General features: G+C 39.7%; 2 protein-coding genes and 1 non-coding gene across 6 annotated transcripts; 1 reads left to right on the top strand and 2 right to left on the bottom strand.

Annotated features, from left to right (window-relative positions):
• Positions 1–66,752: 66,752 nt before the first annotated feature.
• Positions 66,753–264,733, bottom strand: CCDC192 (coiled-coil domain containing 192). Of its 4 annotated transcripts, XM_035727808.1 has the most exons (8): positions 264,596–264,733; positions 259,207–259,258; positions 232,762–232,869; positions 207,485–207,616; positions 206,509–206,565; positions 128,703–128,835; positions 96,892–96,945; positions 67,573–67,685 (listed from the first exon to the last, which is right to left on the bottom strand). In XM_035727808.1, coding segments are annotated over exons 1-8 (600 nt in total). In that variant the 5' UTR covers positions 264,658–264,733; the 3' UTR covers positions 67,573–67,683. The 4 variants fall into 4 exon arrangements, with proteins under 4 accessions (XP_027462831.1, XP_027462832.1, XP_027462834.1 ...); XM_027607030.1 differs by lacking the exon at positions 96,892–96,945 and having other exon boundaries at positions 66,753–67,685; XM_027607031.1 differs by lacking the exon at positions 96,892–96,945 and having other exon boundaries at positions 66,753–67,682.
• Positions 84,295–84,367, top strand: TRNAR-CCU. The gene has a single exon. It is a non-coding gene; the product is annotated as a tRNA-Arg (tRNA).
• LOC113929835 (40S ribosomal protein S27-like) lies at positions 107,795–108,130 on the bottom strand. The gene has a single exon (XM_027607034.2). The coding sequence runs from the start codon at positions 108,101–108,103 to the stop codon at positions 107,849–107,851; it is 255 nt and encodes an 84-aa protein (XP_027462835.1). The 5' UTR covers positions 108,104–108,130; the 3' UTR covers positions 107,795–107,848.
• Positions 264,734–288,358: the final 23,625 nt, after the last annotated feature.

Below are 288,358 nucleotides of genomic sequence, written 5' to 3'. Positions count from 1 at the left end.
TGACATGTTAGCATCAGTCACTTTGTGTCACACGGTGTCCCAGCTTGTGTTTTGCATTTGCTTATTTTCATCATATATACATATTTTTTACTGTGGTAAAATGTACATAGCAAAGTTTACCCTTGTAACCAATTTCAAATGTATAATTAGGTGGCGTCAAGTACATTTACAATGTTGTGCTACTGTCACCGGTATCTTTTTCGCAAACTTTTTCGTCATTCCAAAGAAACCCTGTGCCCATTAAACACTAACTTTTCATTCTCCTCTCCCACCAGTGCCCAGTAACACCTATTCTACTTTCCGTCTCTGTGAATTTGCCAATTCTAGGTACCTCCAGATAGTCAGTGGAATCCTACAATATTTCCCCCGTTGTGTCTGTCTCATTTCACTTACCATGATGTTTTCAAGGTTCGTCTCTGCTTTTATAATCTGTATTTCTTCTTAGATCTCTCCAATAGAGTTTGCATTTTCTGTCGTGTTTTTTCTCACAAGAAAGCTTTGGTTATTTCATGATCCACCTTGCTTCTTCCCCTCCTCACCCCCCCTCCACCTTTTTTTGGAGAAAAATTGAGTCTACCTATACTGAAGGTAAGGATTCTGGAATCATTAATTTTGTTCGGCTTTTACTAGCAGGTGAATATAGAGTTTTGTGTGCTGATTATTCATTTTGCAACTGAGGAGGAGGGTTTTTCTGAAATCTCTGCTCTCATCTTGATGCATAGCCAAGCACAGCAAGTAGAGTCATCCCAGAACTTTTTAGGTGTCTTTGAGAATTTTTCCAAGAGCTCTTTCTAGACCCTTTTAGAATAATCTCTAAAGCTGAGGACCTCAGAAATAGGAAAAAAAGAAAAAGTAGGGGTACCTGGGTGGCTCAGTTGATTGAGTGTCCAAATCTCGGTTTCAGCTCAGGTCATGATCTCATGGGTCATGGGATGGAGGCTCACATATGGGCTCCGTACTCCTCAGGGGGTCTGCTTGAAGATTCTCTCCCTCTCGCCCTCCCCCCACTAGCACTCACAGTCCGTTTCTGTAAAATAAGTAAATAACTGTAAAAAAAGAAAGAAAGAAAGAAAGAAAAGTACCTGTTAAAAGTCATATTGCATAGGCCTTATCTGCAACTCACCCATCTCTTTAGCCTTTAAAGTGGCTTTGTTTTTTTTCTCAAATAGTGAGAGAAGAAAGTTAGGTGCTAAGGTGATGGAGAAGTTTAAAAGATGGGAGAGACCTGCATTTTGTCTCAGATAGGCTGTGCCTCCCATGTGACAGGGCAGCTCCTCACGAATCTCTGTCAAAGGGGAGAGAACCTACAGTCTCCTCGATCCGGTTAGAACTGGAGATTACCACTGCTTTTGATTACATATGAGTTCAGGCTGTGTATCAATTTGTTAAAGTTGTGGAGAACTTAAGGGTGCCTCCAAGGAAAGTAACGAGTACAGCTAAAAGCACTAAATCAAAAGAAATCAAGTTTTCACCAATAACAATGGGGTCCTTTACACTCTTTAAAAGTCACACTAACTTATAAACTGCTTGAAAATTAGGCTGTGCTCAATGACTGCCCAACTCTCAGAGGATATCTAGTATCCAATCGAAGAGTGTTCTTGTTCATAATTATCTCATATATATAGATAGATAGATACACACAACTCTGTACACATAATTTGAAAAAGTCTAGGTAGCTACTAGTTTCTTCTTTTTAAAAATTGCTTATTGGTTACTAATGAGTGAGTGATGTTATAACAAATAGGACTCCTTCCTTTTGTATATGAAAAACTCCATGCACTCAGAAAGTATAGAGACTATACAGTGTTTTAACAGGATTTGTAATTCAGTAGGCCAGGCTTGGCTTCATTCCCAAGTTCAAAGTTACTTAAGCAAAATGGGAAACACCAATAATACTATATATGCCTTTTATAAGGAGATAAAATAGAAAGCACTTGCCTAGAAATATCAGTCTTGTACATTCATTTTGCCTCAACCCTTGATATTACATTCACCCACTCATCATCATGCGTCTAGAAAATTATGTTTAAAAAATGGCTAACACTACAGAATCAAGCAATAAGGAGGTGATTGCAAGGTTAGAAGTTTTACTCCTCTGCCTATCTTGAAACTCTGCTTCCAGTAAGAACTTGAAGCATGTAATCCGTGTTGCTGCTCTATTTTCCAGCAGGGACCTTCTTAATAGTTATTAAAAAGAAAGTTTTCCTTCTATTTCTAGTTCTTCATTCAGTCTCTAATACCTTGAGCCCTAAGATAATTTGATTCAATTCAGCCAAACAAATATTTGAAAGAAACTTTGTTAAGCCCTGCTTCCTATTTGAAGATTAGGGAGCAAAATTCCTCCTGGTAAGAAGTGCACAACTTGGCAAGGTTAAGGGGGAAAATAAGGTGAACATACACATTTAGTTAATACAATGCAAAGAAAGTAAATGCTAACAGAGAGTACAAAGTTCTCTCAGGGTTTGAATGGCAGAAGAGGTCAGGCTCCCTGGGAAGGTTAAGGAAAAACTTAGGTGGTAGCATTTGATATAGATCTGGATTCTCAAAGTTTACTGTGCATCAAGATTATCTGAAGGATGTATTAAAATCCAGATTGCTAGGCACCACACTCAACATTTTCCATTCAGTAGGTCTGAGGTGCGGCCTGAAATTTTGTATTTCTAACAAGTTTCTAGGTGATTCTCATAGTGCTTTTTCAGAGACAGTGCTTGGAGAACCATTGCCCTACAAAGTTTGAAGAAGAATAGAGAACCTTTCTCCCAGAGAAAGAGATGAGCATATTGGAGAGGCAAGAACTGAAGGGCCCTTTAAATAGTAATAAAGATTCCTAATGTTTTGAGCTTTCTTAATTTTGCCAATGAGGTTCAGAGAGGTTAAAGAACTTGCTTATCATCATAGCCAATAAACAGCAGAGTCAGGATTTGAACCCATGGAGTCGTCAACCCAGAAGATGATGCCTAACCTCTGTGATTAATAGTAGGAGGAAGTTTCACTGACACATTTTGTTAGACAGTAATGGGAATTAAAGCTTAGCATGCAGGTTGCAGTTAGAGGGCTTAAATGCCAGGGCAAAGAATTTTATACTTAAGATGTTTAACAGAGATGTGTTGAAAATTTTTGATCAAGATTGAGAAATATATTGAACCAAGAGGGGCAAAAGGTTGGGAGCCTAGTTAGAAGTCTTCCATAACAGCCAAGTAAAAGGAAAGGAAGTCAACAAGGGCAACGGCAGTTGGACTTGTGATAGACACAAGAGCTATTTTGTAGGTCAGCAATACGGGTGATTCCCAGTCTTTCTACCAACTGTGATTCCATAATTCCAAAGATTTCGTTAGTGAAGCACACTGGATTTAACTAAACAAAGAAAAAATGTTCCATCTGAGGTTATTATTTTTCCCACTATTAACGCATTCAGATTGTAATGAACAGTTGATAATCATCTAGGGCTCAAAGTTACATTATTGTCGTGGTTGTGATAAGAAGCACCAAATGAGCAGATCTATAAAATTTTACTGCTTTCAGTTGCAGGTCTTTGTCACTGTACCCATATCCAAGGTCAGTTATGTGGTGGACATTTTAATTTTTATTTATTTATTTTTAAAGATTTTATTTATTTGACAGAGCACAAGCAGAGGGAGAGAGAGGGAGAAGCAGGCTCCCTGCTGAGCAAGGAGCCCGATGTGGGACTCGATCCTAGGACTCTGGGATCATGACCCGGGCCGAAGGCAGCCACTTAACCGACTGAGCCACCCAGGCGTCCCTGTGGTGGACATTTTAAATTTAAGTCTGATCTACAATGCATGTTTCAGGAATTCTTCTGATGCCATCAAAAGCCAGTGGAATGTTTTAATAATCCTGAGATAGTAAGTTACTTTGCTGATATAAAATAATTCCAGCCAAGACAAAGAAATCCCTGTGGTTTTGTGGGTAAATATATAACTTACACTAGGTATTTAAAAAACTGAATATATCTTTTCCTGTCTTACGGTTTGAAAAATACAGCATTTTGCTACCTGATAAGGGTTGGGGGGGTGTGGTTTACTGTGTATAAGAGTCAAGGAAGACTTTCTAAGTTCAGGCCAGGGGAGTATTAAAACAATACAGGAAGTTGGGAGAAGGGCCCCATTGGGAAGAATTTGGTGCTGAAAGATATAGATTAGGGCATGTATGTTGGGATGTCTCTTTAACTCAGGAATCCAAGGCAGGATACTGTTACCTATCAGCCTTTATGAAAACAAGAAATATTGAGACTTTTTAGAGCCAAGAAAACCACATTATTATTTCTCTGCCACGTGACATATTTTAACTTTTAGAATGCAGTTTTTAGATAAAATAAAACTTTACTAATATGAATCAAAACATTCCACTCTCTGTCACTCTCTGTCACTGCCCATACCCCTAAGCCCCTAAGCCCCTAAGCCCCATGGAAAGAAAGGAAAAAAAAAAAAAAAAAAGATGGTTTCTTTTCCTCATAAACGTGGTGGCCTTCGTGTATGGTCATGAAATAGTTAAGCAACAGGCCTCTGATGGTTGTAGCTACAGAAAGCTCTCAATGAGATGATCCATTTCTGCACAATAGGATCTAGTTTCTCCCCCATAATACAGTCCAGCCCCAAAGGTGGTCATTCTCACACTGTCAAAAGCCAAAGTGCCTGAGGGCAGTCATTCACAGAGGCAGATATTTTATAGAGGGCCCTGGAGAGTATCTCTCTTTAAGTCTCAGTATGTGTTCCCTAGCAAATTAGGAAGAGCAACAGCACGAGCTATAAATACAATTCATTATGTGTGTTTGGAAATTGAATTTTGAGTAGTTACCATCAAAGATACGGAATAGGCACTGCGAATGAGCCTTTCAACATTGCTGAAGGAAATAACAGCCCTGACACATATTAAGGTAGGAAATGGAACAGCCCCAAAAGAGAGGACTCTCAGCAGGTAACATGTAACTAAGATGATGAGAAAAGAAGAGGGCACAAGGAAAACTGTAGCGGGTATGTGATTCTCAGTCTCTCTTTATTCTTAGGCACACATGGCTCAATGAGTCACCATTCTCTAATGAGGAAGAGTCTGAAAGAATGCCAGAGGGGAGTAACCCCAAACTCGATATTACTGACAATGAATACATGTAGGTATGCATGTATTTGCTCAAATTAGCTGTGAGGGAAGCTCTGTTTAGTTTATTCCTCAGTGGGGGCTGAGTCATCAACAATTAAATTTTTGCTCGCTTCATGGAGTCCACGAGTGGCAGAATTTGTCGAGTGTTGATTAGCAGGCCCCGGTGGATCCAAGCAGCAGCAGCCAAGCCTGTGGTACCCAGCACAGAGAGATGAGGGAGCAGCCCCCTGTGTCTGAAGCTCCAGGAGCCTACAAAGTCCTTGCAGCCCTGGCAGCTTGGCAGAGCACACCTGGGGACAAATGAAAACTTTAAGAATGAACTTTTAGGGGCGCTGAGTGGCTCAGTCGTTAAGCGTCTGCCTTTGGCTCAGGTCGTGATCCCAGGGTCCTGGGATCGAGCCCCGCATCAGGTTCCCTGCTCAGAGGGAGGCCTGCTTCTCCCTCTCCCACTCCCCCTGCTTGTGTTCCCTCTCTCGCTGTGTCTCTCTCTGTCAAATAAATAAATAAAATCTTTAAAAAAAAAAAAAGAATGAACCTTTCGTTCAGGGTTAACTAGAGAGCCTGAAGCAGGGTAATGAAAGCTGTTACATCTTGTAATTAAAAGGATTTACTGTGTGGTTACCTGACATAGTTACTAAACGGCCTGCATGAAATGACATGCAGCATTCTGCAGTTACTGTGAATTACCTTATATCATCACCATGCCTTGGAAAAGACAAAGAAAATGTAGGGAGAAGCTTTTAACAGCAATTTGTAGCGAAGATGTTTGGAATAAGAACACATTGCTTGCTACCACTGGCTCTTATGTTAATCACCTAATTGCAAATTGGCTTTCATTAATGTCTGGATACCACTGAAATAATCTTATACCTTCTCTAGTCTGATATCCTGCTATTTATATTTATATTGAACATGCCTGTACATACAGTTTTTTTTTTCTTTTCATAGGCATTTAATGGCTCCATTTTTTCCTTTCTACTTGGAGGCAGGGAAATAAGACTCGTGAGCCATGAGGCTGTATTCTGAACTCATAGCTCATAGATAGAATATAATATAAAAATAGAAGTGTTCTAAAAGGCACTACATAGATCTTTATGCACAGAAAAGCCTACCACAAAGTCCAAAATTATGGAGAAGATATTTGATGCCTTTGAATATTTCTCCCCTCTTACCATGGTCCATCCTGGCATTGTGACCTTCTCTCCTTAAAGGTAGTCAGGCTTGAAGCCACACTTTGCTTGCTACAATTCTAAAAGTGACTGTCATCTTCCGTTAATGAAAAAGGACAATAGTCACCTGCTGTTTGTCAGTATACAAAAACAAGAGAACAATCTGCCTGGTTAGCCTGGTTCCTAGGTGTGTACCGTTTTACCTACTCCCATGGAGCATGCAGGATCAACACCTGATACGTAGAGCTTAAGCGGACCAGTTTCCAGTTGGCTAGTTAGTGCAGCGTTCTACCAAAGGAAAGGCACAAATGTACACGTGGGGTTGGGCAGGTATTTTCCTACTCCTTCTCCTCCTTCTTTTAAGCTTTTCTCTAATGTAAAATTTGTTTTTTATAGAAAATCGTATAGTAAGAAAAAAAGTATAAAGAAAACAATTACCCTTTCCCTGGTCTGAAATAATCAATATAAATGTTTTGTAAGCTTTTCAAGATTTATTATTTTTACTTTCTGATACTTCCCGATATATTTATTAATTCATTAGCTAAAATGAACATGTATGTTCATCAGTTGGGAAATGTTCTGAGCCTATAAGGACTAATTTCAAAAAAAACATCTTTTAGGTCAATGTAACATGCAAATTACAAATGGTCCTTTTATGAATTCACTTACTTGGCAAAGTGAGTGGGCAAAGTGGGCAAAGAAAATGTAAAATTGTCAATCCATTATTCCATTTGTTGCTTAATACAATGCCAATATATATCTCTGGTTTTTATGGGTTTTGTTTTTGCGCTTTTTTTTTTTCTTGGCTAATTAAAATACCACAGTCACTTTGATTTTCAGTCTACCTACTCCCATAATTTTCTTTTTCATAGATTGGTGTTATGTATTTTTACTGTCTTAATGAATTTATCTTATCTTGAAGTATATTTAATTCAACATTTACCTTTTATGAAAAACAAATATTTCTTATAAAATGTAACCTTAGGGAAATAAATAGAACACACGCAAGTAATGAGGAAGCAGGGTAAAAGAAAAAGCTATGAACATAACTTGAATTTGCAGTCTTACTGTTTCATTAAAACCCTCTTTAATCTCAGTGGTGCCTGGGTGGTTCAGTCGGTTAAGCATCTGCCTTCAGCTCAGCTCATGATCCCAGGGTCCTGGGATAGAGCCCCATGTTGGGCTCTCTGCTCAGCAGGGAGTCTTCTTCTCTCTCTCAAATAAATAAATAAAATCTTTTAAAAAATCCTCTTTGATCTCTGAATCACAAAAAAAAGAAACTATATGTTGTTGTTTTAAATCACAGCTAAACATCAACTTAATAGTTTCATACCTGGCAACCAAAAAATCCAGTTTCTCTAAAACAAAGATTCTCCTCTTTATAATGGGCCGAACTTGTCATATTTTTCAGAGGCTTTCTAAAAATTAGTCTACTGAAAAAGGTGATAAAACCCTTTATCTTTGATTCAAAAACTTAATGACAGAAATGAAAATGTTGAAGGCAGGAAAATAGGTTTTTGTCAATAAGTTTAAGTGGGATTAAGGAATGAATCCAGTTTTTGGTCTGTAAACTTCTGCCAGTTGAGGTTTTCCAGGCTTTCTGTTGACTTCCACAAATAACTGTTATCCTGGAAGCACACAGGTTAATCCGGGCTGCAAACTAGTTTTCCTAGGATACCCTTAAATCAGGGGTCTTAGCTTAAGACTAAAACTAAGCTCACCCATCATTCAGGCCCACGTGAACAAGTCTGAAAAATCTTCAAAAAGGAGGTAGGGAATATGCTGTGTTTATGAGTATCCTGAGCAAAATTTCATTTACAGAAAGAAAAGGTAACCAGTACTAGAGAAGAGGGGTGACCTTGTGGCCACTCCCTCAAATTAATCCCTAACGCTCAGACTAATCCCTGGTTCCTATGTAATAGTTTCAGCAGCTTTGCCAGACAGGGGCCTAGCAGCTTCAGAAGACAGTGGACTTGGCTCAGGGTTTTGCAGCATCAGGACAGGGCCTTGGGCCTTTAGGGGGCATCACTTGTGGCCACCAACTTTCGTGTCCACAACGGGAGTGAATCTAGAATAAGGGAAGAGAAGTACCAGGAGAAGAGAGGTTTCTTCGAGAATTTTTGTACTTTTTGTACTTTGTACTTTTTGGGAGGAACTGATGCTGATTGGGGCAGAGTCAGGAAATACTGTTTTGTGATCATTTTTTTTCATAATGTATTTATTTTTCTGGCTGCAGTGACCTAGGAAACATGAGTTTTCCTCTCACTTAGACTTTGTGCGAGAATAAAGATGAGCCAAGGAGGGTAGACAAATCACCTCGGGTATGTAATGCATTTGAGACACTATTATCCAATTTTTATGTAAGTGAATTGCTTGTATCTTACCGATTTTCATGGTCCAAGTCCAGTTGGATATCGGGCAGGATATGTCACATCAGAATGCCTATCAACTAATAAAATATGATTTATTAAGACTTTATGTGAAGTGTGAGCAGGGAAGCAAGGTCTGTGTGTCAAATGCCTACCTCCAATGAATGTGCCCATAACTGTGTGTTAGGCACTTGTCAGTTATGGGCTGAATGGCTCCCAGTAACTGTTAAGAGTTGTAACAAATGCTACCTCTTACAGAAGAAATGGGTCTTTTAGGCTTCCATTGAAAGGCTGTCAAGTCCTGGGTCCCCATAAGCAAGAGCTTAGATGGGGATTCAGGGCCCAGGTAGCTGGTAGAAAAGGTCAGAAAGACAGCTCTGTCATCAGGGAGATAGAGCTTATCAGGAGACTATGCTAGGTGTAAGCTCCTGAGGCTAGGGGCCTTACTAGTTTTATTCACTGCTAGAGCCCCAGCACCTAGAGTAGTGCCACTCATTAAATTGTTGTTGAATGAACAAATAAATGGACAGGGAATGGAAACCTCTCAGGCAGCAGAGGGACCGGCTTGAAGCAACCTAGATGAGCACAGCTCAGTTTCCACTAAAATTAGTAGTCAAACTAGGAAAGGACCGTGCAGTCTTCCCCAGGAGGCAAGGAGGAGAGTTTTGGTTCTGGGATAGCTGGACAGAAATATTTAAATCAAGGGCCACTGAAAATCCAACTGGACTCTTCATTAGCTATCTGTGTCCCCAGTTGTCTCTTTCATGCCTATTGTCAAGAGAGTTTCGTAGAATATCTACTCTGAGAAGTATAGACTCTGTAGTTATATTAGTTATCTGTTGCCGAGTAACAAAGTTACCCTGAAATGTGGCAACTTATTTTGGAATCCAGGTGTAGCTCAACTGGGTGGTTTTGGCTCAAAGTCCTTCATGATAATGCTGCCAAGCAGTTGGCTGGGGCTGCCGTCATGTCATGGCTCGACTGGGGTTAGTGAGTCTGCTTCCAAGCTCAGGCACATGGTGGTTGGTGGATCTCAGTTCCTCACTGGCTGTTGGTAGGCCAGCAAGTTCTGGTCATGTGAACCTCTTCCTAAGGCTCACTGCTTTCCCTAAGGGATAAGGCAGGGGGTGGCAAGGTGGGGAAAACCCCAAGGGAAGCCACAGTCTCTTAAAATCTAATCTCAGGAATGACATCCCATTACTTGTGCCATATTCTGTTGTTGCAGCTTTGGAACAAAATGTCAGACAACTATTCTAGTGTGTGAATACCAGGAGGCAGAGATGGTCAGGGGCCATCTTTGAGCCTGGCTACAGTATTAGCTACGAACGGTGTTTCAAGAGAGCATGTGGCCCCACAGGGGCCCCCCACTCATCTTACCCCCCAAAATAAAATCCAAAGATCCCTCCCACACATGTTTCTGCTACAGTGTTTGAAATGGAATGCTTCTGAAGCCATCTAATTTGGGGGCCCAAGGTCAGAAATTTATTCCCAGTCTAGCATCTCTGGATCCCTTTTATCCGTTCAAACTGTCAGAACGGGCAGAAAGGAGTCACCTTTTCAATTCTGTTTTTTTAGTTCATTTTCTGGGCAGGAGAGTAAGGGTAAATAATTTTGATCATGCCAAACTCTCATTTTATGGCTCGCACCACCTCTTTTTGACGTTGGGATTGTCGTCACTGTAGGGGCTCCCTCAAACCTCTAGCCCAGCCTTGAAGAAAAGCTGCATCTCCATCTAGAGAGCATTATGGCCACAACAGTCACACAGCTTCTGCAAATAATTCAGCAGTCATCTGACAAGTAAAGACTTGCACCTGTATCCTGGTGCAGCTGGAGAGACTTCTGAGCTCCAATAGGCAGGGCTTTTTCCATGGGCTGAACTCAGTAGGCTGTCCCCTGTTTGGAGTGTTTGTGTCTTCTCAGGGCTTGGCGAGGTGTTGCTCTGGCGGTTGTGTTTCCACGTGTGGGAAAGCTCTGCAAAGTCAGTCCCGGTGTACCCTGTTTAAAGATTCACGTTTGAGCACAGATGTAGACTCAGTCCAGGACTCAGCTTCGGTCGTGTTTCCTTCCTCCCAATGCGCGCCCCACCCCCACCCCCACCCCCGCGTCCCCACAGTCTGGATGGGCAGCGCCCCAACATTCCCCACCGCAGACCTGGCTACACCACAAGGAGTTAAAGCTGTCCCTCTGCGCTCTGTGAAGCCACACCAGAGCAGGGAGGCTCTAATTGCTTCTCTAGAACTGGCAGGGGGGTCAGTAGATGGAGTGATCTAATAGTTTTTTTCCACAGCTATTGTTCTGATCACATGAGAGCTATTGGTTGTCCTGATAATCCAAATTTTCCAAACCCTGGTAATTGTCACGGTTGGAGTTTGAACGATCCTTTAAGCCATTTTGTTCCTAGGATCCTTGAAGCTGTTGTACAATAGAAGTACAAATTGCTAAACTTCAGCTGCTTCATAAAAGCACATCATAGATAATAATTACAATGGTCTTTTCCATTGCTTAGATAAGCTCTGCTGGTATGGACTAATAAACTTTATCTCAGCATTCCGATGAGGAAGTGGTTTTACTAAACCACTGAGTGTGAGTCCAGCAATAGAATTCTTTACAGTAAAGTTAATGTAGGAAAATCTGATTCTAGTTTAAAGGGATAGATCACTTACCAAAGTTTGATCTAAATTCCAATTTACTTAATACTTTTTCTTCAGTAAATCTTATTGTAAGGACATTGTCCAAATTGTAGACTAGTTATAGAAGTCGTTTCTGCCAACTGGGAGCTAAGAAAGACATAATTTAAAGGATTTTTTTATGTAGGTCTCTGATGAGAGAAAATAGTGCCTTCATTTAACAAATGGGAAAGAAAATGAATATTTCTGATGACCATATTCTTTTTCTCTTCTCTTCTTTGTCTCTAAGAGCTTATTTCCTGATTTTACCTATTGGCATGAGGTAGGACTGCTTGTCAAAAGCCAGTGTGTTTAGTAAAATCCAGTTTCCAAGGAAATACACACAGAGATTGTCCTACCTTTAACAAAAATTAATTAGCCTTTGCACATAATGCTCTAAGAACTCTGGTGGGAACATGACAAAAAGGAGGGTTCACTTGGGAGTATGGCTGCAAAATATGCCCAAAACTATCTTATCTCATGGACAGGTACCTCCATTACAGCCACAGTGACTGAAAAAACGACCTTTATAAAGGTCACTTGATTCATCTGCTAAGAGTTAATGAGCACTCGTTGAATTTTACTTTGTGTCAGGCAGGAAAGTGGGTGCGCTGAACAATAGATGTATATCATAGTTAATAAGAGCTTGAATTTTGGTTGCTAATTGCATGAGTTAGGTTTTTATTTCTGACATGCTAATGTGTAGCCTTGGGCAAGTTATTCAACTTCTCTGTGCCTTGGTTTCTTCAGCTATAAATTGGGGATAATAATAGTGTCTATTTCATAGAGTTGACAGGATTAAATGAGTTAACATTTAGAACAGTGCCTGTCATCTCCTAATGCTGTAGGTTTTAGTTATTATTGATATTATAAGTATTACTTAAAAGAAACATAATCCTATTTTCATCTAAATCTCTCCCCATCCACACTTCTCAAAGCATTTCTTATAGTTTTTTTTTTTTTTTGGTATGTTTAAAACAGATTTTCATGAGAGCTTCAAGAATTACAGCACTTTGCAATGTGAGACCCTTATTTTGCAGATGCACACCAGCCCTGGAGAGGCTATATGAATGGCTCCAAGTCAAAAACTTACCTGGTTGCATTGCCAGGATTAACATCCTGTTTATGCCTCTAATACCTTAATTGTGGCTTAAAGGTCAGAATGGCATAGCTCAGGGGGCCTGAGCTCAGAACTAAGCCAGAGAACTTCAGGCCCACTTCCCTGTGCATGAATCAACATGCATCCCTTCTCCACCAAAGCCAGATACCGTGGCTTTGACTATCCCTTAGAAAAGAGTTCTGACCACTTTTCACAGCCCCATGCCTTCTTATAGCTAGCATTTAATCCAAGCAAAAAGAAATGTGAGTTTCTCTGCCCTTTTTCTATGGGTCAGCCCATTGCATTGGTGACAGAAACCAATGCAAATTAGCTTACACACAAAAGATGTATTAGAACTGAAAATGTGCCTTTGGAGGTTTCCAGAAGACTAAAAGTCGTTCCCGTTCCGTAGAATTCTCCTTGTCTCTCATCTCTGCTAGACAAGTAGAGTATTGGCTTAATTCTGTAACCCACCATTCTCTGCCTGGTAGGGACACGGCTAGCACACCCCTGGACTGAGGTTCTTACAGCTTTCTGATTATGTGACCTAACAGGGCTGGCTTCTGTGTGCCCATCACTGTCAAGGGGAGGGAAGGGCGTATTACAAATGCCCATTGTGGGGGACTAGAGCAAAGGGGAGGACGGAATTACCAACCATCCTTTTCTATAACAAAACTTTCTCTGACACTTAAAAGCCCAACACACCCTTCTGGATGAAAAACATAGCAACTTGCCTACTGTTTATCATCACTTAAAATTTCATAAGAGCTTATACTTGGCAGTACAGGGGGGCAATTGTTTACAAGCCGATTTTATAAATGAGAAAACCAAGGATCTAGTTTACTGGTGGTCACCTATTTAACAACTAATCAAACGTAAGCTAGAACTGGGTCATTTCTTCACATCAAAGATTATCTCGACCTATTTTACTAACAAGCAAGGGTATTTATTGTTCTTTGGTTTATAGGAAAAGAAAGAAAGCATTAAATACAGTGTGCTAGGAACCTGGTTCATTGTACAAATCAACACATATTTGTTGAATGAGTGAATGTCTTGCCCATGTGAGAGAGCAAAGCCTTAACAAGGTGAGAAATACAAATGAGGATCTATGCAACAATGAAGCCCACCAACTTCTCTTGCCACGCATCCACAAGCACTGGCACTCTTGTTGAGCGAGTACTGGCTGAAGGAAGTTTTTCCTGATTCAGATTGACAGATCCTTGTGTTTGACTTTAAATTAATTAATTATGACAGCACGTCCTGGATTAGTTCACAATTATTCTTTTTGTCTTCTGTTCTGTAACACAGGGTTACTTTTTTGTACCTACCGGATGCTTAACATGTCCTTTCTGTGTTTGACTTTGTTTAGTTCTTGCAAATATGTTTCGTAACTGTGTTTAATAGCCCAATCCGTTCATAGGATTGGGGGGGGGGGTGGTAGAAGGAGAGTGAAATGCCACAAGCTCTTCTCCTTGGCTATTAATGAAATGATTCATTTCATATTAAGTGTTACTCAAACAATTCCTAAAGGGATCCAGTTTACTAATTAGATCAATCATGATGTCCTCACTGAGAGTTTTGGATTTCCAAAATCAGAACTTGATGCAGTGAATAGGGACTGGAGAATATAGTTTTGCAAAGAACCTACTTCTGTTTCAAAACTGGGAAACCACTGACCAAATCTCAGAGAAGTTAGAACATAAACCCTATGCTGCATAATTATCAGTGAAATCAGTTTTTTAAAATGACACCTCACCACCAAATAGCCAACAATGGAAGTATTTCATAGTTGGCAGCAACTAACCCTTTTCAACTTTCATTGAGATGAGAGCTAAGAGTCAATCTGTAGTTTTCCCTTTGAAGCTCCAAGCTCTTTTTAAAGAAATGAATTTACCATTCATGGAAGGGAGGGCCTGGCCCAGACTATACGCTGTGGAAAATTTCCATGTGCCATCTTGTGGATCTATTCAGTTAGTGATCAGAGAATTCAATATACATTCTGACCAGGTCCATGCTGCTTACTTGGGTGACTCACTGTGCCACATCCCATTTTACCTAATGATGAACGCAAACACTGGGCTATATAAAGACGGGCTTTGGGGGCACCTGGGTGGCTTAGTCGGTTGAGCGTTGACTCTTGATTTCCACTCGGGTCATGATCCCAGGGTCATGGAATAGAGCCCCACATCAGGCTCGGCACTCAGCATGGAGTCTGCTTGAGATTCTCTCTCTCCCTCTGCCCCTCCCCCCACTCTTTGTCTAAAATAAATATTTTTTTTTTAAATAAATACTGGCCTTGTACCTAAAAGGAAAACAATTAACTCTACATTTAGGATTTTATTTCTAGATTCTCACTCCTCACTTTTTTCCAGACTAAATACATTCACATCTCTTGACTATCTTTTTGTATTGAGGAGTTTCCCCCTAAAATAGTATAATATCAGTAGTTTTCTCAAAGCATGTACCAGGTTTGGGGTACCTTGTAGATTCTATCTTCCTTGTTTTCCTACATAAATTTTACCTTGCATTTCTTTCTTCATCCATTTTTTCCTTTCTTTGTTCTTAGCAATCCTTTTTACATCAATTTTTCTCCTTTTTTTTTAAGATTTTATTTTTATGTAATCTCTACACCCAACGTGCGGCTCAAACTCACAACCCTGAGATCAAGAGTAGCATGCTGTACAGACTGAGCCAGCCAGGAACCCCACATGTATCTTTTCTATAAATATTCTAGTGCTCTTGGTTTCTATCCATTCTTTATACTCTTTTTCATTGAGTTTCCTGGTGTTTCTAAAGTGATCTCCTTGGAATGATAAGTATTTAAAAAAGGGAAGCACTTAGGTCCAGTAGCACTGTTAGGTTTGGCTTTTGGTATTCAGAGTCTTAATTTTTCTGCTAGTCATTCTAATAACACTTCTGAGTGTAGAGAAAACTCAGTTTCAGATGGTCCTACCAATAATTTTAAGTTCTATAAACCATGTCACTGTCCTCATACTTCTAAGAATTAATAATTTTCCATCATCCTAGATTTCTTTCTGGACAAAGACAAGACTGCCCTCTGATCTTTGTTATCAAGCCTAGAGCTAACTTAACAGTGAATTATTTAGAAGTGGAAGATCCTAGTCATTGCCTGACTTTGGGACCCTGATCGATCATGTGTCTATTTGACTGCAAGCCACTATGGGACTTTAACAACTCAAGGTATAGACATTCTGTGTTCAAGACCTCTTCTCAAAATACTACTTAAAATTATTGGTTATCATTTAGGCCCTATTCTTTTCGTCCATCTTGGGTGAATTCCTCTGCACGCTGCGTATTAAATGAAAGCCACCTTTCTTTTATTCTTTTCAAGCAATCTCTTGAACCCTTTCTGCTTTGTTTGCCTCTTCTGTGTCTCCAAGAACACTAGGGAGCCAGGAAGAGGCAAGAACCCGGCTCTCCTATCCCAGCAAGGAAAGAAAATGGGTCTGATCAGCTCCTATTGCCTCTGAGCTTCACGTGATTTCATTGTTGAATACTGCTCTCAGGAGAGGTGGTGTTTGTTGTACCTGGCTTGATCATATGGTTCTAGACTGATCTAGACTGATCTAGACCTTGCCCAGGACTCTGAGTCCTTGGAGGGAGTCCAACACCTCTCTGAACACTAAGTTTAGCTCCCACACAGGTACCTCTCAGGGTATTAGCAGGCATCAGGTGTGCTGGGTTGATGTCTTGCCACTTATAGGTCCACAACTACAGCTCTCCACTCTCCTTTGGAATCATTGAAAGAGTTGACTTCCTCATACTAAGAACAACTGTCCAACCTCTCTTCTGAGGATACCTTGGTAACTCAAAGGTATTTTATCCTCTAAGAAGTTTTCAGAGTGATTCCAAGGTATTCACAACTAGCCTTTTTTTTTTATTATGTTATGTTAATCGCCATACATTACATCATTAGTTTTTGATGCGGTGTTCCACGATTCATCGCCTGTGTATAACACCCAGTGCTCCATTCGGTACGTGCCCTCCTAAATACCCATCACCAGGCCAACTCATTCCCCCACACCCCTCCCCTCCAGAACCCTCAGTCTGTTTCTCAGAGTCTATAGTCTCTCATGGTTCATCTCCCCCTCCAATTTCTCCCCCTTCATTTTTCCCTTCCTGCTATCTTCTTCTTTTTTTTTTTAACATATAATGTATTATTTGTTTCAGAGGTACAGGTCTGTGATTCACAGTCTTACACAATTCACAGCATTCACCATAGCACATACCCTCCCCAATGTCTGTCACCCAGCTACCCCATCCCTCCCACCCCCCACCACTCCAGCAACCCTCGGTTTGTTTCCTGAGATTAAGAATTCCTCATATCAGTGAGGTCATATGATACATGTCTTTCTCTGATTGACTTATTTCACTCAGCATAATACCCTCCAGTTCCATCCACATCGTTGCAAATGTCAAGATTTCATTCCTTTTGATGGCTGCATAATATTCCATTGTGTATATATCACATCTTCTTTATCCATCTGTCCATCCATGTCCATCTGTTGATGGACATCTTGGCTCTTTCCATAGTTTGGCTATAGGGGACATTGCTGCTATAAACATCAGGGTGCACGTACCCCTTCAGATACCTACATTTGTATCTTTGGGGTAAATACCCAGTAGTGCAATTGCTGGGTCATATGGTAGCTCTATTTTCAACTTTTTGAGGAACCTCCATACTGTTTTCCAGAGTGGCTGCACCAGCTTGCATTCCCACCAACAGTGTAGGAGGGTTCCCCTTTCTCCGCATCCTCACCAACATCTGTCGTTTCCTGACTTGTTAATTTTAGCCATTCTGACTGGTGTGAGGTGGTATCTCATTGAGGTTTTGATTTGGATTTCCCTGATGCCGAGCAATGTGGAGCACTTTTTCACGTGTCTGTTGGCCATTTGGATGTCTTCTTTGGAAAAATGTCTGAAATGTCTGTTCATGTCTTCTGCCCATTTCTTGATTGCATCATTTGTTCTTTGGGTGTTGAGTTTGATAAGTTCTTTATAGATTTTGGATACTAGGCCTTTATCTGATATGTCATTTGAAAATATCTTCTCCCATTCTGTCAGGTGTCTTTTGGTTTTGTTGACTTTCTTTTGCTGTGCAAAAGCTTTTTATCTTGATGAAGTCCCAATAGTTCATTTTTGCCCTTGCTTCCCTTCCCTTTGGCGATGTTTCTAGGAAGAAGTTGCTGCAGCTGAGGTCGAAGAGGTTGCTGCCTGTGTTCTCCTTTAGGATTTTGATGGACTCCTGTCTCACATTTAGGTCTTTCAACCATTTTGAGTCTATTTTTGTGTGTGGTGTAAGGAAATGGTCCAGTTTCATTCTTCTGCATGTGCTGTCCAATTTTCTCAACACCATTTGTTGAAGAGACTGTCTTTTTTCCATTGGACATTCTTTCCTTCTTTGTGGAAGATGAGTTGACCATAGAGTTGAGGGTCCATTTGTGGGCTCTCTATTCTGTTCCATTGATCTATGTGTCTGTTTTTGTGCCAGTACCATACTGTCTTGATGATTACAGCTTTGTAATAGAGCTTGAAGTCCACAGCTAGCCTTTTAGTTGGGTGAGGATCACTGTCCCTAGAGCACAATCTCCAGTGATATAAAGTTGATTTTATGGCACTTTTCTAGATGACTATATAGTTTGTTCAATTTGTTTCCCAAACTGTGACATTTCTGAAAGGGTACTATTAATCATTAGATCAGGACTCTAGTCCTAGACAAGGCAAACCGGGGTGTTTGGTCACTATAAACTTCTTTCACTAGAGAGGCAAAGGAAAGAATATTAATCTATGGTGGGCATTCTACTGCAATGGACAAGAGTGTACTAACTTTTAAACCTTGACAGAAAAATGAAAGTTTGTCTTCAAACAGAAGTGGATATTATATTACCCAAACAAAATCCCATAACTAAGTCTTCTTTATATACATAATCAACATTTATTGAGCAACAACTGCATGCCAGGTCATACTAGCCATGAGGGATACATCTATGAATAGATACAGTTCCTGTCTGCTTTTTTGAATAAAAAATCATGTCAACTTCCACATCAGATGTTTGTCCTGTGAAGTTGCTGGTGTTCCTTAAGTTATATGAAAATTAAAATTATGTTTGATGCCTTAGTAAATTCTTTTTTTCTTGCTATTTTATTTATTTTTTAAAAAGATTTTATTTATTTGAGAGAGAGAGCGAGAGAGCACACACAAGTGGGGGAGGGGCAGAGGAAGAGGGAGAAGCAGGCTTCCTGCTGAGGAGGGAGCCCAAAGACATAGAACTTGATCCCAGGACCCTGAGACCATGACCTGAGCCAAAGGCAGATGCCTAACCGAGTGAGCCACTCAGGCACCCCTTTTCTTACTGTTTTGAATTTCCTTTCATATAAATAGCACTGAAGGAATGGCTTGAATGGGGATATGCCAATATTTTATTCACCTTCAAATGGAAGAATGTGATGACTCAGAAAAACATGCATCCTAGCTAGTCTTATCATTGGTTGTCATGGATGCATTCAGTGTAAATCTTGCCTAACCTTCCAGCTTAGAAGACAAAAGGATCCCAGTTTTATGTGACAAGACCTGGAGTCTTCAGTTGTACCTCAGGCTCCTTCTGAGTAACTTGTGAGCAGATGCCCTGTTTACATTGCATAATTAGATTCAACTGAGTATGAAAATATTGGGATTTATAATAACTCTTGTGAACATTGATCAACAGTGGAGGCCATTTTGTTTGCATTCCACACAGAATGATCTTTTGTAAAGCTTGCTGTGCAGGCGAGATTTGGGGCTGTCTTCCAAGATGACTCAGCTCTTGTCTGAGTAGTTCTGTGAATCAGTTACCTGGAAAATAATGTAAATTACATTTACAATGGTAAGTTACAAGTAGGGACAACTAGCAAACAGGTCATTAGCATGCAGGAAAAAGCCCTACTTATTAGGGTAGGGATTTAGGTCAGTTGGTCCTGCTGTAGAGGCAGATTTATGGAATTAGGTTAGCATGCATGTGTGTGAGCATGTCATGCTAGATACACATCGTGATGCTTTGACCATAGGCAGGGACCACAACCCTTGCTCTGCTAGCTCTGGAGAGGGTGGAACAGAGTAGTATAAATTTATCATCACTCCTAAAAAATAACTCAAAGCTCTCCAAATTCTTGAATATCCCATGTGGTTGAAGAGCTAAATTACATGCTGCCTCCTATGTTTTCCTTAACATTGTTTCACATGTGACAGTCTTAGGTTTCTAGATAGATAGAGATACCGTCTCAGGCAAAACTTGGAAGTGTAGGGAGCTGATGTTGCAGTCCTTCCACCTCCTCTCTCCTGGAATCTTCTGCCACCTCCTGAAGCCCCCAGACTTGCTATTATTGGTTGTGTCCCCTTTTCTCTAGTAGGACACGATGCTCCAGGCCTAGCCAGTATGACCTTTACTATTAGGCATATCTGGTTAAAATGTTAGATCAGTACCTACTGTATGACCCGTGGCAAGTTCCTTATCTCCTGGTTTCCTCATCTATATAAAGCTAAAATTACAGGGTGGTTGTGAGAATTAAACCAAGTGAGGTATTGAATGCCTAGCATGAGTTAACAGCTAACAGATGCTACCCTTTTTTGGTTCTCCTTCCTCATGTCCCTCAGTCCTATTCTACCAACACAACACACTATCTTCACTGGCATTTTCATTTGGCTGGCTCTCGTAAATTACATCTAGTAAATGAAAATGATGTCTTCCTGGAGATGAAAAGGCTTTAGACTACAGGTTTTCAAGGAGTGTTCTGCAGGGCCTCAGGGACCCTGGGAGCAGCCCACAGGGGTGCCCAGGAAGTAGAGGGGATGGGGCTCTGGTCTTTGACTTCCTTTGACCAGAGAAATACTGTGTTTATCAGTTTTAAATAGTGAGGTTTTCATAAGATTGCATTTTGAAGACTTACAAGTGTTCAAGAGAAAGGAGTTTGCAAAGCTGCTTTGGCCAGTACTTGATTTTATAGGTAAAGAAAAGGAGACCCAGAGAGGCTAGAGTTCACTGCCATGCTCCATCCACCTTGCCAAGTCACTGGACTCTTCCCCTGGAGCTCTTCCTTTGGGCTTCTTTCACACCACCTGACCAGACTGTATGTGGAACTATATTCATGTGATCCTTGTTCATTCAAGATTTATTAAATTTAAATTCCCTCAAAAGTTTCACAACTGTCTAGCATTAAAGCCCCTAGAAAAATATTGACATAATTCTTTCAAAGGCATTGATGATTACCAAGACTCTAGGTTTCATTCAAAAACTGAACAAATCTTTAAAAATATATTTTTTTATCTCTATGTCCTGTTTTTATTTTTTTATTATGTTCAGTTAGCCAACATATAGTACATCATTTGTTTTTGTTGTAGTGTTCAACGATTCATTATTTGCATGTAACACCCAGTGCTCATCACAACACGTGCCCTCCTTAATAAAAATATTTTAAGGGAATTACTCAAGTAATACAGAGGTATATGCTATGAAACATTCAAACAATGTATGGAGTTAGTGAAAGTGTTTCTGCACCCATCGTCTTTCCCATGACCCAGACCAACAAATTCCCTGCTTCACTGTTGATCCATTGTTACGTGTTTAACTTAGAGCTTACCAGATAGCATTCTAGTATCTATATATGTTCATATACAGTTTTAGTCGACTCCCTATAAATGAAACCAGCTTCCTCAGATTATTTTGTGACTTGATTTCCCCCCTCCAAACAATGTCATAGAGATATGTCCAAGTAAGTACATACTTTTCAGTGTCACTCTTTATTTATATGCTCCCAGTATTTCCATTATATTGTATGATGTGTCACTAAAAATGGACAAGTAGATGGTTTCCTTCTTTTCCCTATTACAAATATTCTTGCAATGAATATTCTTTATATACTTCCATGTATCCATTGAAGGGGTATCTTCAGGAATTTTCCAGATACTTATTCAATTTTGTTAATTAAAAATTTTATAGATGTGGATATGTTGCCCTCAAAATTTCCCTATTTATTTATATTCCCACTAGTAGAGTACGAGAGCATGTATTTCCTCATAACCTCAATTATTACAGAATATTTAAACTTGTATATTTTTTATTTTCAATTTCACAACTTCGAAATTTTTCTAATCAGAAAAACTGAAGTGATATTTTAAGTCTTTATTTATTGGGGGGTTGAATATTTTTGCATATGTTATTTCCCTTTGTAATTTTTCTATAAATTATCTATTTATAATGTAGCACACTTTTCTATTGAGTAGTTTGTCTTTTATTGATTTGTACCTTTTTTATATATTTTGGATGTTAATTCTTTTTATGCACACCAAATATATTTTATCTTAGTCCTTTGTTATATATGTTACACATATTTTCTCTTAATTTGTCATTTAACTTTTGACTTTGTTGATGGCCCTTTTGATATACAAGATTTACATTCCCAGACAGTCACATCCATTGATCTTCTCCAGGTCCTGCTGACTCTTCCTCTCAAATCCAAACCCTTCTCTTCATCTTTTTTTCTCCTGTTCTTGCGTAAGACACTACTGCCTCTTGCCAAGACCAGTGCCATAGTCCTGAGTAGCCAGCTTCCACTCTTGCCTCTCGGCAGCTCACTCTCCACACCTGTTCCATTTAAAAATGGGACGCCTGGGTGACTCAGTCGGTTAAGCGTCTGCCCTCAGCTCAGGTCATGATCTCAGGGTCCTGTGGAGCCCCAGATGGGGCTCCCTGCTTACAGGGGGTCTGCTTCTCCCTCTCCTCCACTCTTGTGCGTTCTCTCGCTCTCTCTCTCTTAAATAAATAAATAAAATCTTTTAAAAAAATAAAACTAAACAAAAATGTGTATTAGATATTACTCCTCTTCTTAAAATTCTTTAATTGCTTCACATCACATTTAGAATGAAATTCGTACTTCTTAATCTTGCTTGCAAAGCCATAAGTGGTCTGGCATACCTCTCAGACTTCATTTTTTATGGGTCTAGTCCTTCATCTATATAGGCATTAAGTTACTCAGACAAGCTAAGTTTAGTCTTCGCTTATGGCCTTTGCACTAATTATTGTCCCTGAACTGAAAGCATCCCTTCCAACTCTATGAATGACTTGCTCCTTCCCATTCAAATCGCAGCTTAAATTTAATCTCTTCCAAAGAGACTTTTTCTCCTCAAAGAGCCAAGGTAACTTGATCCTCACACCCAGCTTTAATTCTCACCACAACCTACACATCACTGTTTGATCTCTTGTTATTGGTTGGTTGTTGATTGAATGATCAATTTACTTACTATCTATATATCTACTGAACTACCTGTCCATCCATCCATTTACCTATGTGTCCACCTACCTGTGTACTTATCCACTGATCCATCCCTTCCATCTATCCATTCATTCATTTTTCCATCCTTCTCTTCTCTTGGACCATGGGACTACTATTTAAAAAATGTATTTACTGCCATTTAAGTGGGGTTTGGGGAGGGAGTAAAGCTAAGTGTTAATTGTAGGATGGACATATAGTTCATCTTTCAAACCAGGACACTTTGAGAATAAAAGGAATTATAATTATTTTGGGACAAGAGATGTAACCTGGAGCTATCTTGGTCATATGCTTATCCAATTAACTATCAGAAGTTATTTCATTGAAATTGTTGAGACTTCATAACATTTTTATATCTGGTATGCTTTTATTTCCTTTATTCTTTATTTAATAAGGCTATTGTCTATTCTAATACTTTCATTCTTCCTTATGAACTTCACATTAATATTATTGAATTCACATAACTCTATGTTGAGCTTTTCCTTGGAATTAAATTACATTTATAGCAGAAAAAATATTGTTGAGAAACATTAGATAAATTGAGTTTGGTCAGAAATGACACTATGAAGAAACATAATGTATCTTTCTTCATTTATTTTAGTTTTTAAGTATATTTCAGAATATTTAACATTTTCTTCATATGACTACCATATAATTTTTTGTTAACTTTTTTCTAAATTCTTTTATATTTTGTTGTGCTGATATAAATTCAATATTTTCCCACTTTATTTCCTTATCTATTATTGTTGATATGTAGGCAAGCTTTTAGTATTTGCTTATTTGTTTTGTAATCATTTAGAACCTTATTTCAGATACATTTCTTTTTTTTTTTTTAAGATTTTATTTATTTATTTGACAGAGAGACACTTAGCAAGAGCAGAAACAAGCAGGGGGAGTGGGAAAGGGAGAAGCAGGCTTCCCGCTGCGCAGAGAGCCCGATGTGGGGCTCGATCCCAGGACCCTGGGATCATGACCTGAGCCGAAGGCGGATGCTTAACTGACTGAGCCACCCAGGCGCCCCTCAGATACATTCCCTCTCTCATCCCATGTTATATGTGTAGGAAATATATTTGTGCTTATTGTGGAAGATTGTATTTTCAAAGATGGCTACAATAACATCTCCCATCCCAAGTGCTCTTCTGAATGTGACCTTGCCACTCCACTGAGAGTCCCCTTCTACTGAATCTGGGCTTGGTGACTCATTTGTCACTAAAGAAAACGCTGTGTAGGATCTGAATCATTCAGTTTTTACTTAACTTTCTTGACATACTCTTCCTCTGGGTGTTCCTTGTTGGGATGCTCCTCAGTACACAGATGCCATACTGTGAGGAATCTAAGCCACATGGCGAGGCCACTGTGTAGGTATTCTGGTTTACAGTCCCAGATGAGTGTTGTTATGCTTGCCCAGGCACCAGCCATGTGAGTAAAGAAGCTTCCAGATGATTCCAACCCCAGTGATTTTATTCACTCCAAGCCATTCTGCCTAGTTGGGGCCCCAGACATTGAGGAACAGAGACAGGTCATCCCCCCTATACCGTATCCAAATTCCTGATCCTCTGAATCTGTGAGCATTAAGTTTGGGGTTGTTTGTTTTGTAGCAATAGGTGAATAAAACACTCCTGAATCAGTGCATAGAATAAGAAGTCATAATACCTCTACCATTTGTTAGCATTAAGACCTTCATCATGTCAGTTAAGCTTTCATGGACTCAAGTGTCCCTATCTGTGAAGTGGGGACAGTGTTAGCTGCCTTTCCAAAACTACAGAGAACTGGTGAGAATCGAGTGAGAAAATGACATAAAACCACTTTGTAAAAATGGTTGTGAAAATGTAAAGCATTCTTCATAAATATAAATAGAAAAACTAACTTGCGTCAATCATATCTATCTTTTCTCTAAGATCACATAGGCTTAATGACTGCCCCGGCCTAACAATATGGGGTAGGAGATCTTGGACCGATGCAAATACATTTTACATAAATACATAAAACATGCAAAGGGCTCTGTAGCTGATCCAGAAATGACTGAAATTTCTTCCAAGAAAGTCAAGATGTTGTGGGTCCATTCAGGATTTAAGAAAGCCAGACATCTCAGACATGACCTGAGCTAAAGTTAAAACTGCTAGAGAGAATCACACCTTTGTTGAGGTTTTTCTTTACCCCTAAGGTCAGCACATGAAAAGCAGTGAACACTGCTTGTTGGGAGAGCTGCTTACCATTGCTCCCCACCAAGACCGGCCACAATGGCTCATATCTCCGGCACGAAGTGCCAGAGCCAGAGTGACTGAGCCGTGGTCCCGGGGAAACTAGAGTTAGATAAAGGAAGTGTCTGACTTTTGGAAGAGCAGTGAGAGAGGGATCTCACTGTAAGTGTCCACCCTGTTTTCTTGTGAACCGAAGAAAGGAAAGTGTTTATACAAAGTATGAAGACTTGAGCTTCCTGATTTTTATGCCTGTGTTGTTTTCAGGCCCAAAGGCTACTAATCCTCTTTTTGATGCTATTAATTGTGCTGTCTCTAAAACCAATGGAGCATCCTTGCTGGTTGCTGCTTCGCTGTAGGAATTTTACAGCCATGAATAGAATTTGAGGCTTAAAGATGATGTGATATCCTGGAAAGGACATTCGCCTTTTAGCAAGACCTTAGTTCAAATCATATTACAAACATAATAGCGTTAACTTCAGCTATCTACCTAAACTCTTTGAAGCTCAGAAATGGGGTAAACAGAGATAACATTAACCACCTCGTCCGACTGTGAGGATTAAATGACCTCTTATGTTTGGGGAAGCAAAGTCGTGTTAACATTTTTACCCCAACTTCCCTGGATCAGATCCTCTACAAACCTCAGTGCTCAGTATCCCCAGTCATCTCCTTCCTTTTTCTCGCTTTGCTCCAGGTATTTCTTGAGCTTCCCAGGTGTTTCTACAAATGTTCATGAGTAGGCCTCAGACCTGATGAAGTCAAAAATAACACAGTCCCTCAGCTTCAGCCTCTCCCCCAAGTAGGCTTCAGGCTGGAGATGAGACATACTATCCTCTCCATAATCCAATTTCCTTCTCCTTCCTCATCTACCTTCTTGTTCAAGTTCATAATTACCTTTTACTTGTAGGCAAATCAATTCATGAAATAGACTTGGGAATCACCAGACTTCTCAGTTCCTGAGCACAACCAGACCCTGAAACCTGATTTGGGCTTCCTGGGAAACCTGGCACACAGATTCTGCCACAAACCTTATCTGATTTCAGCCCAAGAAAGGCTAAATGACCCATCTAAGATCACAGTAAGAACTCAGTCTTGGGCCTTACGCCACCACAGAGCCTCTTCTATATGCAAGGCTGGAGTTAGGCTCTGGAGCTAGATTGCCCACCTCAAAGCTGTTATCAGCCCATTTGTCATCTGTGACTTTGGAAGAGTTTACTCTAGGACAGTAGACTCAAAATCTATTTTGAGGCTGAGCCTGGCAGCTGCCCTCCATGATATTGACCTCTAAAAGTCACCCTGAAAAACCTGTGACGCCTTTCTTACTCAGTAGGAAAAAAATCACATCTTTATTTTTCTCCCTGGGCAAATATGTGAGTGTACTTTTCCTGGGTAAATAATCATTCTTTGTGTTTAATTTCTATTGTGTATTCGCAGTTTCCGTTTATGGGCAGAGTCATGGCTTAAATTAAGCCAACCTCCTAGGATTTCATGTTCAATACTTTCCCTTTCCTGTTACATGTTGTTAAAGTGCTGGGATATTTGGGGGGGGGGGTGGCTACTGGCAGAGAAGCTAGGGAGGCTGTCATACACATCCATACAGAACAATCCAGTGATTTTTGTCCCCCATCAAAGGAGCAGACCAGCCGGCTTCCAGAGTCAGGTGCATAGGACATGCAGTTAGTGCTCCTTGGAGTTAGCTAAGAAGCCAGCTGACTCCCATGAACACCCACCCTGTAACTCAGAAAATCGATAGGTAGAAAATCTATACAGGATTGATTTCCAGTCAAGAAACTAATAACTGTCAAATTGTCAAAAGATATGCATAGTCAGCTAAAATAATCCTTCCAAGTCCCTTTTATGAGGGAGGTCTGCAGGCTTCCCCAAGTCAGAGCCAAATATTTTCTACCTCTGGAGGGTCTGGACTGCAGACATCAGAAAAGTACATGAAGCCCTTGGCTCTCTCCTGGGGACTCCTGAGGAGATAGGAAAATCATAGTTGCATTACTTTGTGTAAGAAGAGAGAGGATTCTTGTGAATGGAAATACCATATCACTATTAAGTTATAACCAGGATGTTTGTTTATTTATTATGAATATTTGGTAGGAAATGTCTTCTGAAGAATCTATTTATGTCTTTCCCTCATTGTTTGTATTTAGATTTCACTTCATCTCTGAGTCTTTTTAGAACTTTTGAGCCGGCATTTAAACCAAACTGCAACTTGTATCAAAAACCGTAACCACCAACAAACTTGCTAACCCTGAACCAAAGATAGACCAGTCAATCAATATTGGTTTAAGATATAGGTTAAATGAAAGGGTTTATTTTAATTTTTTCTTTTTTCTTTTTTTAAATTCCAATGAATAGGTTTGAAATGAAACAAATACACTTTTTTTAAATCAAGAACATTAAATATTCTCAGAAATAAACTGAAAAAAGGGTAGGGATTTTTAATTTGATTGATTCTGCAATCAAAGGAAGAGATTGGGATCAGTGCTTCAGCTGTCAGAAAGATACATCATATTACTTGAGAGGTGGGGAAGATTAATAAGTTTTCTGTTGCCATGGCTCATTTCTTGCCAGTGCCCCTACTTGACTCTAGGAGGTTGATTATCTGAAACTTGGATGGTCTCCTACACTCTCCTGGTACTGTCTTGACTAGAGAGTCCTTGAAATGGCTCGGAAACTGCTAACCAATGAAATCATTGTTCCGTGCACTCCTTTTAGCTCCTGAAGCTTATAAGGCAGATTAGGTACAGCTCCAGCTTTCTGAAAAATAGAGGAAAAAAATGTCTACGTTTCAAAAGGTATTATAGAAAAGCTCTCCCTCTTATGCTTGCATTATTTAAAATAATTGCTGTAACACCTGCACTTAGCTTTCTCTAAGGAGACCTCAATTTTTTGTACTAGGCAAAAATAAACCCCAGGTCCACTTTGTATGCTGAAATTTGCAGGGAAACAAGACTCTCAATTCAGCCTGACATTTCCATTAGTGTTCAACTGAGTGATAGTCAAGCAGCTCACATTAGAGCCCTCAAGTCTCAACTAAATGTGACAAGAAATTACTCTTGGTACTTCTGGGGACAATTATTCTCTACCCCCTACCCCATCTTTATATACTGAAAGTCCCACTGTTGTTACCTATGTTGATTTTGGTTCAGTTTGTGCCAGAGATAAGAATTTCCACTTTATTTTTATTTTTAATGCTTTTATTTATTTATTTGACAGAGAGAGACACAGTGAGAGAGGGAACACAGGCAGGGGGAGTGGGTGAGGGAGAAGCAGGCTTCCCGCTGAGCAGGGAGCCCGATGCGGGGCTTGATCCCAGGACTCTGGGATCATGACCTGAGCTGAAGCCACCCAGGCACCTCAGAATTTCCACTTTAAAATGACAAGAAAGACTGATATCAATTGAGTGCTTTCTGTATGCCTGTTACTATGGCAAACACTGTATATATTAACTTACTTAACCTTTAACAGAACCTTGTGAGGGAGATGAAGTTACTCCCATTTCACACAGGGAGAAAGTAGAGGCATGTTTTACATTTCTTGAGTGTGTAGGCTCTGTGAGAGCCTGACTTGTTTTGTTCCCTGCTGTTTTTTTTTTTTTTTTTTCCAACATCTAGAACAATGCCTGGCTCATAGTAGCTGTTCAGTAAATATTGTAGAATAAATAGGTGAACAAATGAATGCAATGACAACCCCAAGGTCACGTGGCTAATAGGATCCCACACTTACCCCAAGGTCACGTGGCTAACTAGGACCCAGATGCAGCTGTCTGACCCCACACCTGTGCCCCTTGCATCCTCAGCACACGGTTTCGGACAGTGTGCCTGTCCTGTGACCTTGGTCAGTTCAGGAGAAGAAAATGTGGCTACCTTCTCATCGACACAGGAGTTCTGAAGTCACCAGCCAAAGCAGGACCAGACCAAGATCCTTAGGGCTGTCATGGCTACTTCCGTGGGTTTAATATAAATAGTCTGGTGACCTGAAGAGGTAACAAAACATGATGTGGCAGAATGAGATAGAACTCAACATCTCAGTGTCATGGTTCCATTGTCTGTAAAATAGAAATAAGTATATTTTCCCCATATAAGTATTGCAAGGATTAAATGGAAAAAATGTAGACAAAATATCTAGCACCAATATCCTGCACATAGCAGGCATTCAGGACTATCGAATGTGAGACTGTGTCATCCATTTCTTTGAGTGGAGAACAACATTCTCTGTTCTTTTTTTTTTTTTTTTTTTCCAAGGAAAATGTGGAAGGGAAAGCCCAAACAATTGCCTGAGTGTATAGAGGAGCAAATGTACTCCATTTGTACTGACTGTTCTCCTGCAGGTATGAATGTTCCCTTCCAGATATTTCAGCACATGTATAAAATACTCTGAGATAATTCTGGCGTTTGTCTGTGTGGAAAAAAGGCCAAGCTGACTGAGGGGTTGTGGAGGCTGGATTAGGGCCTAATTAAATAGGTTATGAAACTCTGTAGGTTATGTGCTAAGGCCCTCACTGTTTTTGAGGTTAAGGAAGGCAGCCTTTTCAGAATTTTTATTAAGAAAAGGAGGGGTTCCAATTAAATATCACAAATTTTAAGAACCTGGATTTTAAAAAAATGTATTGATGGAGCTAAAACTACTTATCTGAAAATATAACTTACCAAAAAAAAAAAAAAAAAAGGCACCGACAACAAACCAACCAACCAAAGGAGTGGCTTCCTAAATTTAATGGCAATGCCTTTGAACTTTTTTCCTTGAATACAACATGGGATCCTGTGTGGAAAAGAGCTAAGTGGGGACTTCTTTAAAGAGTGGGGTCACCTGTGTTGCCTCACCCTGGGCCTGTCACCTGAGCTGAGCCCTGCTGCAGGAGCTAGTTTGGGAAGTGATTTTGAAGACATTAGTTGGGAAGAAGAGAAGAAAAAGTGTGCCTGTTGAATTGCACAGGGCTGAGCATCATTGCTGGATCTCAGTTAAGTTGGCTTGGAGATTCCAACAGCTGAAAGAAGGCCTGTAGTGGAATATTCTCCCCTCGAGATGAGGGGTAATAAAGCCAGATTTAGGAATGGGATTTAGGAATGGGAAAGATAAAGTAAACATGAAGTCCCATTTGTCTCCTGTCTCCTCTGGGGCTACGTCACATAGCCGTGTTTGTATCTCATTGCCATGGCTACTTCACGTGTCTTCCTTTGGCCTGCCATCTTCTTTTATTCGTGTCTTTATTTATTTCCACCCCTCCCCTGCTTCCCAGCTGTTTAAATTTTGAGTCTTCTGTTTTCTTTCTAATACATCCATGCAAGCCTTTCCAAGCTTGATAGGGTTAGTGATCTAGATCCCCTTTTCACCTCTCCCAAAGCGTTAAAGGCCAGGGATTTTCTAGAGCTAATTTAAAAGAAAACTTCTCTAAAAACTTTTTTTTAAAAAAATTGGCATCTCTTTTGAGATAATTTGATACAGATTGGGGTGTAGCAAAAGGAGAGCCTCTGCATCCCGACACTGGACATCTTGGTAGATCCCAAGCAAGGTAAAATAAGTCTGTCTTCAGTTAGTACCCTGATAGCCCTAGAGAATATTGAAGTATAATTTAGATGTGTCTGAACATGTTTTCTGTGAGGATGATAGCTGAGTAAATTATCAACCCTGTACCTTCATAATATGATTATCAAGTTTATTTTTTTATTATCAAGTTTAATAAGAACTTGAAAGATCTTCTTGTTCATGTCTCAGCCCTGAGTGCCTAAATCAAACTTTAAATTATTCATGCATAGTTAAACCAAAGCATTTGGCATTCTCCTATTATGGAGCTCTCTTCTTCTATAACATATTTAGGCAAGTGGTGATGTTGCAAAATCCTTAATATGGTTGACATAATACAACTACATGTCTAATATTAATTATTTTATTGGCTGAGTATCTGTCTTTGGGGGTTATACCTTTTTCTCTTTCCCAGTAACCCCATTCACTTCTTTTTTCTACCCATCCTGGCTTGTTCATTTATTGCACAGATGCTGAATGCTTGCAAGCACATAGTGCTTTGGGCTGAGAATTAGTAATGCAGTGGTGAGCAGGCAGACATGGCTAACATTGATGTGTGCCTTACGTGCTTTGTTTCTTACAAGCCTCTCTCTGACTTCAAAGAAAAAAAAGTTCATTCTTTAAGGTGAATATCAAAACTAAAGAAGATGTGGTATATGTGTGTGTGTGTGTGTGTGTGTGTACACACACACACACACAATGGAATACTACTCAACCATCAAAAAAATGAAATCTTGTCTTTTGCAATGATGTGAATGGAACTAGAGGGTATGATGCTAAGCGAAATAAGTCAGAGAAAGACAATTATCATATGATCTCCCGCATATGTGGAATTTAAGAAACAAAACAGAGGATCATAGGGGAAGAGAGGGAAAAATAAAACAAGATGAAATCAGAGAGGGAGACAAACCATAAGAGACAAACCATAGGAAACAAACCGAGGGTTGCTGGAGGAGAGAGGGGTGGGGTGTTGGGGTAACTGGATGATGGACATTAAGGAGGGTACATGATGTGATGAGCACTAGGTGTTATATAAGACTGATGAATCACTGAACTCTTTCTGAAACTAATAATATACTATATGTTAATTAATTGAATTTAAATTAATAAAGTATTTTTAAAAAAAGACTTTCAAACAAGCAATGCTAGTCTTCCAAATTTGATGACTCTTATTTGGAGAAAGAAACAGTTTGGCTTATAAGAATGTACTTTGGAGGAGCGCCTGGGTGGCTCAGTCGTTAAGCATCTGCCTTCGGCTCCGGTCATGGTCCCAGGGTCCTGGGATGGATGGAGCCCCACATCGGGCTCCCTGCTCAGCGGGAAGCCTGCTTCTCCCTCTCCCGCTCCCCCTGCTTGTGCTCCTGCTCTCACTATCTCTCCCTCTGTCAAATAAATAAATAAAATCTTAAAAAAAAAAAAAGAATGTACTTTGGAATCAATAATTTGTCAAGCTTTGTAAAGTACCTACAAAAAGGGTGTAAATCGCTGATTATGACAAGATATATCACAAGTAAAACCCAGAGGCAATCTTTGAGGAATGTATGTCATATACATGTATATATTTTCAGTTTTTTCTACTTTTGAGTTAGTTTTATTTTTAAAGTTTTTTTTAAATAAAGATGATTTACATACAATAAAATGGACATATTAAGTTTTCAGTAGGATGACTTTTGATAAATGCATATGGTTATACAGTACCTACCTCTATTAAGATACGTAACATTTCCATCATTCCAGAAAGTTACTTTCCCCTGTCGAGTCAATCCCTTGCCTTTCTCCAATCCCAGAAACCACCTCTGTTCCAAATTCTCTCACCCTAGATCAGATTTGTCTGTTCTTCAATTTGATATAAATAGAATCAGATAGTATGTTTTTGGTTTCTGAGTTTTTTTCTCTTACATACTAAGTTTTTGAGATTCAACCATATTATTGAGTATATCGGTACTTGGTTCCTTTTTTAATTCTGAGTAGTATTCCACTGTTTGGATATACTGCAATTTATTTCCCCACTCAGTTATTGATGGACAGTTGTATTGTTTTTAGTTACTATAGTAATGCTTCTTATTACACAAGTGTCTTTGTGGACTTTTTTTTAAATTTCTCTTGGGTAAAGATGTAGAATGGGACATCTGGGTAATAGAATAGGTTTATGTTTAACTTTATAAGAAACTGCCAAACAGTTTTTCAAAATACTTAGATTATTTCATATTACCATTAGCAGCGTAAGAGAATTCTCATTGCTCCACATCATCACCAGTAATTTGTATGTCACTCTTTTTGTGGTTGATTTTATGAACACTTACATATTATGACATGTCCTAAGTTAGAAATATTTATGTGAATATCTTGTCCTATTCTGTGGCTTTTTCTCATCAGTGTTCTCTGAAATCTGTTGCTATGTGCTATTTATTTCTACGTTTCATCCTCTATTAGTTTAGACTTTTGAAATAGAAAAGTTAAGAATTGGGGTGTCTGGGTGGCTCAGTTGGTTAAGCATCTGCCTTCAGCTCAGGCCATGATCCCAGGGTCCTGGGGATTGAGCCCCACATTGGGCTCCAGGCTCAGTGGGAGGCCTGCTTCTCCCTCTCCCTCTGCCTGCCATTACCCCTGCTTGTGCTTTCTCTCTCTCTCTCGCTATCTCTCTCTCTCTCTCTCTGTCAAATAAATAAATAAAATCTTAAAAAAAGAAAAGAATTCAAATTTTCGGGGCACCTGGGTGGCTCAGTTGTTAAGCATCTGCCTTCGGCTCAGGTCATGATCCCAGGGTTCTGGGATCAAGCCCCGCATCGGGCTCCCTGCTCCACGGGAAGCCTGCTTCTCCCTCTCCCACTCCCCCTGCTTGTGTTCCCTCTCTCACTGTGTCTCTCTCTGTCAAATAAATAAATAAATAAAATATTCAAAAAAAAAGAATTCAAATTTTATTTTTAAAAGATTTTTATAGCATATTTCCTCTGAAGAAATAAACATAAGATGCCTTTGCTAATTAAAGGGAGGATAGGCCAGTGAGTATAAAGCAATTAAGAGTTAAAATTTCAAATGTGTTCTTATCACACAGGATTAGAAAACATTTTTGTATAAAAGAATGGAAAGACCTATACTGAGCTGTAGGCAGAGAATAAGAAAAGAGTGATGAGAAAGACTTGAGTGAGCTGCAAGAGAGAGGAATGACTGACGGAGCCAGATGAATGAAGAAGAGGGAAGAGACAATCTAGGAGGCAGAGATGGGGTTCACTTAGGAAAGATACCTTGCACTTTACAGAGAGAGAGAGGTAGGGAAGGGAAAGGTGAAAATATGGACATATGTTGAGAGAAAAAAGAGAATTTGTAGGATATCCTGTCAAACGGCTTTGATCTACGTTAAGTATAGGATAAGTCTTTCTGGAGACTGAGAAAAGCATAACTGGACTAGGAGCTTGAAGATGAGGTATTGTTGTGGGAAGTCTGAAAGAGATGAGGGAGAGGACTGTCAATCAGAAATTAAGGGCAGTGATTTAAAAGGTGACACCTTGGTTCACTGGCCAGACTATCTGCAGTAGCTCTTTTCAGATAAGGAAGGGCAAAAGGGTTAGTGTAGACATCGGCATTTAAAAAGGTAGACAAATTAGTAGGACAACATGGTGAGGAATATCAGCTATTGAAAAAACTGTCACTGAAATGGCAGACAGAAAGTCTTCCTTTATCCTGAGGAAGGAGGAATTTAAGAGCAGAGGGAGACATCAAAGAATACAGAGCTCCTGAGAACAAATGTATTAAATGATGTCAGATTTAGTTTAATTGTGGGTAGCCATATGTTTTAAAGCCCTATTTCTTTTTTTATGGGAATTTTCATTTAGGTATGGCTGACTCAGCCTTTATTATGGCATTGTGGACATTCTGTTTTTAATGAGAGTTAGGGAAAATCTATCTAGGAAAGGATAAAAAGAACTGTATACCATGACCAAATGGTATTTATCTCAGTTATGCAAGTCTGGTTCAACATTCAAAAATCAATTAATGTAATCTATCACATCAGCAGACTAAAAAAGAAAAATCACATAATCATATTAATAGACACAGAAAAAACATTCAACAAATCCAACACCTATCATGATAAAAAGTTCTTAGTAAACTAGGAATAGAGGGCAATTTTCTCAACCTGATAAAGACTATCTACAAAAAACCTATTGCTAACATCACACTTAATGGTAAGAAACTCAAAGTTTTGCCACTAAGATCAGGTACAAGGCAAGTATGTCTCCTATCATCACTCCTTTTCAACTTGTGCTGGAAGTTATAGCTAATGCAATAAGACAAGAAAAAGAAATGAAGGTGTACAGATTGGGAAGGAAGACATAAAACTCTCTTTGTAGATGACATGATTGTCTATGTAGGAAACCTAAAAGAAATGACCCCCCCCAAAAAATTCCTAGAATTCATAAGTGATTATAGTAAGGTTGCAGGATATAAGTTTAATATAAAAAGTCAAATGCAAATCCTATATACCAGCAACAAAAAAGTGGAATTTGAAAAATTAAAAACAATACCATTTATATTAGCACCCCAAAATATGAAATACTTGGGTGTAAATCTAATAAAACATGTATCAGATCTATATTAGGAAAACTATAAAACTCTGATGTATGAAATCAAAGAGGAACTAAATAAATGGAGAGATATTCCACGTGTATAGATAGGAAGATTTAATACTGTCAAGATATCAATTCTTTTCCCCTTGATCTATAGATTCAAAGCAATCTTAATCAAAATTCTAACAAGTTTTTTTTTTAACAGATATTGGCAAACTGATTCTAAATTTTAGGCATAGCGGCAAAAGACCCAGAACAGCCAACACAATTTTGAAGCTAGAGGACTGATACTCCCTGACTTTAAGACTTAGTATAGGGGCACCTGGGTGGCTCAGTTGGTTGAGCATCTGACTCTTGATTTCAGCTCAGGTCGTAGGATCGAGCCCACACTTGGCTCTGTGCTGTGTGGAGTCTGCTTATCCCTCTCCCTTTGCTTCTCCCCCCATTCTTTCTCTTTCTCCTCTCTCTCTAAAATAAATAAATGAACAAAATCTTTAAAAAGAAAAACAGACTTAGTATAAAGCTACAGTAATCAAGCCAGTGTGGTATTGGTGAAAGAATAGACAAATAGATCGGTGGAATAGAACGGAGAGGTCAGAAATAGACTCCTATAATATAATCAACTGATCTTTGACAATAGAGCAAAGGCAATATAATGGAGCAAAGATAATCTCTTCAAATGGTGCTGGAACAACTGGACATCCACATGCAAAGAAATGAATCCAGACACAGACTTTACACATTTCAAAAAAATTAACTCAAAATGGATCATAGACCTAAATGTAAGACATAAAACTGTAAAACTCCTGTAAGGTAATATAGGTAAAAAATCTAGATGATCTGGGGTATAGTAATGCCTTTTTAGATGCAATGCCAAAGATACTACCCATGAAAGAAATAATTTATAACCTAGACTTCATTAAATTTAAAATGTTTTGCTCTGCAAAAGACAATATCGAGGGAACTAGAAGACAAGCCATACACTGGGAGAACATATTTGTAAAAGATACATCTGATAAGTGACTGTTATCCAGAATATACAAAGAACTCTTAAAACACAACAATCAGAAAACAAACAACCTGATTAAATGATGGTCCAAAGACCTTAATAGGCACCTCACCTAATAAGATTTACAGATGGCAAATAAACATGAAAAAATGCTCCATAGGATATATCATCAGGGAAATACAAATCAAAACAATAATGAGATACAACTACATGCCTACTAAATAGCCAAAATCCAGAATACTGACAAAACCAAATGCTGGTGAGAATGTGGGGCACAGGAACTCTTACACATTGCTGGTGGAAATGCAAAATGGTACAACCACTTTGAAAAACAGTTTAATGGTTTCTTAGAAAACTAAACATACTCTTACCATACAACCCAGCTATCATGTTCTTTGGAATTTACTCAAAGAAGTTGAAAACATATGGTCACATATAACCTGCACATGGCTGTTTATAGCAGCTTTATTTATAATTGCCAAAACTTGGAAGCAACCAAGATGTCATTCAGTCAGCAAATATATAAATAAACTGCGGTATATCCAGAGAACAGAGTATTTTTGGCTTTACGAGGAAATGATCTATCAAGCCATGAAAAGACATGGAGGAAAATGAAATATATGTTACTAAGTGAAAGATGCTAATCTGAAGAGGCTACATACTATGATTCCAACTATATGATATGCTGGTAAAGAGGAAACTACCCAGACAGTAAAAGGTCAATGACTGCTGGTGGGGAGAGGGGGGCAGGGAGAGATGACTAGGTAGAACACACGATTTTTAGGGCAGCAAAAATGGTAGATACATGTCATTATACATATGTCCAAGCCCTTAGAATGTACGACACCAAGAGTGGACCCTAAAGTAAACTATGGACCTCTGGTGATTGTGACGTGTCAGTGTAGGTTCATCCTTGGTTAAACAATAAGTATCATTCTGGTGAATGATAATGTTGATAATGGGAAAGGCTATGCATGTGTGGGGGTAGGAGATATAGGAAATCTCTGTACCTTTTATCAATTTTGTTGTGAACCTATAACTGCTATAGAAAATCGAGTCTTTAAAAAAGTTCTGTCATGTGTGCCTTCATGAATGTGATTCTTTCTTGCTGGTCATTTTGTTCCTTTCCTTTTGAACAAGTCTTTCTCCCTGGTGATTCTGTTTTACATTTGGTGCTACTGAGCTTGCATATTAAGATTACTTTTGCTTTGCAGCACAGCTCCATATGTCTTATAGAAAACGAGATACTAAAAATAAAGGGAAAACAAGAGAAAAAGAAAGGAAGACATATGGGATCTTCATGGGGCTCTAGGTGAAACAACATACCTCATAATGAGCCCCTCTCAGAAGGTTGAGAAGGTTCATTTATAAAGTTTCTATCTCTTTAATGTTCTTCATGTCTTAAGTAAAAATTTCTAACAGTCATTGAACAAATTTCATCATCTGCTTGCAGCTTCTAATTTTCTCTCCATCTTACAATAAATACACTCAATTATTCTGCCAAAACACAGTCTCTTGTGAAGATAAATTTAAGAATAAAAGTGAAGGCAGGAAATTGAACTTACTTTAGCTCTGGCTTGGTTTGCAATAAAGCCCTCAATCTGATTTTCCTCTAACACTAGTTGACTATGCTTATTCACTACAAAAAATTAATAATACCTCTGAATCAGTGTTTGACATAATAACAACCCAATAGATTCCTTGACTAAATATTTCCATTTCTCAGTCAATGGTTATTATCAAATAAACCCAGATTTTCCATCCTACTTTTTGTTTGGCCTAGGAGAAGTGGCTTGTATCTAATTTTAGAATTTTAGAATCTTTCTGGAGTCTGGTATTATTATCTATCTGTTATCTATTATTACCCTTCTGGAGTCTACAATTATCCCTCCAGCTTTAATTATTCTTCCTTTAAATTGTTTCAGACCAGTGGGCAAGTGTCCTCATCTCAAGGGAAGGGCATGGTCTTGGTACTTAATCCAGGAGCTCAGTAAATTACACTGTTTCCATTTAATAGTAGTGAGGGGAAATGCAAGGTATAAAAGTCCCAGTCCTCGGGACACCTGGGTGGCTCAGTCGGTTAGGCGTCTGCTTTCAGCTCAGGTCATGATCCCAGGGTCCCGGGATCGAGTCCCACATCGGGCTCCCTGCTCGGTGGAGAGCCTGCTTCTCCCTCTCCCTCTGCTGCTCCACCTGTTTGTGCTCTCTCTCTCTCTCTCTTTCTCTCTGGTAAATAAATAAATAAAATATTAAAAAAAAAATAAAAAAAAAAGTCCCAGTCCTCAAAGATACAAGCATCTATTTGGGAGGCAAGACATGTGTGTGAAAAAACAGCTAACACGTGAGTTTATTAAGTACCTAATGTTGGCTTTTAAATATGTGCTGTAGAAATTTAGAAGCAAGAGAAATCACCGAGGGCTGGAGAACTCAGGAAAGATTTTGTGAAAGGCAGGGACTGGAGGATAAATGGGATTCCGAGAGGAAGATGGAGGTGGGGAGGCAGTCCGGATGGAAGGCATCGTACAAGTGAAGAACAGAGGAGGTAAGGCATAAGGGTACTTGGGAAATGATGATTACAACAGAATAGCTAGAGGGGGCGCCTGGCTGGCTCAGTTGGCTAAGTGTCTGCCTTTGGCTCAGGTCATGATCTCAGGGTCCTGGGATTGAGCCCCTGGTTGGGCTCCCTGCTCCGCGGGGAGTCTGCTTCTCGCTCTGCCACTGCTTGTGCTCACTCTCTCTCTCTCTCTCTCAAATAAATACATACAATCTTAAAAAAAAAAAAAAAAGAACAGAATATCTAGAGAGCAAGATTTGAGCTCAGAAATGGGAGATGAGATGAGAAATCTAAAATGGAATGAGCAGTGGTGGACCTTGAATACTACCAGTCCAAGGACTTTGGAGTTTGTTGTGTGGGGTGTAGGAGGCTATTTTTATAAGCAGGAGAGAAAATGATAAACTTAAACCCACTTTCTGTATCATTCTCGGTGGACAAAAAATTACTGTTAGCTTCTGTCTTCTGTGTACTAAAATTTTAATTTCCTGCAACCTAATTATTAAATTATGTTTATCTCTTCCTGGAATTAGATGCATCGCTGAATCCATCCCCCATTCTTTGAAGGGTACGTTTCACCACAACTGAGAGCCTTAACGAGACATTATAGTTTTTGTTTTGCTGCTGAAGATGTTCACAGAAGAACATCTGACTCAACTGTCCATTATTAGGCTGACTCAACAAGTCAGTGGCTGTGCGGCATGAACCATAGGGTCCTAATGCCTGATATTTAGTTTTATTTTATTATTATTTTTTTCTGTAGAAAGCTTTTTTAGGATTTGGTGAGCTCTTTATCAGAAAGGAAGAGGTCAGTTTTCTTTTGGTGCTGTGAAATCCAGATTGATGATGCTAGTGAAACTCAGATGGCCCAACTGAGAATGGCTTGTGTCTCAAAACAGAATTGTCTGAAAGTGGTTGTTCACGGGAGGGGGTCAGGGAAACAACCGCATACACTCTTCTGGACCTGCTATCTTTCTGAGTGACTCAGTACTGGCAGTTGTAGAGATAAGCAACGTCTTGGTCTTAGCTAGAGAAAACTTCCTTTTTATCTGACCAGCCCTGTACTAAGCAGGTCACTGCATCCTGTACTCATGGCTTCACAAAGCCCTGCTTTCATTCTTCTTGGAGGCTGATCTCCATTCTGGACTTTTGCTGTTGATGGCCACTGAATGAAGGAGAGAAACTTGACGTTGGCTGGGCCAGGACTGTGAAGTGAAAGCCTCTTCGCCTCAAAATGTGCACTTTCCCGGCCCAAGCATTGCCCCTTGCTTCTGCATCTCCCAGTTTCTCCTAAGCATTAGATTCTGGAAAAATGTTAATCATGCTCTGTTAGATGGTGAAGTTGTAACTCATCTGTATAACTTTGTTGAATTGAATCTTAGTGATTTTAAAATGTGTTTTATAGCAGAGGTAGTACATTTGAATAGATTGTCCTTTTGGTTCAGGGAAGACTGTTATCATGCAAGCAGCCACCTTTTTTTGTATATATAATATACCTGTCTTTAGCATTTTAGACCTAACAGATTTTATAGATCATTCATTCTAGCCATCACATTTTTATAAATGAAGAAATTCAAGTTCAGAGATAGCAACTAATATGGTGACCAACCAACCATCATGATTTGCCCGGAGCTGCAATGCTTTCAGTCCTGAGGCACAAGGGGATGAGTTGGTTATCCCAACAACCAATTAACTAACTCAAAGTCTCATAGAAGTTATTGGTATACTACAGAGTAGAATCCATGTTTTCTGACCTCTGGTATAGGGTTTTCTCCATGACAGCATAATGCAATAAAAATATTTCCCCATTCATGAGAAACATATTAAGATTCTAGAATACTGTAATGATCAGTTTGACTTTGTGTTCTAGGATATGTATGAAAGTTTTCTCCCACTTCTGATTTGGGCCATCTCATCCCTAAGAACTCAACATTAGCACATCAATTTTTAGCCTAATTTAAATTTAAAAAGGATAGTAGGCTATTTCTGACTTTAGTGGATGGTGAAAAAAAATCAATGAAGTATTTTGAGGATAGCCAAAGAAAGCATTTGTTCTGAACATTCATTTAGAGCTATAGTTACGGGATCTAAAATATTCAAGGCTTGGATAAAAGGCAAAAGGCAGTGGATAGGAGTTCTTTATTAATAAAAATGAGGACAATTAACCCCAGCATGGTTACTAACATCTCTTCCAGCTCAAATTCTTGTGGATGTAGCTATAAAGCAGTGAAGTCAATTGATACATGCAGCTTTTCAAATCACCTCATTAATTTGTAGGCCCAAACTCCTGCAACTCCTTTGTCCCCTTGTAGTAAGGGTGAAATGCTTAAAAACCCATTGATAAAATGGTTGATAAAACTTGCTAACCTATGCGAAGGCCTTTTTCTGTTACTCCTTAACTGTTGGTGATCTGTTAGGCTCCTCTTAACCTTCTCATGCTACATGTTGTCTGGAGGCCAACTCACCTTCACCCATGACTTCAACTACTACTTATAACAGGGCAAGTGGATATACTGTGTGCCTGCCACCACACCTTTCTCCTGTGCCCATGGCACACATGGATGATTTCTCCTGGTGCTCGTTCCTGCTTAACCTTGACTTGGCCTCAGAGTCCTTTCAAGCATGTGTCTTCAGTCTACCACTGCGGACACACTGCTCAGAATTGGCACCAAATCTCTTCTTGGACCTACAATTAGTTAACCTTGGACCCAGTTTAAGCCAAACTTGTTTATCTAATTGAGACCTCCTCCGAGCTTTGTACCTGAATGTTTGACAGCCCATCTCTGCCTGGATGACCTCAATTTCAACATGTCCAAACATGAAATCCTCATTTTTGCCTGCAAACTGATTTCTCCTCTGTCTCCCTTTTACTTACCATCTAGTCATCAAAACCTATATTTTATTCATGCTTGAATCTTTTTTGACTCCTTCTGCTACTTTCTAGCCCCACTGGCACTGTTTTATTCAGGTTCCTGCAAAACCCACCTGCTAGAATCTCTGACTTCATTTTCTGGTCTTCTTTCCGCATTGCTTAAGAGGGATTTCTTTCAAAACTGCAAATCTGACCATGTCATTCTTCTCCTTAGGAATCCCTATAATGACTCTCGCATGGCCTTCAAAATACATTTCAAACCTCTTAGCTCAGTTTATAAGATCCTTGTCATTCATCTGTGCCTATCTTTCCAGAGGTGTTGACATTTTACCCATTTTTATATTTGCTGAAGGTTTCACTAATTTGCCTTTCAAAAAGACAACACTGGTTTGTGTCACTAATCAAGTCTTTATTTCCTAATTGTTGGTATTCTGTTTTATACTATCTTCTTGTATTCCTAATTTATTTGTATTTTTCCTCTAATAAGTTTCTTAATGTGATACTTAGATTATTTTCAATTTTAATGTTGTCCTAAATCTTTTTAAGGCTCTGAATTTCTCATGCATATTGCTTTGGCCACATCCTATAGGTCATGTTCTCCTTGTCATTCAACTCTGACTTGTTTATACTTTTGATTTGTACTTGGGATTTACTCAGGTTTTATTATAGAAAGATACTTAATTTTTTCTCTTCTTTTGTTACTCATTTACTAGGCACGAGGGTTAGAAAAATGTAGCTGAAATAAATTCTCCATTTTGAAATGTATTGAGTGTTTGTATATATGTGTGTACGTCAACTTAATACATGACCAATTTTTGAAAATATTCGTGGAACTTAAAAAGAATGTATATTCTCTTACTGTTAATGATACTGTTATCTCTACATGTATTAAATGAAATTATTCATTGTGATATTCATATATTCTTTTAGAATGGGTTTTTTTCAATGGTACCTTTTCTGAGTAAGGATACAAGTACGTGCTTCCCAAATATTTACCTTGTTCTTTTTTTTAATGTTAATTTTAATTCCAGTATAGTTAACACACAGTGTTATATTAGTTGCAGATGTACAATATAGTGAGTCAACAATTCTATACATTATCAGTGCTCATCATGATAAGTGTACTCTTTAATCCCCAGGCCCCCCCAGCCCCCTCCCCTCTGGTAACCATCAGTTTGGTCTCTATAGTTAAGAGTCTGTTTCTTGGTTTCTCTCTTTCTTCCCCCCACCCCACGTTCATTTGTTTTTTTTCTTAAATTCCACATATGAGTGAAATCATATGGTATTTGTCTTTCTCTGACTTATTCCACTTGGTATTATACTCTGTAGCTTCATCCATATTGTTCCAAATGACAAGATTCCATTCTTTTTTATGGTTGAATCAGGTTCCATTGTGTATATGTATATACTATGTCTTCTTTTCTTTTTCAATTATGTTCAGTTAGCCGCTGTATTAGTATATAATTACTTTTTGATGTAGTGTTCAATGATTCATTAGTTAAGTATAACACCCAGTGCTCATCACAGCACGTGCCCTCCTCAATACCCATCACCCTGTTACCTCCTCCCCCCAGCCTCCTCCCCTTTGGAACCCCCAGATTGTTTCTCAGGGTCCATAGTCTCTCATGGTTCGTCTCCTTCTCTGATTTCTCCCCCTTAGGATTTCCCCCCCTTCCCCTATGATCCTCTGTGCTATTGCTTATGTTCCACATATGAATGAAACCATATGATCATTGTCTTTCTCTGCTTGACTTATTTCACTTAACATAACCCCCTCCGGTTCCATCCATGTCAGTGCAAATGATGGGTATTCATCGTTTCTGATGGCTGAGTAACATTCCATTGTGTATATGGACCACATCTTCTTTATCCATTCGTCTGTTGAGGGCATCTCAGCTCCTTCCACAGTTGGGCTATTGTGGACATTGCTGCTATGAACACTGGGGTGCACATGCCCCTTCTTTTCACTGTGTCTGTATCTTTGGGGTAAATACCTAGTTAGTGCAATTGCTGGGTCATAGGGTAGCTCTATTCTTAACACCTTGAGGAACCGTTGTTTTTATCTTTCCATGAGGGCTGGGCTAGATATGGAATTCTAGGTTCAGTTGGCTTCCAGAATTGTGATGATATGGTTCCTTTGTTTTCCAGCAACCCTATTTTCAGGTCAGTTCAGTGTTAATATGATTCTTTTTTCTTATTGGTAGACTCTTTGTCTCTCTGAGGTGTTCACGGATAGTCTCTTTATTGTCTGGGTTCTGAAAATTGACCAGGTTGAGCCTTGCATGTTTTGTTGTTGTTTTAATTTGGGGCTTTTCACCTAAAGATCTGATAAGTGTGTTTCTTCCCCTCCATTGTCACGCTTCTGGGTTTGTTGGTTTTTAGGATTGCTACTAACTGAATGATTCTTCTTCCAGATCTCTTCTTCCTCACGTTCCTTAAGTTTCCCTCCACACTGTCCACCTCTTATCTTTCCACACTACATGGCAGGGTAATTACGTGTCTCTATCTTCCGATGATTTTTGACTCTCCAGCTATGTACATTTTGCTATTTGGGCCATCATATTTTGATCATATTTTCAGTGATATCCCTTGTTTTTTCATTGGAATCTATTCTTTCCTTTTGAACACAATATCGCTTCCAACCAACTTGAAGAAATTAATTATGTTTGTTTGGCAGTTTAATTTCCTATGTTTATCTAATTTGATAGTTGAATTTGCTATGATTCCATCATTTCCCCAGGGCCTCTTTCCTCCTACTTGTTGAGTTTAGAACTTTGTGATTATTATTATTTTACAAAATTATATTTGATGTCTTTTCTGTTGGTCTTTCTCAAATATGTAGACATTCAGTTTGTCTGTTCCCAGCTGCAGATGTGAGTCCTTGCCAGAATTAAAATCACGGCTCATGTAACATTGAAACAGGGTCTGATTACAGGTGGTCTTTCTCAAATATGTAGACATTCAGGTTGTCTGTTCCCAGCTGCAGATGTGAGTCCTTGCCAGAATTAAAATCACGGCTCATGTAACATTGAAACAGGGTCTGATTAAAGGAGCCTGGCTCCGGCAGTTTACATGGGGAGATGGGGAGCGTGTGTGGGACCATAGTGCCAGGAGTCCTGGTCCCTCCAGTAACCACAAGCTGCCTGTAGTATTGCTCTGCTTCTCCAGCCTCCGCTACTCCAGAATTTCCTATGCCTCAACTTGAATCTGCAGACCAATCAAGAGTCTGTAGCTCTAAGAAGTAACCACTCCCTTCATGACGACAGGAACGTGGGTGGATACTGATGTAAATGTTTTATCATTCTTAATTAGTCACCTCACCAACTGCCTTCATCCTGCTCTTTCCCCTAGTTCCCACTGTTGCTGCTCTTTGGAGTATTCTGGGGCACAGTTGGGAAAACACACTGTGTTTGACCTTCTCTTGCTTCTATATGAGATTGTGACTTCCTTAGTTTTCAGGTTTTACTTTCAGTCTGGTCTGAATTGCTGAGTATCTTCCAGAGATACAGTTGATGGTGTCTCTTTCAAATTTGCCACTCTAAGATTTACTCATATATATTTTATATATAAACTCCCATCTTTTATATGTATATATAAAATTCTGTCATTTTAATGGGATTTTTTTTTTTTAATGGCAGTAAATCTAGTATTTAGTTAGCCAACTGGAACTGGAAAGCCAACTCTTTTGTTTAGGCCTTCAATATGTAACCAGGATTTTCCATTTTATCGTTCCCTCTGTTGAAGAATTTAGAACAAATATTTCAAGGTCAGGTCAGAATTATTTTGGGCTTCAGCTATTAGGCTATTATTGCCTGGTCATGATCAATCAGGGTCCCTTGCTGAGGCACATCTTAGGTGCCCTCCTTCTCAGAGTGAGAATTTGGAGACCCACCATACATCACTGTGTAGGGAATATAATGACAAAGGCTCAAATTTAGAAAATGTCTTTCAAAATTGACTTCACATTTATCTCAGGAAGTTTCAAGACCTTTACACCACAAGGACTCCTCGCTGTTTATCCTCTCATTCCGGAGTTTCTGCGGAGGTTATACAGATTAGGTCCCCTTGAGTTCACTTCTGTTTGTGGAACACTTTGCACTTTGTCTAGACTTTCACACTGATTCTTCATTTGAGCATCTTGACACATTGTCTCCATAGATATGGAATATTATCCTCATTTAGCACATAGGAAAATGGATTCAGACAGGTTATTTGCTAAATTAGACAAAAAATGGGGGAGCCAGTCTACCCATGCTGAAGTTCTTTATCTGAGTACACTTCATGTGGACTTCTTTAATGACTAAGATCAAACCCGTGTCCTTAGACAAAAGCTGATTTCAAGTCTAGATAAGTATACTTCAGGCTGGACAGGAATTAAACAAGACTGTAGGGCTGAATTCAATGTTTATTGAGAAGAATGTGCCTGATTATGACAGATTAGGTTTTTATATTATTCTAAAAAGTCACAAAATCAATGATTTCTTTAAAAAGCTCCCCTGAGGGGCACCTGGGTGGCTCAGGCAGTTAAGCATCCAACTCTTGATTTCGGCTCAGGTCATGATCTCGGGGTTGTGAGATTGAGCCCCATGTCCAGCTCCACACTCAGTGGGGTGTCTGCTTGAGATTCTCCCTCTCCCCGACCTCTCTCTTTAAAAATAAATCTCTAAAAAAAAAAAAAAAGCTCCCCGGTGGTCCTCAGCATATTCCGAGCATGATTATAGGAATTATTGCTTTAGAATGCTCGATCACCTACATTAAGTCCGTATTTCTGTTCAGGTTCCCTCTGTTGAGTATATCAATTATTTATTGTTGTTTTAAAAACTCCCTGCCCTGGGGCGCCTGGGTGGCTCAGTCCTTAAGCATCTGCCTTCGCCTCAGGTCATGGTCCCAGGGTCCTGGGATGGAGCCCCACATCGGGCTCCCTGCTCAGTGGGGACGCCTGCTTCTCCCTCTCCCACTCTCCCTGCTTGTGTTCCTTCGCTCGCTGTATCTCTCTCTGTCAAATAAATAAATAAAATCCTAAAAAAAAAAAAAAAACCAACAACTCCCTGCCCTGAAGCTTGTGGCTTTAAACAATCACCATTTACTCTTGCTCCAAAGCCTTCCAGTCAGCTGGGAAATTCTGCTGATCTGTCCAAGCTTGGCTGATCTCAGCTGGGCTCACTCATGTGTCTGTTTTCAGCTTGAGTGTTGAGGGTGAGCTGGCTGCTCCACCCACATGTCTCGTGATTGGCTGGCAGGCTGTTGGCCAGAGCAGCGTCTTTTATCATTTAGCAGACCACCACAGGCTCGTTCATGGGGTAGCATTAGAGTTCCAAGAGAGCATGTGGAGGCTTACCAGTCTTCTTCTTCTTACTAGGATTAGAACGAGCACAGTGTCACTTCCACTATATATTGTTGGTCAAAATAAATCATAAAGCCAGTCCAGATAAAAAGGGCAGGGAGCTGCAAAGTCGTATTGAAAGGAGCATGGACATAGAGGAAAATAATTTTTTGCAAACGAAAAGCTAATTTTTGCAAACAACCTACCATACCTGGCCATTATACTCATGCCTCAGCTGCTAAAGGCTCACAGATGCCTCCCCTTTCCTGGAGAATTGCCCTCAGCTGAAAGGGGCTGCCTTGTTCTACAGATTATGCCCTCTGTTTCCTATGAGGGGAAGGAGATGTGGTCCTCAGCAAATGACTGATGGATATTGGCATACAAAAGGCCAGCCCCTTTGCTTCAGGGGGCAACTACTCTGTGGTGTGATTTAAGCTTCCAGACGAGACTGGACCTGAGACCATATCCGTGCTCTGCTTTTACCCCCTTCCCTACCTTACTTTCCTCATCCCTTTACATGTTTCTCCCGAAGAGTACTCCCCTGGTCACTCACAGACTCCCATATTCCCTGACTCAGGCCCTACATCTAGGGATCCCTTCTATGACAGATGTTTTATGCTGATATGATGATAAAAGACAGCAGACCCTTGTCATCAATACATATTTATAAGCAACATTGCATATTTTAGTTTAGTGGCAATCTCTATGAGATTTCAAAGTGCCCTTTTGCACTTTGGTAAAATGACAGTGGCTAATATTTGCTGAGTACTTACCATGTACTAGGCTTTGTGCTCAGTATGTAATACATATGATGTCATTTAAAACTCACTGTGACCATATGAAAGAGCTACTGTTATCCGTTTTTATACTTTTAATGTTTTCTAAGTCATTTTGTATCCAGATTTTGTTGTACTATTCTTTAGGAACAAAAGACTTCTGAGTCTGCATAAAAATAGCCTTTGACACATGACAGAAGGAAACATCTGATAAGTGTCACAAACCAGAAAGACAACTTACCTTCCTTTAACTTGGAGTATCAGGCCTCTCTGGGTTCATCATTGAACAGTATTGATAGGGAAATGTAATGGGCAAGGGAACATCCCAGTTCAAAACATGAAATCTTTCCATTAAAGTCATTTGGTCATTTGGGTGTGCAATTTCGGCATTGCAAACTATTTTGCTAAGTCATGCATTTGTGGGTCCAGGTATGTCCATCTTCGTCTTCACTTGATCTTAGCCAAAAGGCCGAGAAGCGATTGTCCATCTTTGTCTTAAAAATCATGTATGCTGTCCGGTTTCCATTGAGTAAGTGTCATTTACTCATAGAGCAAGCATTAAGTTTTCATCATGACATATTAACTGTTTTCTCTCTATATCCACCTATGGACATCTATATAAGTAGATATAGATTAAAATAGACACATATTTATATATCAATATATGTAACAAATAAAAATATAAAAATGTATAAATACATAAAATAAGTGTTGTGGACATCACAGGAAGATGAGAAATGAGTCAGTAATAACTGTTCATGTCAGTGGACCCCTAATTTCAGCAGCTGCAGCAGGAAATAGGAAATCTTATAAAGGGAGGGTCAAGGAACAGGCATCAATTCTTTGTGAGTTGCGTGGCAATGCTTTGTCTTTTTCAGTTTAGCTGGAAATGGCCTCTGACTCCAAGGGAAAACCCAGAAAGGAAGACCAGATAAGACTGTTTGGCATGGCCCTAAGCCAGGGACCAAGGCTGGGAGAGGTCAAAGGAGCCATCCCCAAAGTAACACAGGTAGCGAGTGGTGCAATCGAAATTTGAACCTGGAGGCTCTGCCACCTGCTGAACTAGCAGGCGATGGAAGAGTGGGCAACGTGCTGATGTGTGGAGGGTGCCTTCTGGAGAGCAGCTCACACAGCGCGGTGTCTTCTGTAGTAACAGCCAGGAAGACTGCGACAGGTGACTTTCCTCTTAACAGCCATGATCCCACCTACCTGAGCTAAACCCCTGCGAGTTTTATTTTGGGGAGATTTTAACTGGATTTAAAAGTGAACTCTGTTAATTACTCAGAAGCCACACAGGTATTCCGAGAGAGAGAGAGAGAGCGCTTGAGAGACAGAACTGAATAATGAATGTGTTTCTGAGTCTGGCTTATGCGAAACCTCTGTTAAAACTGACAAGAAACTGCCAAGAGCCTTAAACTTCAGAGCTTTTGTAAAGAAAATTTCTCTGGAAAGTGATGAAGACAAAACTCTTTCAGGGAAAAAACACCAGAGCCTAATTTAGCAGGATCTTGAGTACCTTGTTATGTAAGGGACCAAAGCTTATAAACCGCCACTGGGGATTCTGTGGCCTTGGGCCTGTGAGAGACCCACCTGTTTGCTCAGCACACAGGAAGGATCCACAGGAAGAACTCAAGCTCCCAAAGACCAGTTGTTTCATCTAAGAGAAACACAGTCAGCCCAGAGCCCCATGAATGCCCAATCCACTCTCGCCTTGGAGTGGATTTTTATGTGATCCTCTACCTTGAGGACAAAGCCCAACAACTTATTTTTAAATCTGCCCAAGTGGTATCTTGCCCTTCTCTGAGCAGGCAGCCAGGGCACACAGGTCACTTCTATTACCGAACATGCAGGAGGAACCTTAAAGAGAAAAGTGAGAAAAGAAGTGAGAGCATAAGGCAAAAGGTTTGGAGAAGATCAAAAAGAACAATAGGGCCCTGGTGAGCAGTCCTTGGCAGAGTGCCCAGAGCAGCTTCAGGAGAGGGACAGAGCTCAGAAAGAGCATTTCCTGCTCTGGGTTAAAAAAATAAACCCAACCAATCTCTAAGAGGTGGTCTATTCATCCCGCACAGCATTAGGTCATTAGTTCGAAAACTGCAGATGGTAACAAAAACAGCACTTTCTTCACACCTAGGTGAATGCGTCTCTCCCTGCATGGCCCGCCGCACACCTGGGTTATGTTAATGTTATCTTGTGTGTGGGTGGTTTCTCAGAAAGTTTCAGTCTTGGTGACAGCTTGAACCGCCTCTCGCGCCTCTAAAACCTCTCCTACGTTTCCTATCTTCTGTTTTTCTCAGCCTACACTCGTCTTTGTTAGAAAAGAAGGGTAACCACAGTGTAGGTGAGGAAGCAGCAACTGTTCATGACCACAATTATTGCTGGAATTAGCAAAATCCTAAGTTGGCTTCTGACATGGAATGCAAAAATGACTTCATGTTTTCCCTACTCTTTAAAGTTCTTCAGCTCCTCTCATTACCGGTATTTTGGAAGTTTCCAAAATGCTTCACACTATCAGTCTAGATGGCTTTCCTTCAGGAAGCTGCTAAGACTGGCTTTCTCTTTTCTGTTTGCTAGACCAAGAAACCTTGGACTTGGGGGAGGATTTGCCTTGGACCTCCGGGTTTGTTACTGTGAACTATTTTCCATGTAAAATTTTCCTGATGCTTATACAACCTGTAATAAGATCACAGTCCTTTGAACTCTGAGCAGGTGTAGGGTTTTACAGCACAATATTTTAAGATAGAATTTGTTTTAATCTTCCAGTTAAGCCTCTTTATACAAAGAGAGCAGCCAAGAGAACAAATACAGTTCCCTTACAAGTTGTTTGTCTAGTTAACAGTAAGTACGCAAATCAGTTTCCTGTTCACACAAAGGATTTTCTTGTGTTTGAAATCTTTGACCAAGGGGACACTGGTTTGGATTTTTGTAGGGAATTTGCAACGTTAACGATCTATAGTGCTCTGTGCACCAGGATGTGAGGTGACTTAGCAAGCAGCTGGTTAGCACCAAACAAGTATGTTGCCGGAGCTTCTGAAAAGGACCTTTGTGTGCGCAGTGCAAAGGCATCGCAAAGCGTCTACATGGAAACAGAGGTTCAGTGCGCAGTGAAAGGTATCAGGAAGTTGGAGGACAGCACAGAGGAAAGGAAAAGGAAAGCCTCATTGTCAAGATAAAATTAAGACAAGGGCTTGCAAATGGCCTGTTTCCCTCAGGTTTTGCGTTCAAGGCTTTCCTCCTTTTTTCTTTCTTACGTATCTCTTCCTTTCTCTTCAAGAAACATGAAAACCTTCACATTAATATGTATTCCCAAAGAGCCTCTTCAGTCTTGAGGTCCCTGGCAGGGTTTATTTTTGAAAGACAAGTCGTAGGCAGCACTTACAGCTGAAGCCCTGCGTGCTCTCCGAGGGACGATGAGGCGGGAGCATTGCCGATTCGTACACTTGATCCGATACCAGGCGCTTTACTGGTGTAATCCCCACCCACCAATGAAGTAATTGGTGTACTTCGTCCTTTTTGCTAGGTTCTTTCAATCTCTTCACTTGTTTACCCAAACGTATTTCCCCTCAGCCTAGATAAGTTGGATAGAAGGTGCCGATTGCCGTGGGGAAACGGAGATGTTACAGAAGCTGAATAATAAGTAGCATATTCTTATTTCTGACATTTGAAAACTGCTGATTTTGATGGCAAATGGAAAAATTCACAATCATCCATGTAGAACCCGTTTCTCTTGAGACCGGGTCCGGGTGAATGCAGACATGAAGGAACCCCTTTTAAGTGCGCACTTTGGAAAATAGACACCGAGAACCAGGGTTTGGACCAGGAAACAGCAAATCTCAGGGCCATGTCCCCTCTCCCTTCCCTCCAACCATGCCATTTTGATGTGAGAACTGGCAGGTATCCGTGAGGACTGGTGGCACAGTGGCTCTAGGCAGGAGTGGGGGTGGAGAGAGCTAGCTCTACGTGCAGTTAAAGTTGTGGGCCAACGACGTGGATGGAACTGGAGGGTGTTATGCTGAGTGAAATAAGTCAATCAGAGAAAAGACATGTATCATATGACCTCACTGATATGAGGAATTCTTAATCTCAGGAACAAACTGAGGGTTGCTGGAGTGGTCGGGGGGTGGGAGGGATGGGGTGGCTGGGTGATAGACATTGGGGAGGGTACGTGCTATGGTGAGCACTGTGAATTGTGCAAGACTGTTGAATCACAGTTCTGTACTTCTGAAACAAATAACGCAACATATTTTAAGAAAAAAGAAAAAGAAGAAGATAGCAGGAGAGGAAGAATGAAGGGGAGTAAGTCAGAGGGGGAGACGAACCAGGAGAGATGATGGATTCTAAAAAACAAACTGAGGTTTCTAGAGGGGAGGAGGGTAGGGGGATGGGTTAGCCTGGTGATGGGTATTAAAGAGGGCACATTCTGCGTGGAGCACTGGGTGTTATGCACAAACAATGCATCATGGAACACTACACCAAAACAAATTATGTAATATATGGTGATTAACATAACAATAAAACAAAAAAATTAAAAAAAAAAAAAGTTGTGGGCCAGGGCACTCAAATTCTCCCAAGTCTCTAGAGCAGGTCACTGATGTAAGTGGAGGGGAGCCTCTGGCCTTTGTAGGTACTGTGGCCAGAATGAGGGGTTCTATCACCACCACATGTTAGCAGATAGATATCAGGATGCTATGTGAAAGCCAGGTCAACATCTGCAGCCCCTCCAAGCACCACTGAAATAAGATAGGATGAGCCACCCATGGAGCAGGAAGCCAGCCTGGATGGGGCCTGACACCGAAGCAGAAGCCCATTGCCCGCTGCCGCGGGGGGGGTGCCCTCTGCTCACGTCCTCTCAGAACTTATTAGCATCAATGCCAGGAGGAGGATAAAGAGGAAACCATCCAGAACAGACCGAGGTTGTTTCCTCTTAGATTTTTTATTTGGGATAATTGAAGATTCACATGCTGTTGGAAGAAATAATACAGAGAGATCTTGTATACCCTGTACCCAACCTCTCCGATGGGAACAGCTTGCAAAATCAGTATAATGTCACAAGCAGGACATTGACCTTGATACCGCCAAGGTGCAGAACATTTCCATCACCATAAGGATCCTCATGTTGCCCTTCTATAACCGTACCTACTTTCCTCCCCAATCCTTAACATCTGGCCACCACTGATCTGTTCTTCACGTCTACAATTTTGCTATTTTGAGGAAGTCTGTATTTTTCTGTCACCTTTGAAGAATAATGTTGCTGATATAAAATGCTAGGTTGGTGACTTTTTCCTTTCAATAGTTTAAATATTTCACTCCACTCTTATCTTGCTTCTGTGGTTTCTGACGAGGAGCCCAGTGTAATTCTTATTCTTGTTCCTCTCTCGGTAAGGTGGTTTTTTTTCCATCTAGGTTCATTCAAGATTTTCTTTGTCTGCTTTTTGCTGTTCGAATATGATATGCATATGCATGGGTGTGTTTGTGTGTGTGTGTGTGTTACATTTATCTTGCTTGGCATACTCTGACCTTCCCGGATTTGTGATACAGTGTCTTTCATTAATTTTGGAAAGTTCTTGGCCATTGTTACTTCAAGTATTTACAAGTTATTGAGCTATTCCAGTTCCTTTCCTTTACATATTTTAGAACAATCTTCTCTACATATCCAAAAAGTCCTCCTGAGATTTGATCAAAATTGCAGTAAACCTATATATCATTTTGGGGAGATTTGATGTCTTTACTATATTGAGTCTTCAATCCATAAACACAATGTGTCTCTCCATTTATTTAAGTCTTCTTTAATTCCTTTAATTAGTATTTAATTTTCAGTACACAAGTCCTATACATGTTTTCTTAGATTTACATGTAGAAATTTTAAAAAATTTTAAGTGATTTTTTGTATTTTTATCTTGTATCCTGATACCTCGCTGAACTCACGTATTAGTCCTAGGACTTCTCCATACATCTGCACTAGTGACAGTTTTCTTTCTTTCTTTCCGGTCTACATGCCTTCTGTTTCCCTTCCTTGCCTTACTGAACTGGCTATAACTTCCAGCACTATGGTGAATAATAGTGGTGAGACCAGACATCCTTGCCTTGTTCCCATTCTTAGGGGAAAAAGGCTTAATCTCTCATCATTAAGTATAATATTATCTGCAAGGTTTTTTGTAGATGCTCTTAATCAAGAGAATAAGTTCTTCGTAAGAGCACAAGTTGAAAAATTTTCCCCTCTATCACTGTATCTCGAGAGTCTCTAATCATAAATGCATATTAAATGTTACCAAATTTTTTTCTACATCAATTAATATGGTCATGTGGTTTTTCTTCTTTAGCTTTTTAATGTGGTAGATTACACTGATTGAGTTTTTATTATTGTACCAGTCTTGAATCCATGGAATAAATCTCACTAGGTCATGACATGTCATTATTCTTCATTGTTGCCAAATACTCTATTGCTAATATTTTGTAAGAATTTTTGAGTCATTATTTATGAAGGATATTGATCATAGCTTTCTTTGTCAGGTTTTGACATTGGGGGAAATACTAACTTTATAAAATGAATTGGAAAGTGTTCTTTCCTTGTGATGGTTAATTTCCTGTGTCAACTTGGCTAGTCCACAGCACCCAGATATTTGGTCAAATATTATTCTAGATGTTTCAGTGGAGATATTTTAAAAATGAGATTAACATTTAAATCACTGGACTTTGAGTAAAGCAGATTACCCTTCATAATATGGGTAGCCCTCATTCAAGCAGTTAAAGGCCTTAATGGAAGAATGTTAACCTTCCTTAAAGGTTGGGGAATTTTATCGGTAGACTGCCTTTGGACTTAACCTGCAACATTAACTATTCCTGGGTCTTCTGCATAGCGCACCCTGTAGATTTTGGACTTGACAGCCTCCATAATCCCAGGATCCACTTTCTTAGAATAAATCCCTCCCCATCTCCACACACACACACACACCCACACCCTGTTGGTTCTATTTCTCTGGAGAATTCTAATGCACTCCAATATATTCTGGAAGAGATTGCATAGAACTGGTGTTAATACTTCTTAAAAAAATAAAAAATAAAAAAAATAAAATACTTCTTTAAACACTTGATAGAATTTGCCGGTGAACCCATTGGGCCTGAAGATTCCTTTTTTTGAATTTCAAAATTATTAATGCAGTTTCCTTACTATTTATAGAGCTATTTTTATTACCTATTTCAATCTGGCTGAGTTGTAGTTGTTTGTATTTTTCAAGAAATTGTCTGTTTCATCTACATTGTCAAATTTAGGTGTGCAGAGTTGTCAGCAACATTCTTACACTACCCTTCGATGTCCATATGGATATCCTCAGTTTTGTTCCTAAAATAACATGCTGTGTCTTCTTTATTTTTTTGTCAGTCTTGTACAGGTTGTCAATTATATTGCTCTGTTAAAAAAAATAGAAACAAAAAACTATCTCCTTATTTCATTGATCATCTCTTTTCTTTTTCTGTTTTTAATTTCATTGATTTTTGCTCTTATGGTATGATTTTATTTTTTCCACTTGCTTTGGTTTATTTATTTCTAGGCTCTTCCTATGAGAACTTAATTTTTGATTTGGGACTTTTCCTTTTTTATAACATATGCACTTGATGTTACAGATTTCTCTCTTAGCACTGCTTTAGCAATGTCCCACAAATTTTGATGTGTTGTATTTTAATTTTCATTCAGTTCAGGGTATTTTTCAATTTCTTTCAGAACTTCTTTATCTCATGGATTGTTTATTGAGTTTTCAAGTTGGAGATTTTCCTATTGTAATTTTGTTATTGATTTCTAGTTTGATATCATAGTGGTCAGAGAATACTCTTCATGTGATTTCATTTCTTTTAGATGTGTTGAGATTTGTTTTATGGTCCAGGATATGGTCTGTCTTGGTATATGTTCCACAGGCACTTGAGAATAATGTTTGTTCTCTTGTTTGATGAAGTGTTGATTAGATCCTGATGGTTATTGGTGTTGTTGAGTTCTTCTGTATCTTTGCTGATTTTTTGCCTAGTTGCTCTACCAGTTGTTGAAAAAGCAGTATTGAAATCCTCAATTAAAATCATGATTTTATTTTTCTTTTTTGTTCTATCATGTTTTGTTTCTCATATTTTGCAGCTCTTTTGTTTGGCATATGTACATTTAGTATTGCTATATTTTCTTGGTGGATCAACTCTTATCACAATACACTGCCCTTCTCCAGCTCTGGTAATTTTCCCTGCTCTGAAGTCTACTTTATCTGGTATTAGTATAGCAACCACTGCTTTTATTTGATCAGTGTTTATATATCTTTTTACATTTTTAAGTTTCCGTTTATCTATACCATTACATTTATTTTTTTTTAAGCGTCAAGTTTGTAAATTTTTAATCCATGGTACTCAAAAGTATACCATTACATTTAAATGAGTCTCTTAGAGGCAGCAGATAGTTCAGACATGGTTTTAAATCCACATTGCGTTTCTCTGTTTTAATTGGTGTATTTAGACCACTTGCATTTATATTTAACTGCTGCTATGTTAGGTTTCATCCTGCTGTTTTATTTTTTAATTTTCTGTTTGTTCTCCTTGGTTTTTTGTTTGTTTGCTTACTTGTTTCTCTGGGGTTTTTTTTTTTAGGTTTATTTATTTAAATAATCTCTACACTGAACGTGGGTGTTAAACTCATGACCCCGTGATCAAGAGTTGTGTGCTCTTCCAAATGAGCCAGCCAGGTGCCCTTCTGTTTTCTTTCTCTTGCTCTCCTTTGGGTTATTTGAGCATTTTTTAGAATTCCATTTTGATTCATCTATGCCAGTTTTGAGTATATCTTTTTGTACAGCTTTTTTCATGGTTACTCTAGATATTACCTTATATATACATAACTTATCAAATTCTGTTGTTGGAGATGAGAAAATATTGCATATTATCGAATGCATTTTAAATGATAGTTCTCTTAATCATGTGTGGATAATTTTCAAGGTGAGCAGTATGATAGTGCCATTTCATTACCTAGCACCCTGTGATTCTTTAAAATTCTTTCAAAGAAATTTTATCCACTGTGATTCTATAAGATTCTTTCAAAGAAATGTAACACATTGAAGACTCTCATAAGGTATTCTCCGACTGGAAGGAAAGGTAAGTTGCTAATTTTATAAGGCTTCCATGATATTCCCTTTAGTTCAGTATAGCTTAGGTCACCAGGAAGAATGAAAAAGCATCTAGGAATATCTAATATATATAAGACATGTGCTTTCTCAAGTTGTCTCACTTTACGGCAAATTCTAATTAACTTTACTCTGGGGGAAAATTCCACCAAATTCATCTTAGAATAAACCTCATTGGGGCACCTGGGTGGCTCAGATGGTTAAGCAGCTGCCTTCGGCTCTGGTCATGATCCCAGGGACCTGGGATCGAGCCCCACATTGGGCTCCTGGCTCAGCGGGGAGCCTGCTTCTCCCTCTCCCTCTGCCTCTCTCCCCGCTCATGAGCTCTCTCTCTCTCTCTCTGTGTCTCAAATGAATAAATAAAATCTTTTTTAAAAAAAATAAACCTCACTATTGCTAGTGCTGGATGGAAATGACACAAAACATTAAACTCTTTTTCCCTTTACCTGGAGAAGTGCTAAGAAGTTCAGATTGACAGTTCCCTGTCCAGACTTTAGCTATCATAGTTAATTATGCCTACTCAAGACACATCTGAAAGAACTGTAATTTAATCATACATATCAAAGGCTAACTATGATAGTGCCAAGGGTAGGGGTGAGGGGAAACTTGTATCTCTATTTGCTCTTTAGTAACATAGAATTTTTCATTTCTTCTAAGGACTTCTTACTCCTATAGAACGTTCATTAAAACAATAGAATGTTTGTATGTTGGGACTTAAAACTCTTATAGATTTGCCACACATTTTCCTGGGGGGAAAATACCATAAATACTGCAACCCATTAAAGGTTAACAATAGTACTAGAGAGGACAGATGTTTTTTGAGGGGTTCATCCTCCAAAAGGGTTTTCCATCTTTGGTTTGTAATTTAAGTATTTTATTTTCTGATTTTAATTACTAAAGAAAAGAAATTTCAGTATAGACAACAGGCTCACTTTTTAAATCTAATTCTGTTTTCTTAGTATGCACTGAGTTCTTACTGAAAAAGTAACAGATGGGAATTTGTTCCCTGAAGTTATACATCACTCTAGAGACCTATTCAGTTTCAATATTTGATGAGGTCTCAGGGATCTGTCAGTATGGTCTGATGCTCGAAATAACTCCCACTGTTATGGATACCCCCTTCCACAACCTGAGCTCCTGATTCTAACGTTTTAGGAGATAAGTACCATGTTTCAAAATTGGGGAGGGAATAACAAGATGGGAAAAAAAAATTTTTTTTTTCTCTGACTTAGGCTATCCATTTGTTCAAGTTCTTAGGAAAAAGCAATCTAGAAAAACAACTGCATGGAATGGGTCAAAGTTTCTATGGTAAAATAGTAGGATTGAATAACTCCCAGAGGATAATCAGATTAATTTAAATTCTTGGCATCTTTGTGAGGCTGGAGGTAAAGTGAACAAAGGGAACCACAGCCCTTCTCCATCTGAGACTTTCCTGCAGGCTTCTGAGTCTGTAATCTGCCGCAGATTGCACATGGCCTGCCTCTCGGAAGGTCGTTCACCCCTGCAAAGTAGCGTTCATACACTCAAGAAAGTCCATGGAGGCTTTCAAAAAAATCCCTCTCACCAATTTCAAATGTATTTATAAGACGAACTGTGGCATAGAAAAACGCCCCCTCTCCTGATTTCTTTTTTACCAGGCATTTCTTGAACTCATTATTTAATAAACTTAAAAGGTAAAGTAAATACCTCTGAGGTGGTAGTAAACTCTCTTTGATTCTCTGTATAAATTTGGGATAAATCTACACATCTGACGTGATTGATAGAGCATACAGTAAGTAGAAGCTCATAATAAGTACTCAGTAAGTATTTGTTGAGTGAAGGGAAAATAAGCTCTGGGTATTTATCAAAGAATGGGAAATTTTACCAAAAGTGACAGTGTGATGAGAAGATTTTGACTTCAATTTATAGTGCTCTGTATAGTCTTTGAAATAGGAGAGGATGATATGACAGAGAAAGAGACTTTGTTTTACCACAAAAACTGCCATATAAATTAGCAGCTCTATTTCTAGAGTTATAGTTTTAATTCATCTTCAGAGAAGCCTTCCTTTGTATTAGGAGAGTCACAACAATGGTCATTTAATTGCCGGGATGTAAAGCAAATACCCACTTCTCTTTTTTGGCGGTAAAGTCACTTTATATATGAATATAGATGTGCAGGCTAAGAAACTTAGTATTCTGTAAAGTAGTATATATTGAGAATATTTCCTCCTAAGTATAGATATCTATAAGATTGTCAGTATCCCACAGAGAGTGTAATTTAAGCTTGAATAACTCAGGTTCTAGGACATATGCTTAGAGTCCATGAAGTCAGGCTGCAACTTGTGGGTGGGATGGAGTTATCTCCAGAAGAATATTGTTACCATTAATCATTGTGGGATTCAAAGTGAACAGCTTTGGGTTGGGTGAACTGTTGACTTGCTCCTCTCTCTGAGAAAGGAGCAGAGCATCTGTAGTGAAATGCCAACGGTGGTAGGTAACCTGATGTCTACCACATGGAAAGAACAAAGCAAGAACTTGAGATCTTAAGTTCAGGCCTATGAGTCACTTGAACTAACTGTGTGGTATTTTACACCATATTTTGGGTGTTCCCAAACATTTAATAAAGTTTTGTTAAATACCACAGTCTGGTTTGTCTGTGTTTTAGGGGGATGAGGGAGATGCTTCTGCTTGTGGCATAAGCCCATCCCAGTACCAGAGTAGAGGCATGGGGGGAGCGGGGGAGGCAGTCATAATGTGGCAAGAGGTGACAGCCATTCTCTGAAGCTGCAGAGGTTCAGAGTGAGGATGGTGGCCTGAGGTGTTGAGTCACCAACAGCAGTGGGATCTTCATAAATTTTTAGGGGAGCAGACCTTAATGAAATGTTGGACCCAATAAGAATTTCTGGATAGAGGTATGGAGGCTTTGTGACTTGCATTTTTAATGAGGACTTTGAATAGTGTGGCTCATGTGAATCTCAATCTGCAAACTCATGTCCACACTAATTCCTTTTCTTTATTTTCTATAAATTAACTGAATGTTGACTCTAAGCCCTTATCCTGCGAGGGAGGCAGGAAATTCACCCTCAGTCATTTTGAGTCTTCCATTTCCCTGGCTTTATGCCAGGATTCTTGGTTCTGAGATCCTTCTCTGTCACCTGATGATGCTGAGTTCCATATCTTCCCAGTCAGCTTGGTCTCCTCAGGTCTGCTGTTTGGTCACATCCAAGGCGTGGGCGGGTGTGGGGCTCTGAGCAGGGCCTAACGTCCTGGGCCTCCAGAATCCAACCTTCCTGGTGTTCCATGTAGCCAGTCCTTTTGAGATTGTGTTACATCCCTAAAACAGTGTCAGAGAGCAGGGACAGGCTCCTGCTGCAGCTGAGACACACATGCCTCTCTCGTTCTCCTTTCAGTAGTGGTAGGAATCCTTCCCTGTTTCCAATGCTCCTGTCAGAGGCACTTTTTCATCCCTTCTTTCTTCAGTGGGCTTAAGCTTGGGAAAGAACAATCTAGAAAGGAAATATCTTGTGGTCAGTTTCTCCTTATACTCTGCTCCTTTTACACAGAGCTTCTGGGTCTTAGGCAAAAATCACACAGAGCAAGCTACCTTTCTATTGTGGGAATAAAATAGATCAATACATGGAGAAAAACGTATTAATAATCTGAAAAAGCATTCTGCTACAGGATGATAAAAGACATATGAGCCTATTTTTTCAGCCATAGTCTAGTGGGATTTGATGAGCCCTGGATAACACATATTTTTTAGGATGCCAAGTTGAGAAAGAATCTGTGTAAAAGTGTTAGTTCCCTGATCCCAAGTAGTACTCCAATTGGAGTAAGAACATCAGACTCAAGCCTAGCTCTGAAACTTACTAGCTCTATGACTTTGAGTAGTTCACTTAACTTTACTTCACTTTTGTTGTAAAGGCTCAGCTATTTAGGCTTGCTGGCCATAGATCTCTGTCACAACTACTCAATTCTGCCATTGTAGCAGGAAAGAGCCCAGACAACACCTAAATGAATGAACATGATTGCTTTCCAGAAAACTTAAATTTAGGGCAGCAAAATTTGAATATCATATAATTTTTGTTCCATAAATGTTATTCTTTGATTTTTGTTGTTGTTGTTGCTCAGTCATTGAAAAATACAAAAACTATTCTGGGCTCACTGGCCACGCTAAAACAGGTGGCAAACTGGATTTGGCCTGTGGCTCTAGTTTGTTGACGCCTGTCGGGGACTCTAAGATTGTTGCTCTAACATCTAGAGCTCAGTTTCCCCACGTGTAAATGAGAACCCTGTGACTCACAGGGTCATCAGGATAAATAGAGGCCTAATTTTTTACTTTGCTTGATAAATTTAAGGCATTAGTGCTAACTATGCTCTGTGTGCTGAGGAGACCCAATTCCTGCATTTTCATGTAAGTAGAAGACAAAAGCAGATAGAGCTACAACTGATAAAATTTGCAGATGTCACTTAACTGATTGTCTTTGTTTCTCCACCTTTGTAGCATAGAATCCATGCCACTGGCTCGAAGGGAGAGTTTTGTGGTCTTTTTTTTTTTTTTTAAGATTTTTTTATTTATTTATTTGAGGGAGAGAATGAGATAGAGAGAGAGAGAGAGAGAGCACGAGAGGGAAGAGGGTCAGAGGGAGAAGCAGACTCCCTGCTGAGCAGGGAGCCCGATGCGGGACTCGATCCTGGGACTCCAGGATCATGACCTGAGCCGAAGGCAGTCGCTTAACCAACTGAGCCACCCAGGTACCCGAGAGTTTTGTGGTCTTAAAAAGGAGACTATGTGTGGGATTCCTTCCTTTAGAAAATGCCAGTCCTGGTAGTCATCATTTACTTGCTTACTTGGGTTGGTGATGTGGACAAGATGACTTTTTTACTATCAGAATTCCCGTTTTCTACACAGCACATCAAAACAGAAAGATTCATCTCGTGTACACACTGTGAATATTTCCAGCAGGATTTCCAAACCCATTTATTTACAGGGCCAGCCAGGTAAATATTTCAAGGAGCCTTAAGGAATAAGACAACTGGAAATGGTGAGGTCTAGTGAGAACTGGACAGTGCTGCCCCAGCCTCTTAAAAGCATTTACTTAAAAAGCAATTTAAAAAGCAAAAAACATGGGGTGCCTGGGTGTCTCGGTCGGTTAAGGGTCTGCCTGTGGCTCAGGTACTGATCCCAGGGTCCGGGGATCAAGTCCCGCATCCGGCTCCTTGCTCAGCGGGAGCGAGGAGCTCCCGCTGCTTGTGTTCTCACTCCCTCTGACAAATAAATAAATAAATAAAATCTTTAAAAAATAAATAAATAAAAAGCAAAAAACATAATGAGGAAACAAAACCCCAAACACTATCCTGGTCAGTTGAATGTCTTTGTTTCTGTAACTACACAGAGGCGGCGAGTGTTGCAGAAGTTATGCAGTCCTGGGGGCACAGGTCTTGGTTCTGACATTTCCTAGTTGTAAACTTGGGATTAGATATTTGGTTAAAACCTACCTTATCAGGATGAAATGAAATTATTGATTTGAAAATACTTTAGAAATTGCAATGTAAATGTTAGCTGTATTCCTATATACATAACTGATGGCTAGTAAATGTGGGTCCCTAAGAAGGGCTTCCACTATTTGTGGTTTCTTTCATACCAATTTGATTTAATTAGCAGCTAGGCAATTAAAGCACCTTTTTATTACAAGACCAGTGATTATATTACCAGCCTTTTTTCTTTTAACTAGAACTCACGGTTTCCAAAGTTGTTTAGAGCCCACGTGACAAAGAGCTGGTGCTAGGATAATTCTTTCTCTTCCATTCTTCTGTCATCCTTTGCCTGTGCTATCATCATTCTGAGAAAAAGGTGATATCAGATAATAAACTCCTGGCGAGACGTATTTGTGACACTTGGGAAAATGGATTCGGGAGTTATTAGATATTATGTCATGGGATTTTCCCACCCAGGAACAAAGAATTGGGCATTTTTGGATTTGAGTACTAGGGGTCCTTCTTCGTTAAACAAAAAGCAAATAAATAAATGTAAATCTTATAGATGGAAATGGTCAGTTAAATGTCATCTTGCCACAGGTTCATGTTAATGGGAATGTATTGAGTATCTGACTCCAGATGTTTAATTTCTTTGGGAAGCTGGGAATAAGAACTAGTTTTGGTTTTGTTTTGTTTTACCATAAAAGTTCTCATTTCATTAGGTATGGGAAATCTCATGGCCAGCCCTGTCTTTTGCTGTGAACTTTGTCCTAGTGTTCTAGTATTTTTATTTTAAAAAGGTTATTTCCTACTTGAACTTGATTCTCCTCTGTTAAGCAAAAAAGCTCTCTTGTGTCTGGGAAATCTTAATAGAAGATGTTGTAATAGCACGGGAAAATCATCATACTGATTTACTCTTTACAATTTCCTTTTTCCTTTTTTTTTTCTCTATTTTTTTTTTCAAATTACAAGAGTTAGACTTTTCGAATCTCAGGCATTTGATTTACCAAGTCCTTTAAAAAATGTTTTCTTATATCTTTTGGAATAATGTTGTCTCTGCAATCCCTGTACTTGATAATTGCCAAATAAATACTACTTTGACTTAGGCCTGCAACATTCATCAACACTTCTCCATTTGTTGCATTAAATCCAAAATTCTTTATTTCAGCGTAATGTGGAAGGGAATGATTGGATTTGGGGATAAGCAGGGAGGAGTGTAGGAGATAATTAAAACTTGATTCAATTCATTCTTTCCCTGAAATGCATTTAGGCAGAAAATATCATCGTTTCTTTGCTTTTGCTGAACTTCAAGGAATCCTAGGGCACCCCCTTCACATTTCTGAGCTGGTTCCTCCAATGACATGGGTTCCTCATAGTCTTTAACAAGTCCTTTGCTGTGATTTCAGCTTGCCATGAAAGTATTCGGAAGAACACTGACATAATAATAAAACTAAATTCTTAAATCCAACATTTATTTAAATTAGACACATTACACATTCAATTAAACTTTCTTGCTGAGAAAATTTAATGACTGGTGACAAAAGAGAATTAAAACTATGCATATATTTCTGTGACTGTTTAGAATGTTAGAGAATGGCTTGACTTACTTGTTAAGTGTTTTAATTTTCTGAATTTCTCATTATCAACCAGATATGTTACCTGAAGATTTGCTAAACTTTCACTAAGAAGTAGGGTCCTCAGCATGCTAATTGTCTTGTGATATTTACACCAGATAGTTGAAAGATTATTAGGCTGCTTCAGCAACCTAACTGGCTTGTAAGAAAATAGACTTTGCGGGGCGCCTGGGTGGCTCAGTTGGTTAAATGACTGCCTTCAGCTCAGGTCATGATCCTGGAGTCCCGGGATCGAGTCCCACATCGGGCTTCCTGCTCAGCAGGGAGTCTGCTTCTCCCTCTGACCCTCTTCCCTCTCGTGCTTTCTATCTCTCATTCTCTCTCTCTCAAATAAATAAATAAAATCTTTAAAAAAAAAGAAAATAGACTTTGCTACAGTGTGGGGCATAATCTGATTTTTAGTTCACCTGAACCAGATGTTGAACACAATCGAAGATTACTATTTACTTCTTTGGTGGAATGGCGGAAAATGGAGATGAACTTGGGGGACATGCAGTGGTGTAACTATCCAGCTGGGAATGTGAATCTTCCACTTAGAAAAGCCTCAGAGGCCAGCAATACCTCTTCCCACTACCCTTCTTCAACATCCCCCCCCAACTGTCCCCACACCACCCCATAAAACCTGGATATTAAAGAATGCTTGTTACTAAGATTCACCAGCAGAGATTAGTCTTTTCACCTTTGGGTGGAATCTTTTCCCCCTTCTGATCTGGAGATCACCTGGACCTGAGTCTAGTAACCCAGATGAGCTTCTTGTAAGAATGGTTTTGCCGGGTAATGGGAGCCCTGATGCTTGCTTCTTCACTGGCTCATCCTGAATATTTTGAGGTATTTGAGAATATTTTGAGACAGTCTCCATTAATTATTACCTGCAGTTCCAGCTCCGCCTGTCATTTTATCTCCACTGTCAGTCTGCTTTCCTTCTGAGGGCTAGCCAGGGCATTAGCCAGGGAAAACTGACCTAGAAGTTAACATCCCCCTTTCAGGGATATGATGGGATTTTCTTTTCTCTCCTTCCCTACTTTCCGTCTTTCTCACTCCCCGCCCCCCCCCCCCACCATGTCCCTTGGGATTAAGACAATCTCTGGTAAAATAAAGAGCTGGAAATTTGATGATCATAATAACAGCTCAAAATTGTGGAGATGGTAGTTTGTCTTGGAGATAATCCACTCTTCAGAAACAAAATGATTTAAAGCTTTCTCACAGAAATACACAGTGAGGACATGCCAACCCTCAGCCATGTTCTCCAAAACAATGGGCAAAACTTCAAGGTTGTAACAGAGAGACCTGGGGCCAGAGAAATAGAAAGACTGAAGACATCATGGGGCTTGAGGAGGTGAGAAGGAGAAGGGACCAGAAAGGGGATTTCTGAAGTGGATTCTGTAAGGGCTGAAGCACACTCCATGGAAAAAGTTCTTTTTGGAACCATGGAAAAGTACCTTGAGTCATTTTCTGGGGTAGGCGTGTATTCATGATCAGGGAGTTGTAAATTGGTTTCATTTTGGATCATGGGCTGTACCTGTACATACTTGCTGGCATTACATGTGAAACTCTGAGATTATATACAAATGTAGGAAGATTCTAGCTTTGTATGAAGCAGTACTTACTGGTAGAATCTGTGTATTTTGTTTTGTTTTGGAATGAACATCTAGAGTCCATGTTGTAAAGCTATTATGAGCCTGAAATTCAATGACTTCTTTTTTTTTTTTTTTAAGTCAGATTAGGAACCTTTGTTTTGTAGATAGTCAGGAGCCATAATCAGATTATGCACTAGTTGCATTTTGCAGACGACATCGCCACTGGTTTGCAAGGAGCAATTCTCCTTTTGGGAGTAGTCTTTAATAGGGGAATAAAAGTGTGACAGCTCTGCTCGAATTCAGCCCTAAACCAATGTGTCTTAAATTGTAGGTCCTGAAATAACTTTCATCAGGAATATCACCTGTGTTTGTTAAAATGCATGTTCCTGGGACCTAAACCAAAGACCAAGAATATGAATTCTTACTGATTACTCATGCTCAGTAAATTTGAGAACCTTTATTAAGCAGCATTAATTAGGTTTACTCTGAATCACATTCCCTCTTCCATTTCTTATCTCCCTTCCATTTGAGGAGACTCATGTGTGTCTATGAACTCTTGCATGATACAAGTGGTGATTCTCATGTTTGCTATGATATTTCTGACATCTGTTGTTGTCTCTGGTAGATAGAAGAGTTTCAGTGAGTATTTGTTGAAGTGGTCTAATTAAATCAAGAAGTAGTGATGTAGTCAGATTCACGGGAGAGTAGAGCTGTTTGCCTGAGTCATTCTGTACTAAGACGGTAAGAATTAAGTACCAAAGTCTTCCCCAAAGTTAGGGCCTAGATGCTCTCTTTAAGCAGCATTAATTAGGTTTACTCTGAGTTACATTCCCTCTTCCTTTTGAGGAGTCTCATGTGTGTCTATGAACTCTTGCATGATACAAGTGGTGATTCTCATGTGTGGGGAATAGTTTACTTGAAGGGGATGTGTGAAAGAGGAACATAATATGATTCCTTCTGGCCCATTAATTGTAGGGTAGCTTTCCTTTGTTCCTCTGTTTTTCCCAACATGATTTTGTGCTGTCCATACCTCCTTGATACAATAATAACAGAAGAGTATATTTTGTTTTGGTCTGAGTTTTGATCCAACAGGAAAGATCAGTGTTGTCTGTTTTCCCAAGGAGATGTTGTCCCAGGACACTTTTCCCAAAGGACCACAGGGCTGATTCATCCATTCTTTATTTATTTTTATTGCTTTAATTTTATTTCATTTCTACCCTCGCTAAATGCTAATAAGATACATGCCATAAAGAAATATATTCCAGGGGCGCCTGGGTGGCTCAGTCGGTTAAGCGGCTGCCTTCGGCTCAGGTCACAATCCCAGGGTCCTGGGATCGAGCCCCACGTCAGGCTCCCTGCTCAGTGGAGAGCCGGCTTCTCCCTCTCCCTCTGCCTGCCGCTCTGCCTATTTGTGCTCTCTCTCTATTTCTGCCAAATAAGTAAAACCTTAAAACAAAACAAAACAAAAATCATGTTTTAAAAAAAAGAAAGAAATATATTCCAGAGGACGTGAAAAAGCAGACCTCGTGTCTGTTTGCCCCGCTGGCAATGATTCTCCTCTTCAGGACCCTAACATTCCCCGGTTTAAACCTTGCCTTCCATGACAGTTTTCTGTGCACAGATGAGCTGCTTATGGATACAGGTGTGGTGCCACCTTGAAGAGTGACAAACCTCTGATAAGAAAAAGATACTACGTTCTTTGACCATCGGTCTAGTTGGGTGTTTTTCTCTGTCCCATGGTTATCTGGGATGTCTAAAAACAAGGTATTCCTCAAGTGTGTGGGCTACCTGACTGCTGATGTCTGAAGGGGAAATATTCAGGAATTGCTTCTGAAGACTCCCCTTGGTTTTGTTTCCTTCCAATACAAATGTTATAGGATATATTCAAACCCATCATCTTGAACTTGAGTTTGCTAATGGGGAGGCTAGCTGTGTTCTGGACTTTACACTGGCGACCCTTATTTATTATTTATTAATTATTTATTATTTTCTTACTGAATATTTATTATTTTCTTACTGAGAATCCTTACATATCTTCATCAGAGACCACAGGGGTGACAATATTATTAAAGGAAATCGGGGCTTCTTAACATTCTGGAGAGTCCTCAGCCTCTTGGAAGGGCTGGGATCCCTGCTCAGCTTCCAGCTGCTGAATTTTCCTTTCCTTTTCCTCTAAAACATCTTCCAGCTGGGTGATCTTCTCAGTCTGAAGGGAAACCTGCGTCGACAACTCCATGATCAGGTTAATTTTTCGATCACCTTCTTCAACAGGCGGGAGACCCCCACAGGACTCTTCCTGAGAGTTGTCTTCTAGAGCAAAGAAGAAAAAGAAAGTCTGAACAGTTTTAATTGGATTTCCCAGAACTCAAAGAGAGGGAAGATGAAAAAGCTTTATTTCTCACGTTCTTAAAAGGGAACACAGATGTTGCATCATCTGGTTAGATATACTGAGAATGGAATCTGGATCCGGTGAGGGGAAAGTTTCTGGGTGCTCATGAAAAAAGAACTTGGAAGCCTCCAGAGAGGGAGGAAAATCAGTCTTTGCCAACTCTTTTTTGCACACATTTAACTTTTAATTAACCATGGGAATGAGCCCTCCTTGAAAATCCAATCTATGAACAAGAGCCATCCCAAGTTTCACAGTATCCTTTGGCCCGAGAATCTTTCACGAGAGCGACAATTGAGTAGAGATATACTTTAAATTGAATTTTAACTCAACTAGGAAAAAAAAAGTTGTTATCGCCCCTTCTGGAAGATGTGATGAGAAAAGACTAGTTTTTTAACCCAAGTCAGCTTTACAGTTGGCAGGGGTATAATTTGAGGTGATCCAGGAAAGCTATTAGCATAGTATCTGCCACAGAGATTCTTTTTTAAAGGTCTGAAGGTTTTTCAGCATTTCTTAATAAAAATCACTAGTATCTCCTGGATAGAAAAGCTTATCCTTTATAATTTCTGACCCCTCAGATAAGGATAAAAGCCTGAGTAAAGAGGAAGAGGGAGGCTCCAATAAAGAGATAAAATATTGGTGGCTGGCATCAGGGAAACCTTGAAAAAAAAAAAAAATCCCAGTAGACCATCAAAAAATGTAGCTGCTGAAAGCAAACCTCATCCTACTAGACTTTAGCAGGATCACCCTCCTTTATCGCTCTCATCCTGAAATTTCCACCATTAAAATCATGTCTCTGAGTTGTATAAAGGGCAGACATCAGCTGTAAGGGATGTCAATTGGCTTGGGTGTCATTGTCGGACTACTCGAGCTAATAGCATAGGAATGCATGGTGTTGACAGCCGATTACTATAATTAAAGGTCCAGCATTTACTCGGTCCTCAGTGAACACAAACCCCACAGCTGCACCTGAGGGCAACCTAACTGCCAGTCCAGGAGACCGATGCCTGCTACTATTGTATGAAGACGGGGCCATTTTGCTGGGATGGTCCATGCAGGCAGGGAATCTCCCACTTCTCACCAAATAAAACTCATTTGCTGTTTTTTTGGATCTCTGACCCCAGAGATCATGGGATGAAAGCTTGAACACTGACTTGCATGGGGGGCAGGATGCTTTGGGCCTCCGAAAAGTGTTGAGAGGAAAGATCAGGATGTTCTCTGCTCTTAGCAATTGTGCTTAGCAATGTCCTCCATTTCAAGAATCTGTGGAGAAGTTTTTGTTCTGAATATGTGAAATTTTAGCACTGATATTGAAGGAGATGGTAGTTTGCCTACCTTTCTTTACAAGCAACGAAAAACATCTCCACATCTCAAAGGAACATGTAGTTTGTTGCCTCTGCAATAGGGCCTGTGCTTTTAGACCCGGGCGAGTCAGTCCCTTTGGCAGGAGTCTTTCATCATCTGCTGATACGCCAGGGCCTCCTCACCTTTTACCTGGCCAGAGCTGTGCTGTCCAATACGGAAGCCACTAGCCACATGTGGCATTAAGCAATTAAGTGTGGCTAGTCTGAATTGAGGTGTACTGTAAGTATAAAATACACATTTGATTTGAAGACTTAATGTGAAAGAAACGTGAACTATCTCATTAAAATTGAAAAATTTGGTTATGGGGACGCCTGGGTGGCTCAGTCGGTTGAGCGTCTGCCTTCGGCTCAGGTCATGATCCCGGGGTCCTGGGATCGAGTCCTGCATCGGGCTCCTTGCTCGGCAGGGAGCCTGCCTCTCCCTCTGCTTGTGCTCTCTCTCTCTCTCTCTGACAAATGAATAAATAAAAAATCTTTAAAAAATAAAAAATAAAAAAATAAAAATAAAAATTTGGTTATGTAAAAAAAAATAAAAAAATAAAAATTTGGTTATGTATGAAAACAGTAATATTTTGGATCTATTGTATAAAATAAAATACACTTTAGGACAATATTCACTCATTCATTTTTTTCCCGTTTTCAAAACATGGCCCCTAGAAAATTTAAAATATCCTGTGTGGCCTGCGCTGGTGGCTCTCACTTTTCTGTTGGCTGGTGCTGGGCTCGAGTTTCCGTTTGGATGCGCACTCTCTGACACCCGAGTGGATGGGTTCCTCGTAGGTGGCGCTAGTCAACGTGTATGGTTGTTACGTGGGAGGGAGAACTGTTGACCCTCAACTGTTCGCACGCAGATCATTTTTCTGTGACTCCCGAAGGTGGAGGCATAGAAAAATGGGCTTGGGAGAGTGGGTGCTTGTGGGTTGAAGTGAGTTTCCACAGGAGAGGAAAGGGGCTGGAGAAGGGCCTCAGGAGCCTTCCTCCTCGTTGTGCTGGCTTGTCCTCTTTCTCTCTGACCTCTTCTTCCAACTTTTCTTTTTCCAGTTTTTCCTCTTTTTTCAGGAGGACCTATTTCCCACCAATTTACACAACTAAAAAAAGGCGCTTAGAGCCATCACAGAAGGCAAACTGGTCAAAACAGTGTTTTTTTTTAAATAAGGCAATACAGGTGGAATACTTTGTTCATCTAAGTCTAGTGACAAAGGGGTAAAAATGCAGCAGGATGGCATTCCCTAGGCAGTTGCTGTTACTGGGTCTACATCTTCTGTCTCTGCCCTCCCAGAAGAGAGTAGTAGAGAGAGAGAAGGTAGAAAGAGAATGAAGGAAAGGGAGGCAGGGAGTCTTGGTTAGCGCAGGCTGCCGTAACACAATACCAAATATTGACTCGGGGGCTTAAAGAGCAGAGATTTATTTTCTCTCAGTTCTGGAGGCTGATAGTTTGAGATCCGGGTGGCAGCCTAGTTGGGTTCTGGTGAGAACACTGCCTGGTTTGCAGAGGGCCACCTTCCCACTGTGTCCTTACACGGCGCAGACAGAGACCACGAGCTCTCCGATGTTTTCTTCCACGGGGCACTCGTCTCAGGATCCGACCCTTATGACCTCATTGAAACTTAATCACTCCCAAAGCCACCATCTCCAAATGCCATCACACTGGGGTTAGGGCTTCGACACATGAATTACACTGAGGACACAATTCAGACAATAGCACAGCGAAAAGACAATTGGCAAAGGAGAGATAGCGCGAGGGCCTTGATTCTCACTGTATTGTTTTCATGTATTAAATGAAAATGCTGATAAGGAGATAAGCTAAAGTGCATCTATATACCAGCTTTTTTAGATTCCACATATAAGTGACATCATTTAGTATTTGTCTTTCTCTGTCTGGTGCATTTTACCAAGCAGAATGTACTTAAAAGCTGAATTGATCGAGAAAGAGTGGAGTGGTGTTTACTAAGAGGATGGGGGATGGGGAGGGAGGAATTGGAGAGGTATTGGTCTAAGTGTACAAATTTCTAGTTATAAACTTAAATTCTGAGTAATGTGTAGCATAATGATTATAATTAATAATACTGTATTGCATACTTGAAAGTTGCTGGGCGAGTAGATCTTAAATGTTCGCTCCACAGAATAGACATGGTATTTCTGTGATGGGATGGTATTCTTAGCTAACGTTGTGGTGGCAATCATTTTGCAAAATACACATGTATCCAGTGAACACATGGTGCACTTTATTTTTTTTATTTTAAAGATTTTCTTCCTTTATTTGACAGAGAGAGACATAGCGAGAGCAGGAACACAAGCAGGGGGAGTGGGAGAGGGAGAAGCAGGCTTCCCGCAGAGCAGGGAGCCCGATGTGGGACTCGATCCCAGGACCCTGGGACCATGACCTGAGCCTAAGGCAGACGCTTAATGACTGAGCTACCCAGGCGCCCCACATGGTGCACTTTAAAGTTACACCATATTATAGGTCAATTATATCTCAGTAAAACTGGAGGGGGGGGAGAAAAAAAGAAGTATATACACCAAGAAGAAAATTTCTCATACAGCTGTATTTTACTATTTAATGACCTCTTCACACATACAATAAAAATATTTTTGTTCCATTTCTAAACACATTACAAATCACAGAAGTGTTTTAAACTCTTCAACAAAGTGGGGGCTCCAGGAGTCTCATATCCTACTTGTAGTGGAATTAGCCCAAGGCCAGCCCAGTGATTTGTCCAGACTCCACCACTAATCTCCGCATGACCTGATGGGCACCATTCTCCTTGAATCCAGGCTCCCTTATCTGGAAGCTCCTGACAGCTCTACCCATCCCCACATCTCAAACACTGGTGGTCCTTCTTAGATTTTCATTAGCAGCTCATATAGTCTTGCCAAGGTCACATCTGCCTGAAGCATGGAGGGTTCTGTCATCTGACAGCATAATCTCAGGTTTAGCCCCATTCCCAGGGACCTCCAGGAGACACAGAGACAAGAGAAATTCTGTCACAGGGAGGGAGCAAACCTGATTAGCCATAGTCAGCCTATGAAATCACAATTGCTACCATAGTAGAGGTTTTTACGAGTACATGCTGTTTTTCATGATTTCCCCTCCTTCTGCTTCAACTTAAAATAGGTCTGAAGCACAAAAGAGAATGATGGCTTGGGGTCATGGCAAAGAGGAGATGAGAGAAGGTGGCAGTTTTGCATGCTTAAAAAGGTTTAGAAAGAAGACAGACAACAGGAGCATTCTTTTGCTTGCAGCTGGGGCCTGCTAGGCTCACTTTTCTATGTAGCCTTGAAAAGACAAAGGGCCCGGAAGTAATTGTGACATTTGCTTTTGACCATTTCCAGCTTCTCATTCTTAATAGCCTTAAACCCTTCATGCTTTCAGCAAAGTGCCATATGTGAGTTATATTAAAAATACTAGTAACTAAAGAGATAACAGCAGAGGTCATTATAGTTTGAGTAGCTTAGAGACTTAGACTTAACTTAGAATGTGTATTTTGGGACCATCTGATCTCACCTGCACAGGATTTATGTCTGCAACATGCCTAACTGATGCTTTACTAAGTTAAGTGGCTCCCGGACATGAGTGTCTGTCCAGCTCTTAATAGGTCAGCTGCCGGTTGTAATCAATGGATAAAATTTGCTTTTTACCATCAGTGCAGCTACGCATTGTTAGATACGTGGTGGGTGGAGAGCTGTGATGGACAGACTGGAGGAGAGCAGGATACAGCTTGTTGCTAATCAGAGAAAGGACGTGTGGCGCAATACTAGGTTCAAAGACCTAAATCACGTGAAAACATTGCTTCGCGCATCCAGGAAGTTAATAGTTCTGCGTCCGAAGTGATACATTGCTGAAGGGTGACCCAGTGAGTGTCTGGGAGGCTTTTTTTAGATTTTTTAAACGTTTGTTTCTAAAATGGGTGTTTCCCCTTTGATCCCTTCACTGATGCCAGCACCAGAAAGTGTTCAATGAACACAGAAATGCTAAGAACCACTGATCTAGTGTCTGCTTCACATGCCTCTCATGATGGGAAGCACACTTCTCCCCAGGCAGGTCTCCATGGTCATTTTAAAAATTAATTCATCAGTAATCAGTCACTTGCACCCTGCACATGGAGAACGAGTCAGATGCGCTGTTGGCTTCCACATTGACAGTTCGACGCTTGGGGAGGGGAGAGGAAGCATTGAGTTAGGCCCCAAAGAACATTCAGGATTTAGCCTAAACAAACATCTCAGCTGCGTACTAGCTCATGAACGTTTACTTTTCTCTCTGCTTTTCAAGTTAATGACCAAGGCTGCCAAGTGTTTACTCAATAAGAAAGACTCTTCCCGGTGAGGTGATTAAATACTTTATTTCATCAGAGCCACCCAGGATTACTGTTTGGCCTAAAAGACCATGTCAGCTTCCTTCTCTGTACAAATGGCCATCACTCTGACTCACCTTCATGTGGTTTTGGAAGCTGTGTATATTTCTCAGTAACCGCAAGGGAGTCCAGTTTCATCTATTGCCATACTTGGACTTGAAAATTGGTTCATCCTTGTAAATCTCTCTCTCTCGCTATTTGAATAATAAACAAAACTTCAATAATAACCTTCCTAGTTTTCTGTCCTTCTCTAGACTTTCACAATTACCATCCAAGAATAGTACTTCTCTGAAATAAATGATTTGCTTATTTTGGGGGTTCTTATAGCGCAAGTATTTTACATCTTAAAAGTCAGATTATTCTTACTACTTGAAGTTTTCTCTGTTTTCTCCCTTTGGTGTTTTTATTCATACGGAGACCAGTGTCTCTAGTGACAAATGGCCAACTTCGAAGAGTTTTCAGTTACTTTCCATTAATGCCATGAACGCTTAGAATACATTTGAAGTTGGCATGTGTTTGTTGATTTGGAAATAAGAGCGGCATTAAAAGAAGAGAGTTGATTGGACGTCCGGTTCTTGGTTTCAGCTCGGGTCATGATCTTGGGGTCCTGGGATTGAGTGCCATGTTGGGCTCCAAGCTCAGTGGGGAATCTGCTTGGCGATTTTCTCTCTCCCTACCCCTCTCCCCCCAACTCTCCCCGTGCTCTCTCTCCCTCTCAAATGAAGATAAGTTTGGTCAGTTAAAAGAACTGAAATGTAGTTTGATATATGCTTAGAAATTTTCAGTGTATATCAGAAAACTTCCCACATCTTAGTGATGACCACTGTTACAATAGGATTTTATATTAGCAGAAAAATCTAAGGTGTAATGGTAGACTGGAGCAACTATATATTTTCACCTAGCTACAGTCCAATAGCCCCACACCTTAGATCCTGAACACATGTGTTTTAGTAAATGCTTTGGACGGAACAAAATACTTGGTTTAAAACCACGATGGCAGGGATGCAGTGCTGATGACATGGGGAAGTGTTCTGGAGAGTGATCAAAGAGCTTACAGAGCACTTGATGAAGAAAACACTCAGGACAAACAAGGACTGAGAGAGAGTCTGTAGGAAGCACTTGTTGCTTCAAGTTTTGGGGGCCTCCCGCAGATGCTGGGCCCATGCCAGTCTCCAGAACCAGCACGAAGTGTGGGGCTGATGTGGATGCTTTGAGGACTTGTATAGTGTTTGAGGACCAGGTAGGATGAAAAACACGCACCTCCCACTGTTAGCATTGCTCTTGTGGCTGTAGGATGCTCTCACCGGGAGACATATCTAAGATGTAAAGGGATTGAGGGAACTGCAGATCCCTACCCTCCTTCCTTGGTTGACTCGGAGGCATAAATGCACTGTGATGCCCATGGTTAGTGTTTATTGAAATGGCTAATTCTCTCTTGCCCAGCACAAATACCGTAGTTGAAGTATTACAATAGCTTCACGTCTGGTCCTATTGCTTCTGCGACCTGCCCTTTCAGTTTGGTTTCAGCTCTGCACAGAGAGATCTCATTGAACTTTAAGTTGGGTCTTGACAGCCTTTTGTCTGAAATCTTCCAATGATTTTTCATCTCACGTAGGCTAAAACCTCCCCACCTACTGACATACTATGTGATCTGGCCCCCCTTTACTTCACGGGCGCATCTGTTCTTCCTTTCCTTGTTCCTAACAGACTAGGCATGTTTCCACCTCAGGGCCTCTATATTTGCTACTTCCTCTGCCTGGATAATTGTAGCTTTGAGGCATACACAGCAAGCTCCCTCAGTTCCTTCAGGTCTCTCCTCTCCAAAGTCACCTTCATCCCAGTGAAGCCTCTGCCAGTTGTCTTGCCTACAATTTCAATGCAGCCCCCACTGCTGGACAAGTCAGATCCTTGTTCCCTGCTTTGCTTTTATTCTGAAATGCTATGTCTGACTATTTTATGTTTATCTTCTTGGTAGTCTCTTCCTACCCCACTAGAATGAAAGCTCCATGAGGGCAGAAATCTTTGACTGTTTTGTTCACTACTGTGTCTTCTCTACCTAAAGCAGTGCCTGGCACATGTCTTAAGTCATTTGTTAAGTGAATAAATGGATGAACATCAAGTGCATATATGATACAAAGCCACGGTAGCAATGGCCAGTCCAAAGGTTTTCACTGGTGCATCGTTAGGATGGTTCCCAGATTTCCTCCCCAGGCACATATTTTCTTCACACAAAACTTTTCACTACTACATTCCCCCCCACCCTCCCCCCACCCCAGATAATAAACTGTTGTGATTGCACAACGTTGCACTTAACATCTGTGAATTTAAGTTTTTGTTAAATGGAAAAATGGAAAAGTTAGGATAGCTCTCTTCCAGATCCGTGACTCAGGTTCTCTGAGCTATGAAAATGGTTCTTCACACTGGCACCTGGGGAGTTTCATCAATTCAGAGAACCCAAGGTCTCACTGCTGAAATTCTGCTTGAGTGAATCTAGCAGGGTGTCTGGGAATCTATAGTTTTACAGAGTGCCCTAGGTGGTTCTGATGATTGGCCAGGTTTTGGCAGTTGAGTTTCTGCTGACCTGTAATAGGCATGGGGAACTAAATTTCTGGCTAAATCCTAAAAGGTAGGCCAGAAATCTTCCAGGCATGCCTCTTCTTGACAAGGCTGCAGAGTACACATAGCAGAAGAGAGATCACATCTATTATATTCTCAGTGTCTCTCCCTTGTTACCTGACATCTCTCTGCCTGTGAATGTTACCACTGACTGAATGTATCCATGGTCTTCCCATCCCTCCCTCCACAATTAGCTTAAATCTCTGCAACATCTTGCCAGGTCTAACTTGGCTGAATCATCTCTAGAATCCAGAGAAAATGATGAGTTTGGAGATTTGTTTTGTTTTTGCTTTTGTTTCTGTTTCTCAGTGAATGGATAGATCCATTTCCTCACAAGCTAGTCTGGAAAGGAGAGGAGGTCTCTCTTTTGAGAGATCTCATTTCCTGAGAGATGATGCCTTGAGGGCAAGCACAATGACTCCTCAGCTTCCATAAGGGTTTAACAGCTACCACAGCCACATTGGGAGCAAGTGAATCCCCTTCAGCAGATCTGAATCCAGGATTTTCTTTCTGGAGCTTCCTGAAGTCAAGTGATCTGCCTCCCAAAGACAAAGAACATTATAATGATAGAAAGGTGTGTGAATACCTTGGTACTAGGTTGGGAGGTGGGAGAGATTTATTTGTGTGGAAAAGCAAGTGGGGACATCTCAAAGATGGTGCCACAAAATGAATATAGGCTTGTCCATGATGGGAGATAGGGGAAGCAACCAGTGGCTAGGCACTAGGTGGGGACCTAGTGCAGTGCTGCGTCCCACCTTCTGTCTACACCAGTAGGGTAAATTGTTTTACCAGGGTGAGGGTAGGACACTGTAGTTAACTTAGTCCGTTGCTCCCTTTCAGGGCGGGGTGTCTTCCCACCCTCTTCAGGGTCTCAGATCTTATCAGATTGTTCTACAGAAGGAGTTCTTCAACCAGATTGGGAAACAGCACAAACACTGTTAGCATCACAATGCTCATGAGTTATGCCTAGAAGAAATCAATCTAAGCAGAAGAAAGGTTTTTTGGGGGGAATGTCTTTTACCTTTTCCAGTGAGAAGGACCTGAAGTCCCCTCCTATAAATCTGCCTCCACTGAAGAGTGGTTCAAGCACAATGACTGATGCCTGGCTGGAGGCCTAAAGGTGAAAATGGACTCTGGTAGGGGAAAAGGAAAATCACACTGGGGCTGGGGGGAGATACGTAGGAGACTGTGAGAAAAGAAGAAAAAGAAGAGATAGTAGATGAAGGACCATTTCTATGCTTATCTGCAGTAGAATCAGTATGGACTCAAAGTCAATTGGAGGAATATGAGTAAAGATGGTTTTATATCATTTAGACTGCATGTTGCACTAAAGCGTAATAGTGAGACTCCTGCTTTTCTTCTCCATGCACAGGGGTTATATGAGGCTAAGTCTATAGAATGACGAACACCAATTTAGTTGTTTGCATTAATTTTCAAGCAGTTATTTGTTATAATTTCTAGTGTTGCATGGCTTTGAGAAATTATTTGATGCTGGAATAAGAACAGTATTGGCGGAAAAAAAAAAGAACAGTATTGGCGGTGTTATTCTTTGAAAGGGCAATGAAAATTAATGTTTTTTTATGGAGAAAGATAGGATAAATAATTCTTCATTTTTGTGGATTAAGGATTTGCTTGTATAAACTATGCAGAGGAATGGGTTTTGTGGAGAGGGTGTGCAAGTCATTTTGATTTAGCTGACTTGACAGTGCTATTAAATGTCCCTGACAATAGGACACTTGGATGCAGTCATTTGGAGTGACATGGCAGCTATACCTCACCACATACGGCTTCTTCTCTTCCTTAAGTCTTATCCTTTCCCTAAGCTTCTTCCTTTTGCATAGCCCTGTGATGACAATGATGGCATCACCGAATTTTCCTAGCCTCCTAGATTCAGTGCTAGGCTAGACTCAGTACTTCTTGGATGAAGATAAGAAATCTATGCATAGGATGTAATAAATTGCAAAAAAAAAAAAAAAATACTATAGTGACAAAGACTCTTTCCCTAACCAAACTTTAGTTAGGCTTCTCTGAAACTCATCCTTAAACCTTGTCTTCAAGCACCCAGTTGCAGAGAGAAGTCTGCTCAATCACTTTTTGAGAATCCCCACCCTTGGTATCTGATCATCCTCCATATCTGAAGAAATTCCTTATCCTCCACCACACCCCGGGTGACATCTGGTCACCCTGGCCTGCCTCCCCCCTTACTCATCTCCCACCCACAAACCCCACACACACCCCTTACTATAAATTCCCATTTTTCCTTGTCATATGTAGAGTGGAGCCACCCTCTCTTTCCTACTGTGGACACCAATTGCAATCAGTAGCCCTCAATAGAGTCTTCCTCACTGTTTTCCCAAGTGTCACAATTGTTGGGATTTTTTTTTTCTTCCCCTAGAAATAGCAGCTGAAGGATCACAAAGAATTTATTCAGATTGTTGATGTATTTTACCCTGGAATCCTAAAAATGATAATATCAACTGCTGCTAGTACTGTCAATTTTCACATCATGCAGAACAGTTCTCCAAGTGTCTTTTGAGAATGACATTGCTGAGATTAATTACTGAGATTTTTAATTATGTAAAACATTAAGCAGAGGCCGCTCTTCTGGTCCACCCATAATTTTCTCAACAAGCTTCTCAGAGTTCTTTAGAAATAGGGAGGTATGGTAGGCAAAATAATGCCCCTCTCCAAAGATGTCCACAAAGTTACCCAGAATAATGGGCCCCCAAAGATGTCCCCAGACCTGTGAATATGCTTCTGAAGGTGCCATACTGCTGGCTTTGAAGATGGAGAAAGGAACCACAAGCCAAGGAATACACGTGGCCTATAGAAGCTGGAAAAGGCAAAGAAGCAGATTCTACTCTAGAGCTGCCACAAGGAACACAGTCTGTTGATGCCTTGATTTTAACCCAGTGACACCTGTTTTAGACTTCTGGCCTTCAGAACTTTAAGATAATAAATTTGCGCTGTTTTCAGCCACTAAATTTGTGGTAATGTGTTACAGCACTAATGGGAAGCAAATAAAGAAGGGAAAACTAAGGAATGAGGAAAATCTATCCATGATAGGATTCCCAGAAAGCTCATTTAGGTGCAAATTCACCAATGGACTTGGATTTCAGCTAAGGGCAACTAAAGGTTTCCAAACATCCAGAGAGGTCTGGATTCCAGACCCTCCTGCATCCTCTGGAATTTCATGCCTTTGTTATTCTCTGTTCCTTATAAATGTTAACCTTTCCACTGACTCCAAGCCATTAGCATTTAAATGTACTCATTTGGTACCATCTTTAAAAAGGAAATAAAACCCTTTCACTCCTTAATGCCCCTTCAGCTGTTGCTCTATAACTGTGCTCCCCTTTACTATCAGGTCTCTTGAAAGGGTTGTCTATACTCCGACTCCCTTTCTCCTTGTCAACCCAGTGCATTATAGCTTTGGTTTTCCATTACACTTTTCAACTTCGCCTTGCTGAGCTTACTGATGTCACTAAATCCACTGGACTTAATGTTGATCTTCTAGGGCCTCTGAACATTTGTGGTTATTGACAGCCTCCCATAAGACACTCTTTCCTTGACTTCTGTAATATGACACTGTTTTCCCTCAAACTTTCTGACTACGCCTTTGGTCTCATTTTGTGGGCTCCTCCTCAGAGTAATTACTGCATGGAGATCCTTAAACGCCTGGTCTTAAGCTTTCTTCTTTCTCTCTATAGGTCTTTTCTGTGGCCTTGGTGGCAATCTATTTGTGTGAATGATGCCCCAGTTTACAACTCTAGATGAGACCTGAGCCCTGGACCTGGGACCCCCTCCTTTGAGACCTCTCACGAACATCGCAGATACAGTACGTCCTAAACTGAACTCATTATCTAACCTCCAAAATTGATTTCCTTTTCAGTATTCCCTAGCTGGGTAAAGTGGCATCACCATGCCTCTCCTTGCTAAAGTCAGAAAGCTGAGCATTGCTTTAGATTTCTCCTTTACTCGCATGCTCTTCCATCTCTCTTATCCCTAAGTGCTGTTGTTTCAAATATCTAAGTAACTCTTAACTTTGTCTAACTGTCTCCGTACCCGTTAGATAGGCTATGTATTCCTGTAACATCTTTCAACTTGTAATTCTTATTCAAAAATTATGTTCTTAAGATCCACGGAGTACTCTTTTATCAAGGACTTTCCCAAACTCCATTATTTCTTCCTCAGTTTTAGTCACCTGATGGAATCATAATAGATGGCCATAAGGAACTAATGGTTGGTGGGACCTACTTTTCAGATGACACAAATGGGCTTTATAATGACCCCCCCCCCCGAGCATTTGGACATTTATTGTTGGAATCTCCAAGGTTCAGTTCAGAAGAGACCAAGAGAAATGTGGGTTTTAGAGAAGAAGCCCTGAAGTTCCTTTAGGTGCATGAGAGACAACAGCGGAGAGTTGAAGTGGGTAGGAAATGTCAAAGTGCACCCTTGAGAGGAATAGCTCACAGAAACAAGCATTGCTTATCAGTGTCACCTCCTATACAAGTCTAACTTCGTTTTTATTAACTTTCTTTTATTTTATGCAACTTGCTGTTAGTTTACGTTTCACAGTAAGAAGACAACAGTAAGAAATGGACTCAGGGAAGGGTGAGTGCCAGGGATGTCTCCACTAACTTAAATCGGCAGCTTAAAAAATGCCCTGTTCTTGACAACAGCCTATGGAACGCGGTTCTTTCAATTCCTCCTCCCATTGGAATGCCATTCCAATTTTATCAGCTTTATTTTATTTTTTTGAAATTTCAAGAAATTACAAAAGATAATTCAGAAGTGATGGAGAAATTCCCCATGAGGGAATTCAAACAAGCTTTTCTTTATTTAGGAAATCTTCTGATATTTGGTACAAATGTTAACTTTCATAGATGTTTTCCCCATTAATTAACCTCCTTTATCACATAATTTATATGCCTTCAGAACATTATCAAAGCTAATGGCAAAGGAGTTCTTTTCAGGGTGGGCTTAATTTGAAGACACCATAGAGAAGCACAAAAAAATGTCTAGGAGACTATTGAAATTCTTGAGAAATATGCTTCTGATACTGGGAAGTTTCATGGTATATTTTGGATGTATTATATATTAGTATTTGAAAAATAATATTTAAGACTGTTGAATCACAGATCTGTACCTCTGAAACAAATAATGCAATATATGAAAAGAAAAAAAAAAAGAAGAAGATAGCAGGAGGGGAAGAATGAAGGGGAGTAAGTCGGAAGGGGAGACAAACCATTAGAGACGATGGACTCTGAAAAACGAACTGAGGGTTCTAGAGGGGAGGGGGGTGGGGGGATGGGTTAGCCTGGTGATGGGTATTAAAGAGGGCACATTCTGCGTGGAGTACTGGGTGTTATGCACAAACAATGAATCATGGAACACTACATCAAAAACTAATGATGTAATGTATGGTGATTAACATAACAATAAAATTTAAAATAAATAAATAAATAAATCTTCCCCTCAAAAAAAAGAAAAATAATATTTATAATTTTTAGAGATATCAAAGAACTCCCATAACTACAATTTCACTTTTACCTCTTTCTATGCAACTCCCCTCCATACTTGTAAGACAGGAGGAAAAGAGAGAGAAAACGGAAGTGGGAAAAGAAATAAACATTTCCGTAGCACCTACTTGTGTTATTTTACTAAGAACTTGCTCAGCAAGCATATGAAGCAGAGTAAATGCTTACATCTTGTTTCCATTATTATGACCAATAATACCACCACAATACTCGTATAGGCACAGGTCTGAAATATGTAGGCCACTTTTCTGATCTGGAGTCACAATTTATCCATTGGGGGTTATATTCTTAGCATTTCTCAGCTGTTTATGGAATATTCCTGGCTTTAAAACAAGAGGACAACAGGCTATGTGTCTCATTCTTTTTTGTTTCCATCTATTACTAATTTCTGATCTAAAAGAATGCTAAGATAATAGGAATTGGAGGAATTGGCAGCTGGATTACCATTAAGACTTGTGGGCATTTGTTCTGGCTACTTTCCAAGATGACCCTCCCAGTGTCTTCTGGTTTGAACCACCTGGATAAACAAAAGCTTAGGGACACATTAATTTTCAGCAGGCTAAGTTCTCCTTTTGTTTCTGGCTTAAGGTACATCATTTAATTATTATTTAAATTAGTTAAATTTCATCTGCATTGTGCGGGGCGCCTGGGTGGCTCAGTTGGTTAAGCAACTGCCTTCGGCTCAGGTCATGATCCTGGAGTCCGGGGATCGAGTCCCGCATCAGGATCCCTGCTGAGCAGGGAGTCTGCTTCTCCCTCTGACCCCCCTCCCTCTCGTGCTCTCTATCTCTTGTTCTCTCTCTCTCAAATAAATAAACAAAATCTTTAAAAAAAAAATTTCATCTGCATCGTGAATTAATTGGTTATGTCTTTTCTTCAAACTACTTAAACTGAAACTTCAAATGATAAAGTATACCTAAAATTGTGAAAGTATCTGTTACTTTTTAAGACTCAGATTGGGTTTAATCAATTAAGTAAGATTATTTTTACCTGGAGCTAGCCTCAAAGAATTACTATTATCTATGAATACAGGTGGTACTCAAGTTATGATGGCTCAACTTGATGATTTTTCAACTTTATGATGGTGTGAAAGTGATATACATTCAGGAGAAACCATACTTCAAATTCTGAATTTTGATCTTTTTCAGGGCCAGTGATATGGGGTATGATACTCTCTCTCTTTTTTTTTTTTAAAGATTTTATTTATTTATTTGAGAGACAGCATGAGAGGGAAGAGGGTCAGAGGGAGAAGCAGACCCCCCGCTGAGCAGGGAGCCCGATGTGGGACTCGATCCCGGGACTCCAGGATCATGACCCGAGCGGAAGGCAGTCGCTTAACCAACTGAGCCACCCAGGTGCCCCCAAAAGAAATTTCTATGGCCGATGTCAAAGAGGTTACTGCCTATGTTCTCCTCTAGGATTTTGATGGATTCCTGTCTCACATTGAGGTCTTTCATCCATTTTGAGTTTATCTTTGTGTATGGTGTAAGAGAATGGTCCAGTTTCATTCTTTTGTATATAGCTGTCCAGTTTTCCCAGCACCATTTATTGAAGAGACTGTCTTTTTGTCCATTGGATATTTTTTCCTTATTTGTCAGAGATTTGTCAAGACCATAGAGTTGAGGGTCCATATCTGGAGTCTCTATTCTGTTGCATGGATCTATGTGTCTGTTTTTGTGCCAATACCATGCTGTTTTGGTGATCACAGCTTTGTAATATAGCATGAAGTCAGGCAACGTGATGCCCCCAGCTTTGTTTTTCTTTTTCAATATTCCCTTGGCAATTTAGGGTCTTTTCTGGTTCCATACAAATTTTAGGATTGTTTCTTCCAGCTCTTTGAAAAATGCCAATGATATTTTAATAGGGATGGCATTGAAAGTGTAGATTGCTCTAGGCAGCATAGACATTTTAACAATATTTATTCTTCTCATCCATGAGCATGGAATGTTTTTCCATCTTTTTGTGTCTTCCTCAATTTCTTTCATAAGTGTTCTGTAGTTTCTAGAGTATAGATCCTTTACCTCTTTCATTAGGTTTATTCCGAGGTATCTTATGGTTTTTGGTGCTATTGTAAATGGAATTGATTCCTTAATTTCTCTTTCTACAGTTACATTGTTAGTGTATAGAAGAGCAACTGGTTTCTGTGCCCACCATTTTTTAAAAAGATTTTTTATTTATTTTTGAGAGAGAAAGAGAGTGCATACGCAAGTAGGGAGAGCAGCAGAGGGAGAGGGAGAAGTAGACTCCCCGCTGATCAGGGAGCCTGATATGGGGCTCAATCCCAGGACCCCGAGATCATGACCTGAGCCAAAGGACAACGCTTAACCAACTGAGCCACCCAGGTGCCCCTTGTCTTCCCTTTTTAAGAGTTAAGCCCTCCACGATGCTCTCAGCAGAATTTACCTTATATATTTTTGTTCATAGTTATATCATATTCCTAAAGAAGCCCTTGACAAGGAAACAGAATCACTATGATTGGTTATGACTAATAAATATTAATGTTCTGGGGTGGATGGGGAGGGTCCCTGAAACTCATTACCTACCCAAATGATGAATAAAGTTGGAGTTGCGTTAAGAAGGATGAAGAATAGTATCTTTTATGTAGGTGACAAATAGCATCTGCTACAGTGAACAAAATTTTTTATTAAAAATGAGAATAGGGGTGCCTGGCTGGCTCAGTTGGTAGAGCATGAGACTCCTGATCTCAGGGTCATGAGTTCAAGCCCCACATTGGGTGGAGAACATACCAAAAAAAAAAGCCAAAAATAGTGTATCATTCAGTAATATTTGTGCTGCAGAAAAGCTGAAAGCCCAACTCTAACTGGCTTAAGTAATAAAGAGAATGTGTTAACTCCAGAGATAAGGGCTAGTTTCAGGCAAGAATTGAACTGGTAGTCCCAGTGATGTAACTGAAGATCATTTGGTCTTTCCGCTCTTTACAAGATGAGCTTCTTCCTAAGCCTAGCACTATTCTGGTAACCAGACTACTGCCACTGTCTTCCTGGGATGACTCCTTCTTTCTGTCTAGGGTCTCTACCTTATTTACTATAGAAAAACAAGAGGCTTTTCTACCCCTCAATCTTCAGCAAGTATCCCTCACATTCCAGTGGCTTATATTAGATTATAATAAGCTCATCTCTGAACCAGTGCATGGGCTATGCAATTGATGTTTAAGCTTATAACACTGTAATATATTTAAAGCAATTTCTATTTATAATAGTAATTTTCTAACAGATGTGGAAAAAAAATCAGGAAGACAAAATGAATGAATGAATGATGAATAAAGACCTCTTTCAATTATTATGAGTAGCCATTTCCCTAGCAAGAGTCTCAATAAATTGAATAATTGTTGTCTGGAAGATAGCTTAAAACCAAGCAAATCATAAACATTGAATTTATAGGAAACATCTAGTAAAAGCCACATCAGCATCAAAATCCTAGCAGAATAAGAAGCTGGCCGTTTTGGATGCAATTTTTGGTTTTGAAAAAGATGAAGTTATTCATTGTGACATTTTGATATTGAGGAAATTAGATTAATTATTTCTTGGCTAAAGAACACACACAGAATTCAATTAGTTTATGTTTAAATTTGCCTTTGATATTTGTTTATCATTTGAAGAGACTTTTTAAATCTAAATAAATAAAAAGAAATGTTTTTAGTAGCATGTACTTTTTAGCGTACGATGATGTTTAATGCCAGAAATGTCAACATTTCTAAAATGACAACTATACACGCCATAGGGTAAAATATACGTGTGTGTGTGTGTATTTATACATTCTAAAATATACCCTTGGACAAATGAAAAGTGTCTAAGAGCCAGGCAGTGAATTATGTAACTCAGTATAGGGAGAGAGGGTAGCTCTCAAAAGATGCAAGGGGAGGATTCAGAGCCTACACTTACATGGATTGCCTCTGCAATAATTACTTAAACTTGTGGACAAATCAGCCCCTCTGTGTATGGGCCTCTTCATTTATAAAACAAAGATGTTAATTTTTTTTTTTTTTTTTTTGACTACAGAGTCCTACGATTGTATTAAAGACATTGAACTTCCAGGCATACATTCTAAACTATTTTGCACTGGGCGCCTCGGTGGCTCAGTTTGTTAAGCAACTGCCTTCGGCTCAGGTCATGATCCTGGAGTCCTGGGATCGAGTCCCGCATCGGACTCCCTGCTCAGCGGGGAGTCTGCTTCTCCCTCTGACCCTCTTCCCTCTTGTGCTCTCTATCTCTCATTCTCTCTCTCTCTCAAATAAATAAATAAAATCTTTAAAAAAATAAAATAAAGTAAACTATTTTGCATTAACACAATGTGTTGCATTGTTGGTTTACCTGTTGGCATTTAAGCTCCTTATGCTTGGTATAACAGCCCATGCTACATACTTATTGCCTAGTAGTGGGTACACGTTAAGTGCCAGATTCTTGTTCAGTTAAATTGGAAGCAACGATGGTGATTATGACCTTGTCTTCTTTAATAGATGGAAGGGTAGGAGTGAACAGCTTATTTAGTATTCCTTTAATGTCACTATGAGCCCCCAGACTACTTGTTAGTCTTATAGGAAAACAGCCAAAAGGACCAAAACTGGGCAGAAATAATACTTCTTTAGCTTTTTCTGCTTCCTGGAATTGATGAGCCCGATTGATGATAAACCACAAAGTTACATATTTGCGTAAGAGCCTGAATCTCTCCAGTGTGGAAAATAAGAGTGCTGCCAAGTAAGAATTTCAATTACAATTGTAAAAAACTTTTAAAATTGGTTCTATAGTAATAACTACTATAATAAATGTTTGAAAAACCTATAGGACAACTTAAATCCTCAGATTAACATCTCTCTGCAAGGGTGACATAGGGGTGCAGGTGTGTATATCTGTGCATGTGTAAACAACTGTCTGCATGGTCCAAAAATATCCAGAGAGGAAGCAGGTAGTGTGACACAGGAAGTAATAGAGGGTAAGTGGCTATTACCCAATGGGGGATCCTTTATCTGGACTTAACCCCCTTCAAAGTTGTACTCTCTGTCTCAATAGCTGATCCTGCCCCTGTAGTACAAGATAGATAGAAGTACAGAGGGACAGAGAGAGACAGAGATAGAGAAAGAGGCAGAAAGGAGGAGAGAAGGAGAATGAGATCTAGCAAGGCACCATAGTAGGGGGAAAAGCAACAGGACTGAGTAGCCATTGGGCAAATTTTGCAGAGGATGCTTTGGAAAATAGTGATTCTTTAAAGTCTCAGCACTGTCTTAGGTAGTAGCAAAGTAGAATCTGCTATAAAACCCTAGTGACAAAGACTTTGTGTCTTGAGGGAGAGCTCCGTACAACTGTGGATAGAGAGACTAAGAATTCTATGCTTTGTGTACAGAAGCTCTGATACAAGAGAATGTCTCTACCATATACAGTCTGAAACTGACAGTGCAAGGGATAGGAAAGAACAGTGGATCTTGCAGATCAAAGGTAAGGATGCAAAATATGGACAGGACCAGAAAGAAGTTATTTCCTGATACACAAATTTCTTAATGAATAGGATTGGAAATTAATATAAGAACTACATACTTTGCTCAAGGTAACTTTAAAACTGTGTATAGTGTGTTCCATAGTACGGCTTTAGGCCTTCCCAATCTTTCATTGTTACAACATTCTGAGTCAAAGAACCCTTTAGATAGTGTTAGAGATAGTCATGGGAACCAGGTGGAAGCATGTGACTATAGCAATCAAGCATCTGGAGTAATAAAACTGGATAAGCAGCATCATTTTCCAAGTGCTGGTTGAATAAGTCCTGATCCTATCTGGATGTGTCACACATTCCATGTGCATACGTACATTATATATGTACATACATATAAGCATGGCTAGGAGATGGTAGAGACCAGTAAAATCATAGTCAACCAAATGCAAAGTTGTTAACCATCCTCCTTCCATCAAGGCTATACTTTTATACAAAACCAGGTTAACATAAAAGTTTGATTTCATACAAAATTCTAATGGATTTACATCAATTAAGAGAAAAGTGTAAACAAATGGAATAATATAAATGAGCATTTCTGAATGGGACTTATTTGTTTTGGAAGTATGGATGCATTCATTCATCCCGCAAAGTACCTATTATACCCGAACCTCTTAGTTAGACCTTAGGGATAAAACAGCGATTGGAAACCAATATACCCTCAAAGGGAAAATATAAATGCCCAGTTCTTCTATTAGTCAAAATAAGCTTCTTTGTGTCAACATTCTGTTAATCATCTCAGCTGCAAGACAGAGAATTGCAAATGTTCTCCAATACCAAAAACATTCTATGATGAAAGGAAGCATCTTTTTTTTTTTAAGATTTATTTATTTATTTATTTTGAGAGAGTGAGAATGAAAGAGAGAGAACATGAGAGGGGAGAGGGTCAGAGGGAGAAGCAGGCTCCTCACCGAGCAGGGAGCCCGATGCGGGACTCGATCCTGGGACTCCAGGATCATGACCTGAGCTGAAAGCAGTTGCTTAACCAACTGAGCCACCTAGGCACCTGATGAAAGGAAGCATCTTGAGAAGTATTAAAATAACTGTACATGTACTATATATACCTTAGTTTCCTATAGTCAAGAGGAATGTGCGTAGAATGATATATAAGAACTGTTTCCTTTCTGCGGAACCTAACACTAGAGTATTAGGACTCACGGAAACGAGAAACCTGTGCTCATACTAGGGCCCTACCAATCAACTTGCTATGTGAGCATGGAAGAATTACTAAAACTGTGCTTCAGTTTGTTCATCTGTAAATAGGCCTATCAATAAATACATCAATATAGTACCTCATAGAACTGTAAGAGACTTAGGTAGGTTAATTCATGTTAAGTTCTTAGGATAGAGCCTGCCACATAATAATTGCTAAAGAAATGTTAACTGTATTATTATTATTATTGTCTACCTATATTTTCTAGGCATATTCCCTGAATCAAAGTTTCCCATCTCTCTATATGTTAGCTGATGTTTCTATCTAGTAGAATGCTCAGAAGTCTCTATTTGTATAGGTTCACAATCCCATAGCTCTATTTCCGAAATCCTAAAAGCTTTGGAAAAAGAAAGTTTTTCATAGCTCATCTGGTGGCAAAATCTGACCTGACCTGATCTGAATTCATTTGGCAACAAAATCTGATTTGAGCTGATGGGAAGCTATTTCTAGCATTTATATAACCCATTCAGTGTAAATACTGTATGAATATATTTGATTATGGAATATTGTCCCTATAGGGGTTATCTTTCAAATTTGAAAAATTCTGCATTCTGAAGCATATTTGACCCCCAAGATTGAGATAAGTGATTGTAGAGCTACTATTAGGCAGGATAGACAGTATAGATGGTATTTCCATCTGTGGCTCTGCAAGGCAAGATTTATTAAGCAAGGATGTGAGTTTCTCCAATTATAAACATCCTGAACCAATCAGCTCTCTAGATCCAAAAAATGTGAAACTTGTTTCCTCCATGACATTCATTATCACTAGATCAGTCTTCCCTCCTATTTGTTCTTCCTGCTGTAATTTCCAAGGGGCAGTTATTTTGGTTTGGGAATGTACATTAAATTATAATAATTCTACCCCCTCCACTTGTATTCTCTTACCCACCTTCTCCAATCTCTGTCCACATTCATACAAACACATCATAAAGTACAGGTCAAAACAGATTCAAATTGTTGTCCAATCACTATGTTGTACACCTGAAACCAATAACAACATTTTAGTCAACTGTACTTCAATGAAAAAACACCCTCAAATTGTTGGTGGTAGGTATGTATTCCCTCAGCCCTATTCTTGATTGCTTTTTCCACCTAACTCAAGCTGAGGTAGGTGAAGGATTCAAGAAGAATGGGTCTTTCTAAGCATATGAACTCCATTTTGCCCTCCAGCAAACGTCCTATTATGCGTGACCTATTCGTTGGAAGAATTGCCTAGTCTTCAGGCAGTTTATCTGGTTTTATCTTAGGAAGTTGACAGTAGATCTCAATCTAAAAGGCCTATTCTTGTTAATGACTCCTAAGATCTTCAGAGATGTCTAGGAGAAAATTCTTCTACAGCTCCTTCCTCTGTGTCTCCAGGGGATTTAAAGTCATATGTTTTACAACTCTCCAAAATAGACAATCTCCACATCAGATTAACTGCAGTAACTACAGCTGGGTTTCAAAATCTGATCTCACTCACATTACTTAGAGAAAGCAGCAGTCTAGGTAGAACTGAACCTGAAAATCTTTTTTTCAGTGTGCTCAGGATGTTTTCTTTTTCTTTTGTGGTCAGGGAAGCCTCAAGATGTACAACTCCATAGTTAACAATGTGGCCAACAGTCAAGAGGTAAATGTAGGCTTACAACAAATATTCATCCAAATGAGTGGGGCCTTCAAGCCCCAGTGAGGTACAGACCCAGTTTTAAAGGAAGTATGGTAAAGTGATGTCTTGCATTTGCATTCTCCCTGAGCCATTTACTCATTATGTATCCTGGAGTAAAGTACTTCTCTGGGCTTCATTTTCTTGGTCTCTGAAATAGGCATCCTCCTACTGCTTTTAGAGAATTGCCCCATATCACAGCAGAAAATTACTCAGCTGGAATTGAAATTTAGATCTCTTTGACTCCAAAACCACTGATCTCATCATGCTACCTCTGGAAAGTTCACACATAAAACACAGCATTTCTGCTGCTGCTGAACACCATGGGTACATATTAATAGAGTGTAAAAGAGCTTTTGGACCGTGTAACTTTTGGTGATAGGACAGAGTGTTGATCAGGGCTACATGCAGAACATAGCTGTAGTCAGTTTTAATTTACTTTTAAATTTCAAAGACTACCTTGTCCTAAGTAACAAGGTGACAGGAAAAGCAGTCAGGGGCTTGACTGTGGGTCTTTAATGGATAGACAGAAACCCAGTGATAACAGCACCACATAGCAAACCTTAAGAAGTCTTATTGGAAGCATTGTGGAACTCATTGAGAGCTGACCAGAAGAGAAGAAACTGTAGCAGAAATGTCAGTTGCTTATAAAAACCTGAACAGAGAATGAGGAGTCCCTCTTCCTGAGCAAGCCCAGGTGTCCTTACTATTATAGCTCCCTTGAAACACCTTCTTATCACCCAAAGGAATCCAATCAAGATAAGAGGCTGCACCCATTATCAAGGAGCCAGTTTTCTCCTGTGCTTTCTGCAAATGCAGAAGCCCTTGGCTACCTGGAATACTTTAAATTCCACAGTCTCTCTGGTATAACCTTTAAATATCATATTTAAAAGAAAAAAAAAAGTGTAAAGTACAACTTTTTTTCCCCCTAACCCCAGGAACTTATTCTCATTGGCGAAAATAGGAAAACACAGGGCGCCTGGGTGGCTCAGTTGGTTAAGCGACTGCCTTCGGCTCAGGTCATGATCCTGGAGTCCTGGGATCGAGTCCCGCATCGGGCTCCCTGCTCAGCGGGGAGTCTGCTTCTCCCTCTGACCCTCCCCCGCCATGTGCTTTCTCTCTCTCATTCTCTCTCTCTCAAATAAATAAATAAAATCTTTAAAAAAAAAAAGAAAATAGGAAAACAGCTATACAACTGGTTTTTACACACTATCAATGAAGATGCTCATCTTCTGTGTTACTTCAAGAGCAGTTGGAAGACACCACCATATGTTAGTAGCATTTCCTTGCTTGATGTTTCCTTGTTTCCTGACAAAAACTTTTTTTGGCAGGAGGTGGTGGGGGATGGGGGATGAGTGGGTATAGGGCTTAGAATAAATGGGTAAAGGGCTTAAAATGAGGCAAAAATAGGGAATTGTGGTATCAATTCTTTCCCTCTGTTTCACTTTTACTCTCTGTGGGCCAAGAAGAAAAAAGTCTCTATATGAATATCTGTCAATCAATATGTATAAATTATGGAGCATACCAACTTGTGCTGAGAGGAATACCATATATGTGTGCTCATTTAGCCTCCCGTGACCACTTTATGGGAGAGGGTATAGGATATGTCCATTTCGATGACAAATAAATGGCAGTATCTCTGGAATCGTGAGGACTTTCCAAGTTTAAATAACGGCAGCCGGTTTATCGCCCAGTTTTCCTTCAGGCATCAGAGCATGGTGGATGATTACTAGTATTTGAGTATCTACATCCGTGTTCCTCCTCTGGCATGTAAACTCCTTGCAGATAGAGACAGGGTGTCACCTGGCTTCTGATCTCCAGGGCTTGAACACTTATGTGCCCCACGGTTGTGTTCCACAAATGTGGGTTGATGTCTTCGCAATATTTTAGGACTCACTATACGCCTTGTGAAATTTAAGAAAGCAGTCTCCGTTCTAGGATTTGATGGTGCGGCTGGTTGTAAAGGGGCATTGTGGGGAGGTATTTTGTGTTCTTGTTGGATGATGTGCAATATATAGCTTGAAGGTCACATTTTACATTAAAGTAAGTATCTCAGTGGGCTACTATAAGTCATTCAGAGCAAGTTTGTTTATGTCCAATAAAATTACACAATGCATGAAGCTGCAGGAAACTCATATTCTATCTTCATTTTCAAGCTAAATTAGGCTCCAAGAAAGGAAATAGGCTTCTCTCTCACAGCCTGCCACTTTTAAACAACCTCAAAGGCCTATTCCCCATGGGTTATACTTTGGCAGAACACTGCTGTTAGCCTGTCTATGGGGTCATGTGAAATACTGTGATCTGGATAGTCAGTGGTCCACTGTTTACTACTGGATACTACCTTTCTTATGGCTCCTGCATGGGAACAGAAATCCCTATCTTTGCTGCAACAGGAAAACAATGGGAATGGTTGGGGCAATTGTGCTACATACAACTATTTAAACTCCTGTATATTTATTCAGTTCTGAACAATTACTAGTTCAATGCTGAGAGCTTATTGTTGTCTGGATTTCCCTATTACACACCCAACCCATTTAGAAGCACAGCTGGAAGTTTCCTTTTATGTTATGTCATTCTTTTTTTTTTTTTTTTTAGATTTTTTATTTATTTATTTGACAGAGAGATAGAAGCACTAGTAGGCAGAGAGGCAGGCAGAGGGAGAAGCAGGCTCCCGGCTGAGCAGGGAGCCCAATGTGGGACTCGATCCCAGGACGCTGGGATCATGACCTGAGCCGAAGGCAGCCGCTTAACTGACTGAGCCACCCAGGCGCCCTATGTTATATCATTCTGCACCACTCACTTGCTAATGAAAATGGATACATTAACCAACACATCTGAGAAAGGTACAGTATTGGTTCATTTGATCGTGAATTCTTTGTAATTACTTAGGAAGCCAATATCAAGGGCTGCCACTCGTTCTTGTCCGTTGAGCTTTTGAATTTTCTATTACGTGAGGATGTCAAAGGCTTCTAGGGACCCACTACATAGTGATCCTTAAAATGGAATAATAAAGAATAAATAAGTAAAGTAAATAAGTAAATAAGTAGAGAACTTTACAGTATATTACCTTGAAAGCCATATAGGCATATATCATTTTGCAGGTATACAAACAAGACAGGAAGGGTCTAGCCTCTAGCTGCAGGGAGAAGTTGCAGACCTGAAATCACCTTGAGGCTCTGGAGACTCAGGAAGGTCAACTTCCCTTTGTGACACATTCTGATTGTCTCCATCTTCTTACAGTCAGTCACTCCCTCCGTTTGATCTGTTTGACATGTCTCTTTCACACAGGTGCTTGTCTTGGCAGACATAGCGGAAGTAAGGAAACTGTGCCAAATTTAAAATGAGCACATTTTGAAAATACTGAAATTTGATCCTTATGTTGATGCTTATTCATAGGAAAGCTAATAAAAAGACATCTTAAAGATGAATTGAGATTCTGGTCTTCTCTGAGAAGTGAAACAATATATATAAGTCATTTAATCAAGTCTTGAACTTTTCTATTTGTCTATCTTCACCAGAAAAATAAAAAAATAAAAGAAGCCATTTATCATTGACTCAGTAAACTTCAGTGTATCGTCATCTTTGCACTTTATAACTAAAACTTAAAAAACAAATAAACAAAACAAAACAACCAAACTCTCTGTTTATTAGAAAGTACTCTTGGACTTTCTAGTGTCAGAAAATGCCACTGCGGTTTCTAGTTCTTTCATTAACCAGCCATATGACGATGGACACATTGTTTAGCTTTCCAGCATGTATAGCTGTTGAGATTGGGACCATTGAATACGAAGGGCACAGAAGACTACAAAGAAGGCAGCAAATTAAAAAGTTGCAAATAGGATAAAAATAGAAAAAATGTTTCCTAAATGCAGCGCATTTTGAAGAACCTATTTATCCATGTCTAGTGTGGTATGCCTGAAAATTTAATTGATGTCTTGTTTTTATTGATCTCCTAATCTCACTTGGAAGCCAGGGAAAAATAAGTGAACCTAATCTTGCCCACTCAGAGCTGCTATTTCCTTGCAGTTGAAAACAGTCATCTCTCTGTCTCTATAGGATTGAGGTCAGTTCTGGGGTCTTCTCACCTCCTTCTTTCATACATTGCCATAGTGACTACCCCACTAGTGTGGTTTGACAGAAAGGTGCCTGATACTTGCATAGTCCTGCTGTGGTCACTGTTGTCTCACTGCTCTCTTGTGTCCTTTGCTGATTGCTGCCTGCTGAGACATAGCTGGTTTCACCTGCTTGTCAGATGTTGCAGTGGAACTGGACATTGGACTGGAACTATTCCCTGGTTTCTTCTCTAAATGTCAAAGCTGTCTTCTTGCCCCAGCCCTAGCCCTCTCAGCTCTTCTGCCCCTGAATCCTCGCCCCAGATGGGGCACAAGGGAACGCCTGTATTTCCTTGACTAATATCTAAGACATAGAGGATCAGAAGTGCTCCCACTTCCGGCCATTCAGCATGGGGTATCTTGGAGGGCACACTGTTTCTGACCACGTGGTAAAGCAGTGAACTTGCCCCAATGTAACGGGGTGTTTATACTATTGCCCATTGCTTTCTCCTAGAGGTTTGACCTTGTGTCTGTCTTCACAGACTTTTTCTTGCTCTTCTCTCTTTGGCTCGTCCTCTCAGGGACAGTAAAGTAAGAATTTTCTTTAGGTCACATCACCTAATCTCCTTTCCTTTTCTATGGTACAATCTTGAGCCAGCTCTCCAAGCTTGTGTTCTTAAAATATGTTATAGGATGAATAATAATAGGTTTCCATTCCTATTGGTAAAAAATGATTGGATATTAGAAGTTTCATGTGATTCAACCTATGAAAGAATATGATTTTGAGAGTCTGAAAAAATTACTCTTCCTCTTCAAAGCCTGATTTTCAAAACTATTATCTTCTTATGGAGCTTTAAAAATCTCACTTTGAATGCCACAGTTAAACAATTATTCTTTTTTTTTTAAAGATTTTATTTATTCATCTGAGATGCAGAGATACAGAGAGAGAGAGAGAGAGAGCATGAGCCGGGAGAGAGGCAGAGGGAGAGGGAGAAGCAGGCTCCTCGCTGAGCCAGGAGCCCGATGTGGGGCTCGATCCCAGGACCCTGGGATCATGACCTGAGCTGAAGGCAGACGCTTAACCATCTGAGCCACCCAGGCGCCCCAAACAATTATTCTTTGTACTATAGAGTTGTTACTCTGCTCTCTTCTGAGGAGTAAGTCTTAGTTTCAAGGTCGCACTTTTAATGGCAAATGGAAATTTGAGGAGAAATAAAAATAAAAATAAGTTACTAAGACTAGAAATTATATCAGGATATTTCAAAACACTTTTCTACTACTACAAAAATTCAAATCAGAAACCAGTATAACAGTTCTAAGTTCCTTGAGCAAGTGATATGATAGCACTAATGTACTTAGATTTTATCAGGGAGAAGTGTTGTTAAAATTTATTTCTGATCTAATTTATTTGAAGTTTTTATTCTGTTTTGGTAAAGTGAAAGATGAGATAAGAATGAATGATAATGTTAGTCCATGACTAATATTCCTTTATACTTCTGTAAAAATTCAGATTTAGAAAAACATCTTCATATAAACTTTATTTCATTTAGTTCTTAGTAGAAATCCTTAAACCTTTAAGTTCCTAAGGGAAAACCTGATCTGGTCCAAGTCAAAGAGCTCTCAAATTACATTACCGGGGGAAATGACTGAACTTAAGAGTATTACTATGTTTTAAATATTTCCTTCTTTTAAAAAAAAAAAATCATCTGTCCTGGGAAAGAACCATAAGGTTTGCTGTCCTAGAGATGAACAAGCAATGAGATGTGTATCATCAGTGTGTGTGTAAGATGAGGCATCAGATGGCGTGACTCTTCTTCAGAAGAACAAAATGATGACATTAAGCCACTCTGAATTGTGATCATATCCTTAGAAAGCACCAACCCTAAGTAGACAATAAGCACCTACATTCCTTCACAAATATACTTCCTATTTATTACAATCTGGCTGCTATATCTGCAGAGTTTATACACTGTTGCTATTGTGTCTAGAAGGGCAGAATGCTGTGGGTCACTGAATCAAGTATCTCACCGGTCATTTCATATCGACTCAGTTGATTAGAAAGGGGATAAGGATTATTATAGGTTTTGTTGGTTGTGCCATTTACTGAAGAGTCACCACGATATCAAAGATTTTTGGTAACTTATTTTTTTTTTCATGTTGTGCCTACAAGTTTTAGCTGCTGGTAGTATAGTTAATGGAAACTCAAAACCTCTTGAAGTAAAATTGAGGTTAAATATTTAATTATTTGAAATAGGTGATTAAAATAGAGCCAATTTAAAGTAAAAATTTGAAATAGTTGTTAAGACTAACATCTAAGTATCTAATTCTTTCAAGAAAGAAAACAATTGAAAGATTTTGGGATGTATCTAAAAATTCTGTGATACACTAAATTATACTAGCTAAAAAATTATAATGTGCAAAAAGTTTTCAATGTGAATGACTTGAGACAAATTATAATCTAAATCTAAGGCTTTAAGATAAACGAAACACTTCAATTTGTTCTAAAAGAGAACATTTGAAAAAAAATTTGCCCCTATATAAAGGAATTATTTACTTCTGTTGCTTTAAAAGGATTAAAATGCTAACTTATGGGTTAGTTTGACATTGTTCGTTGGTATGATTCCTCTTGTAAGGAGCAAGTCAGACGTTTTCAAATTCAAAAAACAAGTGACACCCACATACAAAGCCAGTGGAAGGATTTCTCAGCGGTAAGAACATGTGATTTTTTTCAAAACCACAATAAGATAACATTTCGTACCCATTAGGATGACTCCTATGAAACAAAAGAAAACCACCCCCCAAAATCCCAGAGACTACCAAATATTGGCAAGGATATAGGGAGATTGAACACTCACACGTTGGTGGGAATGTAAGATGGCGCAGCATCTGCCGAAAACGGAATGGAAATTCTTCAACAAACAAAAAATAAAATTACCATATGATCCAGCAACTGCACTTTTAGATATACATGCCCCCCCAAAAAAATTAAAGGAAAAACTCAACGATATTTAAACACCACTGGTCACAGCAGCATTACTCACGATAGCCAAAACATGGAAACAAGCTAATGTCCGTGGACAGGTGAATGGCTGAATAAATATGATATATGCCTGTGATAGACGATTACTTGGCCTTAAAAAGGAAGGAAATACTGACCCATGCTCCAACATGGATGAACCTTGAAGACATTGTGCTTAGAGAAATAGGCCAGTCACAAAAGGACAAATAGTGATTGAGTCCATTTAGAGGAGGTACGTAAAAGTGTCACATTTATAGAGACAGAAAATAGAATCTGGTTATTCAGGGCCATGGGAGGGAATAATTTAGTGGGCACAGGGTTTCGGTTTGGGATGAGGGAAAAGTTTTGGAGATGAATGGTGGTAATGCTGGCTACACTTAATGCAAATATATGTAATGCCACAAAATTATACACATGAAAATGGTTGAAATGGTGAATTTTTATATTGCATGTATTTTACCACAATTAGAAAGATGTGAATTTTGGTCATATAAATCTAGCTTAGCCTTAACAACATACCTACTTTCTGACTTAGCTTAGATTTGCCCTCAGGTATGATCTCTGTCCCTATTGGTTACTGGCATAACCTAATAGTCCTCAGTTTTGTCTTCTATCAAATAAAGGAGAGGAATTGGCTCTGGCTCTCCTTGAGCTGTTATTATCACCCTGGACGATTAAATGGAAAATATTAAGCCATTACTCTATTTAAAATGGACTGTATTTCGGTTTTACTTTTTTTGCATTCCAGTTGTCTTAGGAAAGCATTTCAGACTGTGAGTTTACTTTTTCTTGTCAGTTATACTTTTTGATGGCCATAAGCATGCAGTTCTGCTAAAATTCATTAATATCTTGGCAGATGTCTTAAATGTAAAATATTGATAGGAAATAGCAATTTTCATCACACAAATATAAATCTTTATCATATAAGCTTAACATTGAAAGTGTAGAATCTCCATTATCATTACCAGCCAATGACAGAAAAACAAGACTGTTGTTTCTTAACAAAATACCAAATTCCTTTCTATTTTCTAAATTAAAATTCATTATTGTCTGATGAAAACAACGCAAATGAAAGGAATAGTCATTTATAGAATACTGAATATTTTCCCAAGTGCTGTATAAAATTACATATCTCCCAACTGTTTGTACAGAGAAATTGAAGCATAAATGATACAACTTAATAGGTTAATAAGAGAGGGAATTGCAAAGTAGTTTCCATGTTGAGCTAGATAGGTTTGATCCTTCATCTCCTGAGATAGCCTTATTCTGAGTAAGTATACCAGTCAGGGTAGTCTTGATTAGTCTATAGGAACACAAAAACCTGGAAATGTCAGTAGCTTAAAATACAAAAATTTATTTTTCACTTGTGAACAATCTGTTGCAAGTAGTTCTCCAGTCAGCGCCTTTTCAGCAGAGTCTCAGGGGTCCGGGCAGGATGTTTGTGTCTTGGGGCACCACCATTTCTTTAAGAGCCTTCCAATTTGCCCAGGCAGAGAACTAAAGAGCTGGGCAGGGGAAGAGCATGGGGCATTTCCTTGTCTCAGCCTGAGATGTGATCTATGTTACTTAAACCCAAAATTGTATGACCCTACCTGACTGCACAGAGCCTGGGAAAGGTGGGTGACACATGCACCTTCAGTGAGCAAGAAATGTCTCTGCCAAAATGGGGTTCTTCAGCCTGAGCTATTCCACGTGGTGTGAACTATGTCCTGAGTGCCAAAATAATTGTGTGAGTTTTCTGTTGCTGCCTAACAAAATGTCACAAACAGCAGCTTAAACAACACAAATTTACTCTCTTACAGTTCTGGAGGTCAGAAGACTAACACAGGTGCCATTGAGCTAAAAATCACAGTGATGGCCGGGCTGTGTTCCTTCTTAGAAGCTACAGAAGAGAATCCATTTCTCACATTTTCCATTTTCCAGAGGCTGTCCACATTCCTTGGCTCCTGATTCCCGTTCTCTATCTTCAGTGCCATTAATATTACATCCCCCTGACCCTTCTTTGTGATCACATTTCCCTCTGACCACAGCCAAGTAAGTTACCGTGTTTTTAAGGAGTCATGTCCTCAGGGCCCACCTGGATCATCCAGGATAATCTCCACTTCTCAAGGACCTTAATATTAATCGCATCTGCAAAGTCCTTCTTGCCATGTAAAGTAACATATCCCTAGGGTCCAGGGTTTAGGATTAGAATATCATGGGCAGGTGGTCAGGAGCAGGGTGAGTCATTATCTATCACAGCCACTTTTTGTCATGATGAAATTCACTCATTTAAATTTAATGTTAATAACTGGTTGCCATCTTAGAACAATAAGATTTTTGGTAGAAGTTTCCATTTCCCTGGATTTTCTTTCTTTTAAAACCTATTGGTTTAAATATGGTCCCATAAGATAGGACTTGAGACCAAGGTTTTATCACATCTGTTTGCAGTATACAGCTATTTTTTGTTTGTTCCTGTTAGTGCTACCATTATTAGTAAAACCAGTTTAACTTTGGGTAATTTCCCCTTTTCTGCTCTCAGGCTATATAACTCAGGTGCAGCTGACCTTGCTGGAGGCTCCATTGGTACCCATAGAGACCGAGCATACCCAACTAAAACTTTACATTATCCAATTTTAATGATTTATTAAAAAAAATTCTCCCAAGAGAGTGAATTGCAGGACTTAGGTGAGACAGCTCTAGAAAAGGAGTTCTTGTCTGACTGGGGTTGCTAAGCATATACATTGCAAGTGTGATGCTGCTGGTGTCCACCTCAGTCTACAACCCACTGTAGAGGAAAGCAGGGTTGGAAGACACAGAGTCCCGGATCCCACTGACATTGTCCAAGCATCTGGATCCAGCCATGCTTGAGATTTTTTTATTACAAAAGTCTACACTTGCTCTTTTTTTGTTTAAATTTGGGTTAAATTAATTTGGGTTCCTGACACTTGCAACCACATGTGCCTTGACTAATGAGCCAACAGAGTTGAACAGTTAGTCAAGTTAAAGTCACACGCTCCAGAACAACTTCAGGTAAGTAACAACTTTGACTCACACACTTAAAATAATCACTGAGGCATTAGGGTACTTCCTAGGTTCTGCCTGCCCGGAATAACTGGCGTCATCATTGATAATTCTCTCCGCAATGCCACATAGACCCAGAAAATTGTCTACAGCTGTGGCAGTCAGCAATCTTTGTAAGCATTTACTTCTCTCTTTATAGTCATGCGGGGTGTTGAATGCTCTGTTGAGGACCAGTCCAGCAGTACTTTCATTACCAAGTATGATATGTGTTCCACAAACACATAGAGATAGGAAGCATCTGGAAATGGGGTAATGATCAGATCAAGTAAGCGATGCTTATGAAAGTCATTTGAAGAGCATTTAGTAAACTATTTGAAGGAGGGCAGGAAGTTTTTTTTTTTTAACAAGTATGTTGTCAATGTCAGGACCCAGATTCAAGAATTGAATACACTGTTTTCTATTTCCTGCTGTTGCTAGATTTTTTAGTTATCGTTAAAAGAAAGATTTATATCCCTCAGCGATTATTCTCTTGTATATGTAATTTATTCACCATATTTGGGATCCCCATAGTACTAAAGTTTAAAGGATCTTATTAAAATAGCAGAATATATAATACAGTACTTTAATTATAAAACTGTGTATGTATATAAGTATATTTATTTAAAAGAGCTAATATGAAAAAAATAATATAATTTGTTGGGACAATCAGATTATGAGTTATTTTTGTCTTAAAAATTTGGTTAACATAATAAACGAAATAGTTGTTAAGTACTATATTTTTTGGTAGAGATAAGAATAATCAGCTTATATGTAAGAATGATATCTAAATATGCTCTGGTTGTTTGGATGTATGTAACAGTTTCATGGGTCATTCATTTAAAGTGGACTATCATTAACTTTCAAGCAGTGTTGCCTTTCTCTTACTCCTATGACATTTTCTCCTGACCTCTGTTTCCTAAGGGTCAGAATGAACATGGTCTTGGGAAACTGTCCTAAGTTTGCCTCTTAAATTCCCTCATGACTTCTGAGCAGTTGTAGAAGAAGTGACATAAAGATACTTTGTATTGATCCCCTTGTTCCAGCCATGAAACAAGAATAAGGCTCTGGGAATCAGTTCTTAGCTTCCTGACAAGAATTTGGTGTAGAGAGAAGGGCCATAAGGTTTCCTCAAGTCCCAAGAGGATAAATGTAGCTGTCTGCCATATTGGAGTCCCTATGTTTCTAATTTGGGGTTTTGTTTTCTGAACTGAAGTGAACTAGGCAGCAGAGGTTTTCAGAAACATCTCTTAGATTTACCAGAGGCTGCCGGTCTTCCCTCATCACAAAACCCAGAAGGCTCTCAACCATGGGTTGAAAATACAAATTCCTGTATGGGCCAGTGAGGTAAATGTGAGTGAGTGCAGGGGGCCAGTGAGGATTGTAGCTGGACTCTGGAACACATGCAATCTCAAAAGCAGGCGACACACAGCTCTTGCCATTCCTCTCTGTGCGTGAAAGCAGCCCTGTGCATGAAAAAACACAAAATCTGAGAATTGTTTGGAAGCTTGCTAAACATGTGGATTCCAGGCCCACCCCAGATACTCTAATTTTAACTGGTCTGGGGTAGGCCCAGCATTCTGCATTTGTGTCTTTCATCCAAAGTAATTTTGATGCCAAGGATCCCAGAATCCTTCTTTGAAAAACACTCTTGAAAGATAACAGACTGAATGATTGAATAGAACTCCTCAGGTTTTAACTGGTAGCTAGTGAAGGAGATCAGAACATGCTACCCCAAAGTATGCTGCTTTGGCATGTTGGTTATTTGGAGCCGAAGGAAGTTCGAGAAACAGCAGATTCAGGAAGGTCTTTGTCCCCTCCCCCCTTCTCCCTCAGAGCAGAGCGAAAATTTCCCATGAGAAAGGTACCCTCCTTGTACCATCCTTATCACTAGAAATATGGAGTTGATCTGAGTGGAATCTGTACAAACAAACCTTACTAAATGACCCTAATCCTTCATTAATTTTCCCTATACATTTACCTTTCCACAACTGACTGTTTCTAAAAGCCCAAACCCTTTGTTCTTTGTCTCCGAGTTCTCACCCTATGTTAAAATGCGGTCTAAGCTCTCAGGACTAACCACGTCTTTGAGGTTTTCACTTCCTTCCTGCGAAGTCCCGTGTCATGTAAAAATATTAACATCAAATATATTTGTATGCTTTTCTCCTGTTAATCATCTTGTTTCAGTTTAATTTACAGGCTCCGATTACAAAACCCAAGAGGGTAGAGGAATAGCTCCCCGTCCCCCCGCAACTAGTCGTCACCTAGTTGAAGGGTGAATTCTCTGCCAGCTCCTTGACCACCCTGCCTGAACCATTTAAGACCATTATCTATCTGTGGCTCAGCCCCAGGCCTCCAACTCCCTGAGTAAGATGTGTGTGGGCAGGGAGGTCAGGAAAAATTGAGTTTTATTTATTTTTGCCGGACTAAGGCTGGGGATGGTGCCTGGTTAGTATTGCCCACTTGCGACTTTGGCCTTGGTGCAGGAATGTGCTCCAAGGACCTTTATAAAAAGAATACCTTGAAGAAAGTTCATTCGTTTCATCCTGCTGTTTACTCTGATACTCTCATCTGTACCTCATTCCACTTGGCACATTTCCACGTTGAGAAAACAAGGTTGCTCACTGCTCCTCTAACTTTCTGTGATTGACCGGCTAGTCCTATAGGTAGACTGCGTACTTTGGGCACTGGGGCTGGTTTGACAAAACTTACAAATATGACAATTAGGAAGTGGTAGAGAATAGAGCAGAAACACAGGTCAAATTCAAAGCATATGATCAGGACTATAGGTCAGGGAAGGACCAAGGTAGAGTAGGGTCGGAATGTTGCGACTGGTTCGGTGGCGGGGTTTGAGATGAACCATCAAAACTGGGTGTGATGGGGATATATAAAAAGTGAAAAAGTCCTGATTTAGGGCATGAGGAAGATTCTTGGCTTCCCTTAGGCTTTCTTCAAAGCTGGTGTAAAAACAACCTCCTTCTCTCAATCCTTCCGTCATCTTTTAATTATTTTTGGTTTTATTTTTAATTGTGTTTGCTTTCCATATCTAATGTCTCTGATTTCTCTATTAATTTCCAGACTTTTTATGTTTGTTCACTTTTCTAATCAATCAAATTCAGTAGGGACACGAATATAGTTTTATAAGGTATCTGGCACCTCGTGTATCTATTTTTCTCATCAGCAAAACCTTTTACTAATCATTCATGAAAACACAAATGAGACACAGGTTTGGCACCAGCCTCCTAGGCCCTCCTCCTTTGGCCTAGGTCTATCCAGAAGAACTGCGAATTACTGATGATTGTTCATGCCATTTAGGTTTTTGGAATGATTGATTTTTTGCCATTTGGAATGGAAGGATTTTTTTTTTTTTTAAGATTTTATTTATTTATTTGGGGGAGAGAGAGAAAGAGAGCAGGAGCATTGCGGGGAGGGGTAGAGGGAGAAGCAGACTCCCCACTGAGTATGGAGATGGACGTGGGGCTCAATCCCAGGACCCTGGGATCATGACCTGAGCTGAAGGCAGACGCTTAACCGACTGAGCCACCCAGGCACCCGTGGAATGGAGTGATTTTTCATGCCATTATCTTGCAATGCTATAATTTAACAAAACAGTTTAATTTCCTGAGGAATATTTCAGTGAAACAACATGGAATGAATTCCACTACATAATAAGCTTCATGAAAGCAAGGAATGTGTGTTTTTTGTTTGCTCCAAGTAGATGCTTGCTTTTATTGTGTGAAATAAAATTGATAATCATGTCTTATTGTTTAGATTAATTCATATTTCTGCTTAAAAAATAACCTATTCAAGACTTAAACATATTTTTTAACCAAATTATATGTTGTCTGGGAAAAAAAGTTTTATCCTGAATTTAGAAGTTTGAGTTTTTTTCTCAAATCAGTCCTTTTGCAGATGAGACACCAGCTATTTAGTAAGACTTGATCCACACAGCAGTATCATCTTTTATAAAGAATACTGCTTTAATAAAAAATAATTTGAAAGAAAACCCAATTAAATAAAAGAGCTTGCTCTGCTTCTCTTACTTGGTAGCTAAGCCTGGAGGAGGCCGAGCAAGTATGTCCAGGAGGTTGAGGCTCAGGATCCTTATCAATCTATCTGAGTCTTAGGTGCCCTGAGAATGTTTTACAATATTTAGTATGCTTTTCTCTTTTGTCTTCCTGACCCCAAAATCCTTTGTACCCATCCACTCTAAGTATGTATCTGCCTGAGGAGTAATTGGAATTTGTTACAAAGAAAATACCAGCAGACTATACTCTGCTTTTGACCTTCAAAATTATGTTATGCAGCCAGCCATTTCCAAAGATCCTGTCTCACGTACTCTGCTGAACTGTGAACTGGCTACCCCCTATCAAGAGGTGGAATCTAATTTCCCTCCCCTCGAAACTGGACCAGCCTTAGGGACTCTCTGGTAACTAGTAGAATAAACACAATTCCATTTTACCTGTACATCTGACTTTAGGATGAGCTGAAATAAGCAACCCAGCTTTATAGGTGTAGCATCCCTGAGGGGAAGAGACACGTCCAGGAAGAGGAAGTGGCGTGAAAGTTTCTATATGTTTTTTCCAACAAACTCTTACAACGCTATTTCGGTTTTAGAGCAATGAGGATACTGAGGCACAGCCAAACTATTAGGATTAGCAGAGCTGGGATTCAGATCCCTGTGTTTCATTTTCTGTTCTCTCTCCTGAGAATTAGATATACAAGACAAGTGTTAAAATGTCTCTAACAAACAATGAATAAACTTCAACTAAACACCTGTTAATGCAGGTGCTTCTTAGATCTGGCTGGACACTTCTCTCTGGGGATCTGAAGCTACTACTTGAGCATCAGTGGAAACATGAACTTGACTGAGGTTAACCACTAAGGACACCTGCCATCCCACACGGAATTTAGAGCCCATTCCTCCTTATTATGCCCACTCCATTTCCTTTGAAACGTACACACATCCATGATATTTGGGTAAATATTCAAAGATAAACTTGCGGGTCCTTTTGAGAACTCATTATATTTTTGAAGACACTGTACATAATGAGCCTGGTCCTGCAAGATCACGATCAGGCCCGAATCTTCCAGCGGGGCTATTTGCAAGCTCACAGATGAGCTCTGAATCTGCAGGGTCTCTGCCGGGTGACTGGGTTTGAATGGACAATAGCTGAGGTCTCCTTTTTCTCATTGATCCTTTTTCTTGTTTATTTCTCTGTCTTTGGTGGGAGGGCATGTATAACCACCTTTCATATTTATGGCTGGCACTGGAGAAGCTGTATATATGCCTTATAAATTCAGAAGCAGGCCTTCTGCTTGCTGACACGGGAGCTTTATGACTAAGCCAGCCCCCTGTTGTTCCAGAAACTCTCTCTCAACATTTCCTCTTCTGCAAATGCTGTGTGAACTGATGGAGGCTCAGGCAGCAGCCTCAGAGCAGGGCCTGTGTCTCTGCTTCTGGGTGTCTTCGTCTTTCCTCTGCTTGTCTTGTACATCTTTTCTCATCAAGCAAACGCCAGTTTAGAATGGTTGCTTTTTAGCCCTCTTTCAACCTGTCTTAAACCGTTTCTTTTGTTTTATTGGAAAAAAGTCTCCCCTATCCCACCTCTACCCTCTTAAAAAAAAAAAAAAAAATGCAGCACAGGAAAATAAAGACATAATTCTAACTTTTAATCTAGAGTTTAAAATTATCAGCGTTCTCTAACATTTGGGACTCAATTTCAAAACACATCCGGGACTCATGAGTCATTTATTAAATTTTTATTTTCTTCCTAAAAAGCTAGCTGATTCTATGAAACCCACTCTCTGGATGTTATCGCTGCCCTGGAATCCGGAGCAGGCACCACAGAGAAGGCAAAACCGAGGGCAGGGGCCCCTGCTCACAGAGCAAGTCTGTCCTCCTCGGATGTGACCCGTGTGCGCCAGAGCCCTAAGTCTTGTTTAGAAACCATAATTCTGTCCTAAATACTGAATTGCTACAATTTACCCTGGAACCTCTTTGGCCACAACAGCGTCCAACCTTCTCCCCTATCCCCCTACCCCGCCCCAAGCCTGTCAGCTGGTAGGACACTGCTGAGGATGCACATCTGGAAATGGGCTCCCCTTACTATAAGGCTGGTCCTTCCATATCCTGGGTATTTCATGGGATCCAGCAACCTTTCCTGCTTGCTGTGTTAATGCCCATCTCCTCCCAGTCCATCCGACTTGGCCCTTCTTCCCCACTTCATCATTCCTGCAAAACAGGGCTACTTAATGTTGCCTAAAGTAGGGCATATTTTTTTTCTTTTCTTTTCATAAATTCTGCACCTATAAACAAGCCTTATATTACATAGGGAACTCTGATTCTAGTAACTAACCCAGTTCTCCTTCTCTATTAATTGATATTGGGACCACATTAGGAATTCTTTCAGACCATTAAAATATTCTTTAGCATGTTTTAAAGCTATCCAGTTGCTAAGTTCCTATGTTTGATAAAGCTGAAGTTAACTTTTTTTTTTTTTTTACTCTCTTAAAAACCATTACTGTTGTACTACGCAGTACCTTAAACTTCTTTGATATCAGGGAGGGGTTAAATTACTGGATAGAATCGTGTTAATTACCTCTGAAGAACATTAACCTATGTTTTAGTATTATAAAAGTTACTTTCGAAGTAAAACACATTATAAGCTGAAAGACTCTTAAATATTTTCACATTCTCAAGTAATTTTTTAAAAGGGCTTTCCTAAAGTAAAACATCTATTCTAAAGCAAAATTTTGAAAGATAACAAAGGAATGAGAAAATCCCCTAAAGTTAATTCTTAGGAGAAAAACTGAGAAGAGAAAACATTATACATGCCCTTTTCTTTTTTGTTTTTTTTTTTAAAGATTTTATTTATTTATTTGACAGAGAGAGACAGCGAGAGCAGGAACACAAGCAGGGGGAGTGGGAGAGGGAGAAGCAGGCTTCCCGCTGAGCGGGGAGCCCAACGCGGGACTCGACCCCAGGACCCTGGGATCATGACCTGAGCGGAAGGCAGACGGTTAACGACTGAGCCACCCAGGCACCCCCTACATGCCCTTTTCTTAAAACCGTATTATTCCATATATACATAAGGTTGGTTTCCATTAAATGATATCAAAAGTCCTCCAAGGCCTTATCTCTTCTTATAAGAGTGGCCTGATTAGATATGCCTGCTTTTATGTCAAGAATTGCTTTATTGTTTGCACTTACAACCTGAGAACCCGAACTTACACATTCAGAACTACCCTACTGGGAATTCAGCTCTGCTTCTATGAAATTCTTCTTCCTTCTTGTTATCTTCTGTAACGTGGTATTACTTCGGCAGACTTTCAGTATGGATTAATTGGAGAGGCTCAGGATCCTTATCAATGTTTTACATTATTTAGTATGCTTTTACATATTATATTCCTTTTTGGCAACCTCTCCTCTCTAAGAAACTAATTTTTTAACTCACTTTTTTTTTTAACCTTTTTAGACTGAATATAGAATTTTCCTCTTTACGGGGCGCCTGGGTGACTCAGTCATTAAGCGTCTGCCTTCGGCTCAGGTCATGATCCCAGGGTCCTGGGATTGAGCCCCACGTTGGGCTTCCTACTCAGGGGGAGTCTGCCTCTCTCTCTCCCTTTGCTCTCCCCCACCCCACTCTTGCTCTATCTTTACCTCTCTCAAATAAATAAATAAAATCTTTTTTTTTTTAATCCAAAATCTGTTTATTGGGATAGTGTTCCACTCATCTTGATTCAGGGTGCTTTTAGTGCTGCCTCCGCCTGAAGGAGCATCCTTCTGTAAGCCTTGCTTTTCCTCCTTTGGGCTGGCAGAGGACAGTGGAGCAGCTGACACACAGAACTACCGTTTGTGCGTGGCTAAAGACGGTGGTGATTTTGTAGCATCCCGGGCACTTCACATCCATGAAGTAGGAGTTGGGACTCTGCACCAGGCGCTTCTTCTTGTGCTTCCTCTTCTCCTCTCCCGGGGACGGGTGCAGGAGATCCTCCGCAAGGGGCATGTTCTCGTGGAGAGGTCGTCACCGCCAGAAAGGCTAAAATCTTTTTTTTTTTTTAAAGAATTTTTCTCTTTAAAACTGCTTTAAGTAAGATAAGCTTAAGTGGATTCTGCTCTAATATAGCATATGAGATCTAGTTCAACTAGGTGGAATCAAATGTTGGTCACATGGGAGGGAACTACTGTGTAACAATATTTCTTTTGCTTGTTTGGTTATATTAAAGTCTGTTTAACAGGCATAGGAGACAAAGTATAAAACCTGTAAAAGATATAAATTTTAGGGAGGAAACACAAAACAAGTTGACTTCGTGTTTCAAACTAAATTTTTAAAAATTCATGGTAGACTTGGTTCATAAAGGATTTTTTTTTTTCAATTCGAGTTGAATTTTTTTCAATTCAAAGGAAGTTTTCTTTAGGAAGAGGAGCTGAGTCCATAGAGTGGGTAGGAGATACTGTAATTATTAACCTAGTCACCATGGAAAAAACATTCCAATTGAGCAATTACATTTAGGTAATTACATTCAGAGCCCCCATACTCTGTCAGTCATATCTTCTTTGGGTTTTTCTTTCATAAACCACAACACAGAGAACACAGAGAAAGAAGGAAAATAATGCAGGGACCATGGTAAACTTCCTCTGAGTGAAGAGGACAGAGTCCCATGCTCAAGATCTGGAGCTTGAGATCAGAACTGAATATCTAAAAGTGACCTCTTACTATGACAAGTAAGTATAATAAATCACCCATGATACTCATCAAAAATGCAAATTCCTGCATTTCACCTAGATTTACTAAATCAGGACCTCCTCAAAAAAGGGCCTAGAAATTTAAATTCCACGAAGACTCCATGTGACTCTTAGTGTATGTTAACATTTGAAACCCAGCTAAAGCCAGTTTAGAAATTAAAAATTATTTGAGCCAATTGCCTGATAATAATTAGGCCTCCTTTCAAGAATACATTTGTAACCTAAGATTGTAATTTGTAACATTTTGTCTGTGGTGCCATTACTTTTTACCTAGGTCTTTTGTTCCTTATAGATACTGCTCTGGATTGTATTTTGTTTGCTTACCTGATCTCTTAGGAAGTAACCAACACTCTACTACCTACCCATCACAGACTTTCTAAAATGGGAAAAGATATAGTTGTCTGTGAGAACTAGGTCCTGGAGCTGGTATCAGTCTTTTGATCTTTCTGGGCTTTGGTTTTTCTCACCTCTCAGATATGGTTTGGACTCTATCAGGAGCTGTGAAGGTAAGGCCAGTGAGTGGAACTGACCTGGGTAAGCCCATCAGGAGTGATGGGAGATGGGCCACTGGAGCGAACTCACTGCATTTAGGGGAGCCATGACTGTTCAGTTCTAACAAAAGGTTGGCAGGCAAGAATTCAAGACCCAGAATTGCCACAGTGTCCTGCTTTTCCAGGGAAGCTGGAAGTCCTGCTTATAATGGGAAATCTCCTGATTGTTAAATGATTGAAGCTAATGCAAAATATCTAACATATAGCACAGGCCCATACTTTAAGGAGTAAATAGAGCACTTTGGTTAATGAGATTTAGCCTGTAGGCCTCCTTATGATCCTTTCTAGTTATGAAATCCTTTATATCTCCTACCTTTCTCAGCTACCCAGATCTAAATTTACTGTATTGGCAACTCTAGGCACGAGGTGACTACCTAGATGGTAACTAGCAGAAACTAGTTACGGGATATTTCCCTAAAGATGCAATCCTGGGCACCTGGGTGGCTCAGATAGTTAAGCGTCTGCCTTCAGCTCAGGTCGTGATCCCGGAGTCCTGGGATCGGGTCCCGCGTCGGGCTCCCTGCTCCTTGGGAGCCTGCTTCTCCCTCTGCCTCTCTCTCTCTCTCTCTCTCTCTCTCTCATGAATAAATAAATAAAATCTTTAAAAAAAAAAATAAAGATGTAATCCTGACTCATTTTAAAAGATTCATGTTCATTTTTAAAAGGGCGAGCCTAAGAGAGTGTTCAACAGAGCAGATGCCTGGTTGTAGAAACTTTTAATTGTTCCCCCTCATTGAATATGTCATGGCTAATGACTGTGTCTATACAGATAGGTTAGAATTAGATGGGACCAAAAGGTCTCAGCAATCAGATTGCCTGTGATTCATTACGTCTACCGTCTCAGCGGTGGGCCTGTATTTCCATGTTATGTACATTCACAATGGAGATAGCTATTTAGGACAGATACACGTTTTAGCAGTGTCTCATTCTTTGGCAAATCATTAAGTCTTCGGAAATCTTCCTTTACCTTCCTATAAATTCATTCAGTCTTTGAAGTTTTGAATTTGTTTTTTCTGTCTTAGAGGTTAGATAAATCTAACACAATCTTGTTGAATTAAAAAAAAAAAAAGGCCGTTGTACTTAGAAAACCTAGATTGGCATCCTGGGGGGCCTGGGTGGCTCATTTGATTAAGTGTCTGTCTCTTGATTTTGGCTCAGGTCATAATCTCAGGGTCGTGGGATCGAGCCCTGTGTCAGGCTCCCTCAGCATGGGGGCTGCTTGGGATTCTCTGTCTCTCTCTCCCTCTCCTTCTGCCCCTCCCCCACTAAAATAAATAAATAAATCTTAAAAAAAAGAAAACGAGTTTGGCATCCGTATATGCAACATTGACACCCCATCTCCACACGTATTTATGTGTGAAAGATTCAGTTCAAAAAGGTTCCCTCAGTAGTATTTAGAATGTTTGCACCAAGTTATTAGATTTCTGCCCCTTGCGTTCAACTGCCCTTTGCTATGTTTAAGAACTGGAAAAATCTGGAAGTTCCATTTGACATTTTATACAGTAGTGACTCATTAAATATTTCCAGATTATTAAAAGCCTAAGTATTTATAGAATGGTGTATTGCCCTTACCACATTTGGCGGGGGGAGGGGGAGGAAGTGTCACTGGGGATCTCTGAGGGTATATTGAAGATACACTTGGATTGAGGTGGGCTTCCTTGTTCTGCCACTAATCCCAGGATTGGGGAGAATAAGACTTAGCATTTGTTGATTCTCTAGGTGCCAGATGCTTTGTGCACTTTATTTCTGATATCACAGCCACTCTCCAGAACAGTTACTCCTATGTTGTAGCTGAGGAAATTAGGGTCAGAGATAGGAAGGGACTTGTCTGAGTGACTAAGCTGGGTTCCAGACCTAATTCTGTATGGCTCTAAAAGTCCATATTCTGTACATTACTTGCTGGTGCCCCCCAGTGCTGCAGAGTGGAGAGAGGATTTTCTAGGCCCCATTTTTCTCATCTGTAAAACATAGGAGTTGGGCAAGATGATCACTAAGTTCTGTTTGACTTCTAACATCCTATACTGATATTTTAGGGCTCTGTGCTGCAGAGAATATGACTCATTCTTAGGCGAAACCCCCTTTGGATGTTTTCAGATACCTCTGATCCTGGCTAAGATTTTCAAACAGGATGTTGACAGATATACTTAGTATTAATCTTGTCTCCCATGGCATTTGGGTGCCTGCCAATTCTTTGTCACTCTGAACAATGGAGAGCATTATTTTCTCTGTTCTTTTATTTTCACATAAACCTACTCTCTACTGTTTCTTTTCCTAACCCTGAGCCATGGGTTTATATTTAACCAGACTCTTGACTTTTTTTTAAATCTTTATTTGCACATTTGACCAACTCTCATACAGATTTCTAAGTTTTTTTTTAAATCCATAATTATCTAGGTTCTTTGAGAACATCACGTGAAACAATGCTACATCTTCATAAGACTGGATAACAATGATAATGTGATTTAGAGAACGACTGCAAGTTGCCAAGTGAACTGTTAGATTGATGGAGATTAATTTCTCTCTGTATCACCCATGTATCTGAAATCTATGTACGCACTTGAAAGTACTTCTAATTATAATAGGAATTCATGTTAAACTCACATAGATTATTCTAAGGCATTTGGAAATCTAAGCTGCATCTCAACTAAGGTGAGAAACTTAGATACTAAACCAATTTTGACATAAGTTAGAAATGACTGCATCTGTATTTTCTCTACTGCTCGGTCCATCCAGGACTTGTGCTTTCTGATGATTAGATTTACATGGTAACAAAACTAAACAATGGCAACAGCAAAACACAGCCCCTTAATTATCTCAAGATTGTCTACCTTTTCTCTTGAGATAACAAGGTCCTATGATGTTTACTTTGTAACTTGGGGGCTTTCTCCACTGCTCCAAAACTGTAATGACATCAGATAATTGTACAACTTACTTCTGATAATAAAGAACTTAAGTTGGGCACCTGGGTGGCTCAGTCCGTTAAGTGTCCGAAACCTCTTGGTTTCGGCTCAGGTCATGATCTTGGGGTCTTGGGGTCAGGCTCTGCACTCAGAGAGGAGTCTGCCTGAGATTCTCTCTCTTTCCCTTTGCCCCTCTCCCTTACCCTTTGTGTGCTCTCTCTCTCTCTCTCTCTCTCTAAAATAAATAAGTCTTTGGAAAAAACTTAAACGTCTTCAAATAATAATTTTTGAAACCCATTCTTCATAGCCTCTTGGCTTGTTTTACACTTAGTAATTAGCATAACCTTTTTTTTTTTTAGAGATAGAGAGTGCGCATGTGCGCAAGTGCGGGGTGGAGGGGCAGAGGGAAAGGGAGAGAGAGAATCCTAAGCAGGCTCCACACTCAGCACAGAGCCTGACACTGGACTGATCTCAAGACCATGAGATCATGACCTGAGATGAAATCAAGAGCTGGATGCTTAACTGACTGAGCCACCCAGGCACCCTGGCATAACATTTTTTATTCCCATTCCTAATAATGATATTGTGCTAAAAACCCACCATTTGCAAATACCCACCATTTGCAACAACATGGATGGAACTGGAGGGGATTAGGCTAAGTGAAATAAGTCAAGCAGAGAAAGACAATGATCATATGGTTTCACTCATATGCAGAACCTAAGGAATAGCGCAGAGGCCCGCAGGGGAAGGGAGGGAAAACTGAATGGGAAGAAATCGGAGAGGGAGACAAACGATGAGAGAGTCTGGACTCCGGGAAGCAAACTGAGGGTTACAGAAAGGAGGGGTTGGGGGGCATGGAGTGACCAGGTGATGGGTACTAAGGAGGGCACATGTGGTGATGGGCACTGGGTGTTATACGCCACTAATGAATTGTTGAACACTACATCAAAAACTAATGATGTACTATATCTTGCCTAATTGAACATAATAAAAAAAGAAAGAAAAATCCTTGCTATTTCCTTTTGGAATGTGCTTTTCTTCTGCCTCTCTGCTTGCTTGACTTTTTCTTATAATTCATGTTTCAGTTGAAATGTCCTCTCCTTTAAGCGTTTTTTGCTGACCTACCTCATCAACGTCTTCTTCCCTTCTATTCCAACCTTTACTTTATATCATAGAGTTCCACTTATTTATTGCAATGATCTCAATCTGTAGCTTTTCTTCTTACCAATGTATTTTGATTGAGCCATTGGGTAGGTTGTGATGCCGTTGCCTAGTATGGGAGAAGACAGGGAAAGACCATGTTTGAAGCACAGTTAAGTTGGAAGGTTAGATAAACAAGAGGAAATATAAAGGTCACCTGCAAGCATATGAATCTGGAGTCAAAGTGTGAAAGAGGACCCGAGATAAAAATGGAAGAATTATTAGGCTATCAGTGGTATTTAAGGTGATGGGAATGAAAAAATAATTCAGGGAAAAATGGTTCAGGGAAAAATGGAAGATTCAGAGGAAGAAGGTGCCGGAGTCCAGCTCCAGCAGGAAATGGTTTCTTGAAGGAAAGGACGGCGTCGGAGAGGGAGGAGACACGGACACAGGATCAGGTTGTAAGCATCTCCCTCCGATAGCCTCGGAGCGACTTTATTTATAGCTTACAACATGTGCACCCTATCTTATCAAAGTACTTATTCCATTTCTATATGTTTTCTTCTCTTGTCCTTGCTCCATAGACACCACGGAGGATCACTCCTCTTAATCCTTTCCCAGAGGCTGTCAGATGATGCCCGCACCCTTTTTCCCTTAATCTTATACCATTTGTTCATGTCCTCATTATCAACTCCAGCATAAGGAATGGGAGGAGTAGGGGTAAGGAAGTTAATCCTATTCCAGGGCTTGCCTCGAGGGGCATACCAGAGGTGGCCTCCTATTTGCATGCAACATAGGGAGGTCCCTGTACTGTGGGAAGGACAATGAGATTTTCCTTTCCTAGAATCCTGATGTTTCAGAGGTGCCTGAGGAATCTCATCAATAGGAATTTTTACTGGGCCTGGATCCAACAGCTCCCTTACAGATTGGAGGACACTGGGTATTTTTACTTCTTGGCCCCATCGTCGGCCTTTTTGGAATCAGTTTCATTATGATTGCTTGCATAGGCATAACTAAATTTATAAATCATTTCATCATGAAACCCCAGAATTGATTATATAAAGATTGCCGCAAATAAAATGAAAGGAAGTAGCAGGAGCCAGCTGTGGCGTCTCTTGATTTTTCAGGATTGTCCCTCATACTTGGACTTTGTCAAACAGCATGAGTAGCTTGGCTCGCGCCAAGAAGGGGCCTTGAACTAGGTCTTGAAGATCTTTAGAGATACTATAAAGTAGACAAAGAAGTAACTAATAAGGAAGAAGAAAAACCAGGACTCTGTGGTTTGACATAGGCCAAGAATGGAAATGTGTCAAGAAGAAAGGGGTGGTCATTTGTGTTGTACAAGACTATAAAATTCAAGGAAGATGAACATAGCAGGGTTTATCCTGGGTATGGCATCATGAGGATTGTTGGGAACCTTGATGAGAGCACTTTCAGTGGAACACCCTCATCTAAATGGGCTGGAGAGACTAAGACTGGTGGATTAAACAGCAAATTGGAAGGATGGGAGGAAGTGAAGACCGTGGGGAGTTGTTTATCTTAGAATAAGAGTGGGAAAAAGGTACTGAGTGATGAGAAATCAGAGAAAGTTTTTGCAGAGATGTGAGATACCAACATGTTCCTATAGGAATGAGCTGGAAAAGAGGAGTATGTGACGCAAGTGTGAAGTAGGGTAAATAAGTGACATACATAGGAAGGTGAAAACCACAGGGTCAGGAGCGCTAGTAGGAGGATAGAACCTTGAATGGGAGGAGGAACACCTTTTCCACTGATAACAAAAAACAATCAGGAGAACACATGTGACAATATGAAGCAAGAATTTAGATTTGGCAGTGAAAAGATGAGAGAGTCCCCATTTGACGGCCTGTGTATTCTCAGTGACTTATAGGTGAGGTCATCAGCTAGGTGTTAAGTGTGGAGGAGGGGAGCAAAGTTTGAGAAGAGATAAGAGGGTAGAGAATAGTTGTCTTGGAGAGTGAGAAAGCAGACTCCTGGAAAAAAATCTCAGCTCTTTGGCTGGGCAACGTTAGACACTCATCTGAGGTCTGTAATCATGCAAAGTAAAACCAATCCGACAGGTTTTGTTACTTTGTCGGCAGAAGTAGAGAGCAGAGACAGAAGGCTTCCATCAGAGGTGTTGTCATGCAAGGGATGGAGAGAGGGAATATGAGTGTGTAAAAGGAAGTTTTAAGAAATAAATCTAGAAAGATAAGGTGAGCCCAGCTTATGGAGGGCTCTGAATGTCAGCTAAAAAAATGAATTTTATTTCACAGGCAATGGGAAGCTATTGAAGTATATCTGACTATGAAAATGATATAACCCAAACTCTACTTCTGCATAATTTATCTTCCTTTAATGTAAAGCGCTGAAGTGGTTGAAGAAAAGAACCATTTGTGAAGGACCAGGGATTAGATAATCATGATTTTTTTTAATTATTATGTCATGTTAATCACCATACATTACATCATTAGTTTTTGATGTAGCGTTCCATGATTCATTATTTGCATACAACACCCAGTGCTCCACGCAGAACGTGCCCTCCTTAATACCCATCACCAGGCTAACCCATCCCCCCACCCCCTCCCCTCTAGAACCCTCGGTTTGTTTTTCAGAGTCCATCGTCTCTTATGGTTCGTCTCCCCCTCCGATTCCCCCCCTTCATTCTTCCCCTCCTGCTAGATAATCATGATTTAAATGAAAGTAAGCAAACAGTTGACTTGCACCAGATCACTGAAGGTTAAATTTCTAAGAGATCTTGGTATCTATGGGAACCAGACCAACTTGATGGGAGCATCAGGCCACAGGGGAGAGAATGCTAACGTCTGGGCTAGGATTAGGCAGGATATTACCTAAATATCTGTCTGGAATCTGTCTGGATATTATCTAAATAAATGTCTGGAAGTAGATATACATCAAGGGATATATTGGTCAGTCACTAAATGAGTGAGAACGCAAGGTATCACCTGGAGTATTGAAACCAAATAAATCATCATAAAATTGTTGACCAGTGATAAAGCCAGAAGATGTCAGGAAGAGTTCAGAAAGCGGTATGCACAATGAGCAGGGTCAGGGTGGCTCAAGGCATAGGCTATGGCCAACACAAGAATGCTGGGTACTGGTCTGAAGTGCTAAGTAGGGCAGGGAGACCCCCAAGTTTTAAGAGTAGATATAGAGGATTTTGGAACTAATGGTCAGTTCAGTTTTACAGGATTGGCCAATGTAATGACAAACCTCTGACTTGGACCATAGGTGTCAGATTTTAAGCCATCTAAATATATGTATATGACACTGGTCATAGTTGAAATAGTAAAGTGAAAAGTCACAAAATAACACAGCTGGAGATAGGTCAGAATCAACTTATTATGATACAGGGCAGCAGAATCAGTAATAGTTCAAATCAATCCCAGGATTTGGTAATCTACTTCAACCTGGGAGCCAGTAACTGTGCTAGCAACTCCATGGGTATCACTGGCAATCTGAAAATATAATTTGTTCCTTGGTAAATCTGCCACGTGGGTTGGTTTTGAATTTTTTTTTTTTTTAAGATTTTATTTGTCTGAGAGAGAGAATGAGAGAGAGCGAGAGAGCACATGAGACGGGGGAGGGTCAGAGGGAGAAGCAGACTCCCAGCCGAGCAGGGAGCCCGATGCGGGACTTGATCCCGGGACTCCAGGATCATTAATTTAATAAGCAAACTCATTCCATCACCTAGCAATTCATAAACATATTAAGCAGTAGAACACCAGGACCCATTAAGTTTTATTCAGTATCCATCCATCCAACATTTCATGACTATCAAGCATCAGGCACTGTGCCAGGCTGTGGATACAAAGAAAAATAAGACAGCATCTCTTGTTTCTCTTTAAGAAACCCCCAGTCTGTTGGTAATAAAAGAAAGAATAAGCGAAGAGATACTTGTAATAGATGTTATGACTTTGGTGCACACAAGATTTATTGGATACATAACTCATGGGAAGGCCGGGGAGTGGGTGGGGAGATGGTAGTGGTGGTGGAAATAGTTGGGAAAGCGATTCTGAAGAAGAATCAGAAGACAAAAGGGGGCAAGTGTAGAGACTGATACACAAGGTTATGGCATCTTAGAAAGAGGAAGTGGCTAATGCAAAGCCTTTAGGTACCAAGCAGAATGGTAACTTTGGGGGAAAATTCCTAGTAGTTGCATATGGCTGTCGTATCTCAATTAGGTTTGAATTTTGCTCATTTCATGTAGATTTTATTTCTCTGGTGTAATCTTTTTATTAGGTTTTTTCCACTCCTGTGATTTGAAGTTCAATCAAGATTTTTTTTTTACTCTTGCTTAATGTTCGGAAGCACCAAATGGTGTTTAATATAATGGATGCATGTAATAACTCCAGGAATAATAGAAATAAAATTTCACCAAAATAGAAATATACTTGTAAAACCAGTCATTAAGAAAGGGTAAGAGTATTTATTTATTACTTTAAATTAATCCAAAGGAAAGTTGATGTAATTGAGGCAATAAAAGACGAGGTCTATCACTTTTCTTTGGGAATGTTTTCAAAGGACTGTTATTTATATAACATAAATAAGAGTGTTCATCAACATGTGCTCATGGGGAAGGAAAAAAGAAAACCTCAAACCACTTTCCATTTCCTTGAGAATTTATTCTGAACTGAATTCTTAGCATCTTGGTACTGCTTTATTGACAAATAAATTAAGGTACTTTATTTCACTTGCCAATATTCCCACATATACATCGTTGTTTAGAACCCACAGCTTCTGCTAAATAAATTACTTCCCTTTGGCTTTAGATCAAAAGCAACTTCAAAAGAAGGACATCTTTTCTCAAATTCAATTACTGACTCTTGGGACTTATATGGAAAAGTTATGATTATGAAAAAGAAAAGATCAGCCCCACTTGCATCTGGAAATGTTTACAGAATTAAGACAGATGGATTATATAAGGTCTGGTTCTAATATTTTCTTATGAGATAATTAGTGAAAGATAAGCCCTAAGTCTCACTTTCAGAGTAGGCAGCTCTGTTTCCCTCAATGTCTCCTGACATTCTCCTGGATCTGTGGTGTTAATTACATTCCACTAACTTTCTCTTCTAAGACCCCAGGACTCTTAGCTGCTAAGGTCCACAAGTAAAACCAATTAGATAAATGTGGCATTTCCACTATCTCATGAAATCCTTTTTAAACTCTTTTTTTTTTTTAAAGATTTTATTTATCTATTTGAGAGAGAGAGAGAACGAGAGACAGAGAGCATGAGAGGGAAGAGGGTCAGAGGGAGAAGCAGACTCCCTGCTGAGCAGGGAGCCCGATGTGGGACTCGATCCCGGGACTCCAGGATCATGACCTGAGCCGAAGGCAGTCGCTTAACCAACTGAGCCACCCAGGCGCCCCCCTTTTTAAACTCTTAATGATAACATATATGGGATTCTGTAGCACAGTCCTGATTTCAAACAGGTTTTTTTTAAGATTTTTTTAATTTATTTGAGAGACAGAGAGAGAGCAAGAGAGCACAGGAGCATGAGTGGGGGAGGGCAGGGCAGAGGGAGAGGGACAAGCAGACTCCCTGCTGAGCGATGCGGGGGAGGGGGGGAGCGGGGGGGGGGAGGGGGAGCGATCTCAGGACCCCAGGATCATGACCTGAGCTGCAGGCAGACACTATGGACTGAGCCACCCAGGAGCACCCTGGTTTCAAATAGTTTTGAGTATGAATATAAATTTATATGCTAGATCTTATGTCAGTCAGTATCTTGGTTTTTAGTTCTAGTAATATGATTTCTCTAGATATGTGAGATATTAAAACTTTGAAATGAAAAGTATATTTTAACAGAGTTCTCCTTTTAAAACTCCAGGTAATCTTTGAAAGAGGGTAAACAAAATTTATATATGGATTAACATTATATGTAACTTTAAATGAAAATGAATAGCATCTGGTTGTGGCATACCTGGCAAAAAATAAAATAAAAGCATGTTGAAAATTAACTACCTTTTATCAGAAATTTACTTAGCAACCTGGGATAAGACTGGACATTTTGGCACTCATCCAGAGTTAGAAAGACCTATTTACCCTAAAGTGTCATCAAAAGTGTCTCTTTGGTGATCTGGGATAAAGGGATGGGAAGGAACTCTTTGTCAAAAAGGTTGTTAACCTCTTGGGATCAGCTTAGAAGATGAGACTTTTACTTGAAGTCAAAATCCTCATATAATACATAGCTCAGTGTGATAAAAGTTTTATTACCTATTACCTTATAAATTTAGGAATATAAGAGTGAAGGTAATGTTCAGGATTCTGTACAACTAAGAAGGTTTTATCCTATTGACCTGAATCTTTTAAGTGCTTTTTCTTCCTTTGAGGACTCATAATTTATAATTCTTGCTTTTGTCCATTCATGAAACATGCATGTAGCTCTCCACCATCTGTCTTGTATCCTTTAATTCCTTGGTCTCAGGAATGTCACCTTTTGGAACTATAATTGATCAATTTATAAGAATTCAAGATCAGTTTGTGACTGAGGGCTCTTCCCACCTTCGTTTGCCAAGTTCTAGTCAAAATCCCCTGGAATGGGAGCAGAGCTCTTTCCTTATTCACTAGGGGTAGCCAATGAAAAAATAGGCCCTTGGACCATGTCTAGACCATCTTTGTGGAGCAGGTGTTCTAACAGTGGGCCTAGGTCTAGATGACAGCTTGGTGTGGCAAGACTTCCAGGTCTTACTGGAAAAGCAGAGCAACAATTCTCAGCTATAATTTCTGGGATTAAGGAAAGCATCTAGAGAAAAGCAAGAACGTTTTCAGATTTTACAGGCACCAATTATTATGCCAGTTTCTCCTGCATCCAATTGCATATTAAACAAATCAGGAATAATGCTGTTCCTCTTACATTCACTCTTGATTTCTTCTTAGTTACATGTTTTTTGCCCAACATCAAACTGTGGCCTCATTTGATTGAGAAGTGTAGAAGCATAGTAGGATAATCTGGTCCAAGGCAGTGTATCTTTAAAAACAAATATTCTTATAGACCACCACAATGCACATAGGGGTATATATCTAATATATATACAAGAGTATATATCTAACAGTATCCTACTACCAGAAATAAATCCTGTGCCTTCAAACAAAAGGCATTCACTTGTCCAGTGGAATCTTGTTCTGTGTAACCTTTCTCAATTTGATGAGCTCAAGCCCCCCCAAAAGTATCGACTCATTCCTCCAAATTTATTCATATGACCAACATAGCTATTCTCTGCTTCAGCCTCCTATCAGGAAACACTGAGTCATTAAATGAAATCATATTGAGGTTTCTGGGCAATGCAGGAGAGAACAACATTCACTTTTTCTACCTGGGCACCAAGATGTTTGTCCCAGGAAAAGCTACACTGGTGTTCCAGCTGGCTGACAATGGTTTGCAACCCCACATTCTCCAGTTCATCTTATGTTGACAAACAGCCGTCTGCTGATGTTTGACAAAGGAGTGTTCGACTATTTCTCTGCAAATTGCCTGCCTTCTCAGCTCTAATCTGGGTTAACAGCATTGCCAAACAACACATGCTCTTCTGGTGATCATAGCAGTCTCCATGTTTAAGTTCAGTAGGAAACCTTTAAAATTGATCAAACTCCAATTCCCACATGCCTTGTTTGATATTAGCTGATGGCTTGCCCTTTTATCTAACTTCTCTGGATCCAGAAGCCAGGAGACTTAAAAAAAAAAAAAAATTCCTAAGGGATGGACAGAAGGAAGGGACACCATTTCCTGATAATAGTATAATTCCAAAATTAGTCTTACAAACAAAGGAGGGAGGAGACCTTGAGCTCATTGAATTCCCACAGCTGGTAGAGCTAACAAACGTCCAAATTTTGGACCCCTACCAAAAGTTTCAGAATGGATCTTCTTACCCTTTGTTAATTATAAAATAAATAGATTTCCAGGCCTTTTGCAAAGGGAGGGCCTAAATGTGCAGTTTGAAATTGAAAGTAGATAAATTTGTGCTTTCCTGACAAGATACAACTGATCTTCAACTCATGGGTATCTTCCCCAGGTTTATAAGTTTTAACTAAAGTAGATTCAAGAGGACAGTGAAAGATACTTTTTGTCTTCTATCCAGAAAGCTCTCCCATTTTCTTTTTTTCCCGATAACATTTCCTAGCCCTTGACTTCTGGCACATGACCCAGGTATGGTCCATGATAACAATCCCACGGCCTTGGCCACAGCGATTGATCCATGGGTTAGAATGTGATACAAATAGGGTCAATCAAATTCCTTCTGTGAGATCCTGAATAAATACTGTGAGAAAGAAGTTCTGTTCCCTGGAGTTGGGTATAAATTAAAGTTCTTTGGTTGTAAGTATTATAAGCCAATGCTGACTACTTAAAGAAAAAAAAAGTTAATTAGAAAAAGCGTAAGAGGGCGCCTGCGTGGCTCAGTTGGTTAAGCGACTGCCTTCGGCTCAGGTCATGATCCTGGAGTCCCGGGATCGAGTCCCACATCGGGCTCCCTGCTCGGCGGGGAGTCTGCTTCTCCCTCTGACCCTCTTCCCTCTCGTGCTTTCTCTCTCTCATTCTCTCTCTCTCAAATAAATAAAATCTTTAAAAAAAAAAACTACTGATGTACTATATGCTGGCTAATTGAACATAATAATAAAAAAATTTAAAAAAAAAAGAAAAAGCATAAGAGAGCTGGTCACAAGGCTTCCCTTGGGTGAAGGGGGAAGGGACATTGTGATAAACAATCCTATAGGACTTTACAGAATGGGAGAGGAACATGTCCCCCACAGAAAATCATGCTTCTGCTACGGAAGAAAGAGGGAAGTGGTTCTGAGCAGGCAGAAGCAGATGTTCACTGTAGACCAGGGCAGCCAGGCCAACCTTCCTGATCTGCACCTGCAGTCACTCAAATAGGGCCAGTAGCAAAGAGGAGCCAGATAAGCCGTCCAGGAGCCCTGTGTCTCAGCCTTCTTCTTTCTTTTCTGCTTAAACCTAGTTTCATTTTGGTTTTTGTCACTGGCAACCCACAAAGTCCTGAGCAACACCTAGTTTTCCCATGAGTGATTTTCAGGCCTAGAAGTTTCCAGAATGTCCTTTTGAAAATTAGAATCACCCTAAATTTGCACATAGTGAGTAAGTAACATTTCTTGGGATCTTCATGAAATAACATCCGTAAGCTTTGCAGGGACTCCTGGAGCAGTTGCTTATCCTTGAAGGAAACTTCTGAAATCAGACTTTGACCATGGGGTTCTATTTCAGGAAGCTGCTCTATTTCAGAAAGACTTTGGTGGACTAAAGAAGAGACAAACTGACAGGAAATCTCTGAATGAGACCTAGAGATTATAAAGATAAATATAAGCTATTTCTTTTTTTTTTTTTAAAGATTTTATTTATTTATTTCAGAGAGAGAGAGAGAGAATGGGAGATAGAAAGCACGAGAGGGAAGAGGGTCAGAGGGAGAAGCAGACTCCCTGCTGAGCAGGAAGCCCGATGTGGGACTCGATCCTGGGACTCCAGGATCATGACCTGAGCTGAAGGCAGTCGCTTAACCAACTGAGCCACCCAGGTGCCCCAAATATAAGCTATTTCTATGAGGTAAATATTGAAACTCCTCAGGAACTTCTTATACTTAGCACATCCAGAAGTTACCACTCCTACGCTCTCTCATTGTCCCTGCTGTTAATTACTGGTGTTTATTGGTCTATAGGTAAAATATCCCACCTTGCAATAGCTTCTGCTTTTTGAGGATTCAATGGGAGGGCTTAAAAGGAAACCCTTTTCTACAGGTGTTGGGATAATAATATGTATGTCTGAGGGGGGAAATCTCCACTTTCTGTTTTCCTAAGTTCTTGTCACCTTCTGTCCAAGGCAGTCACACCCTTGGCAGTGGTAGGAAGGCTGTCTGTTTACACTTTGACCAACCTTCAGACCAAAGCCCATGCAGCCTGATGAGATGGGTGGCAAACAGTGTGTTCTGACAAGGTCCCAGCATTTGAAACAGTGAGATCTCACGACCTTCCTTGCTACTTTCTTTGAAAACTCTGGGAAGATAAATATCTGTGTTCAATGGTGAAAGAAGGGTTGCATGTAGAACTATTGATCAAGTTATCGGTTCTTCGTCTGAGGAAGAACAGCCTCTCAAAGAGCTAGGCTGAGAGAAAAACAATGCCAAAGGATGGCATTGTTGAAAAAACCTAGACACAAATGGACAACTACACAAGATTGGCCTTACTCCAGTAAATAGGAATATGACCTGTCTCTAAATGCTTGGAATTCTACCAAGTCCAGATTTTACTGGGGCCCAAAGCACTCACATTAAAATGCACTTAAACTTGGGGCACCTGGGTGGCTCAGTCGGTTAAGCGTCTGCCTTCGGCTCAGGTCATGATCTCAGGGTCCTGGGATGGAGTCCTTCATCGGGCTCCCTGCTCTCGGGGAGCCTGCTTCTCCCTCTCCCTTTGCCTGTTGCTCTGCCTATTTGTTCTCTCTCTGTGTCAAGTAAGTAAGTAAGTAAGTAAATAAATAAATAAATAAAATACACTTAAACTCGACAGGGTGTCAGTCATTACATCCTAGTGAGGAGCATTTTTTCCCCCAGTGGAGATAAAATTCACATAACATAAAATACACCATGTGTCCAATTAAAGTGTGGAATTCATTCATTTTCCTATATTAACAGTGTTGCGTGACCACTATCACTATTTAATTCCAGAATGTTCTTATCACCCTCAAATCCCAGTTTTTTTTAACACCTAGTTGCAATAGGAGCTTTGATCCTGGGGAAGTTTGTAGGAGGAGAGCAAATAAGAGGGCTGAGTCCCTGGGGTGGACATCCTGATAAAAGATACTCTTGAAAATACTGAGCACAGTTGGCTCTGGGATGTTGACAAAGAGATAAATCTCCTGATTTTTTTTTAACAATATAAAACAACAGTAGTCTAATTCTTAAAATCAACAGTGTTTAAAAACCATCTTGTGCCCCTGAAAAATCACTGAAGTGTCAATCCTTGTCCAGGCCTCCCTGAAAAGAATGGTTGGCTCTATTCAGGCACTGAGTCCTGGATAACCTTGCCCTGGGATGTACCTGCACTAACCGGGAGTATCTTCTTAACAGGAGTAAAACCAAGAGATGACTTAGAGCTGATATGGCTGTTACCGGGGCAGTGGGAACTCGCATGTGGGGGCTAGATACCTTACTTGGTGAAATAGCTGTGCATATTAGGAGAAAAGAATTGAAAGGAAAAAAAAAAAAAATCCAGAAGAGTGCATCGTACACTGGCTTGAAATCTATGAACCCAGGTCCCTGATGTTCTGGTCAAAGATAGGAGCTTTCATCATAGCAAGTGACCTAACGCTCATGTACCAACAAGACTTAGTCACGAATGTCTTTTGCGAAGTAACTTTGTGCTCTTAAGTCGAAAGAAGCAAAGATAGTTTTTGAAATTTAACCTTAGGTCCCTGCATACTAAGGTTTACCAAATGGTGACTCTGAAGGGGTACAATAGGCATTTCACTGAATTATGCTAGTAAATAAAGCCGTAATAAGCATTTCAGGTGCAGGCTGTGGAAATGACGGAAGGAATCTGCCTTGGGCTGTGATTATTTGCACAAAAAGCAAAATCAACAAACAACACTCAAGCTGTAAGTTTCCTGCTGTGCCAGTTTTATAATAAACGTGTTTTTCTTTTCAGTTGAACTTTCCATTGACTTAAATCATTTATTTCCTTGGAGGTAATTTAAGTACATAGCCAGTGAAGTAGTTTACTGTGTTTAAGTAAAAAGAAAGTTTGGGAGCTCACTGTTTCATCAAAATGTGAATATGCTTAAAGGTATTCCCAATATTCTGGAACATTCCTCTGATTAGAAGAGCTGAATGGCAACCTAATATATATAGACTGACGTAGAAAATGAACCAAACAAGAGGGAAAAAATGCACATTTGGGTAAAAAATATTCTAATTTATTTGGAAATATCTTGATCTGCTTGTTAGAACTATAGGCATCAATCTGTAACTATAACAGAGAAGTAGCTTTATGTTAATCCAGGTAACATGTCATTTAGAACAAAAACTTTTTTTCCCCTCTTGCAATTTCAGTTGTTACAATAAGGCAGGCCTTCAGATAGGCAACCATGATGTCACTTGATGGAGGCTGGAAGGGGATTCCTTTCCCAAAGTGGTTCACTCTCCATTTTTATGGGGTCTGAAATTATATCATTGGACATTTATTTCTTGGATCCTGAAGGTCCTTTGTTCACCAAGAAGAATCTATTTAAAAAGTGCAAGTACTCATGGACGGGTGACTCATTAAGCATTACATTATATTTTAACTTGACTGCTAATTGAGAGTGTTTTGGACATGTTGGTTTTGTCCCTCACTCTTTCGTTCTGGTAATGGGTTATCTCTTCCTTTAAGGAAGCGCTTCTCTCCAAATCGAGCCCTGTGCTTCTGGTGGAAGCTGCCAGTCAGAACATTTTTTTTTTAAAGATTTTATTTATTTGACACAGAGAGAGAGATAGCGAGAGAGGGAACACAAGCAGGGGGAGTGGGAGCAGGGGGCCCGATGCCCGGCTCAATCGCAGGACCCTGGGATCATGACACGAGCCGTAGGCAGATGCCCGACTGAGCCACCCAGAGGCCACCAGAACATTCTTCTTTTCCATCCTGATTTCCCTCTACCCCGCCCCCCAGTGGCAGGTGCGTGACTTAAGCTTGTCCAACCATAGTTCTCCACCCCTGGCCACAGACTGGTTCATGTCCCCGCATGGCTACCCGACCCAAGCCAGGACAGAGTGCTTTATTGTACTTTTTCTAACTGGAGTTGGTGGAAAAGTGGTTTCTTTTCTCTCTGGAGGAAAGATGAGAAGAGTCCATAGTTGCTTATGGCCATGTCTCTTCTGACATCCTGCTTGAGAGAATGAAGTCTCAATGAAGAGAGAAGCAGAGTTGAGAGACACTGAGTGTTCTGATGGTATGTGGGACTCTGTATCCGTTGGACTATATGGCTAATGGCATGCCCTTTCTTAGTTTGTTTACACTTGTGCCAGTAAATTACCCTTTTTCCATAAGCTATTATGTATGACTGGGACATCTGTCATTTGCAAACAGAGGTCTGAGAACTGAAAACAAACATTTTATAAAAGGACACAAGATAACTAGGGGAGGGGTATTGTTCTGGTCTAGGAACGTGTGTGGGAGGTGGGTCAATTCTAATTGTTGTGTGGCTAAATGGAGGTCATTGTGTGTTAAAGTTACCAACATCTTTGCAGATTTTACTTTCAAGTGTATTGAGAGGTAGGACAAGGTGACCAAAGTCTCTTGAGAATGAAAGCTAATATGACTCTGGAGCCAAAAGTGCTTTGACATTCTCTTGGGCTACTGAATTCAGGTTGAGGAGCATGGGAGCAAGGGGAGAGCAATAAAGTGCAAATATTTAAGTCAGTCTACTGACTCAGTTTTTCCATCAAATAAGAGAAGCAACATATAGGTCCAGAAAGAGTCACTGTTTTCATCCATAATTGACCTTGGAATACCTATCTTTATTTAAATTTATATCTGTTCATAATACATTAGGGTTTTGTATTTTTTCCTGTACAGGTAGCTTTTTCTTTTTTTTTTAAAACAGAAATACAGAAAGAAAATGGGCAAAGGTGGGATTTCATGTTTTCTACCCTCCCCCCAACCATTGGAGTCCTGGTACTTCAGTGTGATTTTAATTTTGACCTACTAAAATATCAAAGGGACAAAATTGTTATTAGACAGCAAATGATATATTTTTCAACAATGAGAATTATATACCTTGCAATAAGATCTTTTTTTCACTAGATTCAAAATACAGTTGAGAAGTTGAATGCTTCTCTCAGGCAAACTGGAGAACTTTCTCCAACGTGATGTAAAATCATTATCAGCTTCTTGGGACGCAACTAACTTGAAATCTGGCTCTGATGCCCTAGAATAAAGACTTTTAAGTGGATAATATCCTTGAATGGATTTTATTCTCTAAGTTTTCATGGTGGTAAAAGCAAATTCATAAGCTATCATTATGTTCTGCGGGAAGAGAAACACAAACTGACCTTCAGCATGTGTTTCAAGATGACTGTGTTCCATGCCATTTCAACCCCGGGAAAGGGCTATTCGGAATAGAAAATTAAAACCAAACTCATTTTCAAGGTCCACCAAGTGGCCAGGATGCTGGACGTGTGTCCCTTTCCGAAGCCACCACAGCGCCTACTTGGCCCTCCTCCATTTATTTCCACGGTCCTCCTCTTTTTCCAGAATGATTTATGAGTCATAAAGGAAGCCAGGGTAGGAATAATGGCATGTTTCTGGCTTTACGAGAGTGCCACACATGAGAGGAAGACTTTATCCGGGGGACCACGGTTTTTCCAAGAGATTCACCAGGCGGAACGAGGCTGGACGTCGCTGCTCTAGAGCAGAGACGAAAGACGCTTCTGCGTCGGAGGTGCGCAGGCGCACTGGGTAGGGTCAGGGGCTGCCTGGAGGCTCACTGCCCGGGGGTTGCTCCCACTTGTCTAACCTGGGGCAAAGCAATCAACATCCCTAAGCCTCCGCTTATTCTTCTGGAATCCATAAATGTACTTACTTCAGAGGTTATTCTGAGACTTAAATACACGTGAAGTGCTAAGCCAAATGCCTGGCACGTAGTACTAAATGTTAACTCGTATCATTCCTCATGGCGGCAGTCGGAGGGGTTTTCCAACCCCAATGTGTGTTTATAATCCCTTAGAGAAGACTTGTTCAAAACTCCAAACCATAGTGGCCATTACAGTTTCTCGAAACCACCCAGATTTCATCCTCACCCAGCCTTCCCTGCTTGTTTCTGGCTCATTCATTGGCGGTTGTTCAAACCCTCACTTTTTCACTTCCCTGTGCCTGCCCGAGCGTACAAGCCTGTCTACACTTGAAGGCAAGCTCCTCTCTTCGCTCCACTCCAGAGCTTCATCCCTCAGGTCTTCCTTAGACTCTTCCCTTCCCTCACGGCCACCCAGCTTTTGTGCAAAGACACTTACCAGATCTATTTAGTCCAGCTCTTCAGCTTCAGAGACTTTTCCTCGAAGGAACTCCTTGTTCATTCCCTACCTCACGTACAGTGAAAGCGAATCCAGCCTGGAGTCAGTAATTTGTGTCATGTCCGCTTTTCATGCGGACGGAGGTCAGGCCAGGCCAGGCTGCTCCCCGGCCCGGTGGCCCTGCCTTTTGCTCTGTGGCCAAGAAAACCATAAACCTCACGCAGGCCCGACGGCTGGTGTGCGACTGTCACGTGGTAATACTGACCTCTAGGGGCTGGCTTCCCTTCACGTAGCATCCTTATCTTCTCATTGAGCTCCAGGACTGTGATGGCAGCCTCTTGCTTAGCTGTTGCCAAATCCGTTTGCAGCTTTTTCAGTTTCCTTTTGTGCTTTAGTTTCTTGAAAAAAAATAAGAGTTTCCGTCACTAGAGACAGACATATCAAAGGAATAAAAAGAACTGACGAAGTCTGAACAACCATGCCTTTGCGGGCCAGCTTCCGTGAACTGCTCCCTGCTTATCTAGCTTAAGTCCTTTCTGAGATCTCTGAAACAGAGTGCGAGAGCCCCTCTCAGAGCGTTCCTATCCCCAGCAACGAAAGCCACTCTCTACAGCAGAGTATCTTTTACCCTCTTGAAGGGTTTTAATCTGCCTCCGAACCTTGTATTTTGGTTGCTTGTAATGGAGGCAATTAGAGAGCAACTCTAGTTGGTGGTTGGCATTTGACCACGGAGGTGCCAATGCCTAAAGGTGCCTGATTTTTTTTTCAGTCTGTAAGTAAACTCACGTGAAATAGTGAGCCTATTTCAGAGAGCCTTGCTTCTGTGTCATTTTCTACCCTGATACCATAAAGGTGTGCATTCCAGTAGACCCTGAGGAGTGTGATTCTACCACGAAATGCTGACGTTTACAGATATTTACTGGGGTATCTATATAGGGAAAGTGGTCAGGGGTACAAATCGTTAAGCCATAAGAAGGCAGGAATTGCTTGCTGTAAAATTAGTCTGATTTATGACATCTAAGCCTTTGAAAGAACTACTTGAGGAAGTTGTTACCTGACCAAAGGATTCACCTGGAGATTTTAAGACTAGAAATCTCCTTTTGTGGATTGCAAAATGAAATCAATTTGTCAGAATTAGATTTATCTGTCACTGCGGAAAAACTATCTGTTGTGAAAAGTGTTGTATTTACACTTATGTGTTGTTGCCTTTCCACTGAAGAGCTCACTTTGCCAAGTCTTTGTGGACTGGTAATTAGGAAGCCCAGAATATAAATGACTAACATTTCTTATCAGACATAAATCTTGAGATAGGGAAAGGAATGGTTTTTGCACATCAGGGGAAACCTCAGGTAGTAGGGAATCACTTCCTTTTTTTTTTTTTTTTTTTTAGAGTAAAGCGGGTAAAATCAGTTCATCAAAGATGGGATTCGATAGACATAGACCACTCATTTTAAAGACAGGTTGTCTTTCAGACCAAAGCAGGATTAGGATTTCACGAAAGCTGAATTAATGGCATACATGTGGCTAAAAGAGAATGTATTATTCAAATGAGAATAGTAATCATGGAAATTCTTTAACGGGAGCTGGAGGGGTAGAATCCGGCATGGTTCACCAGCACGGTCCAGGTGAGAGGTGCCCTGATCCACGACACGAGTTCCTGGTCTGTTCAGCAGTTCTCTTAGAGTGTAGTTAGTATTCACATACTCATTTCATCTTTGTACTAGTTACAAAGCACCCCTTTGGTGTCGGGCACAGTGCGAGCCAGCTGTTGAAACATCAATGCTGATAAGGCTCCGCGCCACTAAGACCCTCTTACTGTTTCCTGTCTGAGTCTCTGTTCACCAAAATCCTTCACAGTTTGACCTGTTCTGTAGATTAGTTCAGAGAGAGATTGAGCTGATCAACAAATACATGGGTCTGGGTATTTGATAGCTAGCTGTGTTTCCCATAGTAAATTACTAGGTTGGCATGCTCATCAATACCCGCCCCCCACCTTGTAAGTTGGTTTGTGTCAGCTTGTTCATGAGAACCTCCTCCCTCCCAGGCCTGGGGTGATAATGCCTGTGAGGCCCCTTGTGGTCCTCAGCCTCCTTTCCTGATGCTACTCCAAGACTGTTCCTGTGCTCAGATTTTTCATACTTTGCTTTTACCATTTAGAACCTTGGGGCTAGAAAGTGGGAGGAATGATACAGAAATGAGAAATGAGGGAGAGAGCTGCAAAGGGATTCAGCAGAGAGGGCTAATTGAAAGTATCAGAAAAGGGGCGCCTGGGTGGCTCAGTGGGTTAAGCGTCTGCCTTCGGCTCAGGTCATGACCCCAGGGTCCTGGGATCGAGCCCCGCATCTGGCTCCCTGCTCGGCGGGAAGCCTGCTTCTCCCTCTCCCACTCCCCCCTGCTTGTGTTCCCTCTCTCGCTGTCTATCTCTTTCTCTCTGTCAATTAAATAAATAAATAAAATCTTTAAAAAAAAAAGTATCAGAAAAGAACCGATAATGATAAGGGTGTACAAACTGATGCATGAGGGTTAAGTGTGTGGATGAATGCACTTTATATGGACATATGTAAAAAAGTAAGATGGGGTGATGGATGGAAAGAGATACTGATAGATAGGTGAGTAATGGAAGATAGCAGAATGGTAATTGTGTCTAGTTATTAAGTATATGGGTGTTTACTATAAAATTCTTCCAACTTTTCTGTGTTTGAAATTTTTTATAATGAAATACTGAGAGGAGTAAGAAGGAAAGTTTGTTTCCTTACATTGCTTCTCTCTTAATTTGTATATTTGCCATATGATCTGAGAAAGAAACTGAGGATATTTAGTTTGGAGAGGACAGCATACAGGGGAGTTACGACAGCTGACTTCAGTAATCTAAGGTACTAGTCAAGGGGAAAGGAAGTTGAGTTAAACAGTATTATTCTAGAGATACCATGGGGAACAATGGGTAAAAAACTCAAGAGGAGGCAGATTTTGGCACAGCATGAGAAAACACCCTCCAACAACCAGAGCTGAATTCATAACAAGATAGGATGCGTCCTGGCAAAGGCCTCCCGCTCTGGGAATGATCAAGCAGAGACTGGATGAACATCTTCAGGCAGGCCCATAGCAACCTCTGGGACCTGGGTCAAGAGGTAATTAGAGGTCTGGCTTACCCCCAGTTCTTTCCACCTTTGGCTTCCTCCAGCCTCTGAGAGACCCAGCACATGCCTGAATGGACACCTCAGCCCTCAAAGTCTCTAAAGTGGATACAGTTTTCAGGGATCCCTTAAAAATAACTCTAGAATTTGTGGGATGTTGCATAAGAGGATCAAAAAGGCCTGCGGGTCCCTTAGAATTCAAGGACGGTTGTGACTCAAGATGTGCAAACTTTATTATTAAGCTCTAAAGGAAAGGGGAAGGGACCTTTAGATTTAAGTTAAAAATTGAATAAAGAACCTAAATTGATTTCTGTTGGGAACTGTCGGTTATTCAGATAAATTTTAAAAGAGTTTAACATCTTTGTCTTTTTTTTTTTTTTTTTTTCCTTTTCTCCAGACAGGACTGCTGTATGCCATTAATTCACAGCTCTAACCAAGCCCTTTGGGCATTTCTAAAAATTCAGTTTGCCGACATGTTTTTTATTAGTCATAGACATCAAATGATTTCAGCAATGATAATATTTTCCTTTGCTTTTTTGGCGTTCTCTAGCCAGGCAACCCAAGTGTTGTACTTGAACCTAATGGAGTCTGTTATTATTGTCTCCTTAGTAACTAGGCACTCCCCCCCATGATTACTAAAAGGAAAGGAAGGCTTTATAGCTTGGAGGTAAATTCCTATTACCTTGCTCTTTTCCTACTTCTGCTACAGGGTGGACAGAGGGAGGAAATCATGTATTCGTGCAATGTTTTGAAAAGGAAATATCTATCCATATCACATTGCCGAATAGCTCGCATTATACGAAGTCATCGGGAATTAGAGATCATCAGGGAACTATTTATAGATGAGTTTCAACTCGAAGCTGCCAGCATTGTTTAAAATTTCCTAGTCTTTCCACACACTTTGAACTGTGGCCTCAGATTTTAAGGCAACTATTGGCCCTGAGAAATTGGGCCGGGCACATGACATCTCCAGGCCCTTGATCCCATAGCATATAATTGGTGGCGAGTCAGTGACTGAACACCTAAATGACAGTACCCAGTACTGTTTGCTACGGGGCAGATAGGTCTTTCTTTTTTGTCATTATTTCTTGAAATACATCGGGGAGGCTCTCAACCCTCCACTAAGAACACTAAAGTGCCTTTTCTAAAGATGTCTTTGTCACACTTTAGAAAATAAAATTTGTATTTCATTGAAAGCAAGATTTCTCATTTTCCAAGATTTGCCTTGTCTTCTTTCTTTCTCCTTCCCTATCTTCCACCACATCTGCCACCTTTTCCTTCTCCTAAATTAAGTTTTCTCCATAATTGCATTGATCTCCTCCTCACTTTGTATGGGTAGACAACGCTCGATGTCCTGAAAACAGATAAGCAAATAGCCTTGATCCAGTCTCCTGCCAGAGCTGGCTAGATGCCTGGCAAAGTAGGTAGCTGCCTCCGTGGAATGATGTGAGGAACTTTCTAAAGCCCTACCTCTTCATGCCAGTGGCATCCGTGGCAGGCTTGCTGGAGCATAGCTTCTTACCTTCCTTACTTAGCCTATATAACAAAGACAGGTTTTGTCTCCAGTGGGCCCCTGATAAAATGCTCACTACCAAGGACATCCAAGAGAATTTGATTTGAATACAGGACATATAAGCAGATTTCCTCTTTCATTTCTTTTCTAATAGCCCATTGTTAATAATAAAACTCATAAAAGTGATATAGCTTTTGGATACAACTTGGCTTGGAAAATCAATTTCACAACTCTTATTTTGTTTTGTATTTATGCTATCCCCAGGTAAGTATTTAGAAGTCCAGGAATGGCAAATATGTGCCTCGTAGCTTCCTTTCTCCACCGTAGGCCTTTGATTTGGGACTTCCTTCACCCTAGGTTGCCTACCTGGCTTCACAGTCCTTGATCCACACTCCCAGTAGCCACTGCTCATTGATGATACCTAATTGTTATGTATGATCCTGTCTCTATTTTGTAGGTGAGAGAGTTGAGGGCACTGAGAACTTGAGTAGACCATGGTAACCATGGTCTCTTAGTAAGTAAGTAGCTGAATTGACTTCAACGAGTTCTTTTGATTCCAGAGGCTGATTTTTCTTCTCAATGATAGCGTAATGGTTCACTAATCAGTAGCACCATTACTTTGTTAAGTTACTTAAAGCTAGCTTTTTGTAGTTAGAGCGTGCATGGCTCTAATTAGTACAAGTAGAAAGGCAATAAACCAGACTTGGTTATAAAAGACTGACACTGAAGGGTGATGGTGAGACACTTGTAGCATGGACTGCCATCATCTTGCCAGAGAACCTAAGAAATAAAGGAAATATCTGATGAACCCAGCTAAGGGCTATCTGTGCCTGGTGTAGATCTGAGCCCTCTTAGTGTCTCTCATCAGCGGGTCTGGAATTGATCCTGGGGCCTGTGGCCATTCTGTTCAGTTCTCTAAAGTGACAAACAGTAGATCAGATGAAACTTTTCTTATATAATGCCTTAAATGAAAGACCAAGCACAAAAGCAAAATGCAGCTTCGTCTTCTTTCATTTAATAAGGTCATGGGGGGAATTGTTAATACACAACCATTAGGCCTCATCTCAACTTTGACCAAGAGTTGGGCGCCACATGACCACTGTTGACATTTCATGACCAATAGTCAGACTTTGGAAATCATAGCTAATACTGTTCAGTTCTTTGCAGTATCCCTCCCATTTGAGAAGCTTATTTTATGTTATCACACACTATAGAAATAAATTTTATTTTTTATTTTTTATTTTTTTTATCTTTTTTTTTAAGATTTTATTTATTTTTATTTGAGAGAGAGAGAATGAGAGATAGCACGAGAGGGAAGAGGGTCAGAGGGAGAAGCAGACCCCCCGCTGAGCGGGGAGCCCGATGTGGGACTTGATCCCGGGACTCCAGGATCATGACCTGAGCCGAAGGCAGTCGCTTAACCAACTGAGCCACCCAGGCGCCCTAGAAATAAATTTTAATTCTGTTCCCTACATCTGGAGGGTTTGGAATTTTTTTTTTTTTAAAGATTTTATTTATTTATTTGAGAGAGAGAGACTGAGAGACAGAGAGCACGAGAGGGAAGAGGGTCAGAGGGAGAAGCAGACTCCCTGCTGAGCAGGGAGCCCGATGCGGGACTCGATCCCGGGACTCCAGGATCATGACCTGAGCCGAAGGCAGTCGCTTAACCAACTGAGCCACCCAGGTGCCCCGAGGGTTTGGAATTTCTAATAAAGAGAAAACAAAATCCCAATAATTAGACAAACATCTTGACTCACTACAGGGGAGGAGTTTACCTATAGTTGGAACCAAGTCTCAGTTCTTTCCCTCTATGGGATAAATTATTAGAGACAGAAGCAGAGTTTGCCATTAGATGTCCTAGTTTCCAGAAATGTCTGTGTACTTACAGACATTTTTTTATGTTTATGTAAGACAAGTTACAGATTAATGCAAGATAAAGAGAAAACTTACAACTTGGAGTGAATTCCAATGATAAGATAGACGTTTCTAACAACACAACAGTCCAGAAGTTGGAATTTGTTGCCCTAAAAGACCATAAGCTACCCTTCCTTTCATGTAGTATACAGAGTATTATTGGAAATGTTCCAGAGAGAAGCTAATACTTACCACCTATAATATGCCAGGCATAGTTCTGAGAAGCTGATACATACTAGCTAATTTCATTTTTGTAGCAACCCAGTGAAGTAGAACTATTATTAATCCCATTTTTAGATGCAAACACTGAAGCACAGAGAGCTTTAAGTAACTTTCCCAAAGTCAAATGGTGACCCACAATTTAAATCTGAGCGATTCAGCTCTAGACTGTCCCTTCCATCCCTAGGCTAGGCATGCCTCAGTGTCCTACTCAGGTTCTAACATTGTGAGCAATTTAAATAAGATGACATTTCCTATTTATAAATCCATTTCTGAAAGCAAGAAGTGTCCAACTTCTGATCATGAAGCTTTGAGACATGGGCTGACCCCTCAAGCATGATTTAGGACAACAGAATCACTGAATCTTCGATGGGACAGAATTGAGTGTAATCTTTGAAATCAAATTGTCCAGCCCTAGCATTTTAGGGATGCAGAAGTATAGGCAGAGAAAAATGACATGATTTGCCCAAAGTCACAGCTAATAAAACTGCAAGAAACAAGACTCAAGTTCAGATTTTCTGACTCCTCATTTCAATGTTGGTGGGTTTTTTTCCCTCCACTATATCGTGTTGCTCCTTGGCCATACAAACTGAAGGGCCATGAAATGGGTATATGATTAGAAACTGGCCAGTAACTAAAATCCCTGATGTGTAAGATCCCAGTGTCAAAAATAGTTATTTAGGCAGGCTTCCTTCCCTTTAATCCCTCTTCACACAGAGAGCCAGGAAGGACTGGATTCAGGTCACTCCCTATAGTCCATATGGGGGTTACATTTGATAGAAAGCAGAAGTTGTTAGGTAATTGAGATCCCATTCACTTCAAAGAAATGAACTGGACCAGTGTCAACCAGTCAGCTTGCCCTCAGCACTAGAATATCTGTACTCAAACAAACTCATTCCTAAGATTAAGGGGTATTGTCTACAAGCTCTTTTTGTGTGTGAGTGTAACCCTGCCTCATCATTCTTACCCAGTAAACATTAATCAGGCTGACAACCAAGGTCTTAGAGAAAGAAAAGAACCCTACAGTGCCAACAGTGCAATAAATAAGTTTTCATACCGGCTGAGCACGGCGCAGAACAAAACCAAGCGTTCAATAGGTCTCTTTCAAAAAGAAAGTATAGCCAGTGCTTGCTAAAGCCAAATCCAGTTTTTGATCTCACAGTCTCAAATCACCCACCCTGAAAACAGAGAGAGGAGTGCACTGTCACACCTAACGGAGCCTACTAGGAAGGTGTTTTCCAGTCCAATCTTCCCTGGGGACAGAGAGAATCTAAAGGGCCCAAGCTGTAGATGAAGCAATTTTAGTTTCTCAGCCCCACCTGTACAGGTATTGGTGTCATTGGCAAATTGCTATAAAAAGTGATGTGGGTGGAAGAGAACAGAAACCAGAGGACAGAATGTACAGGTGGGGAAAAAGAATTCCCATGTCTGCCTTGTGAAAATACTGCTAAGCTCTCCTAACATGATTATAAAAATGATGAAAAATTTTTTCTCTGCAATGACTTTATAACTGGGCAGATACATGTTTTTGTTTTGTTTTGTTCTGTTCTGTGCCCAGAACTCGTTTTGAACTTGACTAAAGCTGCCTTCTGGGAGGAAGTAGGCAGCTATCGGCCATTTGTGACTTACCTTGAATTATAAAGCAAAGGCATGTGTTTGAAGACTGGACAATTGAGATGCTGGAGCACCAAGGTGCTTAAATCACCTTGAAGGGTTTTCTGGTATGGTAAAGAGAACCTAGTAAGTTAACCTTCTCAGTGAGTATCTCTCTCCTTCAGAAATCCCACTCTACCCTCAAAGCAGAGACATTACAGGGGATTAAAAACTCAGTGAGTACAAGAGCTGGCCCTCAGACAACTTCAAAAATGATAAAGAACTCTAAATGAAGGAAAAGAAAATAATCATAAGAGGAGAAATGATTCTCACATAGCATGAAAAAGCTTTGTGCGGTGGATAAGAGAAATTAGAGAAAGCAATTTGCCCACCTGGGAAGTTTTCTGCACTACGTATTTTTTTCCCATGAAATATAATGTTTAAAAAAACTGCAGCTTTCTGGAGCCTGGGTGGCTCAGTCGGTTAAGCGTCTGCCTTCGGCTCTGGTCATGATCTCAGGGTCCTAGGCTGGAGCCCCGCATTGAGCCCCCTATGGAGCCCACCACCAACTTCAAGTGCCACCCCCCTCCAGTCGGGCTGCCTCCTCGGTGGGGAGTCGGCTTCTCCCCCGGCCCTTCCTCCCCCACCCCAGCTTGTATGCTCTCTCTCTCTCTCTCTCTCTCTCTCTCTCTCTCTCAAATAAATAAATAAATAAATAATCTTTAGAAAAAACAAAACCAAAAACCTGCTGCTTTTTTTTTTTAAAGATTTTATTTATTTATTTGACAGAGAGAGACAGCGAGAGTGGGAACACAAGCAGGGGGAGTGGGAGAGGGAGAAGCAGACTCCCCGCTGAGCAGGGAGCCCGATGCGGGACTCGATCCCAGGACTCCAGGATCATGACCTGAGCCGAAGGCAGTCGCTTAACCAACTGAGCCACCCAGGCGCCCCACCTGCTGCTTTCTTAATGCAGACTTGAAACAATTTTACAACAGAAACTTTTTTTTAAAGATTTATTTATTTGAGAGAGGGGGGGGAGGGGAGGTGCAGAGGGACAGGGAAAGAAGCAGACTCCCCACTGAAAGTGGAACCCCACACGGGGCTCCATGTCACGACCCTGAGATCATGACCTGAGTCGAGATCAAGAATTGGATGCTTAACTGCCTGAGCCACCCAGGCACCCCATACAGCAGAAACTTCAAAGTTTAAAGTGAAATGGTCCTGATTTCATGTAAAAAACTATTTACAATGTGCATGGCTGTGTGTTTTGTACATTATTGAGTGGCATGGTGTTAGTAATGTTGTCACTGCCATCATTATCTTAGAATCTTTACTCTTTAGAACTTCTAAGATAGCTGTTCCCAATAATGAATTATTGAGCATAAATCTTTACAGTAATATCCATTAGTTGAATATTATATAGCTGCAATTAAATGAGTAATTTGTCTATTCTTTAATTTTTCAATTGCTTTAATCTGGAAACAAAAGTTTCACACGGGCTAAAAATCTCAAGTCAAGTTTCCCACTAAGGAAATTTAAAGTGTCAATCAGGTTCATTGAAAGCAATGTTTGACAGTTAATATGAGTAGGGACATTTAAATGCATGGGGAGAAATCACCAAAAATTAAAGCATTGAACTTGGTTGCTAGCCCAAGATGTGATTTATCTTTTGACTCTTCTACTAAAAAATAAAAAAAATAATAAAAAAAGGATTCACTTGAATATTCGACTAATCAAGCAATATAAATTCAAGGGAATGGAATAAGTTGATGAAACAGATGGTGGGAAATCCCAACCACCTAGTACTACTGAGCCACAGAACCAGAACCAATGATATACAGTCTGCCTGTGTTGAGACCAAATACTTTTATCTAGAACACCAGATGGTGTTTAACAGTTCTTTTATTGTTGCTACTCTTAAAAATTCTCTTTTCTTAATTTTCTCTTCTCAGTTCCTTCTCAGTCAGTCACTGTAATAAAGAGGAAGTCATATTGTAAAAAAGACTCAGATGGTATAGTGAGGATCACTAAACCCATGTCCTGGCCTTCAGTTAGAAAAACCAAGTTCCTCAACATGCTAGAGATACAAAGCAAAGAACAGTTGATAAAGAAATAAATTACAAACATACAGATGACACCTATAAATATAACCCAGTGATCAAAACTGAATTACCTTGAAGTTCCTTTGCCCATGAGCAGCAAGACAAGATCACTTTGGTGGTCTGAGAGCAAAGACATTTTGTTGTCTTCTCTCTACTTCTGTTCGTGTTCATGATTTTTTATGAACATATACTGAGGGTGCGTGTGTAGTAGATGACATTTCATCTAGCGATGGTGACATTGTAGTCTGTGTCCATTTGATGATAAGAAAACCACATTTCCAATATGGCAACAAAATCACTCTTTCCTTTTCTGAGCTAAAACCTTATAATCTGACAATGTTCTCTTAGTCTCTCCCTTGGGGTTTTCCTGCAATTCCTGTCCTTCACCACTGGGGCAACCTTTACCAAAAACCTTTAAAGAGGACGGAAGAAATAGTGGTTTGCCACATCTGAAAACTTCTGTACCAAAAGGTGTCAGTCCTGCTCTGTGGCAGGAGCTTTGCACTTCGGGGAAATGGTCTCAACATTAAGCAGTATTTGCAACCTAAATCCAGTTTCGTTCCTCAAACACAACGTTCCAGCTATGACTTTAGTTAAACATTTTTGTCTTGTCTTCCACCACTATTTAGAGAGGCTGTTTTGTTCATGCCATGAACATGTTTTGTTCATGTCTACATTTCATAGGTAGAGAGACAAGGATATTTGGATTTATATATAGTTGGTTTCAATATTCCTTAGAACAAAAGATTAATTTCAGAATCTGATGTTATGTGTGAATGGAGTTATATGCATGCAAGATGGGGTTGTGAAGGCATAACCCGATAAAGGAAATATTTGATGCTTGTGAATAGCCTGCAGAATCAGAGAGGAAGGGAAAGGTGTGGTGATGATGTGAACTTTTGCTATGTACATATTAACTAGCTTCAGATTGCATATTTTAACAAGTCTAGACAAACAAGTCAGCAAATACAGATAGTTCCTTGGTTTTGTTGGACTCAAGAGTCTGTCTCTCCTATATATAGTTGCGACACCCTGGACTGAATCTAATCCTCCCCAGATAAGAATGAGGCTGACCCAGAGCCAGTCAAGCTTCTATAAAACTAACTCAGGAGATACACAAGAAATAAATACTTTTTGACTGTCTGAAAGAATGAATAGATAAATAATATGGTCCCTAATTTTGGTCACATATCATATGTCAAAGTCAAAACTGACTTCTGCTTGGTTTAATTTCAATTCTATAGTGCCTTATCTAAACTGACAATATCAATTACTGAGTCTTAGCTTTACACCTGAAGACATTTTTTTTTCTTTTTAATTGTGGCAAAAAGCACATGGCATGAAATTTACTATCATAACCATTTTTAAGTGTACTATTCAGCAGTGTCAATAGTATGCACATTGTTTGCAACCAACCTCCAGAACTTTATCTTGAAAATCTGAGATTCTATACCTATTAAATAACACCTCGCCATTTTCCCTCCTTTCAGACCCTGGCAACCAGCATTCTACTTTCTGTTTCTGTAAATTTGTATACTCTCAGACCTTATATAAGTGGAATCATATAGTATGTGTCTTCTGGTGACTGACTTATTTCACTTAGTCTAGTGTCCTCAAACTTCATCCATATTGCAGCATATGACAGGATTTCCTTCCTTTTTCAGGCTGAATAATATTCCATTGTATGCATATGCATATATTGAGTTTTGCTTGTCCATTCATCTGTCAGTGGACACATGAGATGCTTTCACTTTTTGGCTCTTGTGTGGAAGACGTTTCTTGAAATCATGATCATAGCAATACAATAATTACAATACTTGCCTTTCTTACATGAACTGAAACTTTTCATCTTTTGATTACAAATTGCATTTTCCTTTCCTAAAATGTTTACTTTTTGTTTTCATTGTTAACCAAGTACATTGGTCCTAAAGTGAGAAGACATTTAGGAGACCTCTCAAATCATACAAAAAGATTTTGGTGAGACAATTTCTATAATAGATTTCTAAATTAGAAATCTAATCCTTTCCAATCCTAAAACCATGCCTTTTATGTCTGACATAGGGCCTTCCTTCCTTTTTTATAAAGAAAAGGTTTATACTACTATCAGTATGACTTACAATTCTTTTATTAGGAAATGCAAAATTCTACTGCAGGCAAACAGGCCTGGAGTCATTAAGCAGATACAACTCAAGAATACAACAGCCTAAGAAGTGAGTAAAAATTGATAGATATCCAGTGGTTGTTAGAAAAGAAACACTTAGAGAAGATTATTATCAAACAAGCTAACTCAGTGATGAGTTTCTTTCTCTTTCATTGACCTTTCAGAAGGGGGCTGTTAAGGCTTCCTCTCCTGTTCTGTACTTTGACACCTGCACATCAGATCCATCTGAGGAGCTTTTGAAACAGTACATCAGCTCAAGCTTCTCTCCAGGCCTACTCAATCAGAATTTGGGAGAGTTTGGATGTGGGATGGATAATCTAGTTTTTAAACTTTTGGGGGGATTCTGATGTGCACATCTATAAAGGTCAACTCAAGAAGTGTCCAGAGACAAGAGCCAGGTGCTAGCCACAAAGGCAGTATGCGGTCCTAAGGACATGTGAGGGCACTGAGGCAGGCATGAGTGGTTGGGAAGTAAGGACGGCAGCAACTCTAGAAGGTTGCGAATGGGGGAGGTTTCTGTGCAGGCTTTGTCCATGTAACATGTCTGCCATTTTTTGATAGTTGGCCAATTTCAGCTATAGAAAGAAAGGAATTAATTGGAGCAAAGAAATGTCAGGTTCTGGAAATAACACTATGGGATGGCAGCACAGTGAAGGAATGTGTGGGGTACATCACCTTCCTTCCTTAGGGTAAATGTAAAGAGATAGTACTCACAGTACCAAACTGCAACCAAGCCATTCAATGCTCCAGCACTACTTCCTTCTTTGGCTTGGAGAAAAACAAACAAACAAACACAAAAAACCTAGTCTCTCTGATTCTTATTTCTCACTCACAATTCCCTTAGAACTCTTTTCAGGTCAGCAAAGTTAAGGAAAGGTTCCCATCCCTGCTTTCACACTCATTGCATTGTTCAAAGTTATTTCAATGACTTTCATAAGCTTCAAGGACATCTAGCAGGAAAATTCTAAGTCCTGTTCCCAATTCTGTCAACAACACAGTACTCTGAGGCAAGTGCCTGATGTTCCCTTTCTCTAATGACAAATGGAATTTTTTAAACCACCTCAGGGTTTACATATGGATGAATTAACTCATCCTGATTAAATGCTTTAAGCCTCAAATGTTCAAAATGAGGTGGGGAACAGAGACAATGAAAAGGATATTTCAAGAAAATCTTTTTTTAGCTTTAAAACCATATTTTATTTTTCTTGTATAAAAGTAACTCAAGATGTTTTAAAAAAGTAACTCATGCTTCTTGACTGCTTTAAATCCCGATTATCCTTGTGTGCACTTAACACACACACACACACACACACACACACGCATACACACACACGCATACACGGCTGAAAAGAGAAAGAAATGTCATTTCTGTGGCATTAAATATCTCAAAGATCTTTGAGGGCTAGCCTAATTTTGTCCATTATGGGGAAAAATCTTACAGGACCTCAAAATACTCCAAGATATTCCAGTGTATGAAAAGGAGGAATCTAAAGTAGTCTGAAAAGGTTTAATGTGGAATAGAGTTACTAGCCAGTCTTTGCTCATTTGTATTGTTTCAAATTTTTTTCCTATCCCAAACTGGATTCACACTGTGCATATTTTAAGGGGAGAAAATACTGTATCTAATTGTTTCTTTATTACTTTTCTCAATCTCTTTTATTTTTCACTGGGACTGTTATTACTATTTTCTATGAGAGAGCAAATGGGGGGAAAACTGTAAATTTGATAAGGAATTATATTAGAAGTAGTATTTCTGGAGCACTGGGTGTTATACGCAAACAATGAATCATGGAACACTACATCAAAAACTAATGATGTAATGTGTGGTGATTAACATAACATAATAAAATTAAATTAAAAAAAAAAAAAAAGAAGTGGAATTTCTGTCAACCTGGCAGAGCCAGGAGAGCATATCCACAACAGTTGAACATTTCTACTGGACTGATCCCAATTTTCTAAGCACATAATCTACTAAAAAAACTTTTTACATGAAGACTTTTGAGGGTGTGTTTTTCTGACCAGGTTGAATGTTCCAAAGCAGATAAAATTTTAAGAGAGAATCCAGCTCATTAGAAAGAGCTGTTTTTTTGGGATTCTCAATAATTTAGTTTGGTTCAACAAACATGTTATGTGCCAACCTCTGAGGCAGATTTTGGGAATACAAAGATAAAACATAATCCCTTCTCTGTGGAAGCTCTTGTCTTGTGTGAGAAACAGACATACTGACTTTCACTATAATGTTTTGTGGCAGAACATGTATAGGGTCCTTTGGGTGCACAGATGAAGGATCCTTAGCCCTGCCTGGAGGGTCAAAGACAGTTTCCTAGAGGAGATATTGTATGATCTGAGTCTTGAAACATGCATAGGATAGGTTAGAAAGAAAGAGGTACAAGGACAAGGTCATTCCAGTATGCACAAGACTACGGTTCATAAACATTGTCTATATAGGAAATCTCATGAGATCAAGTTCAAGATAATTGAGATAAAAAGCAGGAGAGATACAGGCTACATAATGGGTGATCTTTTATATTCTAGGAAGTTTGAACTTTATCTTGTAGGAAATGGAAGAATTTTAGGCTTGGACAAATACATGCTGTAGATAGATCACCCTGATGGTATGAGGTGGGTACAATTTTAAGAGAGAAAGTCTAGATGCAGGAATTTCAGTTATGAAATCATTTCAGTGGTTCAAGTGAATTGGGGTGTGGAAAGGCAAGAATATTTAGGAAGTAAATTGAATTTGAGTAATAGGCTATGTGTTTGTGGGGTGGTGAGTGTGGGAGAGGAGTAAAAAGGAAAGTACTGAATTCCATAATGCAGTAATTTTCAAACTTTTTGTGTGATTTCCAAACCTTAGTGTCTATAAGATTTACCTAGTGAGTTTGTTAAAAATGTCAGTCCAGACTGTTGATCATGATGACAGATTGGATTGATCTGGGGAGGCGCCCTTCCCACACAAGCCGTATGGTAACACAGAAAAATACATTACAGATCTAAAAAGATACGTAAAAAGTCCCAAAGGAGAAACGTGAACTATTTGGATATTCAAAATGCAATGGAAACTCAAAACAAGTAATCTTGAATAAGAGTGGAAATGAATCAGCCTACAGGGGTGTTGTGAGCCTAAATCTTAGGGGTGGGAATTATAATGGTCATTTAGGATTGGGAGTCAACCCTTGTAGGCCTTGTGCCTAAAAGGGGCTGGGATAAGGCTGCCCTTCTCTTAGATGTAAACTTGAGCTAGGAAGAGTCATTTCATTTGGGAAAAATGGCTGAAAATTCATCCCTTGACAACTCAAGGACATCTGAAGAATGCAGGAAAGATGTCCCGGAGAAATTCGAATCTTGAATCCATGTTGTGTATGGTGTATGGTTTTGATTCATATTTATCTTATCATTCAGAAACCGTGAGCCAAAAAATATTATATATATATAAATTGGTTCCAGAATTAATGAAACATGAAGAGAGGCAAACTTACTGAGTATTAGGAGCTCTCATGGAAACAATCCTCACTGAAGATAAGCTCACAGACTAAAATTACAACGTACAAAAGATGACTGACTACAGTGAGAAAGAGAGTGTCAGCAGACACAAAAAAATGGAAGAACCATACCCTTTTTTTGTTTAAGATTTATTTATTTATTTTAGGGAGAGAGAGAGAGAGAGAGAGAGAGAGAGAGAGAGAGCATGGAGAGAGCAAGTAGGAGGAAAGGCAGAAGGAGAGGGAGAGAGAGAATCTCCAGCAGACTCCCCACTGAGTGGGGAGCCCAACACAGGGCTTGATCTCACCACCCTGAGATCATGACCTCAGTGAAATCAAGAGTCAGATGCTTAGCCAGCTGAGCCACCCAGGCACCCCCACCTGGGAACTCTTAATAGTGGAAGAATCTGAAAGGGTTTTAATGTCCAAAAATAATTTTGAAAATCATATGACAAGAATGAGGCATTCTGGGAAAAAAAGAACAAGTATAAAAAAGAATCAAGTGAAAATTTGAAAATAAAAATCACTGAGGGGCCCCTGGGTGGCCCAGTCAGTTAAGTGTCTGCCTTTAGCTCAGGTCATGATCCTGGAGTCCTGGGATTGAGCCCCATGTTGAGCTCCCTGCTTAGTGAGAAGTCTGCTTCTCCCTCTCCTTCTGCCCTTCCCAACCATTTGTGCTCACTCTCTTGTGCAGACAGAGAGTGTCTCTGTCTCTCTCAAATAAATAAATAAATAAATAAAATCTTTAAAAAAAATCATGTAAAGTATATCTGTTAAACCATAGAATGAAGCAGATAAAAGACCTGGGACATCTGTAGACAATCTAGGTGAAATCATGAGAACCTACCGAAGTGAAGAGATAGAAAATAAGGAAGAGGGCGCCTGGGTGGGTCAGTTGGTCGAGCGACTGCCTTCGGCTCAGGTCATGAACCTGGAGTCCCGCCCGGGATAGAGTCCCGCATCGGGCTCCCCGCTCAGCGGGGAGTCCGCTTCTCCCTCTGACCCTCTTCCCTCTCGTGCTCTCTGTCTCTCATTCTCTCTCTCTCAAATAAATAAAATCTTAAAAAAAAAGAAGAAGAATATTTAAGAGATACAGAGTAGCATCATGGAACACTACATCAAAAACTAATGATGTAATGTATGGTGGTGAACATAACATAATAAAATAAAATAAAATAAAAAGAGATACAGAGTAGGGAGAGGAATATCTAATTTAAGCCTAAGATGCTTTCCAAAAGGAAGGAAAAGGGGATGAGGTAAATTTTATATTTGAGGTAATTTTTGAGGTAAATATGTGAGGTATTTGAGGTAAAATGTGGAGATATTTGAGGTAAAAAATGTGGAGAAATTTCCAGACATGGAGACATAATTACCTAGACTTACAAATTACATTGAGTTCTGGCAGAAAAAGTTTCAAATGGGCATTTTGGGTCCTACTCGTAGAGATTCTAATTTACCAAATATTTATTTACCTTTCAATATCTCCTGGCACCCCTGGAACCCATTCGTGGAACCCACAGTACTCTGGCACTCCACTTGGTAAACTGTGAGATAGAGCAATAATAGCTCTGTCATATGGGCTCAAGGCACATCATTTTATTTCACTTGGAGCTATGTGGTCATATTCAAACATTGACAGAAAGGATCTGGTTGAGAAGAGTAGTTTAAATATACCAGAAAACAATGAATAGTTGATATTCTAAGATTCCTGAGTTGGTGGGACAGGATTGGATCGCACACCAGCTGAGCATTGGCCCAGAAGTAGGTGCGCCTATATATGTCATGGTAGGAAGGTGGAGTCCTGTCTGCTAACGTTTCTAGGATAATTTTTAGCTCTATGCAATGCTCTACCAGCATCAAAGCTCTCCCTTTCCTAATCCCTGCTCAACAATTTTATTTGTAAACCACTGAGACCATTAAATACAAAAAGAACTTAGTGCTGAGAAACTTGGAGAATCAGACTGCAAAACAGGCTGGACACAAGGGAGATACTGCAGCAGCCAGCACAACCCCCAAACTCACTGGCAGAACTAGGCTAGAGTCGTAGGCAGCCCTGCTTGCAAAGCCTTCACTGTGGCACTAGGTGATGGATGCTTTCTACAGCTCCTGCCATTCCTGCCTCTGCTGCTTTGGAAACTGGAATTTGCTGTTGCTCGGAGGAATTGTCCCTGCCCTTTCCTGTGCATCTCCAACCGCCAGTTTGTAGTCCAGGGAATGTGCAAGTAATTGGTCATATTCCTTCACCCTGGCTGCAAGGGGGTCTAGAAAGTTATCCGACCTACTGCACCTGGTGGGCTCTGTTTCTCTTGAAGATCTATATAATGGAGAATTCCCCCATTGTAGGTAAGGGGATCAGAATTATGAGAACTCAGAATGTCCACCAGGATTGCTGATGCATCCCAGGGAGTACCTTCGTGGGAAATAGTAAAAGATGCCCATGGAGGTCGACGTATCCTTGTGCATTAGCTGGTGGAGTACTTTGAAAGAATTTTTTTTAAGTACCCTTTCTTCTAGGGACATCCTTTCCTGAGCCAGGGTGCTTAGTTAGATAAGCAGAATAAAACTGGAAGTTAGTCCCCACCTGCCCTTCAGCTGGGCGTCCTGTTCACAGCATAACCTACCCAACTGTATGTGATGTTCTTGATGGCTCAACGGGTGCCAAAGACCAAGAGATTAAATGTGATCAAGAAACCACACCCCCCCCAGAAGTGGCAGGTTTAGGTGGCAGCACTGATCCCAAACTGTATAATCAATAAAGTCTTTATTTTACAACCTTCCTTAAGCCACGAACTATTGCTCATAGTCATTTGCCAGATGTTATCAGAAGAGGCAGATGAACTCCTTTTTCTTTTGTTGTTGCTGTCCTGATCTGACCTGGCCAAGCATGGTAAGTTCAAGTTTTGTTTTCACTCAAGATTTGAAGGGTCTTATTTGAATTTTCTGAGACTGTGGTGAGAAAGCCTTTTTTGTCATTGGTCAGTTAGCCAACATATAATACATCACTAGCTTTTGATGTAGTGTTCAATGATTCATTAGAGAGAGTGTTCTTCACAAGGAATTTCTTTAGCTCGGGAAACCCTGAGGTGGGGTGCCTGGGTGGCTCAGTCGGTTAAGCGTCTGTCTTCAGCTCAGGTCATGATCTCAGGGTCCTGGGATTGAGTCCAGCCTCCTGCTCAGCAGGGAGTCAGCTTCTCCCTCTGCCTGCCACTCCCCCTGCTTGTGCGCTCACTCTCTCCCTCCCTCTCTCTGTCAATTTTATTTTATTTATTTATTTATTTATTTATTTATTAAGATTTTATTTATTTATTTGACAGAGAGAGAGAGAGACAGCGAAAGAGGGAACACAAGCAGGGGGAGTGGAGGAGGGAGAAGCAGGCTTCCCGCTGAGCAGGGAGCCCGACACGGGGCTCGATCCCAGGACCCCGAGATCATGACCTGAGCCGAAGGCAGACACTTAATGACTGAGCCACCCAGGCGCCCTGTCAATTTCATTTTTATTTTATTTGAGAAAGAGAGAGAGCGAGAGAGCACAAGCAGGGGGAGTGACAGGCAGAGGGAGAGGGAGAAGCAGGCTCCAGCTGAGCAGGGAGCCTGATGCGGGGCTCGATCCCAGGACCCTAAGATCATGACCTGGGCCGAAGGCAGACGCTTAACGACTGAGCCACCCAGGCGCCCCAATAAATGAAATCTTAAAAAAAAATCTTAAAAAAAAAAAGGAAACCCTGAGCTGTCAGTCGATTCAGTCTGGGAAACGACTGGCTTGAGGAAAATGTACACTGAGAAGCTGAATATTTGTTTCCACTCCCTCCACCTTCTATCTTTTCCCACCTCTTATGGGTCTTATGTGTCTCTAACCCCAGTTGGGGATAAATTAATGGTATATCAGGGGCTGGCTGGACCTTTTGTGACTGCCCTAGATGAGAGTGGGCCCCTAGCAGTGCGACAGATGCCGTCAGTATCCAGCCCCTGTGGGCCATGGGCTGTGTGCTGTGGGCTGTGGGCTGTGGGCTGTGGGCTGTGGGCTGTGGGCTGTGGGCTGTGCTGGGAGTGCACGGAGGTAAAACTGTAGCTGGAAATTCTGGCTCTAGAACTAGGACCCAATAGGGTGATCGATACTTACTCATTTCAACTCAATTCAACACAAGATGTAGAGAAGGATTTCTAATGTTTATACAGAAGCCTTTATTTCAAGATAGGTAGTGATTTGCTCCTATTGCATATTCTACATTCCATGTGACATTTACATAACTAGAATTATTCCATTTTAAACAATGGATAGTGCCTTTCCTCCCAGGATGAACTAAGTATCTCTGATATAATAATGAGAGTTGAGATATGTTCAGTGTTTTCTCTGTGAGGTACATATAATAACTTGTGAGAACCTCATAAGAATTTTCCATGGTAGAGATTCTTAAGTTAGCATCCTTATTTTGCAGTTGAAGAACCTGAGGCACAGAAGATTGGCTAAAGTGAATGGCAGGGTTTAGGTAAGAGGTCACTCCGACTGAGTGGCAGAGATGGGTTTTGAACCCCAAAAGACTAGCTCCAGGTCTGGACTCTTTGTTGCTGTGCCAGATTAGCTCTAGGAAAGAAAGCACCTGAGACTTTCCGGGAAGAAAGGATGAAGGCTAGCAGAGGTGAGTTCAGGTATTGGATGGCCAAAGGATGTGCAATAAATGTGGACAAAGAAAAGGCAAGTCCAGAAATGGAAACACCCTCTGGAAACTAGGGGATTCAGAGTTCACTGTCAAGTTGGGTAATGACTGAACTCCTCTACAGCCCACCTGTTGTGAAGTTGTGTGATGACCTTCAGAATACAAGAACTGGGAATGTGGGGCCATGTTGAGGGTTTCTACAGGCCAGTTCTAGAGGACCTGGAAATGCTTCCTCGACTGTAATCACAAGAAAGAACCAAGTCTGTGCTCAGGAGCAGCAAAGAGGAGAAAACAACAGTTTAGCCATCAATTACAGAAAAGAAGAAAATCCATTCATCTGTTGCTGGACATCTTAGCTCTTTCCATAGTTTGGCTATTGTGGACATTGCTGCTATAAACATCAGGGTGCACATACCCCTTTGGATCACTACATTTGTATCTTTGGGGTAAATACCCAGTAGTGCAATTGCTGAGTCGTAGGGTAGCTCTATTTTCAACTTTTTCAGGAACCTCCATACTGTTTTCCAGAGTGGCTGCACCAGCTCGCATTCCCACCAGCAGTGTAGGCGGGTTCCCCTTTCTCTGCATCCTCGCCAACATCTGTCGTTTTCTGACTTGTTAATTTTAGCCATTCTGACTGGTATGAGGTGGTGTCTCATTGAGGTTTTGATTTGGATTTCCCTGATGCCAAGCGATGTTGAGCACTTTTTCATATCTGTTGGCCATTTGGATGTCTTCTTTGGAAAAATGTCTGTTCATGTCTTCTGCCCATTTCTTGATTGGATTATTTGTTCTTTGGGTGTTGAATTTGATAAGTTCTTTATAGATTTTGGATACTAGCCCTTTCTCTGATATGTCATTTGAAAATATCTTCTCCCATTCTGTCAGTTGTCTTTTGGTTTTGTTGACTATTTCCTTTGCTGTGCAAAAGCTTTTTATCTTGATGAAGTCCCAGTAGTTCATTTTTTCCCTTGCTTCCCTTGCCTTGAGGGTTGCTGTAGTGGTGGGGGGTGGGAGGGATGGGGTGGCTGGGTGATAGACATTGGGGAGGGTATGTGCTATGGTGAGTGCTGTGAATTGTGTAAGACTGTTGAATCACAGACCTGTACCTCTGAAACAAATAATACATTATATATTTTAAAAAAAAGAAGAAGATAATAGGAAGGGAAAAATGAAGGGGGGGACATCGGAGGGGGAGACAAACCATGAGAGACTATGGACTCTGAGAAACAAACTGAGGGTTCTAAAGGGGAGGGGGTTTGGGGTAGGGGTTAGTCTGGTGATGGGTATTAAAGAGGGCACATATTGAATGGAGCACTGGGTGTTAGACGCACACAATGAATCATGGAACACCAAAAACTAATGATGTAATGTATGGTGATTAACCTAACATAATAAAATAAAATTAAAAAAAGAAAAGAAAAGAAAATCAACTTAAAATAGAAAATAAAAGAAATTTGTTTTATTTTACAGTAAAGGAAAACCAATTACGATGGTTATATGTTTTCCTCCTAAGTGAACACCCTATGTTCTGTTCAAGTCAGGTGAAAAATAAAACACAACCAAAAAGGTCAGACGTCCCTCCATCACTTCTTGTTACTTCCTATGATTTAATTCCCTGGTAGTTATGGTAGATAGGTCAAACTCAGGTCCTGATGAACCTCGGTAGTAGCTCCAGAATTTCTAGACCAGAGGCTTTGGGGACAGTAATCCAGATGATGCATTTGGCCCCAACACTGGTCTAGGCCTGTTTGCATAGAAAACACACTCTTGTAAGTTAGCTCATGGTTTTATCTTGGGGCGCTTGGGGAATAAGGGAATTACCTCCCAGGCTATCCTTTGCTGCTACCACTGATTAGCATACCACGGAAGGAACGTCTTTAGTTTCCCAACCATTTCCTACAAATCTTCACAAATATGGTCAGCAGACAAATCCTGTTTCGCATTTCCTGACCAGCCACTACAAATCCTCTGGCTGTGGTAACTTATTCACTAAAACCCTTCATGGGCCTTTTTCCCTTTTTTTTTTTTTTTTTTGAAACACAATCTGCATTATCCAGAAGAAATAAATTCATGGCACACAGCCATAGTGAACAAGATTTATTTACTGAAGTACTTACCAATTCACATTAAGACCCCATTCCTGTCTGAATCTCAATTTCTTTTTTTTTTTTAAGATTTATTTATTTGAGAGAGAGAGAGTGAGAAGGAGAGGGGGAGAGAGACTCCCCAAGCAGACCTCACGCTGGGCATAGAGCTAGACATGGGGCTCCATCTCAGGACCCCGAGATCATGAACTGAACCAAAAACAAGAGCCGGTGGCTCAACGGATTGAGCCACCCAGGTGCCCCTGAATCTCAGTTTCTAATGAGGAAAACATGGGAGCAACTGAGGAGTTAGAGACATAACTGGCTGACCCAAGAAGTAATTTCATAAACACAGTTGGTATTGGCATTAAAACATTATAAAGATGTTAATTTTCCTTTCACAAAGGATATATTAACTTACATTCTCACAAGCTATTTAAGAGTGCCCCTCTCCTAGCTTATCTTGTTTTCCTTTTTTTTTAAGTATTTATTTATTCATTGAAGTAAGCTCTACACCCATTGTGGGGCTCAAACTCAGGACCCCGAGATCAAGAGCCTCATGCACTTGCGACTGATCCAGACAGGCACCTCTATCCTGTTTCTTAAATCAAACTTTTGTATTTTGCCAACTAGAAATGTAAGAAAGAGTTATTCTGGCTTACTTAAATCTAATTATGAAGTCAAATATCCTGTTTATTTTTTATTGCCATATAATATAATAATACTGGATTTAAATATTAACTTAAATTTGCCATTTTATCTTAATATTATATCACTAACATTGTTACATATCTTTTAAAATAGGGGTTTTTATTTTTTGAGAAATACTATCAGCAGAAAAAAGTATCTAGTCACTGTATGAATTTCAAGCAATGAGGTTTATTAGAAGCTTATTGAGTTAATGGTGGGAAATGTGAAGAGTAATTATGATTTTTTCATATGGGCTAAAAGGCAAAGTATTCTAAGCAGAGGAAGAAATACAAGAAAAGGCATAAAATTATGAAAATATGGGTTGGTCCTGAACAGCAAAAGTGCAAAATGGAAAGAGACAAAGCCCAAAGTGTAGCAAGGGATTAGAGTTTGCAAACTCTTAAAGGCCAAGCTAAGGAAATTTATTCTGTAGAAAATAATAGGTCATATTTTTAGCCTGTGAATGGATATTTGGAAATAACACTGGACCAGTGGGGGGAAAATTTGGGTCAGTGAACCTAAATATAGGACCAGTGCAATAATCAAGTTGAGAAACGGTGAAGGTCTGCACAGAGCAGGACTGTGGGAATGTTGAAAGTGGAAAGTATTGATCAAGCTTTTTCCAAGATAACAGTGAAGGATGTAGGAACCAGCTAGTCCTAGAAATGAGGGATGGTCTGGGGGGATTCACTGTTTTTCCCTGTTTTTGTTTTTGTTTTTGTTTTTTTGCTTTGTTGACTATGTGGATGGAAACACCTTTAACTGAAATAAGTAACACAGAGAGAGATCAGATTCTTTTGTGGGAGTGGAGGTGTTGGGGGGTGAGAATGCGTGCAAAGTGCGTCCCATTTTGGCTTTAAGGTACTTATAGGAGGTCAAGGGGAAGAATCAGCCTTGTTTAATATATTCATTCAGTCCGCAAATATTGAATGCCTACCCATCCAGGTCCTGTTCTAGTTTCTGGGATGCTATTGTAGAAAAGACAAAGTCCTGCCCTTTATAGAGGTTATATCCCAGTGAAAGTAGCTAGAGTGTTAATTTAAGATGCACACGGAATATATTTTACTCCCTATGTACACTGAGGTACATGGAAGTTCTTTGTATAGGTGATATGCATAGCACATATATGTCCCTCTTGACTTAGCATGATTTTTTTAAAAAGATTTATTTATTTATTTGAGAGAGAGAGAGAGAAAAAAGCATGAGGGGAGGGGCAGAGGGAGAGGGAAAGAGAATCTCAAGCAGACTCAGCGCTGAGCACGGAGCCCGACGCAGGCCTCGATCTCACAACCCTGAGATCATGACCTGAGGTGAAATCGAGTCCGACGCTTATCCAACTGAGCCACCCAGGTGCCCCTGAAGCCACAGTTTTACTCAGCAATGAAATCCTCATTTATTACAACGTTCATGTAGGAAACTGGGAAATGCATTATAATGATTTGTTTGATGACAGTCTTCAGAAAATCAGAGGTTAAAACTAACCTCCCTAAGCCTCAGTTTCCTTATTTGTTAAGAGGTTGCACAGGGGATCTGAATTGCCACCTCCCTGAGCTCCAGTGAGCCCATCCATTGTGGCTTCTTGTTCTGTCCCTTTAGCTCTCTTCTCAATATCGTCCACAACCTTCCTCCATCATCCTTCTGCACACACCAGCCCTATGCCCGCCATGCTTCCCTTGGTCCTTATCTCTCTGGGACCGACATCAGTGCTGCTGAGCTCTGTGGGAGAAGAACCTCACAAGCTTGTATTTCAGTGATGCTCCACAGTCTTGGTTTCTGATATCAGTGAGTTCCCAAAATAGCCCCCCAGTTCTTTGGACCCTCTGCTGCCGCTAGCTCTCATTTGCTATAGTGGCTAGCTCAGGCCCTCGTTACGATCCACAGATCTCCTGAACAAATTGAGCTACGCTCACTCTCCACAGATGACTTTGCTCATCTGTTTTACAGGGAAAAGAAAAAACTCACCCAGGGAAACAATTCAGACCGGAGCTCCCTCAAATTCAGGCCCCAAAGTCCATGGTTACTTGCTTTGGCGTCCATCCTTCCCTCCTCACTTTGCAGTCCCAGTGGAAAAGGTGCCCTTGGTCTGCATGTGGCTCATCCCTCCCATTGCCTTTATATGCTCTGGGTCCCATCCCCTCCTACCTTCACAGGGACTCTTCCCTTCTCTCATATCCCTTCTCCCACATCTTCAGACTCTCTCTAGTGTCATTCTTTTTTTTTTTTTTGATTGTCCATTATTTGTTATTTTTTTCATTTTAAAATATTTTTAATTAAAATTTAATTAATTAACATATAATGTATTATTGGTTTCAGAGGTACAGGCCTGTGATTCATCCAGTGCTCGTTCCATCACATGCCCTCCTTCATGTCCATCACCCAGTTACCCCATCCCCCAACCCACCTCCCGTCCAGCAACCCTCGGTTTGCTTCCTATGATTAAGAGTCTCTTACGGTTTGACTCCCTCTCTGGTTTAATTGTGTTTTATTTTTTCCTCCCTTCCCCTATGATCCTCTGTTTTGTTTCTTAAATTCCACATATCAGTGAGATCATAGGATGATTATCTTTCTCTGATTGATTTCTTTCCCTTAGCATAATACCTAGGGTCATTCTTTCCTCCCCCACCCCAGGGTCATTCTTAATGGCTATAAATATGTATACTATTTTCCTTTCTTAAAAACAAATTAACAAATGAACCACCTCATTCATCCCACATCTTCCTCCAGCTGTCACCTTCTATTTTCTACCACAACCAAATTTCTTGGGAGGCCCACGCTTACTGTTTCCACTTGTCATCTCCCACTCATTCCTCAGCCCTCTCCAGCATGGCTCCCGTCTCCATGACTGATCCATAGGTGTTGAGTAAATGAAAATATGTTTGACTGATTGAATGTAATGAAATAGCCCTGGGTACTTTCAGATTTTTTAAAATTTATGAGATTCTAGGTAAGGAAAGTATACAAGAACATCTCTCTTCCTTTAGAGACAATTTACATTGGGTAAGTCATCCTAAATACTCAATTACATTCTTTAGATCTAAAGCATTTCTTCTCCCTGAACTGATCATTTAATGAACTCTAAAGGGGGTGGGGGGAGACTATTCTTTGATAGACCAGGTTTTGACTGAAAAAGGACTCCATTCCATAGACCCAGTATTTTGACGTAAATATGGAGATGGAGTTACACTGCGGATGGCTGAAATCGCTTTCAACGTGCAACTATTACCTCTCCAGTAGAAGTCACTGCCTGTCACAGATATGCCTACGGGATACTCTTATTTTGGACTACAGTGTTTTTCACTAGTAGAACAGGGCTGAAACACGTAGGCAAATAGAAAGGGTTTGCTGGTCATATACACAAGGACTTACGTCTCCTTACTGCAGCTGGATCCCGACTGCAATCTTTCTTATGATCTGTGTGCGCACACCACACATCTTTGAGGAGTGACACACTTGATACGCCAAGAAGTCCTACACATGTCACATAGTTTCTTTGGATGATAGCAGCTATTCCTTAAAGTGAAAACCTCTTCTTTTCTGCTAAGCTTGGATGTTGGCATTCACTGGTTTTTATTCCCAATGTGGTCTTTTCAAGTCAGTCCAGCTCCCTCTTATTTTCTTGGGGTTATTTACCTTCCACACATAACCCTTCTTCAGAACAGAGGAAAGCAGTGGAATCTTGCTGTCTTCAAAGAAGCACGAAGAGAAGAAGGGAGGCACCCTTTGGTGTAAAAATAATAAACAAATAACAAAGCCAGTGCCCTGCAAAATGATGGCGCAAAGCCCTATGTGACCGCAAACATTACTTCCTCCTGCCTGCCCAGGGCTACTTGGTATTTTAGGGGCACCTGCTGACAGTATCAGCTGGCAGAATATTGCTGGCACTGCATGGTACCAAACAACAAAGGAGCAAACATAGGGCACTGTTGGGCTGGCGGGCCCGGCAGGCTGCCACCATGAATGCACAAAGAGCGGCCACACCATCCACATCCTGCTGTGTCCCCAAAAACATCTCACTTGTCTGCCACATAGACTTTCCTCTCCAACCTTTGTCTCTGCAAGAGGGAAATCCAGTCTAGCACTGGGCACAAAAGGTCCAAAATGACCTGAGGAAGAACAGATCCCCTTACAGGGTAGGCTGAACATTCCAAAACAAAACAAACAAAAACACCCTTAAACTGAATCCAAGCCTTAATCTGGCTGGAACTAGGGCTCCATTATATTTAAGGCACAGTCTGCTTGGTTTTGACACTTTACCTGGTAGTCTGTCACATCTGTTCCTAAAAACACCTTTCTTACCCCTAACAATCTTTCAACTGAGCTGTCTGTAAGTCCCGCTACTCCATTAGGAAGTTTAATCTATTTTGAAAATCAGACTTTGAGGCATACAGGGATGACATGATTATACAAGTGGCTTCCGATATAAAATTTCATCATTAGACAAGAAACACAACCGTTGCGTGTTGTAGGATCTGTCCAAGTACATACTCAATTACGAGCAGTCCACCAGAGTTCTCATATGTCCTAGAATGCCACAGAACAGGACAGGGAGAAAGGTACAGAAATGGGGGCATGAAATCAAAGAAATGTAAACTGGGGAACTCTTAAAAAGAGATCATGGTGTTTATTTCACATTCTAAAAACATAGGTCTAGGTCCAACATACAATTAAAATTCCTAAAGATAGCCAATCACTATACTATCTGGGAACTCAGGAACGCATTCTTTTCCAATGTACTGATGATAAAGGAGATTAAACGTCACGCTAGAAAATGATTATACATTTGTGAGTGCTATTTTCCCCGCCTCTTACATCGCGTAGATTGTTACCAAAGCTGGTGGCATGAAAAAAGGAGGAAAACCAGAAATTGCCCACATTAAAGCCTGCAGCCCTTGGGTAGGATCTGATAGTGTGCATCCTGCAGTCAGACTGGGTCCTAGAAGTATATAGACTCCTGATTAAATCAAGAGATATTCCTTGGATAACTACTATGTAAATCATAATAAAATTAATAATGGCTTATAATCACTAGGAAGAAGTAGAAGTCGCCCAAAGATGAAACAAACTTTCTTGGCAGCTCTACCATCCAAGAAATTCAAGTCCTGATTCAGAAAGTACACATTGCCGAGATGCCAGAAAACTCGTATTCCTCAAGGATGGGAAGTATGTCCAGGAAAAGCTGCTCCCAACAGGCCCAGGATAGTGGGTGTTCTCTATGACAGCCTGTGTTTCTATTTTCAGTCCTTGTGACTGTTCCCTCATCCGGAGGATAAGGGGATTGGCCAGGTTGCTTCAAAGATCTCACAGCTCCAAGTGCTAATAAGATTCTCGGATAATCCCTGAGATGACAGTCTGTGGGGTTAAAGTCTGTTGCCCACTCCTAGACCCATTAGCTTGCAAATGTGTAGTCTTCACTACCTTTAAAAATTTGAATTTCCAGTATTTAAAAACTGGAATGTATTACAGGAAACTATGGATGCACAGTTTTTTTCTTGAAAAAAGGACTGGCTACATCATTTGGGGAGCCCAGTGCGAAAGGAAAATGCAAACACGCTTGTTCAAAAATTATTAAGAAATTCATGACAGGGACAGCAGAGGGTTAAAGCAGGTGTGGGCCCTTCTAAGTGCAGGCCTGGTGTGACTGTACAGGTTGTGTGCACTTGGAGCCAACATCAGTTGAGAATTCAGAGGAGCTGACAACAGGCTCACATTTCTCAGACGGCAGTCAGTAGTAGGAGCTGAGTGGTGGCTGCCCCTTTAAAATGGAGCCTACCTTCTTCCAGCCACCACAGCCTCCTTCAGTCTCTTGATCTCCAGTGAGGCCAAGTGTTGGTCATTTGTCATTGCACCTGCCCGATTGATTTTTTTTTCCACCATGGCTTCACTGAGCTCATTTATACAACCTGCCTAGGCACTGTAGAAATAATGAGTTTGTGCCCTCTGGTCCAAACTACCCATACGAGGTCATGCTTACGGATCACCTACTGATGGCAGTGACCCACTACCAGTGGGTCTACTGCTAATCGAAAGTGGGAGTCACCTATACACAGGTTGGACAACTCTTTTTGTTCTAAGACAGTGAGGTCAAGGGAGGAGGGTGAGCATATGTTAAGAAGCAGTTCAGGATGACCCCCAGGGGCCTCCCTCTTCCATGATATCAACATGCCTTTCCTCCTCCAGGGGAATAACAGGGAATAATTTAAGACTAGAAGATGGATGAAGCCCCTTTCGCTCTGGGATTTGCAAAAGTCTATCATTTTATGAAAACCTGCAAGATTCCGTTCTCAAAGTTAAAACAAAACAAAACAAAAAACAAAAAATCAAAGGCAAGCACGAATACTAATTTTACAAAAATCCCTCTTTTGAAATCATACCCATGCGAAGTGGTGAATAACAGTCATTCCACTGACCCCACCTGTTGTACTTTCATGAATCTTTCTCCTTCTGAAAAGAAGAAATCATGCTCCTTGGGACCTTGGAAGATAGATCTGAAGTGCTTAGCTCTTCCTGAATGGCTATCCCCAAATGTTGTCCTTTGTTATCTTGAGCCTCAAAACTCCCCCTAAGCTTGAAGTTTATTATGGATCCCACTATGGCTGCTGGCTGCACTCTAAAACTGATATGCCTGCTAAGAGCGCATGAAAACTGAAAGAATATCTTTCTGTCAACAGTTCCCTTTTCCCTTTGTTTGACCTCTATGTGATTCCTGGCACCATAGTGTATTTCATTTTTCTGGACCATTTCCAGGCCAGGCCTTGTTTCTATACAAAACCTGAAAAGGTTCAGTGGTCAGGGTTCTGGCTGACTCATTCTGCCAGATTTCTCCCACTTGGTCAACATTCTTTATTTCCTAGCCATAGCTTTTGCCAGCACTTTTTCATTCATCTAACCTAAGCACCCACATGGTAAATATTTGGTAAGTACTTTATATGTGAGTAAATAAAAACAAATAGATCGGTCCCTTAAGTGACCAATATGATGGAAAATATTGTTTTTTTAATGCTTTTAGTAACTCTCTCTTATTACTGTTGCTCTTCAGCCAAGATTATTATGAATACATTGTGTTCAGTCACTATAGTCTTTTAAAGAAATGCTTGAAGGAAAGCATTAATTTCCTAGAACCTTGCTGTAGCTCAGGAAATGTGTACGATTTAATAAAAACATATTTTTAGCTTATCTCCATTTTTTGCATTTATCTTTATTCAGGGCTACTGCAATATACGCATTTAGGCATGTAAACTGCAAGCATTCCTACATGCATATTTTTATTTTGTTCACTTGTTTGGAAAGTCTTTAGGAAAAGACACAACGAATGTGCTTTTAACTTGTGACTTCCTCTCCATTACACATGCAACTGCAAGGCTCTCTATAAAATAGATAAATGAGATATGAGATAATTTGATGACTACACTACTCAAAGCCAGTCGACCTCAAGTTTTCTTCCTCTTCCTCTTTTTTTCTCTTCAAACCTCAACTTTTAACTTCTTACCCAGTTATTTGAGAATTTCAAGTTTTAGGACCCTACGTAATATTGCTTTCTAAAACAACGGCTCCATTTTCTATTCGTGGCTCTCACACCTAGTCAAGCAAGGGTAGGGCACGCTGGTCTTCCAGTCTTCCCATAGCTAGAGTCATTCTTCCCTAATGCTCAGCCACCTTCACCATTTTCTCCATGTCCGTCCACTTGCCATCGTCAGACCTCTCAAACTAAAATCCCTGCCTTCACTCTCAGGCTTTGTCTTGTCATTGTCCCACCTTAAGTGAGTGTGCCATAATGGCTCACATTTATTAAGCATTTATTAAGTATCATTGACTTTTCTAAGAACTTTATGTAGATTATGTTATTCAATCCTCACAAAAGCGTATGGAGTAGGTACAAATATTACTGTATTGCATCAGGGCTCCAACACATTTATTTCACATTTCTTAAAAAGTAGTGTGGCTTAAAATGGAGTATTGGCAGTATTTCAGAACCTTATTGGCACATAAAATGGTGGTGTATGTGTCTTACAATCCATGGAATCTTCAGTTTGATGAAATATAGTATCCTCATTCAATTGACAAGGAAACACAAGCTCAGGGAAGTTAATCTAAGGCCATGAGGCCATAAGCTCTTATTCCTGAGTCCAATCTCTTGACCACTTTTCTGCAACTAGGACAGTGATCTTTGTTACTTTTCTCTCTGATTGCCTTTTCATGATCAGATGTAAATGTATAATTTTAAAAACCAGTGATTATTTTCATTTCGTGATTTAAAAACTACCATACATTCATTGTAAAAAATTTAAAAAGCAGAAATTTAAGGAAGAAATATAAATTACCTTGACTCCTACTAAGATATTGCTAGTGCCAATTCTGCTATATATGTCCCTGGCTTTTTTTATAGCATTGGTAACACAGCACGATGTGGTTTTGCATCCCTCTCTTTTCATTTTGCATTATATGGTGAGCATTGCCCCATGTTATTACATGTCCTATGAGCACAAGACTTTGAATGGCCATCTAACTTACCACTATAGGGTCGTCCTATAACTGAACACTTAGATTGTTGCCAAGTTTCACTGTAAGTACATGTGGTGGGCAGCCTTATTATCACCTTAGCGTTTCAAGAACTGCTTATACTTCCTTTTCCATTATCATGTTATCCTTAGCTTATCAGTAGAATTAAGGGTATGTGCCACCCATACAAAAGAAGAGATGTGAACCTCAAGTGTCTGAAAAAGCCAGAGCTCAGTAGCAAACATTTCCCTAAAGAGAACACTAGTGGCTTCCTGTGGAGCTGCTACTTGGCATTGTTCAGCCTCTTCAGGAGGGGATTTCATCCTCACTAGAAAATGCCCAGGTGGTCAAGTGTGTTTGAGGTTGAGTTACCATAGCAAAAGGGTCTTTGCTCCATCTATGTTCTGGTCATATCATTGAGGTGGAGGCTACAAACTGGACACGGCTTTCACACAGTTGGGTTCTAGAAACTGGATATGGGAACTAGATCTAGACTAGGCAATCTGCTCCAGACATTTTTAGGGCTCTGCATTTTCTTGGCCTCATTTTCTTTTTCCCTCTTTTTAATACTGACAAGAGAGAAGGAAAATCAGCAAGTAATCATCAGAGCAGAGCTTAGCCTTGAGAAATGTCACAGTGAATGGAACAAAGGGAGGCTTAAGAAAGCCCATGGGAAGACTGCACCCTCCTGACAGCCCATCCACTAATCCCCAGGAAGACATTTTGTACATAGTCCCACCTTCAGAGAATAACCGCTGTCAATTGTGGCTTTTATTTCCAGGGTGCTTTCAAGTTTACTACTGTTATTACAATGTGTCTTAAAAATTAATGTCCCTTGAAGACTCCAGTATTTTCTCAGTATCCCCAGTGGAAAGTCTTCCGTAACAACTTTTAACTTTAAACGGACAATCTAGAATTCAGTAAGTAACCATAACTTCCTCTAAGTGAAAATAAAGCACTGCATTTTCTCTAACTGTTCTGTCCTCGTCAGCACTTGCTACAGTATGTCAACTCTATATGTGACACTGTGCTAGGTGCTCTATGGACTACCAAGTACAGATACTACTTTCCCAGAGGCTATCATCTGAGGCAAAGTTTGAGACTGTATTAAGTATCCAGGGGATGAAACAGAAGAGTGAACAGAGTTGCTTACTTATGTGGGGGGCAGTCAGATAACATGTATAACTAATGCTTTCTAGAGTTTGTATTTCAGAAGCCTCAGTATGGATTCTGGCCTAATGCTTATTCTTCAGTATCAAATAACGAATTTGTTTTGAGATTAGTGGGTGCCATTTTCCAAGGTGACTCTTACACATAATCAAAGTGTAATCCGTATGCACAAGGTATTTACATTCTAATAAGGGGAGAGGGATTTCTCCAGAAGCGTCCTCTGAAAAGGGCCATCAGAGAGATCCAGCATCCAAGGGAAGAAAAAAGTGTTTGATGGAGGGCTCCCTGGGGACTTGACTGTGCAAGTTGATCAGGAATTTAGCCCTAGAAATTGGGCAAAAGGAACCCGATGAGAAGAGACTCCAGAGGGGGAAATAACAGTAAATTTGGGAAATTTTGCAGATTCTGGGTTGACTGCTCAACAGTATGGGATATTTCCTAATGTGTGAGACCAATTGTCTCTTTAATATTTCAGTTTCGGTAAATGTACCACCAATTCAGTAATCCCTCTGAATTTCTTGTGGAATGAGATGGGATGAATATATACCTGATACATACCATAGAACCAAATAAAAAGAACTAAACTTTAAAAAAAAATTTTTTTTTTATCATGCCTGTTAGCTTAAAGAGGATTTAAAGGCATCATTATTTTTAATCTCTTCTCTCAAGTTGCAGATGCTTGTTGAGACAGTTGGTAGGCTTTGGCTGGAGAGAGAAAATTTTTTGGAACTATGCAGTTTTAAATTTTTTATAGCAAGTTTACCAATTACTTAAAATCTACTTTTCTCTGCTTCGTGAAAGAAAAATGTACTCAGGCCCCTTTAGGCTACTGGGACACTGAACAACACATTTATCTGCATTTTATTATTGTGCAATCACATTTTCTTCACTCATTAGATGATAATGTTTTTATACGTCTAAGACACTCACAGCTGTGTTACCTTCACTAGAGACTTGGGCAATTAGCAGCTGACCCTAAGGGATGGGATTGTTTCATTCTACCCAGGAGAGGTAGTTGTTTGCACAAAACAGTTGATCCCTTTAAAAAATTCTTGTGGTGATGATTTTCTATTGTTTTTCAACCTGAAATCCTTGCCTGCTAAATTGCTATGATTACAACATGTTACAATATAGAATACACTTGTGTGATTTATAAAGTTTGAGCACTGTAATAATTCAGTGATATTAAAGTTTCATTTTTTGTTATTGTGATTTCCATTTTCTTGACTTGATTTCTAATTACTTTTCTCTTTATCTTGAATGCTTAGTAAAATATGTATAAGTTTTTGGTAAGTGACAGAAGAGATATTTTCAAGGTCTCAGTCTTGGTTGGAAATGAAGAAATTTCCTGAGAGACAAAGAATTCAATTTGTTTTTACACAGCTTTATTCTAACACTGTTATAGCTAAGTGCAGTGATTTGATCTTACATAGCTAGAAAATCAGCTTTTTTATTAGCAGGTTTATTAATTCTAGGAGTTAGTTGCAGATCAGCTGCAAAAAACTACTGGCTTTAAGCACTGGGACTCTCTGAAGGTCTATAGATATAGAGCTTTGCTTTGGTAAGGCAAAAAAATGAAAAAAAAATATTCTTCTGCCTAAGCAATCATTTAAGCAGTATGAGGCAATTGCTGTATGTAAGTAAGAAATAGTAAGGCATGTAAGCAGAGTACACAGAAGATAATATCCCTGCCCTCAATTAGTTTACTAGTTTGTATTTATAACATAGCATAAACAGAGACCAGAAGAAATAAATCAAAGAATCTCACATCATTATGTATTTCTCGAGCACCTAATGTACCTAATATTGGATACTAGGATGGAGAATTAGAAGCTTAAATCATTTTGAAAGTGATGACCACTTAAAATAATTCTAACAAAAGAATGAAATAATTCAAATAATAAAAGGACTAGAATAGAGGGATAAATTATGTGCTGTAGGAGAATTAATTAGCTGAGTATCTGCTATCAATTTATCAGTGAAAGGGAACAAGGCAGGACTGTGAAATGAGAAAGAAGCAGCAGATGGGAATGTGGCCACTTGAATTTTGCTCCAAGCCCCATTTTCTAAGTAAGAAGTACGTGGGGGGGTTGGGGGAGGAGTGGAAGCCACCAAAGAATAAGATTATGTCTTAAGAAAAAGGGAAGCCTTTTTAATGAGGCCGTTAATTAAATATTTCTCTCAACTTCTATCAGCCTGCAGAGTAACCCCTTTTTCTCTCTGAGTTGAGAATAAATGCTTTAAAAGGCTAGCTATTTGGCTACCATTTCAACAATCAGGAGGTTCAAGCCCCAAGAGGGCCCCCAGTGGCCTGGGGCTTGGACAGGACGTGCTGGCACATTTTAGAGAACACACGTGGCCTCCAGGATAATTCACAGATGCCCAGGTTCTGAGGTACTCTGGCTTGGCTGGGTTGGGTTGGGTTTTGTTTTTCAGCTAGATATGAGCAGGATATAAATATGTAATTGGCTTTTGGTGATTTAGTTTAGAGGCTATATAAATTACCACCAAGATGGACGTAGCCTTTATAAATATTACCAATAGATTTAAAATCCACTTGGTTTTAGCCCCCAAATTTCTTTTCTCCCCAGAGGCAACTACTACTTTGAATTCCGTAGTTATTCTTTCAGATTAAAAACATGTAGTCTATGTTATCCTATTGATTCATTTACATGTACTTTTACTATAGGCATTTTTATGCCTTTACTGTTTAGTGTGTTTTTTAAAAATTCCACATTGATGATATTATACTATTTATAATAGCATATATGTAGCTCTATCTTTGTGATTCTCCTATATCTTCATTGATTTTTCTGGTGCAAGAGTTTCTTTAAGAAATAAACCTAGAAGTGGAATGGGAGGGGTTTGGACTTGTGCATTTTCATCCGTATAGGTATTGCCTGATGGTTCTAGAGTGAATGTACCAAGGTAAACTCTTGCCAGCATTTTGTGAGACTTCCTGTTTCTCACATCCTCTCCAATATTTGATGCTTTTTCTATTTTATCCGTTTTATCATATGAAATTGTATCTTATTGTATTAATTTCTATTTTCCTGATTACTAGTGACATTAAAAATATTTTCGTGTATTTATTGCCCAGTTTTACTTGTCAGTTTTGATTTTTCACACCTTTGCTAATTTTGTTGTCTGTTTCTTTTAAAAAAATTGACATGAAGAGTTCTTTTTTTTTGCCTGTTTTATATTTCATTCCTTCTATCTATTTGAATTTGTAGTTTTATTCTTTACCTAGCATTTTAAAATGAACAGATAAATTATTTTCAGTTTTTAAGAAATAAATACAGTTAAGGTTATGATTTTCCTTCTAAATATCACTTTAAGTTATAGTCATAGGATTTTTTAATATACTGTTCTTACTGTAATATTTTTCTAAGTATTTCACAATGTCTTTTGTGATTTATTTTAAACTCATAGGTCAATTAGGCGTGAGTGAGTGTGTGATATGTATGTGCATGTGTGTGAATAATTAGTTTTCAAATGTATTAACTATCTTTTTATTAAGAAATTTCATTAAAATTTCATTTCAGTGAGAGATCATGGTCTACATGATAACTGAATCATTGGAACAGTAGCCAGTTTTTGAAAATGTTTTGTGTGTGCTTGAAAATAATATGCTTTTGCTCCTTTATGGATGCAGGGGTCTACATATGAGAAAAAGTTTGTCAATCGTATTTTTTTTTTTTTTAAGATTTTATTTATTTATTTGACAGAGAGAGACACAGCGAGAGCAGGAACACAAGCAGGGGGAGTGGGAGGGGGAGAAGCAGGCTTCCCGCTGAGCAGGGAGCCCGATGCGGGGCTCGATCCCAGGACCCTGGGATCATGACCTGAGCCGAAGGCAGACGCTTAACGACTAAGCCACCCAGGCGCCCTGTCAATCGTATTTTTTAAATGTTCTATACGCTAACATTTTTTCTGATTTACCCATTGTTTCTGAAAAAAGTATATTGAAATATCCAGCTGTCAGAGTGCATTTATCTCTTTTTCCTTGTAATTGTCAGTACACACACATACACACACACACACACACACACACACACACTCTCTTTTCTTGGTCACATTGAAAGACTGTTCATGTTCATTGAGTTAATGTCTTCTTGGTAGATTGTTTATCTCTATGCGGTATCTTTTTCTATCACTATCAAACCTTTTTGCATGAAGTTCCATGTTGTTTATCCTCATTATTATTATTATTATGGCAGTTATGGTTTGTAGTTTAATCTTTGCCTAGTATTTCTTTATATAGATCTCTGTATTTTTACTCGTTCTATGCTATTTGGCTTTAAGTGTGTATCAGGTGAGCTGCACAGAGCTGGATTTTATATTTTTAATCCAGTCAGTTCATCCCTGACATTTACTGCTGACTTTAATAGGTTTGTCATTTATTGTGATTCATATTTGGACTTACTTCTGTCATCTTATTTGATATTTTCTACTACTTTGTCTTTGCTTCTCTTTTTTTCTGGTTGTCCTTTCAGGCCTTATGCAGGACTGATCAAGTTTATCCATTTCTTCTCTCTCATATTTTTGCTTTCAGAATTCTCTTGTTTTGTCTCATTTTTTTTCTCTCATTACTAGTTTGACAGTTATATACTCTAGTTCCTCTATTTTCCTTTTAACTTTTATTTTTTTTTAGACACATTTACCTGAGCTAACAAAGTCTAAGATTGATTGGTTTCTTTCTGTTATATTCCAGATGTTATGAAGACATTAGGATTCTTTCATCCAAATCTCACCCCAGCGCCTAAAACCTTTCATGTTCAGATTGTTTAAAATGATATACATCGGTTCACTGCTCCACCAACTTTTTATTTAGATCAAAGTCAAACCTACAGGAAAGTTAAAAGAACAGTATAATAAGCACCATGTACTCTTCATTTAGATCCAGAAATTAACATTTTGCCACCTTTGCTTTCGCGATCTCTCTCCATCACGTATGTTGTTCACATCATGCAACACTACTCCTGCATGCTTCAGGAAGCATCCCCTCGGAAAACAACCTTCTCCTGTATGACCGCAAAGCTGCTCTCACATCCAGGGAATTCATAGCGACGCAGGAAAATCATCTAATATCCAGTCCTGATTCTAATTTCTCCCATGACTCTGAAAATAGCCCTTACACCATTTTATTTTCTAAATCCAACATCATTTCAAGGATCATGCACTGGATTTTGTTGTCATATTCCTTTAGTTTGCTTTAATCTGGAGCAGTCTGTGCCTTTTATTTTCTTGCATAATCTTGACATTTTTTGAAGAGTTCAAGACAGTGTTACTGTAGAATGTCAGATAGCCAGGATTCATTTATTTTTCCTCATGATTAGATTAAGCATTTTGGGTCAGAAGACTGTATAGACAACATTTTATATTTTCTATCAGGAGGCCCATAATAACATGTGCTATTACTCCTGTTGCTAGGCTGGATACTTGGGTAGGGTGGTGTTTTCCAGATGGCATTATTGTAAATGTCTTGTTTCCCCATTTGCAATAAGTAAGTGATCTGTAAGAGCTCCTATCCTTTAAGCATTTTTTTTTAATGGTGGAATACTGTGTAGAAGAAAAGTATGTATATTACTAGTGTGTTGCTTAGTAAAGTTTCACAAACTGAACATAATCATTTAACTGACTGGACTGCAGCCTGAGATCTAGAACATTTCCATTATTCTAGAAGTTCCCATCACACCCTCTTTAAGGCACTTCTTCCTTCAGGAGTAACTACTATCTGAACTTCTAACATCATAAATTGATTTTGCCTGATTTTACACTTTGACAAAATGTAATCACACAGGATGTACCTTTCTGTGCCTGGCTTCTTTCACTCACCATTTTGTTGTTGAGGTTCTTGTGTATTGTTTCATGGTGGCTGTTTTTTCTTCATTCTTTTTGCTGTTTAATATTCCATTGTACGGATATAGAAATTATTTATCCATTTTCCTGTTATGGGTTTGGGGGTAGTTTCCAGTGGGGATATTATAAATAGAGCTTCTGTGAGCATTCTAGAACATTTCTTCTGGTTAAATATATCCACCTTTCTGTTTCGATATATTCTAGCTGAATAGATTTGCGGGGTCACAAGGTATGCCTATGCTCAGTTTTCAAAGTGATTGTATTAATTTACCTGCCTACAGGAGTATTTAAGAGTTCTAGTTATTATTTATTCCTTGTCAACCCTTGATATTATTGATCTCTTTCATTTTAGCCATTCTGGGGGGTTTATAGTGGAGTGCTACCTCACTGTTAAACCTCTCTAAATTAGTCTACTGGAAAACATTTTTAAACAGTCAATACTAAATTATATATGCCAAAATCTGTTACCTGTTTCTTTATTCACCGTTTATTTTTGCATCCAGCTACTGCTTTCTTGGTTCAGTTTCCTTCCTAATGTAGGACTTTAGACGTTCTTTCCATGGGAAAATAGTGTAATCTTTCTAACTCCATTTATCTTTATTTCACTTTCACTTGAGTGATAATTTAGTGTGGAATTTGGGGATGACAACTATTTTCTCTCAGCCCTTTAAGGATTTTTTTCCCATTCTTTTCTTACATTGTTGATGGGTCGTCTGATATCAGTTTAATTGTTTCTTTGCGGGCAATATATTTTTTTCTCTCTGGTGGCCTTTAAGATTTTCTCTTTTTGACATTGATATATCAAAAGGTCGCATCATTACCTTTTGCCATCCCACTACAATGTATCTATACGCAGACTTCTATTTTTTTTGGCTGAAAACTTGATGAAATCCTTCAACTTGGAGATGTATATGTTTCTTATATGCTAAAAGACATTATTGCTTTAAATCTTGCTTCTCTATTCTCTTTAAAAACTCTGAACTCTTTTCATTCTTTTTGCCTTATGTCTTAAATTCTCTTTCATATTTTTTATTTATTCCTCTGTGAAGGGTTTTGCATGATTCTCTTGGATTTCTCTTTCTAATTCACTTAATCTCTTTAATTATATTACTCTACTGTTAAATTTGGGCTTTTGAACTTTAGAAATTACAATAACTATATATTTTTATTTCTAGAATTCCTGCTATGTTTTAAGTCTTCCTTTTCTTTTTTATATTGCCCTGTTTTTGTTTTATGGCTTTCTTTCTTTCTGAACATTGTAAATAATTGGAAGTCCCTTTAAAATTGTTCCATTTTCTCCATTCCCAGTGTATTATACAAATCCACCATTTGTTTGTCAACTCACTCTTATGTGGTTAATTTATTCAGAAAGGTTGTCATTTTTTTAAATTATTAACTCTTTCTCCATGGGGTCCATCCCTGTAGCAGTCCTATTTGCCCTAGCTCTGGTAGATTTGTTTTACATTAATTTCTCAGATTGAGGATATAGTACCTTGTGTGTCACATAAATTCAGACCTCTATCCTTGAACAGGGCAGGCTTAGGTCTTCGATTTCTTGGGGTTGGTTATATTTCAACACATAGCAGTGGGTAAATAGCAAACTTCCTTCTAGTTATTCCAGGAAATTCTTGTTTCCATTTCATTTATGAAACAGTCTTACTTCACTTCTGGCTTTATGCATGAAGCTCAGTTCCAGCTCTGTGCTCCCACGATTCCATGGTCTAGTGTCCCTTCCCCATGTAATCTAAGTCCCAGCCATTAATTGATAACTTGTTCCTGATTTCCCTTAAGCCTCTTGGCATTGACTCCAATTTAACATGCTCACTTTGAAGTACTAATCATGTCTGGTATCTGAGAATTTCCTTCTTTCGGTTTTAATCTGGCTATGTGTTTAAAGTCTTGTATGGGGTGGGGAGATTGTTAAATATTGCCCAGTGTTTCAACATCTATACAGCAGCTTGGGAGATTTCCTTGTCCAATATGTCTTCTACAAATGCTGAAAGTCCTGGGTCATTGTTGTTGACAGGCTACTTCTTTGCTTTGGAGTCTGCTAAGGGAGTTACTACTAAGATAGGTAGAGTGGGTATCTACTTATTTGATAATCCCATCCTTACTATTTCAACATCTTTTTGCAATGAAGGGAAATCCTTGGACAGATAGGAAACTTAAATTTGACAAGTATCACTGATAGAAGAAGGACACCAAAGATATAACTTCCACCACTATGCCATGATATTTGACATTCTGCAATTAGGAAGTACTTTTAGGTAGTTATTTTTTCATTTCCAAGACTCTTAAAAATCAGTATGTCATAATCAGTGATTAATACTCAATAAATTGTTTCTTTATTAGCATTATCTGATTGTTTTCTAATAACTGTTTAAAACATACACACACACAATATAGAAGTATTGATTTTGAGGGGAAGAAAGTTATGTGAGAAAGCTCATGCTAAAAAATGCCTCACATCCAACATGGTTTGCTCATTCAATGGTTGAAGACATACACACACACACAGAAACACAATATTTTTTTTTAATTTGAAAGCATAATTTCTTATATAATTACAGATTTGATTTTAAATTTATTTCATCTTTTACTATAATTAGTGCTAAATGCTTATGAACTTTAAAAAATATAGTATTTCTTAATTTTTGACAGCACAAGAAATACAAAAACTTTGGGACATAAGAAATAATTAAAGTTTTAGGGATAAAACCTTTATTTTGTTGTTAGGACTTATCTTCCAAACTGTCAGTTCGATTAAGAAAGTCTCTAGTGCTTTTACAAAAAACTCAAGTACAAATTTAGACATGACATCCCTCGGGATTAACTGTAAACAACTCACCAGCCCTGGAGGTTTTGCCTCTTTGCCAAGCTTGCTAGGTGAGTTTGCTGACAACAGTGCATTAACAGATACTCAATTATGATTTCCATGGGTTGCCAAACTATGTCCTTAAGCTATCATTTAACATTCTGTATTTAGATAAAGTTTTACTTTTCCATAAAAAAGAATCTTTTTAGTTCATTCTTGGATTATAAAGTCATAGAAACAGGAGGAAACAGTGCTCATTTCTTCTTGCCTCCCAAACTGTTCGAGTTGTTCTTACTCTCCTGCCTATGAATTTGGGGCAAGCAAGGTGTTATGGACTCCATTGTGTCTTCTCAAAATTCTTAGGTTGAAGTCCTAATCTTTTCAGTACCTTATACTGTAACTGGATTGTATCTTGAAATGAGGTTTTCAAAGAGGCAATTGAGCTAAAACTGAGATCTCTAAAGATCCTAAGGACCCTAAGGTAAACCCCAACCTAGTCTGCCTGGTGTCCTTATAAGAAGAACATGCATGTATAAAAGGAAAGACCATGTGAGGACACAGTAAGGAGGTGGCCAGTGCAAGCCAAAGAGAGAGACCCTCAGGGGAGACGAACTCTATGACATCTTGATCTTAGACATTTAACGTCCAGAACTGTGAGAAAACAAACTTCTTTTGTCTAAGCCACCTAGTCTGTGGCACTTTGTTATGGCAGCCTTAGCAAAGTAATACACAGAATAATCACCCCTTTTGTTCAGTCTCTGCAGTCATAAATGGAAACCGCTTCCAGAGCTCACTCTCTCTAGAAGCCTTAGAGGCCTGGTCAAGACAAGAATGTATCTACCAAAGTCTTAACAAAAAAAAGTCAACAAGACTAAACACACAAGCACACTAGAGGAATCCTTTATTTTCTTGAGAATGCAGAGGCACCTGTGTATCTTTTGCATGTGAGCATTTTGTTGGTTTTTGTTTCTTTGCTATATAGCATATATTATTGATCTGACAATGTCAACTGCTTTGAAAACCATTCTAGTCTTAGAAATCAATTTGGAATGAATCAAGGGTAGACAAGAAATGTGAATTCATATTTTATTTTTCATTCCACTTCACAATGCAAATTTTTAATTTTTCAGGAAAATGGATAATGTACTGAGAAAAAAGTACATTTTTTCATGACTCTACTCAAGACACCAATAGGTTATTCTCAGTTGCCTGTCTGTGTCTAGATTATCATTAGTAAATAGTGATGAGGGTTACAGAAAGGATATTGCTACTGTATTTAAGTATATTTAATGGCCTCCAGAGAAATCAACAAAGACACAAAGCACTGATTCTGAAAATTATTAATGAGAAGTAAACTTTAAAAAACTAAAGAATAAAAACCCAGTGAAATATTTTACTTCCTTCATGTATCTAGTTTTTATTGCAAATATTTTATGAAATTGGAAATATTTCATTTTTTGTATTTTAAAAATACATTTCACAAGGTGGCTCTTCTTTACCTAGCTCCTCCTGTAGCATTCTTTTGTCCCCTGTTGTCTTTTCTCTTTGGTTATCAGCAATAATGTTAAAAACAAACAAATAAACTCATTAGAAATTATAGAGCTGTCACAGATATTTGAAGGACAAAGGTGGGAGATTGCGTTTTCTTCTTTGCAGACTCCAGAAGTTTACAAAGTTAACCACGATAAAACAATTCTAAAAATATATATAAAAGAAGATTTAAATTTCCCATTTTGTTTACTTGACTTGTACTTAAAACTGTTTCCAAGCCCGTTTTCATTTTTCACTTTAGATCTGCCTTTTCAACTTACTCCTGACCATGTGCATTTTACATGTCCCCCAGGCAAATCAAAGGCAGTGTGTTTAAAATCAAATTAATTATTTTGCCCCCAACTTGCTCATCAACAGCTTCTTTCCTCAACGGGTGGTACCACCTGCCAGTTCCTTGCCCAGTCTCTCACTTCCTGCCAGTTTCTCCTCTCCTATGTCCCTTCTGCACATTTCTAGTCTCTTATGGTCCCACCAATGTTGCCTCCATTTTCAATCCCCATGGCATCTGTTCAAGGAAAACCATCCCCTCCTACACGGTCACTGTAGTAAGTGTCCTTGGGCCATCTTCTCCATTTGATTTTCCACATTGCCCTCAGTTTGACATTTCTAAAATATCAGTCTGTTTATATCCAAAACCATTCACTGGCTACCAACTGCTCTTGAAAATGTCTACCTCTTTGGCCTTATTTCTGGACACCTTTCTATACCAGAAAAGGCCCAGAGTCCTTTTTGAAGAAATAAACATTATACCCATCTGCATGATAGTCTCTCTCACCTGTTATTCCCATGTACACTTTGGACCTCAGGTTGTATGTCATTTCTTCTGGGAAACCTCCCATCTGCCCTCAGTCTCAATTAAGGGCTCTTCTCAGGTGTGGTCACAAAGATGCATACTTACCCAATTTTAGCACTTTTCATACTACATTGCAAATGGCTTAACTGGATTGTGTCATTCCCCCAGTTTGAAGATGCCGGAAGACCAAGGCAGTTTTTATGTTGTTCATTGTTGTATGTGCACAGAGCCTGGCACATAATAGGTGATTAATAGGTATTCATTAAATGAAAAGATAAAAAGTAATCAGTAAACAGAGATTACACTATTTCTGATGGGCCTTTTATTTTGACTTTTTGTTTGAATGTTTTAAAATAAAATAAGCGATCATTCAAATGTGGTTGAAAAATCCAGAAGTTACTTTAAGTGAACCTTTATCTAATTCCTCATACAACTCTTAAGGACAGTATGATGATGGGGAAGGAAAGTTAAATGGTACGAATTCCAAATGGATCAAAACATTGACTCATTAGGCCATTTCTGTTACTTAATAATAGAGCAAGTAAATAAGTGCCATGACTCACTGTTCTTCTCAAGTGTAATGTATTTTTCCCAGTGGTTTCTAATTACTCAAGAGAAGTCAAGCCTTTTTTCCAGAGTACATGTATAGAAAGAGAAGGATACTTTAAATGTCTTGAAAAAAATTGGATAGAGATATCAAAATGAATTGATTATAAGGATCTATACACCTCTTGTTTTTCTGTCCAGGAACGGTTGGGATTACTCCAAAGGAGTAAGAGGTTACTATCCGAGGGAAAGATCAAGCTGGAGGCAAGAGTTCCTTTATCTTTTATTGTTTTGACATTTCTATGTTGGTTCAATATTTTAGGACAGTCCTCGTACGTTGCACAGCTGTGTCTAGCACAGGGGAAACTTGCCAGCATTAATGACAATCAGCAGCACAAGGCATTCTGCTGACTGCGCCCAATTCCTTTACACTGATTAAATATTTAAGAACAGAAAGGTTCTGCATTTAAAAGCACAATAAACCATGCCAGTCCAAATCAAAAGTCTTAAATTGTCAGACGTCTCCAAGACTTTACACTAATCATTCACCATTAGAATGATAAAACTTTCCTAAATTAAATCGAAAATGAGTTTTTAGATGCTGCCATTAAGAACATCTGAGGTGGGAAGAACTTCATGGCAACCTTTCCTTCTTTCAGGCTTTATTCCCAAAGGATGCAGTGAACATTGTGTGGGGCCTCGAAAACTAAAAGCAGTAAAAACTGCTCTTTGAAGTTTACTACCAGGATCTAAAGTCTTAACAGACCAAATGGGTGTGTACCTGCAGAGAAACCTGTCCTCTTGTAACTCTTCCTAGAAGAAATGAAGGAACAAATGGACTTCTCTGGAAAAGGCTCTGTGCTTTGGGAGTTTTTATGGCTTACTTTGTGGAGCCTGCCCAGCCCTACCCATATATCTTGCTTCTACCACTGCCAACGTCTTAGAACACAGACCTTGGAGAAACTACATCGGTGACTTTGTTCATCTACTTCACTAATAATGATTTATTCAGCCTTTCTATTTTATCCTGATTTATCATATCTTAAAAATGAGTACAAATATTTTAATATTTGGTTTTAAATTATCTTTACAAAAGTACACTGATTGAAACATGGTTCTTTAAAAAAAATTACTTCATTAAAGTTATCACCAAGATGTCATCAGGACATTAAAGGTTGGAAAACTTGAGAAGCAGTCTTTATTCTTGTTATTTAGTGAAAGGAACTTATTTCTAATGTCATTAGAAAATTCAGGTCATGATTAATGTATGCCAACTTGTATTCAACATAGTATTGGAAGTCCTATCCACAGCAATCAGACAAGAAAAAGAAATAAGAAGCATCCATATTGGAAAAGAAGAAGTTAAACTGTCACTATTTGTAGATGACATGATACTATACATAGAAAACTCTAGAAACTCCACCAAAAAACTACTAGCAGTAATAAATGAATTCAGGAAAACTGTAGGGTACAAAATTAAACCCAGAAATTGGTATTTCTATACACTGGTAACAAAGTGGCAGAAAAAGAAATTAAGATAATAATTCTATTTACAGTTGTGCCAAAAAGAATTAAATGCCTAGGAATAAACTTAACCAAAATGTGAAAGACCTGTACTCTGGAAACCATAAAACACTGAGGAAAGAAATTGAAGATGACACAAACAAATGGAAAGATATTCCATGTTTGTGGATTAGAAGAATTAATATTGCTAAAACGTCCATATTACCCAAAGCAATCTACAGGTTCAATACAATCCCTATCAAAATACCAACAACATCTTTCACAAGATAGAACAAATAATACTAAAATTTGTGTGGAGCCACAAAAGACCCCAAAAGCCAAAGCAGTCTTGAGAAAGAAAAACAAAGCTAAAGCTGGAGGTACCACAGTGCCTATAGTAAAGAAGTATGGCATTCACATAAAAATAGACACACAGATCAATGCAACAGAATAGAGAGCTCAGAAATGCACCCTCAGTTAAATGGTCAATTCATCTATGACAAAGGAGGCAGGATATACACTGGGGAAAAGACAGTCTCTTCAATAAACAGTTCTGGGAAAGCTGGACAGTTATGTGTAAAAGAATAAAACTAGACCACTTTTTACTATTGACAAAAAAAAAAACAAAAAACCTCAGAATGGATTAGAGACCTAAATGTGAGACCTGGAATCCATAAAAATCCTAGAAGAGAACAAAGGCAGTAATTTCTCTGACATTGGCTATAGCAACATTTTTCTAGATATGTCTCCTAAGGAAAGGAAAACTAAAGCAAAAATAAACTGTTGGGACTACATCAAAATAAAAAGCTTTTATACAGTGCAGGAAAACATGAATAAAACAATAAGGCAACCTATTGAGTGGAGAAAGTATTTGCAATGATATATCCTATAAAGGGTTAATATCCAAAATATATAAAGAATTTATACAACTCGACACCAAAAAACCAAACAACTTGATTAAAAATGGGCAGAGATCTTGACCAGGCATTTTCCCAGAGAAGACATAGAGAGGGACAGCAGGCACATGAAAAGATGCTCAACAGCCCTAATGATCAGGGAAATGCAAATCCAAACCACAATGAGATACGACCTTACACCTGTCAGAATGGCTAAAATCAAAAAGACAAAAAATAAGAAGCACTGGTGAGGATGTGGAGGAAAAGGAATGCTTGTACACTCTTTGTGGGAATGTAAATTGGTGCAGCCACTATGGAAAATAGTATGGAGGTTCCTCAACAAAACTAAAAATAGAAATACCATGTGATTCAATAATTCTACTGGGTATTTACCAAAAGAAAATGAAAACACTAATTTGAAAGGACATCTGCACACCTATGTATATGGCAGCATTATGTACAATAGGCAAGATACAGAAACATCCTAATAGTCCATCAGTAGATGAATGGATAAGGAAGATGTACACACACACACAGAGTGGACTCTTACACAGCCATAAGAAAAGGACAAGGTCTTGCCATTTGCAACAACATGGAGGACCTAGAGGGTATTATGCTAAGTGAAATAAGTCAGAGTGAAAGAGACACATACCATATGATTTTACCCATAGGTGGAATCGAAAAAAAAAACCCAAATGAACAAACAAATGAACAAACAGAAAGTGGAATCAGACCTGTAAACACAGGGAACAAACTGATGGTTGCCAGAAGTGATGGTGGTGGGGGATGGACCAAAGTGGTGAAGGGGAGCAGGAGGTACAGGCTTCCAGTTATGAAATGAGTAAGTCACAGGAATAAAAGGCACAGCATAGAGAATACAGACACTGATATTGGAATAGCAATGGATGGTGACATATGGGAGCTACATTTATGGTGAATGTAAGTACAATGTTTAAACTTGTTAAACCAGTATATTGTACACCCGAAACTAATGTAACATCGTGTGTCAACTATGCTCCAAAAAAACCAAACAAACCAAAAAAAAGATCACTATGGCCAAAACTCCCCAAGGAGAATGACCTTGAGAGGACACACAGGTTGGGCACAGGACAGTCAAAAGAAGAGAAGAAATTTGTCACTTGTTTAGTTTCACCTTTGCTAACAGGGTTTCTTTGGCAATCTGAGTATGTCCTTAGTAAAAAGCAAAAAGGCTCATGCTCAAACCTCTCTGACTTTAATACATTTGTATTTTAAATACAAAGTTGAAACTCACTAATCTGTACAAATTCAATTAGTACATCTACCAACAATGTGCATGTTACTAGACATTTTGGTGAACGTAGGTTGAGGTGGTAGTGTGTGGGTTGTACACATCTTCTTTAGCATTAGTAACATGGATGATTTTTATTTAAACCTTAACATGCACATATTTTAGTAACTAGCTATTTGAAAGATATTATAAGCCAAAAATACCATTAATGCAAATATTCATTAACCAGTGATAACCAAATTATCTTCAACCAAATGATCCTCAATAACCAAAAAATGTTCAGTAAATTAAGTTGAAAATGTTAAAGCTAAACCAACATTAATTTATAAGCAACAACTGAAAACCAAAAATCAACCACAAGGTTAACGAAGTTCTGAGAACAAAGCATCCTGATTGTTTTGATGCCTACTACTAGCTTTCCAGTATTGCAAGCACTGAAGCAACTGACTACTTATAAAATACCCCCTTTCTTTTCTTTTTTATTATGTTATGTTAATCACCATACATTACATCATTAGTTTTTGATGTAGTGTTCCACGATTCATTGTTTGCGTATAACACCCAGTGCTCCATTCAGTATGTGCCCCCTCTTTAATACCCATCACCAGGCTAACCCATCCCCCTAACCCCCTCCCCTCTAGAACCCTCAGTTTGTTTCTCAGAGTCCATCGTCTCTCATGGTTCATCTCCCCCTCCGATTTCCCCCCCTTCATTTTTCCCTTCCTGCTATCTTCTTTTTTTTTCTTTAACATATAATGTATTATTTGTTTCAGAGGTACAGGTCTGTGATTCAACAGTCTCACACAATTCACAGCACTCGCCATAGCACATACCCTCCCCAATGTCTATCACCCAGCCACCCCATCCCTCCCACCCCCCCACCACTCCAGCAACCCTCAGTTTGTTTCCTGAGATTAAGAATTCCTCATATCAGTGAGGTCATATGTTACATGTCTTTCTCTGATTGACTTATTTTGCTCAGCATAATACCCTCCAGTCCCATCCACGTCGTTGCAAATGGCAAGATCTCATTCTTTTTGATGGCTGCATAATATTCCATCGTGTATATATACCACATCTTCTTTATCCATTCATCTGTCGATGGACATCTTGGCTCTTTCCACAGTTTGGCTATTGTGGACATTGCTGCTATAAACATCGGGGTGCATGTACCCCTTTGGATCCCTACATTAAAATACCCCATTTCTTAAATGCTAATGACATGCTGAGTTGAGTTTATGAACTTCAAATACCAGTAATCCATAATAACTCAATTTTTATTCAACTAGCGAAAAATCTTAGTTCTATGTAAAGGTGAATGTATGCAGAAGTATTGAACCACATGGTATTTCTATTTTTAGTTTTTTCTATTTTAGATTTTGGCAATAAATGAAGGAAAGGATTTGCATTTGGGGATCATTTGGAAGCCCACCAGAAGGCCTTTCCAGAAACACCTGGGGATGTGGGCCATCCGTTCCTTGGGAAACAGCTATTACCTCTTGTGGTGTGAGTTAAAAGGCTGGTGAACTGCTGAGCTCCAGAGACAGGCCTACTGAAGCATGTCTGGTCATCCTTCAAGGACTGGGATGCTGCTGAGAGATTTCAGTCTTGCATGGACTTTGAACCAGATGGCCTCCAAGTCTCCCGCTGACCCTGGATGTCACCATTTATGACTGATGAGATGATGACACGTGTTTCTGCTCAGAGTTTCAGCTACACATTTTGTTTCAAAGACAATGCTTTTTATGTTCTAGAGAGAGACAGCACTAATATGATTTGCTGGTTTCTGGGCTGTGTCTCCAAACTGTTACTCTGATGCCAAAGAGAGTTTTTATATTCCTTGTAAATTGGGAATAAGTTTTAGTGGATAAAACAGAAGTAAACACTATTAGCAATCCCTTTCCAAGTGACTAATAATTTTTATCAATCCTCCTCCACAAGGCTTTTCAAGCTAATAGTTAATGAAGGTACCTTAATTTTTTATTTTGTAACAGTATCAAAATCTAGTCTAAGAGCTGGATGGCTCTGTTGTGTTCCTGTCGAGATATCCAGATTATTATTATTTTCTTTTTTTTTTAGAGAACGCACATGGAGGTTGGTGGGGGGGAGAGGCAGAGGGAGGGAGAGAATCTTAAGCAGGCTCTGTGCTGGGAGCTCGATCTCATGACCCTGAGAGCATGACCTGAGCCTAAATCAAGAGTTGGACTCTTATCTGACTGAGCCACCCAGGCGCCCCAAGTTATCCAGACTATCTTAAAGAGCACCTCATGTGCTTGAAAAACTACCAAACTTGTCCTTTCCATATTAAAACATTTTCATGAGAACTTTCATTGTTTCTCTTGAAATGAGGTTTGACTTCAAAGATTTGGCATCAACACAACCTCATTTATCTTAACATGGGTGGTGAAAAAATAAGCTATTTCGTAAGGACCTCTGTGACTTCCTGAACATTCTCTTTTCCAGGAGGACATGACCTTGAGTGGAGGACAGTGTCTCCCATGAGGCAGGAGGGGAGAAGGCAGGTGAGTGATGTGGTGAAACCTCATTCTACAGAGCACACAAGGCTTCTGTCTCCATGAATCACAATAGATTTTTTTAACACAGACTTTGATTTCATCTTGATCTATCTAGGACAATGTTGAAATTAAATGATATCCAAAGTCTAGGCAACAGTATCTTTTTCCCTGGGTCTGTGAAATTCCATGAGAATAGTGCTCAGAAAGAGCTGCGATAAGTGACGGATTTGGGGAGTTTAGTAATTATTCAAACAAAACCACTTGAATTTATGTGAACCCCAGTGAGGAAAGCATTAAGAATGGGAATTTTGAAATAAAAATTTTCCACGTTCTTTCACAGGTTCCACTTCCTTACTGAATGTTGCTTGTTTGCTTTTATAAATAATATTTCCTCCAGCTGGCATCCTTAAACAGGATCCATTGAGATGAATTTCATGGGGCATTGAGCAATTCCGGTACCTTTCTCAATCAAAACTAAAGGTTATGTTATTCTCCCTATCCTTTCCTTTTGAGTGGCTACAAAGGAAGTTGTTGATATTATTGTTAATGTTTCAAAGAAAACTATAGCTGCTAGTTGTTTTCTTAAGTGAAGCAGAGCTCCCGGCCTTGGAAATGTCCTTGAAGAAAGGCTTTTTTAGGTGTTACTCCCCTTTCTCATAGGGCAAAGGGCGGTAATAGTAGTCTTTAATTTTCCATTAGTTTGCTGTCATTTCTTTTCCTGAGTGTGCTCATGGTTAGGAATCTTGCTCTTGGGTGGAGGTGCACACAACTAGTGTGATAGCTTGGTTGGCCTTGTGTTGCTGGGAGGCACAAGGAGTGAGCATTTTGGAAATGCCCATGATTTCCATCAGCAAAGAAAAAATTGACTAGTTGGCAACTGAGGGTCAAATCAATAATGATTCCTTTGTGTGGGCACAGTTGGAACAGAACGCCTTTCACCAATTTAATAAAACCTCTGAAACATGATTGTAAAGGGGCATTGGGGAAAATCCCATGACCTTTTTGGAACATAGAAGAAGGATTCTCAAGGTGACCCTAGATGTCAGAGAGAGAATGGAACTCGAGGATGGCTCTTTCCAATGAGAGCAAACCTACATGCTCACTGACTATTTTAGAAGTAAGGAAGAGACTTCAAGAAAAAAATAGAATTTATTGGCTAGCACGGGGCAAAGTTGGACCCATATAGCCTTGTGGCCTTTAACCACGTGATGGAAAGAGGCTAGTTCCCTAGTAAAATAATCTTCAGTGTGGGATTGAGAAATTGGGAAAATAAGTAGAGAGAGGAGAAGAATATGTTAGGGAATACTAAAATGTGAATTTCAACGCTAGGGTGGCATAATGGAGACTTCTGGATTATCCCAAGGGCATATGGATCAACCTGGCACTCAGTAATAAAAAACAAAGGGATTCTTTCTGACCAAAGACCTGGGCAGATGGTAGGGTAAAGAGGTCTGGTTGCAAACAGCCCAAGGCTTTTCAATATCAACTATACCCACAGACTTGAAAAGACTGACGTTACCCATACAAAATGTGGGAGAGACACCTGTATCATCAGATTACCATCTGTGTGATTGCTGTCAGTAACTACTCAGAGGACAGGTATAAAGCACCCAAACACCATACTAGACACCTTTAGGGGATGGCAGGTGTGCCTGGTTTTTTCTGTGGCCATGCAGAGCTGATAGGCAAGGGATTTTGCTGGTTTGGGGGAACATCTTGAGGAGCATGGAGGGTCACTGGTTCCTTCTCTTCCTGGAAATTTTGCCTTCGGGCCTACCACCAAGGAAAGCCTGCAGCCTACAGCACAGACGTAGTCTAAACTTGGAACTGTCATTCACTGTGCCTCAGGGGCCCAAGGGAGTTGGGAGAGCCTCTGACTCCGCCCACAGCAGCTCTTCACACTTGAGGGCCCTTCCATTCGTCATGCCTCAAGTTTTCATCTGCAGAGATCTGTGCTGTGAAGCCAAGCCTGTGGCCTTTGCACTTTCCGGAGCCTCTGGTGGAGTGTCCTTCCCCAAACATTTCCCGAGCTTACCGCCTGCTTTCTCTGCCCTGATGACATCTTACCAAGTGCAGCCTTCTCTTGTCATTCTATATCAAATAAACCCTCTCTCCTAGGATCCCTCTCCCCATCTCATAAATCTGTTTTTCTCCATGGCCCTTTTACCATCTGTTATTTTATATATTTACTAGTTTATTTGCTTGGCCTATTTCTTGCCCTATTCTAGAATGTAAGTTCCATGAGGGGAGGGATTTTGTCTGTTTTGTTTACTATAATATCCCACCACAGGCATCCTGTGACCATTTGGGAAATGAATGAATGGGGCCTTAAGCAAAGCCTTTAACTCCTTCTGATCTCTCTCAATTTCCGCAGACCTGTGGGCTGTTTGGGCCCCAAGAGGGAATCACAGATGGAAAGGGCTTTTTTTTTGCAAAGGGTGTAACCTAAACTAATCAATGTACCCAAGCAGCAAAGTGAAAGCTCTTCACTCTGAGAAGGACAAACAGTTGTCAGGATTTCCTGCTTATCTTTCCAAGGCAGGGTGCTACCATGTCCATGTCCCACCAGGTGTCCTTGGAGTGGCCATGACAAGTTTCTGGTCCTTAGGGAAAAAGAAACAGGACAACTGGGTCACATGTGCCCCTGGCACATGCAACATCCAGTCATGATTGGATGTTAAGGTCTTTAAATCTTCCTTTTACTGTCCCTTGACTGAATTTTTTGAAACCAAGGCAGCTAGTAGAGCTTAGGAAATATTTATAGTTATTTTAAAAGTAAGTTAATAGAAAGATGCATAAATGACTGTTAGCCCTTCTGTTCCATGGTTTCTGAGTATCATCTTGTATCTGAGGGCTTTTATGGCAGTTACATTTATGTTTTCCATGGAGGAAACTTGTCACCCATTAGAAAAGATTCTCCAGACATCAGTGGGCTTAAGGACCACCTGAACAGGTACTTGATCTCTCAGGTTCTCTTCTTCTCTGTAACTCTGAATTCCAAATGTCAGAGACAATAGATTTGAGCTGGGTTTGCTGACTTACTGCAGGATTCCTGGACAAGCTTAGTTTCAACATTAATAAAATGGAGATAAATCCGTAAAGTCTGTGAAACCTGATTGCCCAGCTCCACGTTAGAGATCTTTTGGGAATTTAGAAGAAATTCATGGGATCCATAGAAAGAGGAGCTCTCCAATCTCTTGTTAACTTTGGATCAAGAAAAGGAGCGAAGATAACTTTTCAGATTTCTTTAAAAAGAGACTTGTCTTGGGGCGCCTGGATGGCCCAGTTGATTAAGCATCTGCCTTTGGCTCAGGTCATAATCTTGGGGTCCTGGGATGGAGCCCTGCGTCAGGCTGTGCACTCAGTGGAGAGTCTGCTTGTCCCGCTCTCTCTGCCCCCCACCCCACTTGTGCTCTCTCTCTCCCTCTCTAGTAAATAAGTAAAATCTTAAAAAAAAAAAAAAAAAAAAGAGGCTGGTCTTTAAATGGGTCTCTCCACCAGCCCCAGGATGCCCTATACAAGTCACAGCACCTTCTACCATCAGCAAGCACATCATAGCCTCGGTCAGTGAACATTCTGGAGGCAGCTCATACAGGCATGTGAGAGTAAGTTGTTAACATTTCGGGAAAGTTGGGACCTGGTTGATCTAACGTCAGTAGCTTAAAAAGGACCATGGGGGGAGGGAGTAAACCACTGAAATAAGCTCCTCCAGCACTCCATGGAGCTGGTTCTCAAACATTCACCAGCACACCACTAGCCCGCAGTATCCCTCAACATCATAATAAACCCTTTGCCTTCCTGGGGTGTGTGTGTGTGTGTGTGTGTGTTTGTGTGTGTGTGTACATGCTTTAAAATAGTTTGTAGAAACAACAAAGGATAAAAGTATCCCAGAAAATGGAGATGAACGTCGCCTGACCAAGTTCAAGCACCTTCTAGACAATGGACTATTCATTCGTGCTGAGGAGCTGGAGCCTAACCATCCTTCCGCATATTCCAAGTATGACACAGTGACTTTCCAATCTTAGACCAGCTGTTGAATCTCCCCATAAATTGTGGGCATCCAAGCAGAGAGTAAACTTCTTTGTGAAAGCCTCTCGGGAGCCATGGGGCCATATACAATACACACGTTTTATGAACACATCTGGAAAAGAAATAGCCATCGGCAGGCCTGGCTCCTGTGCTAAGTTTAATTGTAGTTAAAAAAAAAAAAAAAATGTTAGCTTCCTCCTCTTCAGATCTTTAAAGTTGCATTATAGTAATGACACCCAGCTTCAATAAAAGAGAACGTATGTGAGCATATCAATGACTCCCCCCACATAAGATAAAGGCAATCTCCCTAGACCTTCAAATATTCCTCTGGAAATAACACATGAATTGTTTACCCTTTGTGAGAACCACCTCTGTTTGAATAGCAATCAGACTGGCAAGATAGTAAGAGTACAGGGCCAGGCCCCTAAAGTTGGGTCTGTGGACATAATTAGGTGGTGACTTTCCAACTCCCAAAGTTCTTACAGCGATAAGAAGGAAAGAGACACCTCTTGCCCTATAAGGAAATCCTTTTCAATCTGTTTCCTAGTGATTGCCTAGTTTATACCCTTCCTGCTGTGCAGGGGGTACTTAATTTAGGGACACTAGAAAAACTTCACCTGGCACCAGGGGCTCAAATACTTCTGGAAAAGCAGCTCTGAAACTGAGATGAGTAGAGATGCATTAATTTTTTGAAAACAAATCACTCCCGGATTCATTGCAACAGCCAATCACTTCATTGGGGAGGCCCAGCACTGCTGGTTTCTTCTTCTATGGTCAGTCTATAATCCCAAGTACTAGGATATTGCTGCCTTGCCTCAAATGCAGGAAAATAGGAAGATGCCATGACCTGAAAGTCCCAGCACTGCCAACTGAGGTTGGTCTCTGAGGACACTTCCAATGGCTGTGACCAGCTACAACATGTATGACACATCTGTTGTACTTTTTGACTTAGTCCTTTCCTAAAGATGACATTTCCTCTCCTTGCCTCTGCACAGGCTGCTCCCTCTGCTTAGATCTCTTCGGGGTCACCTCCATCTTCACTTGGCCAGTTGCTCCCCATATTTTAATATTCAGCTCAGTTATCACTCCATGTCAGAAGGCTTCTCTGAGCCGTCCTCATTGCCAGTCTGAGGTAGGGATGGTTCCTCTGAGTTCTTATAGTAATTCTTGATTATTGTCATCACACCATAGGGCATAATGGACAATATAGCCTATGTATGGTTCACCTCTTTCTGATAGCAGTGGTTCTAAATTTTGGTTGCACGTTAGGATGATCTCTGTATATGCTTTGCTCCACCACAAGCATAACTATTCTCTGTCACCATACAATACTACTACCATATCATTGACTATATTCCTTATGTTGTGCCTTTTAGTCCCAGGACATTCATTCCATAACCGGAAGCCTGTATGTCCCACTCTCCGTCAGCCATTTTGGCCATCCCCCTACTTCCCTCCCCTCTGGCAACTATCAGTGTGTTCTCTGTGTTTATGGGTCTGATGCTGCTTTATGTTTTTTTATTCATTTGTTTGGTTTTTTAGATTCCACATATGAGTAGAATTATATGGTATTTGTCTCTCTCACTCTGACTATTTCACTTAGCATAATACCCATCCACCCATGTTGTTTCAAATGGCACGATCTCATCCTTTCTTATGGCTGTGTAATATTCCACTGTGTGTGTGTGTGTGTGTGCACGCGCGCGCGTGCGCACGCACGTGCGCGTGCGCATGTGACACATATGTCAGTGGACACTTAGGTTGTTTCTATATCTTAGCTATCATAAATAATGCTACAATAAACATTAGCATGCTTACATCTTTTTGAATTAGTGTTTTTGTTTTCTTTGAGTAGATACCCATAGTAGAATTAACGGATCATATGGTATTTCTATTTTTACTTTTTTTAGGCACCTCCATACAGTTTTCCACAGTGACTGTACCAATTTACATGCCCACAGTGTACAAGCATTCCTTTTCCTCCACATCTTCCACAATGCTTGCTATTCCTTTTCTTTTTGATTTTAGCCATTCTGACAGGCGCAAGGTGGCATCTCATTGTGGTTTTGATTTGTTTCCCTGATTATTAGTGACATCGAGCATCTTTTCATGTGTCTGCTGGCCATCTCTATGTCTTCTTTGGAAAAATGCCTCTTCAAGACCTCTGCCCATTTTTATATCAAGTTGTTTGGGGTTTTGTGGGTATTTAATTGTACAAATTCTTTGTAGATTTTGGGTATTAACCCGTTATAGGATCTATCATTTGCAAATATACCTTCCCCATTTAGTAGGCTGCCTTATTGTTTTATTCATGATTTCCTTCACTGTACAAAGACTTTTTATTTTGATGTAGTCCCAATAGGTTTTTTTTAAGATTTTATTTATTTGACAGAGAGAGATCATAAGCGGGGGGAGCAGCAGACAGAGGAAGAGGGAGAAGCAGGTCCCCTGCTGAGCAGGGAGCCCGACGCGGGGCTCAATCCCAGGACCCTGGGATCATGATCTGAGCCGAATGCAGACACTTAACTGACTGAGCCACCCAGGTGTCCCCCAATTAGTTTATGTTTGCTTTAGTTTCCCTTTCCTTAGCAGACATATCTAGAAAAATGTTGCTATGGCCAACGTTAGAGAATTTACTGCCTTTGTTCTCTTCTAGAATTGTTATGGATTTCAGGTCTCACAGTTAGGTCTTTAATTCATTTTAAGTTTATTTTTGTGTACGATGTTAGAAAGTGGTCTAGTTTTATTCTTTTACATGTAGCTGTCCAGTTTTCCCAGCACGGTTTATTGAAGAGACTGTCTTTTCCTCAGGGTATATTCTTGGCTCCTTTGTCATAGAACATAGTGTTTTCAAAGCTTTTCTATCTTGTAGCATGAATCAGTACCCTCATCTCCTCTTATGGCTGTTGCCAAACTGGTAACTGCTAAGTGAGTATAAATAAGTGATATCACACTGTTGCCTTTGTTTGACAAATTAAATCCCGGCATAGCAAAGGATAAGATTTAAAGAAACAAACAGCAAGGAGTAAATCAATCACTATTTTCCCAGGCTACCGTTGAATTTGCCTCAATTTCTTGTTTCTTTTGTCAGAGCCAAGAGTTTACCTGGTTAGGGCTCCCTAAGGAACCAGATTCTGGGTTTGACAAGTGTAGTGCAAATGTTCCCTTCTTTGTGCCTTCCAAGCATTTTGAACTCTTTTCCTGAGTAGAGGTTTCCCAACGTTACCTCAAGATAGAGATCTAAACTTCACTTGCCATCTCCCTTGCATCCTCAGGTCCAGGCTTGAGACTTCCTCTTCACCAGCCAGAAGCATCCATGCCCACGTTCCTGTTCTAGGGGAAGCTTCCAGGGCTGGCATCAGAAGTACTAGTTGGGGTGATGCAGTGGTGGGCAGTTCCACTGGGGCAGTTATGTCGTCCAACGGGAGCATCAACCCCAGTTTCAGCTTCCAAGCCTGGTCCTCTGGAGAGGCCCTCCTGGAGAGTCTGGTAGTTACTCATGGTCTCCGGTTAATTCTTTTTTTGCTTAAATTGGTTAGAAAGTATTTCTGTTAAACAAGAATACGATTGCTATCACAGGACCCTACCTTAGAAACCCTGTTGGTGCTGAACTGTAAGGAGAAGCTTGCCCCAAATTCACTAATTATCTTTAGGGCCATGCCCAATCTCTTTTGCAGAAAAGCCTTTGTTTGCATGGCTCAATTTGACAAATTCTCTCTGTCACTCAGAGTGTAAAAAGTTTCACAGGTGCAGTCTGAATGATTGTGATTGCGACATTTGACACTAATAAAATATTAATCCCCACAACAGTATATTGGTTTCTCTGCAGAACAATAATTCTGAATCACAATCTCTTTACCAAGTCCATCATGCGTGTAAGTTCAGGCGGCCTTATTTCTTAACCACCCTCCCTGCCCCACTATTTTTCGCAAACACATATGAATGTGCCACAATAGCTCTAAAATACGTTGATAGCTTTATCTGAACATTGGTGATAGATGGAAAGTTTTGACAAAAAAACCCATAAATCTGTGATTTTTGAACTTTGTATGGACATGTTGTATAATTAATAACATCTGATAAGAATATATCCAACCACTGATTTTAACAAATCCCTTCTTATACTTTTCTATATAAAGACACGCCGCAGACTCCAGTGCGCAATTTGGAAGGCCTACAAGAACATTGTTTTTGTGATGCTAAAGGTAACTTCCATGCAAGAACCTGTCAGTGTATGGAAATTTTGTCAAAGCTGGTTCTCTCTCCACCCCACTCCATCCTCAAATGACTACTGCACAGATCCAGCTTTAAGACACCGGGTTTTGAGTTTCTGAGAGCACTCTGAAATGAAATCCAGGAGAGAGGTAGCATTTCAACTGAGGTTCTGATATTTCCCCTCCACCTACCTGAGGTTTATTTTGTTTTTGGCATATGGGAGTCTACAGAAAATATCACAAATATCAATGGACCCTTCCTAAAATATATGGAAGCTGATGATACAGTAGCTCCCAAGACACATGGTACATGCATACACCATATGGACCTAAGAATATACCTGTGAACATACTATTCTATATCAAGAAATACTAGCCTGAAGTCTTAGTACCGTGTATCTTTAAGGTGACCTGTGTCCATTACAAAAAGAGAGACCCCGCTGTCATAATATTTATTCATAAGGGCTGTAGAGAATTATATTTTTAGGCTAAAAATTTTCCCAGAACATATGGTCTCAAATGTAAAAGATAACACAAATAAAAACCCATCCATGAAAATGAATCAAAATTAAAGTATCCTAAGACCAAGAATTTTCCATACTTAAAGAAGATTTTTGAGTACAACTGTTTATCCTTAACAATGTTTAAGATAATACAGATATATAAGACATGAATGGGAGACCAGTGGGAGCCAAGTGGCAGATGATTCCATTGGCATGAGTTCCCAAAGGGGTCAGACTTGAAACTGACCAGCAAGGATCGATTTGCTAGGAAGTCATTCTGAAGTCTAAGTTCTTATCCTAAGATCCATGGCCAGATGGCAAACTAATACTCCAGGCAACACAATTGTGGAGAAATCAGAAACCATCTTCCGAGTCTCTCTTCACCTCGACTTTGAACTTTTCCAAACTATACATCTATGAGCATTTATTTTTTATTTTTTATTTTTTTTTAAATTTTATTTATTTAATTGACAGAGAGAGAGAGAGAGAGAGAGACAGCAAGAGAGGGAACACAAGCAGGGGGAGTGGGAGAGGGAGAAGCAGGCTTCCCGCCGAGCAGGGAGCCCGATGCGGGGCTCGATCCCAGGACCCTGGGATCATGACCTGAGCCGAAGGCAGGCGCTTAACCAACTGAGCCACCCAGGCGCCCCCATCTATGAGCATTTAACATGCTAGTTGTTCAGGCTAAAATCCACCTCAATCCTAGATTTCCATCCAGGGTGACTTTTACCTACAATAATGTCTAGCTGAGCACTACAGCCTTTTAAAGGGTTACTGTGATAGAGCTCTTTAATTACTCTGGTTACCTCATGAGCTCTGTCTCTGGGGATGAGTGTGTTTCAGGCATGGAGTAGTGTTGAGGGGGAAACATTCCTACGAGCTCAAACTGGACATAACTTGTTTTTAATGCTTAATGTAAACATCTAGCTATATTCTCATTAGCAATTCCACAAAGCAGCATAATGCCTCCTCTTCTCATTTCCTCCTCTTCTCTCCTTTGAGCTTCCAGTCTGACTGTCTTCATTGTTCCAGCTCCCACTTGCACCCTGGTGCACTATGCATTTTCTGCTACACCGGCAGTAGCCTCCCCGTTTGACCACCAAGCTTCCACCTTCTGCTCCTTTGAATCCGTCCTCATAACCATTTCTTCCAGGAGGACAGACAGTAACAATTCACAACCAGGCTCCCTGCACCCATTAAGCCTGAAGGATAAGAGACTGGCTTGTTAGCATAAGCAGAAAGAGTTGAAGAATGAACACTTAATAACTGTTTCCTTTGGTTTTGTATTCCATAACCTTTTCTGGAAACTTGTCATTTACTTGTGTCTTCTCTATGAGAAGCCCGAATCCTCCTTATTTCCTGCAACATCGTATTGCCATAACTTATTAATGGAAAAAGTTGAAAAGGTATGGAGTTATTATTTTTGGTTTTATTTTCGAGATAACTCATACCTAAACCATTTGTCAACTCTGTGACCTGACTGTCCTTCTCTGAGAAATTGCACCCATTTGGATGAGTCTGTCTAAATCAATTATTTGTATGGTTGCTGATTATTGTTAGAAGTTCTAAGGCTATAACAATACCTTTTCATTTATAAAAGCTCAAGAGAACTCTCTCAGACCCTTCTCCCTCCCTGCAGCCTCCCGGGGGGCTTTATGTCAGCTCTCAGTAAGTGGCACTTACAACAAAGGGAAACGATTGGGCAAAAGATAGAATCATTTATGTTTGAAACACTACAAATGATAAACATCTGCACATAAGCAGTTAGTTAAATTACCATTTAAAATTAGAAACAACTTCCTCTTTTTATTTTTCAAAACAGGAGATTGACATCATCAGTAATTTCTAGGAAACTGTATTAAAATTTACTTTTAAAAAGTAAATTCTTGACAATTCTGAGGTTTCTCATTCAAGTCAACTGAGGGTGCTTCTGTTCTAGAGGAATTCCTGACCGTTTTTGAGAAAGGGGAGGCCAAACAGAATAAGGGCAGAATAAAACAGGGCCAATTTAAGTCCTATCTTAGGTACTGAAATCAGGAAAGTGAAGGACAACATCAAAAAGGTCTCATAGGAAGTTGTGCACCCACTGACCCTCCTCTGCCCTCCCCTGGCTCTCCCACTAAAGACACATTTGTTTCCAGAAATGTGCATCCAAAAACGAATGTCAAAAGAACTTTCGCTAAACCAGCTGCATTTCATTTAGCACTACACAGGGGGAATAGGCGCCATCAAAACTCCCAGTTGGGATCTTTTCTTTAAGGGGTCAAGCGAGACCTGGACAGAATCAGGTAGGATGACATTCCCCAGAGGGCTGAGAAAGTAAAGGTTAGGAAGACAAAGGTAGAGGGGCAGAAGTAGGGTCAGAATCGCCTCTGAGCATCAAAGATGATCTATTCCAGTTGCAAAACTTCTCAGCAGTAGTTTTCCATTCCCTGTGGCTTTGACATCTGCCTAACACAATCACTATGTTCTTGCTCAAGCGAAGGTGAGCAAAAACACCTGTATTAGTTCCTCTGGGCTTCCTTTGGCGGGTGCAGATGGTCTCCTACGTGCTCTCCTCATGCACAGAAAGAATGAGTCCCTATAAGAATAAGTTCTTATAAGCATTAACACTTCTTTGGGTTCAACAGGGACGTGTATTTATTGTGAATACAAGGAAGTACTTGAGGGTTAAACTCAATAAAATGGAGTCTGGTTCTGAAAAATATATGCTTTCAACTGTTAGATAAACATCAAAGAATATGTAGCAAATGATGATCAGGATAAAGCAACAAGGATGGCAGTAATTAACGTCAACATTAATGAGGGTGGGCTATGTCCTAGGCACAATTCTAAGCCCTTTACTTTTATCAACTCATTTCATCCTCTCAATAACCCTATTAAGGTGAGTTCTATCATGATTGCATTTTATAGCTATCAGGATGCTGAATTTTCTCATCAAGAATGCCATTAAAACTTAGCACTGAAGAAGCCATAGGAATGTTTCCTGTTTTGTTTTGTTTGGGTTGTGGTGTTATTTTTGTTGTGTTTCATTAGTTAGTAAGCACTTATATAAAATTTACAGCACGGCAAGTACTGATCTAAGAATTTTCTAAGTATGATACTAACTCATTTAATCTTGATGACAACCCCATGAGCTAGATCCCCGTATTATAACCACTTTGAAATGGTGGGCGTTGAGCCTCAAAGAGATCAAGCAACCTACCCAGAGTCACATGACTAGCAAGCTAGAAGAGTGGTGCCCTAACCCCAGGTAGTCTGTTTTGAATGTGCAGTGGGAAAAAGGTCTCATACACAAGCAGGTGATGCTTAAGCATTTCTTGAATATTTAGCCAGTATGCCCAGTTTATTGGGAGGGTTTGTGGAGTGTGTGGGTCATGTGAAGGAGAAGTTGAGAAGGGAAAGATCGGTGCTTATTCTGTCTCTCTCTCTCTCTCTCTCTCTTCTTCTCAGATGTTGCCAAAGACTCTGTTATACCTCGTGATTGGTGTGAGAGCTCACGTTTTCTCTTATGGAGGTTCCTGCCTAGTATACCTAGTAGTGATGATAGACCAATCCCTGGGGATTAGAAACTATCTGAGATATGAATGAATAGTCCAAATCAATTTCAATGCTAATAGCTAATACTTCAGATTTTAGTTTAATCAATAATCATCGGACTTCTTCACATTGAGCAACAAAATAAACTACAAAATATACTACATTTCTACTCGACTATCTAAGCACACATTTCCACATAACTCTTTAGACAGTTTAAGTTTCAAATAAATCCAACCTGGAAACAACAATCTCATAAAGAGGAATTGCCCCGGGACGCCTGGGTGGCTCAGTCGGTTAAGTGTCTGCCTTCAGCTCGGGTCATGACCCCGGGGTCCTGGGACCAAGTCCCACATCGGGCTCCCTGCTCCCCGGGAGTCTGCTTCTCCCTCTACTTGTGTTCTCTCTCTGTCAAATAAAAAATAAAAATCTTTTTTAAAAAAAAAAAAGAGGAATTGCCCCATATGCCAACACCGACCACCCTTGATTCCCATGCAAGGAAGGGAAATTGACATTCACTGATGAAGTTTTGAGCATTTGGAAAGCCTTTGGTTCAGAGGCCTGGTCTCATGAATAAAAGAACCTAAAAGTATCTCAAGTAGAGAAGGAGTGGAATCTGGTGCTTTGAGAAGGAAAAGAAAGTAAACAAATCTGAGAGGAGGAAGTTGATTCATCCAAAGGGAGGGGGAGGGACTGGGGGGTTCTTCAGATGGCTGGGAGCGTACTCCACTTCTACCTACATCCTTTGGGCAATAAGACCGCAAATAGGCAGGTGTGCCAAGGGAGGCTTGGCCCTGACTGCTATATATAGACCAGGAGTTCCCACAAATCTTCTGTTAAAACTTAGCACTAAACCAGAAGAGCCACAGGTCTTTTTATGGACCCATAGGCATGGGCACAGAACAGGAAAATGGCAGCCACAATGAACGTAGTGCCACCCGACTTTTGGCTAGTAAAATCCCTGGGGTACCTGTGCAGACCTCAGGGAGGAGAGAGGACCATTGTTCCTACCAATAACTGAGACCGAACTTCTGGTGAACAATGACAGTAGGGGCCTGAGTCAGATTTGATCTTATTTAAGAAAAAAAATTATATTTTGTACATTGAATCTCATGAAGTTAGACATGGAGGCAAACTGTACATTCTTTCTCATACCTTTTGATTGTCTGGTATTTACCTGGGTTAGTAATAGTAGTGGCAGTAATAATAATAAACCAATTTCTGATGTTCTTTACTCTGGGGTAAAATTGTAAATACTTATAGATCCAGGATAAGAAAAATGACTTAAACACTGGTGTGGCGGAATCTAACACCTGCTCACCAAAATCCGTATTTCCCCCTTCTTCCAGGGTGTACAGCCAGAATAACCCTTCCCAGCATTCCCGGCAACTGCTGTGGCCTCACAACTAAGTTCTAGTCAATGAACGAGAGCAGAAGTTAGGTGCACCATTTGCAGATAAGTAGTCCCCCCCCTTATCAGTGGTTTTGCTTTCCATGGTTTCAATCACCCAAGGTCAACCATGGTCTAAAAGCAGCTGATCTTCCTTCTGACAATACGTCAGAAGGAAGATCAAGAGTAGCCTAATGGTACATCACAACGCCTATGTCAGTCCCCTCACTTCACCTCAGCATAGAGGCATTTTCTCAGCTCACATCATCACAAGAAGAGGGAATGTGGTACAATAAGATATTTTCAGAGAGAGAGAGAGAGAGAGAGCCTATTTACATAACTTTTATTACAGTATATTGTACGTGTTCTATCTTATTGTTGTTTATCTCTTACTGTACTTAATTTTTAAATTAAACTTCATCATAGGTATGTATGTATCGAAAAAATGTGGTACATATAGAGTTCAGTACTATCTGTGGTTTCAGGCATCTACTGGGGGGGAGGTCTTTAAACATATCCCCTGTAGGATGAGGTGGTGCATGGGGACTACTCTATAGACCATTATAAGCTTCCAAGCACACACCTCCTTGATCTCTTCCAGTCTGACTATCTAGAAAAGGGACGATCCCAAATCATCATAGTGGGAATCTGCCCTTCGAAGATGTCAGAGGCTTCATTAGTCTTTATCACTAAATGACCCTGAATAACAATGAATGAGCAGAACCTCTGCACCAACAAGAGCCCTCACAATACTTGAATAGGCGAGAAATTTCTATTGTGCTAAACCCCTGAATTTCTGGGGTCTACTTGTTACAATAGCTAGCATTATTCTAACTCATGAAATTAGAGTGGCTGGAACAACAACTATAAAACCTTTTTCTCACCTACAGTCACCACACAATCATGTCCTCTGTGTAAAGAGTATCTCTCAAATTGTAGAAAAGATGTAAGAAAATGGTAGTTTAAAATCCAGTGTAAAGTTCATATTTAGGTTACCTATAAATGTCTTTTGTTTGCCACACAAAGCATTCTATTTTATTTTAATACGTTGCCAACATTTATAGGTGAGGAAATTTCACACAAAAATCTGGATTTTCGGGCAACCTCTTCGGGTCCCCTCCCTCCTCGGGAGCTTTGTACTATCATACTCAATAAACCTTGCTTTGCTGCCTACCACTATCTAGTCTACCTCTTCATTCTTGGAAGTGGCGTGATCAAGAACCACGGGCACCAATTGAGAAAAAAATCCTGCAACAGTCAGGGGGAAGAACAATTCAGACATTCAGTGTAATCAGTACAAAGATTGGAAGGCAAGAGCAAGCCTAGTCTGCCCAAAGAACTGCAAGACCAGTGTGGCTGGAGTGAAGGGAGGGAGGTAGACGGGAGCGTGTGTGTGTGTGTGTGTGTGTGTGTGTGTGTGTGTGTGCAGTGCATCTTGTGGAATCATGTGGTTACTGTAAAGACTTCGCCTTTTTTTCTGGATGAAATGAGTAGCCACTTGAAGGGTTTGAACAGAATTATAGTATGGTTCCAGAGCGCCTGGGTGGCCCAGTTGTTAAGCGTCTGCCTTTGGCTCAGGTCATGATCCCAGGGTCCTGGGATCAAGCCCTGAATCAGGCTTCCTGCTCAACCAGGAGTCTGCGGAGCCTGCTTCTCCGTCTCCCGCTCCCCCTGTTTGTGTTCCCTCTCTAGCTGTCTCTCTCTCTGTCAAATAAATAAATAAAATCTTTTAAAAAGAAATCGGGCTTTTCATCTTCTGAAAAACCCGATTATCTAGCCAAGTTGGGCTGTACTCTCCCTTTTCCGTAAGATATGCACCCTCCAGACCCACATGACTTGTTCTGGCCATCTTCCCTCTTATGCATTGCTTACTTGTGCTTTGAATGCCGTTGAATGTTCCTGTTAGATTATCATAAATGGCTGGGGATTAAAAAAATATGCAATACCAACTAGACTATAATTACAGTGAGCAGAGATTACTTTAATTATTTACATGCTACGTCCTTGGCTTCTTTTGATGGGAATTATAGAAATAGTCATATAAAATCTATAACTGCATTCGTTGGCCTGATATTGCCGACAGTTTTTGCCCTCTGACTGTATCTCTTAATATTCCCTATATAAAATCCAACATAAAGTCTCATTTCAGAATTAACTCACTAGAAAATAATTAGTAACATCCCTCCCCCAGGACAGTAAGAACTACTCATCTATCATTTTCTCTGTTTTGCGTTTGGCTGTTAAGGGCATCATAGCTCTATTTCTGCTTCAATTATACTGTACGGGAAGTTGTGATTTAAACATGTGTGTTCCATTTTTCTCCTTTTATTGCTATTTTATTTTAATATATATTCTCATTTATAGTTATTTATGTACTTAAAAAATTCATCTATTTCATACATACATTTCTTGTAGGCTCAAATTCTTTGCAAAGTTAAATAGAGTATAAATAAATAACTATGGTTAAATTAAACATTATAGTTAATGTTTAATAACAGTATAAAATTATATCAGGAGATCATAAAGCTTAATATTCTTAAAATACTAGGCCATATCCATTTGAGATACAATATTTTTCTTGTTTTGTTTCTTTCCTTTTGAAACTGGGGTAAAATTAGTAATAAGTAATTTCTTGGTATCTTTTCTGGATGATTTGCTATCAACTAGAGGGGCATACTTAATTTGTTTTTTAACATTCACATTAAAGAGCAACTATCATATACAGATAGATTCTTGTATTTACTTGGTCATTCATTCGACAAGGCATTTATTGAACACATACTTTGCATCAAGAACTATATGAGACTAAAGCCAAGTCTCAGAACTGGGGAACTCAACTAATGGAGTAGAATCAAGCCTAAAGGAAAGATCCATAGAATATGCACTAGAGGAAGGGACAGTTTCTGCCTGAGGAGTCAAGAGAGGCTTGTCAGTTGAGGGAGATGAGATGTGCTCCAGGTTTTGAAAGGCAAGCGGTAGGTGAAGCAGAGGGAAGTTGTCCACCTTGAGAAGGGATGGAGGCCAGAACCTAGGGGAATCTTTAGTGAATCCTAGATCCTCAAATGGGTGCCATTGTTGAGCGTCAATTGTCAGTAGAAGGCAGGGGACAAGGTCAGGAGATGAAACTGTCAAAGGAAAAGTAGTAGGGATCTGGTCAAGATCCTCACCTGACATGATAGCTATTTACTCTCTTACGGTTGATGAACAACCAGTGAGAGATTTAAGTAAGAGACTTACATGCAACCATGGAACCAACTCTGGAATCAGTCTGATTACTTCCCTTATGATTCACTGATTTCATTTGGTAATTATGCATTTCAGAAAAAAATTAGTACAGCTTGAAAAGGTAAGTATATTAAGTTAGAGGCCACTAAAATAAACTTGAAATATATGGTAAAAGGAATTTAAAGGCAGGAAAGTAAGATGGGGCAAGTGTGAAGTTTGGTTCACACAGTTCATGTCCTGACATCCTACCTAAACACTTGTTAGAGGTGAGGCACAAAGAACTTGACTCTCGACTTTCTGGTAGTCAAAATAACCATTTATAGAGGCAGGATCCATGGAGAAACAGCAAGCCCTGTGCTTAGTGGAGGTATCAATATTTGTGGGGCAGAAGGCATACTCTGATACAATAATAAATTTCCTCAATAATAATCTGACAGCAAACAATAATGAGCTTTATAGGACAGTTTTCTTTCTTTCTTCTTTCTTTCTTTCTTTCTTTCTTTCTTTCTTTTCTTTCTTTCTTTCTTTCTCTTTTTTTTAAGATTTTAGTTATTTGAGAGAGAGAACACAAGCAGGGGGAGGGGCAGAGGGAGAGGGACAAGCAGACTCGCCCCTGAGGGTAGAGCCGGACGCAGGCCTGATCTCAGGACTCCAAGATCATGACCGGAGCCGAAGCCAGATGCCTAACAGACTGAGCCACCCAGGTGCCTTTAGGAGAGCTTTCTTATAAAGTCTTCCCAATCTAAGTCGTTAGCATCATGCCAGGCCACTTCTCCCACATTCAGTGAAAGCAATTCTAGGGCAACCTGATTCAGTCTAGGAATTGGCTCTCTGCTGACCTCACTTAACTGAGGAAGGATTTGAGGGTGTCTCTCTAAAAGAAAACATGGACTTTATTTCAGGCACTCCTCTGTGATGTGCTTTCTCTCATCCAAGCTTTTTAAAGCTAAATATTGAGTGATACTCCTGGTTAGACCCTAAAGTGCAGTGAAGTCCAGAGCTCTCTGGTAGAATTGAACAATTAGGGTGGGGCTAGAACCGATATCCTCTCTTGGAAATTGTGGGGCCTGAAATGATACTTTTTGAATTCAACCTCCATTCATCCACTCACCCACTGTCTGACTGACTGACTGAGTCATCTGACACCTACTTATTGAGAACTGACTGTGGGCCAGACACCAGGAATTGGATGCAGGCTCCACTCTTAGGAAACTTACAATGCAGAGAAACAGAAAAATTACAAGGAGATAGTTCTACCAAAGGCTTAAAAAGACATTCACCAGGGAAAGAAATGAGCTGAGGAAGTGCTGACAGGACACAGCAAGATTCTCCTCAGAGAGTAATTTTGTCTTCCTAGTACCCCCTATAAAATAAACTGGCAGCTAAAATGAGGTACTTTATTCTATAAGGTTATTGACCACAGTCCCATAAAAATGGTGGAACAGTTTTACTGAAACAGTTCATTTTGGAATAACTGTCAATAAATTTTTTGAACCTTTGTATGTGTTGGGCACTCTGCTAACTATTTCATACGTATCACCCTACTTCACTTCTAAAATACCCTGTGAGGTTAAGTAATGTTATTAGCTTCTCTTCACAGATAAGAGGAACAGAACTTCAGGAACCTTTGTCAGGTCCTTCAAGCCCAGTAACTAGCTCTCTCTTACTACCCTCTCTCTGGCAAGAATCAGATAGGGGGGCTTTTAAAGTGCCCTCATGAACTATATCCATACCTTATCTTCCTTTGTAATGGAAAGGTATCATTCTCACTCATCTTAAAGTGATTTGAATTCTTAAGAAAAAAAATAATGAAAATACAATGTGTACTAGATTCTCTTAGCAATAGTACAGTTTGAGTTCTGTGTGAGCATTAATGGCTAGATGAATGCAGCCCAGAATCAAAAGGGAGAAAATGCTTTGTATAATCCTGCATTGTTCCCATCTGATTTTTTGACAAGTAGATGGAGATTATCACAATGACCTATATTGGAATGTTTGGGCCTCTAAAATTTGTGTATTCCTTTGATAAAACATTGCTGTGAGAAGTAAGGCACAAAAATAAGAGTTTGAAGAAATACATGGGTAGCTAATAGGTATTTACCAAAAAAAAGTGAAAGGATTATACTCTGTGTCCAATTCAGTGGCTAGACAAAAATCCAGCACATGTGATGGTTCTAAAAAGCTGGGGTGGCAGGAATTGTCTTTGGGTGCTTATTCAGCTTAAACTCAGTCATCATCTACAGAACATGAAGAAATAGCCCTCAGATCTGGTTGAGGGGAAAATTAGCCTCCTGGACGTCAGCCAGAATCTAGGCTTGCAAGATGTGACCAGACTTACGCCTTCGGTCTCTGTACCTCCACCTACCCTCCCTAGGAGATCCAGCAGCTAAGACTAGTGGTTCCCACAGTAATTTATTGTGCCTTGGATTTCTAGGCGAAAGAAAAAAAAAGGTAAGTTTAATAAGATCCTGATGGAGTTCCAAAGTTTTATTTTGAGTATCGCCTCATCAGCATGCTAGAAATTTAGCTGTTTAGCCACATCTTACTGGGCTAGGTCTGCTTGATGGCTCATAGTTCAGAGAGCACTGATTCTAAGTTATGAGTATCCTGCTGGTGTGAAGTAAAAACTCAGACCCTCTCCCCTTCCAAACCTGCAGAGAAGTTTGGTAGTAACACTCGTCAATGGGATTTGAAAGCCTCTGCTATTCTTCTCTGATTCGTAACCTCTCCAGCCCAAGCATGTAGGAGATGAACCATGGAATAAGCACATATGGGATTCAAATGAGGGACCCCATAGTCATCCAGTCCAGACAAACTAACCAAAGGGGGGCTGCAGAGAGGGTTGACTATAATATAATTTCTGAGATTTATCGCCCACACACCCATACTGTGTTCATTAATAATCATTGTGGAATTTTCCATTTTGATTAACAAGTCTGGCTCTGAAAGAATAACCCATAGGGCAAGAATTTCCCCATTCCTCATTGGCTTCAGATAGGGCTCCATGAGATCCTACCACCAAAGTCTCTCAGGATAATTAACAGCCATGAGGTGTATAGAATATAATACAGCTAAAAGGTCATAAAAATGAATTTATTAGCACACTGGCTTATGTGTGTTGGCATATACAGCAAAAATTCTGAATTAAACATGAAATTTTAAAAAGTGAAATCAAACTTATGCCAACAGGGATCTTGGAGTAAGTCTTTGCTTTGCAATCTACTAGCTCTTCGCTGTGAGTAGGCTACTTACTGTCTCAGACTCTCACTTTCTTCATCTGATAGAGGAGTAGTAATACCTGCCTCACAGGATTGTTGTGAAAAATACATGACATAATGTGGGTGGGAGCATTTCGGAAACTATAAATCATTATATGACTCTAAGGTATTATTCATTCCTGTCACTTTATCTTAGAATTAGTCATGACAAGCTTCAGGAATGAGGTGATACTTTTAGAGTATGTAGAAGTATGGGATTTAGTTGGGAAGAGGAGGGAGATTGTTCCCATTTGGCTCATCAGTTGAATAAACATGCCCACCATGCCGCCATCCCAGCTTGCTGTACTAAGAATCAGGCCTGGAGATGTTGCCCAGAGGCAGGACCATGAGGACAGGGAAGCGGGCCCCCAAGAGGGAGATGCTGGTCAGGGACTGTGATTCTGGTAAAACAAAGGGTCCAGGTTGAAAGTGGTAGGGGTTTTATTGGACAGTGCAGCTCTTCTCAGACATTAGCCATCATCACAATCACCTGGAGGATTTTAAAAACGCATATTGCTGGATCTCACTCCCAGTGTTTCAGGTTTGGGAGGTAGGAGATAAGGCCTCAAGATTTGCATTTCAAACAAGTCCCAGTGACTCTGATGCTTCTAGTCCAGGGGCCACTCTTCTAGAACTACTTGGACAGCGTGAGAATCGCAACTTCTCACCTCTAAAAACTTAGTCTGATTCTGACTAGTTTAAAGAAAAAGGGAATTTCCTTCAAACTAATGAGGGTTGTTGAATGGTTCCTAAAATGCACAGGTATCAGATTCAGAAACAGACAGGAACTAGAGCAGTTCTGGTCCCAGCAGCACAAACCCCTTCATCATGCTGCCTGGACATCACTGGCAGGAGATACCACTTCCAAGAGTTCTTCCTCTCTTGCTTCACCTGAATTAATATTCAGAATCTAATTGGCTTAGAGAACATGCCCACTCCTCAGCTACTATGTGTGATAAGGTACTTTGAATTACAGAGCCTCCGAGACTGTGCACGATGGAAGAGACGTAACTGAAAAGGATATCAGGTAACTACTGCCAAAGATGTTAATGGATGCTTATGTAGCCAAGAAACAACAACAACAACAAAAACAGTCCATGTCTCCTAACATAGTAGGAAAAGAACAATTAACAGAGGGCCTGGAATTCCAGGGGAGAGGAGTTTGCACTTGATCTAAACTGAGGGCTCCTGGAGATTCTTCGAAGGCAGCTGATAGCTTCTTTAGAGGAGGAGAGGAAGAAGTGAAATCAACTCTTCAGGAAAATTTTGTCTTGGGTACCCAGGGTGGGCCCTCCCGTGCCCTGTTTTCCTGATTCCAAGCTTCAAGACTCTTGCTTCCAGGTTTAAGTATGTCCTCAGGAACTCTAGGTCAGGAACTTCTGATTTAAAGGCATACTCATCTGTCCTACAGCTTGAAGCATGCTATACAATTCACTGGAATGGTTCCTTCTTCTGGATAGTCTTAACTTTTTTCCTTTATTAGAAATATTTCAAGCATACAAGACGGTGTGGAGAATAACATAGCACTTGAGTACCTACCTCCCAGGTACCCAGATTTCTCTTTTTGAAATAATCCCATGGAATATTATAGAACTTTTGGCCATGGCCAAGTCTTGGAGGCAGCTAGATCAAGAGGTGGGCTGGCCATTGAGATGGAAGTAAGGCAGGGAGGCAAACCTGTGGGTGACTGCTCGTAATCAGATCATCAACAACGGAGTGGGTAGACAGGGCTAAGTCCTTATCCCCTCAAATATTAAAAATAGTGAAACAATGGATTCAACAATTTGGAAGGCATTAACTTTAAAAAGGATGCTTTTCCTTAATGTACTTTAGTCCTGACTCAAATTGCCCTGACATGAACAATCACCTTTGAGCCATTATAAACATTTGCTTCAAATAGTTGTTTAATCCTGTGTAGATCTCTAAGTAGATAAGTAATCATGCGAGAAGGATTGATAAAAACGCCTTGGGCGAGTTAGCCATGTGGGTGGCTGGCGTGGGTATCCAGGATGCATTTACGACCCTTTGTAATCTTTGAAAAGTGTAAGCTGTGACTACCTAAAGTTAATGAGATGAGATTTTAAGCTTCCAAATAACAGTAGTGACAACTCAGTCTGAAATTTTTAGGCTTCTGTCTTCTCTCCATTGTATAGCTATCAGTTTAATTATACAAAAATATAATTCAACTATTGGGTTTCAGACAAGTGAACTCTGAATAAAAGGAAGCTGCAAGGTTGTTAATTTTCATGTTATGACCATAATTTCCTTTGGATGTTCTTCTTTCTTCTTTTGAAATAAGGGTTTTCCAGAACTGTATTTTCTTTTGCTGCTACTTTTTCCTTCTATTTCCATTCTATGAGATCATTACCTGTTGTCCTCTCCATGTTATACCTTGAAAGTATCACATTCAGATTAGGGTAACACCTTATGTAACTGTCATTTTTAAGAAATAAAATTTAAAGTAGGCTCCTATAAATACCAGAATGACTTTATTTTTAATTTAGCCATTTCAAGAATTCATTTCGGTGAAATCGAACAAGGTATTGAGCTAGACCCTGTGAGAGGCATAAAGATAAACAGACTTGCTCCCTGTTCCCCATGAGCTCACAGTCCTGGGGAAGAGCTAGTTCACATCACATAATTCTCTTGTGGGTCATAGTGTGACAAGTGACAAAAGACAGGTGTAGAGATGTGCCGTGAAAGTACCAAAGAAAGAGATTACTTCTGGTTGGATGGTCGGGAGATACCTCCTGGAAGGAACAATTTTGACGAAGAATGGGAAAAACCTGGCATTCTTCATCAGAATTGTTGGTGGGGACTGATATTCCAGGTTGAAAGAAACCATGAGCGTAACCCTTAGGGTAGGAATGCATGGCATTCTTGGGAGTCACAGCTGTGTGATACAGAGGAGTCAGGAAAATGGGGCAGAGCCTCATTTTCAGTGTGCGGAATGCCATGGTCAGGAGGTTGGACTTTATTCTGGAGTAACCGGCAACCGTTGTCTTACTCTAGGCTTTGCAACAGGGGAAATGACATGATCAGAGCAAAAGTCATTTCAGCTTAGCAAATATATTGGGTAGCTGTAATATGCCTAGCCCTGTTCTTGGAGTAATAGACAGAGGGATACATTCTTGATGTTGCCCTCAATGACCTTTGAGTCTAGTAGGGGACAGATACATGAACAGATAGTGTCAATAAAAAGTGGTATTCTGAGCTAAAATAAATGTATGTACAGGAGGTTATGGGAGCCCTGAGAAAGTAGTCTGGGGGCTAAGGAAGAGGTTATCCCTGGCATAAGTCTTACAAGAAGAGTAAGAATTATTTGGATAAGGAGGAGAGGGAGGGAGGGTCCAGACCAAGAGAACACAGAGAGCAAACTCACAGGGAATCAACTGGCAAGGGATGTATAAAGAAAGACAGCAGTGCCACTTTATTAGCTTATTCAGTGGGAGGCAGGGAGGGAGAAGGGAAAGAGGAGGGAGCTGAGGTGGTAAGAATGGTCCTTTGGAAACCTCTTTCATGGCAGAGGCAGGGAAGGAAGCCAGAAGACTACTACAGGGTCACATCCTACGGTAGTGGTACATTTAGGAGGCATGGCCCAAACAGGAATTCCAAACTTTCCATGTGACTCCCAAACGTTTAGAGGGATTCAAGTATATACTGCCTGACAATTCCTGTTAATCCTCTGTCATTTCTTAATATTAAGCATCCGCAGACGTCCCAGGAGCCTTCTGGTGTCCTATCCTGGAAGGACCGTCACCCCCTCTGCAGAGTTCCATTCCGACCACCTTGATCCTTCAACCCCTGTTCTCTTTTCTGCCACTCCAGCAGGTTTCATTCTCCCTTTGAGTGTCACTCTTTGTCTCTGTTTGCTTTTCTGCCTCCACCCTGCTTCTTCACGCATGAGCTTTACCCTTTTTCTTCTCTGCAAACAGGACTTGATGGTGTGAGAGCAAGAGGGCTACACTGCGATTTGGGTTGTGGGGGGACAGTGGGAGCTTCTGAACTTGAATATGTTAATATTTGGGGGCCAGTAGCAGTAAGATGAAATATGGTCAGAAAGAGGGATATGGCAGTATGATGGAATAGAAGACACAGAAGTGAGATAACTTTCAGAGACATACTCACAGCCTGACAACTAACTGAATGTGGGATGGAGGCAGAGAGGGGTAGGATTTTAATACTGCTTGGTACTTTGGATGTAGACTAGATAACAGCAGTGTGATATTACTCACTATGGTGGGGATCCAAAAAGAGGGGCACATTTAAGAGAAAAGATTAGAAGATGATAAATTTGACTTTGTATATGCTGAGCCTACGGTATCGGCAAGATATTCAAGTCATATTTAGCAAGCATAAGGCTTTAACTTGATGCAACATGCTAGCAGTCTCCAAACCTTTGTGCACTCATGGTCAAACACCCTTGGCAAACAACATACTATGATCCTTTCTTGGAGATTGGTTATACACTGATAAATCCTGCAGTGACTACACCCATCTAACTTCATTTCCAATGGCCCTCCCATTGTTTTTCCAGAATACCTATTAACATCATTGGGAAGGTTATTTTCAAGGAGCCATGTTTTAAGAAATTATCGTTACAGCCCTAGGGACCTGTAATTAGGGGGTGATTAAGATAGAAAGAATTTGATGGGGGTGGAGGGGGTTGTTTATTTGCACGGAAGTGAGAGTTGCAGCATTATGTACTGATGAATCACTCCGACTGAATAGAGCGAGAAGAAAGTTTGCAGAAAGAACCTCTATAAACACCGTTTGATACCCGAAATGTCATGCAGAGAATACAATTTGGAGAGACAGCAAGCAAATTGTGGTAGCAAAAGCATGGGTAGAATTGACATGTGTGACAAGTGGTCTAATCTCTAATATTGTTTTCCTACCTGAAAAATAATCCCCACCTTGTTGGGTTGTACTGAGATTTAAAATAGAAAATATATGAAGCGCCTACCACATAGTAGACACAGAATCTACTCTCGATAAACACTGTTATTAATGTTTTCATTTAAATCTTCTTGATGAGGGGCACCTGGGTGGCTCAGTTGGTTAAGCGACTGCCCTCGGCTCAGGTCATGATCCTGGGGTCCTGGGATCGAGCCCCGCATCAGGCTCCCAGCTCAGCTGGGAGCCTGCTTCTCCCTCTGCCACTCCCCCTGCTTGCGTTCCCTCTCATGCTGTCTCTCTCTCTGTGTCAATTAAATAAATAAAATCTTTAAAAAAATAAAATAAAATAAATCTTCTTGATGAGTTGAAACAAAGCTTTCGTGATCACACTGCTGTATTAAAACCTGAACTTTGAGCAATTACATGGCAGAAATCTCTGTTGTGAATATCAATACCCTAATACAAGAAAGCAATCCCAGTTAAGACAAGCCTGGACCAGGAACAGCATGGTACAGGAATAGAATCCACAGAAGCTAGGCAATGGAAGAGGACACCACAGGAATTTCCTGAAGGCATCTGTGACTATGGTTTGTTTTTTGTTTTTTGTTTTTGTTTTTTTTAATCCGCTTTGCATGAAGAGACGCTGGAAGCTAATATCAGAACCTTAGTGAACAATCTGCTCTCCTTAAAAAATTTCTGAGCTAAACCCACCCTGGGTGAATGGCTGTGGGTATCAATCTGGCATGAGGAGACATCCTCTGACAGTAGTCATTATCTGGCACCCTCAGGGGCGGACTGGGGTCGGACTGGAAGGAGGCATCTGCAACAGAAAACTGAGCTAATGAGACATACTGCTGTCTGAATATGTCCCCACGTCACAAATGCAGGCCTTAATCATTTTCACTCTTAGTCAGTTGAGCATCCAAGGCCAAAAGAGATTCTGAAGAGATTCCACAGCAGATTAGCTGTTCTCTATCCGCGGGCCCCCCACAAAGTCAATTACCATGATTTATCCAAATTAGCTTATTTCAAATATCGAAGGGAGGGTGACCAGAATTTGTCATTTTGCAGTCATTTCTGTAGGACTTCTGGACTGCAGCCCCTTAGGTCTCAGATGATCTTTGTTGTTACTCAGATTGGCCATTTAACATGACCGGCTAATGTTCTTAATCAAGAAGCCATCCTCCAGTCCCCAAGGTATGGGTAGAGGAAATCACTGAAGGGAAGATGAGTAAGTCTTGCAGGAGACTTGTAAGGCAGCAAGATGGTTCAGATCCTTGGGAAGGGACAGAGGCAGGGCGACAACTGGTTTATGTGTGTGAACAAACAAGGATCTTGTGGCAGGAGATGCTCGTTAATTGTTCTCTGAGTGAAGATAGGCTAAAGTGTCAATGAAATACACCCGAAAATTTCATAGGGTCTCTCAGGGGAGTATTTGCAAGGAAAATGAACAGTTCTCTATCTTTTAGGGTCACTTGCCCAAGAATCACAAGACTAGGGCAGAATGAATATACACAATCCAGTGCTACTTGAAATGTGGTCCAAAGTTGGCAGCAGCAGCATCACCTGAATCTAGCATCATCTAGAAGTACAAATTCTCGGGTCACACCCTAGGCGTGCAGAAATCAGAATCTCCAGGCAATTTGTTTTTAAAAGTTTTCCAAGTAATTCTCAAAACACTGAAGTTTAAGCAGCACTGTTCTAGGCCTGTATTCGGTGTGCCAATCATTTCCACTTCCATTCACTCACTAAACCTGCCTGGTTTCCTTGTTTTTCTACCCCTTCGTTTCTTGTTCGCTTATCCTGATGGTCCCTGATTAGATCGTGTGGTTATAGATAACACAACAGTTTTATAATTTTTACCCTCAGCATAAATCAGAATTCTACTTATGGAAAGCAACTTTGTAGAGGCAGTAAAAATACTGATTCTTAGCCTCATGATTTGGTGTGCAGCAGAAAGACAGTAGTTACAACTTCTGAAAAATGACTGTTCATTCCCAGGAGAACCATGATATAAATTAGGGGATTAAAAAGGAGAAAAACACTTACATGAGCTGTAAGTTGCTCTTGGGAAGCTTTCACTTCAGCTTGTAATTTCTCAATGCGCTGAAAAGGGAAAAAGTTTAGAAACAAAGAGTGTAACTCTTTCTTTTACATATGCAAAGGATTCCAGATATAAATAGATACCAGTTCTCAAATCCTGTGAATGGCAGCACAATCTCAGCTAGATGTTTTGGAAGTTGTCATTGAGAAATCCTTGCTCCTATCCCTAACTTTTATCCCGTCTATTGAAGAGCCCAGCAACAAAGAACGCAAATATGTTAAGATTTAGGAAATGAGTGGGAAAATAATGTTTGCTTGATGTACTGAAGGTAATGCTAACCTACCTTCTATCCTATATACCTATATATAGGATCAAATGGGTTTTTACCTGCCTTTGGAACATCTTTCTGTATTCATAGAAAACATATATATATATATATATATATACATATACATATATATATATACATATACATATACATATACATATATATATATACATATATATATACCAAAGGCAGATACAAACCCATTTGAGTTCAACAAGAAAAAAACTTATATAAATGCCCAGAAATTCCAAGATTCCGAGATTATTAGCTTCTTAAAATTGATAAAAGCGCATGACAAATTTTCTGATCCACTTATTTCATGACATGGAAAGTATTCCTTGATAAAATTCAACCTTAAAAACAAGAAAACATTTGTGTAGTTAATACCACTTACAAAATAAGTAGAATATTCAGCTAATATGGTTCAAAAGGATCCATATCAAACAAACTTAAAATATCACTAACAAAATTAATTTGTATGTGAATATTCATCAGTGAATACAATTATATTTAGCAAACACAAATATTATTATTTGCCATCTTGAACTTAAATACGAACTTCCAAGCCAGCCGGAAAGGACTGCAGAATGGTCAGTTCATATAAGTTTAGGTAGCTTTTTAAGAGAAAGATTATTTTTTCTTCTACAACGTACCTGGTCTTTTGCAAGAACCATTTTTTTGTATGGTTCCCCACTGTCTTCCTTATGGTCCAGAGTCCCTAGTTTTTCCTCCAGCCAGGAAACTTGCTCAAGCAGTTTGGATTTTGTTCCTTCAGAGGCTGCAAGCTAAAGACATTTCTTGTAAGGGCGTGCAAGCACAGTGTTTTTTTTTTTTAGAGCTCCTTTTAAAAGTCTAATTTATAATATTTTGCCTGCCATTGATATCTATTAAACATGAAAAGGCCTTCTGGACTATTCCTCATAGCTCACAGAGATTGGTATAGAGAGATAAGGAAATAGTGTTGACTTTATTTTTATTTATAAAGATCTTTCTGGGCAAGAGATGAGCCTTCGTAGTTAGAACAGGCCAAGAGATTTCTAATGCAACAAGCTCAACACTCATCTTTCTGGTGTTTTAAGATTTCACTTTACTTGTACAGCTAAAATCTGAATTGTGGGTTATATATTGTTCTTGGAGCTTAACTCTTGGGGGACTACAGCTCTTTAGAAAGAGTAGGAATTCTGACTCCTTTGAATATTCACCATATAAGCAGCCGAAGGGAAATGCAGGAATTTCAAGTTAAAGTCTGATCAAAGGCAGATCTATGCTAAATCTTAACCAGAAAATGTCTACAGATGACTGTCTTTGTTTTACTGTTTGTAGATTCCTCTTGAGAAAAGGGTAGTTTGATAGTGCCTTGTTCCTTAATTCCCTTGGAGAGCCCCTGGACTAGCATTTCCTTTCATTCAGACAGCTTATTGTGCATTTTCTCTATAGCTCAGCAACAATTCTGAAAGGGTCTCTGGAAAGGGACACACACCTTGTATTCATTCCAGTTCTCTGTGTGTCCTTAGAGGCATGAATTATCTTTAAGTATCTCTTTCGTATTATTCCAAGTGTTGTTGTAAAGCAGACTGTCTCATCTTGAAAAATGCAGCAAGTTTTTAAAGACAATTTACCAAATGGGGAAGCAGAAGCATGAAGAGTTTGGTCTTAAGGTGGGCACATCATATATATACGGGCATAGAGCCAAATCCACTCATCCTCACAATCATTCACTTAACAATTATTTGTTTAGTTGGCATGCTGCCCAGCCATTGCGTTATGCATTGGAGATTCCAAAAGTGCCATGTGGAGGACCAGAGGGGACACATATGTCATGAACTGTTGGCTATACCTTTCGGCTCTCAGTGACATGGGAGAGACGCGTAGCGCTCCCCATGGACAGTGATGCATTTAACTCTTTTTTTTTTTTTAAAGATTTTATTTATTTATTTGAGAGAGAGAGAGAATGAGAGATAGAAAGCACGAGAGGGAAGAGGGTCAGAGGGAGAAGCAGACTCCCTGCTGAGCAGGAAGCCCGATGCGGGACTCGATCCCGGGACGCCAGGATCATGACCCAAGCCGAAGGCAGTCGCTTAACCAACTGAGCCACCCAGGCGCCCCATTTAACTCTTGAGTACATAATAGTTTGGAGATGTAGCCTGGTTTTTCTAGGCACCCTTCTATTTATTCCACAACATAGTATAATGGCTAAACACATGGACTCTTGAGTCAGGCCCTTGGGGTAAACATCTCACTTTCCTACTTACTATCTATGGGATTTTGGCAAGCTTCTCAGTCTCTCTGGGCTTGAATTTCCAATCTGTAAATGAGAATGGGGATGAAAAGAATACTACTTACCTCACAGGTTTGTTTTGAGGATTACATGAGTTTATGCAAGAGAGATACTTAGAATAATGCTTGAAACATATCCTGTACTTAATACCTACTATTGTTATACTTTCTTCTACCTCCTCTAGATTACAATAAGTATTGATAGTGAGTATTGATTGTTTTATTCAGACATTTATTATTTTTCAAATTATAAAACAAAGTATCTGAGGACATCACAGCATTTTTGAGCCAGTTACCTTAAACTCAAAATGTATTCAGTTCACTTACTTCCTGCAACCACTATGGTGTTCAGGGGAAAAGACCTCTCTAGATCTGGCAATTTTTTTCTCTCAAATATAGTTTTTTTCAGTCTGACCTATTTTGTTCCCATATCCTACCTGAGCTGTCATTGATCCAGACACCATTTGGTTGTCTTTCTTTTAAATCTACCTTCTATTGTTTTCAGGCTTTTTTTTCATTCATTCAACAGATACTCATTTATGCACTCATTTGTTAAAGAGATATGTTGAGCAGTTATTATATGTAAAACTTAGAGGTAACATATGAGAGTGATATTGCTTATATGCTCAAAAAAATTCACACTTTACCCAGAAAGGCAGACAATTTTAGCTATTATGTACTATGAACATATTTAGGTGGATAATAAAATGACATTAATAATTTACTGGGTACTAACTACATATCAAGTGCTCTGCAGAACCTTTTGTTTTCACATTTATTTATCTCAATCCCGCTTCATACCCATTTTGCAGATAGGGGAATTCAGTAAGTTCAGTAAAGTTGTATAACTTGCCCAGGGACATAGCAAGTAAGTGTTGGAACCCAAGCTTTCAGCAGTGGACACTGGGTCTGACTCCCTAAACCCAGATTTGACCCCAGCTCCTAAAGTGGGGCCTGAGAATCATGAAAATCCTATCCTCTTTGCTGCTGATTGATTTAGGAATCAAGGCCTAAACCAATTAGAGTCTGGCTTTTCTTTGATCACAGTTATTGTATGAGGAGAAATGATCTAATTTGGGCCCCTCACACTGCACAGGAGGAATTTTGATGATTTGGAGAAACAATCTCTCTCACCTACGAGATATGAATGCTATTGTAGTCATCCTATAAACATCCAGGAAACCAGTATATGACGAAGCAACCCTCTGAATGGAAGAGTGGACAACATTATTGAAATGTTTTATCAAATAATCTTGAAGCATGTCCTTGACTCCCACAGAGTGAGCTAATAAGCTTCCTTATTGTTTAGAAATTGAATTTTCTGTTACTTGCTACCATAAGCATTCTGTTGACAATTCCATTCCAGATTCTATTGTCTGATACCAAAGTGCCATGCTCTTGACCACAAATAAGTCAAATCTATGGAACAACAGCAGTAATCAACATTTGTTTGGTGGCTATACCATACCACACATTCTGCTGGGTGCTATCTTGACATAAGTTACCTTAGTCCATTGCTCAAAACTCTATAAGGAGTTTTGTTTTTATTTTTTGTTAATTATCAACATTTTAAAGAATGAGAAACTAGAAGCTTTTCGGAGTGAATTAGCTTGCCCACAGCTAATGAGAAGAGGTTGGATTTGGATCTACATTGGTCTGCCTCCAACTCTGGGTTCTATATTATATCCAAACCATAACTCTAAGGCTGCCTGCACAGATGAGGCCTGTGGACGCCCCCCCCGCCCCCCGCTACCTACATGACCCTCAACATTCTTTCTCAGCGTGTTTACCTATTTACCTGAAAGAGATTTATTTTCTTTTATTCTAAAGCCTGAGAACTCTATCCTAACGTCTTGCTTCCTTTTTTATAGACATCAACACCATCTTTTTTCTTTTCTTTTTCTAAAGGGCCTCTGTCTGACTATCCCTTTGACTCAGATATATTTACTGCAGGCTTAGCTTTATTCTAAGAAACCCTGACTTGGAGTCAAGAGATCTATGTTTTATTTATTTATTTTTTAAAACATTTTATTTATTTATTTGAGAGAGAGAATGAGAGCCAGAGAGCATGAGAGGGAAGAGGGTCAGAGGGAGAAGCAGACTCCCCACCGAGCAGGGAGCCCGATGTGGGACTTGATCCCGGGACTCCAGGACCATGACCTGAGCCGAAGGCAGTGGCCCAACCAACTGAGCCACCCAGGCGCCCAAGAGATCTATGTTTTAGTCTCAGTCCCACAACTCACTGACCCTAGGACCTTGGAACCCATAATAGGATTTTACATGCTCCTTTGCTCTATTTTTATAGGTTATTTCTCCAGTCATATGTGTTCCAACTAGATTGTATTTCCCCAGAAGGATGAATGGAGAATTCTGTCAAAACTTACAAGACACAGTCAAATTGGCCAGGAACAATCTTTGCTAAGATCATTCTATTTATTAACTTTTTAAAGTTAATTTTCATATGTATGTATCAGCACCTCACAGCAGCAGGATAAAGAGATCTTATTTTTTCTTCCACATATGGATACACTGAGGGCAAGAAAGAAATAATGTCTTGTTGCATTCCTTTTTATAATGATGAAACTGTTTATGGGCATAAGACGATATTCTCTGATCTCTCTTTGAAAATAGCCCATCAAATAAGACTAATAATCCAAAAGGATAGAAGAGAAAAGAGATGGGAGGAAAATGAAATAAAATAAAAGTTACACATCAGAGTTCTTTTTTTTTTTTTTTCAATTTAAGCACTGCCTGAAAGATTCTGCTCTATTGCTGAGTCACAAGATGTTAGTTGCCATTTTGAATTCACTCCATTGTTTTGATGGAGGTTTTAGGACCTTTTAAAGTCTAATTTTCAGTTCAGAAAGCCTTTAGGAATGCTGTCTAAATTCAAATTCAAATTATGACATAGGAAAAAAAGCATCAAAGTAAGTAAGAGGAAATCCAAGGTAGCCCTACAAGATATCATAATTGAATTTTAAAATCTGGGGACCTTGGACATTGCTTCTTTTTTGTTGCTTTCTTTTCTTTTTTCATAAGAACCACATGGTTTTACAAAGTAATTGTTTTGGGGAGCATAGAAACAAGTTTAGTCCAATTAGTATCAGTATCTGCTTACATAAAGAGAGTAGAAATACATCTCTTCTTTAGATGACCAATTTTCATGTATCCTAATTGGCCACTTTTGCTAAAACATAGGTTCACATGATGTTGGAAGGCTATTGTTCTACTTCTGACTCTTTTTGACAAACAGGTACCTTTCCCTTCTGCCTGTGGTTTTAACAATTTGGGAGGGAAGAGATGACTTGAAAAGTATGAATAATATTTGTCTTAAGAATTACATAAAGCAAAGGGGCAACTTCCATATTGTACCTTTGAGGCTATGTAAATCCATTAAAAGAAAATCAACTTCCAATATTTATCCTGTTCCATAAAAGAACACTATAAAAGTATTGTAATACAGTTAAAAGTGAAAGAAAGGTACATTTTATCCATTGTACAGTTTATTAACAGAGTCAATAAAGGGTACTAATATATTTTAGAATTGTATTCAAGATAGTGGTTAAAGCAAAATGACTTGGACTTCACAGAAGTTGGCAGAGTAGGAAGCTCCAGGAATAGGTCCTTCCACGTAAATAACCATTGAGCTGGTAAAACCTGTCAGAACCAACCATTTCAGAGCTCTGGAGTCTAGTAGAACACCCGCAGCATCCAGGAAAGTACTGGATGAAGAAAGAGACTGGCGTTCAAGGAAATCTCTGCCAGGTCACCTGGCTTACTGCAGAGATAATGGAACAGGAGAATTTGATGACCACACATGAGAAGAAATATAATCTCTGGAAAATTAATTTGGAAAAGTAACTAAACAAATATACAACTGCAGTCCTCAACAAGTAACAACAGCAATTCTTGGGGAAAGGTCAGGGAAGAATCTAATTTCCGGAGTTACCACACTGCAGTATTCAAAATGTCTAGTTCTCAACAAAAAATTTCAAAGCTTACAAAGTAAAGTATGGTGCATTTACCAAAAAAAACAAAAACAAAAACAAAACAAAACAAAAAAACCAGCAAAACAAAACAAAAAAAACCCCACAAAACACGTAAAAAAACCTAAATTAAAACTGTACCTGAAGAAACTCAGACATTGGAATTTTGGACTTACTGGACAAATACTTTAAATGAACTATGTTAAATATGCTAAAAGAGTGGAAAGAAACCATGGAGGGGGGGAAAGTAAAGGAAATCAGAAGAATGACTTATGAGCAGAAAGAAGATAAAAATAAAGGAATAGAAGTTATAAAAAGAAGCCAAGTAGAAATTCTGAAGTTGAAAAGCAAAATAGTTAAAATGAAAAATTCCCTAGAACACTTTAAGAGCAGATATAAGCAGGCAGATGAAAGAATCAGCAAACTTGAAGGTAGAGCAACTGAAATTGCCTCATCTGAGGAGCAGAAAGGAAAAAGAATGAAGAGAAATGAATAGACCTCAGGGAACTATGGGACACTACAAGGCATACTTAAATACACATTATAGGGGCAAATAACGAAAAAAGATACAAAAAACCCAAAGTGAATCAAAATGGTATACTGGGAAAAGTTAAACACAAAAGAAGGCAGCATTGGAGGAATTGAGGAACCAAAAGATGTAAGATTTATGGAAAACAAATAGCAAAATGGCGGAAGTACAGACTTCATTATCAGTAGTACTTTAAAAGTAAATGGTTTAGGAGCGCCTGGGTGGCTCATCTGGTTGAGCGTCGTACTCCTGATTTTGGCTTAGGTCATGATCTTGGGGTCCTGAGATCAAGCCCCAAGTTGGGCTCTGGGCTCAGCATATAGTCTGCTTGTCCCTCTCCCTCTACTCTTCACCCTGCTCGCTCTCTCTCAAATAAATAAATAACATCTTAAAAATAAATAAATAAAAGTAAATGGTTTAACTCACCAGTTAAAAGACAGAGACTTATGGAATGGATAAAAAACATGATCCAACTATATGCTGCTTACAAGAGACTAACTTCAGACTTGAAGAAACAAATAGGTCTAAAGTGAAAAGATGAAAAAAAATATTCCATGCAATTAGTAGCCAGAAGAGAGCTGGGGTGAGAGACAAAATAGATGCTATGTCAAAATTAGTACCAATTACGAGGAAGGGTATTATATACTGGTAGAAGTGTCAATTCATCAAAATTATAAATATACATGCACCAAACAATACACCCCCCCAAAAACCACTGACAAAATTTAAAGGAGAAATAGTGGCAATAAACAGTAATAGAATAGTTAGGGACTTCAATACCCCACTCTTAATAATGGATAGAACATCTAAGAAGATCAGTAAGGAAACAGACTTGAACAACACTTCAAACTAACTAGACCTAATAGATATGTATAGGACATATCAGCCAACACCAGCAGAATACACATTCTTCCCAAGTGCACTTGGAACATTCTCCAGAATAGACCATATGTTCGACCTAATGTTAAAAGGATTGAAATGATACAAAGTACCTTCTCCAACCAGAATGGAATGAAGCTAGAAATCAGTAACAAAAGGAAAACTAGAAACTTTGAAAATGAATGGAAATGGAAATAAAACAACACATTCTTAAAGAATAAGTGAGTCAAAGAAGAAATCCCAAGAGATATTAGAAAGTACTTAGACACAAATGAAAAGAAAAGCACAACATACCAAAACTTGGGGGATGCAGCAAAGGCAATACCAGAAGAAAATTTATAGCAGAAAACACGTACATTTAGAAGAAATGTCAAATCAACAATTTAACTTCACTCCTTGAAGAAAAAGAACAGACTAAGCCCAAAGCCAGTAGAGGGATCGAATGATAAAGACTAAGAAGATAAACAAAATAGAGAATTGAAAAATAAAAGAAGTGATGAAACCAAAAGTTGGTTCTTGGAAATGGTTCCCGAAGTTGACCAATCTTTAGCTATATTGACTTTTTTGAAAAGATTTAAATTTATTTATTTATTTATTTACTTGACAGCAAGAGAGAGAGCACAAGCAGGGGAAGCAGCAGACAGAGGGAGAAGGAGAAGCAGACTCCCCGCTGAGCAGGGAGCCCAACATGGGGCTCTGTCCCAGGACCCTGGGATCATGACCTGAGCCAAAGGCAGACGCTTAACTGACTGAGCCACCCAGGGGCTATGCTGACTTTTTAAAAAAAAGAGAGAAAAGTCAAAAGTAACTGAAAAGAGAAGTAAAAGTGAGGACATCTTTATCAACCTTCTAGAAATAAAAAAAGATTAAGAGAGACTATGAACAGTTGGATGCCAGCAAATTAGATTATCTAGATGAAATAGGAACATTCTTAGAAATACACAAATTAGCAAAACTGAGTGAAGGAAACGTAGGAAATCTCAATTGATGTACAAGAGAGTGAATCAGTCTAACAAATACAAGGAAGAACTTATTGAGAAAATGCAGTAATGAATATAGCTTGTTGTGCAACCACAGTTTAACTGCAGATTTTTAGCCCAGGGTGTATTTCTTTGGAACTTTTCAAGATGTCATACATTTCATTTCCTTTCTGTTTTGTTATGACATGTGACTTGACAAATCTACTTTTGTAACTTTGGTTAATAATTGTACGACTAAAATTGGAAATGTTTCCTAATTCCAAAAAAAAAAAAAGAAAGAAAGAAAAAGAAAAAGAAAAAAGTTCAATAGCATTGCATTGCTCACTGCAAGTCAAAACTACAATGAGATTCCATTTCATAGACACCGTGATGGCTGTAATTTAAAAAATGAAAAATAAAAAGTATTGGTGAGGATGTGGAGAAATAGGAACCCGTACATTGATGTTGGGGATGCAAAATAGTGCAACTGTTGTGGGAAACAGTTTGGTAGTTCATCAAAAAGTTAGAATTACCATATGACCTAACCATTCCATTCCTGGGTATGCACCCAAGAGAAATAAAAGCATATATCTACCCAGAAATTTGTTGTTGTTTTTTTTTAAAGATTTTATTTATTTATTTGACAGAGAGAGCGAAAGAGCACAGCAGAAGGAGAGGAAGAAGCAGACCCCTTTCCGAGCAGGGAGCCTGATGCGGGACTCGATCCCAGGACCCTGGGATCATGACCTGAGCCGAAGGCAGATGCTTAACCATCTGAGCCACCCAGGCGCCCTCTACCCAGAAATTTGTATAGAAATGCTTATAGCAACATCCTTCATAATAGCTTAAAGATGGAAACCAACTGTCCCTCAACAGATGAATGAATAAAGGAATTGTGTTGTATCCATCTGATGAATATTATTCAACCATAAAAGGAATGAAGTACTGATGCTTGCTTGCTATAACCTGGATGAACTGCAAAAACATTGGGCTAGGTGAAAGAAGCCAGACACAAAAGGTCACATACTGTATGATTCTTTTCATACAAAATCTTCAGAATAGGTAAACCCATAGAGACAGAAAGCACATTTGTGGTTGTCAGGGGATAGGATGAGGAGGTTGTGGGGAGCAATTACTTAACAGGTGTGAAGTGCTCTGTGATGAAGAAAAAGTGTTGAACTTTTTTTTTTTTTTAAGATTTTATTTATTTACTTGAGAGAGAGCACAAGAGTGGGGAGGGTTAGAAGGAGAAGCAGACTCTCCGCTGAGCAGGGAGCCCGCTATGGGACTCGATGTGGGACTCGATGTGGGGCTCGATCCCAGGTCTCCGGGATCATGACCTGAGCGGAAAGCAGATGCTTAACCGACTGAGCCACCCGAAATAGTGTTGAACTTGAGAGAGGTGGTGGTTGCACAGCACTGTGAATCCATTCAGTGCCCCTGAATTGCGTCCTTCAAAATGGCTAATTGTATGCTATATGAATTTCACCTTTATAAAAATACAATGACTTTCTAGTTAGCTCTCAGTGGTCATGAAAATTATTAGCATCACATCATTTCATGGAATGCTATTAGGAAAAAAAATAAAATTGGATTGACTGCTTTCATTTTAAATTAATGAGCACACATCTCAGTGTTGAGTACCACTGCCCTGAAATCAAACTGTCATTCTATTTTTCTCCTAGTAAAGGGCCGTTCCTCTTTTCTGGGATAATATTATTCTCTATTCTTTCCTCAAATGTCATTTCTTATTTTCTCTCTCTTCAGAATTCCACTCCCACCCCTCACCCCAAATGACCACCTCATCAATAATTTACTGAAAAAAATAGAAGCTGCCAGATGGCTACTCCCTCACCTTCCCACCAGCCAATATATGAACCTTACTGCAGCAGACACTGCTAATTCATTTCCCAACAGTTGTTTACCTATTTATCCCTTGCTACCAGGCACCCAGTTTGGATTAGCTGGCAGCCATGTGTTTAGGGGAGCTTGGCCTTGTCCAGTCCCAGGGAATGAATCACAATGAAACTAAGCCAGCTATGTTGGTCTCATTCCCAGGTACAAAAGATGATTTTAGGCCTGGGCCTGCACCCAGGAGAGGCCCCTGGAGCCCCAGCAAGAGGATTTTACCAGATTTTTTTTTTTTTTTTAAGACACACAGGAGGAAGTAAATCTCTTTTTCTCAGTGTCTTTGGACTGCCTGTAATTCTTGAAATTGCTGCAGATCTCTTATAAACATGACACAGGGGATGGTGGAGCAAAGGATGGGTAATACTTGTGTTCTTGGTGACATTCTTGAGCCACTAAATTAACCATTGTTGGAACTGCTCCACCTTAAAATGTATGCTTCCACGCTGGCCTTATTACATTACTTTAATTGGATTTCTGTTACTTAGAGGGGAAAGCATCCTTCATTACACAAATGGAGAAGATATTCTTCTATCAAAGCCCAGCCCTTTCAGTAGACTTTGAAGCCGATCTCCTTGATCACAAAGCCTTCACCCCTGTCATTTCTGCACACACACACCCCCCCATCCATTTCTGCATTATCTATCTCACCCCTTCTGGTTGATTTTGTTTAGCATATAAACATGTTAATAGTAATTCCCATGAACAAAAGATGTCCACTGACAGCCTAAAATAATGATTTTTCTTAAAATAATTGCCTACCCATACTGTTGTCACTTTCTTAGATATTCCCACTCTTTTTTTTCTTTTAAGGTTTTATTTATTTATTCATTAGAGACAGAGAGAGAGAGAGAGAGAGAGAGAGAGAGAGGCAGAGGCAGAGGGAGAAGCAGGCTCCCAAGGAGCAGGGAGCCCGATGCGGGACTTGATCCCAGGACTCCGGAATCATGACCTGAGCCGAGGGCAGCCGCTTAACCGACTGAGCCACCCAGGTGCCCCACCTCACTCTTTTTTTTTTTCTTTAAGAAAAAAAAATATGGCTTATGTAATCGGGGAGACAGAAGTAGATTTTTGTTTCACTCACAACTAGATCCACAGACTCAGAAGAAGTCATCTACTCTCTCTTTTTACTTCTGTATCTTGGTGCCGCTCCTATGTGTTGACCTTATTATTTCCCAGTACAGACAGGCTTTCTTCACACAGTGGGAAAAAAATGTTACCTATAGCCTTCCAGGTTCATGACCTCAATAGTAAGACAATTTGTCCTTCAGTAACAAATGGAAAAGGACTCTATTTGGCCCATATTAGTTCATATGACCTCCCCGGGATTAGCCTTTATGGTCAGGAAAATGGTGTATCATACCTGACTAGAAAAAAAATAATTGACTAGAACCTAGGTCATGTACTCAATGATCATTTCCTTGACTATGATTGACAACTATAGAATTATTATAAGATTGGAGCTGGTAAAAGCATTTCCCCAGAAAAGGTAGACACAGAAACAGAGGCCAGTTAAAGTCTCCCTCTGGGTGTTAAGCACAATTATACCATGGTCATAAGTATAGGCATTTCCCAAAATGCTCCAGCATAATATGATGCATCTATTCTACATGAATCCAAAAATGCACTCCCCTCTCCCCCAAAAGGAGATAACCCTAAGTCATATCAAGTTACTGCATCTAGCTCCTCATTTAGATCTCCAAATTACGTGTATTCCACCCTGAATCTCATGCAGATGAGACTCATCATGATATAGTGCCTAAGGATTAAATAAAAAATATACCCTCCCTAAAAACAGGACAATCACAGTGTAATTCCCTTTTTAAAAGAATGGAAAGGGGGAAACAACGTACAGTTGTCACTGGCCACTGCGAACACCACATTGTACGGGCTAGCAATAACAAGGCGGGTCCTGACTGTGCAGGGAGTGACGTTTCTGATGTGTTTGAGTCTGCTTCTAACCTCTGGGAACCTTCTTTGTCCTTTTCTTCCATGGCCACTGTCGAGAAAAAGGCTAGAAGGTATTCCTTTGGTTGAGGGGACGGGGCATGGTGTGTGTACTGAGTTCGAGTTTCAGGTATGTCACCAATTCTTTTTGTCAGAACCATTTTGATTATGTTACAGAAATCCACTGCAAACTGGCTTAAAGAGAGAATTAACTGGCTTTTTAACTAGGAAGTAGAGGCACCTCTATGTCCTGAGTCTTAAATCAGATTCTCGGAATTCTCTTACTTCACCATCCTTGGCGTGTCCTCTCTCTCTCTCTCTCTCGCTCTTTCTCTCTCTCTCAAACTACAGGAAAAAATTTCCCAGGCGCTGGGAAAAGGACTGCCCTGGATTATTATTTCTCTCCTAATCTCTCTTCGATTGCCTTCTTCCCTCCACTAATCTGCTGACACTGATCTTATTAAGGTTGTTTATGATCTGCATTTTACCAAACATAATGGACAAGTTTCTAGTCATCTCATTCAATCTCCCAATAAAATGTTATACCTCTGAGTACTCCATGCCTCTTAAAACATTCTCATGGTTCTCTGAATTTCTTCTTGATTCTCATTTTCCTTGGCTACATTTTTTTTCTTTCAATTCTCTAAATATTGAAACCTAAGCGTTTGCTCTTGGGCCCAACTCTCTCCCTTATCTATGCTCATTCTCCAGCTGATCTCATTCGGTGACGTAATTTAAACATGTTGGTTATTCCCATTTTTTTAACATACAACCACTTAGCTTCAGGCTAATGTATATGTATATCCAACAACCTACTTAATATTGTCCCCTGAATGTATGCAAGGCATCTGAAAATTAATGTATTCAAAATGAAATCCTCATAATTTACACATTCCCCAGACTTCCCTCTCATAATAAATGGAACGACCTACCCAGTATGTGTAAGCCACAAATATATTTAAAACTTCTCTTTCTCTCATCATCCACCCAGTCCATCACAGAGTGCAATTATGAAAACCACCCCATTAATTAATGTGAATTTTCACACTTATCTCTTCTCATTGATTGTCTTTTCCCCCAGAAGTCCTACACAACCCATACACATAAACCTAGCAAATAATATTGCAGGATAGGTTTCCAGTGTCACTCAACAACAAATTGAGTCTTGACAAACCTTGTAAAGCTTATACTACAGAGAAAGGAGGGTTTTCATTTAAAAACAAAGACTTGCCTTGTGTAAAATGCTCTGAAAGCTGATTTGGACTAGTACTAAAAACTGTGAAAATATTTTGGCAATAAATAATGGACGTAAGCACTTTAAAAATTACCTATTCCACCTGTGGAATGGGCAGGCCCCCCTCTGGCTGAGGATACATTTAGTTTACAGAACTGGGTTTGTCTTCGTTTCAATTTTACAGTTGAAAACAAACAACACATTCCTCGTCCTACCTCTGTCCTAGACAAAACAGACTCTTACATTTATTAATATTTCTGCCTTTAAAAAGTTATTTCTAGCCATTTATAGGTTCGTGCACATCTTAAAATAGACCTCCAAAGGCCTATAATTTGGAAGCATAGTTACCCCTGTATTAGTTTGCTAGGGTTGCTGTAAAAGAGTACCACCAGCTGGGGGTGCCTGGGTGGCTCAGTCAGTTAAGCGTCTGCCTTCGGCTCAGGTCATGGTTCTGGGGTCCTGGGATTGAGCCCTGCATCAAGCCCTGCAACAGGGAGTCCGTTTCTCCCTCTCCCTCTGTCTGCTGCTCCCCCTGCTTGTGCTCTCTAGCTCTCTGTCAAATAAATAAATTAAAAAAAAAAAAAAAGAGTACCACAAATTGTGTGGCTTAAATATCATAAATTTATTGGCTCACATTTCTGGAGGCTAGAAGTCCAGGATCAAAAAGTTGGTAGGGTTGATTCCTTCTAAGGGGTATGAAGAATCTCTTCTATATCTCTCCTCTGGCTTCTGGTGATTTGCTGGCAATCTTTGACATTCCCTGTCTTGTAGATGCATCACTCTGGTCTCTGCCTTTGTCTTCATGTGACTTTCTCCCTGTATGTCTGTGTTTAGATATCTACTTTTTATTAGGACACCAGCCATGTTGGATTGGGGCCCATCTTACTCCCCTATGTCCTCATCTTAACAAATTGCATCTGCAACAACCCCATTTCCAAAAAAAAAAAAAAAAAAGTCACGTTCTGAGGTCCTGGGAGTTAGAACTTCAACATTTGAATTTGGAGGGGGCATGGTTCAACCCATAACACCCCCAAGTTGTCTGGGGAAGGGAACTCTAAGTAATAAAGGAACATTTAAGATCTAAGTGAAAACAGAGAGAAATATTTACCAAAAGATCAATCGATAATTTAAATATAAATTTCCAGGCATAGAGATTCCTAAGATTTCTTTAATCTCCAAAAAAGCGCTCTGCGTCTTATGAACAGATAAGAATATCAGAGAGAAATGAGACATGGGAAAAATGAGGCAATTAATCACTGACTTGGATATAAAGATCAAATGCTTGCTTGGATGTAAAAGCAAAAAGCAATAATATCAGGTTCAGAGAAATTAAAGCCAACAACTGTTAGTGGCCTAGGACTCATTCCTAAGATACACCCAGTCGGTCCAAGTTCCAGCACATTCTCAGAGCACTTTCACGCAACAGGACACAGACTCCCCCTGCTGGTCTGACTCAGCGCTGACTCTGCTCTCCGGCTTGGGGGAAATGCATTCTGCCATTCTTGAGTTTCTTCTCAGGGGTCTCCCTTTCTCCTGGAATTTCTTCAACGTCTAGGTTAATACAGGGCAGCTGGATTCTCATACCCGCTGTACATTCAGTCTTCCATGTAACATCTGGGAAACCTCTACTTGTTAAAGAGTGATAGTGGAAAAGGCCAATAGCATGTTAGTTGTTATTATGCAAATAGTTTTGGCTTTGAATATCTCCTGAAGAGTATCAAGGACTGCCCTGTCACTACACATCCTTTCAATAATGGCAAGAGTCTTGCATTTATATAACTCCAAGTTTAAACATTAAGTGGTCCCTGAGGCTAATAAATGAGATCTTCATACACGAAACACATGGTCATCCAAAATTTTCTCCAAGAAGCCTCTCCTTGAAAAATGGGGAGGAGAAAATCCTATTTCTAAGACGTGGATTGAGGGTCTGATGTAGTATCAAAAGACTACAACATTCAGAAGACCTAAGTGAGGAAATCCAAATTACAAGGCTTTGCCAAGAATCCAGAACATACATGGGGTAAATTGAGCCCACATAGAACCTTTCAAAGGAGATGAATCACCTTTAATATGTATTGATTCAAATATAAGATAGTTGGGGTAATCACTGATCACTCAGTCACCTACAACTTGGGATCTGTCTTGAATATTACTTTTCCATTAATTAATCACTGAATCCACCTGTTAAATATTTCTTGTCTCTATCTTCCCTTCAGAACTAATAGGCACTTATCATTTCCAAACTGGGTTTTTGAAAGAGCCTACACACCAATGTGCCTGGCTCTAGTCACCTCACAGATAGGTCCTTCTTGGCCCCCTCAGAGTTTTCTAAGTACAAATATGAATATGCCCCATTTAATGGCTCCCCATCGTCCATAGGTTGACTCAAATGGCTATATTGGAAGGAGTATGAGCTTTGACATCAGAGAGGTAAGCGTGTGGATTTGAACTTGATTTGAGACTTAGGGAGGTCAAGAAGTCTGAACTTCTTCCATGAGGCACATGGTGTAGTAGGATAATTACGGTTGGTGGGGAAATGGGAGATGGATTATGAGAGTACCTAGGAAGGACATCCAACCTCCAAACTGAAGGAAGAAGAAAAGCATTTGTGAGGAAGCAGCGTCTAATAGAAGATCTGAAAACAGGAGTTGGTCAGGATTTTGTGGATAATGGGATATTATTAGATAAGAGGAAGTAGTGGGAGCAATTCTAGGCAGAAGCAGAGTGAAGGGATATATTAAATACAACTTGACTCTGAGGCACAAAGCCTTTTGTTTTTCTTCAATGAGAAAAAGGTAAGAGAGAATATCGTACATGCAAGGAATCAAAAGTGGTATAATAGTGATATGCAGGGAGTGGTGTAAGAGAAAACTGAAGAAACAAGTAGGGACTCTGACCACCGGTGACTGTAGGATCAGTTAAGGAGTGTAGATTTGATCCTGATGGTAAAAGGTAACAAATTTAGGAGTTAAGCCAAGGAGAAATATGTGTTGTGGAGTCTTCCCTCTGGCTGTACTGTTGAGGAGCCATTAAACAAGGACCATAATGAAAGTTTCTGCTGTTGGTGGCCTGAACAAGGGCAATGATGGTAGAGTTAAAGAAGAGAAGATGGTTGCAAGAACTCTTTGAGAGGTATCATTATTAGCATCTTAGCATCATTGCTGAGAGGTACTTAGCAATTGACTGGATGTGTGGGATGAGGAAAAGGAAAGAATCAAAGCAGGAGAGATTTCTGATATGAGCCACAGGGTGGTGGCTGGCGACACCTGTCCCGGGCTTAGGGGATGTGGGAAAAGAAACAGATTTGAAACAGGAAGCTAATGAACAAGTAGAACTTGAGTTGAATGAGAACTTTGGTGGCACTAGTCAGTAGGCAGTTGGATATTCAGGTCTGCGGTCAGGGGGAAGATCAGGACTAATGATGAAGAGGTGGTTATTGGCAGATTTTGTGCCCTTTGGGCTGGTCACCAAGGAAGAATGTAGAGAAAGAGCGGATAAGAGGGCTACACTTTCATCATTTGCAAAACGGGGATAAGATTTCCCAGGGCCTTCGGAAGAAATGATAACATACACAGGAGTACCTAGCAAAATGCCTAGCTCACAGTACAGGCTTAATAAATATTTACTGAATGAATAAATGAATAATTGATATAACACATATACCTAATTTACTCATTTCCTTGCAGAGATTAAGGAAAGTGAAAGTTAGTTTGCCATCTCTGAGAAAGCTTATAAAGAAAATGTGCATGCAAAAAGACACCCGCTTTTATCAGCAGAACCATGACTCCTAAGGGACAAGGCATTTTGGCTTTTTCTTAGACAAGAAAGTCACATTTATTAGCGCCCAGTCAGCTATTTAAAACTGACCCCTGTTTGATCTTGACATTTACAAGCAAAAGGAAGTCTTTAGTTATGTAACAGGCCAGCAGTCCATGCATCCCGCCTGTAACAACAATAACAACAGAAGCCCATTTGTCATTGTGCCTGACTCTATTCAAAACAACACATCTCTTCACTAGCTTGTCTTTTTTCCCTAATGTTCCCTTAAGCTCTCAATTAATGCCTAACAATCCAATAGCGGGTAAAAATTGACACCTGCTTAGGTAAGAGTGTGTGTGTGTGTGTGTGTGTGTGTGTGTGTGTGTGTGTGTGTGTGTGTTTAGAGAGGGAATTCTGCTATAAACTCAACCGGAACCAAAGTGTTAAATGAAGTTCCCAGTAACTAGGTCTCATTGTCATAAGGAAACCCATTCCAGGTCAAACAGACTGCTTGTGATTTTATGGCATTAAAGTAGACTTCCAAATAGACTGGAAAACAAAAACTCATTCACAAAAACTCATGATTTCAGATTGGCATATCAAGCATAATTTCTGAGCATTTGCAGAAATGAATACTCCTACCAAGGGCACATTACTTATTTCAAATAAACTTGACATCAAGGGATCTACTGTTGCATTTAAACAAAGAAAAAAGAACCAGAACATTTTTGGGGGGCAATCTCAGTATGTATCCAATCACTTTTAGCCATTCATACACACATATTTAGCATCTAAAAATTTGCTGAAGATCTTTATTTTTTCTATTCCCATACTTAAGGGAAATATAGATTGAATACTAAGAAGCAAATAATGGGAGTTTATTTTAGAGCCTTAGGTATAAAATGATAAATAATGTTGGATTATTAGAGTCAAACATAGTCTTTTGTCTTTGTCCTTGTCTGCTTACCTGCTTGCTATACTAAATGCTTAAGGTGAAAGATCATTTAGAAGAATCATTCAATTTCCAGCAATTGCATAAATAAGAGAGGTCCACTGTGCTTCCCACAGTAAGAAAGGATCTCAGTAAAGGACCCAGAAGACCAAATCTAAATTCCCGCTCAAAAATTTACGTGGGGTTTCCAACCAAAAGTACCTGCTCAAAGTCACAGAGTTATAGAGCAACGGAACCAAATTGAGAGTCTACAGAATCCTACATCTATAAACAGCTGATTTTTTTTTTATGAGGCTGTCAAGACCATTTAGTGGAGAAAGAATCGTCTCTGCAACAAATGGAGCTGGGAAAACTGAATATCCCATGTAGGAGAACTTTGAAGTTACTAGGACAAGGTACCATGTGCAAAGGTACGGTCAAGGGGTTGGATGAGCAAGGCAGAGATCACTATTTGCCAACCTGATATCTATTTTCCCCTTCTTAGTAAAAGAATCCCCATACTCTTAGGGTGGCAATGTGCCCAGCTAAATATTCATCTTTCTTAGCCTCCACGCAAATAGCAGTAGTCAGGGATATATAAGAATTTTTAAACTGAGTTTTTGAGAAAAGTTCTTCAAAGTTCTTGAAAGGGGCTGCACAGCTAGCAGTTGTCCTTCCCTTTTTTGCATCTGCTTTTTCCTTCTTCACGCTGCCTGACACGTGAGTAGAATGGCTGCAGCAGGGCGCCCGGGTGGCTCAGTCTGTTAAGCGTCTGCCTTGGGCTCAGCTCATGATCCCAGGGTTCTGGGATCGAATCCTGTGTCGGGCTCCCTGCTCTGCAGGGAGTCTGCTTCTCCCTCTGCTCCTCTCAATCTCTCTCTCTCTCTCTCTCTCTCTCTCTCTCAAATAAATAAATAAATAAAATCTTTAAAAAAATGGCTGCAGCAGGTGCATCTTGGAGGCTGAGAACGGAAGCCATGTTTGTGAATGCATGGAAGACATAGCCCCGGCTTTTGAGGGTTGTGAAGCAGCTACCACACCTGTCCTGGGCTTCCTGTGTCCAGGAATCTTACATTATATGAGTGAAAAATAAACATCTACTTGTTTAGGCCACTCTTTTTGGGGGTTGTTTGTTCTATGTACCCAAGATGAATCCTAACTGATTGAATCAGTTTCTGTGCCATTGGGGCACAAGACAAGGGTGAAGAGAACCCCTCGCCCACAGATTTGGGTTAGGGCTAGAACTTAACCTCAACTTAGAGTGAGAACCTGTGAAAAATGTGAATTGTTGACCCCCACCTCAGAGCTAATGAAATAGAAACTCTGAGGGTAAGGCCCAACAATCAATGAACTCTCCAGGTTCCAGTTTGGAGATAAGTTTTTGTTCAGTGCTGCTTGAGTGGGAAACTTCTTCTAAGTGGCTTTGACTTGTGACCGCGTGTCCTTAAGAATAGTGACTGTGACTTTAATAATACTTAGGTTCTAATACCAGCTTGACCATTATTAATTGTATGACCTTGGGCAAATGGCTTAATGTCTTTGAGTCTCATGTTCCTCATGGGGATCATCATAATGGTGGCCCTCCTAGCATTCTTGTGTCGGTTGAATGAAGCATCTATAAATCTAAGCCCATTACCCAGAACAGTGTAGGTGGTTAATAAATGTTAGTTTCCACTCAGTGACTACCATTTACAATGCATTGCTGGGGTCCTGTGGGATTGCTTAGACACCCCACCCCACAACCCAACATCCCCCTTTCACACTGTGTCTCCATTATTGCTTCTGTTATTATTTAAGATGGAGGTGAATGTTAGGCAGGGAGATACCAGGGGGCGAAAGTAAGGGGAAGGAGTCTTCTTTGAATATAACATAAGTGGTCAAGTTGGCTATAGAGTCAGGATACAAGAAGGCCCCATTACTAGTTTTATTTTGGGCCTTCGGAAATGTCCTTCTCATCGGGTAAGGGAAAAATTATGCATAGCTGAAACATGAGCTATTACTAAGAAGTAAGAAAAAGGCTCACACACGCTGTTTCCAAAAACTGGGAAATACTACCAAGTTCTCCATTTTAATGTCTCTGCATCCTGAGTACCACCAATAATTCTCTCTTTATGGAAACAAAAAGGGCAAAATTAACTTTATGCTGCAAAAGACCATAAAGAGGCTCCTTGTTGTATCTTGTCTCTGTCTCATTCCTACCTGGGAAAAACAATGATTTGAAAAAAAAGTCAAGTTTCCCACCTCCTTCCTCTTGCATCAAATCGCGTCTCTTTCCCAGCTAGTATGTACGGCACACCTCATAGGTTAACTAACATTTTGCTAGGTACGATATCCATAAGATCCTGAAGCTAATTCTGACTACAGAATCATCACTGGATTCACCTCCTTGGTGACGGAATGATCACAGATTTCCCTGACTCCCCAGTTTCCCCCATAAACCCCTGAAATGACCACATCCCAGCACTGCCCATTCAGCTCCCCCTCTGAGCAAAATCAGAGAATGGGTAGAAACAGAAGACCCAAGAGATGAAGTAAAAAGGATGAACAAGGTGAAAGTACTCAGGTCCCTTCACCACACGAATAGCTTGGAAAGAGTGCATGAGAAAGTCGGACCCTCAAATAGCCAAGCTAGGAAAAGGGACCGGGCTGGGGTCCTGCTTGAAAGACTCAAAGATCGTGAATCTGAAGGAGTGCTGTGTTACAACTTAAGTGTCTTTCAAACACTTTGAGAGATACCAGCAAAAAAAGAGAAACTCCTTATACACATACACACGTTAGCCCATGATACGTGACACAGAGAACCATATAGTTTTGTTATGGCTACTAAAAGTAGAGATAAACCTTTGTTGAGGAACTGCTAAAAGCCAGATACACTTCTCATTAAATTTCACAAATGCCTGTGAAGCCAGTATGTTTACCTCCTTTTAGTATTTTTTAGATTTATTTATTTATTTGAGGGGGGAGGGGCAGAGGGAGAGAGAGAGTCTCAAGCAGAATCCCCGCTGAGCGCAGAGCCGGAAGTCACAGGGCTCCCTCTCACGACCCTGAGATCATGACCTGAGCTGAAATCAAGAGTCGGACACTTAACCGACTTGAGCCACCCAGGCGCCCCTAACCCACTTCTAGATAAGACAGCTGCCTGAGCATTGGAGAGATCATGCGACTTGCCCACTGTCGTTAACTGGCAAGTAATGGAGCCTGAGCTCTCCTGGGTCTGCTGCTAGGAGCTGGGAACCAGAAGCTGCTGATGAATGAGAGAGACACGGGCCAAAACTGTGGCCAGAGGAAGTGTCTCAGGAGCCGCCCTGCCGAGTCCCTCTGCACTGGGGGGGAATCTCTGGGTTTGCGCTCCATTGTGAAACTGTGGATTTTCCTGACACTTTCTCAGCCCGAAAAGCATTGGGATCCCAGCACAAAGGCTGTGGGATCTATTTATTTGGTATGGCCACAGACTGCAGCCTCCTGAAGCCCCTTTCTTCGTCCCTCTCGTCTGCACCGGTGCTAGAAGCCAGCATACATGCAAAAACTGTTTATGATTTTCTCCAGAAACATTTTTACTCTGCTTTCTCTCTACTCCCCTAACACTTTCCTTTGTTTCTACCTGCCCCTCCTGGTCCTTTATCTACTACCAAATTTCCAGGCATTTCCTCCCACTGGTCTCAACCTGCTGGAAATATAATCAAGTATCTTCTTTAGCAAAACTTGCTGATGATGAGTTATTTACTGTATTACCCAGGACAGGGGTGTGATTCTCATGACCCTTTCTCACTCTGGCCAAGTGAGTTGCTGCAAAATTTTTACAGCTATAAATAGCTCAGATTATAAATCTTAATTGTAAATTATCCTTATCTCATATTGCTTTTATCTTGACAATAGAGACATGACTGCAGAGAAATAAAGAGAAATTGTCAGCTAGAGGGAAAACAACCAAGAATTCTGCTTCCTGTGTGATGTCATAGGAAGTAGACAATCTTCTTCTTTTTTTTTAATAATTTTTTATTGTTATGTTAATCACCATACATTACATCATTAGTTTTGGATGTAGTGTTCCACGATTCATTGTTTGTGCATAACACCCAGTGCTCCACGCAGAACGTGCCCTCCTTAATACCCATCACCAGGCTAACCCATCCCCCCACCCCCTAGACACAATCTTCTTATTTCCTCACTATTTATAGGTTTCTTCTTCATAGTGGACCAACAGAGAACTTGCTGGACCTTGCTGACCTTAGAAAGATTCAATGTAGATAAACTGAGGCACAGGACCAACAGGTGCTTAGTGCAGATGAAACCTTCGGCACCTATAATTTCCATTCTGTGTTAATTCTATGTTCTAGTCTGAGGCAAAGCCAGGAGGAAACAATTTGGCTAACGGTGAAATTTACTGTTTTCGCAAAGGCAGGATCGACTGTTGGCAATACCATGTTCCACTCCTTGATTCCAGCACAAATCTTTGTCCTCACCATCTCCTCTGCTTCCCCCCACCTGTTTCTAGCCTGCCAGGCCAGCCTACCTGGCCAATATTCAGCCACAGGGCTGACAAAATGATTTGGATTACCAGTGAACGCCAGCTAGCATTTCCCACGGTCCTTGTGACAAGTCCTAAATTAGTGATATTTAAAAGAAACTTTAACATGTATACGGGGATACAGGCAGAGATATTCCTACAGACACACACACACATCATTGTCTTGAATATTAGCGACAATTTCTCTTTTTGCCATCACTTAGTGGCATAGCCTGGTAAGGAAGACAGTGGCACCCAGTGGACAAACGTTTGATTGTTTGACACAGGTGTTCCTTTCTGAAATATTCTCCAATCTTAGCCTTAAGAAAGGTCAGTTGCCCCGCCCCCCCCTTGCCTTTCCCTATTCTTCCGCCATCACATTTGAAAAATGTCTACTGAATTTAAAAATAGAGGTGAGGGGAATGTTCTTATACTTTGTATCTTTTCAAGAATAAGGCTAAGCTACAATACTGGAGGAAGCAAAAATTTCAGGATTAACTCCTCTTAGAACAGTGTCTCTATTTGATTAACCTTTTCAACTACAACAGTAGAGACAGCCAAATCTAAGAAGTACTCAACTTAATTAAAAATGTAATGTTCAAAATGCCTATAATGTACTTTTTTTTTTTTTAACATATCATCCTTTCCTTTTCTGCAAACCATTACCAACTTCCAATTAAATTCACTTAGGCAAATTTGGCAACTCCAAAAGCAATACTTCAGGAAAATAACACACACAGACCCTGCAATTTAGTGCTATTGTGCAGTTTATCTGGAGCCATAAAAACACCTGTTTTCACTCACTAGCTCTTTCAGTGATTCTTTTGGTTGTGAGCTACTTGGGGACAGAAGCCCTGCTTATATGTCTTTCTTCCCCAAACACCTAACTAGCATCTTACTCATTGTAGGTACAAAGCAGTTGAGTAAAATCCAGTTTCTATTTTATATATTTAAACTGCTAAATACTAAAAAAAAAAAAAAAAATGGGACTCATAGTTTGATATTACAGAAAGTATCCTCGAGCTAAGAATCTTCAGTATTAAGGGCTAGTTGTATTGGATAAAAATATTTCACGGGCGCCTGGGTGGGTCAGTCAGTTAAGCGTCTGCCTTTGGCTCAGGTCATGATCTCAGGGTCCTGGCATCGAGTCCCACATCCAGCTCCCTGCTCCGCGGGGAGCCTGCTTCTTCTCGCTCTCCCTCTGCACCCCTACCCCCACTCCTGCTCTCTGTCAAATAAACAACTAAAATCTTTAAAAATATATATTTTATAAAGAACAAAAGGGATGAGTACTTTTATGAGTGAATCGAATTTTACTGGTTTAAATGAGAAATCATTAAAAGGCATGCAATTGCAAAATAAACATGTATCTTCTCAGCGCAACTAATACAAGCAGGGGTACCCACTTTCTGTTAGCCATTCAAACTTTCTCCCAGGTTTGGAGGCTCTGGTTCATCAGTATAATCTTCATAAATCATAATTTTGCTGCAGTTTGAGACTTGTTTTTGTTTGTTTTAGAAGAAAGACCCGTTGGTAAGCCAGGGTTAGGGCATGCGGCTAACAAAGAAACTTTTCCAAATGGGTCTGGGCCTAGGGCAACACCCTTTCATTCATCGACATAAGTTTTTCATCAATCACACTCGGTCAGTAAACAGTAAACACATCCCAAAGTAAGAGATGCACTTTTTTGGTAAATTGGAAAAAGAAATGGAGGCCATTTGCGTGTGTCACTACATTAGTTGTTAATTATACTTCTTTTTCTTGTAACACAGGCACATCTCCCCTAGTTCCCGCAAAAATTCTTATAAAATTCTTATGCAATCAGATTTTGCTAGGCAGACCTTGTTACGAAAAGAAAACTTAAAATTGTTTTTCATAAGTTTCTAAAAATATATAACAAAAATGTACCAATTCATGAAAAATCAAATAAATGTTTATAACATTTCTGTCCTTTTTCTCCACCGATGATCACCAGAAGTGGATCACCAGACTCTAGGCAGCTTTGCCCTCTGGGGCCAAGCCCCCCTCCCCAGGGGGAAGGGCAACCGTAACATTCGGATTTGCTGTAGGCACTATGCTATTTGCAAAGTGTAATCCTGGGAAAATGGTCCAGTCCCTGGTCTGAGCTTTGCTGATACCACAGTCAATGTCTCTGAAGGCAGAGATTTGCTGTGGACACAGGTCACCTCTAGAGCGTCCGATGCTATGCTACCCACTTACAGGCTGGGCTCCCTAGCTCCTGTGAGTTTCAAAAACCCAAGAGGGAAGCCAATATTTGAAAAAAACTTTATTTCCTCAAATAATCCGAGAAAATTGCTCCTGTGTGGTTTCTGTAGGTTTTATCTTACCTTTGGGCTTATCTGTGTGTAATGCAAATATGCTTCAGTGATTCAGGAGAGCTACTGGCTTAAAGATGGCTTGCCTAACTCATGGGCTAGTGAACGAAAACCAAAATAGAAACGTAAAAGGAGTTTTAAAGGCTGGAAAGGTCCATAAGGATTAAAGTAATTATTGTTATATCGAAAATGAATGAAGTCCTGTGTGTGTGTGTGTGTGTGTGTGTGTGTGTGTGTGTGTGTATCAATAGGTGCAGAGGTCAAAACAGATTGACTGATTGATTGGTTTGTTTATTTACCTTGAGTATAGTTGACACGAAATGTTAGTTTCAGGTGTACAACATAGTGATTCACAGTCTCTACAGGTTTGCTCTGCTCCCTGCAAGTGTAGTTGCCATCTGTCCTCATATAGCACTGTTACAGTATCATTGACTTTATTCCCTGTGCTCTGCCTTTTATTCCCATGACCTATTCGTTCCATAACTGGAAGCCTCTACCTTCCCACTCCTTCCACCCATTTTGCCCATCCCCTAACCCCCCTTTCCTCTGGGAACCATCAGTTTGCTCTCTGTATTTATAGATCTGTTTCTGGTTTTTGTAAAACATGTATTTAGATTTACACTTGTTCTACTGAACACTTGAAGAACATAGATTTCCAGTCTGAATGACAGGTACTACCTGTTCAGATAAGGATTTAGCCTTTTCTTCTGCTTCCTTCAGGCAAATCTCCAAGGCCTCGAGTTGAGCCAAAGTAAATGCCATCTGTCTGGTTTCCAGGGACTCCTTCTTTAAAAAAATAATCAAGTATTACTTTTTGGTATGGATAGCTTCCTGAGTGTATCTTAAGCAACTTTATGGATTAAGGACAGGGTTAATAAAGTCAGACAAATCATCTCCTTTCCTTCAACACGGTAATAAAACAGTGAAATGTTATAAAAACAACAGTCTTACTTAACAGTTTAATGTCTAAGTGGGAGGGTAAAAAATGCATATTAAATTATGACAATGAACGACTTTAGAAAGTTAGACTAAAATTACCCACACTGGAATTTGGTTCATCTGCAGCTTTTTGTTCTTGATACAAACAGAACCTTCCTTCAAGAGGCCAAGACCAGAATTTCACATTCCTAGTGAGAGCTGTCACCTAGAATGCCTCTATTTTTAGCATTCACCTATCCCGAGGAACAGAACCATGTGAACTCAGAGAAGCTCGATTCCTCTGATCATCACTTTCTTATCACAAGTGTCATTAAAGCAAAGATACCACAGGGTTTAGAATCAGATCATTCTTGCCCTGAATATGGCTAGGATGACTGAAATCGGCAGCTGTGGAGATTTTGCCTCTCCAAGGTTTTCTGTAGTTGATCTTTCTCATCTCCAAGCAAAAGAGTATACACCATTGGTACGGAAATATCACTTACAGGCCCTGCTGAGACTAGAGCACTTCCTGACAACTCTGGCTATCTTGACAATTAATTCACAATTACACAGCAATATGAGAACTGGAAAAGGGAGACTTCGTAAGTGCTAGGATTATGACCTTCCTGCAGCCTTCTTGGGTGTGTCCTGTTCTCTTGTGAATGCTCCAGGCTCCTATAGCTGCTTCCAATTAACCCCATAAAAAGAAAGAGCTGTTTTCATTCCTTTCTTTTCCTTTTTTCTTTTCTTTCCTTTTTTTTTTTTTTTTTTTTGGACTGCTGCTTTGTTTTCTTCCTTTGGTTTAGGAGCCCACCAACGTTATACATGTGTGCATTTCCTAATGATACAATAGAGCCATCTGGTGGTAAATGGAACCAGCCATAAAGATAAAGCATTCCTTCAGGTCCTATGGTTGTTTTTACAGTACTCTGAACCCTAGGGCCCTGCCATGGGCCTCTCATATAAATGAAACTCCATAGGATGCAGGGCAAAGAAATGGTGCTACATTCCAAAAGAGCCTGGCTCCTGGATCACCCAGGGCTGCATAATCCCCACCCCCAATCCCCCCTGCACCAATCAGACTTTGGGGGATGAACATCTTGGGCCACACCAATATTTGGAATAAATCAATGATCCTTAGCATCCCATAATGATTCCAATACATTTCAAAAGTCAGTCCAGAAAAAATAAATCTCAAAAAATGAACCTCAACACAAAACTCTTGTGTATTTACACCTATAAACAATTCATGCTACGAAACATTTTATGTAGAAAGGGGAAATTTCAAGAGGCCAAACTATTTCAAAAAGGTTGGTAATTCTGGATCTAGTTGCTATTTCCAGGGAGAAACTTCTTGTCTAATGTTTGATCTCAAGAGAAAGTTTCTTAAACTTTTTGTGAGTAGATCCAGCAAGATCAATTAATCTGTTTCTCTAGACCTTTCTCTCCAAACATCCCAAATTTCCCTAGCCAAGAAGGACAATCATTTCCAGTAAGAGAGAAGCACTGTAAGTCAAAGCCAAATGAAACAGACTTGCCTGAAGAGTGCCAGTAGATGCCATAGGACTTTTTATACACGTGGATTCAAGAAACCACCATGTGTTGCCGAACAGGGAGAGTCCTGAGCAAACTGAAGAATGCAGTCTATCTTCAGCACCTATGCTCCAGCTGCAAGCTATCACTCTCCACTCTCTGGCCTGCCCGTTCTCCCACTCCCTTAAGGGAAAGAGCCACAAATGTATCTATGCAGACGTAAAAATGGCTTCTACATAGGCAAGCACTCTTTAAAAGGAAGCAACTCCCATTTACCAAACAAAGGAATAAAAATTAAACCAAGAATAATTTCAGAAACAAGGACATACATGGGGTTCAAAGTTTTAGAGGTAGGTGTGTTGTTTCAAGGACTCTACAGGAGTTAGACATAGTTAGTCACTGTCCTAGTTTTGCAGGATGGAAAGGTGGAAGAGCCGAAAATGGGACTTCTAGCATAAAGCTCCTTCTGCTTGGGGCACATATGGCCACACCCCCACATAAAGCCACTTATGTTTATTATGAACACAAAACTGTCTTGGTAGTTAAAGTAATTGATGAGTGAATTATACTAATCAAAAGTCTGTTAAATGCTATCACATGTTGAAAATACATGATTTGTACAGGTGTTTGGGTGCTGATCCTGTCTGTGGATTTTCGAGTGGTAAATTCCAGCAGTTCAATGGGACTTCCAGTTTTGAACTTCTACTTTTTGTCTTAAAAACTTCTACCTAAATATCAATCCAGTCATCTAAGTACAGGTAACTAGGATAACCAAGATGAGTAAACTAAAAGAATGCTACAAATTAAGAATTCAAATTAAAGTTTTTGGCCACAAAAAAGTCACTGGAGTCTTATGCATGCGTGTTAAAGTTGACAATTTGCTAATTGACGAATCTTCTACAGAATTGTGAGTCAATTATCGTTTAGTTGTCCAGGTTCCTCATCTGAGGATCTGGAGGAAAATCCGTTCTTTTTATCTAACCTAAATTTTCTCGATGACACTAACCCGTCTCAGCATCTTTTTATCATCCCCTTCCTTACTTTTAAGTCAGTATTTCTTTGTCTTATGATGACCTTGCCCTTCTTCCTCAGCCACACGAACTCCTTCCACTCTTCGGGACTGGTTCAAGGTCTCTGACCCAGATCCTCCCCCTGCCTCTGAATCCACATGCAACACAGGTAGAAAGGGTCCTGCCTGCAGAGGCCAGACTGCACAGCGCTGAGCATTTAGTAGGAGCCCAATACGTAGCTGTTGATGGATTGAAGGCTCAGCCATCAAAGAAGGTGGTTTGCACCAGGGGAGCACTCCCCTCTGCTGATAGGCTTCTATGAGCAATCCTTTCCATGTATCCAGCCTGGGATGCGGGCCCAGGTCAGAGCCCTAAGGAAATTCTGCTCGCCAAAGGCCAGGTACAAGCTTGAGTAAAAGAAAGCCAGGAGGTGGCCATGAATTGGGTGATGATGGCAGGGTTGTCCTGAAGACTAAGTAAGCTAAAGCGGGTAACTACTTAGAAATGCTCAGTTCATGTTATTATTAGTCATTCCATTGCCCCAACTTCTTTAAAGAGAATCATTTGATATTAAAACTTTCTAGCTTATTTTTAAACCCTAGTAAAAGAATGTCCCCATTAGAGGCACTTGTGTTACAGCAAGTGACCAAACGATAGTAGCGGGAAATTCAAGTATGCAATTAGAACAAAGTTAATGTGCTAAATATGTGCATGGGCATTTGTTTAAAAGTAAGATTGCTAAATAAAAGTGTGATGGTAGCAAATAGCACCTTCACAGAAGAGTGTTTTGACGTGGGTCAGTTTAAGACAATTAAATGTTTTCAGCATTCTGAAACTTCGAATGTACAGGGACCCAGCAGCAGCCCCTGCCCAGTGGTTCAGTCACTTCATGCCAGATCAAACATGCTTTCAACACATTTTGCAATGGTCAAGCTTCATGCTCAATGTCTCTTCTAAAGGGGGAAGCAAGGGGAAAGCAAGCTTTCCCCCTGCTTGACCAGCACTGAAGGCTCTAAACTTCTTCACCTTTCTATAACCTGCTCATATCTCTCGTGCTGATGAAAGATTTTCCCTAGCCTCCCACCTCAGCCCCTTACCCTGTACGGTTTATGTTATCCCTACCCACCCTGTTTGGTCATCAGAATTCATCTTACAGTGGAAATTTCGTCACTCTCATGTCCTTTTGTGCTTAACTTTTACAACAGTATCTTAGGCCAAATTGCCAGTTTCTATTTAGGCAACCGTTTAAAAAACTCAGTTTTTCCTGATTTCAATCCATTCTAATGGAAACAGTATTCCTCTGTGTTGGAATTGCCTAAACAGTCTGCTAATACGATATTTTTTATTCAAAAATGAACACACTACAACTCTTGTCAAAGTCCAGGGGAAAGAAGGTTCTAGAAAGTGCCTATCAATATGCCTGTGAGGGAGATCGACATTGGGAGGATGTCAGATGAGCACTGACTAAGCACAGCACTGCTTGTAATCTGGAAGGCCACATTCTGGACCTGACCACATCCCTTGGGCTGTGTGACTTCCAGGTTTCACTTCTTGGGGCCTCAATTTCTCATCTTTAAAGGAGGCATGTACTGGGCACATCTGAGCAGGAAACAGTCAATCCCTCCAATGGAGTGATGGAGGGGAGTTTAATGGAGGGACTGTATACCAACCTGCGGGCACAGTTAAGGGCATGAACGAAGGATGGCAGGGTACTCCCAAGAAGTGAAGGTAATCTTTGCCTCCCCTTGAATGGGAGAGGTGGGGGAAGAGATAATAGCAGAAAATTAATATAGAATCTAGAAAGAGAGCTTGAGGAGAGGGCCATGTCTGTGAGCTGACACCTGGATGGAGAGAATGAACCACCGCCAACCTGTGCTCAGACCTAATGGTGGACAGACCAGTGGAATAAATAGCCTGGGTTCCTCTTCTCTCACCCTGTGTTCTTCTGTATCTCCCTTGGGCTGAGCCCAGAAAAAGCCAGAGGGTAAGAGACCCTGAATGACAAGTCCAGAGAGACCAGTGAGCCTGGAAAGGAGCAGAGTAGGGGAAGGGTGGAGAATGGATCTGGAAAGAGAAACGAAACCTCAGGCCAAAGGGGTTTAATTATATGAGTGGTTCCCAAATGCTAGCCCATAGATCTGTATTGGTTTGGGATAATATCTCCACCCGTAGCAAGAAAAAGACGGAAGTAAAATTTTAAAAAAAACATTATGAATTTTTCATGAAACCAAATTTATTCCATTTAGAGAACTGTCCTTTATTCTGAGATTATGATCGTTCTATGTACTTTGGTGTTAAGAGGATGTTTCTTTAACAAATGATGGTGATAATATATGGAAATTATTCTTTTAGTGAAGTTTCTTCAAAAAAAAATGAAAAGTTGGCAGTGCTACGAGATCTAATCCCAATTATTGTGGAGGTGGAAATTCTTGTGGGTTTATGAAATCTAAAAGTATAGAGACCCTCTGTCTAAGTCATCTCTGTTAAGTTGTGAATTGAATGTTTTATCAGGCAGTCTTTCCAGAACTATGGTCTCTGAATTTCCCTGGACCAAGTCCAACATGGACCTGTATTCAATATCAAGTTGCTGTAGCAAGGTCCAGGATACAACTTCAGATACATTTCTAAAGGTCAATCTTTCGTCCTGCGAAAGATTTGACTACTTTTTCATTTCTATAGTATCACTGGTAGAAAGAAGAATAAAAGAAGAGGAATTCAAAAGGAATCGTTGGCTCAGATATTAACTTATAAAAAGATTGTTGCCATGGAAGTTAAAGAGAAATGACCATGTGACATTTGATAGCTTCATAAGTAACTTTAAATAATGGCTTACCAGAAACTCTTAACAAGCTAGCTCTCATTTTAATTCACTTCAAAACACTTCAATACATCAAGTTAAAAAAATATTTATTAAAGACTCACTCTTTGCCAGATGAAGCTAAGCAATGGGGAAAAATGAGCAGTAAGAAGACTGACAGGATTAATACCCTCACCAGAACTCTTAGCTTAGAATTTCTCTCCAGTGCAAAAATCCTAGGATTTCAGTTTTAATGTCAAAATCGAAAGAATGTCAGAAGTTTGGTGGTTAATTTAACCTTTTTATGCTCATTCATAATTTATGGTTCTTGGCTCTGGGGGCTTGTTCTTTTCTCTTTGATGAGGATTCTGGTGGATGTTAGAAGGAGGTGAGAGGCAGTCCTAACCTGTTTTCAAATATTCCAGATCTTTCTCAAATAACATTGCTTTATAGCTTCTTAGAGACCATGTACATAGAGTACCAGAGGAGAAGAGGGACCTAGTAAACAATGTGTATCTTCCATTGTTTAAGGTAAAATTAACAGTAAAACTGGGACTGGTTTTCAGGTATTCAGGTTGGGTTCATACTATGTTACAGAATTTGTTCTGTGACCCAAAATAGCCCTCCACCATTTTCATTTTTGGGGATAATTTCTTAGAACTTTGAGCATCACAAACCTCTTTTGGCACCTGATAATATCTGTGAATTTTCTTATTAGAAAAAAAATGCATATACTTGTGTTGCATGCGTGCTTACACATGTACATGCTCCCGCACATGCTTACACACACACAACCACAGTTTTGCATGTAATTTTAGATTGTTTAAACATCTTCTTCAATGACATCCATGTGGCCCAAATTTTGGATTCCTTGTTTAGGAATTCGTTTCTATTCTAGCTACCTTCAGTTTTTATTCTAAAGTAAAAGATCAAATTTTAATAAATGAGAGTGTCACTGCAGTCTTGCTGCCTCTTAAAAAAAAATAATCTTTTTTTCCTAGGGAAATGACCCAAACTCAAAAGAAACAACATAGTTTCTCTTTCTGGAGGGGAGAGCAAGTAGCATGTCTTCCCAGGGGAGCCTGGTTCTTATAACTGAAACCTCACAACAACCAGTGCTAACCCAACCTATTGACCAGGAAGTGAACGTTTTAATAATGACTATATATTTCCTTCATAATAAAAAAGGACACAACAAGGGAATTGGATATTAAAAAACAGATTTTGATTTCTTTAAAAAAATGAATGAGAGGAAAAAATACGGACTTAATGGATATAGACTTTCAGCTTCGCAAAATGAGAAAGTTCTGGAGATTGTTGCACAAAAATGTAAACATGCTTTACACTACTCAACTGTACGTTTTAAAAATCATTAAAATGGTTCATTTTATAAGATACGGATTTTATCACAATTTTAAAAAATAACAGTATAAAACAAGTTATAAAGCAGATAAATTATGGAGTGAAGGAATTAGTTGATGTTAAAATTAATTCAACTACTCTTTACCTATTTCACAGCACTGTTGTGAAAACCCAATGAAAAAATTTTGGATTTTGATTTCTTTAATAAAAAAAAGTCCAAAATATACTATCTGTTTTTAAATAAAATTTTTGTTCAGTGGGACATATAATAATGCAAATACTTTTCCCATTAGTAAAGACAGTATTTTGAATAGTTGAGTCTTTTTGTGACAGGATTATTTTTTTTCCACACATCATACTTAGGTTTAGATTTTGAGTACTTTGGCATATTAGCCAACAATGTTTTCACATTGCTGCTGTATGCCAGTCTTATAGGAAATGCACTTGCCTGTAGGAAGAAGGATTCTCAGCTTGGCTTATGGGGGAGGTGATGGCCTTTTATTGCCCAAATTGGCTGTGGCTTTTCAAACAGTTTTGGGAATAAATTATTGCTATACTGTGTATAATCAACAACAAATGTTTTATGATAGTTCAGTGTATAGGTAATTTTTTTCTGCCAGTGAATTTTAGGTTCTAAATAAGTAAACTTAAAAAAAAAATCCAAGAAATTAAACTGTAATGTTAAGAACTTCTGTACTCTAATTATATTGTTCCAGAACCTAGCTAGAAAGTCCTCAGTTGAACTTGATGTTCTGTGAGAAACCTTTTCCACGAGAAGCCTTCCCCCACCCCAACCCAGCCTGGCATTTGCACAGACTCCTCTCTTTACCAGGATCTAAAGGAGAAATGTGTTATGAATCCTTTCAGATCAGATAAAAGTTCAGTAACAATTTCCATGGTGCATTCCAACATGATAAGGTAAGCAGAGGACAGATGGGAGAGCTCTCTTTTGCTGTGAATTTCCACTTCTTTTAAGGTCTCTCAGTCAAAATATGACTAAGAAGCATTGGCCAGCATATCAAAGAAGAGGGCACACCAGCCCAAGTTTAGCTACTCGGTAGGCTTCGCTTTCTCATCTATGAAAGGAGACCATTATACCTAATTCATCTTGTGCCCTGAGATAACCATGTGCCATGCTGTTTTGATGGCCTAGTGTCTTCACCTGTTTGGAAAATTTCCCATCTCATGAATCCCTTCTCTCCAAAGTGGAAAAGCCAGGAACACCCTCACAAGCATCCTTTGCATCCAAGGTGTAGGCCTGTGACTCAGGCTCCATCAATCAGACGCACCACCCTGAGACGTCAAGGTGGACGAAAGTGGTATGAAAAAGGTGCCAAATAGAATGGAGTGTGGCCGGGTAGACAGGGTCATCATCCTGTTTTCAGAGGTTGCAGTGACAGAGAACTGAGAAGTAATACCTCATGTTCGGGGGAAGTGACAAGTGATGTGGGGCCTATGACCAGTGGCAGCAATAGTAGGTACCTCCCCAGAATCTGGGGTGGTTAATCGGCCATGATCTCCAAGCCTGGTTCTCCAACTCTCCTAGAGAACCCATTGAAATACCTAATATCCTTTAGTAACTCATTTTTCCCTTAATACTAACTGGAATGAATTTTGTTGATTGAGCCTCCATTTCTTCACCTCTAAAAATGGAGAAAATGGTAAGTCCGTGGGGGCTGCTGTAATGATTAAATGTGGGAATACTGAAAAATACTTAGCCTGGCCCCTGAGCCATAGAAGAAAGTTTTTTCAAAGATCATCATCTTTTTAACCTCTAGGTTTTTAGGTTTCTATTGTGTAGCTTCTGGGAGCTCACAGCCTAGGAAAAAGCCTGAGGGTTGATTACAAAGGCCAGCAACTCTTACCAACTCTAGTGGTCTTGGCATCACGTGACTATACCTAGCCTGGTTACTCTTTGTTGGAAAAAGTAGATCATTATGCATAATATAAGAGCAAGAATTCGAAACATAGAAGAGGGCACAGCCTGTGCCCTCTTCTGCCTGCTCAAGAAAGTTATTTTTATATCAGCTCCATTTCTTCCCTTCCTTAACTTTCTTGCTAGCCTCGTTGTTCTGGGCTTTTGAAATGAAAAGGAGGAGATACAAGAAGAGCAAGAGGAAGAGAAAGTGTAATCTCTACACCCAGTGTGAACTCACAACCCAGAGACCAAGAGTCACATGCTCTTCGACGGAGCCAGCCAGGCACCCCCCCCACAAGGAACTGGGGATACAAAAACTTGAGACAAGCTGTCTTGTGAGTAGAACCTTATGGAAAAAGAAAGGATTAATATATATAATCTGAAACTTCCCCCCATAATACTGTTTAATTAATGCAATTTCATCTTTAGTATACCAGCAGAGTTCACTGGGCCCAAATGTAGTCTTGACTTTCTTTTTTCAAGCTGTTCTATTCTTAAAAATCTATATTTCATGTCTTTTATCCTTTTTTAGAGATTCTTACAAAGAACAAAGAGAATATATATTAATTTTTTAAAAGCATAGTAAAACTCATTCTATCTTGCAATTATCAACACACCCATTGGAACCTTTTATGAAGCTAAGACATCTTGTGGGATCTTAATGATCTTTTTTCCTATATTTCAAACATATTGCCACTGAATCATTGTAAGAATTATTTTTTATCATCATTCATCAATTATTTCCAAATGTGACTTTTTAAAAAAGACAAAAAGGCAAAGAACTGTGTAATTGACTAGAAGTACAATACGATAGTAAAATTAATAATCATCCTTCAATTTCCTATTGTGTCGCCAAAAGTATTGAATCAGCCTTCAAGGTATAAAAGGGGAGACATTATTTTTATTACTTTTGGCTTTCACTAAACATGGTGAGAATACTGCATTTTTCATCTTCCATTCATAATGCACAAAGAAAAGAAAATTGACAGAGAAATACATTTCACAGTTCTTAGCAAATCAGAAGATGAATACGAAGAGCAGCACTCTTGCTCAGTACTGTGCGCTACACTAGCCATTAACCATATGTGGTTTTTGAGTACCTGAGATATGGTCAGTTTGAACTGAGATGTATTGTAAGTATAAAACACACACAAGGGGCGCCTGGGTGGCTCAGTCCTTAAGTGACTGCCTTCAGCTCAGGTCATGATCCCAGGGTCCTGGGATCGAGCCCCACATCAGGCTCTCTGCTCAGTGGGGAGCCTGCTTCTCCCTCTGCCACTCCCCTTGCTTGTGTTCCCTCTCTCGCCGTGTCTCTGTCAAATAAATAAATAAAATCTTTTTTAAAAATTTAAAAAATAAAACACATACAAGATTTTGAAGACTTAGCACTATATACGAGAATGTAAGATATTTCAATATATTTTTAAATTGAGTACATGTTAAAATGACAATGCTTTGGATACATTAGGTTAAATGAAATTATATTCTTAAAATTTGCTTTCACCTATTTAAGTGTTTAATGTAGCTGTTAGAAAATTTAAAATGACATAGATGGCTCGCAGCTTATTTATTTTGGACAGTGTAGCTCTAGACACTAATGTTGATAATGGAATTAATCATGCAACTGAAAGAGACTATACATTTTCACCTCATGACTTCCTAGAGACTTAGATGAATATCCTCAAACTCATGAATCAATGAAAGAAAAACACATCTCTAAGGACTAAATAGGACATAGGGTATTCTCATAAAAGACAAAGTCTATCACATAATATTTTGTAACAAGAACTTGGACTTGCCTTTTTTGTTAAGAGGACGTGTAACCATATTTTCCCATCTTTTATGATGTTTATGTGCCACAGTTTTTACTAGATAACAAAGATATTTGCTGTTTAAATTTTTATGAAAATCTTAAGGGGATTTTTTTAAAAAAAGCTATGCCTTTATTCTTCTGTAAATTATTAAAAAAAGGACTTTAAAAATAAAAAATTTAGTTGGGTTTACTTGATCCAAATGGCAAATGATGATGATTATTTTCCTTGTATACTAAGGGTTAGGAACTTGAGGAATTTGAAAGGTACCTTATGGGTACTAGACTGTTTCTTTTTTCTTTTGTTTTGTTTAGTATGTATTTGTTCGGGAGAGAGAGAGAGAGAGAAAGAGAGAGAGCATGAGTGTGGGGAGGGGCAGAGGGAGACAGACCTCTGGACCCTGGGATCATGACCTGAGCTGAAGGCAGCCACTTAACCAACTGAGGCACCCAGGCGCCCCATAGACTGTTTCCTTTAAACCACAACTCAGTTTTGAGATTGGACCATATGGACCTCAGCATTACATGTTAGGCAGCCATAAAGAAAGTTATTACGAGAGAATTTTTTGTAGATTTTCAGGGACATTATCAAAAAAGAATGTCAGAACACAACTAAAGGCAAGAAGCCCAAATGGCTGCTTTATTCAGAAGGAGAAAAATTAATAGGATTCAGAATATAGTCACCATGGACATAGATATTTCTATTTTAAGAAAGATTCCAAGTAGAAAGAGCCCCTAGGGAAAGCAGGCTGTTCTAGAATTTATAGCATTTTCCTTAGGCATTTGAGGGAAGCAAAACAGGGCTTACTCCTTTCCAAAGAATGTTCTGAACCACATTTAATTTAAAAATATCTTACAATTTAATTTTCCTTTGCATTAAATGTATGATTCAGGAACATTACACAATGAGAATCATTCACACATTTATTGAGCTCCTTTTATGTAGGACCCAGAGCTAAACCCCGGGCGATAAAGATGAATTAATCAAATTCCTTACCCTGCAGGAGCTCATAATGTGATATAGGTCGAGAAAAGGAGGAGAGATAAAGTAGACTTCGATTTTATAAGGATAGGAAAGGAGAAAGGGAAAAAGACATGCATTGACATTATCTCTGTGCCATGATTTTCTATGTATTATGTCCCCAAACTTCAAACATGATAAAAGGTATAAAAATAAGAGGAATTCATCCAGACTCCTACCACCCAGAGACTGACACATGTTGTGGACTGCATGTGTCCCAGGCGCACCGGCATTCATAAGTGGCAGTCCTGACTTCCAGTGTTACGGTATTAGGAGATGTAGCGTCTGGGAAGCCATAACGTTTAGACGTAGTCATCAGGGTGGGATCCTCATGATGGGATTAGTGTCCTTAAAAAAATAAAAGCAGAGTACTCTGTCCCTCTGGTACCTATTCTCTCTCCCTCTCCTTCCTTTCCTTCATCCCTTTCTCTTCCCCTGCCCCCTTATCTCTTCCCACCCCAACAATATGAGAAAACAGCAACCAGGCAACCATCTGCAAGCCAGGACCAACCATGCTGGCACCTCGATCTCTGACTTAACCACCAGAACTGTGAGAAATAAATGTCTATTCTCGAAGCCCCCCAATCTGTGGTGTTTCGTTATGGCAGCCCAAGCAGACTAAGACCACATTTGGTGCATTACTTTCTATTTTGTCTGTGTGTGTGTGTGCATTACTTTCTAGACTTGTATGTGTGTTCCTGTGAGATACATAATGTGTAAAACATCGATTCACGGTATACGTGGTTATATATGGCTAAATTGTAATCATTTGCAATTAGCAATGTATCATAGGTATAACGTATATTTGAATGATGATAGATGTTCTATTCCATGATTTTTTTAAGTAAGCTCTACACCCAACGTGTAGCTTGAACTCATGACCCTGAGATCAAGAGTTGCATGCTCTACTGACTAAGCCAGTGAAGTGTCCCATATTCCATAATTTCTAATTTAAAAATTACCGTATATTTAGGGCGCCTGGGTGGCTCAGTTGGTTAAGCGACTGCCTTCAGCTCAGGTCATGATCCCGGAGTTCCGGGATCGAGTCCCACATCAGGCTCCCTGCTCAGCAAGGAGCCTGCTTCTCCCTCTGACCCAACCCCCTCTCATGTACTCTCTCTCATTCTCGCTCTCTCAAATAAATAAATAAATCTTTAAAAAAATAAAAATAAATAAAAATATAAATTACCATATATTTAAAGGTCACAATAAAATTTACTAAGTGCATATAGTTTTCCCTACTATTGGAGCACCGTGTAGTAAGCATATTTATACATCCTTGCGGACTTGTTTTTTATTTTCTTAATATAAACGGGAAAAGTGGTTACTGGATTTTAAAGAGTATATACTTAATACATATTTGTGATTACATCCCACAAATTAACCCTCCCACCCACAGTACATGAGAATCAAAGTTTTCTTACAACTTTGCCAGTAACGACATTTTCAATACTTTTTTTGAGGTATAATTGGCATACAATATTATATTAGTTTCAGCTATATAATAAAGTATTTTGACACTTATATACATTGCCAAATGGCCACCATAATAAATCTAGTTACTGTCTGTCACCTTAAAAAGTTAATACAATGTTATTGACTGTATTCCCCATGCTGTACATTACATCTCCATAATTATTTTTTTCATAACTGGAAGCTTGTACTTATTAATCTTCTTTCCCCCATTTTGCCCACTCCCAGCCCTCATCCCCTATGGCAACCAAGATCTGTTCTCTGTATCTACAAGTTTGGGTCCTGTTTTGTTTCTTTTGTTTTTTAGATCTCATGTATAAGTGAGATCAAATGGTATTTGTCTTTGTCTGACTTATTTCACTTAGAATAATAGCCTCAAGGTCCATCCATGTTGCCCAAATGGCAAGATTTCATTTTTTTATAGCTGAGTAATATTCCATTGCACATATGTACCACATTTTCTTTATCCATTCATCCGTAGGTTATGTCCATACGTTGGCTGTTATAAATAATGCTGCATTGAACATGTGTGTGGCATAGACCTTTTTGATTTAGTGTTTTCATTTTCTTTGGATAGATACCCAGCAGTGGAATTGGTGGGTCGTGTGGCACTGCTATTTCTAATTTTTTGAAGACCCTCCATACTGCTTTCCATAGTGGCTACACCAATTTACATTCCCATCCACCGGGCATGAGAGTTCCCTTTTCTCCACATCCTCACCAACACTTGCTACTTCTTGTCTTTTTTATGATAGCCATTCTAACAAGTATTAGATGGTAACACATTGTAGTTGTGATTTGCATTTCCCTGATGATTAATAATGTTGAGCAGATTTTTTATGTGCCTATGACATCTGTATTCTTCTTTGGAGAAATATCTATTCAGATCCTCTGCCCATTTTTTAATCAGATACTTTGTAATTGAGTTTTATGAGTTCTTCATATATTTTGGATATTATCCCCTTATCCAATATATAATTCACAAATATTTTTTTCCTCTTCAGTAGGTTGTCTTTTTATTCTGTTGATGGTTTCCTTTCCTGTGCAGAAGATTTTTGGTTTGGTATAGTCCCATTTATTTATTTTTCCTTTTATTTCCTTTGCCTTTGGAGTCAGAGCCCCCAAAAATCACTTGGACTGATATCAAGAAGCCTACTCACTTTGTTTCTCCTAGAAGTTTTAAGGTTTCAGGTCTTACATTCAAATCTGCAATCTACTTTGAGTTGATTTTTGTATATTGTATAAGATTCCAGTTTCATTCTTTTGCATGTAGCTGTCCACTTTTCCCAATACCATATATTGAAGAGGTTGTCTTTTCCCCATTGTATATTCTTGCCTTCTTGGTTATAAATAAATTGACCGTATATACATGGATTATTTTGGGGCTCTTTATTCTCTTCCATCCATCTATATGTCTATTTTTATGCCATTACCATACTGTTTTGATTACTATAGCTTTGTGGTATAGTTTGAAATCAGGGAGCATGACACCTCCAGTTCCTTTCTTCTTTTTTAAGATTGTTTTGGCAATTTGGGGTCTTTTGTGGTTCCATACAAATTTTAGAATTTTTGTTCTGGTTCTCTGAAAAATGTCATTGGAATTCTGATTGCATTGAATCTATAGATTGCTTTGGGTAGTATGAATATTTTAACAATATTAATTCTTCCAATCCATGAACATGGAATATCTTTCCACTTATTTGTGTCTTATCCAATTTCTTTCATCAATGTCATTGTACAGGTCTTTCACTTCCTTGGTTAAATTTATTCCTAGCTGTTTTACTCTTTTTGATGTGATTGTAAATCAGATTGCTTTCTTGATTTCTCTTTCTGATAGTTCAGTGAAGTTGAAGGATACAAAATAAATATGCAGAAATATGCTGCATTTCCATATACTAGTAATGAACTATCAAAAACAAAAGTAGATAGCTATAGGTATAGATACAGATATCTCCATTTGGTCTAATGCATCATTTAAGGCCGATGTTTCTTGTTAATTTTCTGCCTGGATGATCCATTCATTGATGTAAGTGGGATGTTAAAATCCCCTACCACTATTGTATTGCTGGAAATTTCTCCATTTAGGTCTATTAATATTTGGTGTATATATTTTGGTGCTCTTATGTTGGGTGTGTATATATTCATAAGTATTATATGTTCTTACCGAATTGACCCATTTATTATTATGTAGTGCCTGTCTTTGCCTTTTATTACAATCTTTTGTAATCTATCTACAAGTCTATTTTGTCTGATATGACTATAGCTACAACAGCTTTCTGTTTGTTTTTATTTCCACAATATATCTTTTTTCATCCCTTCATTTTCAGTGTCTGTGTGTCTGATGTGAATCTCTTGTAGGCAGTGTACAGATCGGTCTTCTTTTTGTTTTGTTTTGTTTTTTACCCAAAGAGTAAAATGTCTTTTGCTTGGAAATTTACTTCATTTATATTTAAAGTAATTACTGATCGATAGGTACTTATTGCCATTTTGTTAGTTGTTTTCTGGCTGTTTTTGTAGTTGCTCTCTGTTCCTTTCTTCTTTTTCTCTCTTTTCCCTTCTGTATTGATAACATTTCCAGTGTTATTTTATATTCCTTTCTCATTTTCCTTTATGTATTTACTATAAGTTTTTGCTTTGTGGTTACTGTGAGTTTCACATATATCACCCTGTGTATCTAACAGTCTATCTAAAATTAATAGCAATTTAAATTTAGGCACATTCCAAAACTACATTTTTGCTCCCTCCACATTTGATGTTTTTACTTTTTACAACTTTTTATTTTATGTGTCACTTAACTAATTGTAATTTTAGTTAATTTTACTACTTTTGTTTTAACCTCCTTAGCAGCTTTATAAGTGGTTAATCTACTACCTTGACACTATATTTACCTTTCCTAGTGAGATTTTCACTTTTGTATTTAACTGGTGCCCACTTCTTTTTAGCTTAAAGTAGTCCCTTTAATGCTTCTTGTAAGACCAGTTTAGTAGTGATGAACTCCTTTAGCTTTAGCCTGTTGGAAAACTCTTTATCTCTTCTTCAGATATGAATGATAACCTTGCTGGGTAGAATATTTTTGGTGAGAAGTTTTTTGTTTTTTAGGGTTTTTTTTTTTTTTTTCATCACTTTGAATATGCCATAAGGCATTCTCTTCTGCCTTGCAAAGTTTCTGGTGCGAAAACTGTTGATAGCCTTATGGGATTTCCCTTGTACATAACAATTTTTTTTTCTCTTGCTTCTTTTAAGATTCTGTCTTCATCTTTAACTGTTGACATTTTTATTTTAACCTGCTTTGGTGTGGCTCTCCTTGGGTTCATTTCATTTGAAATTCTCTGGAATTCATGAACCTGGATGTCTGTTTCCTTCCCTAGCTAAGGGAAGTTTTCATCTATCATTTATTTCTTCAAGTAAAATTTCTACCCCTTTCTATCTTCTCCTTATGGGACCTCCATAATGGGAATGCTATTCTGCTTTATGTTGTTGTGAAGGCCCCTTAAGTTATTTTCATTTTTAAAAAATTCTTTTGTCTTTTTGCTGCTTTGTCTTCCAGCTCTCTAATACATTCTTCTACTGCATCCAGTCTGCCATTTAATCCTCTAGCATGTTGCTCCCTTCAGTTATTGTCTTCCTCAGCTCTGTGACTTCTATTTGGTACTTTAGGTTTTCTCTTTCCTTGTTGAAGTTCTCACTGCATTCAGCCATTCTTTTCCGGAGTTCAGTGAGCATCTTTATGACCATTACTTTGAATTCTTTATCAGGAGGGCTACTTGTCTCCATATCATTAAGGTCGTGTCCTTTTGTTTGGGACATATTTCCCTATTCCCTCATTTTGCTTAACTCTTTGTGTTTGTTTCTACATATTAGGCAGAACAGCTACATCTCTCAGTCTTGAAGGAGTGACCTTGTGAAGATGATAATCCTTCTCCTTCAACCTTGCCCAGCTCTTGGTTGTCTCTTGAACTTTTGTGATTATTTTAACTGCCTGACCTATTCTTGATATGCCCCCATTGTTGGGTGTGTGTGAAAACTTATCAGTGATCCAAGGGGAGGAATCTCATTTAGCACCTAGTTTTAGGTTGACTGGAAGTCAGACTCCAGCATCAGCTTTTAAAGTATGACAGTATATACAGCCTTGTGGGACTAAAGTTGTAAACTCTGCTGACTTCCGGACCAGGAGATCTAAAGGTGTCCCCTGGATAAGAGTTGCAAAAATCAGGGCTCCAGACAAGTGTATAAGTCCCTTTCTGAGAAGTCTTATTGAGCTGTAGTGAGGCCAAAGGGTATACAAGGATGGTGTCTCCCTACTTACATTCCCTGGATACACTTCCTTAGTCCTAGATGTGTGGTAAACCTGAAGCCTATTCATCAGGCTAAAGCTCCAGACTAAGAAAATAGGCATTTTTCAAGAAAGACTGGAGGTGTGTTTCAACCTGCTGTCCGTACAGGGCCCTGAGAGTGGTGCCTGACAAGAACTGTCTTTCTGGTTGTTACAGTCCTGTGCAGCTCTGGAGCATCCATCCTCAAGACCACCAGGTGATCAAGGGGGTGTTCCCTGTGTGAACTGCATGCACACTCTGGCTTTAGCAAGGCTGCTAAAGAGTGTAGTAGGCAGGACTTCAGAATGGCAGTGGGAAGATGTCTTAATTGTATGCACTTATGGGCTTCAGCAATGCAGCAAAGGAATGCCTTGTCTGTGAGAGCATGCTGGCTTTAGGCTGGGAGTAGGAGAATGACACAAATATTTGCACTCACCTGCCCCAGCCAGAGATCAAGGGAGACTGCAACCAACTGTGCCCTCCAGCCTCAGCAAATGCCACAACAGCTCACCCTTGGCTGTACCACCAAGGCATAAGAGGGCGCAGTATCTGAGCTCATCCACTTGCCCTAGCAGGCTCTGAGGAAAGTGCAACAATGGCGTTCCCCAACGCCTCCATCTCTGAGTAGTGTCTCAGCCACCCCCTACCCGCCCTACCCCCTGCCAAGGCCTCAGGATCACCAAATGAATCTCTTTCACAGGTACTTTTCAAGCTATGTTTTCACTGGGTCTTGGGGTGAGCAAGACCACATGTGAGCCCTCCAAAAGGGCAAATTGAAATTTCCCCTGGCACTTTGGGATTTTTGGACATCTGCCCTGTTGGTTTTCCAAGCCAGGTATACTGGCAGCTCATCTTTCCATTGCAGATCCCAGGGGCTGGGGTGCCCAATGCACGGCACCAATACCTTGCTCCTCTAGGAGACGTGCCTGTCTGGTGAGATTCTTCCCTATTGTGTTTGTGGCCAGGGGTGAAAGGCTTATGAGACCATGTTTCTGCCTCTCCTACCCATGTTTTGTGGTCCTTTGATACTTTGCTTTAGAAAGTAGTTCATCTAGTTTTCAGATCTTTTCAGAGGGAAATGATTTATATGTAGCTATACATTGGGTGTGTCTGTGGGAGGAGGTGAGTTCAGGGTATTCCTATATTGCCATCTTGGACCCCCCCCCCTTCTAAATGCTTTTTATATCCGTCACACTTGCAAGTAGATGTGATATCTAAGTTTAAAAATTTTTAGCGTCTTTGTCTTCTACTATTTGGACCTATCATATGATATTTGCAAATGTGGACATCTTATTGGATATCTGTATGCCTTAAGACTTTTGTAAATTGATTTGTGTCCTTTGTACTTTTATTTTTAAGGGCTAATTTTTTCCTCATTGATTTATATGAGACCATAACATATTAAGGATATTACGTTATAATAGATGGTACAAATATTTTCTATTACTTATTTTGTATATTTATAAGTACTTCATAAATGGGTTGAAATAATGGTTAAGTTTTCTTACAAGACATAGAATTTTCAGAGACTAAATTAGCTTCTCATCCTTGTGTCTTAATGCATTAATTTGCCCAAGGAGAGAGTCAACTTTTTGAAGAAGCAAACTCTAATCAAACCTTGGAGAAACATTCATTTTTGTGAACCTCATTAAGTACAGATAACACATCACATTGATTCAAATTATTAGCCATATTTTGAAATAACGAATTGACTCTGAAACTTGATCTAACACAAACAGCTCGACTATTGACATGAAGACCTGGGACTATTATTCCTAGCAGCAAATTTCAGTTTAACAAAACTAGCAAAATAAATTAAGCCAATGTTATTCTATCTGCCTGATGAGATTGAGGGCAGACAGAGGCCAAGCTTAATCCCTGAGTCTCAAGGAGACATACTCCTTTGGGAAAGGCTAGATTGAATAACTGTCCTAGCCCTTTGGGAGGATATTCTCTCTCAGTTTTGGAAAATATTTTTCTTTGGACCACAGCAATTGAAGTGTGCTCTCAGAGTCAGACTGATTGATTAGATGGTCCGGAAACACACTTCCCCCTTGCCATGTCTTCCTCTGATCTAAACCTCCAGGTTTGAGAAGTTGAGCAAATTTTACATGAAACTTGGGTTTATTCAGAATATAGCCCTGGAAGTAAATGAAATATATGTACTTAACTTTTATCTATTTAAATGTGTATACATTTAACTTTTGTCCCATTTTTGTACTTCACAACTTCCTTCCTTCTACACATACAGACTTCTCAACATTTCCACCCTCACAGAAAATAAAATGTGTCAGCACTACACAGCACCAGTTGGCACGCTTTCCCCAAATAGGGCCCGTTGTTTGAAACTCTTTGCCATTTGAAGGAGCCAAATGGAGAAAAAAATGTCATGCGCATTTGATGAAACAAATTTGCAGACACTCAAATGCTTCAGCCACTGATGCCTCTTGGGGAAATTCTGAAAAACATCCTATCTGTAAACAATCTGTTTCAGTGCCACATGTTTTTTAAATTTCTTTGCCCGTTGACATTTAAAAAAAAATAAAGGAACACATTTGCTTGTGAAAACAGGACCTTTTGTTTCTTATACATATACTTTATCATAGAAATTAAAACGAAATAGGTCATCTGGCCCATTTGCTTGTGAAGGATCATTTTCTAAAGAAATCCTAGTTCTTTGGCCAACCTCATTTTGAACTGCTAAGATCTTTCTTATGGCCTCTGTTCTCAAGTTAAATAGAACTTATTATTAAAATGAGAAATTCTAGAGCTAATGTTTTCTTTTGTATCTATCTATAGCATTTCTTTTTCTTTTCTTTAGGTTTAATTCTTTCTTTTTAGACTTGTTTTATATTGCTGTAATTTTTGTCTACCAACATATTTTTGAAAATTCTCTTAGGCTTGTGATACTATTTCACTTCCTCAGCTTTTGAAGCTGTTTTGAGCCACATGACTTCTTTGACTAATGAAATAGGAGAAGTGGTACATGTAACTTCCAATTTATCCCTCCTTCATTTGCTACCTGTGAGGACTGCAGAAGTGCATTCCCAGGTAAAATTTCCATCCAGAGGGTCTCTTAGTAACTATGATGAATAGAGTCCCTCTCCATCACACCCTGGATGGGTGTTGTGAAAAAGAAACAAATTCTTCAGATAAATAAAATATTAAGCCATTTGCTGCCTGCAACCAATAGCCTGCAAAAAATTTTAATGATAATCAAATTAAATTGAAATGAATTGAAGTTTTGGTATTTCTTGATAATACCTGAAGGAAGAATTATCTTTCTCACCGATTACAAGTCTAGCATCACTACCACCATTCGATGCACTACTTGATGTGAAATCTCTGTTGAAGTTGCTTATGTATAGCATTTAGGCTATACAATTTAGGTTAGGTGAATTTGAGATGATCGTACAGGGACAGAGTGGGGATGGGGGCAGGAGAGTATGATATGAATCAGCTCCTCAATTATTGCAAGATCTCAACATGAAAGAAGCTATATGAGAGGATGAACAATGGATAAAAACTGCAATGGATGTGTTATCTCACATCCCAGCATCTAGGGAGATAACATTACTCTTCCAGATAGAGTAATGTTAGATACTATCTAGATAACTAGCAGATATCCTCAGAAGTAAAGACTCAATTTCTATACTATTTGTGTTCTTTTGTGGGGAAAAACTCAATTTTTTTAGATCAAATAAATTTTCATACTTTACTAAATAGTTTGCTTCCTTAAAGTCTGCGAACGTATATTCATTAAATCTCTTCTATGAAGAAATGTTTCTCTGAAAGGCTATCAAAATTACAGTGACAGTATCTATTCATCTTTTGTCTTGCCCTAAGTGACAGCACAGTGGCTGTTTTACATTTCCTGTGAATTTCCATTTGCCAAACCTTATGCATTAGGTTAGACCTATTTTGATTTTGTGATTCTGTTAGGTTAGGGTCCCTGGGGAGCAGATTACTGGAGGTGGCTCTTGGGAGTGACACCTATAAAGGAAGAGGGAGCAGAAATGCAACAGCAGCCTCAGCAATTCTGTGGCGCTTGTGGATCAGGTCTCGCCTTTCAGAATTGTCCTCAGTCTAAGGAAAGACACCTGGTCTTGTGGCCCTGCATCAACCAGTCATTGGATACAAGATGACCCTGGGGCATCAGAGCTCTTCCAGCTGAGGGAAATTCCCAGAGAGAGACTCAGCTCTGAGTTATCATCAAGCCCAGTGAACTCAAAATCAATCAGTTGATCTAAATGCAAAACCTAAAACTATAAGACTTCTGGAAGAAAACAAGACAAAACATTTGTGAGCTTGGACAAAGATTTCTTAGATCCGATACCAGAAGCCTGATCCATGAAAGTACAAAGTTATAAATTAGACTTTATAAAAATTAATAACTTCTGCTCTTCTAAAGACACTGTTAAGAGAATGAGAAGAGTAACCAGAGACTGGAGAAAGTAATTGCAAAACACATATCTGAAAAATTACTTGTGTCTAGAATACATAAAGAATTCTAATCCAATAATAGGAAACAAGAAACTTAAAAATGGACAAAAGATTTCAATATATACTTCACCAGATAAGATGTAAGGATGGCAAATAAACACAATAAAGGTGCTCAGCACCATTAGCTATTAAGGAAATGCAAATGCAAGCCACACTGACATAAGACTACATCTATCAGAATGGCTAAAACTTAAAAGGCTGACCCTACCAGGACTGGAGAGAATGTGGATAAACTCAAACTCTCGACATGCTGGTGGAAACGTAAAATGCAACCACCACTTTGAAAAGCAGTTTGATGGTTTTTAAGAAAATTAAAAGTATATCTACGGTACGATTCAATCGTTTCACCCTTAGGTGTTCACCCAAGAGAAGAGAAAGCGTATGTCCATACAAACAGTTGTATGGGAATGTTTATAGCGGCTTTATTTGTAAGAGTCAAACACTTGAAATAACCTAAATGTCAGCCAATAGGTGAAGGGATAAACAAACATACATTCAATACAGTGGGATACTATTCAATAAAAATGAATTATTGATACACACTACAACATAGATGAAGCTCAAAATAGTTTTGCCAAGTGAAAGAAGCCAGTAAAGGGGTTACATACTGTGTGACTCCATTTATATAAAGCTCAAGGAAATGCAAAATAGTATACAGTGACACAAAGCATCTCAGTGCTTCCTTGAGAATGGCCTATAGGCAGGTGGGGAGAAGTGGGTGAGAGAGATGACAGAGGAGCATGAGAAACTCCTGGGGGTGATGGAAAGGTTCCTTCTCTTAACTGGTTTGTATACATATGTCAAAGTCAAGTTTGCTTCAGTAAGAGAGAGACAGAAGGAAGGGAAGGAAGGAAAGAAGGAAGGAAGGAAGGAAGGAAGGAAAGAGAAAGAACAGAGGAAAGAAAGAAATCCAAAACAGAAAGTTCTGAGACATCATTTCTCATGAATTAAAGTGAAATACACATATATCCAATTTTCTAGAACAGCCACAAATCTTTATGTTTAAATATACATAGAAATACAGTTCTATATTGATCTCATTCTAAGAATAAATAGGAATATTTCCTCTAAATCACTTGAAATGGTCATTTAAAACACAAGTAATATATTAACAAATGATTTGAAAGTTTGCTCCTCAACGGGAAGAATTTTCTGAAAGCCATTTTAGAACATTAAAATTTAGAAATAGGAGAATGCGACAAAATACCTGCTTCCTGCAAACATAATGCTATATCATACCAAGTATTAAAAGAACAGAATTTATACAATTTGACACAATTTAAGGCATTGCTTGCCTTCCCCAGTTTATCAAATGCAAAAATCTTTCAGCTACTTTAAGGTCATTTTGGAGAGCTGACTTTCTGTGTAGTGTGACAGATTAAAAATTTTAAAAAGTGCTTTCATATTTTTGGCACCTAAGATAATGATCCTTTAATGAAGTCATCACTAAATTGCAACTTGAAAGCTAAAGGTTTATGAGGTTTTATAATAAGCTTAGTTTTGCACAATGAGCGAACTACTTCATACATATTCTAGCATAATGAATTCATACCCACATGCTCACTTTTGGAGGATGTCACATAACCGGTGACATCACATGTTTTACATGATTCATCTCTGTGTGTCACAGTTGGGCAGGAATAGTTCAGAGGGAGAAATCCTGAGCCAGGTATCTGGTTCAGGTCAAGCCTCCTTACAAGAGAATTTTTATTTACTCAGCAGCCTCAAATGAGATGATTTATATGCACTCGCTGTTCTCTGTCAGAAGATATTCAAATGCAGCAGAGGCAACAGTTTAAATAATATCCTCAACCTCCAACAGGCCCAGAAGAATAGGGTGCAGATAAACAGGGACAACCTGGCACCTGAGATGTCGATCTCATCTTAGTGAGACTAACACCTCATTATCCCAGAATGTCCCTACTACGGGTGCACACATATTCCTCGGTCACTCAGTAGCTGAAATCTTCCCCAACCTCCCCGAATCTCAACTTCTTAATTTCTAACATGGTAATAATTACAACGAAAGTATCAATATGAGACTGGTGATTCTGAAACCCCCCAGCCATCTGCTGTGGTAAGGAATCGGAAGGACAGCCTCTGTCAATCACCTAGGGCCATGCCTGGGGCTCAGTCCATTTGTTCTATTTCAAACAATAAAGACTGAGTGCTGTTTTGCTATCAGAGACCCTGTCTTGTGGACACAGAGATGAACAAAGAAAGGCCCGTTCTCCCTCTAAGAATGTAGTTTACCAGGAGAGTCCAAAAATTGAGGTACTATTCAGAGAACAGTGTACTAAAGACAAATAGGAAACGACCATCTCCAGATAGGAGGAGAATGTTTCGCTATGCATGGGTGGTCGAGACACCTTCACAGAATTAAACAGATTTCATCCTTCAATTTCAATGTCTTCTGCTAAAGCAAACAGCCACTATTTAAAAAAGGCACCTGAGATGCACCCGCAAGCTGGTATATACCAGCTATATACCTCGTGGTATATAGCAGAATCGGCTCTGATGAGTGACCATTCCAAGAGTTGCAAGATCTGAAAGGCATCGTGTGATGAGCAGACAGCACTAATTGTGGATGTCTTATGGCCTTGAGGTCTCTAATTCTAACCTCCTCCAGCTAAATGTATTCTTTGAGAAATGTAAAAACACAGTAGAACACAGCAGAACCAGCTACTTGCAGCCCCAGGGCTCCCAACTGTCTTAAATGTAAATTGAAAGCAGTAGATTCTGAACTCCAGGAAGCTAATTGGGAGCCCTGGGCAGAAATCCTAAATGTGGTAATTGGCACCTGTCCTTTTCAGTGTCATACGCAGCCAACTAGAGAGTTACCTCTAGGGTGCTAATTGATTAGCGTTGTTAGAGGGAAAGGCGGTAAACGGAGACTGGTGAGCTGAAGTCTCTCATTTCCAAAACTGCAATTTAACTGCTTATCCAAGAGTTCTAAGAGGAGAAAAAGATGTTTTCATATGGTACTGGCGAGTGATACTTTTTCTTTGGACAACAGAATTCTAAGTAGCTCCAACAGGCGTATTAAAAAAATCTTCATTGTTAGGCTTTTTTTTTTTTTTTTTTTTTTTTCCAGCTGAAAAAAAGCAATGTAAGATTAAATGATCACTACCGTTAGCAAGTAGATTTTTAATAAAATGCATGTTCTACTAGTCTAAGCTGGTCTCCCTTGACTTCTGTTTCTTTAACAAAACCCTCCTCCTGAAGATAATTATGGATTTGAGGGATACGTCCAGGCTATCTGGGGCCGGGTTAAGTGAATGTAACTTTGAAAAGAGATGTTTATGTTTTTGAAAAAATAATGGCAGGAGTGGGCTTCTGGATATGCGCCTCACTAGATCAACTGTTCTTAGCTGATGATGCTGAGATGGGACAGGAGTAGTAGGGTAGAGCTGCTGAATCCAGAAGGAAATCGAAAAATCCAAGATCAAGGTCCCCGGGCCCACAGGGAAGCCCATTTGAATGCTATTGATTCCAAATAACTATACTCCAGCGCACTGGTAGGTACTTTGCCAACCATTTTCACATCCCAAATATCGTATTTGAAGTAGACTATTAAAGCTCATCATCCTGATTTTATGGATGAAATATACGACCCTGAGAGTTTAAATGACTTGGTTATGGTCACCCAGCTTGGAGGTGGGACACTTGGGCCTGATTCCTTGGCCTGTGATCTTTCTTCTATACCATATGGCCTGTACGTTAGAGCTGAAAGTGTTGTTCCAGAAATGTCCATGGTGGAGTCTAGGGGATCCTTACTAAAACTGAATCAAGCGTGTACAGATGGCTTTTTTTTTTCTTTAAGGGAAATTCTCAAATTCTCTTATAAAAGTGGAGGACTAGTGTAATGAGCTCCCGTGTCCCCATCCCCCAGCTGTAACGTCTCTCAACAGCCTTCACATTTGCTATCTGAGGCCTAGACAGGTAGTAGATGGGGCTCGGAGAAAAAGCACCTAGATGTCCCAGGGCATAAGAGAGCTCATGGGAGAGACAAGATCTCAAAGGTCAGAAATAGGTATGTCATCAACCGACTAGAAAGAGCAGGCACTGGAAATACCTAGAATAGACTGTGATTTCACCCTTAGCCTAAATAAACTGCACAATGTGATTTACCCAATCGGTACCTTGTTTGAATTCCAGAATTTCCTCACATATAAGCAAATACTCTGGAGTAACCAGGATGTCTGTGATATTGTGGGGCCACACCATAGCGCACCTAACTTCCCTACTGCCCAATAATATCACTTAGTTGGCACTCCACCCGCTTGGCTGCATGCTACTAGAAAAAAAAGGATATTCCATGTTTTATTTTTAAAATCTTTACTAATAAAAATGCGAAAGCAAAACTAGATCAGGAAAATCTCAGCATTAATCAAAGAAGTTACAGTTGTATTAACCATAATGCTTTAAAAAAAAAAAAAGAATTCGCGCAAACTTCATTTCTTACCGGTTTTTTGTTTCTCTGTTGTATATTTGACTCTGAACTTGCAGACCTGGTGCTGAAATAAAGTAAGAGTTTAGAATTCCAAAATTTTATCTCAGGTGTGCACACACTTTTATACACAGATACACACACACACCCCCCCCACATCAAATAGATCTTTACGCTGTGACACTGAAGATAATTGTCATAAAGTATTTCCTCCAAATGTCAATTTCTGAACTTTTCTAAAGGAAATCAAAACTATGGAATGTAAACTTCACTCAAAGAAGATAAAATAGCTTTTAAAGTTTCTCTTGAGAATAAGCAGTCTGAACAGTACAGTCTGTTCTGAAAACCTGCAAAATCTCTTATTTCAACTAAAAAAAGAAAAAGAAAAAGTGGAAGAAAGCCTATCATCCTACTAAACAGCAGACTTGGGGAATTCTTTGTCTCCTACGCTGTTTCTCACTCAATCTCTCTTTCTGGGATCATTTCCAGTAGTTTACAAACATGCTGTTATTTATTGCATCTTGAGCCCTCTTAACCCTTTACTTTCGGCTTGATTACCCCGATCCCCCCTTTTTTTAATAATGGGTGTTTCTTTTTTTTCTTTTTTTAGATTTAATTTATTTATTTGACAGAGAGAGACAGCAAGAGAAGGAACACAAGCAGGGGGAGTGAGAGAGGAAGAAGTAGGCTTCCCGCGGAGCAGGGAGCCCAACACGGGGCTCCTTCCTAGGACCCCAGGATCATGACCGGAGCTGAAGGCAAATGCTTAACGACTGAGCCACCCAGGCGCCCCACCCTGATCCCCTCTTTAATGAGGCTGTATTCTCACTGTCTCTCCTCCTGCGTTTTGTTAAGGCGGCTCTCCATCCAGACTCTCACAAGCACTATTCCATAGAAACTGCCCTTAGTTCATCAGCGATCTGCACATCACTGTATTTAGTGATCATTTGTCACATCTCACCTTACTTGACAGCTTTTGACATGATTTATCGCTTCCTCCTTGACAGGCTCTCTGCACGCGGCTGCAGGACGTCCTAAGCTCCCAGGGTTTCTTGCTGTCCCACCCGCTGCTCCCTCTCAGTTTGCTTTGATGGTTCTTTCTCTCTCCCGGTGCTCTCACCCTTGGCATGCTCCAAGGCTTCCTCTCTCCTCTATTCTTATCCACTCCGTTGATAATGTCATCCAACCTCATGGCTTTAAATTTGTCAATATGCTGATCACTGCCAAGTACGCATTTCCAGACTTCTCCCTTGCATTCCGGATTCATTCATGCAATGGCCTACTTGACATCCCCACTGGGATGTCTAATAGATAGCTCAGTTTCACCATTTCCAAAGCTAACCCCTAATTCGTACCCCCAATTTTCTGCTTACAGTCTTCCCCATCTCAGTTGATGATGACAGCATCCTTCCACTCACTCAGGCTGACACCTTGACTCCTTTTTTTTGTCTCAGAATCCATATCCAATCCAGCCAGAAACTCTTGGCTCGACAGTCAAAATATATCCAGTATCTGGCCGGCTCTCACCATCCTCACTGCTGACATCCTGGTCCAAGCCTCAGACCACCATCAGCTTGTGCCTGGATTATTGCAATAGCCTCCTGAATGGTGCTCTCTGCTTCCATCTTTGCCCACTACGTTCTGTTTTCCGTACACCTACCATAAGAAAAATTATGTCACTCCTCTGCTCAAAACCCTCCAGTAAGGGATCTCATTTCACACAGAATAAAAGCTGACACCCGTATAACGGCATACGAGGTCCTACCGATGTCTCACCCGTTCACCCCTCCCGTCCGCTGTAGGACTCCAGCCCACTCCCTCCCACCTACTTTCTCCGCCCATACCACCCCACCTCTGCCTCTCTCAGTTCATCTGATACTCTTCTCAATCAGTCCTGCTGGCTTCCTCACTGTTCTTCCACCTCCGTGTATAGACAGACTCTCCTGTCAAGTCCTAATGCCAGGAACATGTACTCCATCCTTCTCTGCTTGACTCTTTTCCACTCCCGTCTTGTCTTTGTTCAAATATCTCTTCTCAGTGAGGCCCACCGTATGCGCCCTCCTTTAGAACTGACCTCTTAGGGCACCTGGCTTGCTCAGTGGGTTGAGCATCCAATTCTTGATTTCAACTCGGGACATGATCTCAGGGTCATGAGATTGAGCCCTGAGTTCAGCTCCACGCTCAGCGGGGAGTCTGCTTGAGATTGTCTCTCTTCCCTTCCCTCCGCCCCTCCCCCCACTTGAGTGTGTGCTCTCTCTCTAAAATAAATGAGAAAATCTTTTTACAAAATTAAATTGACCTGCCCACCCTCTATCTATCCTCATGGCCTCGCTTAATTTTTCTTTGCTATATTTACCACTTTCTAGCATACTATAGAATTTGCTTATTATGTTTCCTCCCGACTGAAAAGGCAAACTTCTTGAAGATAGGGAATTTTTTCTATTATTATTTTATTACCCCTTCCTTGGCATCTTGAGTAAGGCTATAAATGGTCAGTAAATATTTTTTAACGAATGAATGAATAAATGGATGATTTAGTAACACGCCAATCTTAACGTCTTGTTCTTCTGCCTGCCAACCACTAAGCCTTACTTTAAAATCCCAGGGTACTCCTATGATTCTCTATCCTACTATCTCCCTAATGAATGTATTATTTTATTTCCATGTTATTGTGCATGTCTTTCACTTTTCAAAAACCTTAAAACCTTTTAAATTGTTCACAAAGTAATCAGTGACTATTGAACAAAATTAATTAGATTCCCACTCAGTGGAGGGACACGCTGGGGTTCTGAGGGAGGTAATGGCTCTTCTCGCATCATACCAAATCAGCAAAAACCAATATTTTGGTGCTTTCTACTTGACAGCACCTCTTTATCATGAAATGGAAAACAAACTTTGTCATCATGTTGCTGGGCAAAACAACAAATGGTTTTGAAAGACCTTAATAAGCTGCTCCCTTTTACCATCTAACTAATTTTATCTTCTATGAGTACATCTCACAGACATGATATTCTTCTCAAACTGTACTACCCGGTGATCCCAGACTATGTGTTTATCCTTTTCTTTGGTTGTTTCCTCTGACAAGAATGCTCTTGCTCTCTTCTACGTTAGTTAAAATCCAACCTATTCTTCACACCATGACTCAAATTCTGCCTTTTCCTGAAGCTTTTTTGATCCTACCGGTCAAAAGTGTTTCTTACCTCTGTGTCCAAAGCAGTATGTGTACGTCTGTCTCTTATTATAGCCCTGATTACATTTCATCATGTAAGTAATTATTTGTCGACCTATGTTTTTGCACTCCTCAGTGATACTTCCTAGAGGACAAGGAATATCTTTGTTTGTTTTTTATTCGCCCAGTGACATACCACGCAAGAAATTAATACACGGTCACTGGATGAAGCCCAACAAAAAACACAAAAAGTTGTGGGTACAGTACCCCTTTGTGCATATGCAGATGCGCCACAAGTGTACAAGAGAAAGTACCATTTGGAACCACCTTCTTTTAATAATGCCTGAAACAAAACTACAGATTTAAAAGTGAGGGAGCTTTGGCTGCCTGACAATAATATTTAAAGGTCATGAGTCATGGCCTCAGAGTAACCATAGCTACTCCGCATACACAGTACAAGTCATGTTTGTAGCATAACTCAGGAGAAAGCCTATTAGCCTTGAGAGAGAGAAAAATGAGAATTAACAAATATATTTATGAAGCTTGTTTTTATTGCAGTGGTTTTGTTGTACTTCGAGGTTCATGGAAACACTGAGAAAATCCTTTAAATTTCTATCAGCAGGGAGTATTAATAGGACATTTCAGCTTTACAGTCATTTTTTTTCCTCAGTAAGGAACAAGAACATAAATATTTCCTTCCTTTCAGTGACATATCTATCTGTTTTCCAACCTTTACCCTGTGTTTTTTTACAGGGGTAGCAATCAGTTACCACTTCGTTCGTATGACTAGAAGACTTTACTAAAACTGGCTTGGAAATACAGCTATTGAGCGGGAAAGAATTTCCTGGGAAAATACCTTCTTTATTCCCTAGGTTAATCACATCCAAGGACTAACCCTCTTTTCTTAGACCAACACAGGAGCAAATTCCCATTTGGTTTCTATAAACTGTAGAGAAGATCTGTCTCAAGGGCATGAGAAGGACAGAAAGAAAAGTAGGTCCCAGGCACATGGGACCAGTTTGCTCCTGCGTAGAAATGAAGGAGCTGACCTGAACCCACCTAAGGGTAAGCCAAGGTAGTATGTACTCAGCTGTGTCCAAGCTCACAGCCCTGCTCTCTACTTGCACGGAACACTCAGCTCCATATACCAGGAGAACAAAAACACCAATGGTAATTTACAGTGAGAGCACAGTCCTGCTTTTCACTTGGCCTCCCTGCTGGTTGTACACTGGGCTATTTATTTAAAGTTGTTAATCACAGGGCATTTTCTCTTCATTTGGTAACATTATGTTCACCTCTCTGATTGTCAGCACGTTGACATATTATCTCTTTAGAGGCTGTGTTCAGGGAAATTAAAAGAAAATGAGTGTTTGCTAAATTTCGTTTTCTTTACCAGACAAAGACTCCCTCCCTCCCAAAGACTGTTAATCTTTTGAAGGTCGTAGACCTTTTGCACATGGAAACAACATCTCACATAAGGTTTTGGGGTATTTGTGAATTTCCCACAGCACCTATGGACCATAGACCCAAGGTGAAAAGCACTAATAGCTCTGCTTAGTTAGGCTTTAAAATGTATTTTCATTACATGAAATGTGTGGACCTTGTTTTTATTTGCTTTTCACAGGACACCACCCATCACAATCTAGCTCTTTCTACAGAGGAGGTTATGGTCATCTCCTTTTCCAGGCTTAAAAGAAAATGCTAAGTGGCAGGTATTTCTACATTTGAAGGGGAAATGCGTATTGTGCCTACATGTGAACTTCCCTGTGACCAACTGTAGGTCAATTACAGAGGTGAATTTTACTTCCATGTTTGTAGCCAGAGTTGATTTGGGGTTTTATGTGAGGAAAACTGGAATGACCTATCTTCTTTTGTGGACATCTCCTGGCAAGGAAGTGGTGAAGGTGACGTTTCATGACGGTGGTTCTAATAACCTTCAGCCTTCCCTCCCCATGCCAATAAAATGGTTGGGGTGAGTATGTGATTTTGAGAAGAGCAAGTAAGGGACATTTTATTCATTCAACAAATATTTATTGAACACCTATTGTGTATCAGACCCTGACCTATGAAAGCACCATTCAAAGAAAGGGGTCCTTTTCCAGGATAAGGTGAAAAGTCTGTTTGATGTTTTCCCCCAGACTTTAAAGAAAGGTTTTCTTTGAAGCCCTCAATAAAATCTCCTTCATCTAGAAATTCCCACGAACTCTTTTGAGACAGAAGGAGCTGGGAACTCACCTGATTCTCTCTGGGGTTTCAGGCCCTGGGGCCACAGATTTCTTGCTATAACATTCTCCCATTTCAAGTCAGGCCCACTGGTGTACCCAGTCCATGGGACAGACATCAACTATCCCCATTCCTTAGCTTCAGAATCCCTGTGGACTGTTCTACTGTTCCCTGTTGCTAGGCAACCACAATAGTTGTGGGAAGAACAGTTACTTCCCAAGGGAAAAAAAAATCTCAATTACAAAGCCACAGTAACCCTTCAAAACATCTCACAAATCAGATCCAGGCATGAGTATTCAGGAAGAATCACCACATATTCATCATTTCTGGAAAATGCATTCAAAGCAGGCCAGAAGCAGTGGTTTTGCGCTCAAGCCATGGCTTGCTTGCATCTAGAACCAGTGCTGACAGTCACACTCCTTGTCTAAGAGGGGCGCATCCGCAGAAATGGGTTGGTTTGCAGGATGGCAGTAGTTTTTGCCCCAGACTCCACCTCCTTGTGATGATCTTCTTTCCCGGGGACCCCCAGACTCCAAGATTCCACCTCGCCACATTCTGACAAAGGCTTCTTTTCCTGATGCAGAGGTGGTAAATTGTGCCCAATGAGCATTCTGTTCAGTGTCACAACTCATCTGCACCGCTGCTCCCTCTTCCCTTCGCTTGTCCAAAGACACCAGCCACTTTCTTCCAGCCAGTTGCTGTATCTCTCCCTGGATGTGTTCATGGTCCCGGGTCAGCCTGTATGCACTGCACTTCCTGCCGGAGCAGGAAGTGCATGTAGGACTTCCACAATCTACAGATGGGAATCACTTCTGGGTTTGGATTCTTTCCATCCTAGGCTCGCCCAAACCTGATCACATAGCCCATCCCAAAAGAACTTAGGTTGGAATGACAGCAATTTTTCCAATCACAGAATTTGTTTCTAGGGATAGAGCACATTAGATCAAGTGACTGCAAAAGCAGTGGGCAAGGTTGGAACTTATCAGTTCAAGAGTATAATTAGCATTTACTTCTACAATAAGATTTTAAGTCACCTCAATCCTTAGTTTAAAGAAAACAAAACAAAACCTAAGAGTAAAGTTATGAATTGTGGAGCAGTTGGTGTTCTGGGTGGAAAAATCCCCACTAACTAGGTAGGTGTGGAAGTAGAAAGATTGGGTATTGGCCTCACATCTAGTTAGTAGCCTCTGGAATTCAGAAAATCATCTCACCTCTCTATGCCTTAGGTCTTTTATTTCTAAAGGACTTACTTGAGTTGTTTCTGTCAACCCTTCCAACTCTAACATTCTGTTCTGTTTCCTTACCCCTTCTTATTAAGAAAAAAAAAAAAACCCACAGGGTAGATTATACTTTAGTGCGTTTTAGAGGAATGTGCAGATGTTTGACATGTAGTTGGTTCATAACAACTTATGAAAAAAAGGTCATCTCAATAATGGCTGGCGAAAGGCAGTGTAAGCACTAATTATTTATAATGGTTATTAATCTTATCTTACATCTCACTGATCAAAAAGAGAGGCGGGGAGATATGGCTGGTCCAAAAACAAGGACTTTCAGAAAGTCCTTGAAAAACAAAGTGACTTTTCCACTGTTAATCCTCCTTAAATGAATATTACCAAAGGATTTCAGAAGGAGGTGGTAAAGAAATTAGCAGGTTTATTGAAGACATGTTGGTCTGCAGAATTCTTGGCGGACCAGGCTAAATAATGAAATAAATGATGCTATTTTTTAGATTAAGTTAAGGAAAAGTCCTTATGCATGAAAATCATTGAAATGGTCTTGTTTTTAAAAGCTGGACTGAATTAAAAAAAAAAAAAACCCAACAACTACAACGCTGCCCTCTAGTTTAAAGGACAAAGGGGGTGTTTCAACAAAACTTCTAGAAATATATATATAAATCATTGATATCTCCACCATTAACAGTATTTTAAACTAAAAGAACTGTAAGCTCTTCAGGGCTCTTGTAGACTACTACATACAGTTTGCAAAATCACCTTGTGATCTGTCAAAAATGCATCTTTCCTGAGAATCACGCATCACATATACGTGTACAACAAGGAAGAATCTTAATGATTATACATACTTCGTGTGCTCTTGTGCTAATGTTTATCAGGAAGCCTTATCAAACTTCGATGAGTAAGTATCAGTAAGACCAGAAAGGAGGGTAAAAGAGGAAACATAGCAATGAGGAAAGAGTAAGAAAGACAGTAGATTTACAATGAAGTGGTGCAGCTGAAGAGAGGAGAGAAAGCCCCAGTGGAGGTCTTTACAGTCCCTTTGGCCTTCATCTATCCACTCACTTTTAATTGTTTATTCAATCATTCACCAAATATGTTTTTGAAAACCCATTGTGAACTAGGCACGGTGCTAGGCATGAATGAAATGGACACTGTCCCTCTTCTCATGGAGCTGATCATTCTATCAAGGTTATCGTTCTAGCAGGCGTGAATGTTGTAGTGGGAAGAGAGTCAATGAAGCAGATCTTGGATTTCCAAAGGGCTCTTCTAACTTAACAGATCCCAAGCATCAAAAAGAATAAATAAATAAAAGCAAACAGAAATGCCTCATAGGTATTCCTCCTGCAGTGATACAATCCTGTGGAGACAAAGGGCTGCTTTCGCGGAGTTGACCTAGGGAAGTTCACTGAGCTTTCACTGTGATGGACCCAAGGTGACTGTGCCCATGTCTGAGAGTCTGGGTGTGTCTCTGCTCGGGGAAGACCAGACGGGAAGGAGAAGGTGAGATAAACACCAAAGGAACATCGCACAAACCAGTACACGGCAGTCCGTGAAACACAATAAGCAAAAACTTCTTTCTACTGATTGCAAAGGCTTTCCTTCTGTTTCTCTCAAGAGTTAGTCAGCTCTATTGTCCTTGTTTTTTGTGACCTCTTCACTGTCTGCTGATTGCTTGACACAGTGGGTCTAATTATCTCTAGGCTTCCAACCTGTTTTAATGGAGGGGGATGTTTATCTGTGTGAGCAGAAAGACTTGCCTACCACTTGATCCTAAAGTCTTTTCTCAGGAAACAGAGGGAATAAAATTGAAATCTGTTAATTGATAAGTAGGAATGTAAACTTTTCATTTATGGATTTTTTTATGGCAGGAAGTAAACATTCCTTTTTCCTCCTTACAATTCTGTACTGCCGTGAGCATCTGCCATTTGGGGATGCCAAATAGTCCCAGATTTCCCTGTGGGAATTGCCTTTCTCCTCTCATATTCTCCTCTGAAAGGACAATAAATTCGGGTACTCACCCCCGTCCCCAGCATATAACCCAAGATGGAGCAGACCCTGTCCAGACAAAGGGTCTGAACTTGGCTATTCAGCAACTGGATCCTGGGACTTTGAATGTTGGTGGTTTAAGAATGAAAGAAACCAGGGGCGCCCAGCTTGTTCACTTGGTGGAGTATGTGACTCTTGAGCCCCACATTGGGTATAGAGGTTTTTTACTTAAAAAGTAAAAGCGTTAGGGGCGCCTGGGTGGCTCAGTCGGTTAAGCATCTGCCTTCAGCTCAGGTCATAATCCCAGGGTCCTGGGATGGAGCCCTGTGTCGGGCTCAGCGGGAAGCCTGCTTCTCCCTCTCCCTTTGCCTGTCACTCCCCTGCTTGTGCTCTCTCTCTCTGTCAGATGAATAAATAAAATCTTAAAAAAAATTTTTTTTAAAGGAAAATCTTTTTAAAAAAAGAATGAAAGAAACCATTGAAGGTCTAGTTATCCATTTGCTTATTTATCCCACAAATATTTACTGAGACTCTGCTATGTGACAGGCATTTTTCTAGATGAGGGCGATACAGTGATAAGCCCGACAAAGTTGCTGCTCTTATCAATTTCATATTTTAGCGGGTGAAGGTAACCAAACACATACAGAAGATATTTTCAGACAGCGACGAATGTTGTAGAGAAAACAAAACAAGAATATATGACCAGGAGCAGGAGGTAATGTAGGATTGAGGAGATAATGAAGGAGGAGAAGGAACCAGCCTAGGGACACGTGCAGGGAAAAGTATTCCAGCCAATGGTTAGCACCATCATCATAGAAATACACTAAGTAGTAACATTAAAAGACAAGCAAACGTCTCTTATCTCATGTCCTTCTATGCTCCCTTTCATGGAAAAATTCATCAAGACAGTCGCTTATTTTTCCATCTCTCTTCAACTTCCTCCAACCGAACTTTCCTGGTCTCCACTGAAATGACTTTCCCTCAAGTCACCATCAACCTCCACCTTGTCACCTCTCCCTTAAATAGCTGCACCTTCGCTTGGCTTTTCCCTGTTGTGAGTCCTGCTTCTTCGTCTCTAGAATGGCTTCTTTTTCCTATCTGTTCCTCACCCTAATTGCAGCCTCTGCTGATTTCATGAGCCCCAGTAATACCACCAATTAATTCCCTTTCTCTTTTCACAGCCAGAATTGGCTTTTGCTTCCAACCAATTAAAGCCTAATGTTTGTACTTCCATTTTTCATTTTTTTTTTTTTAATGCAGGAAACCCAACTGTTTCACTTGGAGCCCAATCTTCATTTATTCTTTTGCTTACATCCATCGCTTTCCTTAAAATCCTTCATTTTTTATCTAATGCTTTGCTACTCTAGGCCCTGTAGAATCTATGTCCTTTGTGTCTCTATTAAAAGTTCTTAGGGATTTGTTAGCTGTAAAATTAAATATAATTTATCTGAATATTATATTTTCGTTGCTTTAATAATTTTCATATCCTTCCAATAAAAAAAAAAAAACCAATTGCAAGTCAGTAAAACCAAGGTGACAGTAGGGAATCCTAAGAAGCCATGTCTCAGAAAAGTCCTCTTCACCTGGATTTTCTCACATCTCACAGCCAATGAATGACCACCATGTTTTGATGGATACTGTACAGTGAAAGATACTTTCAGTTACAAGTAATAGGAAAGGCAATTCATAGCAGTTAACTCATAAGGGAATTTGCTGGCTCATGTGACTAGAAAGTATACAGGTTCAAAGTTCTTCAAGGTTAATCAGTGATATTATCAGCACATGATAATCTCTCCAATCTTTCCATCTCGCCAGTCATCTGTCAACAGGGTTGGCCTCTTCTGAAGGCTTGTTTTTTTCATGGGCAGAGAATGGCTGCCAATAGTAATTGGGACTGCAGGTGACTTTGTTTATGACAGAAGATAGAGAATCATACTTGATTTCCATAACCCTAGAACAGAAGTCCTGTGTTTTGTTCCAACTGGGAGATCCTAAATATCTGGATCACTATGGCTGGAGAAATGCTGATTAACTTAAATCTGAACTATATGTTCTCCCCCAAATGAAGCACCGTGGGAATGCGAAAAGATCCATCAGAACCCATCCTTAGTACTCAGAGTAGGATCAATTCCTTTCAAATCCCATGAATACTACATTGTGGGGAAGAATGGAATATTTTTGAGAGCCTCTAAAACTCTCTAATGTAAGTGTATACTTGCATATAATTGGTATATAATTCACATATGTATTTATTATTTGATTATTTTATGATAGAAATTATAATCATATCTTTACTAATATAGGATATATCCATATAAGTGCTTTTTATATATTTTCTCATATTATCTAGACTAGGAAAATGTTCGATAAGATTAATGTACCTTTTCAACCCTTAAGGTTATTATTTCTCTGTATTTTTACTATTTCTCAGTGAGGTATATACCACCAAGGGAAGCGAAAAGTTAAAGAAAAGGTGAGGAGAACACTTAAAACTCTGCTATGAAATATAGTTTGAGACTCACTGTCTTAAAACTATGAAGTTAATGAACAGTAACTATCTACTGGTTTATAGAGGATTTATTTTTAGAATATAATATTTCTATTTAAAATACTTTGTACTCACTAATCTAATTACATTCATTGAATTACCAATCACCTTGTAGCTATAGCTTAGAAATTATTTTGAAATTTTTACATCGAATAATATGTTTATTTAACTTAGAAGAGACATTCATTTTAATCTCTCTATCCTTCATCTTGACCTTCATAAGCCAGTAACAAATGAAAACATCTTGATCAGCCTGAAAATTCACTGAAATCTTCCTTCATATCCCTTTGCATTTCACTGTAGTTCACTTCATTAGTTATTCCTTTATCTTTTCAATTATTCACTGAATTCATTCACTTGATTGATTACTTCCTCTGTGCCAGGCGCTCTCCCCGGCACTATGTATTTGTGTGTGTGTGTGTGTGTGTGTGTGTGTGTGTGTGTTGCTTGCACAAATGGACAAGGGTTTTGAGAGGTTTCTATACCCTTCCTGAAGTACAAAGAACATTGAAGGTGATGTCAGAAGATTCAGAGTTGGGATAAAGATAGGCAAAAACAGAGATGTGATAAAAGTACACATATTTCCTTTACCAAAGTGCTAATACCAGGCCACTGAATAACAGCAAAGAGTTCTCAACTTCAAATACCAGAATCTGAACACGACAGACAAGCCACATCTTTAACCTGTAGGTCACATCTTCATCATTATCCTTCGCCAAGAAGACAGCACTTTGGAACTTGATGTGAATGTGAGTTGAAAGCAAATGACCAGCAGGAAAGACAATCTGCACCACCAGTATTTATTCAATGCAGGGAACGTTTTGCCCTTCTAGAAGTGGTCATCAGCATGAGCCAGCAGTGCAGTGGAGAAATGATTTGTCTTAGAACTGCCCAATTCAGCGCAGGGCAGTATTTGATTCACAGACAACTTAGGAAGATTATCCAAGGGTCAGTTAATTCTCCATAACCAAAAAGTCTTGAGAAATGTAGTTTCAATTTCGAGGATGAAAATAATTATTAACTACAATCTAAGCCAAAGAGAAGAAATTTGAAACTGAAGATGGTCAGAAGCAAGTAAAAAAATTTTTTCAGTAGTCTGACTCCAAAAGTGAAACAGTTTTGTCCATGTTGTTAGCATCAAGTAGCAACACACTCAACCGATACCACACAGGACAAAGAACGCTCACGATCCACCAGACACATCTCAACCAGTGACTTATCTGGTCCTTGTAAGACAGTGGTGATTATTTTATTTTTCTAGAAGGCTTTTGAGATACTCGCTAAATCTAAAAGCAATTTAGCATGAGTGTAAACTCCCAAAAACTGGTTAGGTAGAGCTACCTACCTACTTTCAATATATCATACTCTTTACTTCTCCTTTATGACAGGTTATTTTAGCCATTCTGACTTGCATTAGTAAAAGAAGTTACATGAACAGTAAATCTCAAGATTGTGTAGAAATTATAGGTAAGAGAAAGAAAATAATTCAGAAGAATGAAAGATGAAAAACACGATTAAGTGCAGTAATAGCATTCTTAATTTTTATCTACAATTAGTATTATCTGCTTTCATCTAAATGCTCTGGGGAAAAAAAACCAGTAGCTTCTGAATTAATTTCCAAATTTTAGTTACTAAATAAACTATGCTACAAGTATAAAGATTACAAATAAAAAAATGTAAAGAAATAACAGTTACATTGCCAAGCCTCCTTCTTCAGAAGCATATTGTTAACAAATAAAAATGCCACATACATTATTATAAGGATTTACTATTTTAAAATTTATCAGATGACTGTGCCCAGCCTTCTAGGAACCATTTTGCGATCTGTGCTGCTCGAAACAGACAATAATCAAATATTTAACAATAAAATATCTTCCTTACAATAGGAATACCATTAACAGTATTAACAACTTTGTCAAGACCCTTCTCTATGTAGCAGACATCAGCTGTCCCTTTAATCAGGACACAGTTTGATAAAGGGGAGGCTTTCTGAGACTGCTCCATGAACAAATGTATCCTCATGATAGAATGTTTCCCAAAATAAGCTGCCATGTTTGGCTTCTCTCTGTGGGTATATTGAATTTCCTGAATGATCTTGGTGTCACTTCACACATGACAGATGCAAATATCAGCAACCAAACAAAATTCCTGCCAGTTTGAGGTTGTTTCTCACCGTTACTATGGAACTGCAAAAAAATTAAAAATACCATAAATATCATATGGATTATCTAAGGCCTATAGCCTATGGAAAAAAAAACGAAGCAAACAATCAGACTTCATTAGTTGACCTAATGAAGCAGATCAAAACCACAAATGAAAAGATAACGTAAGTTATCTTAGGGTGACAACCTCTCCTTAAATTACTTCCCTGCTTAATTTAAGATTTCAGAAATGAAAATTCAAAAGTTGCCTAATAGCTAAACTTTCTCTCAAGATTTTTTATATCTCTCAAAACATTTCTTTGAACATATATTCAAAAGTATCATTGTGATTTGTTTTTATTAGTAGGAATATCCCATTTTGCTGGCAGGCAAGTCTTTATAGAGTCTATTACCCCTTTGTTATTTTCAAATATTGAAATAGTATATTACGTTAACTTTAATATGGTATTGAGTCGAGGAGTGAAGCGAAGTATTTATTGGTAAATGTACCACCTTAAGTGATTGATTTTAAGATTCAAATGTTCGATTATTTCCAAGAGATATTGATATGCTATGAGAATAAGTACTTTATAGAAATCTCTGAAAGACACTTATTGAAAATAAAAATAAAAAAAACTCTTCTGGGGGGAGAAAAGATCACTATGTTTGCTGGTTCTTTAGTACAGAAAAAGCTTTAAAGGAAAGTATTAATCGGCTTGTGTGATTCAGTAGTAGCCCCTGACAGTAATACTGAAAGTATATCAGTGAGTGCTCACCGGATAAAAATCTGCTAGGTACAGCATGGATAATAAACCTGGGTTAAAAATAACTTTATCTAGCAAACATTGTGGCATTTTACTGTTTGAGAAACATTAAACAGCAATAGTCTATATAAGGTACTTCACTAAAACTCGCTACATGAAAATTTGAGTTTATACAACAGATAAATTAAGGGTTGGTTTATTTGTAATATCAAATGTTTATTCATTTAAAAAAAAATCTCCTCTTTGCTAGAGGAGGTCCATGTGCCCCTTTAATTACACACGAAGTTTTGTCCATGTAAGGACTTGTGTGCTGGGCCAGAAAGAGGACACACTGCTGTCTTGAGATTTTCAAAAGTCTGTATGTTTCAACAAAGTTTAAAAATTCTATTTTTTAGTGTAATACCCACCCCTCAATATCAAATTGATTTATTTTGTTTTACAAAAGGGAATATACCCACATAAGAGAAAAATGCTGCTCTAAGATGAAAAGTACACGTATATTAATTATGAAAATGAATGGAATCAGAGTATCATTAAACTATATTCCATCATCTCTACTTTTAAACAATTAAAGGGCGCATCAAAACTAATATAAGCAGAGTTATCACTTATTGAGATCTTACAATGTGCCCAACTTAGTTCTATTTATATTATTTCATTTTAAGTCTTAAAACTGTAGCTGACAATCATTATGATGATTGGCCCTTCCCACATGAAGAAATCAAGACTTGCACAAATTATTTATCCAAGATCTCACAGCTAGTAACTAAAAAGCCTGAAATTCAAATCCATATCTTTCTGGGACTAAAATCCATGCTCTTTACTGTGATGCTATAGTGCATTTCCTCTAGCCTACCACTGCTCAAAATATTGTAGGTCATCAAGTACAGTACTCAGATTCATCCACTGAAAATTTATCAGAAGGCCTAAGAATCACAGTATATACTTTGGGAAACTGATAAGATTCCCCTTCCCTCCCAACCCCCTCCCTCACGTCTTTTCAAGAACAAAGATTAGTTAGTATAACTTCAAACTTAACTTTTTTTAGGTTCACTTTCTGGCTATTGCAAAAAAAGGAAAAAATGTGGTGACTTAATTCAAGGGTTGGTTTCTCTTAAACTCAAGTCATCAGAAAGGGTTGTCATTTATGTAAACAACCAGCCAGGCTTATTTTAGTTGTGTGTGTGGTAACTGTAAAAATTTTGCAGGGCTCTTCTGTGCCAGGCATATCTTTAGATGTATCCTCAGGGAATGGAATGAAGATTCAAATCCTCCCTGCTGCCTATGAGTGACAGTTACATTTATGTCACAGCATCTGTGTTTGGACAACTAAGGCAGGCTGCTTCTCTTAAAATGTTCTGGAATTTATACACACACGTAGCAATAAAAATCGCAAGTGTAATGTGGAGAACAAGACACTTCACACTTTTTATCTCAATAGATTTCAAAACAACATGGCGACTTTGTTACTGGTGAGAAAACTGAGGTGTCAAGAGGTGTAAGGACTTGTTCACACAGGTAGAAGTACCGGGTTAAATGGCTGTGTTCTTATTCCAAATTATGTCCTCTGTCCCCATCATCCTTCGTGGCATATCTGTTCATTCTGGAAGTCTTTAATGAAGGAAGTAGAGGTGAAAACTCGTCCCTTCTTAGATATTAGTCACTCATCAGGGAAAAAACCTGGAGGCACTTTTCTTACTCTTCAAGTGTTCTGTAAAGGAGAACTGGAGCTACTCCTAGTAGATTAATCCCCATCTTCCTATTGAGAAGTATGTGCTGTTGAACTTCCCTGTGGCAACAGTCTTTCCCCTTGCATTTGTGGCTCATATCTGGGAGTACAATGATCCTCTCCACTCTTCCATGGGATGCTCAAAAGTTTTATTTACTTCTTTAGACATGCTGAGGCTGGGAACTCTCTTAGCCTTTAACACAGACTTCTGGACCTCTCTTGATAAAATAAGATGTTAAATCAAAATAAGATGAACCATGAGAGATGATGGACTCTGAGAAACAAACTGAGGGTTCTGGAGGGGAGGGGGGTGGGGGGATGGGTTAGCCCGGTGATGGGTATTAAGGAGGGCACGTTCTGCGTGGAGCACTGGGTGTTATATGCAAACAATGAATCATGGAACACTGCATCAAAAACTAATGATGTAATGCATGGTGATTAACATAACATAATAAAAAATTAAAAAAAAATAAGATGGTAAAGTTGGTAATAAGAAGGACTCTGACTTTGGGCAGGAGGGAAGCAATCACTCTGTTTTGCTTAAAACAGAATGTGTAGTGGTCACTCAGACATGGCTTGACCAGGGCTACACTTGTGAACGAGGGGATATGTTCTCCCTTCATCCCTCTCCCTTCTGAGCTCTCCTCATCAGTCCACCTGTAGCTCTCACCTTTCAGATTCTTGTGTTGTCACCTTCCTTTGTATGAGGAAAAAAAAAAAAACTTGATGGATAGAAACTTAACATTTGTTTTGTTCACTGCTGAATTCACAATTTTGTGGAAACTTGGCGAATTTCACTTAATGGATGTGTGAATATAGTCCCTATAAGGCGTAATTAAATTTTTCCTCTAACTCTCACAATTAATAGACATTTAAAGGAGTGGGAGAAAATTGTTGCCCTTCCCCCTCCCAAAGGAATATTTTGAAGTGGCATTTAACGTGGTGAAGGCAGAAAGTCATAGAGTCAAGGAGGGGAAGCAATGTGGAAAGGGAAGAGAATTTTTCTCCTTTCACAGTAAGTTACAATTTTTAGACCCCTGACCAAGCCTCCTAGGCAGAGAACCAAAGGAGAAGTCGTGGATAAATTCCCTACATCACTAAAACTCTTCAAGGTTTTAAACACTTTCACCCACATTGACATAGAAATGCTGAGGGACAACTATTGTTGTTCTAGAGGAGGAAGCAGAGGTACCCTCAAATCCTCTGGAGGCAGAATGGGTGTGCCTTTATACAACCCAGCTCCCCTGCCAAGAAACATTTCCCAGGGGAATTATGCACCCCAGGATCAAGAAGTAAGAGATTTATCTTTTTTACCTTTCACAAAATCTAGACAAGTCCGGACATAGCTGAAATCTATACAAACACAAGTACATGCAAATAAATTGGTATGGAATTTCCGATCTTTATTGTGAAATCAAAGCAGAAGGGAGCCATTAAGAATCCCAGTGCTAGCTGGAAAGTAGAATGTTGAGAGGGCATCCAGTAAGTCCTATAACAAAAATAACAAGCATAAACATAAGAGTTGTCATCAACTTTTTTGTCAAGAGTAAATAAATCTCAGACCAAATTTCCTTCTGGCTACTCTAAAATGCCCACACTGCTATACAGTCTATGAAAACTTGTTTATATAGGAATTTCAAAATAAATATTTGAGATTTATACCATAAGATAGAATGTGTTAAAGTCACATTTCCATACACTGGAAAGTGCACATTGTAAACTTTGAAGATAAAATATGCCATAGGGGGGAATCTCAGCGTGAGACTGCGCAGGACAACGGACTGTGGATCTCTGTGGCTGTATTCAAGCTGCCCACCAGGCGCGGGCTCGCATCTGAAGACAGAGCCGGGAAAAGATCCACTCTCAAGCCTACATGGCTGTTGGGAGGATTCACTTCCTCCAGGGCTGTTGGACTGAGAGTGTCGTTTCTTGCTGGCTCTTGGCCAAAGCCTCCTGTGGGTTCCTTGTGACGTGGGCCTCCAACATATGCACCTTGCTTCAGCAAAGCATGCGGCCAAGAAGCCAAAAGGGAGAAGCTGCTCACAGATGGAAGTCACGATGTCTCACAACCTAATCACAGAAGTGACCTCCCCTCCCCTTCGCCACGTTGTTCTGGCAGTACGAAGGAGGGAACCACAAGGCCAGCTCACCCACAAGGGGAGGGGGGTTTCAGAAGGCTGTGAATACCAGGTGGCTGGGATCCTTGGGGGCCATCCTGTAGGCTGCCTACCCTACGAATGCATTTTGGAAATTATTTAGATAATGGCTTAAATATTTACAAGAGGTCAAAAATACACTTTCTGACAAAAAATAAGAGAAAATGATGTCTAAGAGCCATCTTTAAAAATTTTTTTAAACTGAACAGAAAACATAAAGATGTTTTTTCCATCTTTATTGGCAAACGAAGACAACATATTTTATGTGTCAAATTGGAAAAGATTAAATATTTAATTGTTAATACCCATTGTTGGTAAAGGATAAACAGGTACTTCATAATCTGTTTGTGGGGTTAAACATTTCTGAGGGCGGTCTGGAAATATCAAGATTTGCATACTTTTTCACTTATCACTAGTACTTGGACATACTGAACTTACAGAAATAAGTAAGCCAGAGTACAAAAATTTAGGTACGGGGGAGGGGGGCGGTTATTGCAGTGAAACGTATACTTCAAGAAAAATTGGAGATGATTTAAAACTGAAGATGATTTGTTTAGCCAGCCCATCAGGAAGGGCTGACTAAATAAAATATGTTATTACAACCACATAAAAAACTATATTACAGCTATTAAATTTGATGGTTCATAAGTGCATTTACGATCCTAGAACTCTGTCTATGGTATACTTTTAAACAAAAGAGGCAGAGTATAACAACTCTATGTAAAATTATCTATGTAAAACTATACATGTATGTGCTGGTATGTTGTTACCCATGATTGCAGAGAAAAAAATCTGAAAGGACATATATCAAAATATTAATAGTGATTATCTTTGAGTTGTGGGATTATGGATGTTTACTTTCTTTTTCATACTCTTGTGCATTTTTCATTATTTTACCTTGAGCATATTCACATTTTATAATAACAAATAGCAATAAAAGTATTTCCAAAATAATCTTTAGTATAATTTCTTCCTATACCCCTATTTGGGAATGTTTTAAGTTTTCATCATAATACATGTTGACTGAAAGATACATCATAAGATTCTTTCAATTTTAATGTATTAGCTGGTTTTATTGATCAATGAATATATTTCAAGTCTTCTTAGCAAATTATACTCGCTTAAAAAAAAGAACTTTGGAATTTTATATGCACACAAATATCATCAGTCAAAAGGGAACTGAATATTAACTGTCAGCTTTCCCCTTAACCAGACTATTCTGGAAGAACAACTCACTGAGGGAGCAGCACTGAGGACTTAGATTAGTTAAATAAGAAAATAAATCTTCGGTTGTCAAAGCCAATCATTCACTTACTGTTTATCCTTCATACCCTCGACATTTCTGATTATCTACTATGTGCCAGGCCTTAAGCTGAGTGCTGGGAATGCAACGGTAAATCAGAAACACACTGTGCCTGTTTTCACAGCCTAATAAAGAGAAATCAAAGAATTTCACTGCTGAAGATGTTTCAAATATTATAGTCCAGAATTTCCCAACCCCCAGTTCACGAATTTGAGAAGGACATTCTTCTCTCTTTACCCACATTTTTTGACAGCCACTCTAACACATTTCTTTCTTCCATCCTGTGGCAGGCAGAATTCCAAGATGGCCCCCACAACTCTCTCCCCCGAGATTATTCCCATGATTGTGCTATGGCAAAAGGGATTTTGCAGAAGTGAAGATTACGAATCAGTTGATCTTAAGCTAGACAAGTGGTCTGGGTGGTGTAACTTAATCACATGAACCCTTTAAAAGCAGAGTGTTTTCTCTAGAGGGTCACACGAGGGAAAGCCAGAGAGATTGAAAATGTGAGAAGGAGTTCATGTGAGGAAGGCTCTCCACTGCTGAGATGAAGGGGACTAAAGACAGGGACCTGAGAACATTCTCTAGGAGCTGAGAGCAGTGCCCAGCAAGAAAGTGGCAACTTCAATCCTAAAACCTCAAGGAACTGAATTCTGCCAATAAAAGGCATGAGCTTGGAACAGGACAGCCCAAGAGGAGACACTGAGAATGTGGTGAGCTGCCACCCGGATTTCAGCCATCAGCAGAAAACCCAGCTGTGCTCCTCCTGACTTCTGGACTCTAGAGCTAGGAGATAATGAATGAGTATTTTTTAAGCTACCAAGTTTGTGGTAATTTGTTACACAACAATAGACAACTAGTACATATTGTTTTTCATTTGTGTGTCACTCCTGGGGACCAGGTAACACACTCTAGTATAACTGGAGCTGAGTGAGCTTCATGGGTTTCAACTACTCTCCCTGTTGACCAGGTGGTGACACTGAGGGCCAAGATTTCTAGCTATGTTGGCCTTTTGCTCTCCTTTCTAATTAAGTGATTTATTTTTTATTTTGCAACAGTCTCAAGCTTGTAGATAAGTTGAAAGTATAGAACACAGCATTTTCTCCCCTTAATTATTTGGGTGCATAGATTGCTGCTCCATTAGCCCCCAAAACCTTTAGTGCATTTCTTATAAACAAGGGCATTTCCCTCCATACTTACAATACAACCATCAAAATCGGGAACTTCATGTCAATTCATCTCTCAGATCCCATTCAGTTTTTTATATGGTATTTGGGAAATGTCCTAGCCAAAGGTCCAGTTTGAAAGTTACCAATTGTGTTTAGTTATTGCTTCTTGACTTGGAACAATTTCTCATTCTTTCTTTGGCTTTCATCATCTTGAAATTTGAAGACTACAGGCCAATTATTTTGGAAACTGTCTCTCCATTTGGATTGGTCTGGCTTTTCTTCATGATGGTTGTGCATCTTGGCAAGAATCAGAAATGATATTGTGTTCTTCTGATTGATTGCTATAAAACAGAAGACAATTTCAATTTTTATGGTGACTAATGATGTTAACTTTGATCCCTGAAGGTGGTATCTGCCAAGGTACTCCATTAATTTTTGTTTCCTTTTTTTAGTTAAGAAATATTTTGTAGGGAGGTAATTTGAGACCATGTAAGTATCCCATTCTTCACCAAACTTTGAATTTATTCATGTATAATAATGACATCACTAGGGACTCATCATTTCCTATTTTATTCCATTTTTTATTCAACGTTTTATAACGTGCTATTTTCATTATCTATTTTGATACTCAAATTGCCAGAAATTTGGTCCAATTAATTAAAGCTGACTTTGCTTCGGTGTCATTTTGACAATTCCTCTCTATGCTTTGAGGACTTTCTTACTGGCTTCATCTTGTACTTGTCCTTCCCCAGCCCTGGAACTGGCCATTTTTCCAGGGAGTCCTAGTTTTTGTTAGTAAAGAATGACATTTAAAAAACAGGATCCACACCATTTTTAGAGTTGTTTCTGCTTCCAATCACATTGGGCTTTCTTTAACTTTTCCAAAATACCGTGCTCTCTCCTGCCCCGGGCTTTGATACATGTTATTCCCTATAGGATCATGTTCCTTTAGAAACGTTTATAGCGCAGTTGTAATTTGATAACATAGATTTCCTCCTCACTGGTCTAGTCAGCTTTGGAGGACAAAGGCTATTTGTGTTCGATCCTCATGGCATCACTAATGCCTGGCACAGTGCACGGCACATAGTAGTTATCAACATATATTTGTGGAAAGAATGAGTCTGTTGGTGAATGAACAAGTTAATGAATAAAGCCAGAACTAGATCCCAGTGCTTTCCCAGTGATTCCACGGTGGACCTAAAACTTTTAAAAGGTAAAGAACTCACTGAAACAGTACTCAGAAAATCCTCAGACATAAAGGCACAATTTGATTCTTTCTGACAAACCCTGAATTTTGGACACTGGATCAAATAATTTTCCACATTGTTTCTGAAGTTAGTTCTTGGAATGGATTCAGACAAAAATGGAAAACTAAGTATGCTCTGAAAAGGTCATAGAGTTTGCCACCATTGATTTAATCACTTGGTTTTATTCTCCATTGGATTTATTATATTCTGAGTAACTTTGCTAAGTTGTTAAGAAAACAAAAAGCTGCAGAAGAATATTTAATTTGATTGCATAATGCTAAATCTTTGCCACCTCCTGGGTCCCTAATTAAATCTTGTTTTTGCACGGCACCTTGTCCTTGAATATGGGCTGCTCTGAGAATCTCAGGAAGGGAATTTATGATAGAGGAAATCCAGAAACTTGCTTTGAGACAATGTGGACGTCTCGTAGTCCTACCATTGTCTCTACAGGAAGGCCAAACATACAATTGTCTTCTTGGCTTGATGCTTTTATGGTTTTCCTCTGGTTTTGAGTCAGACCTAGACTCAACAAAGAAACAAAGACACACCTGTGGTTTCTGCCTCTCCCCAGTAGTAACTCCATTAACTGTGCCTGGGAATTATGTCAGACCTTTTGCATCCTATGAAACATTTGATTATTGAATTCTGTTGACTCACTAGAAAGGAAGTGGGGTCAGAAGGACAAGCCTAAAATAGAGAGATACATTAAGAGAGTTTTCAAAAGATTTTTTTCTGATTTTACATTTTCTGAGGTGGGCTTCTGGGACACTTGGTAATTTCTCTTCCATTCGTTTTATGTTATGTGGTATTTATTATAAAAACAGAAGGTCATAGCAGCTTATACAATGGAAAATGGTTATTCGCCTATTTTTCCTTTTCCCTGACTTGCTTTCTTCCATTCTAAGATGTCTGGCAAAAGTGAAGGTCTCACTGAAAAAAACTACCTGTGGTTCTATTCAGATTGGCTAAGATATGCAAAACACCACCCCACGTGAATTAGGAATCTCTCCTCTGGTTTTTTTGTTGTTGTTTTTTTTTTAAGATTTATTTATTTTGAGAGAGTGAGAATGAGAAAGAGAGAGAGAGAGAGCACATGAGAGGGGGGAGGGTCAGAGGGAGAAGCAGGCTCCCCGCTGAGCGGGGAGCCCGATGCGGGACTCGATCCCGGGACTCGATCCCGGGACTCCAGGATCATGACCTGAGCCGAAGGCAGTCGCTTAACCGACTGAGCCACCCAGCCGCCCTCCTCTGTTCTTCTAAGGCCGCAGTAAAAGAAAGATTCTTGGCCACATCGAGGTTCCTGTAACTTAATATTTTAATACTTCCCCACCATAGACCCTAACCAGTGTTTATAAATTCAAGAGAAATCCCTCTACTCATTAGCTCCCTTCCAGTGGTATATTTTCCTCGTTTGCTTAGTCATGCTTCAGATGGTTTAGCATTTACTCATGACCCACTTAATGTGGTTTTAAAAAGGAGCAGTTATTAGTATATCACATCTCTAAAGTGAGTGTGATGGCAGCAATTCATGGATGTGATTTAATTAACTAGAACTCTTTACCTATGCTGAGAAAATCATAATGTGGGCCTTACTAAGCAAACTAAAATATCCTGACCAGGACCCAACTGAGTATTCAAAGAATCAAAGCAAGCTTACAAAAATCTCCTTTAATGAGAATGCTGTTTGAAAATACATTGTTCAGCTTCGAAGTGAAAAGCAGCTGAACAACTAGGCTCTAACACTTTCTAAACAGAGATACATTTTAATTGTTGGATCACTTTTGAATTACAGAAGGGAGCTAGATTGGCAGTTTATGTGCTATTTCTAGCAAAGGGCAAGGAGAGATCTTTGGGATCCCGTGTACCAAGCCTCAGTAATGGCACAAGAGATGGAACCGCAAAAGGCCCATTCTTCCCTCTTCCAACTTGATTTCACTTGTCAAAATGAATATAGGCTATGAAGTCATTCCTAATACTTAGTGATCTCCTCCCAGGTCAGCAGAGCACGTGTGGAAGACCTTGGCAGAGTAGAGCACGCTGATGAGAATGGAGATGCTGGGAACATTCTAGCCTGGCCAAATGTCTGGCCACGAAGGATGTTTGATGGGGTTCTGTTAAATTATCCAAAGACTTATTAGCTATCTGGTTTATTTTTCTGCACAGAGACTCTTTTTGACATCCTACGGAGGGCTATCTAAAGTAAAATACATATCCTACAAGGGCCATCTTTCTGGGAGGACTCTAAAATGTCTATTATCCCCTGGGGCGGATGAGTCAGGGTGATGTTACTGATGGTGAGTGTGTATGTTTCTGGCATAAACGTTTTCTCACCTGTTTGTCAGCAGTTGAGCAGTTTCTCTGCCTCCCACTTGGAGTCATATGATATCCAGTGAACATCACCTCCCTCGGAGGCTGCTAGTGCTTACCTTCCAAGTGCTAATATTAAAATGAAGCTCTTAATTTAGGCAACAGTGAGTGAGCCAGGGGATTTCTGAGCATCATTTATCCTCTTCTAGTGTCTTAGGGGCAGTTACCTTTCAAAAGTAAACTCACTGCGCTACTTCTTTCAACACAAATCCAAGTATCTTCTTGGCCACAAGTGAAAATGCAAATACACATTTAAAATCAAAATTAAATATTTTTAAAGTTCTAGTGCCCTTTTAGCTTTTAAGCATGTTCACAAAATATTTTTTAAATTGTTATTTAAAATGATCTTTAAAAAGTGTTTACAAAAATAGAACCATTTAGAGAGTCTATAAGACGCCTGAAAAAATTATAATTTTGATTATAGTCCTTTCTTACACAGAAAATTGAATCACTCTATAGAAATAGAAACTAAAATTTAGGGGCGCCTGGGTGGCTCAGTCAGTTAAGTGTTTGCCTTCGGCTCAGGTCATGATCCCAGGGTCCTGGGATCGAGCCCCATATCGGGTTCCCTGCTCAGCTGGGAGCCTGCATCTACCTCTGCTGCTTCCCCTGCCTGTGTTCCTTCTCTCGCTCTCTCGCTCTCTGACAAATAAATAAATAAAAATTTTTTTAAAAAAAGAAACTAAAATTATAAGTTCTGTGAGAGCAGAGACCCCTGTAAGCTCAATACCTAACAAGTAGTAAGTAGTTAATAATCATTTGCTAAATACATGACAAAACCAAGGTCTTGTCAGTAAGATACAAGTAATAATAGAAAAATCATATAATTATATAATTCTTTTTATAATTGAACATGATTTTGATTTATCCAGTGCTATTTTCAGTGAATTTATCTCTATCTACAAGAAAGACATTCTGGGAACTTATATTATTATGGTCAGTATTAATAATATTTCCAATTATTCCTCAGCATGAATCTCTGTATTGACGCTGTACTGGCCTTTCTTTACTTTATTAAATGTATTTTCACACCTATTTCTTGTAAAGAGAGCTTTAAAATGGCAAGGACAACTGACTCTGAAAACAGTATAACATGCTGAAGATGAGTAATAATAAACACAGAAGCAAACGAGACTGTTTACTTGGCAATTTTAAAAGCTTGTCATATTTGTGATCATCATTTTATTATAAATCATATGGTCAAAATTTAGAAAATTAGGAATATTCATTTCTGTTTTTCAGAAGCCTGTTTTGTCTCCAGAAAACAGAAATTAAACTGTTGTCAAAACTTGAGAAAATAATTTTGAATTATTTCTAATGATACACACACACACACACACACACACACACACACATATCTCACATTAAGTCTTAGCTAGTTAGAAAGATGCTTGGGAAAGATGTCATAAGGTGGTGAAAACGGACCTTATGTCTTATGGACAAGATCCAAAAAAATGAAGGGCAGTAGTGAGCATGTCCAGCCTCTAGACAACAGGAACATGTCAACAGAGGGAATGCACATTGCACGAATAAAATCTGAATACTGGCCCAAGGAGAACTGGTGGTGTTTTATCAGAGGAGTGTAGCACGTGCTAGAATCCTTTTTAGGGCACCCTACAAATTATTGTTAGCAGAGCTATGATGGAAGGAAGGATTTCTGTTAGAAGCCAAGTTAAACCTGAATGACATTCACCTGTCAGAGGGATCATTTGAGGTATCAGCTTATTCTTTCTTCCTGTACCCCTTCCATGATGGATCTTGCCATTTACCTAGGATCTGATGGGGGCTGGAGAGCAGACTCCAATTCAAAAACATTGATGCAACTGTAATGTATGACCAAAAAGACTTGAAAGGAAAAACAATCTGGTGAAGTACATCCATGCTCCTACCCCTACCCCAGACCAGAAAACCATCTAAGCTGTGCAGGAAAGGGAGCACATTTGGAAGAGAATCAAGAACCTATAGAACTGTTGTCTGTCTTGGTGCCTGACCCTGACCCTTCCTATCACTGTCCCCACACACAAAGGTGGGGAAGGATACAGCTGAATTGTCATTTAAATTTGGGTTTCTAGGGGCTCCTGGGTGGCTCAGTCAGGTAAGCATCTGACTCTTGGTTTCGGCTGAGGTTGTGATCCTGCGGTCATGGGATCGAGCCCTGGGTCAGGCTCTGCACTCAGTGTGGAGTCTGCTTGAGTTTCTCTTCCTCTACACCACCCCTGCTCGTGCACACACAACACTCTCATGTGCACGTACTCCCTCTCTCTGAAATAAATTAAATTTTTAAATAAATTTTGGTTTCTGATAACAAAAGAGAACACCTCTTGCATCATGAGTGAGGCTCAATGAGAGAGCAACCAGCGTGGAGAAATCCCTGGCATCATCATGATGGAAGAGAATACCTCACTGGTCCGGTCTGATTTCCTGGAGTTAGCCACCAAGTCAATATTCCCCTTAAGAACAGAGTTTGCAAATAATAGAGCAGAGATTGGTAAGAGACGGTGTTGGGGACACAGTGAGAGCCTCTGATCGTTCCTGAATCTTGAATCTCAAGACTGGGTGGGGGTGGGGAGATAGAACAAGAGAAAGAAGACCAAAAGAAGCCTAGAGGTTAGGCCGATGAAAATGTAGCATGACAACCAGAGACCATGGCAACATCACAAACTTCTAAATGGATAAACCCGGGGCAGAGGCTGATGACCAAATGACCAAACTCCGACTCTGAAATTGTATGTTCTGGTGGGTGCAAAAACATGAGATGTGCCTGAAAATCAAAGCAAATTAGTTACAGCTCAAAGGACATTTGCATAGGATCAAAACACATCAAAACTAAGAAGCAACTGGCTTCCTTCCCAGCAATACTGCATAGGTTTTGAGCAATTTTCTTGATCAACCTACCTTAATCCTCCAACTTAGACTCAAATCCAGGGAGAAAAGAAGGGAGAAAAGGCAGAGAAAGCTTTATCCAGAATGTGCTTAGATTATAATTATTATAATGTGCTAGGATTGCCTGAGAAATCACCGTGTTTTCACTGACTTTACCTAGGATAAATTATGATTATGTTTATGCATTTGTGCACATGAACAAGTGAAGGCTCAAAGTCAGAAAATGTATTGTGATTGTATAAAATTGTGTTATATTTTTTAACTTCAGTCCAAGCCCTTGAAATGCAAGCTTGCTAAATTCATCGTCAGGGTCCTTCAACTGCTGGTGACTTCATCTCTCCCTTTTGGCTTTCCCTACCCACCCATACTTCAGAGGACCAGAGTACAGAGTTATTTGACCCAAAAAATCAAGAGTGCTTCTTTTGAGAAACGCTGAGGTAATGAAATTCTCCTCCTTTCCTTAGTGATAAAATGAATATGTTAGTTCTACTTCTACCTGTGGGCAGAGAAAACAGAAATAATTGTTCCGGATTTGTCCAAGGATCTGTAGTGTTCGAGTGGAACCCTGAAATTTCTAAGGTTCATCAAACTATAATTTTGGTCCTTAACCCACAAAATATTGACAATTATGAAAATTTTTTCAAGTTTTTCCTTTTATCTGCTTGGTTACCCGGTGTCTTTGTGGGACACCTCTGTCCAAAACACCAGTCTGCTTAGATGTGGCCTAGTTTCATCATCACCATCATCATCGCATAAACCAAAGCTGCCATTCATTGAATGTTTACTTTGTGTCTTAGTTTTTTCTTTTATTAGGTTATGTTTGTCACCATACAGTACATCATTAGTTTTGGAGGTAGTGTTCCATGATTCATTGTTTGCATATAACACCCAGTGCTCATTACAACACGTGCCCTCCTTAATACCCATCACCGGGCTAGCCCATCCCCCACCCCCTCCCCTCTAGAACCCTCAGATTGTTTCTCAGAGTCCATAGTGGCTCACGGTGCGTCTCCCCCTCTGATTCCCCCCTCCTTCCTTTTTCCCTTCCTTCCCCTAATGTCCTCCGTGCTATTCTTTATGTTCCACATATGAGTGAAACCATATGTGTGTCTTACTTTTGATATACATGTCCTCAATTAATTTCCACAACAACTCTATGAGACAGGTTTTACTATGCCAAACCAAGGATCAGAATGAATAATTATCATTCCAAAGCTCATATCACTGGTAAGGGGCAGAGCCAGAATCTATCTGATGATAAAGAACTGTTCTAATGACTATTCTATACGCCACTATCCCATGCCTACCATTTTTTTCATTATTATAATTAACATATCATATACCACACTCTTGCAGTTGGCTGCACTAGATGGTTCATATTGCTCTAACCCCTGTGATCTGACTCCAATTTTGAATCGGGTCTATCTAGAAATACCCTTTTTTTCACCCTCACCGGATTCAAGGTGAGTATATCCTCATATGTCAGCACAGACTTCAAGTACACCCCAGTTTACACATTCCTGTAACGATCTAATTTGGAGAGCCCCATTTTCTTCCTCTGTCTCCCATTCATGCTCTGCACAAGTTTCCATCTTCCCCTGCTCCCGAAACAAACAGTTCTAAACCTGGATTTGTGAACCTTGGTACCCATTCTTTTGCCCATTCTTTGTTGTTCTTTGTGTAATTTTGTGTAAGACGGTCTATCAACATTCTACTGTCATAACAGCATTCCAGCATCCAAACCTACAGAGATAAGACTTTTTTTTTTGCTATAGCATCCCTGCTTATTTGGGTGTATCATATTATATATTTATTGGTCTGTTATTTAATAATTATGAAAATAAAATAAGTGGTCTATAAATGAATAATTTATCTCAAATTCTATTCGTGTTCAATTGGCATCTAAATGATAGGGATGGGAAAGAGATTTCTATCTTTGTATCTTTACATATCTACCTATGAAAAATAAATAAAGTCAGCAGGGGCACCTGGGTGGCTCAGTCGTTAAGCGTCTGCCTTCGGCTCCGGTCATGATCCCAGGGTCCTGGGACCGAGCCCCACATCGGGCTCCCTGCTCCATGGAGAGCCTGCTTCTCCCTCTCCCACTCCCCCTGCTTGTGTTCCCTCTCTCGCTGTGTCTCTCTCTGTCAAATAAATAAATAAATCTTTAAAAATAAATAAATAAATAAAGCCAGCAAAGTCAACCATAGATCCTCAGTGCTCAATATAGACCATATTTTCATGACC

The sequence above is a fragment of the Zalophus californianus genome, chromosome 5, assembly GCF_009762305.2.
Source record: "Zalophus californianus isolate mZalCal1 chromosome 5, mZalCal1.pri.v2, whole genome shotgun sequence".
NCBI classification, from domain to species: Eukaryota; Metazoa; Chordata; class Mammalia; order Carnivora; family Otariidae; genus Zalophus; species Zalophus californianus.
Note: the sequence above shows the minus strand (reverse complement) of the source record. Positions and strands in the feature narration are given on the sequence as shown.

Coding starts and splice junctions, on each gene's coding strand:
- LOC113929835 (XM_027607034.2), bottom strand. CDS start 108,103: ATGCCCCTTGCGGAGGATCTCCTGCACCCGTCCCCGGGAGAGGAGAAG.
- CCDC192 (XM_027607030.1), bottom strand. CDS start 264,657: ATGGGAGAATGTTATAGCAAGAAATCTGTGGCCCCAGGGCCTGAAACC. Junction 232,870..259,206: donor AACAGAGAAACAAAAAACCG/GTAAGAAATGAA, acceptor ATTTTTTTAAAG/AAGGAGTCCCTGGAAACCAG. Junction 67,686..128,702: donor AGGGAAGCCAGCCCCTAGAG/GTCAGTATTACC, acceptor TCTTTGCTCTAG/AAGACAACTCTCAGGAAGAG.